Raw genomic sequence first — 288,358 nt, 5'->3', positions numbered from 1 at the left:
AGTAGATGGTTTTGATTCATTCAAATGCTTCAGCTGTCATTTGCTTGCTGGATCTGTATGATATTATTATATTCAACATATGATTATTGTGTGTCTAGATGCTTGTAAGAACAAAATAGAATCTAGTCTTTTAAGTGGTTTATTGCCATACAAAGTATTTACTGTGCACTATGAAAACATCAGGCCATTACATATAATGGTAAGTCAAAGAGAGGGAAAGAGCAATAGGTGTGGAAAGTAATGGTTCAATAGAAATTACTACCAAGAAACTTAAGCTGACAAAAAGGTCTAATCTTGTTAACTTCACAGCAGCAGGTCCATTGATCGGGGGAGGGGAGAGCATTTAATTCTAAATGTTCTCATGACTTTTACTGATGTAGAAAATGTTGTAAGGTATGAGTTATTCTATGCAGCAAAAGCTGCATAGTAAAGAACAGAAATGTTTGGATAGACTTGTGATTTTTACTTCCGCTCTGCTTCTTATTTTAATTTCCCTTCTTTTCTTTCTCCTTCCCTTTATTGAAGCAACAGCCCCGCTTACAGAATTACAACATTTTCACATGAACAAACATGTTTATATTACAGTTCAGACAGTACCAAGGTTAAAGGAATCTTCCAGAACTTTATCAACCAACTAATTTATACATATTAACAAAGTACTACATTATTAATATGCTAAATTAACCTTTCCTTGTGTGTCTAGAGTGGCTTAGCCTAATAGAAAAATCATCTTCTTATTTGTATCCCTTACTTGGAGAGATTGCATCTATGTTTAGTAAAGGTGTGTCAAACTACTAAAAACACTTTATTGCTATTTTGCCATCACAGTATTCTCCTATAAGGAAAATAGGGGTAATTTTAATCTACCTATCTACCCCTTTCTCTTTCTTTCTTTCTTTCTTTCTTTCTTTCTTTCTTCCTTCCTTCCTTCCTTCCTTCCTTCCTTCCTTCCTTCCTTCCTTCTTTCTTTCTTTTTTCTTTCTTTCTTTCATCTTATCTATATACCTGATACTCTACAGGCATCTAACAGACATCTCAACAGGCATGTACTATTCTATATATGTCAACATATGTGTGTGTGTATATGTACAGTATGTATGTGTGTGTGTGTGTATGTGTATGTATATGTGTGTGTGTGTGTGTTGTATTTCTGCTGATAAATAAATAAAGGGAGACTAGTATAGATCTATTTCAAGCTATTTAGCTCTCATCAGCTAGCCATACCTTACTGGGATTTGAACCTGGGCTGTATTACATATTAGGCAGAAGTGTTAGCCACTAAGCCACAGGCTCTCCTCCTTATCAGCTGAGCCAGGGAAAAAGGTATGTATTTGTGTCACAACCCCTGGTATGCCTAATATGAAAGGGGGAGCGGTGAGCTCCCTCCCATATTTGGGCATACCAGGGGTTGTGACACAAATACATACATACATACATACATACATACATACATACATACATACATACATACATACATAATGGTAGGGCCTTGTATTACAATATTCCATCTTCCATCTTGCTGGCTTTGATCTTTTCTTTCCTACTCAGATGCCACTGTGGTCACTGCAAAACTTATATAAGGCAATGGATGCAAAGATGTAGGAAGGTGGTATAAATTACTAAGGCTTTAGCCATAAAATAACAATTGCATTTGACATGAAATAAGTTCTAAGTTAATTTTTATATTATGTTTTGGATGTATCAATTTCTCATGCATTGATTACTATAAAGCATTTGATCATGCTTTCTCTCTATGGTCTCTATGGTCTATTCACAAATCAGCTATCATCTTTAGCTCTATCTGTAATAAATGACTATTTATGTTCTATGCATACCCTACATCAAACAAAAGTGCTAGTTAAGAATGTTTTTCAATAGAAGAGTTGGGAATTAGCCTATTTATTTGGGACTTGTAATCTCTTTGAGTAGACTTTGACACACACATGGTTTAGTCCTGTATTTGACTAATATTTCCGCAAAAAGAAATAAACTTTAAAATGTTATTGCAATTTTGAGTTGTATGCTAAAACTTGGAATTTATAAAGAAATTTGGATTTAGTCAGGAGTGAAGACAAGAAGAGGATTTTATTTAGTTGGAAAGAAATAATTGCTCTGGCCTTAAAATCCTGGATTGAATATATTATAGGTGTTCAGTTTTTTGTGTAATTTATTCTTCTATTTAAGTGTATTTATTTTGTATCATTTTCTTATTAGCTTTGGGGTTTTTTTATTCGTTGTTAAATATTTTGTGGATTTCCACCCTTTATTCTAGTAATGTACCAAATTTTAAACGTTAAAAAGAATGTCTGTTAATATTTCTGATACGGATTAGGGACAAGTGGATATCCCACCCAATTCATTATTGCATTTTCTATTTGCACTTCCGTTTATGATCAAAGTGATCAGTACATGTGAATTCACAATAGGTAACAGAATTTACAAACATCCATGAACCAGTTCTGAGTCACTGATCTGTTTTCACCAACCTTCTGGCAGTGAACATGGGAAGGTAGAGACCATGGGTATAAGCTGGCTGCAGGCCACTGACTGGTGTAACTCAAGACAATCTTTTGATAGATCTCCAAGAAACACTGTGCACCATGGTCTCCAATTTGAGTGCCCTATGCATATTTTAGACTTTAAACACTCTACCAGGCATTAGCTTAAAGATGGGTAAATAATGCGGGCTACATAAGTCATTCTTATTGTGCTGCCCCAGCGGTATATAGCTAGTGTAGGAATTAAGAACTGGCTCCTTTAAGAAACTACCTCATGGGAAATACAGACAGAGACTGCCTTATGGGAAATGTAGTTCCATAACATGTGATCACATCTATGTTTCTGATTGGCCACTGGGACATTTTGCCCACGTGCAAAGTTTATAGCTGGTCAGTTTGAATGCCTTTGTGAACAGGAACAGTAGCGTGTATCTCCGCTCAGCATGGGAGTAAAATCATCATCTTTTTACACCATGTGATGGGACAGAGCATGGAAAGTCAGAAGTATCTTAACACTGAACTGTAAGTTTTGCTATTAGTGATTTTCCCTGCCGCGTTGATTTCCCCTACCATGCCATTTTGTGTGTGTGTGTGTGTGCACATGTGCAGTCTTGCTTCTGGTCATGACCAAATTGAGTACTCACCGAAGTCCTGGAATGGATTATGGCCAGCACCCGAGGTCCTACTGTAGATAGATGATGGATAGATGATAGATAGATAGATGGATGCAGTGGTGGGTTTCTGCCAGTCCGCAGTGGTTTGGGCGAACCAGTTGGTGACCGGACCTGGAAGTAACTCCTGGGAACCAGCACCGGCCCTGTCACTTGATCACCTGTGCCGTCCCGTCGCAGCTCGCCCGCTCCCCCGCCCGTCTGCAGTAAACTAGGCTAGCCCAGCCCACTGCTCACTGATTGGCTGGAGTCCAGCCAATCAGTGAGTGGGCTGGAGGTGACCCATTTAAAAGCGTGGCGCCAACGGCCAACATTCCTCTTTTGAAAAGAGTCTTTCATTCCCAAGCAGCTCTTGCATCGTGCTTGCTGACCAGGTCCTCCATTTCAAAACTCCCTTCGCCTTCCAGGAGCTTGCTGCTTCCCTCAGGTAAGCAACTAAGCGCGAGGGGGGAGCCAGGAGGCTAGCTTTCACTAGCAAAAGCCGCGGGCTGGTGGGGGAGCGGCGGGGGTGGCGGGAGTCTAGCTTTCATGAGGGAAGGTCTTCAGGACTTCCATAGCAAAAGCTGTGGGCTGGAGGGGGCGGGGGGAGGCTAGCTTTCACAAGGGAAGGCCTTCAGGACTTCCCTAGCAAAAGCCACAGGCTGGCGGGGAAGGTAGGGTGGTGGGAGCCTAGCTTTCACGAGGGAAGGCCTTCAGGACTTCCCTAGCAAAAGCTGCGGGCTGGCGGGGGCGGCGGGGATGGCGGGAGGCTAGCTTTCGCGAGGGAAGGCCTTCAGGACTTCCCTAACAAAAGCCGCGGGCTGGCGGGGGCCGCGGGGGTGGCAGGAGGCTACCTTTTGCGAGGGAAGGCCTTCAGGTCTTCCCTAGCAAAAGCCGTGGCCTGGCGGGGGTGGCGGGGACGGCGGGGACAGCAGGAGGCTAGCTTTCACAAGGGAAGGCCTTCAGGACTTCCCTAGCAAAAGCCGCGTATGCCATGTGGCCAAAAGCCCCCGCCCCCCCTCTCCAGCCTTGCCTGGCTGGCTAAGCCTGCCAGGTGACCTGCTTGGTGACAACCCTGGCCTTGTCCCTCCAGTCCAGTGTCTTACCTGTCCTGCTGCCTCTCTGCCTGCCTGCTCCCTGTTGCATCCATCCATCGCATCAGAGTCAGATCCATCGCATCCGAGTGCTGCTGATTCTGCCTGCTGGTAAGTGACCTGTTTTTTTTTCTTTTATTTTTTTTTAATGTATTTTAAAATAATATTTTATTTATTGTGCATAGAATTTTTTAAAATAATTTTACTTAAAAGTATTGAGTGTAGAATATTTTAAATAGTGTTCAATTTATTGTGTGTGGATTCTTTTTTTAAATTGTCTTAGACCATTTTAAAAAAAGATTCTATCCAAAATAAATTAAAATAAAACATTTTAAAATATTCTATACTCAATACTTTAAAATGTATTGTGCATAGAATTGTTTTAAATTGTTTTATTGTAATTTATTGTGTATGGAATATTTTTAATGGTTTCATTTTAAATTATTGTGTGTGGAATAGTTTGAAATGGTTACAGTATAAATTATTGCTGGTGGAATGATGGTTACAGTATACTATTGCTGGTACAATACCTTAAAATGGTTACAGTATAAATTATTGCTGGTGGACTACTTAACAATGGTTTTTAAGGATTTTTTTATTTATAGAATATCTTTTTAAAAAATTATTTTATGTCTCAAGGTGGCTGCTTTTGTATGGGCAGGCCAGATTGGTGCAAGGCAGCTTTGCCAGATTTTGTGAGTTTCACCCTCGTTGTTTAGGTAATTCTGAGGTGGTTGCTGGTTCTGTGAGCTTCCTGGCACTGTCCTTTATAATTTCCCACAATGCTTTGATGGTTTTTATTCCAGTGGCTTTGTCTTTCCTGTCCTTAGGTTAGGGGTAAAAAAACTGGTTTCATTTGCAGTCTTTTTGGGGGAGGGGGGAATTCTTATTTTTTGGTGTTTTCCTGGCACTGTCATAGTTTGTGTGGGTGTGGGTATGTAATGTCCCGCAGTTATCTACGCATTAATAATGATCTAGTAATATTTCCTTATACATTTTAGTGACCTTTCCTTACATAATTGGTGTTTTCTTTCATGCTTTTGGATTTCTAATTTCTGTTTCTTTTACTTAGCAATTGCTAAAACAAATCCCACGTGAAAAAGTATTCAAAGCCTTCTTGATTTTAATTGTCAATTTATTTATTCCTGCACATTGTAATATTTATTCATTTTCATATCTGTTTTTCCACTGTTGTGCAAACACAATTCCAGCAGCTGCTAACATGTGTAAAATTAAATATATATTGTACTCCCTTTCAAATAGCCAACAAAATATTTCTGGCTTTAATTCCATATCTTGCTTTACCATTGCTTCTAACCACTAACTTCTGAATAGCTACTTGGACCGACCTAAGTAGTGAAACTAATTCATATATTCTTGTTTTTTGGAACTGAGAACTAAATTTCAGAAAAAGGAAATAAGGTGATGTGCAGAAGACCATCAAGCCAGTGAGATCTTTCCTCTGTAAGTAGCTGTCTTTATTGCTGTGTGTGCTCTGTGCTGGGTTCATCCTTGAGATAGTAAAGTCTTGCTTTCTGTGTCTCTCCTTTGTGCAGGTTATTGGAGCAAGGTGGTGAGGTAGTGGTGCAGAAGACCAGCAAGGCAGTAATCTTCCCTCTGTAAGTAGCTGTCTTTATTGTTTTGTGTGCTGGTTTCGATGCAGTGCATGCAATGAAAGAGTTCATTTCTGTGTCTCTTCTTTGTGCAGCCCATTCATTGGAGTCAGTTATATTGAAGACTGGCAAGAACAGTCATCTTCCTTCTGTAAGTAGCTCTTTTATTGTTTTTGTACTTATTTTAATCTTATTGTAGTTCATCCATTGCGGCAAAGAATTCAGTGACATCATCTTGGCCACTCCCACCCAGTCACATGGCTGGCAAGCCACTCCCACTTGTCACATGGCCGGCAAGCCACTCCCACCTGGTCACATGGCTGGCAAGCCACTCCTACCCGGTCACATGGCCGACAAACCACTCCCACAAAGCAGGCCACACCCACAGAGTAGGTTCCAAAAAAAATTGAAACCCACCACTGGATGGATGGATGGATGGATGGATGGATGGATGGATGGATGGATGGATGGATGATAGATGGATGGATGGATGGATGGATGGATGGATGGATAGATGGATAGATAGATAGATGATAGATGATATAGAACTAGGGAAAGCAATGAATGACAATTGAGCAATGCTCAATTAAGGAAACCTGCTTTCAGCCCATTTGAAGTTATTTCATAAATACTAATCACATGTGTTTAAATGTTAACAAAATTATTGTGCTGTTTAGGAGAGAGATGTAGACGGACAAGCAGTCAGATAAAGATAGATCAGAGAGAAAAAGATTCAGATTGGTAAGGGCTTTGTGGTGGCAATAAAACCAATGTATCTTTTGGTGATATTCCTGGTTAATGGGATTTTTGCAGAACAAAAGAAAAATAAGAAAAGGACATACACACTAACAATAAAGATTTCACAGGTGACCTTGTTAGAGTGAAGCAAATTTGGCAAAGAGGCAGGGGGTATGTCTTTATAAAGTATATCCTTGTGTGGAATAAATGTCTTCTCACCTCTGACTGAACAGGATCGAATATTGTCAATATCTCAATATTCCACCTCACTGCACTTTGTGGAGCTGTCTTCGGTAGGAGCAAATGAAGCAAATGCCCTCATGGGTAGTTGGTGGTATGGATCACAACTTGTCTCCAACATGTGACAGTAGTGATCCCAGGGTGCATTTAGCTTGCTTTTATTTTCTTTAAGAGTGTTCCATGCTTGCATTTTGTCCTCTTGGATAGATTTTTTAGAGCAATGATTAGTGGAGATGGTAGAAATGAAGCACTTGTTGACTGGTGACATTGTTTCTACCAAGCCATTGTCCTCATCTATAATATATGACATTTATTTAAAAAAACCTGTGATGTTGAATTCATCAGTTTACCACTGGAAAAAAATGTAATGAGAGATCTTTTTTTCTCCAGCATTTCTGTTATTATAGTCTCGTCATCACAAAGGAGAATGAATGCTTCTAGAAATATTTCATGTTTTTCCATATAGGGATGGTCAATCTTTTTCCTGTGCTAATGTTAAGAATGCTTAGTTATTTTTCACAACTCCTCTTTCTTGTGCTTAACCAAATCAGCATTCATTGTTTCATTCAATCTAGAGTGTCTAAGAATATTGGAAAAATAAAATACAATTATGCAATCTCTTCTGCTATTCTGTTATTTTGTTGAAACAGAGCCAACCAACATAAATTGTATTTCCCAATACATGGATTAACAATGTTGGAGACATGCATGCTCTTCTAAACTACAGTAGTCCCAAATAATTAAATGATGATTTCCAAAAGTATAGAAGCTTTATATACCTTAGAAATTAGATTCATAGAATAGGTCCACAAATCTCTACCATTTCTCATTATTTAAGGGTCATCTGAATTCACCCTGTGCCTTCTCCCTTGGTTAAGCAGAAATGGTAAAGACATACATTCAGATGGCATGAAACTAGTGCACCAACCTATGATCATAAGATTATTTGTGAGATCACCACACAGCTTAGCTAAGACCTCAAAAAAGAAAAATTCTACCGCTAGTCCTAGCATGCAGAAAAGAGGTCCACAGAAATCAGAAAATGAAACATCTGATTCATCCAAATGTTCTCCTTTGCTGGTCTCTATGCCCATATGAGAAATCCTTTCGATAGTCAAATACAGTTAGTCCTAGACTTACAACCGAGCCCAAAATTTACGTTGCTAAGTGAGACATTTGTTAAATGAGATTTGCCTCATTTTATGACCTTTCTTGCCACAGTTGTTAAGTAAATCATTGAAGTTGTTATATTAATAACCTGGTTGTTAAGTGAATCCGGCTTCCCCATTGACCTTGTTTGTCAGAAGGTCGCAAAAGGGGTTCACATGATCTGGGGACACTGCAACTGTCATAAATACGAACCACTTATCAAGCACCCAAGTCTTTCTCAAGTGATCATGAGGATGCTGCAACAGTTATAAGTGTGAAAAATGTTCATAAGTCACTTTTTTCAGTGAGGTTATTTTGAACGATCACTAAATGAGCTTTAATAATTAATATTAGTGCCCTAACTTGTTCCTGAGAAATACTGTAGCTCTCTCCAGTATATAAGACGCTGAGCTTGTTGATCCAAATGTCGGCAATTCAGCGGTTTGAATCCCTAGTGCCGCGTAATGGAGTGAACTCCCGTTACTTGTCCCAGCATCTGCCAACCTAGCAGTTCGAAAGCACATAAAAAATACAAGTAGAAAAATATGGACCACCTTGTGGGAAGGTAAAAGCGCTCTTCATGCTGGCCACATGACCACGCATAAGTCTTCGGACAGCGCTGGCTCTTCAGCTTAGAAATAAGATGAGCACCGCCCCCTAGAGCCCGAAATGACTACCACACATGTGCAGGGGAACCTTTACCTTACAAGAATTATGCAATCAGTTTCTATGTTCCATGCAGAACAGCAACTCTACTAATCTAAAATTCTTCTCCCGGATCTACATAATTGGAAGGCAATCTATGTTCCACATAACAGGGCTAATAGAAGCAGGACATAATATTACACATGCTGTCTCTAGCTTTTCATTATTAGATTATGTTTCTCGATATTGACAAGATAGTATTTGTCTCACTTTTCATCTCATTTTTCAACTTTTCAGCTTGTGTGTTTCATCTGAACCACTGCATATTATTCACATTCTGATTTAGATGAAACCTTCATCGGGCTGCTTCAGACAAATGTGTTTTTCCCTGATGGTTCCTTCCAGCTAGAAGGTTAATATGAGAAGTTAGACTTTATTTGTAATATAAAAAGTTGGACTTTGGGAGGTGTGGATTGTTCCTGGATTGCTGTCATTAGATGGTTCACACCCTCTTATCATGATTTAAGCTCCTCCAGGCTTCCTGCTAAAGTGCCTAGCACCTGCTGCTCTGCCTGCAGTGGAGCACAGATGTGAATTGCTATGATAACCTGCCAATATCGGGTTTGCAATGCATGAGTCCCTGGATGACAGTATTTACTAGATCCAAGTGTAATTTTAGAAGATGATAAACTGAATATTTGGCTGACACTGCAATAAATGTCTCCTAGAATGACATTTTAGCACCAACCTGGATGAACAGATTTAAAAAAATAGGCAGTTGTTTGAACCATCTGCCCATTGCTTGGGAAGATACATATTTCAGTATTAAGGACACCCATTGTCTGTAAAAGGCAACTGCTTCAACCCCATTCTTAAGACCTTGAATAGCAGAAGTGAAATAGCATCACCTAGAGATTTTATGGACCTCTGCCACAATGATGTAGAATAGCATCTCTGCCAGATGATGTAGAAAGTCCTGAAATCAAAACCAGACACCGTAATTCAGTATAAAATTCCTAATGTGATAGGAAAAGATCAACATCATAATTTCAGGATCCTACATAAATTTTGTCCAATCTTGTTTTTCATATCAGACTAAGCTCAAGCATAAGTATGTGTCAAAATGATTACAGTTTCTCTTATTCCTTCTTCCTCTGCCATTTTTTCTGTGCTGGATTTTATATGCAAATATCCTCAGGGCTGGACTTTAGCCTTTTATAATCTTCAGTGGAGTTCACTGGAGAAATTTCCACAATTCATGCATTTTCACCCAAAAGAATACATTTTCTATACTAAGTTTACTTTGCAAAAGCTGAGATAATCAAGGTGGCACAGCATTTAAGGTATTGGTCTCACACCAAAAACATCCAGGTCTATTCTTAGCCAAGGATTCACTTTCTCTCATCCAAATTTATTTCCCAAGGTTGCTGATAGCTCCGTGTAAACTATTTTAAGCAACTGGAGAAAAGCAAGGTATACATTTAACAAATAAATAATAAAAATTAAGTTGGGGATCAAAACCAAACATAGAGAAAGACTTTAGTCTTTTGCAAGTTAATTAAAAATATTGAGATGTTAGCTTTAAAGAGAGTTTACTGCAAAATCTAGAGCAACTTGTTATGTTTTTCCTGTTATATCTACCAGATAGAGCTAGAGTTTATATGTTAAGGCATCACAGATTAGTTCTGGTATAAATGTTAGTATTTATAAAATGTTTTATATTTTCTTTAAAATTTTCTTACCCATCTTGGCTATTCACTGAGTAGAAAAATAGAGTATTCATCAGATAAATAATTATCTACTTCAGTTCAATATGGTTTATGATCATGATGGATCTTTCTTTTGGGTTTATATAATCTTTATAATGTTGGCTGTTTATCTTTCTGAGTCTACTTAACAGAAGGCACGCTGACAGCTCTGAGCCAATTCAAAATGTTTATTCTTTATAATTTGAGGATTCAGAATATTTGATTGATTTAATTCAGTCCTCTAAGCATATTACCTTCCAAATGGAGGCATACCGTTTTATTTGATAATTGTATCCAAATTATTCATTCAGCATGGAAAGTCAACTTTATTTATTTCAATCAAATTGTCTCGGATTCAAATCTCGAGAATAAATTTTTGCACAGCTGTTCTCTATTACCTTCCAAGTCTATTTACCAAAGTTGGTTCTTCACAATGAGTAATTCTGCTCTTGACTCAAAGAAGCTTATTACTGGGGAACTGGGAAATACCTCTGAAACAATATTATCAGTAATATTGAGTCATTTCCATTTTTTGTAATTTCTTAGTCAAAGTATTGCTATTGACAGTCCATACAGAATGTTGGGACAAATGAATTGTGGATATATATTTTGTTTATCATTTCATCTATCACTAATAGTTGAACCATCTTTGTAGCAATAAAAACATTACCTATATTCTAGTTTTAATTAAGATTGCCTTACTTTTTCCAAATTGGAAGTCATGGCATATTTCTTACACTCTAAAATTCATGATGATTTGGATTCTGCCACAGATAAAAATATTTTATACTAAAGAATCACAGCTGCAAATTTGGTAATCTCTTCCATCGGTCTCTGAAAAAGGGTTTGAAATCAAGATATGCATAATCCAACTACTTTACAATACTTGTCCTTACTCAGACTGTGGTTCAAATCTTAGATATGTAATTAAAAACATGCAAACATTTAAACATCTACAGAAAATTCAGACTGGATTTAATGAAATACATGCTAATCATATATTTATAAAAAAATTGACAGCATGGTGTGATCATGAATTAATTATTCAATATTTCTCAATTCAAACAATAAATGTGACATTGATGGTGTGTAGTTGGTTCACAAGAAAATAATTAGTAAAAGAAGAGCCTTTTATCCTCTATACTTAGGCAAAATATTGGTATCTAGCTAGCATGTTTATTATTATGTACACATATGATTTACAATTGTCTAACAACAAAATACATTGAGCTTTTATAAAATACTGGAACAGAACCTTGTTCAAAGTGAAGTAACTAACTTATCACTTTTATTTTCTGAATATTGAAAGGGAGGGGAAAGAGAGGAAGGGAAATGGAAAGGGGAAAGGGGAAAAGGAAGAGGGAAGGAAAGGGAAGGGAACGGAAACAAAAGCATCAGGAAACAAAAGCATCAGGAAAGGGAAAGATTTACATTTATCACTGATACGTTAATACATCAGACTCTAAATCTGGCAATATATAGCTGATCAGGAAACATGTTCCTCAGAGCTTTTAGAAGTATACTAATTATTCCACAGCCTATGAATACAAATGTGTTGTACTACAGAAAAGATCATTCTGCCAGAGAAATAATAAAACATATTGTGTGTGTTGTGTTTGTGTGTGTGCAGCAAACATTCTGTAATGCTTAAACAATGCAGTATATTCTTGAACTTTTCTTAAACATTTCTTAATGTTTGATTTCATAATGCAGGTAGCTTGTTCCTGGACAGATGTGGACTAATTTGAGTGAAAGTGCCCCATTGGGATCCCCTGGTAGTGCAGTGTTCAAAGAACCATTATAGCTAATGGGTTGTTTCTAATTGTACTAATTTCCTCAGTAACATCTTGATAATAGACCCCAGCAAGGTAAAGTCTGCATCTTGATCATTCATAGACCTCTTGGATACTTGGTACTAAGAGATTGCTGTGAGGTTGAAGCACATAAATATATAATGTTGTGGCCATGCAAATCAAGAGTATCTTATTCCAGCAAGTGCATCTACAAAGTTTGCCTTCAAGGATGTATCTCACTCTCTAAAATTGTAGCTGTGTTTTATTTAAACAGCAAACTTTTTCTCATTTTTCTATGCCATACTTGGAAGGAATGGACTCACTTCTCTGTCAGAGCATAAAAAGCTATTCATTGGGGTGATAATCCATTAGCTATAATATCTAGGCAAGGAAGAATGGCACACTTAGAACTTGACCTCAGCCTGTTATAATTTCCTTTTCTATAATAAAAGCCGTGACTACAAGCAGAGGCGAACTCAGCATTATGGAAAAAGAGGCAAACCTCTGAGGGTAAATGCTGGGGGCAGGGAAGGAGGGTGAGGCATTGAAGGGTGCAGCCAGGTATGTCATTGGGCCATCATCCATTCCACCATCTGACCTGTTTCCCCCTTTCAAAGCTAATCTGTTCTCTTCAGGTACAGGATGGATGCATTTCAGCCAGCCGTGACACAATATTCAATTGCTATGTACGTAAATGGAATGAGAAAAACTACCATTTTCTTGCTCACTTCTTGTAATAAAATATATTTAGATAGGTGCAAAAATGCACCACCAAAGACTTCAAAGGTGCTCCCTGTTCATTGTTCAATGTGAATATGATTAGGTTTTAATGGAATGTGAATACTGAGTGGTACTTGAGTCTAGTCGTGAGTTATAGAAGCTGGGCCTCTTTGTAGATCAAGCCATTTCTTCCTTGCATTTTATCTATTTATCTATGTCTTTAAAACTCAACTGAACATCTAAATTCATTTAATAACAGTGAGAAGAGTAAGGTGTACACTTTGTTTTTTTTAAATAGAACAATTATAAAACTACTTAGCTTTGCTTCGTTGATCCCACTCCTAACAAAAAATCATTTTAATTCAAATTGCTTTAAATTAAAAAAGCTGTCATATTTTTAGAAACCATAGATTATCCTCCTTCAATTTTGTTCATGTGTATTTGAATTACAATTTTCATCAATCACGGCTACATAATTGTGGATCTATTGGATGCATATATTGGCAGATACCGGTAATAGTAAAATACATTTAGGACACACTAGTTAAAGCTGAGGCAAGTGGTCCCATATATTTAATGGGCACTACGTTGGGGGAGAAATGAAAGACAATATAATCTAATTATCCTTTTTTTTCTTTTTTTAAGAATATAGAATAGGCTTTATCGGCCAGTGGAAAAAGATACATGGTGGTCAAGTTTATGGTAAATTTTAAGTCTCGGGTATTTTTTTAAGTGTCAGAAGCAATATAATTTCATACCCTAGCTGTGCTAAATGCTCTTATCCACAATTTAACAGCTAGGCCTATTTTTCTGCCTATCTTTGACGGAAGGGAAATTTATGAAATAATTAGAGAGAAGAGACTCATCTGTTTCCAGGATGCCTCCCTTGTAGAATTAAAAAGTCAGGTGGAAGGAAGAATTCTCCATTTCTTTAAAATAGCTCTACATGCCTCCAGCTAACTGCTGATGAAAGCAACTCTGAAACTTATACCTAAAGGCAAAATAGGTACTAAATTGTGATATCTTACAGATCAGCCCTTGCCAGGGGCTCGTCCATCTCTCATGATCAAAAAGTGCTACTTCATCCTTACTCAATGGACAGCCAGGAATGAACAGATATGAACATATATGAGAAGCAGCAGAATAATAAGGATAATAACAATTCTTTTTCCTGAGGCTCATTCCTACTCATGTCAAAAACAGACTCAGCACCCTGCTCCAGAGATTCCTTCATTAAAAGCAAAGAGACATTCCTGACATATCATCATAAATGTAAAGGACTTTTTGTCTTAAAAAAGAAAGAAAAAAGACAGAAAATGGAAACTGAAGTGGATTTAATTTTTATGAGTATAGTTTATTGACAAATTGATATGAAACAACTTGGTGCAAAGATTATAGTTCATTCCAACCCATAATTTTACCCCAACCTAAGTAAAGACAAAGCAGATAGATGATAAGAAAAAATATAATGTTTCTACAGTAGTGCAATGGGGGGAAATAGAATTGTTCTTTTCCATTTTTGATTGCAAACCCATGCAAATAGAGAAAGCAAAAATAGCATTCAAATTTGTTTTCACTAGAATCCATGGCAAAATTCTTTTATAGGTAGTCCTTGTTTAATGACAATAATTGAGACCGGCAGCTCTATTACTAAATAACATAGTAAAAAAGAATGTCACATGACTGTACTGACTTATGATAGCAATTGCAGCAGTTCTAGTTGCTATTGTTAGACAAATCTGTCATGGTCCCCATATGACTCAGTAATGTGATTACCATCTGTGAATTACCCCCAGCTCCCTCAGTGACTTCATTCATTGGAAACTGGCACTGAATGTCACAAATGGCAATCATGTTACCCTGGAAACTACAATAGTCACATATATGAGGAACAGATGTAAGTCCCCTCATACAGTACCATTGTAACTTCAAATAATCACTGAACAAGTGGTCATTGAATGATCTATATCCCTTCTTTAATTTACATATTCAATCCAATACACAAAGTCATGACATAATTCAACATTTGTACCTCTCTACTTTGAGACTATAGGGGAAGATGGACTGCATTACCATAGCACACAAACCAAGAAAAGCCTTCCAAAGCAACCTAAGTAAACTAAAAAGAGACAATTTAAAGGCCAAAAGGAAACAAAAAGTTCCAAACAGTTTGTCATAAACAATTAACACCCAGATGGGCACAGAGTAACACCAAGATTAACAGTAGAGCAAAAATCAAAGTAAACAATACTCCAATCAAGAAACTAACAATGCAAATGAACAAACTAATAGACGATAATAAAGTAATCAAGGGACCACCCCCATTAATAATGGCAGGGCAAGACATTAGTATACAAAATGAGAGCAAACCCACTTCCTTCTAGCACTGATGGTGTTACCTAGTTTGGTAATGAAACATCTACAAGAAAACAATCAAGCATTAATAGCAACAAGGACCCCATGTAAGATGGACTGTTTCATCACCAGCTTCCTACCTGCAACTACTGAGCAGGCCTTAGATAGCTCCCAAATGTAAAGGACTGTATGTAAAAGTTTCTGAATTGTAAAAGTTTCTGAATTGTAAAAGTTTCTGAATTGTACTGAATTTAATTCCTGGCAGACAGTTTGACCTCTATAGGGTAACGTCTGACTGCCCAGGTCTGATGAATCCGCAAAAGAATGAATCCTGGTGCCTGTTTTCTGGTGGTCAACATTCAATTGCTGATTGTTATGCACTGGGGACTGGGGGAGAGAGGCAAACTATTATTGAAATATTATTTATTGTATAAATCATTCTTTAAACATTAGTCAACATATGTGCACATAATGTGACAGTGTTTTCCTCCTATAAATGACCCATTTCTTGATAGGAAGCAAATAGGAAAAGAGATATACCACATCATCTGATTCTAAATATAAGTAAGCTAAAATTACCCAGTTTTTCAAGGGTACTTATAACCTCTTACGGTAACTTTTCTAATAAAACTCTTACGTGACCCTTTTTTTCCCTCAATGGCTTTGGGAATCAGTAAAGTAATATTACTTTACGAATGTGATTTATTGAACATTTGGCCCAGTTATAAATACTTCATGTAATGCCTTCTAGATAGTCTTAGATCAGTGGTTCTCAACCTGTGGGTCGGGACCCTTTTGGGGGTCGAACGACCCTTTCACAGGGGTCACCTAAGACCATCGGAAAACACATATTTTCGATGGTCTTAGGAACTGAGACATCAATTTTATGGTTGGGGGTCACCACAAGATGTGGAACTGTATTAAAGGGTTGCGACATTGGGAAGGTTGAGAACCACTGTCTTAGATATTGTGTTGTATACAAAACACCTTTCAACTATTTTGGAAAGCTAATAGTTATTCTGTGTAATAGACACTGTATAATAGACAGGTATATACTGTAGAGAATGGGTCCATCAATAATTCTGTTGAACAGAACCTTCTGATAATGTACCTTTGAGTTTGATGCTGAAGACCAAACCTCTACATCTTCTCTGTGAGCTTCTAAAACATGCAACAGTATAGGCTTTGAAAGAACATGCTGGGTGAATAGACTTTTGGTCTCACACAGTGTGTAGTTTCTACCTTTTTTTTTTTTTTTTGCAGTTTTAATAGCAACCTGGAAGTAAATCAAATATGCAATGAACCTTTGAAAAAGGCTAAACTATGAGGCTGACAGCTTTTATAGTCAATTTTATTTGGGTGACATTTTAAATGGTTCTGAAAGTAAATCTCAGTCCCAGCCAATAATGTAGCTTGTGAAACTATTATTACGGGTTGTTTGGCATTTCAAGAAAATAGGGAAAGACCTTATATGGTCACTATGGTTTATGTGGCATATTAAATAAAGTATTATCTTAGTCAGCATAAAGAGGTGGTATTAATTACAGGTAGAGATGAAGCAGAACCAATAGTCCATGTAGCATCATCTTGCCCTGATAATGAAAGCACTGTGATAAAACACTTTAGAAGAATGGTGAACAGCAAATCTTTTTTTAAGCCTCTTGACCTGAATTACGTAGATGCTGTATATGATTTATTCAAGTGTTTTTTTCTCATATAAAGCTCCATCCTTGCAGTCAAACCTTATCATTTCTCCATGTAAAGGAAAGAACACAATCGGGAAAATAACACAAAAGAAGCCAAATTTCATCAGCGTATTAAAAAAATGGTTGAATATAGTTTCTGTAGAGATGAAGCAGAAATCAGGACCTAAATCCAGCCCAACCAGAAAGTTGCACACAGAACTTGATACTAATTTGGAGGAAACAATTTGAAGACAATATTTATTTCATCCAACATAAACTACCCCTTGACTAAGTTATTCTTGTCTAAGTGAAAGTGGCTGTGCTTACCAAACAAAAAGGACCATCTTTATTTATGCCAATAATATAGTTGTATCACATAATTGTCCTTCAACTCCATGCAGCACTAAACCTGAGCATGCTTTAACGCGCTCCCTACAGCAATTCTTGAGGGAAGATTTTAAAATATCCAGTCGATATACTGCAAACCTTCAATTGGGCAAAACAGTCCATCATAGGGCAACAATTTCTAAATCAAGGGATCTCTTATAGAATGTGTTCTAACTAACTTATAGAATGTGTTCAAATTTAGGGACCCATTACTACCATAGAATTGAAACTAGGAAAATAGAATAACAGAATTGGAAGGGACCTTGGAGATCTTCTAGTACACCCCCTGCTCAGGCAGGAAACTCTATACCAGTGATGGGGAACCTTTTTTGGCTCGTGTGCTAAAAGCAGGGGGAGCACAGAGGGGTTGTGCACGGGCATGCCACACATGTGCATGCTTCCCCCCACTGTGACCAATGCTCCCCCCACCCCGCTTTTGGCACTCTTTTTTGCCTGGGGGAGGGCAAAAACAGCCTCCCTGCTCCCCCCTGAAGGCCCTCCAGAGGCTTCAGGAGCTTCCCTGAAGCCTCCAGAGCACGAAAAACCAGCCCTTCTGGCAAACAGTTTGTTCATAGGGCCCTTTTTCATTCCTCTAGAGCCTTCAGGAGGCTTCCCTGATGCCTCCGGAGGGCGAAAAAGGCCATACGAGCAAATAGAAAGTGACTTTCTGTTTGCTCGTAGGGCTGTCTTTTGCCTTCCGGAGCCGTCAGGGAAGCCTCCTGAAGGCTCCGGAGGGCAAAAAATGACACTACAGCCAAATCAGAAGTACATTCCTGAATTTCCGGTTTGCCCATAGGGCTGGTTTTTCGCACTCCGGAGGCTTCAGGGAAGCCTCTGGAGGCCGAAACATGGCCTCAAAAGAAGGCCAAAGTCAGCTGGCCACAGGGCGTAGGGCACAGCCTATATCATTTCAGAGTGTTGGAGCATCCACAACTTCAGGAGACAAGTCATTCCACTGATTAATTATTCAGAAGGACGGAAGGCTGAGTCAACCTTGAGCCGCTCAGGATCGAACTCTTGGCTATGAGCAGTTAGCCTGCAATACTGCATTCTAACCATTCTCACCACAGCACCACCACCATCTCAGTTTTGCTGGATCAAGCAGCATGATTTGTATGGCATGACAGTATTCCTCTCACCTCAAAGATTCAAAAGCCACACTTTTGTATTATTTAATAAGTAGCAATACATCAAAATAAAATAAAATATATACAGTCCACTTCAAATTTTCATGTCCTATATTTTATTAACTGCTGGTTGCCTCAATAGTTGAATACTAGGTTGCACTAATACTAGAGACATCATGGCAGCTTAATGGGTAGCATAGTGTTATTTCATTTTCATCTGTACACAGCTTCAGAATCTTTTTCTAAAAGGGGATTCAGGGTATTTTTGCATTGCAGCTTTAAGCTGCTTGTCTCCTATACTAGTGCTGATTAGAAAGGAAAACAATTTAAAAAATCACTCTCCAGATTTCAAGCTTTAGCCACTATGTTGGCCAATTGCTCTGTCCTGGATAATGTGGCCCCTAATTATTGGACTCTTCTACTTTTTACTCTCTCACCTGAGCTGGAAAAGCAAATGCTAATCACCTTCATACCTTTGAGTAGACCTTTAAGGCAACCTGATCTCTATTGGCATAGGCAAACAACATATAGAGGCCTTTGACTCATATAGTGTGAAAGAGCCATCTAATCCAAGCCCCTTTTCAGTTGGAGAGGTTGCCTGCTTGTGTTCATAATATCACTAGACTACTAGTGGGGAAAATAACAATACTGTTTTCACCATTCTTGCTATTGAGTTGATAAAGAAACCCAATAAATTTATGTCAGTTCCACCCCAGGACTGTATTCAGTCCAAAGAAACGACAAGTGGGAAGAAACATTATTAGATTCTACTCTGGAGAAGGGGATCTGTGCTAGGAGCGAAAAAAGGGGGCAGATACACAATTGTTCTCACTCTTCTTTATGATTGTTAGGAAGAAGTTTGGAGTCTGCTTGTATCTTTATTGGACCCACCTTCATGAGTGCACAGACAAAGAGGAACCTTCCCTCCAAACCTTTTGTCTTTGCTGCAGCCTTCCCTTCCCCCTTATTAGGCACTCCAATTTTCTGTTCCTTTGCCTAGGCCAGGGGTGTCCAAACTTGAGAACTTTAAGACTTGTGGACTTCAACTCCCAGAATTCCCCAGCCAGCATGGCTGGCTGGGGAATTCTGGGAGTTGAAGTCCACAAGTCTTAAAGTTCCCAAGTTTGGACACCCCTGGCCTAGATAATTTCTGCTAAACCAATTTAAAAAGAAAATTAAAAAGGGAATGACTACTATTTCAATATTTCAGTAGTGGATTAGTTACTCTATCTGCCCCCCCCAAAAAAAAAAAACAGTTCACCATTTTAGCAAACCAGGTTGAAATGGCTGTGGAAGGCGACATTAAGTGAAGATGCCCACCACAGCACATATGCCCATTGGAGACATTGTCCACAACCAAATGACATGTAACAGCTAGAGTTTGGAAAGTGTTTCTTTGAAATGGAACTAGAAAATACCAGTAGAGGTTGCCATCACCATGGGCTGGGAATACGTTGAGGATGTGTTGATGTGTTGATGTCCTTCAGAACTGGTACTTTGGTCACCCTCACAGCAGGATAAATAAAATGGGCAAACGAGCTCCCAGAACATATTTGCATACAAACAAAGCATCTCTCTGCAGAAATGTAAATGTACAACCCTTCAATGAAGTCAAGGAGAAGCACTACCCAAACTAAATTGACCTTACAGTTTACACTCAGAAGAAATTGACAGAAGAAATTGACTTGAAAGTAATTCATACTTTTCTAGGCTCTTCCCAAGGACATTAGTCGACTCACAATGGATCTGGAGAAATGCCCAAGAAAAGAGTAGGTCAACAGCAAGGTCTTAATCTTCCTTTAAGGATGGTTCTAGACAAAGGAGGTTTTTTTGTTGTGAACCATTCAGCTTTTTATATTGTGTTGGCAAATGCTGCTTTTTCTTCTTCTCCTCCATATTATAGACAGTAGTGAGACAGATAACAATTCTCTCATTTGTGGCACCACACTCTCTTTTATTGTGAAACATCAAAAGAAACAGAGCTAGTTTGGTATAGTGGTGAAGGCATCAGGCTAGAAACTGGTAGATTGGGAGATCACGAGTTCTAATCCTGCCTTAGGCAAAAAGCCAGCTAGGAGACTTTGGGCCAGCATCGTAAATGTGCACCAAGCTTTGCTTATATTCATTCATTCATTCATTTTCTTTCCATTGCTACAGACGTTCAAGTCAGCACTGAGCTTTCTGTTCATTGAGAACAAAAAGAACAATGAGAAATAACAATTGGCCTGAAGCCATCCAGTGTGTTTTAATAATAGTGGGTATTTTTGAAGCTGAATCTTATGAGTCACAATCTAGTACCAGACTAGTTCTTTGCAATAAGTATGATGAGCCTCTTCCCACAGGCATACATGCTCAAATCTAAAATGGGGATCAATTGAGAGAAATAAATAGTAGAGAGGAGAATCGAAGAATACTAGCTTTCTAACAAACTGGTTGCTGGTTCAAATATCTTCAAGTTTGATTTGGTTTATTACAATAACACTGCTAGCTGGAAAACCTCAGGTATACAGAATCTGGAAACTGTAAGATAGGCAGTTCTGAAGGTGCTTTCGGACAACACCATAGTTTGAAAATTGTCCATGAAATTTTATCCAGGGATAAAAAGGTAATAAGGTTTATCACCATTTCTTCTGTCCTTTTTCTTTTCACAAAGTGGATGCCAACATTAAAAAAATGTTCTACAATGTTAAGAGCCCCCCTCCCCTGCCCTTTAAAATGGAAACCTGTGAATTTCCCGATCCTAATGTAGATATAACCCCAGTCTTTCAATGCATTCGTCATTGTGTCTAGAAATGCAAATGCCTCTGTGGTTAAGACAGGATAGTGCATTTCAGTGGTGGGTTCTGGGGCCCGGTGTCCTCCACATGAACGCATGTAGCACGCGCGCACAGAGTGCGTATGTGTCCTACCATCCAGTGATGCCTCCGCAAGACTCTGCGACGCTCCAGCTGCTCAGCGGAGCATCGCACGGGCGCTGTACACGGCGTGCACGGTGCGTGGAAGCACCGAAGAGTTTAAAGACAGGTAAGGACAACGGATGGGCAGGTGGGCCCTCCAGAGCACCATATCGAATGGTACCTTGGGCTCCGGGCAAGGACCGGTACATCCATACCGGGGCGTACCGCCTGCAACCCACCACTGTTGCATTCCAAAATGAATAAACATTATCTCACTTGTTCCAGAACTGGCATTCAATATTAATCAATATTCTTTTTTCATGAGCTGAACATCTTCTATGAAATTAAGTGCTATAATAACATGAAAGATCTGCATTTAAGATGGCTATGATCCTACTCAGTGTCACCAGTGACTATCTACCCATCCTCTATATAGACACTGAGTTGAGTAAATAACATTTTGAAGTGAGTTATTTTGACAGAATTACCTTGCCATAACTCATTTTATCTTTCTGTAATTTAGGGAGGAGGAGGAGGATTCCAGTGTTCTCATATCTCCTCTAAGATTTTTAATAGCACTAATAGGAGTATGCCACATAAAAATCCCTTTTAAAGGAATAAATGATAACATTTAAGGTAAATGATAAATGAGAAGAGGAGGCTACAAAAAAATTAAAGTCAGATAGCTGATCATGTTTTCATCATGAGAAAAATTATCCCAGTAAATATAACAACTCATTACCAACTAAAATCTTATCACATCTATGTCACGACCGCTTAACTGTAGATGTGAATAATCATGTTTGTATCAATCTATATCTACTTGGGCTGTGAAACACAAGCTACGGTGTTTTCCCATGTATCATCAGCACCACCAAGAGACCAAGACAGGAAATATTTCTATCGCTGTCTCTTTCTTTCTATCTTGATCACCATCTTTATCTACAGGCACACAGACACGTACACACTCACATGATTTTTTTTTTTAGACTAATAGATTATACAGCAGAACAAAACCACCTGTAGTTCCATTGCTTTTTAAGGAAAGAAGAGAGAATAATGCAGCTGGTGTTGTTATTCACATGGTAAGGTGGCAAGAACACTGCTAAGGAAATATGAATGAGGTACCAGAAGATTATTATTTTGAAAACATGGCTTCTGATGAAAGAAAGTCATGTACCTAATCACAATGAAAAGAAACAGGTTTCGTTCCACTTATCTGTGAAAGATAGATGGCTCAATCCTCCATTTTAATCTGAGCTCAGTGAAATCAATAGCCATTTGAAATGCCCTAGGGAAACAGGGTCAAACCAAGTCCAAGACCACAGAGAAAATGAGTCTGCTACCAAAAGTTCAAATACTATGTTTGTGCTCTGCAAACTAAAAAGCATTCCAGTTTTCTCACATATATAACAGCTATGATGCTTCAAAGCACAACTTGGAATATTCATTAAGTACATAACGAGAAAAGATCAATAGTGGCAGAGGAGATGTTCTCTTTTAAAACAAAAATGCAATGTTGGGAACAGACGGGTAATTTTGGCCATCTCATACGCAGCTTGAGTTCCTATTGTGCAGCACTCTTGACACACAGTTCAACTCGAGAATGTTCAGTCTTTGGGGACAACAGAATGGAAAAAGGTGCCTCCTCAACTATACTTTTCCCAATGGATTGGAAGGCAGCAAAGAATTGCATTTTTAAAAAACAAATAGTTATTAAATGTGCAAAAATGTAGGACTGAAGATTTGAAACACTATATATTTGCATACAGAATGACTTTAACAAATCGAAGATGCTATTGCAGTATTATCAAAACACGTAACCTTTTCCACATCACCTGTGGGTATGTATTTCACTTTCTAAAGTCTGAGCATATTGCTCTAGGCCAGGGGTGTCAAATTCAAGGCCTGGGGGCCAGATCCGGCTCATGGGGGGGGGCACCCTGGAAACAGCAAAGGACCGGCCCGCGGTGCTTCTGCCAGCGAAAACGGGCTCCTGAGCTCCATTTTCACTGGCAGAGGGTTGTAGGAGGCCGTGGCATCCGAAAACAGAGCTTCAGAGCCCGTTTTGCTGACATAGCACTTGGGCCACCAATGGCACCTCTGACAGGAGTGATGTTGAGCTGGCCATGCCCATCCTGGCCCTCCAGGGTCAGACACAACCCTGATGCAGCCCTCAATGAAATTGAGTTTGACATCCCTGCTCTATGCTGTTAGTCATGTGCTCAACGAATCTGAGTTACAATGGAGAAAGTGATTGCTACTGCAATGCTTCTCATATAAGACAGGCTCCATTATGGACCCTACCAAGGAGTTTGCTAAAATGCCACACGGGGATAAAAGATATGGGTGGTGGGGCAGAGAGAGGCAAAGGACTATTCACTAATAAACTGCAGGTTTTACTTAAAAATTCAAAGCACAAAACACAAATGCTTCCTGAATTCAAAAAGGTACAGAATCAACCTGTTTTTTTAAAAAAAAAAAACATAACACATGAATAAATATGAGAAAAGGAAAAGTACAAAAGCATTTCTGGCAGAGAGAAACAAAAAGTGGAAAAATGCAACAACCATACATACAGTTGTCTTTATAACCACAAAATTAAGCAGCTGTCTCATGCAAAGTAGGAAACATGTACAATGAATTACAATGTAACTCACTGCAGTTTACGAGAAAATGAATGCAAACAGTTATAACTTACAGGAATAAGGACAGGAAAAAAATCATTAGCAATTTGATCTTTTAGTTATTACACTACTACTTTAGCCCCATGTAAATTTCCAGCAGCTGGGTTGATTAAATGTGCCTTAAGTTTTCAATTATATAAAATGGTGATTTAGAAACTAAAGAGAAGAAAGGAATTTATAAAACAATTCAGTCCATATTGGGGATTTGAGAAATAGTCTCCTGTGAACTTGGAAAAAAGCCAAAAAAAAACCTATACAAAATTACAGTGCAGAGAATGTAGAAAAGTCCATATATACTATTTTTAAAAAAGCAGGAGGAAACTGAGGTAAATATTCTTGGTATAGGTAATAAACTGCAGTAGTAAAGTTTTACCCAATAAACAAAATACACTGATTTTTTTTTTTTGTTATGGAAGACAAACATAGGATTTTTTTTTATCTTAAACTATCAAAAACATGCCTCTAAATGCTCCTTGAAAATGAAAGACAGCTTCTTTGTTCAACAAGATGGTATACAGCACAGACATGCAAACAATCCTCACAGAAACCAACATCAGCCAAGAAAAAATAAAATGAAATCAGGAAAGGTATAAGTGTTATTGTTCTTTAATCCATTAACATTCCTTTTCCCCTTCCAGCGTTCTGATTGGTCATTCCCCCACCCCCACCCCATTCCCATATTCAGTCTTGACATCTGGTTTCAAGACTGATGCATGACATGACAGGAAGCAAAGTACAAAAGAAAGTCATTAGCACAAAGTAATAAACCTTGTACCATTTCTCCTACATTCGGGGTTTTGTTGTTTTTTCACGGCCTATGCGAGTTTTGTCAGGGCAGCTGATTTTTTTTCCCCCATTATCTCAGACACCAGGCAGTAAAAACTCTTCACGGAAAATCCCAAATGTGTTTTTTCAGCAGGCAACTGGACTTTCTTGTTTCTTCTTTGAAGATGTTTCACTTCTCATCCAAGAAGCGTCTTCAGCTCTGATAGGATAGTAGGGAATGGAAGGATTTATATTCCCCATTATCCAGTCAGAGTTGAATATGGATGAGAAGCGAAACGTCTTCAAAGACAAAACCGGAAAGTTCAGTTGCCTCCTGAGAAAGCACATTTGGGATAACCATGACCTGGATGACTGAGAATCTGTACAGACTCTTCACAGAAAGATGGTCTGCTTGTGGAAGATAGATTTATTTCCATTCTATTGCATGGCTCTTTCTGAGTTCCCTGCCCCTCCCAAGTGGGATCTGATTAATGGAAGACTATTTGTCTGCTTTAAGTTTTAAAAACTGAGGAAGAAGTTCAGAAAAGAACTCAAGAGTCTCCCCACAGCTGAAGCACTGCCCTGTTTTTATGACAGAAAAAGTTTTGGCCTGAAGAATGCATATTTTTCCTATTTACAAGAAGCAGTCCCAGTGTAACATTCTTCCTTTAGGTAGTAATGCCAGATGAGGATGACAAACGCACAGATATTTTTTTTAAAGAAATGTCAGCAAGGGGAAGATGGAGCTCCTGCTGACTGCTGCTTTTGGATCTTTTCTTCAAAAATCCAAGAGGCTCTTTTATTCTTTTTCAACGGGATTCCTCTGTTATTCACAAGCTTTGTGCACCTGGTGACATAAGGCTGTATTCTTGTTTCTGTGTCACGACTAGGGTGAAAACCTGCCATTTGACATAAACCTTTCCCTTTATTTGCATCTGCCTACTTTGATTTATGAGAGCATTGTGCTCTTTAAACCAAAATTTAATAGGTGTTTGCATACTAGCACTCCTCAAAATAATAAACTGATTTTTAAAAAATCTCTTTCGGACTTAATTGTGCTTCAAGACAAGGTTATCCTCTGTGGATTTGCACTGCGGCTTTATTGTAGAAATGGACAAAGGAATAGTTACTCAAGGTAGAGAGGTGTAGCAATTTGAACAAGTAAAAGAGAAGGTAAAACCTAGAGAGCATTCAAAGCCCCCCACCTCCAAATAAAATCTGTAGATTCAAAGGGTCTGATGACACTTGAACATAAAGAATAGCTGTATTGGCCTGAAGTGTTTACCCAGGATGCTTTGAGCTATGGTCAACTCAATCCAAATTTCAATATTGATAGCCTAAATCATAATCTACCTAAATCCAGCCAACACATCAAGCTAAAATGCAGGCTAGTGGGTCTAAGTAGGATGTTGCCCGCATTGAGCTAGCACTTCAGTGTGTTAAGCCCAAACAGAAGAAACAATCCAAAATAGTCCCTCAAGGCAAATTCTGGATATACTTTTTTATTCAAAATGCAAGCTAGTCTCCAAAATAAAAATCACATATTACAGGAATATTTCCCATTCAGTCTTTTCCTTAAAATCTGGGTGCAGTTGTTTTCTTTGTAATAATATTTTTTTCTGCTCAAAATCACCCGTCTCACATTATAACACAATAAAGAATTTATGGAGAGGCCCATTTTCTCATCCTGCTTCTTCAAAAGTGAAAAAAGCAATGCAAAGACTTGCCATTTCCTGCTGTGATGTATTCAGTCCATTGCATTCAAAAGCAAGTGTGTGATTTTGACATTCGAGGCAGAAATTTCTGCAACTCCTCGTCCCCTTTCCTACCAGTAAAAATTCCATGATAATAAATGAAACAAGTTAACAGGACCTGATTTTTTTAATGAATAACTCCAAATCAAGTACATGGATGGCTACTTCATTACCCTAAGGGTATAGGCTGCCATGATTAAGTAGCTTGTGGTATTGAAGAAGGGTTTCAGCCAAGATAGGTTTCAGTAAGTTTCTTCAGACCCATTTCTTGCATTCCATTTCCAAGAAAATAACAGATTTAGCTTCAGTTTTCCACACCTTGCCCTCAGCTAGTCTGAATCTCTCATTGTAATTCTTCCAGTTTTATCCCAAATTTGGCAAAAACAGGCTACTGCCATTATTCATAGATTCTGATATTGTCCATGCTGAAGAGTCAATACTTTAACATGCATTGGCAATTGCTGGAAAAAGAATATTCACAATTTCTTGTAAGAAGCTGAAGCCTGGTGTGGCATGGTATGTATTGAGCTAGCAGGCTACATGCAGGATTTTCAAATGGTTTTCCCTTGTTGCATAAATCAGGTCTTACTGTAAAAATAAATGCTAGTGAAGCTTACATGGAGAAAGAAACAGAGCACTCTGCACTTGTCATGCTGTTTCTTTTGTTCCAATTCCCCCTTTGTTCCTTCATCTCCCCACCTCTTGTCTGAGGAGATTTGAAGTTCTGATTTGTTCATTATTGCAGGTAAAAGACTAGAATGAACAAAAAGATCTGGCAGGGAGAGAGGAATGGAGAGTGGAATCAGTTGATGTTGTGCTACAATGGAATGGAAAAAAAACTCTCAGTTAAATTCTGGAACCCAGTTTTAATTTTTCTGATTCAGTTCACTGTTCACTGGTCCTGCAGACAGGTAGTTCTGAGGGCCAGGAATGAGGAATATGGCCTACTTTTGCAAGACTCTCAGAATGAAAAGATACTTAACTTGGGGACTTCCAGAGGAGATAATATAAACTGAAAACTTGTCTGTGAAAGCAGAGACAAAGACTGTGACAAAGACCAAGGAATCAGCCAGTAAACCAGTTCCTTGGAACCTCTCTGGTTAAGGAGAGAACTGGAGATTGCCTACATAAGCTCCAGTTCAATATCATGTATATAGCTGTCTCTCCTACATGTTTCCCAGCAACAACAATCCTAAGATAGTTTGAGCTGAGGGAGAAGTTCCCCAGAGAACTTCCCTGGCTGAGGATGGACTTGAATCTCACTCTTCCTGGTTATAGTCCATACCTTAATTACTACCCTACTTTGTCTCTCACATGTACATGTGGGGGATTGGTATTTCATTTCTGTGCCTGAAAATCAGCTATATAGCTCTGTCAGTAAGCATAATCACTATTCTACACTAGCTGGATGTAGCCTAGATTTTAGGCTGTGTTGCTTGAAATAAAAATGACTGTCATCTTGCATTGATCTATCCTGGATATTCTTCAAATCCACCCAAAACCTTGTAAATCTGAAAGTTCTGTTCAACAGTCATCCATGTACTTTGTGGTTTAGGATTACAGCTGAGTAGGTCATCAAGATATAGTGTGTATGTCTCCCTTGGCATCACCAGTTGTCTTTCATAAAGTAAGAACTTATTACATTCTGCCTCCTGGCTTTAATATTGCACTCCTTTGTCAGGCTACCCAGAAAGATCTGTCTTCTATGAAATGGATGATGAAGCAGGAAACTGTAGATTCAAAAGGGCAGTGTTCCATTTTGCACTCAGAAAAACTCATTTTCCTTCAGCCTCATCAATCAGTCTTCTAGGAGGCAGACATTTTTTGTCTGGCCCCAGACTTGCTGATAGCCATTGCATGAAAGATCCCATGAAATTTTAACAAAATTTCAAATGTGTTCAGTGTGACTCACCCAAAATGTGAGTCTTTGGGGCCAAAGTGATCTTCTTCATTTCCATCACTGATCAGAGACCCAATTTTATTTCAATCATCTAAGCCAGGGGTGCCCAAACTTGGGAACTTTAAGACTTGTGGACTTCAACTCCCAGAATTCCCCAGCCAACCATGCTGGCTGGGGAATTCTGGGAGTTGACGTCCACAAGTTAAAGTTCTCAAGTTTGGACACCCCTGATCTAAGCCACTGTTTTTCAAATTGGCAACTTTAAAATGGCTGGACTTCACCTCCCAGAATTCTCCAGCCAATTACAGACAGCTGAAGTCTAGGAGTTGAAACCTACATATTTTAAAGTTGCCAAATTTGAAAATATCACTTATCTAAAGATAAAGAATACTTATTTGCCATAATTGAATTGATGCAGGTCAGGCAGTTTTGATATACATCTACACATTGCTTTCCTGTTGCAATGATTGATGTCCAAAAGATTGTACACTTTCTTTTTTGGCCTGTACTTTACAGTACTTAAGAATGACTAACAGGCGCTTTTTGTACTGTTACTTTAAGCTGCTTTTAACTCCAGCAAAAATGGAAACCATACCGTGTTACCACAGGGACAAACTGATTTATTGTAGTATGAGTTCCCCTAGAAACAACCCACTTTATCGGATGCATGACAGATTACTTTGTTATGCACCATATGACAACTTGGAATGTTGCTACAAAGGCTTATTCTGCAATAAACCATTTAATCTCAAAGGGGTCACAATCCTCCTTCTCATCCTCACTTCTTCATATACCAGCTTCTCCACATGATAATTTTCTAGCAAAAGGAACATGGTACCCAGGTTTTTTTTTCTAAAGAAAAGATCTTTGTGTGGAGGAGATGACTGCCTCAAGCAATCACGAAAGAAAATATTTTTCACACCAGAATTGGGATATCAGTTGTGACCATGAATGGTGCATAGAGAGAGGGGGAGAGAGAGGGAGGGAAGGAGGGAGGGAGAGGGAGAGAGAAAGAGAAGGAAGGATAGAGATGCTATTTTGTGATTTATTTATTTATTTATTTATTTATTTATTTATTTATTTATTTATTTATTTATTTATTTATTTATTTATTTATTTATTTATTTATTTATTTGTAAAGACTGTGCAATAGCTCAGTGGTTAAAGATGCTGACAGAGGATGCTGAGTGGTGGCTGAATGGCTAAGACGCTGAGCTTGTCGATCAGAAAGGTTGGCAGTTCGGCAGTTTGAATCCCTAGTGCCACGTAATGAAGTGAGCTTCAGTTACTTGTCCCAGCTTCTGCCAACCTAGCAGTTTGAAAGCATGTAAAAATGCAAGTAGAAAAAATAGGGACCACCTTTGGTGGGAAGGTAACCGCATTCCATGCGTCTTCGGCATTCAGTCATGACCACGTGACCACAAAGACGTCTTTGGACAGTGCTGGCTCCTCGGCTTTGAAACGGAGGATCTAGAGTCAGGAAAAACTAACACATGTGCGAGGGGAACCTTTACCTTTACCTAAAGATGCAGAGCTTGTCAGCTGGAAAGCTGGCAGCCTGGGTTCAAAACCCATGTGCCATACAATCAGGGAGTTCCTGTAACTTACCCCATCTCCAGCCCACCTAGAAGTTTGAAAGCATGCAAATCCGAGTAGATAAATAGGTACCACTTCAGTGGGAAGGTAACAATGTTTCATGCACCTCAGCATATAGTCATGCTGGTCACACGACCATGGAAATGTCTTTGGACAATGCTGGCTCCTTGGCTAAGAAATGGAGAGTTGGACATGACTGGAACTTGTTTTGTAAAATGCTGCAGAAGATGGAAAACTATGTGGGTTACTTACCTTTTTAAATCTAGGTATCAGTGGTTTTAATCAGCAGCTGGTAGAAGGGAAAAACTGAAGGATCCATGAAATAAGGAATTACCAGCCCAACTCCAGCAAAATATTCCCACCACTGTAAATTCCCAGTGGCAGGACACTTCTCTTTCAGGTGATGGAATCCACCTCCATTGAAACAAGCTGGATTCCAGCTCAGCTTTGCAGGTTCGCTATTTATTCTATTTAAAAATCTAACAAATTGGAACATAAATAACAGTGTATGCTGCTTGGCCCAGAAAATCTCCTGCTTTTATCCATGTAACAAGTAAGCTGAAGGAGCAAACCAGCAACTGTCCCTGCTATAACCTGAGCATGAAAAGTATTTGAAATTATATATATAAAGCAAAGACATATATCTTTCTCTTTAGATGTATGTCTCCTTACAGATATCTACACATACTTCCACAATCAGCGTTGATTGAGTTCCCACTTCACAGTAAGCCTAATTTCTTCACCTGATCAAACACATCACTATTATCTGAATGTTCAAACCAGAGTTAGCAAAACTTCTGGTTCAGGTTTCACCTTTTCCAGTAAATCTAAATCTTAGCCAAATGTATCTGAGACTGATAATCGATGATTTGCTGAATAAGATGTATAAATCCCCCCTTCATATCAGAAATATTGATCCTGTCCTGCATTTGAAAAGATCAATAAATGAAAGGACATATCAGACATGCTTGCTTAATTAATTAATTTACATACAGCCCCTCTCCCCAATAAGGCAACTCTGGATGATTTGCAAAGAATAAAAAGATAAATATAAATAAAGAAAAAATGTAAAAGCTATGTAAAAACTAGAACCAAGGAAATAGGGGAGAAGGTCTTCTTATCCACTTCCATCTTTGAACCCCGTCCAGGGGTGAGTGCCCCTTCAGGGCCCCAGACCAACCAGCAAAGCTAAATTTTGATACCCTTCCAGAAGGCCAAAGAATGGGTTCAGTTCCCACCTCTAAATGGTGGGATGAGGTCATAGCAGAAAAGGCTCTCCTCCTTGATCCCACCCACTGGGATTCTTATTCAGAATATATTGTAAGGAATTTATATAATTATACAGCATATGGAGCCTGCACATATTAAAATGCATTAAAAGCAGAGATGTTTTTCTGCCTCCATTTTAAAGGGGTTTACAAGAGAATTAATTTACTAAAGATTAGCTTTCGTGTGTTTAATTATTCATTGTTAAGCCAAAAAGGCACCAGCATACACACTGCTTTATGTGAACAAAGAACATTTACAGCAACACTAACCTTTTTCCTCTATATCACAGTATAGTTCTACAGAGGAAAAAGAGGGTGCTCTTAACTCTTAGAAACACTTCTGGTGGATTTTTGCTACTTAATTCAAAGACCAAGCTGGTTTTGCTTTCTTTAAAAAAAAAGTGATAAAATCCACAAAAGGCAGGCCTATTTGCAGTGTTACACCAAATAAAAGACCAATAGCCAGCACATTTCTCTAGAATTGGGGGGGGGTCTAAGAGGATGAGAAATTCTATTTCCATCGGCAGCACCGTACAGTTTGGTATAATGTATAATCCTGTCGCTGTTTTTGCCTCATTACAGTGAATTATCCGATGAAGAATAACATGTGTTCAGGGGAGAATTTTCATTCATTTTCCAACCACCTTTGAGTCTCCCTTACATCACTCAAGATCCATGTAGAAAAGAAAGAGAAGCATTTGTAATCTGAATAAGTATCCTGACAAAGCATGTATTCCATTCCTGTTAAAGGTCGATAGAACCGAGCACTGCTTTGAAACCTCCTGTTGGGGGGGAGAAACCCTAAAACTATTACCCTTTTTGAATGTTAACATGGCAGTAACAATGTACTGTTTCATTCCAAAGATATATGTATCATTAGAACCGGCTGCAAACATTATGATGCCTAAGGTGAAAAATCCAAATGTCACCCACTGCCTTCTTAACTGCAAATTACCATTAACTAACTTACATTTGATGCCTCCAAACTGTCACTTGTGGTAGCCACGTCATCTCTTAGTAAAGCTGCATCCTTTTTTTCCCCTCTTTCTTGTAAAACACAGTATATTCATGATTAAGAAGACAGGCTATGCTATTCCAATCAATGAAATCAATTGCCATGACATTCAAAGTTTATGGAACATTGCCACCTAATGGAAATATGCATTTAATACAAGTTTATCTTATCCATCTAACACAAAGGATTTGCAGTTAGTAATTGTAAGATCACATTTTGCCTTTGTATTTTATAGTACTTTTATTTTTTAAAAGACAACATATGCAGGAGAGTGGAGTAGAATTCTCCGTAATAACTCCAAAACATCTTTATAAATAAAGCCAGAAGAATCCCCAATTGCTTTTAATGAAAACTCAGAAAATGTACCTCTCATCGTATTTGAGCCTGCTTGGCTTGTGAAAAGAAACATTATTCTGCCCTTGTGACATTTGAATTAGATTTTTAAAACTCCTAACCTGCAACTAAGGTTTAATTAGTTCTGAAGAGAAAACACTCTTTCTTATAGGAAAGCTACTGGGACACTTTTTTTTCAATGGATCTTTTTGGGCTAATTTGAAGAAGAATTTTTATCAATGATTAGCTCTATGTTGTCATTGTGACAATGAATATAGCCGCTTCATCTCCTTGTGTGACATGATACTGGGGATCAGACTTTCAACAGAAATGCATGCCATGCTATGTATAGAAAGAATTTTTCAGTGCTTCCTGCTTGGACTATCTTTGGAAAAGCAGAGGAGTGACTTATCTTCTTTACCTGTCATTTCCATGACACACTAAATCCCATCGGATATTAATCCAGTTTAAATCTCCTTATTGGACATTCCAACAGCACACTACCTAGTTCAAAATTGGCCATTTTGGGAACACAGACTCCATGTCCACTTTCACAGGCACTGGTGGGTGAATCTGTGAAACTCCGCATCAGAAGAAAGCTCACAAGTCTTCCTTGCGTCGTGATTTCCTTCCCTATTGACCAGGAAACCTCTAGATGAAGTGGGTGGCACATTAATCTAATAAACAATAATAAAGTCTGAAATATATATGAATGAGAAGAGAGAGGGGGGGAGGGAGAGAGGGAGGGAGGGAGGGAGGGAGGGAGGGAGGGAGAGAGAGAGAGAGAGAGAGAGAGAGAGAGAGAGAGAGAGAGAGAGAGAGAGAGAGAGAGAGAGAGAGAGAGAGAAGAACAACAGAAGAGCTCCAAGAACCAAGTCACACTAAAGCATTGTTGCTGGTTGCCCTGTCTTCTAATGGCCCTTTCCGCTCCAACTCTGGACAATAGTATAACATAGTTGGAAGGGACATTGGAGGTCTTCTAGTCCAACCCCCTGACTAGGCAGGAAACCTTATACCATTTCAGACAAATGGTTATCCAACATCTTCTTAAAGACTTCCAGTGTTGGGGCATTCACAACTTCTAGAGGCAAGCTGTTCCACTGATTAATTGTTCTAACTGTCAGGAAGTTTCTCCTCAGTTCCAAGTTGCTTCTCTCCTTGATTAGTTACCACCCATCGTTTCTTGTTCTACCCTCAAGTGCCTTGGAAAATAGTTTGACTCCCTCTTCTTTGTGGCAACCCCTGAGATATTGGAACACTGCTATTCATGTCTCCCCTAGTCTTTCTTTTCATTAAACTAGACATACCCAGTTCCTGCAACTATTCATATGTTTTAGCCTCCAGTCCCCTAATCATCTCTGTTGCTCTTCTCTGCACTCTTTCTAGAGTCTCCACATCTTTTCTACATCGTGGTGACCAAAACTGAATGCAGTATTCCAAGTGTGGACTTACCAAGGCATTATAAAGTGGTATTAACACTTCAAGTGATCTTGATTCTATCCCTCTGTTGATGCAGCCTAGAACTGTGTTGGCTTTTTTGGCAGCTGCTGCACACTGCTGGCTCATATTTAAGTGGTTGTCCACTAGGACTCCAATATTCCTCTCACAGTTAAGATCCATCTCTGACCACTCAAGGCACTTTATGGAACCTGGTATCACTTTCTTCCCCAACACATCCACAAAAAGCAGAAGACAAGCTATCACCATAAACACACAAAAGCTTCTCAGTCTCTCCAACCATGAGACTTGCCCCTACAAATGCTCGTGAGAAATAAAACATTCCTTGCAGGACAAACAAGGATTTTAATGATGGAGAAAGTCAAATCTTGAATGAATCAATGAATCAATGAATTAATTAATTAATGACAAAGGAGATAGGTATCTCCAACTATAGCAATCAACAATCCCCCGGAAGTGGGCATAAAACAATCCATATAGTTACATTACTGGCTATAAGTACATGCAACATTTATTTTATTTATTTATTTATTCACATTTCTAAACTGCCCCCTCTCCCAAAAAGGGACTCGGGGCGGTGTACAGTCCACAATAAACAACAAATAAAATACAAATATAAATAGAACTATAAATATATGTATGTATGTGTATGTGGAGGAGGTTAAAATTTAGAGTACTGTACAGAAGAATAAATACAAGGCTAAAAGCCCTAAAAACAATTAAAACTAAAACATTACCCTTAAAATAACCAGATGAGAATATACTACCAGGAGTTCATAGATATAACATTTATAATCATGCCAGGCCAGCTAATCGGAACAGGTGAGTCTTCAATTTTTGTCGGAAGGAGCGGAAGTCCTGCATGTCCTCCAGTAGGCTGAGAGTGGGGAATAAATTTTTGTCCACAGTCAGTCAGCACTAGGGAACCATGTTCACTGGCTGACAGAATTTCAAAATGGTGTCCAGAATATTACTATACAAAAGGGAGTAATTTTATGTGTTTGTGTGTGTACTTGAGCTCTGACTAACTGAATGAATTTGTTAAGCCTATGCAAGATTTGCCTACGTTGGGTTAAATCTAAACAATGGAATTAGCCAATCAGGTCAACAGAATCATTTTGGAATTTCCATCCTCCACTAACTACCATTGATAGACCCAATTAAGCATGCTCTGGGTCCAGGGCCTATCTATATTTTTGTAATGCCACACATAGAACTATAATATGTTATAACCCTTTTATAACCCTAAAATCAATGTATGCAGAATGTAAACAAACAATACAAGGCTTGGGAGCCCAGAATTTTTTTTTTGTAAGGGAGAGGGAGAGAGAATGTGGATATCTGTTTCACCATCTGCTGTGTCTCGAAAAGATTCTACTTACCTCCTGCCATGAAGATCCATGCTGTCCAGAAAAGGCAATTATTCTAAAGATAGCGCAATGGAGGATGCTGACATACCTCTTTTATGTTTTTAATGCAGTCAGTCTAATTAAATATTTGTGAAAAGCTTAACAAACCATAGGCTGGCAATCCACAAAGGAAGAGCTTCTTTTCTATTTGATTCTCTGTCTGTAATTTTCTCTTCTGTTCTCCTTCCATGCTGCTTCATTATAAATATTTTAAAGGCCCTTGATTCATAGTAGTGCTGCTGGAGAGGTCTGCTTACTTGATATTGTATTTGGTAAGGGCTTTTTGCCAAAATGCCTCTCCCCCCCCCCAAAAAAAAAAACTACTTGAAAGAAGAGGAAGGTCCCCAGTTGGGGAATAAACAGGCCGATTCTTTTTGTTTTATTCTGTGCTCTGAAGCATTTCTGTGCTTCCTTATCTCCTTCTAATGAAAATAACAGCAAAACTACACAAAATATGATGCAACGTTATTAAATCCAAGCAAGTAGAGTAGGACAGATTAATTCTTTCTTTCCCAGCACTGGTACTTATCAACATGCCCTTTGCTATGTAGGAAGTTATCACCCAGCCCTCTCCCAGAAAAATGAAATATCCTAGGAAATATTGATAAGGCAGAATATTATATTTTCCTGGATGTGAAAAAAGGGAGAAACACATTTTAGAAAACTAAGTAAATTCCTGCAGCTTCCAGCCCATCCCCACTTTGTCAATGGGCCATTAAGAAGACCAAGCTAGTCCACTTTACATAATAAAGAGTTCTCCTCTTCAACTCCAGAGTGATGGGATTAAGGCAGGACAATATAAGCCTTTATTCAACTGACCACATGGCATCTGAACTCAATCAAACCTGGATTCAAAACAGCCTAGAGGGTTGCCCCTGCATGGGCCCATGTGAGTCTGACAACCAATCAAAATACATTTCTTACACAGGAACAGGAAACAGAGAGGTGGGACTGAACAGGTTATAAAAAGCCTAGCAAGCCCCTCCATCTCCCCTTCTCTTCCCTTCTCTTCTTCTCCACCAACATTGAAGCATGTGATCACCTTTTCTGTTCAGGACTCAAGCCATGCGGTCCTGTCCACCATTAAAACCATCTTTCCAAGCAGCCTCCATGTCTCCAGTGTCTTTTTCCCCACTTGGAGCCGAACCCAGAAGGACATTTCTTCCAACAGCTATGTAGCTATTAAAAATGCAGTTCATGGTGAATCACATATAACCTATGATTTTAAAAAAGGTTCACAGAATTTCTGCTTCCACAATGGGGCTTTCTTTTAGTTCTATTTCCCCTGCAGGATTTCATAATCTTTATCATCTATTCCAGTGTAGGAAGTTAAAACCCTCTCCCAGAAAAATGAAATATCCTAGGAAATATTGAAATGGCAGAATATTATATTTCCCTGGATGTGAAAAGGAAGAAACATGTTTTAAAAGACAGAATAGCTCCCTGCAACTTCCTGCCCATCCCCCTTTGTCAATGAGCCATTAAAGCCTGAGCTACTTTACATAATAAAGAGTTCTCCCCTTCAGCTCCAGGGGGATGGGATTAAGGCATGAAAATATTGGCCCTTTACCCAACTCGCCACATGGCATCTGAGAACTCAACCAAACCTGGATTCAAAACGCAGCCTAGAGAGTTTTCCCTGCATGGTCCCATGGGAGTCTGACAACCAATCAGAAGACAAGATCAAGATCAAAGGCCAGAGAGGGCATAAAACCAGGGTCTCAGCATCTCAGTTCTTCCTTCTCTTTTTCTCCACCAACATTGAAGCATGTGATCACCTTTTCTGTTCAGGACTCAAGCCATGTGGTCCTGCCCACCATTAAACCATCTTTCCAAGCAGCCTCCATGTCTCCAAGTGTCTTTTTCCCCACTTGGAGCCGAACCCAGAAGGACATTTCTTCCAACACCAGAATGCCTTAATTCAGCAGAACTGAGTTTTAAGCATGGGGGGTTGGGGGAGAGTTGTAAGGCTTTTTTTTACAGCCCATGAAAAGCAACTTTAATCTGCTTTCTCTTAAAAGTAACCCTTTCTATTTAGGCTGACACAGCAGAAAATCCTGTGAATGGAAGAGAAAGTAATACATTTGCACTGGTTTCTCTTTGTCTCCACAGTCTTCTCCACCTACCCAGTGGGCTCCAAATTACAAGTCATAGAGAGAGAATGAATGAGGAGTTGGTCACAAAATAAATACTTGAAGGAAGAATGGATGGTTTGAGCGGGAAAGGCTGAGAAAGTTGGGATTAAATGGAATTAAGGAGAGCTTCAAAGGAAGAGAAGTAGAAGTTTAAAGAGCTTGAAATGATGTCCAGATGTGACAAAGGCAAGGGTAGTTTATTCCCTGCCCCCAATTGCTTTTACTTACTGTTCATCTTTTCATAAAGTTCCTTTTCCCCCCCTCCCCCGTGCAATAAACAAATATCACACAATCATTCCTTAAAATTCACATCTACCTTTCCCTACGATCATCATAAAGGGCTGAAAATGGATTCCAATTCAAGCTAAATCATGACAGGTTCTGAACAGAGAGTGGCAACCTGCTCCTCTTCATATGTTTGGGTATATTTCCTGGAAAAATAAGCAGACATCATTAATTGATGTGCTCATTGGCAAGGGTAACAACCATGGGTAACTGATCTATTGTTTCAGGGTCTCTTTCTACTCCAAAGAATATCATAACAAGAAGCCAGCAACAAGGCAGGCAGCTTCTCCAATCCTTAAAAGGTTTAGCCTGGACCATTCTCTGGAGCGTGTTCAGGAAGGGCTGTCAGCAGAAAGGGCGGAGTCAGAGCAACTGAATGGAGCTGGGTGTTTACTGGCCAGATGCCCTTCCTGTCATCAATGCAGAGTTTCCAGCTGATAATTTACTCACTGTGCCCAGAGATAGAAATATCTGCCGCTACCTAGGATCGAACTCACAGCCTCCTGATTGTGAGGTGAGAGCTCCACCTCTAGGCCATTGCACCACTCTGACGTTTCACCTATACATCCTCCAATATACTCAGAGGACAAAAACTCCAGCAGAAGCTGGTCACATTAACACTCTGGCAGCCTATGATGCCAGTAGAGCATCCAGTAGCAGTTGCTGTATCCAACTGCAGCTGTGCACTACAGAAAAAAGGAACTCCTGCTAGAAATCCATAAGAACCCCCAGTCGCACAACAATTATGACCTCTCTGTCTCAATTCCTAAATTGTCCATATAGATCAATTACTCTGAAAGATTTCCACCATTCAGCCAATGCCCCGACTCTAGGGGGCAGTGCTAATCTCCATTTCAAAGCCAAAGAGTAAACGCTGTTCGAAGACGTCTCCATGGACTTGTGGCCGGCTTTACTAAATGCCAAAGGTGCATGGAACACTATTACCTTCCCACCAAATTGGTCCCTATTTTTCTACTTGCATTTTTACCTGCTTTCAAACTGCTAGGTTGGCAGAAGCTGGAACAATAATGGGAGCTTACTCTGTTACTTGGCACTAGGGATTCGAACCGCCGAACTGCAGATTACATGGTGAACCAACTTCTGCAAGATGAAAGAAGAGTAAACTGGGCTTGTCTTGTGATCTGCCCTGGGACGCATTTTCGCCTGTGCTTTCCTGAATCTCAACTGCTTCAGATTATTTCATGATCGTTTGGGTCAGCTTCATGCTATGGCTGTTTTCTTTTGGCCTGGTGTTTCACAGCTCTCATTCTCCCTAAAGATATAACAGGAACTAATTTAAATCTATGTAGCGTAGAAATTAAACCTCTAATTAGATCAGGCATGTCTTTGATTGCTTGAATGGAAAAGCCAAATATATGCTTTTGAATGAAACAAAACTAATGAATAGCAGTCATAGTAAATAAGTACAGAGCAACTTGAAGAGTAAAAATGTTCTGTAGTTTTTTGACAATTGACTTAGTTTGTTATTTGTAAAATTTGTATGTTGCCAATTTTATTTCAGCTCATGGTGGCTTGCGACTTTTAAAACATTCGCAATACATGCAATACTATAAAACAATGAAACAATAAACACCAAAATGTCCTTGGTAATATAACAAATCCAATTAACACCCCACAGTCATAATATAATAATATTCCCTGGCACAACAGCCCCATGGTATTACACAGCATCCCACCATTAACAATTAATGAAGAAGCAGCAAGACAACAGCTCTCAAAGCCCCTCTGAATATTTAATCTTTAGTTCTTTCTAGAAAGCCATCACAGTGGGAGTTATAATGTCCAAAGGAAGGCTATTCCATAATGTTGGGCCTAAGACAGCACACTTCTGACTCACAGACACTTCCCTGGCTTAATTCACAAAAATATGGGGTCACCAGGAGCTTCTCGTGTACTGTAAGGACAGGATAGGTTAGTTCTGGCTGGAGAATACAATCTTGAAGATATTTTGATGCCAAGCTATGCAGGTAGGTAGTCCTGGACCTACGACAACAATTGAGCCCAAGATTTCTGTTGTTAAAGGAGACATTTTTAAGTGAGGTTTGCCCCATTTTATGTCCTTTCCTGCCACGGCTGTTAAGTGAATCACTGCAGTTGTTATGTTAGTAATCCTGTTGTTAAATGAACCTGGCTTATATCCATGGACTTTGCTTGTCAGAAGATCACAAAAGAGAATCATGTGATCTTGGGACATAAATATGAACCAGTTGCGAAGCATCTGAAACTTGAGCCCATGATCATGGGGAATCTGCAAAGGTTGTGACTGTGAAAAATGGTTATATTTCAGTGCCGTTGTAACTTTGAATGGTCACTAAACAAACTGCTGTAAGTCAAGGACTACCTGTAAAGAAGTTTATAGAGAGCACAGTCCTTCGAATTGTACTCAAAAACCTACCAGCAACCCAATGCAGGATCTTGAATAGTGGCATAATTGACAGCTACAAAGAACATTTATATCGACTGTAGCTTCCAAACAGCCTTCAAAGGCAATTTGAAGAATAAAGGGTGCTTGATGTGCTAACAATAGCTTTCCCAATTAAAGGCTTAACCCATACTTATAAAGATATCAAAGGATTTCAACAAGGTTTGGCTTCAGCTATGATTCCACTCTCATAACCATAAGATTTCTACGCTGTGGGCATGAGCGCTTCACTTGTTATGTAACATAAAATTCCCAGATTTTCATAATGCAACAGGTATAGTAGCTTTTTCAATATGGAATAGCGGTAGAGGAGATGTTGAAATGCCAACTAACCAAACAAAGCCCTAGCATGTAGGTTTCAATGAATCAGAAGAAATTAGAGGAGCTTTTGGATATTTTTTGCCCATCAGAAAGTTTTGATCTTCCAGTTAGTTTATGTACCAATTAATTACATCTACTGTCTCACCCCTTTTTCTTTCGCAAATGAGTTAGGACAGTGATGGCAAACCTGTTTGGCATCAAGGGCCCAAATTGGAATGTGTGCGTGCATACATGCATACCAGAGCGTCAGAAACCCGAAGACCAGCTGGCCGGTGAACATGCGCACACTGGTCATCTGGTCTTTGGGTTTCCAGCATGCACAGGTGCACTGGCCAGCTGGTCTTTGCAAGCACTGGAGAAGCGGAAACCCAAAGACCAGGTGGCATGCGCACCATCCAACTGGTCTTCGGGTTTCCAGCACTCCAGAACACGCGAAAACCAACTGGCCGGCACACATGCGTGAAATGGAAAGCAAAAGAGCAGCTGGTGACAGTGTGCGTGCCCACAGAGAGGGCTCTGTGTGCCACCTCTGGCACATGTGGCATAGGTTCGCCATCATGGGGTTAGGGTTATAGAAAGATTGTTGACAATAATACATTATCAATGTACTTATCACAAGGATATAGGAATATAGGAATATTCTTTATTGGCCAAGTTTAATTGGATAAACAAGGAATTTGCCTCCAGTGCATAAGCTGTTAGTTTACATACAAACAACAAAATGATAAGTCATAAATCATAAGATACAATCATCTTAAATCATGGGATGCAATACTGGACCGATCAATTATATTGTTAGATGTAGTTGTGTGGCAAGGTGGAAAGGTAATAAATTTTATAAATAAATATTCACTTATTTTGGCAGTCTCTGCACCATATCTTCTTAGACATTGGATTTTATCATTAGTGCTAGATATGTAAGAAACAAAATAATTTTTCATTTGATTGTCTCCTTACTTCCCTTCTTACCTTACCTACGTTTAGGACTATGATCTAAAATAACCATCATCCCTAGTCATTCAATGTTGACTATTATGGGGTTGTAATTCAGTACATTTGGAGGTCTGTTCTACATTCACTCCAGACATTCAGAAGGCAACCTCATCAAATTTATGAGGTTACATTGTTGACCAGATATTTCCAAAAAGAAGTTTCATCCAGAAGACACTATACAATTATTATTCCTTGCTTAGTATTCTGCGGCAAAACTATAACTGGGAAAACTGTTGAGAAAATATATTGTATTCAAATGGAAGATGGAAGTATGATCACACACTCAAAGGCTAATATGGGAGCATACAAATAAGCATGTTCCACTCTAGCCTAATAACATGAGGACTGAGTTGTATCAGGTTTTTCAGTTTGATCAAAATAAACTGAAGGGAAGACTCATACCCCTATTAAAAATGGCAGCTTCACATTTCTACATTGCCATTACCCAATCAACAATTTCAAAGGTTCTGCTCCCTTTAAAACTTTGTAATGTGCACTGCAGTGGTGGGATAAGCCCGGTACACCCTGGTATAGGCATACCGGTGCCTGCTGGGAGCACCAGGTACCGTTTCAGTATGGTGCTCCGGAGGGCCCGCCCGCTCTCCTTACCGCTATTTGAGCTGATTGGGGCTTTCACGCATGTGCACAGAGAGTATGGCACCTGCGCGACACTCCACCGAACAGTTGGAGTGTTGCAGGCGGTAAGTACGCATGCGAGCACTGTGCGCGTGCTGCGACGTTCACATGGTGAACGCGGGGGTCTGTTACAGCAAACCGGTTGCAACGGGATCTGGAACCCACGACTGGTGCACTGATATAAGTTTCAGGATATTTACAAAATGTTATCACTCCCAGACAATCCAATTTGATATGATTATTCCAGGAAGAAAGAATGTGATTCTAAAATCTCCTGTGATTGGTGACTGTCTCCTCTAAATATGCCTTTAAATTTTAAGGTAAAGGACGAGTCCTTGAAATCTTTTAGATGTTATAAATCTAAATAAAGTAAAGTTACTAATCTACATCCCTCAACAGCTATAGCTAACAATGAAAGATACTAACAGCTGTAAGTGCAGCAACATTTGGAAGTCTCACTTCCTGTTGCATTGAAATTAATCCCTGATATCTCTGGATTAAGATGATATAGAGAAGACTATGATTATTTTCTAAGTTCATGTACAGATATTCCAAAAGGTCATCAGCTCTCAGCAGTCACTGAAGTTTGTGATGTACTTTATCAGCACACACCTAATGTGACCTATTTAAAAATTCCAACATTTATTTAGAAAAAAATAAAATAACTATTGAATAGCATACATAATTAAGGAATATAAAATAATATTCCAAACAAAATCCAGGGAAATCAAATGCTACATATCATACCTCTGATGCATTTCAAAAAAACCTAAGTTGGCATAGATCAAATATTTTTTTGAGAACTAGCTCTTTACAGCTAGTTTGTGATATAGAATATACAGTACTTTCCAACTTATTTAAATCTCTCATTGTTGAAGAACTAGCATGTGGGCAGGCAGCGAGATCGACCAGTTAGATAAATCTAAAATTAAGACCGCTCATTTAGTCATCACCATATGTCACAAGACATATTGAACAGGAATGGAGTGTCTGACAGACCCATACAATTCCTTGAACAGTTAAGTCAATTGTGTTTGCTTGTTACTGCATTGATCAAGTTGTGGTCTGAAAAACAAAGGTTTTAAGGAGAACTCACTTGACTTTTTCATCTGATACCAAGCTTAAAGATGCAGGTTTTGAACATTGCCACATAAAACTTGGATTTGCACAACATATTAGGCCAGCGATGGCAAACCTTTTTGGCTCGTGTGGGGGGAGCGCAGGGGGTCGTGTGTGGGCGTGCCGCACCCATAATGCAATGCACGACACCCCCCCAGTGCGCATGCGCGCACCACAGGCACACCCCCCCCATTTTTACATGCTTTTTTCGCCCTCCCCAGGCTCCAGAGGCTTTATAGGAGCCTGGGGAGGGCGAAAAGAGCCCCCCCCCGCCACCCCAGAGGCCCTCCGGAGGCTTCAGGAACCATCCAGAGGCTTTCCTGAAGCCTTCGGAACACTTAAAACAACCCTCCGAGCAAACCAGAAGTCACTTCCGGTTTGCTCGGAGGGTCATTTTGAGCGCTCCGAAGGCTTCAGGGACCATCCAGAGGCTTCCCTGAAGCCTTCGGAATGCTTAAAACGACCCTCCAAGGTTTGCTCGGAGGGTCGTTTTAAGTGTTCCGAAGGTGTCAGGGAAGCTACTGGACGGTCCCTGAAGCCTCCGGAGGGCCTCTGGGGGGCGGGGGGACTCTTTTCACCCTCCCCAGGCTCCTATAAAGCCTCTGGAGCCTGGGGAGGGCGAAAAATGGCTTTTAAAAACGGTGAACTCAGCTGGCCAGCGTGTGCATGCGTGCTGGCCAGCTGACAGGCAGCGCCTCGCGATCCCTGACAAATGGCTCCGTGTGCCACCTGTGGCACGCGTGCCATAGGTTTGCCATCACTGTATTAGGCTGTTGATTTTAACTATAAAACACAATTGTGTGTGTGTGTGTGTGTGTGTCTATGTATAAAACTAAGCCATAAATCATGATTCCCAAAGAATTTTATATATAAGACAAAACCAAACTTAACATTTTGGTTTGATTGTTTGTGAGGCGAGCTTGGAATGTGACTTTTCACTATGCTGGGAAAGATTTAAAAAGAATGCATATATAAGGAGTGAAATCATATGAAATCACTTTAAAGCTGCAATTCTATGTACTACTACTTTACAGTAAGCCTGGTTGGAATACATTTAAATATGAATAAAGTATATCCCAACATCAGCAGATCTTAAAACTACTTTTGTCATTATTCAAAACAGATGCAGGTTGATTGGTAGCCATACTTTGTTGTTTTCAACTGTAAAAGTAATAAACTCTGGCACAGGTTATTCAGAGTAACAATTTGCTGGCCCTCTAATTTTGAGCTATTCACACAGCCTTACTTGAGCACTTCCTGGGCAACTTTAATCTGAGGAATCAATTCTGCAAATAATAAATCCAACGGGCAAGAATTAGAAGTCCAAGGTGGATCCTAGTGAGTTATGAATGAAACTTGTAAGAAAGCTGGTGCTCACCCACTTTTGCAGTTCTTATTCTACCAGTCATAAAAGGTTTTTTTTAAATGAGATTGATTATATATTAGTGGATTGGTAGCCCCACCTGTAACGGTGGTGATAATAGGCATGTTAATCAAACTTTTGGTGCAACAACTACCTTACTCTTGCATTTAGAATTTCAGCCTGTGTTCTGTATAATTTTTTATATATATAATTCTCAGTGGTGGGTTCCGGATCCTGGTACAACCAGTATGGGGCAACGGGGCCGGGCACCCACCACATGCACAGGTACTTACCGCCCACGATGCTCCAGCTGCTCAGCGGAGCATCGCGCAGCCGCCGTACACTCCATGCCTGTGTGCGAAAGCCCCAATCGGCTCAAATACAGGTAAAGAGGGTGGGCAGGCAGGCCCTCTGTAGCCTGGAACGTTACCTGGTGCTTCTAGCAGGCCCAGGTACGCCCGTACAGGGTGTACGGGGCGTATTCCACCATTGATAATTCTACAACATTCTATGTTCAAATGCTGAAAGTCAACAGCTGAAAGAGCTGTTGCTTAGCAGATAAAAATATAACACTATATACATGCCTACTTCAATATTACTTCATATTTGCAGAGACCCCCTGGATGGCCAAAAAGTACCAGTTTTGCTAATGTAAGAAATCAGTTGCACTGCTTAATAGCACTTATGTTCCTTCCTTGAGAAATTGCCCACATAAGTTAAACATTTTGTGTAAGAGAACGAATGATAGAATCAAGTATTGAATACCTGCTATAATGTTCCATTTCTTAAGTGTATTTATTCTCTACCTTTCTCAAATGCGGATTCTGAAACTATTAGCAGGTCTTAATAATTGCAAAGTAGTTTAATTTCTGAAGGGCAAAATAGACCACCATTGCTACACTACAATTAAGGTGGAATTGAAATCATAGAGTCCTTTCCACCGTAAATTCATTCCAAGTCGCTAGTGCTCTCAGCAAAGCACTATAATTAGTAGAAACACAATTGCAGATAATTACCATTGTAATATAATAGAACAGGATTTCACGTCTACCACTAGCCTTTATTATAAATCCATTTGGCTCCTGATCTAATTTCCAGGCTCCCTTCAGAATTTATTTGATGTCATCTATCTTGTATTTTAATGGCCCAGCTTTTGTAATCTAACATTAATTATATTTCACATTAAATATTGGGAAAGGCTTCTATTTGAACCATAGCTATTTTATAAATGAGAAAATGTCACCTTATCTTACTTTGATTCCATTTCTTTCTGTTAGCTTTATCATCTTTTTTTTCTTACGATGTATTCGATTATTGATGTGCTGAACTCATAGATATAACCATATCTCTTGCAGAGAAGATATGCAATGTGTCATTCGGAAGGAGATGGGAAAAACAACAGCCTCTCTTTCATCATTCTATATACTATTTATATATTTCTCTGGTTTTCATTACTATCATAAATATTAAGACTGCAATCTTGTTCTTAAACAGAAATATGCTACACTGGACACAACAGGATTTGCCTCTGAGATTTATTCTACAATATCTACTCCTTTTCTTTTCATTTAGTGAGTTTGCTGCAGAGGTGGTATTCAGCAGGTTCTGACCAGTTCTGGAGAACCGATAGCAGAACTGGATTCTGATCCATTTTTTAAAACTCTCTAGGATATTCAAAAACCATAATCAAACAATCCCTCATTAAAGTAAATAATTATTTTAGCAATTTGATAAATCATTCACCTCAACTGGAAAATGCAAAAACTCTAAAATATTGTAGTCTGATGTTTCCAATAAAGCAGGGGTGTCAAACTGGATTTCTTTGAGCCCTTTAACAGCATTTGCATTTCTTCTAGGGCCGGATCGGGGGGGGGGAGGGGGGATGGGACAGATGCCTCTTGCAGCACTTTGCTGTCTTTAGGAGGAGGAGCTTCCTACGAATGGCGGTCGTCCTCTGAGCTCCAGGAACACCATGGAGCTCCCGACCGGGTAGGGACTGCTGCCGGCCCCCATACCATCGAAGGGGGTTGAGAGTTGGACAGCCTGACCACCCAGGCATGTTTCGGGCTGGTATTAGCCCGACAGGGTGGTCGGTGAAGAGCGGAGAGGAAAGAGGCTCGGAGGGCTGTAAACAGCAAGGAGAGAGCAATGGCGATGGCGTGGTGCGATTGCGCAGACGGCGCTGGCGCCGAAAACGCCGAAAGAAAAAGCCAAAAAGCCAGAAGAGGAGTAAGGAAGAGGGGGTGAGAGGCTCCGGAGGCCCCAGAGACATCAAAGGGCTTAAGGGGAGCAACGGAACGCAACAGGACACTGGAGTAATCAGCTGATAGGTGAGAAGGGCTGGGAAGCAGCCAGAGGCAGAGGCAGCCGGAGGATCAAAGGGAGATGGCTGCGGCGGCAGACGAAGGGAGGGAGCCGCAGCCAGGGACTCCTGGGTTATTTTATCATTCCTGGCTGCTCCCATACCCCTCCAGGGCCTGCTGACTCTAATGGGAGCTAAGCAGCTGGGCCAAGAATGCCCCCCCCCCATCCATTGGGGGGGCTCTATCCACCTGGAAACAGCTGAGCTGAACTTTCATCTACCCTCCACCATTTTTGCTACCTTTGCCTTCCCCCTACCACCTGGGATATTTAATCATTTCTTGCCCTCCCCCCCCTGCCTCCAAGCACCAAGTACCACCTGGACACTGGAATATCCCCTACCCTCCATTGAGACTCTTCTATTTATTAACTTTCTACCCTCCACTCCACTGAGACTCTATTAACTACTAACTTTGCATCATCTGCACCCCTACCCTACTGGGACTATTACAACGTTTTAATTTATTCGAGGTCTGACCTGCTCCGCCTGCGGGAGGCCCCTCTTTCGCAAGTATGGCCCTTGGCTCTCTCAAGGGCCAGCCTTGATGACGGGTTTGTGAACCCTGAGAGGTGGAAGAAGAGGAAGCTGAGGGGCTTTTTAGCTAAATGTTTTATATTGTTTTTAGGGGGTTCTGGGAAGGGAGGGGGGGATAACCAGGCCAGGAGGGAAGCCAGTGCCAGACGAACAGGTGAGTCCAGGAGGGAAGTGAGCGGAATGGGGGGGGTGAGGGAACAAGCTATTCCAGTAGAGGGTTGTTTTATTGCAACGGTCGCGGGGAGGGGGGGATGCGAGGACAAGAGAAGATCACAAGGTCGGTTGGGAGACCGTGGCTGCTGGCTATGCCCGGTCGTTTGTACTAACCCCCGCAACCTAGGTGGTCGGGAACTACAGAGACAGGGCCTGCGGCTGATGCTTTGCAATGCAAGGTCCGTGACCAATAAGGCCCCCCTCATTAATGAGTTGATCTCCGAGGGGGAGCTGGACCTTGCAGGAATAACGGAGACCTGGTTGGGTCGCGAAGGTGGTTTACCCCTCGTGGAAATGTGCCCACCAGGTTTCCATGCATTCCATCAGCCTCGGGCCCTGGGTAAGGGTGGAGGGGTGGCGGTAGTTACACGGGATGGTCTAGAGCCGAGGGAGTTCACTGTTCCTCAGATATCCGGGTGTGAGTCACTTGGTGTGAAATGGGGCCCAGGGAGGCAGTGGGGTTTGCTGATTGTATACTTGGCTCCTCGCTATATGTCAGCAGCCCTGCCCGAGCTCCTCGAGCTGATCTCGGAGACGGCGGTGGAGATCCCCAAACTTTTAGTTATGGGGGACTTCAAACTGCCGTCGACGGGAGCAGCATCCGAGGTAGCTCGGGAGTTCATGGCTTCCATGACAGCCATGGGCCTGACCCAACTAATTCAGGGCCCCACACACGAAGGTGGTCACACACTGGACCTTGTTTTTGTATCTGAGCAGTGGACGAGTGATCTGGGAATAGGGGATTTAGATATTACTCCCCTGTCATGGTCAGATCACTCATGTCTCCGGCTAGACTTCCCTGGCGCTACCCCCCACCGCGAGGAGGCGGAGCCAGTTCATCCAAGCTGGTACCGCCCCAAGCGCCTGATGGAACCAGATAGGTTCAAGACGGAGCTTGGGCCATTACCTGTAGCCCTGACCCACGCTCGGTCGGAGGACCTAGTGGCCACCTGGAATAGGGCGACGGCTGGGGCCTTGGACCGGGTTGCGCCTTTGCGACCTCTCCTACGGCAGCGACTCACCCGGGCACCTTGGTATGCCGAGGAGCTCAGGGTGATGAAGCGCCATAGAAGACGTCTAGAGAGCAGGTGGAGGTCCTCACGCTCTGAGTCTGACCGAACACAGGTAAGAGCCTATTTACGGACCTACCTTGTGGCATTGAGAGCGGCCAAACGTAGACATTGCGCCGCTCTTATTGCGTCTGCGGATAACCGCCCTGCCACCCTGTTTAGGGTGACCCGCTCCCTCTTGGTTCAGGAGACGCGGGGGGCACCCTTACAGGGAAGAGCAGAGGAGTTTGGAGAATATCTACAGAACAAAGTCGCTCAGATCCGAAGCGGATGGGCCCCCTCCAGTGGTCTGGACGGGCCGTCAACAGCGAGTCTTGTGAATCCACTCTGGGAGGAGTTTGACTCTGTTGCCCCCGAGGATTTAGACAGGTTGCGTGGACGGCTGCGACCCACCACATGTTTATTGGACCCGTGTCCCTCCTGGTTGGTACTGGCATCCTGGGAGGTGACACGAGGCTGGCTTCTGGGCCTGGTGAATGCCTCGTTGGGGGAGGGATCCTTACCATCTGCCTTGAAAGAGGCGGTGGTGAGGCCCTTACTCAAGAGGTCTTCGCTTGACCCAATGGAGCTAGCTAATTATCGTCCAGTCTCCAACCTTCCCTTTCTGGCAAAGGTTGTTGAGAATGTGGTGGTGCAGCAATTTCCACGTCACCTTGATGAATCCGACTATCTAGACCCACGCCAGTCCGGCTTCCGACCCGGACACAGCACAGAGACAGCCTTGGTCGCGTTGGTCGATGATCTCTGGAGGGCCAGAGATAGAGGTTATTCCTCTATCCTGGTCCTATTAGACCTCTCAGCGGCTTTTGATACCATCGACCATGGTATCCTACTGCGCCGGCTGGAGGGGATGGGAGTCGGAGGCACCGTTTTGCGGTGGTTCAGCTCCTACCTCTCCGGCCGGATGCAATATGTGTTGACGGGGGTGCAGAGATCGACCCTGAGGCCACTCTCTTGTGGAGTGCCGCAGGGGTTGGTCCTCTCGCCCCTTCTGTTCAATACATATGTGAAGCCGCTGGGCGAGATCATCCGTGGTTTTGGGGTTGAATACCATCTGTACGCTGACGACACTCAGCTGTACATTTCAACCCCGAGCCACCCCAACGAGGCTGTTGAAGTGATGTCCCAGTGTTTGGAAGCCGTCAGGGTCTGGATGGGGGACAACAGACTCAAACTCAACCCCTCCAAGACTGAGTGGCTGTGGCTACCGGCGCCTCGGTTCAGCCAGCTGACCCCATCGCTGGCCATAGGGGGCGAGCAATTGCCCCCTGTGGAACGGGCGCGCAATTTGGGCGTCCTCCTAGATGCCTGGCTGTCAATGGATGACCATGTGGCAGCCGTGGCAAGGGGGGCGTTCCACCAGGTTCTCCTGGTGCGCCAATTGCGCCCCCTTCTGGATCGGGATGCCCTACGCACAGTCACTCATGCGCTGGTGACGTCTCGCCTAGACTACTGTAACGCTCTCTACATGGGGCTTCCCTTGGGATGCGCCCGGAGACTGCAGCTAGTCCAGAACGCGGCCGTGCGGGTTGTCATGGGGAGCTCTAGATACTCCCATGTAACACCTCTCCTGCGCGAGCTGCACTGGCTACCTGTAGTTTTTTGGGTGCGTTTCAAGGTCCTGATTACCATCTTTAAAGCGCTCCATGGCACAAGACCTAGTTACTTGCGGGATCGCATCCTCCCACATACATCCCTGCAGCCAATCCGCTCTCACAGGGAGGGGCTTCTCCAGGTGCCGTCCACTAGGCAATGCCAGCAGGCAACGCCAAGGAGTAGGGCCTTCTCTGTGATGGGCCCAACCCTCTGGAATGACCTCCCCCCCGATATCAGAACCACCACAGACTTCCGCTCCTTCCGACAAAAATTGAAGACTCACCTGTTTCGATTAGCTGGCCTGGCATAATTATAATTGTGACAACTGTTACCTCCTGGAAACATATTCTTACCTGGTTATTTATAGGGTACGGTTTTAAATTTAACTGATTTTAGGGTTTTTAGAACCAGATTTATATTCTTCCGTACAGTTCTTTTTAAATTTTTAACCTCCTCCTTATGTGTATTTATATCTGTATTTATATTTGTATTTGATACTTATTGTTTGTTGTGTGGACTGTACACCGCCCCAAGTCCTTTTCGGGAGAGGGGGCGGTCTAGAAATTCAAATAAAATAAAATAAAAAAATAAATAAGGGTGCAGCAGGCTGTGCACAGACCCCCACGTCCCGTTTTTGGCCTGGATGGCCTCCTTCAGCATTTTGTCAGCCAAAACAGGGCATGGGGGGGCCACGTGTTCCCCCCCACACCCCATTGTGGTTTGCAGAGTGCTGCAGAAGGCCATCCAGGCTGAAAATGGGGCACGGGCTGCACTAGCCCCACATCCCGTTTTAGTTGCCGGAGGCACTGTGGACCAGTCCTTTGCTACCTCTAGGCCGGCCCCATGGGCCAGATTTCAGCACCCCATGGGCAGGATTCAGCCCACAGGCCTTGAATTTGACATCCCTGCAATAAAGTATTTGGCAAAGTCGTAAATGGTAAAATAAACTAACATAAGGCTATCTTCATACAAAATTGTTTTCATTATCTTGTCTTTTTTGCTGAATGTTACAAAATACCAGCCTTCCCCAACCTGGCACATTTTGGATATGTTTGGACTACAAGTCCTAGAATGACCAGCTAGCATGCCAAGTAACTGATTCTTGGACTGCTGTACCTTTTTCTCTGTTCTTTTTTTCATCTCTGTTATACAACCCCGCTTCCATGCTCCACTTATACTGCTTTCCTGCAATTAATTTAAGCTTTTCAGTTGCAAGACATCACCCAAACTCATGTACTGGTTTGTCAATCTAGGACAGGGTTGTCAACCTTGCGGCAGCACAGCAGTGTCACGTGATGTATCAGAACTTCTTTCTCTTTGCTAAACCAGGCGTAGGCGTGGTCTACACATGATGCATCCAGCCTGTGGGCCGCACATTTGACAGCCCTGATGTAGGAGAATCTGCCTCTTGCCTATTGACTTAAAGGGGCTTATCCTTTCAGAGGAGAGGTCAGTCCAGTATATGGTAGGACAAGGGTAGGGAATATTTTGTTAAACTGAAGTGAGTGCTTTGCAATATTCTAGCAATTGAACATAAATGCTATTTGTACAAAATTCACAATAAAAACAGTTTATTATGATCAGTCCACGTGCTACAGTAAATTTCGCAGATTTTCTATTCAAAATGCTGGAAAAAAATCATCTTGATATAGTGAATGCATTTCAAATTAATTTACCAGTTTGAGTATTTCATATGTATGTTTCTAGCATATTCTATCAAACAGACTAATGCCACATTATGACTTTGCTGTAGGGAGAAATAGCTTATAAGCATTATTGCATCCCCAGGATTGTAACTCAATTGTCATTTTTATACATGAAAAGTATTTATTATATAACCAAAGCAGTGGTGGGTTTCAATTTTTTTAGAACCTCTTCTGTGGGTGTGGCCTGCTTTGTGGGAGTGGCTTGCCAGCCATGTGACTGGGTGGGAGTGGCTTGCCGGCCATGTGACTGGGTGGGCGTGGCCAACTTGTAAAATGTGGTTGAACTCACTTAACAACCCTCTTGCTTAGCAACCAAAATGTTGGCTCAGAAACTCTGGCATTTGAAGCACGCAAGTCTTAAAGCTGTCAAGTTACAAGACCCTTGCACCCTAACCCTTTAGGGAAAAAAAACCCAGGGGTGTTCAAACTTGACAGCTTAAAGACTTGTGGACTTCAATTCCCAGAATTCTTCCTCCAGTCATGTTGGCTCAGGAACTCTGGCATTGAAGTGTGCAAGTCTTAAAGCTGTCAAGTTACAAGACCCTTGCACCCCTAACCCTTCAGGAAAAAAAAACCCAGGGGTGTTCAAACTTGACAGCTTAAAGACTTGTGGACTTCAACTCCCAGAATTCTTCCTCGTCATGTTGGCTCAGGATCTCTGGCATTGAAGTTACAAGACCCTTGCACCCCTAACCCTTTAGAAAAAAAACCCAGGGATGTTCAAACCTGACTGGTTTAAGGCTTGTGGACTTCAACTCCCAGAATTCCTCCTCTCGCTCTTCATCTTGATGATGTGTGGACGGGGGGGGGGGGAGCTGGAACCTTTTATTAACAGCACAGTGGATTTATGTAACCTCTTCTATAGAAGAGATTAGAACTGGCAAGAACCCACCTCTGGACCAAAGGTAACAGATTATTCCACATCAGAAAACATGAAAGATGAGTTTGAACATTTGATTTACTAAGATTTATGTGTGGCTACACAATAGGCTAAGATATAATATGGTTGGTTTGGTTTTGGCTTAACAGATTGTATGATCATAGCTACTATGTGTGATCCCAGGTGCTATAATAATAAGTCATGATTCATACATAGTGTAGCATGTAAAAATCTAAACACATTCATTTTCTATTTCCATCTTGATCTTAATATTGAATTATTTTAATAAACAGAACTCAATATTCATCTGTGAATTATTGTATTACAAGGTAAATGAAGGGCTATTAACATGACAAGATGCTTTCCCCTCCTCTGTAGATAAAACTTTACTTCTGATATGCTATCATTCTTAAAATTATAAGCTCCTTCCAGTGTCTCTTAAAGACATAAATAGATGGTATCAACTACGAATCTCTTTGCTCAATGTTCAATGTCCTGAATGAAAATCAGTGATATCCTCAACTAATGGAAAATCACTGTTCTCCTTGGGGTGATTAACATAGACTTGCCCAAGGTCAATATTGATAATTTGTCTTTTTAAAAGTTCTAAAGCAACAGTGAAATGACGCAACTACCTCACTCTCTTGAAGTGGGTTCTCTCCATATATCAAATTCTTCAGGAGCAAGTACTTCAGTTTTGCTCGAAATAACAGAAGAATGGAACAATTGGAGTATGAGATATCCCCTGACTACTGGTGCTCCAAACTCTTATTTGCACAGCCACATTTCCCAATAAGCCTAAGTAGATCGTGTCCTCTTGTCCTTAGAAATATTGTAATAAGACTCTTGCATATATCTGGCAGAAATTATTGTCTTGTTCTATGAAATAGTCTGGCTATATATTATGCAGCTTAATACAGGTTTATCCTATATTAGAAATGTGATATTAAAGAGTTTCACAGATTAGCTATAGTGAAATGTGTATTCTGGTTATATCCTTTTTTATGCAAGCAATCAAAACTTCCATAAAAATAATATTTTTTTCCACAAGATACATGTTCATGTTTTGCAATAGACATCATACTTCAGCTTGGTTCCCAGCTTCGTTCCAGCTAAACATTCCTTAAATTTAGCCTCCATTTGCTCATTTTGAGGCTTGTCAAAAATATTCTTCCAATCTCCTACAATGCCTGAAACAACAAGAAAATGGGAGGCTAAAAGAAAACAGAATCACTTATTTGATAGTTCTAACAACAATTCAAATTACTTTGTAATTTGATAACTGGGCACAAAAATGATACAATGCACTGAGGATTAGAGAAATATGAACCCATCCAACAAATTTCTATGGTTTCTCCTTAGCCAAATCTATTAAATCTATTGTCTTGTTTCCAGCATTTTCTGTCATGTACAACAAGCACCAGAGCCAATTGTGAAAATGAAGCCAAAACCTCTTTTTATGCCCGCACCCTGTTATGTAGTCTGCAGGCAGCCACAGCAAGTTGACTGAGTTTAAAACAGCTTCAGCAGGGCCAGTAATTCTTAGAACTTGGATGCAAATATTATAGTAATGATTATAGTTTTAAAAATATGCACATCTTAACCTCAAATTCACCCTTTTAAAAATACAGGTTAACCAAAGCACTTCCAATTCAGATGGGGGGGGGTCAACAAAATGTGATGCCCCTCAGCCATCACTCCTTTATATACCGCAAACGATATCAGATAGTAGCTCTTCTTCCCATATGCCAATTTCAGAAATTTAAATATAAGTTTTGACATTCTGAAACCACCCACTTGATGAGGAACCACCAGAAAATACGAATACTTTTGCGGAGTATAAGATGCACCGGCGTATAAGATGCACCAAGGTTTTGAAGTGGCAATTTTTTTAAAAAAAGGTTTTGCACTCTGCAAACCTCTCAAAAACAGTCCGTTTTTCATGAAAAGGGGCCCTTTTTTTCCAAAAAAAGGCATGAATAGCCTCTAGGGGACTTACAGAGTGCTCCTGGGGGGTGGGGGCCCCCAAAAACAATAAAAAATGGCCCGTTTTTTGTCAAAAAAATTGCATGCATAACCTTTAGAAGGCTTAGAGTTCTCCTCGGGGCTGGGGGGCAAAATTGAGCAAAAAATGGCCCATTTTTCACTCATTTCTGCCTTCCTCAGCCCCCCAGGAGCTCTCTAAAAGCCTTCTACAGGCTCTCCATGGCCATTTTGGTGAAGGGGCGGGGTTTCAGGACGCAAAAAGTGCTGTATTGAGTGTATAAGACACACCCAGATTTTCATCCTCTTTTTGAGGGGAAAAAGGTGCATCTTATACTCTGAAAAATACGGCAGGTCTGCAGCAGATAGTCCTCAACTTACAACAGTTCATTTAGTGACCATTCAAAGTTACAACGGCACTGAAAAAAACGGACTTGTGAGCAGTTTTCACAGTTACCACCTTTCCATCATCCCCATGATCACACGATCAAAATTCAGATGCTTGGCAGCTGGTTCATATTTATGAGGGTCGCAAGGTAACCAGGGGTCATGTGATCCCCTTTTGCAACCTTCTGACAAGCAAAGTCAATGGGGAAGCCAGATTCACTTAACAACCAGGTTACTAATTTATCAAGTGCAGTGATTCACTTAACAACTGTGACAGGAAAGGTTGTAAAATGGGGCAAATTTCATTTAACAACAGAAAATTTGGGCTCAATTGTGGTCATAAGTTGAGGACCCCCTGTAGTTGTAAACCCTACAAAGTATGTTTGCTGCGTACAATTATGGGACATTCATAAGCAGAGATGTCAGGAATGCTCATCACTTACTAATGGAAACTTGATCTAGGGCAAAGGTTGGCAACCTTAAACACTCAGAGAGCCATTTGGACCCATTTCCCACAGAAAAGAAATCACCGGGAGCCACAAATCCCTTCCCGTGACTATTTCCTGAGTGCCCCTAAAACCAGCATATATATTTGAATTAAAGGTTCTGTTTTCTTCTGAAACTTTTCTTTTCTTGGATTTATCCATGGTTGGCCTACTGATGGCCGAAAAGCTCAATAAATCGCGTGCTGGCAGGTGTCGCACATTGGCAGTTGTGACACATATTTTGAGCAACAGGGAGCTGCAGCAGAAGGATGAAAGAGCCACATGCGGCTCCAGAGCCGCAGGTTGCTGAACACTGATCTAGGGGAATACTAGAAAAATACTATTACCCTTTCTTTTCTTTTTTTTAAACCAACCTTTCCGGAAGAGCAGTGGACCAGCCGCACCATGTGTTTCCTGTGACTTATCACGCACTGCTTGGAAGGTAGTTCTGTCTGCAATAGACTGAATTTGCTCAGTAGTAGCAGGGAAACCAAAGAAATTAGCTATTTGCTTTACTCCCGAAACCAGGTCCTAAAAGCAATATTGCAATGTGATTAATATCCTATGTAAGTTGTATAAACTGTATATTTGATATGCATTATTTATGTTAATGTTATGAAAAGCACAATTTCTTAGGGTAAACTTCAGTAGCTTCAGATTAAAAAGCTATTGTTAGATCTGTTAACTTTTGAGCATGTAGCGAAGTCGCAAAAAATATACCAACTCTATACGGAACCATACAGACCAGGGGTGTCAAACTCATGGCCCGAAGGCCAGATGCATCATGCGCTGGCCACCCCCACCCCCATTTTAGCAAAGGGGGGGAGTGTCACAATACGTCACATGACAACAATGTGACGATGTGAGTTTGACACCTCTGATAGAGACTATAACCCACAATAGGTACCATAATTTTAGGAGTATAAGATGCACTTCCCCCCCGCCCAAAAAAAGAGGGTGGAAATGTTGGTGAGTCTTACATTCTGAATATGTCTATTTTTGGCCTCCCGAAACCACACCCCGCGTGTCCATTTTCACCAAAAACGAGCCCATTTTTTTGCAACAAATGGGGCATGCAGAGGGCTTGGAAGGCCTGTAGAGTGCTCCTGGGGGCTGGAGACAGCAAAAATGGCACTCCTATGGGGTTTGGGAGGCCCAAAACTGGTCCATTTTTGCCCATTTTTCATAAAAACGGTGTGCTCAGAGAGCTTGGGAGGCCTGCAGAGTGCAGAGAGTGCAAAAACCGGACGTATGGAGGCCAAAAACTTTTTTTTCTTGTTTTAAAAATGTTCAGTAGTATCTAAATCTCTTCTCGCACAAATACACAAATACTTAAGACATTTACATCATTAAGATACGTTTTAGGGGAAATTATCATAAATAAGTGGCATTTTTTAAGAAAAAAGGGTATCAACTTTCTCCAATAGAGCTTGTTCTTCCTGTTTCCCGTAATAACTTTTCAAATGTTGTAATAGAATTGCTTTCACCCAGATGAAGCCAAAACGGCCCAGGAAATGAGTTTAAAATGTATTTTTAATGCCATTAAGAGTATTAAAAGCTCTTCAGATGCCAATCAAAAAAGAAGGCCTAGATCATTGCCCTATATCTCCAGGGGTTTAGGATATGGGTGCATGCAATTATTCCACTGGTGAGAGAAGTAACTTTTTCTATTCACTCTTTTTTTTCCCCAATCACTTACTTACTCTTCAGGTTACAGGACAAGGAAATGACCCATAGAATATACTAAGACTTGAATTCCAGCCTTTTGATCATGTCATGTCTTATAAAACCAATAAGAGTTTGGAACAACCTCCTTTCATCTGATGTACATGGAGAAGCTTTGCCCATGATTATGAATATACCCACCTCCTTTAATTCCTCATATATCAGAATTAGAACATTTTCATCATCTATATGTTTGTTCCAAGCGATAGCCTGATCAAAATAGGATCCCCAGGCAACTATGGTATAAAGGCAGTATATTAAAATGACTTTATTTGTTTTTTAAAAAGTCTGCACAATGCATAACAGCAAGTTATTTTTTATATATTATTGCACTCATACTCTCTCGGGATAACATATAGTATTGAGGCAAAACTTTTTTTTTATTAAACATCCTATTTCCGTCTCATTTCCTTATTCCTGTATCCAGGCATCCACCTTCATATCAACTCTAAAAGATCTGCAATCCTCTAAAGACAATAGGAGTTGTAAGGTAATAGTATCTCTTCTCCTGGCAAGCAATGTGCTACTGGTGTTTGTTCTGCTGGTTGGAAACAAGTTTCTGTTTCTATTTACATAAGCTCTCAAGATACAAAGACTACAAGTCTTGCGGGGAACTTCCAAAAGATAGGGGCAGCTCTTGTGGAAAGCACTTATGAGAGTTCTCAGTTCAGCTTTGGTTAGAGACAAAAATTAGTTCTCAAAATCCTGACTAACTATGATGTCTATCCCAAAGTCACGTCCAGCAAGTAAACTTTGCAAGCTATTTCAAAAATCTGTGGGGTCTTTTTGCTTAGGGGCAATAGAAATGTGTTCATGTATATCACAGAAAATGAAGCTCTGATCATATCATTTTCATTTCTCTTAAAGCCAAACATTCTTCCAGAGGGTATATTACTTCCTACAAAAGCAAGGAAGGAATACCACTAGAAAAAGTTGAAAGGATCATGTACCTCAGTTTTAATTTACATGAAAGCTGGGACATGATCAGTGAAGTAAAGACATGGACTTAGAAAGCTCGAACAGCCTTCTTCAAAATGAAAAAGGTTTTTCTGCAGTCAGGGCATAAGTCTAAGACTGAAAACCAGGCTTGTCAGATGTTACATCTTTTCTAGCCTGCTCTACAGAGTAGAGAGTTGGTCTCTGACAGAAAACCTTTTGAAGAAACTAGAAGCATTTGAAATGTGGATTTACAGACGGCTGTTACGTATAAGCTGGGTTAACAAAATCACAAATGAGGTGGTATTAAACCACCTGGGAAAGCCAAGGGAAATCATCAAAGCCATTAAAAAGCGAAAGTTAGAATATTTTGGACATGTCATGCGACATCCAGAAAAATACGGCATCTTTCACTTAATCCTCCAGGGAAAGACTGAAGGCAAACAAGGTCCAGGCAGAAGAACATCATCATGGCTTCAAAACCTAAGGGACTGGTTTGGACAAAACTCAGCAGCACTTTTTCATGCGGCTGTTGACAAAAATAGGATTGCCAACATGATGACTAACATCCGATGACGGCTATGGCAGAAGAAGAAGAAGAAGAAGAAGAAGAAGAAGAAGAAGAAGAAGAAGAAGAAGAAGAAGAAGAAGAAGAAGAAGAAGAAGAAGAAGAAGAAGAAGAAGAAGAAGAAGAAGAAGAAGAAGAAGAAGAAGAAGAAGACAAGCAAATTTGACAACACTCCTATTAGAAATCATAGTAGTGGTACATCTCATTTTTTCCCCTAGTGCTCAGATTGATCAGATTAGCCTAGCATTCTGTTCCCCAAATTATTATATTTGAGCCAATCTGAGAAATTAAGACTACCTTCTCCATTCATGAATTCTGGGAAAAATTCCTCCCATGAATTATAACTGGGAATGGTTGGTGCATTATTATGAAAATGGAAAAACGATGCTGCTGTATCTTTAGGATTTCGAAACAACACCAATATCTAAGGTAAGAAAAAAGAACAGACATTTTAAATTTCCTGTATTACTGCTGTATTACTGATAAAAGTCCCTATTGATACTGATGATTAGCACTACCTAAACTACACTTAAAAGGAAACTAAAGGTTGAAATTACACCCATTAATTGTTTAATGGGATCCTTCAGATCCCATACTCCAAATCCTCTTATATTGTTATAAAGGCTGCCAGATCTAGACTGCCCCAAATCCAATCAACCATCAAATGGCAACAGAGAATTATTTTTCAGTTCTTTCTTTGCTGCCATTTTGTCGTCCTCCAGATTTGGGCACCATACAATGCCATCTTTCACACAGCTGCCACTATCCAGTGACTTCTTTCCTAGTTAATTTACTTTGGGTAGGGTTACTAGACACTTCATATCCTATGTTCCTAATATGTATCTATAGTCAATAGACTCTAGTAGCTAAACTGTCGCAATACCTAGTGTTGTAAAATATCTACTAGGCTATATCAGATACTTTCCTTCCAAATGTTCTGGACTACAACTTTCTCAATACTTTGTCATGCTAGCTGACTGTTAGTAACCTGCAGGCTACAGTACACAACTGCCTAATTTCACATATTATATCATTCCCATAAATATTACAGTAGGCCCACAACACTCCTATGAATTGCTTATCTAAGAAACTGCAGAACTAAATGTGAAACACAATGCCTACCTTGGCTTTATTTTTGAAAATAGATTTGGGCAGGTAGTTGTAATGGAGATGCGTGGCCACAATCCTTGGAGAAGGAAATTGTTTCATCCTCTTTACAAACAAAAACAAAGAAAGAGTGGGGAAACCATATGAAATGGGTCACTCGTGCATGTACAGATTAGCTCTACTGACATATAAAAATCAATTCATCACCTACGTATATAAAAAGGCAGTTAGAATAACTTTGATTCTGTAAATGCCATCTGCACATGTATGACACCAAACAGAACAATATTGAGATATGCCAAGCGTTTCATATCACTCTATTTTTACATTCCAGACAAGCAATAAAATGACATTCCATTCCTGGGCATCTGATGTCTAGAGGACATTGCTGGAAGACTAGAGGCACATTCCAGACAAGAGAACTTTCTCTATTGCCTTATTTCATTGCAACAACAACTAACACAGAGGTTCAGGTGAAATATCCCATTTTGGAAAGCCAAGTTTTGTTACTAGTTAACCTGAAACTTTTCTGGATCTCCACACTCCATAAATGGCAATTCTGTGTTCTCCTGCTTAATTTTCAACGTTGTGGCAATCAGATCATTCACAATGAGAATCAACCAATTGGCTCCTGGGGGAAGAAAATACCAGGAAAAATCATAATAAAATCTAAGGAAGGCGTTATTCTTGTTCAACACAGCAAGGCTTCATTACCTCAACTTAATGTGAAATAATTTGCAGCTAGATACGGTGAGATGGAAACTATTCATTGGTTTCAATTAGTGTACAAGTAATATAAGTTGTACCATACGGTATTTTAAAGCTGTATCTTCTCCAGATTGCTAAATTATAAGCTGTGTAGCTGCTTCAGTTTGTAAAAGCATTCTTCCATGTTTTGATATATTCCCTCACATGTAATTAAATAAATATTCCTGTTTATGCCTTAAAATCAGAAAGGAATTTTTATTTCAAGTTTGGATTTCTATTTTTTTCAAAGCCAAGTTGGGGTGTTTGCTCACCATCAGCATAGGAGGTTACAAATGAGGAAGTAGATATAGCCAGTTTGATCTAGCCACAGTTAAAGCACCAGGACAGAAACCAGAAGACTGAATTCGAGTCCCACCTTAGGCATGAAAGCCAGCTGGAAGACTTTGGGCCAGTCGTTTTCTCTCAGTCCAATTCATCCCAAGGGATGTGATTGTGGGTAAAATAGAAGGAGGAAGGTATATGGGATGTTCACTGCATTGAGTTGTTTATTTATCAAAATAATAAAGTTAGGCTTGAAAAAAACTTCAAATAATAATAGTTGGAGGACCACAAGTGAAGGGGCAAGACAATGAATGCAAATAAGTTTTAAGCCTAATTGTAAAGTCATGATTTAGCCAAAATCTTTGAATCAGGCATTAATGAAGTTTAGACATAGATGTCCCCATATTTTGTTAAATAAATCACATTCACACAGTACACTAAGCCAATTCTTTTTTTAAAGAAATTACTTGGGATGATACTTGAACCATAAAGAAACGTATCTTAAAATCATATAAAGCATTTTAAATAAGTAAAGTGTCAGCTCCCTTCGGAACCTGACATAAAGTATATATTTTGCATTGAAATCATCAGTTAATGACACAAAGTGATTTTTCATTATTATAAAAATACTTTTAAGATTTAAAAACCTCTTCAAATAAGCTAATGAAACGCTAATTGACATATTCCAATCATTCACTAAACATTTCATTTACTATTCTTTTCTTTCCTTGGTGTATAGCTTATATAGTTTACTTACATAACGCAGCATTTAACACCAACTACCATAATAATTGTAAAGCTAATTCCAGTAAGTTCCATCTCAAGGGTAGTGATAAATATTCCATCTCAAGGGTAATGATAAATATTATATTACACCTTCAGATACACAATATTAAAAAGTGTTTTGTTTTTTTAAATCGTTGCTTATGATCTCATTTGGCAATAAAATAACATAAGAGTTCTATTCACCACATTTGGGATAGGAAACCAACACAGCATCATCTTTTCTGCTTTCAAAATTCTCCAGGGCTTGGAACGTCTCTGCACTGCACACTGTATTCGGGTAGAGAGTTCCCTGGTAGGAAAAGAGAAGTTCGTGGAGGTTAAGGCCTTTGGATTTTTCCAGTGCTTTCTCTATTTCTTCTGCAATTTTCTTCTCTGTCATGGTTGCTTTCTCTGTTCTAAGCTAACTACCCTGTTGTTAAGGCACCAAAAGCTTTTAAAGGTATTTTGAGAGGTGGACAAAACAGCATGATACTTATCCTTTTGTTTCTGCCTTATGTAAGAAGGCAGGCAGCTTGGATTACCGTCTTTTGTTCCTTCCTTTCTATTCTCCAGGAGAGAAAAACTGTCAAGTCCTCCTGTTTAAATATTGTTTATATTTTTGCAGGTAATCCCCATTTAAACCAAGAAACTTTGATTTGGCTGGGTCAACAAAGTACAATAGATTAAACACCCACAAAGAGAGGGGGGGAGATCTAAATAGCTTAATAAGCATCTCCAATCAACATTAAATTTATTTCAATGTACTGTATACCCGTTTTATTGTAGCGACTGGGTGGCTAATCAGAGTTACGAACACACTATAATCAGAAATAGATTCATCCTTGGCAGCCAAGGATGTTACAGTTTAATTTCTTATACCATAATCAGGAACTTTGCAAAGTAAGATAGTAGTCATATCACATGCTCCCAAATTATAGGTATAAAGCCATCCTAATTTTTACAGTGTTGGGCAAAGTGCAGTAAGATCTTCAGTTTTCACCACATAACTCTATATAGTGAGCCATTGTCGTATTATGTTTTACAAGTGCTGCAGTAGGTACACCTGTAGTACGTAGTTCGAGCCCCAGGAATAAAAAACGAATTAGCACTAGCAAATTCTCTGAGCGTCTTTTAGCATCGCTGCTGCGCGACTAATTTTTGTTTGATCTGAGCATACTTCATTGTACTGTATTGCGAAGGTCATTCCAAAACACGCCGACAGAGGGCGTACTCTGCTCTGCCGGTTTGTTGCTTCAATAAACTGCCGCGGGGGACGAAAAATAAAGCGTTGTTTGCGGGATTCAAGTAAATTGCGTAAGTTCGAAGAGGTCACACCTTTGCACATGCGCAAAATGTAAAGCAGTCGCTAAGCACCGCCGGACTCGAAAACCATTTTACGCCTGCGCGCACAGGCTTGGCTCCTCCCTCGGAGGTAAGAAGGAAAGAGGCATGGAAGGAAGATCGGAAGCTTCTCTTACGTAGAGGACATTTGGATTGTAAGTGTCAATGGTAATTGCTGCTTGCATGTTCCATCCCAAGAGAAAAGTAGAGCAATGCCCCGCGCAGCATGGTTTTTTGCGCGGAAACTTAGCAGCGCTACATTGACGGCACCCATAGAAAGTCCGGGTTTGACCTGAAGCTAGAACGAAGAGTTTATCTGCCTCTGAATCAGGAGGAAGGGTTGATTTCGGAGAGCAAATGGCAGTTCCCCGTAGCACCAAGTGTGTTTTGGATGGACTAACCTAGTGTTTTTCAAACTTGGCAATTTTTAAGACGTGTGGATTTCAGATCCCAGAATTCCCCACCCAGCAAGCTGATCAATTCAAATACCTGTTCGCACAACAGTCATATATGATTTCACCCCACTGTCAGTATAATAAAATGGAAGTAATCATCAGCAAAGACCTTGGCAAGTCTTTTAGAGCAAATTTCGGTGAAGAATGTTAGCTTTTATATTTATACTTTTAATCTTTAATAGATTTGTATCCTGCTTTGGGGTGTGAGTGTGTAGTGCACTCAAATTACATATCAAAGATCAGATCTGACTGCTCTTCCCAAGAATTGTTTTTTTAGCAGTCTAACTTCCCCTTTTAAAGCAGCAAGATACTTTTATAGAATAGTTGTCCCAAAAATTTGAAGGGCATTAGCCTTAGCGCTCTGCAATGCACTTCCCACAGCAATTTGGGGGGCCAATACAAAAAAAAATAGCATATGAGTTGAGATTATGCCCCTGTAGATAAGGAGCCATTGAAATTATAGCTGTCCGGCTATATAGTACACTTATATAGCTGTCCGGCTATATAGCTGTCCTGCTATATAGTACACTTCACCTAATAAACTACTGAGAAATATTAATCTCTTTTATGTACAACTACTGTTATCAGATCAGCATGAAGTAATTTCCCTTAATGTGGCCAGATTTTGTTATATGGTATGCAAAATTAGGCAAGACTTTAACTGCCCACTGATAATTCACCACTAATTGCAATGTATTGTCTTTTATTTTTTTAATTATTGTTGCTTTTAATGCTTTTATTTGTGATATTGGTCTGTGGCCATAATAAAAATTATCTTGCCTTTTCTTCAGAATCTGAAGGTAGGACACAAGCATCCCCTCATCTCATTTTTTTTTCCACAACAGCATGAGGAAGTCATGCCCAAGACAGTCATTATATGTGACTGAGCGGTGACAAGAATGTGATCTGCCCAATGGCACTCAGTGCATTAACTCTACATTGCACTACGCTTAGGATTCAGGTCAGGTCAGGTCCATTTCAAAATTTAACCCCAAGAGGGCATTTTGCAGACTAAGGGCCATTTTAAAACCACAGGATTAATTCAACTAACACTTGAAAAGAGTTGTTATAATACTCAAATTAGTTATCTTTAATGATTTCACTGCTCACTTGAAAATCTTCGCTTACATCAACTATGCATTCTTATATTGCCTTTTGTCTTTTAAAGCAGGGGTCCCCAGTCTCCAGGCCATGGCCCAGTACCAGACCACGGTCTATTCGGAACCAGGCCATGTGGGAGGCAGGCCAGGGTGCATGCGTGTGTGCAGTTCAACTCATAACGTAGCGGGCTGGCGTCCATGCACGCGCAGCTGTACTTGAGTCGAGCTGCATGCGTATGCACGCCGGCTCACCTCTCACAAGTTGAAAAGCGTGTTCACATTGGCATGGCATGGTTCCCTCCCCCCCATACACACAGCTGGGCCACCAAGCTGCAAATGTTGGGGACCACTGCTTTAAACTAGTCCCTTTCTTTTAGGAACTCAATTACATGCATTTTTTTTTATTTCCCTAGCCCATTTGCTCATCTTATACATATTTTGTGATTTTATCAGTCAGATATATTACAAAATAAATATTACCATTGCATTTATCACTCATGTTAGTATTCACCTCCTTTCATCATACATTGCCTCTTATTGCACTTAATGATGAAAACTATGGATACATTCACATCATCTGGAACATTTCTTAGATTTTTACACATAATGTATTAACAAAGACACATTCTTAAGTGATTGAACTATCTTCTAGACATTCCATTCATGTTGTGCATGTTGAGTGAATGTTGGAAGTAAACTATATTTGATTCAAAATAAAAATCATTGGAATATCCAGTACTTCAGCAGTGATTTAACAAACTTGAGATCAGTTAACAAACTGTGAGATATGTATCTGAAAAAACATACATCTTAGTTCTGTCCCTTTCAGCTTCTTTATGTAAAGTTGTTTCATCTCTTGTTCTTCAGTCACTACTGAAATGTTGTCACCACTGATCCCTATTTACTTTTATCACTAGGACTTGGAATTGACTGAAAAATGAATCCCCAATCTTCCATCAGGTTCTTCAAAAAAATTCTAGTTTTGGAAATTATTGGAGTTCTGGGGGCATATACTTTGTATTACAAAATGAACTCGAGTGAAGGTAAGAATCTGATACAACTTTATGTGAAGTAACTTCATTGATGTGGGCAGTCATATCTGAAATAGGAAAAATATTTTGGAGCTAGTGTTGGTACACTTACTGCCACACCATAAGGAAGCCATGTAGTATTTTTCTGGGTGTCCCTGATATTATTGAGCAAGACCAGGAAAAGGTGTGGCTGCTTGAAGGCTGTGGTGATGTAGTAAGTATGCTTGTGCTAGCTCTACAATGGGAAAACACCTTTTTTACACATCCTCACTTATCAAATAATCTGACTTAGTTCATAAATATTGTAATCTTCATAGCGCAGCAACTGGTCCACATTTCCTGCACTTTCACTATCATTAGATTTGCTTATGTGCCATCAAGGGCATTTTCAACTCCTAACAACTGTATAGATATGTCCATGATGACCTGTCTATAACCTTTTTTTTTTCATGTCTCCCAATGACACTCGTTGCTACTGTAACTGAGTCTGCTAGTCTTCTCTTCCTTCTGCCTTTCCCAGCATACTATTGTCTTTGAAGTGTGATGACCAGAGCTATAACCACATTTCAGATATGATCAAACTACAGATTTGTATTACTTACTTTTATGTTAAGTTTCCTGTTCCTTTTTCTTTTACCTTTATTCGTAAGGAGATGCTTTTGTCAAACTATTCGCTATTTCCAAAATCCTCGAAAGCAAAGTTCCCCAATCTTTCCAGCTTTGCAGACCAGTGTGAGGGGTATGGGAAAATAATCCTGTGCAAGTGGCTGGCAAATGCCCCCATCACTAGTGCAAGTGGAAGCAAGCGCACTCGCCTGCTTCCACAGCCTGCTTCCAAATGGCTCACAGCCCAATAGTGGGCCACAGCCCAGGGATGGGGGACCCTTGCTCTAGAGCAGTGGTTCTCAACCTTCCCAATGCCGCGACCCTTTAATACAGTTCATGTTGTGGTGACCCACAACCATAAAATTGGTGTCTCGATTCCTAAGACCATCGAAAATATGTGTGTTCCGATGGTCTTAGGCGACAAGGGATATTCGACCTCCAAAGGGGTCCCGACCCACAGGTTGAGAACCACTGCCCTAAAGGATAGTCAGCATTAGCTTAGATCCGTCTAGCGTATTTGCAATTAATTTTTTTTTTCTAAATGTCCATAACTTTATACTTGCTTAGACTAAACTGTATTTTAATGCTCATTGTTCCAGGAGATTTTAAAGGTCTTCATTATTTCATTTTGTTTTAATCAAAAAAATTACATCAACAAACTTATTCATTGCTACCATAGTCTTTAAACTCCTTTATGAATGCATTAAATATTGCTAATCCCAGTGCAGATCTTTGAGAATCTCACTGTATCATTGAGGCCTTTATTCTTACTCCTTCCATTTTTTTAATTAATGAAACATGAGATTTTTGTTTTATTTCACAATATCTGAGTTATCCCAATAATTCTTTGGATATTAACTTTGTTCAAAGTTTTGAAAATATAAGGTGACATTTTGCTTTGTCTCTTTTACAAACTACCATTTCATATTTAGTGAATTCTGAAAGATTAGGATAATGTAAAAAAAAGTATATGCTGTACTACTACTGTATTAAAGTCTGCTGTAGTACTTTGTAACTAATAGAAATTCCTTTTGCTCCAGATTTCAGACATAAAATGAAGCGAAGGTGGCCATCTGTTTTGGAAGGTACGTTTGGTTAATAATTATCGAATGTAATTCTTTCTGTTCATGAAACAAGCCATTTTTTAAAATATAGTTGTTTGGTACAGATAACATTCTGCAGGACTTCCCTCTGAAAATTAGAATAAAAATATACCCAAAATCATATCTTCAAAATTCCTTCTTAATTCAACCAAGTTTAAGGCATTTTTTTTTTATTTTCACAGTTTATTACAAGAGTAATGAGTGGGCTGGTATTTATGGGCTCAAAGAGGTGGATGAAGAGAAATGGCTTACAAAAAAACCCTAAAAGTAAGTAGAAACAATTTGGTAGTAGTTAATATCAAAAGAATTTACATTTATTTTTTTCGCTTGTATTTTTGTTTGTTTTTCAGTGGTTTGTGCCTGAACTTCTTTTTCTGCCTGATGATACTTTTCACATCTTTATTGTGAATCCACTTGTCGCGGTCTGCCTCCCACTTGAGCTGTTTGAGATCTAAAAGAGGAAGACAGTGAATAAATTAGATAAATCAATGGAATAGGTACATTCTTCAAACTTGAAAGCAGGGTTTTCTATTTGGATGCAAAGTATTTGTAAGGCAAGACATTCAAAAGATTAAACCACGAACACTCTTGTTGCATTTTTTTCATTAAAAAAAAGCATGTAAACGGTATTTTAAAAGGTTCGGTTTTTTTGTTTTGTTTGTTTTTCAGCACTCTTCAATCTTATTACTGCACATTTTCACATATTTTGTGCCTTTTCATAATATACCTAAAGTAAGTAGCTCAGAATATTTAAAAAACAGTAGTAGAGGTCTCAACAGTTATGCTTTGGGGGAATTGCTTTTTCATGTGTGAATAATTTGAAATAAACTTTTTACATTCTATCTCTATATAGAAATACTATAGACTGAATATAGGTTTGACCTTATTTTGGAAGCTAAAGAAATTTAGCTAGGCTCCCAGTGGAATAAAGAGCAGGATACAATCCTTATATATTTCTATGTATGTTTCATCTAACAAGCACTTCTAAAGAAGTATTTTATATGCTAAGTAAAAGATTAAGCATAATAAAAAATCAGGCATAAAAGTACTGGCAATAGCAGGTTTATTAAAATTCCATTTAACATGATAAATGGAAGCCTCTCAACAGCAGAATGCTTAAAAGCCTTTTCACAAAAGTTATCTCTTTTTTTTAGAAGATAAGTTATATGGCTGCCCACTCATTTTCAGCGACTCTAGGCAGCTTACAAAAAATAAAAACTCAATATATAAAGAATAAAAATAAACCCCCACCTTCCCCCTGGCGACAACAAGCAATGAAATAAGAATATAAGTGACAAGAGACACTACCAAGCAGTCTAACAACTATATTAAGTACTTCCATCCACTTCCCTTAGTCCTAATAAACACTATAGGGATGGCTCTGATCAGTAGGAAAGTTTACAGCAGGTACAGCCTGTTGAGGTGGGATGTCAAAGATGTTCATATACAAGTTACTTACTTGCATTATCTTTGTTGGCCATTGCATTCATTCCAATATTGTCGAACTTGGACCCAATATTTTCATCAAGCAAGTCACCAAACTTTAAAAGAAATGCAACACAATTAGATCTCTGAATGCCTTCAAATCAAACACCATTTAACAGATACTAAAATCAATATACCTACCTCTTCTGCAGCAGCAGCAACGCCAGTATCTTTGAGTTTCCTTTTTCTCTTCTTTGGCCCTTAAAGAAAAAGAGGGTTCAGCAACTGCTTCTGTGCAGTTTTACATAAAGCAAGCATTCATTGTTATTAGCATAACAAAGTAGTTGCCAAAGAATCAACTGAGGTTAGAGAGAACTAGAAAAATCCACATATCTGAGTTGGATAGAAATATTGTACAATGAACAGTTCTAGTTTCTTAACTCAGCAACATCTTCATTTACAGAACCTACCACTTTCCACTGGTTTGGAAGGAATAAATTTAACAATAGACTAAACATTTCCATATTTCTCCCTCACTGAAATTCTTACTTTTTATAAAGTTGATGTTACATCAGCCACTCCTATGATATAAAAACTGGATTGATTGGTAAATTGTTTTATAATGAAATTAGAAACAACATTCTTTTTAAGAAAATGAATGTGGAGTTCAATGAAATTATATTGCAGTGCAAAAATTTGGAGTTACTTTCATTTGAATAAATAAAATAAATAAATTTAAATCCCTTATTTTAAACCTTCCAAATGTCACTAATATAAATCCCTGATGCAGTCTAAAACTGATTGTGATTGTGCACTGGAAAGAAAATAATTCTGGTAACTTGTGCTAATCCCTTGGTATTTTGACAGAAACATGAATTTCTCATGCTTCTAATTTGTCAGGTCTTAAAAGTATTACTTTTACCTATATTATCTTTAACTGATCCAGCAAAATCCATTTCTTTTTTTCTTTTGCCATTCTTACTGCCAGGTGCGATTCCAGTGTCATCATTTTCATCTGTTAAACAAAAAGAAAAGCTAGTAAAACTTGTATTACATAATAAAATTGACAATTACAGCATGACATTTTAATGTCCATTTGGAAACATTTGCATACTACAAATATTGAAGCAACTTAAGGTTTCAGATCTCCTCTGATTAACTACAGGGATTTCTACAGCATAACTTTTAAAACTGGAACAATTTCTCTGTATGGTTTAACTGTTTTAGCAAGAGTAAAAAGTTTTAGGACCGTCGTTTACCTGGAGTATTATCATCGTCTGACACATCCATGAAAGTCCCTCCTTCTTCATCAATATCTTCCCCAAAATCTTCATCCATACTACCCAGGGAGACTTCCTCATCATCCAGGTCTTCAAAATTGTCTTCCTCAGAGTCTTCGGATTCTGTTTCGTCATTTGAATTTCTCTTCTTTTTCTTTTTGACTTTTATGTTACTAAAAAGGATGGAAATAAACGTATACCCTTTTTCTCACAATTCTTATCTTCCTTTTTAAATAGACCTTTGTGGATTAGATACTTGGAGAAAGAGTGTATCTTATTTATGATTGTGGTGCTTTATTTTGAGGTAGCCCAGTTTATGTTCTCTGTATCTCTCCCAGTGTTTTTGACTAGAACAGTATATAATTGTGTTAATACGTATTATAACTTTATGAATGCTAATCAAATTAGAATTTATGACCTGCACTTAATCTGATGACTCAATTAAGGAATTTACCGGTAATACTTGCTTACACTGTAAGAAATTCTGAAGAACCACAGCTATCAATGCTACATTACTTTATATTGGACAAATTGGTCATCCTTTATGCAAAAGGAAAAAGAGATAAAAATCTGCATCAGAAATAGTAGTATCTAAAACCAAGAGTGATATTTCACACACACCCCGTAATTATTTACTTATATCCTGCCTTTATTGTTTTCTTAAGTAGCTCAAGGCAGTGAATATACCTAATTCTTCCTCCTCCTATTTTCTCTACAACAACCCTGTGAGGTGAGTTGGGTTGAGAGAATGACTGGCTTAAAGTCACCCAGCCTGCTGCTACAACTCTGATCCAAAGCTGGAGTATTTGATAAAAGAAACTTTTCACTGGGAACTAGCTATAAATGTGCACAAATATAGACATACAGTATAGGATGTACTATAAATGTGGTTTGATGCAGATACTTTCACAAAATGACATAATGGTTAAATCTGATCTCCTAAATCTCTTCATATAATCCAAGAATGCTGATCAGCTTTCCATCCCAAATCCCTGTTCTCCTATAACGCTAACATTTCATAGCATATGAAACTTGAACCAATGGGAACAAAAACACACACTGAAGCATCATTGGCTCTCCCAGTTTCTGTCTTCTTGGCCAGTAAGAAAAAAGTGCTCTAAACTATTCAATAAAGAAAACACTAAACTGCAAATATATTGGAGGGGGAAGGGAGATGATACAATTAAAAATGATCCATTGCTTATTCTACTGAGTTTCCATTTGATTATTTTCATTTAATAGGGCTTGAAATAGAAAGCATATAGAAAAAAGTTGACACAAAGTTTTATTTTGTAATGAATGCCGGGAAAGTAAACACTCTGTGTCAACTGTTTCTGATATACTACTTATTTCAAGCCCAAGCACTTTATATCACTCTCTGTATTTCTAGATGAAAAGGGAATTCTAATCTACATCAAATTATGGAAAAAAATAACTCAAAACGGGATTAGTTTATTTCCATACACACTATCAAAATTATTTTCATATAAGGAAGAGAAGTACATTTTAATATGTAGATCTGAGCTATTTACACTGAGATTTCTCCTCAAGCTTGAGGTTGAGAACATAAGACATACATTTCAGAAATCAAATATTAGTTTCAAAAACATTTTATCCTTTCTAAACAAAACAATTAAAAAACTGCAAAAGGTTAAGAACAGTTTTTGATATTACATCAGGTAAATCACTTGGGTATGTTCAGATCTTTCTAAAGTATAAATAATTCTCTGAGGTGTCTCATTTTGCTCAAACCAAAACCCTACAAAACAACTAAAAGAAAACAAGCATGCTCTATGGTTATGTTTTGCATAAAATTACATCAATTTCACAGTAATTTGGATGATTGATAATAGTATTTCAAATGTGAAGAGCTATTCTAAATCCCATTCAGTGATACAATATTAATGGGGGGAGGGGGTATTGTTCATAAAAGTTCTGAGCCATCAATGCACTATATACTGTACAATCAGTTCTTACTGCTAGTTTAAATCAATTATTAATGTTATCTAGAATCTTTAGAATTTATATAGAATTTTAAAAATCTTACCCAGCAAAATTAAGATCACTCTCAATATTCCCAAAATAATTGTCTTGTTCAAATGAATCTGAAAGAAAGAAATTAGGTTCAGAAATACAATATTGTAATGTCAAAGTTAAAACATTTAAAATTTTAAATGTCAGTTTATTATAATTTATTGTAGGAATCACAGAAGAAAAATAGCAGCTAGCAAAACATGAATTAAACCCAAAAAGAAAATATTAGAAGGTAACTTAAAGTAACTAAATTCTCTTTAGTATAGGTGGGAGGGAAATGAAAGCATTTTCAGGATTTTAAGACTGACGTCAAATAGTAACTATCACATTCAAAGGAAATCAAATGTTCTGTGTATCATTTATGATTACTTACCTGAGAGGAGGAACAGAACAATGTGCATAGCCTTACCTAATGCTTTTTCAAATTCTTCATCATCCACATCTTCTATACTTTCATTATCCCCCACAGGCTTCCTTTTTTCTTTGTCCAAGTCTAATTTTTTATAAAATCTGAGAATCAAAAGAATATTGTACATGTCCACATAAAACTAGTTTATTGAGATATGTCTAATCTGTTAAAGTAATACAAACACGGTTCAGGGTTTTACTTTCATAAATACTATGTCATTATAAAGTCATTACAGGTAGTCCTCAGATAACAATGGCAAAGGGGACCAGGATCGTCATTGCTAAGGAATGCAATCATAACCCCAATACATGCAGCCCATTAAGCAGGAAGAGGAAACTAACCACCTTCCCTGATAGCTTCCTCCTTGACCTTGCTTATGAGAAGACAGCAGGAAAGGTTGCAAATAGTGGTTACATGACTGGTTATGTGCCTGACATCATAATCATGACCCAAGCATTCAGACCCTAATCATATGACCATGGGCTCCTGCGACGGCTGGAACTTTGAAGACTAGTCATCCATTTTTTTCAATGCTACCTTAACAGTAGTTTTGATTTATGAGAAAAGCAAATACATTTATTAAATGGTTGCATCATACATTTGGATTCCATTATACTTCACTTATTATCTTTTAGGCTTTTTTAGGCCAACTGTGAAAGCATTTCTTCCAATTAACAAAGATACTTTGCCATATACTGCTTTGAGATAAAAATGGAACCCTTTCAACATTCCCCAGTAATATAGTATGACAAACATGTAAAACTATTTTGACCTATTACTGTTTTAAGAATGGAGTATTTACCATATTTTTCAGAGTATAAGACGCACCTTTTTGCCTCAAAAAAGAGGCTGAAAATCTGGGTGCGTCTTACACATTGCATACAGCAAATTTCTTTGCCTTCCAAATCCCCGCCCATTCACAAAAATGGTTTATGGAAGCTTTCAAAGAGCTCCTGGGGGCTGGAGAGGGCAAACAATGGGCTGTTTTTGCCCCCCAGCCCCCAGCAGTACTTTATAAGTCTCCATAAGGCTATGCATGCATTTTTTTTGACAAAAAACGGACCCGTTTTCGCAAAAAAACAGGGCATTTTTTGCTCGTTTTTGGTCCCCCCGGCCCCCCCAGGAGCACTCTGCAAGCCTCCCCCCAACGCTATTCATGCCTTTTTTAAAAAAAACAACAGGCTGTTTTGGGGAGGTTTGCAGAGTGCAAAAAAAATTTCCCCCTTTTGGAAAGCTCTTTAACTGATTGATGAGAATTACATTGATCAAGTGCTGTGCCAGCAGAAAGAAAGTCTTCGGTGCTATGGATTGTCAGCGATTTCCTTCTCCAGCACATGGATAAATACACCTGGAAACATCTACCTACCTACCTACCTACTATTTCTCTCTCCCCTCACCCTCTACCTACCTATGTACCTGCCTACTCTCTCTCCCTCCCTCCCTATCTATTGTATTTCTCTCTCTATTTCTCTCTCTCTATCCCTCTACCTACCAACCTACCTACTCTATATATCTACTGTATTTTTTCTCTATTTCTCTCTCTCTCTATTCCTTTATCTACCTACCTACCTACCTACCTACCTACCTACCTACCTACTGTATTTTTCTCTCTTTCTCTCCCTCTCTATCCCTCTATCTACCTACCTACTTTTTTTTAATTTGCCTCTTCAAAACCTTGGTGCATCTTATATTCCGAAAAATACAGTACATGCCATCAAATCAGTGTCAACTGTGAGTTTCCACATGGGTAGATTTTCTTCATGACAATCTATCCCTAACCTGATCCATCAGGTCTTCCAACAATGTACCCATTGCCAGTGTGAATGAGTCCATCCACCTTGCTGCATTCTCTTTTCTTCCACCATTCCCAGCAACAAAGCTTTCTCCAGAAAGCGAAGTCTTCACCTAATGTGTTCCAAGTAAGATCATTTGAGCCTGGTCATTTCCACTTCAAGTGAAAAGTCTGGATTGATTTGTTCACTGATCTATTACAATTTCCAGCCAGTCATTTCTATTTATTTGCTATTGTTTACCTTTCCTACTCTCTTGTGTACAGTTAGTTCCTTAATATTGATTTGGATTGACGTAAGTGATTCAATAGGCTTCATTTTGCTAGACATCCTACTGGGAGTCAATTGACGCAGATACAAATAGCTAGAGACAGTCTTTGAAGGAGCCACAAAAGTTTTCCAGATAACATAGCTGATTTAATGCTTCAAGGAGAATGATAATCTGGTGCTAGCACTCTTGTTGAAGTGACTCTTTTGCATACATTGCAAAATACTATGTCCTAAGATGCTATCAAGGCAAGGTTTTTTGTGAGGGCTTGGCTCTCTACTTTTCAATAGCAGAATATCAGGGCTGAAAAATCAATAGCAAGATTTCCCAAAACAGCTACTGAAATTAATGATTGAATAGAGACAAGCTACAACAAGCCAAGATGGTGTCATTGAGCTTGTTCATATAATTGCATTTTATTATGTATCGTTTCTCCTTTAGTTTTTAAAAGCCCTCGACATTAATTTTCCCCTCCTGACAATCTCCTCTCTATTCTATATAATTGTATTAATTATGAGATTTGCACAAGCACTGCTATAATAAAAACTCTAAAGATAATACACACTTGTAAGAAGAAAAAAACCCTCCCCAAAGCCAGTCAAGGATAAAAGGATAACTGGTATACCAAAGTATAATTTAAAAAAATATGTAATTACCTGTGGAAAAATACTTCGTCTACAGGTATTTTGCTTTCATCTTGTGAAAGGAATTCTTTACTATTCACTAGAAATAGAAATATTAAATATGTCATATAGATTGCTTTTACACTGATTAATGCTGCTAGCTCTATATAAAAATAGATTTATATAAACAACAGAAACCTATGAATATATTAAATTCTTAATAATGTAAGGCTGACAAGAAGCAACAACTCTGGAACTTGGGACATTTAAGCCCAGATGCATAAGTTTCCTATTTCCTATCCTAAATTTACTGAATAAGATGTGACTACAATGATTTCTTTCCATTTGGATTCCAAGCACAACACAATTTGAAATTACTAATATCATTTCAACGTACTTTAAATAAATTAAATTTGATTCAAAAGCTTTTAACGAAAAGAAGTGTTATAACATGAAGAATTCAATTATTTAAGATTCATTGGGGGTTGTGGAGGAATTCATTGATAAAGTACCAGTATCCCAGGAGAATAAAGAAAGTGATGATTTAGATCAGTGGTTCTCAACCTTCCCAATGCCGCAACCCTTTAATATAGTTCCTCGTGTTGTGGTGACCCCTAACCATAAAATTATTTTTGTTGCTACTTCGTAACTGTAATTTTGCTAGTTATGAAATATATAATTATATATTGTGAAATGGTTTGCTAATGAAAATACTATATATAATATCATATTATATTATTATATTATTATATTATTATATTATATTATATTATATTATATTATATTATTATAATATAATATAATAAATATAATATAATAAATATAATATAATAATATAATACAATATAATATAATATAATATTATTATATTATATTATATTATATTATATTATATTATTATATTAATTATATTACATTACATTACATTACATTATATTATTATTACCTCTAACGTTGTTACAAAAAGTCCATGAAACATTTCAGTTGGTAACAAAATCAAAGTACAAAAGAGAAGAAAGACAGTAAAAAAAATGGATCAAAATGAAATACAGTACTAGGTTGGATATCCCCTCCTATTTTTCATTTTGTCCTACTGGTTCTTTATGATTTATCAATTGTTGTTTGTAACTGATTGTAACTATTATTATGACCTATGACCTATTCTTGCTGTTTATATGTACATTATGATTTGGTGCACTGGAGACAAATTCCTTGTGTGTCTTATCACACTTCACCAATAAACATTTCTATTTCTATTTCATTCTATTCCTATTCTATTCTATTCCTATTTCATTCCTATTCCCATTCCCATTCCATTTTCCTATTCCATTCCATTCTATTCTAAGCATGGAAACTTAAAACTAAAAAGATGTAGTGCTTTATTTTTTTTCAAAGCGGCTGCTGCTGATGTTTTGTGAGTTACCTTTTTTCCTCTCCGCCCTTAAACTCCTGGAATCCTCTCACTCCCGTTTTCCAACTACTCATTCATTCATAGATATTGCAGGAAGGAAACTTGTGAATGAATGGAGGTTTTTACAGAAAAGGAAAATCCCGAACGTCTGGAGTCACAATGCTACTGAAAATGCCCTATTTACAAAATTCCAAGGCAAGTAAAAAAACTCCTTCTGAATTAAAATTATATAGGTATGCCTGGTGTGTATATCATACTTAAATTCTTAAGGGAAAAGTAGAGAGACAAATCTTCCCTATTCTTCCTCTTGTATCTAGTTCTAATCGCTACTCTAAATTCATGAGAATGAAGCTGGACAAAAAGATATCAGTTCTTGGAATTAGAAAGATATACTGTATAATATGTCAACAATTCTTCAGACTAGCTGCCAATTTGAAATTTTACCCAAAGCAAACACCAATACCAGATATACCAATATATGATATCTGATATACCAATATCAGAACAAATACGTTCATTATGTAATATATTTAAGAAAGTTTACATTACTTTCCTTGTTTAAACCATTTAGTCAAAAAAATGTAATTGTGTGGTAACATCCAGTCCGTGGACCAACACCTATCTATGGCATGCCAGAAACCGGGCCACACAAACAAGCGAAGCCTCATTTGCAGGATGCAGGCAGCATACAAAACCACACCCCTTCCAGCCTGCAGAAAAATATCTTGCCACACAACCAGTCCCTGGTGCCCAAAAGGTTGGGGCTTTCTCTGCCTTAGGAGAAATGCCCCCCCCCCAAAAAAACCTATTTTTAATTATATCAGAAAATTGAGTATCTCCTACATTTGCATTCATGAAAATCTCTTCGATCCAATGGAAACCTCTAGGAATGGAAGAAACAAATGTGATCGCTAATTATCTCCTTTATCCCTAAGACCATTGAATCCAGTCCAAATTTGCTCTAGAGAATTGAAGAAAACTCCAGAAAAATGTAGATAGTATTTTGGGAGCTGCAGGAGAGATAGCAGAAAACTTCCCTTGTATATAGGCATTTCTGTTCATAGGGCCCTCTGATTCAAGAGACTTCAGTGAATGATATTCAATGAACATAACACATTTTATGGCTTCTACTGAAACCGTTGGACATTACATCAGTATTATAATAATGACAGGAAATTACTAGTGATAATCTTTAGAATTGCAAGGTATTTTACCTGCCAGGTTTCGCACATCATTCATGGACTGTTTCTTCTTTGGCTGCATTACCACACTACTAGTATTCTCTGCAAAAAAGTTAAGAGATCAAACAAACTTATAATAGTTGCTCGTGTTAACTTTAATGTTTGATGCTTTACTAAATTAAAGGCTTCATACCTTTGCCTTTGTGAGCTTTGGGATTTCTATAAACAAAACGATCCAAAAACCTCATTAATGTGAAATCCTGTAGTGGATCACCTGAATATTCAATGTAATTACCCTGCATCAAAGAGAGAGAGAAAATCACATTCATAGTTAGCATCAAGAAATATGCCAGTGGAAATTTTAATGCTATTTTTTATGTTTTTATAATTATTTTATCCATGTTCTATTTTTTTTTTTATTATACCCTACCCAGTCACTTCCTGTGACATGGGGAGCCATATAAATTTGATTAACTACACAAGTCTTATCTACTTAAAGTGAACTACTAACAGGAAGAATTGCTAGGCTATGACACTGATTACTTAAACTGTTGGGGGAGATTGTAATTCTGTATAATCTGGATTAAAACAGTACATCCAGTTGCTTAAAGAATAAACAAGATAGTGATAATTCTTCCTGTTCTACTCAGTAGACTTGCAAATACCAAACAAATAGAATCAATCAGTTTATCTTGTTGAAATGAAAATCAAGTATCTGCATCTTGAAATACGTTGACAAAGTCTATATATAAACTATGTCTATGTTTAATATAATCAATTGGCAAGATGGCCACGTTAAACTAGACTGGTAGATAAATTACACCCCCATTTGCTTTTTGCTTCCTTTCTATGTTTTGGGATGGAAAAGCCTTTCTCTAAAATTCATAGACAAAATGTAAAGGAAAATAAGAAATTCAACTAACCTCTAGAATTCTTTTTGCAAAAACAGCCACAGATGGATGGAAGTGTTCTGAAAGCTAGAAAGACCAAAGTTATATGTTCAATACTTTAAGATGCTGAAATCTCTAATACTGTTAAAACTACAAAGAATTATTCAACAAGTCAAGGGGAAAAAATAATTGCACAGTACAAACATTTATTACCATAATTTCTTTGGTATAATACATTTTTTAATACTAAAGACCTACAAATACTCAAACCAGCATATCTAAAACTGAATGAAATAATACCACACCTAAACAGTACCTTCCTGAGTTCCCAAAATGTATATATAGTTTGCTAAGTATAAATATGTAATGGAATAATTATCCTCACTGTCCTAAGATAGGAAATCATATTTTATTATTTCATTTAATTGTGCAATTCTACTTTTGTCTTTCCATTTGGATCTTAGGACAGAGCATTCCTCATTTTAGCTTCACAATCTCCCTGTGAAGAAGATTAGGGTAAGAAACATGACTTATCCAAGACATTGAAAGTAAGGAGGGATTTGAGTCTGTGTACTCTGTAACTAATGGTGTAAAGACTGGGAAACCATTTTTGGCTCGGACACTCACTTATTTTGTGCTTTGCCTGGGAAAGCAGCATGAGGTATGGCTAATGATATCATCAGCAGGTGGAACAGAATGAGTATCAAATGATTGAAGCAGCATAAATGAATTGGGGTGTGTGTATGTGTGTGTAACTGTACAATATAATGATCACATTCCGCAGATTTCTCCTCTAATTTTTCATACTTGAAAATCTGTACCTTCTTCAGTTCCCACAAGCTTGTTCTATCAGCTTCACAGTAGGAAGGGTTTCGGGATAATGGGTCATAGATACCTGTGCCTTTGCCACCTGTTAAAGAACAGATTTTTATTACTTTCCAAAATAAATTAACAGAAATACCTAATTAACAGAACAGAGCAAGAAATAGACTTTTTTGCAATAAACAATCTCCCCAACACCTTAGCTATTGTTTATTTTACGTCCTGGACCCGAAGCTCATGTGGTTTACATGGCAAAAGATAGTGAAGAGCAGCATGGCAAACTAACGGCTCTTACTGCCCCAAGTACAGTTTTTAATAATATAATAGAAAGAGAATGAGATATTTTACATAAAGTAGGAATCCAAGTGATCAAGAAAATAAGAATTCTTCTTGGAAGAATTTGACTCTTAGCCCAACAAAATTCCTATTACTTCAATTCCCATTCTGTAGTCTTATTTTTAAAAAAAATATTGGAAAAATTAATGACCTATTCACTTTAGTATTCATATCCTTCTGCTGACTCTCTTAACTCTTTCATATGACAAAGATAACTTTGAATAATGTTCCTCAAATTAAATTCTGCAAATTGAAAAAAAAATCTGCTAAAACTTCAAACCCTATTATAATGATTGTTGAACAACAGGTTCTCCTGTGCGCTGCTTGGAGAGTCCAAGCATGGGGTTAACACAGCCTAACTGCCCTAGGACTGACTGAGTTTTTTCCCTTGACCACGCCCCCTTTGCCTCTGGCAGGTCAGTTTTAAAAACTCAGTCCGCCCGATAGGACTGTTGCAGGGGAGTTCTCCAGTTTAGGCTTTTTGCTTGGACTCCCCACATCAGCATTTAAAGGAATTCCTGACCATTTAATTTGACAATCAGCTAAAGCATTTCTTGACAGCTCAGGAGGTCTGAGATTCATCGTCTGCTGCTTGTAGGCTAAGCGAGGTAGGATTGAGGCTTGTCCGGCTCCAGCTGGCGAACGGAATCGCTTCAGGGGACAACCAGCTGTTTGGCGCTGGGGATCTCCTCTTTAAAGCCGCGGAAGTTTTTTTTTTTTCGGAACCTTAGGTGTCCTAACGGCTTCTAGATTCTGCCTGGCAACAGCGGCGGCCATTTTAAACCTTTCGCGCCCTTTTCTCCACTTCGGAGAGGGTTGCCTTGGTTACTGAGGCTGCGCGCGCAGCGGCGGCCATTTTAGACCACCAAATTGCCTCAGGATTCAAACGGCAGAGCTTGCAGACCTCGCAGTCAGTCCTCGCCAGTAGCAGCAGCAGCAGCGACGCTTAGTGACTGAGGGCCTTGTCCGGGGCTCCGGCAAGGCCGAACATCTCGAATATAGCCGCTTTCGCACTCTAAGGCAGGGATTTCGCCGGCTGGCTTCCCTTGCCTATTTCAGCAACCGCGGACGTTTCGTGGCCGTCTGGCTCGTCCCAGCGGTGCCCTCCAGACCCATCCAGCCTTCCTGTGAATCCAGACTCAACAATGGCAGACGAAGGTTTGGAGGTGCAGGCTGGGCCTTCTTCCAAGAGGCCCAGAGTGGAGCCCCCCCCCAAAGGAAACAAGGGAGGGAGAGGCAATCCCAATAGATCCCCTTCCCGAGCCTCAGGGAACTTACCCACCAGTAAGGAGGGAACCCGTAGAGGCCATACCTCACAGGCCCAGAAAGCCAGCAGGTCCCCAGATCAAGAGGAGGCATGGGCAAGGCCTCATTCTCCCCAAGGGAAGGTTCAGGATCAGGATTCTCCCCACCAGGATGGTTCACCTCCATCAACTGGGGGGATTTCAAGGGACTCCTCCCCAGATGCCTCCTGGGGCTACCCAGACTCTCCCAGTTCTTCTGTTAGGGAGGAATTGGAACCATATCAGGATATATTTCAGAGGGAGGAAAGGAGAACCTCCAAGGGCTCCAAGGGACGCCCAAGAGAGGACAAGGGTCCCGCATTATCAGCTGAAATGAAGGAGATCATAGCTAAGGCCATCTCCCAAGGAATAGCTGATGGTCTCAAACAGAAAGAGACTGGTTCTGCTAGCACTCCTAAAGCCAGGGCAACCCCTGCCCCTGTAGGAGACCAAGCCCCTGCTTCACCTGGCACTTCTATTGCCACGGAGGACACAGGATTAGAGGAGGGGGAAATAGAGGATTTTGAATTATCGGAGGATGAGGACCTTCCTCCTGATAAACCGGCCTTTACAGGGTTATTTAAACCATCCCTGTTTAAATCCATCCTTCACAAGGCCATTGCAGCCACTGAACTTGGGCCCACTCCCAAGAGTGCCTCAGCCACCCCCCCTCCCACTAAGGACCACAAGGAAGGTTTATTCCAGGAACCTTCACCAACCCAGGAAATGATTCCAGTTCCGGACTTATTCCTGGACGTAGTCCAAAGGCAGTGGGTCCAACCTGGTACCCTGACCAATCCCAGCGGGGGGGACAAATCCCTTTACGCTGTAGAAGACAAAATGGATGAGGTGCTGAAGTTGCCTGAGGTGGATGCCCCGGTGGTCTCTCTAACTTCTACTTCTAATCTTCCAGCAGATTTACTCGAGGGACTCAAGGCCGAGGACAAACGCTCAGAAAAGGCGTGCCACAAGACGCACCAGGCGGCTGCCTGGGCCATTAGAGCATCCACCTCGGCATCATTCTTCACCAGGGCTTCTCTCCTCTGGCTAAGACAACTCAGGTCCAAACCTCCCTCAGCAGGTTCTAGATGGCGGCATGATATCAATAAAATAATAACCGCCGTAGAGTATTCAGCAGATGCCTCCCTTAATGCGGCTAAATTCGCATCTAGGGCCTTGGCGTCCAATGTGACATCACGTCGCCTGCTGTGGCTCCGCCACTGGCAGGCTGATATGAAGGCCAAATGGAAGCTTGCTTCCGCCCCATTTAAGGGAGGGCAACTCTTCGGAGAGGCCTTGGAGAAGTTTGTCATAGAAACAAAGGACAAACGCAAAATTCTCCCGGCCACCTTGAAGAAAGCCGAACGTAAGGGTTCAGGTTCATTCAGGAGACAGCCATTTAGAGCGCAGGATAACTCTCAAGCTTCCGGCTCTAATTCTTCTTATCAGAGGCCATTTCCCCAGACAGGTGACAGGGGACAGGACAGGACAAATTACGGGTCCAGGGGAAGGCAGCAACAACAGCATTCCTTTTGGAAGCCATTTCGTGGGGGATCCAATTCCCGACAGTTTCGTAGGGGGAAGTGACCATCACAGGAATCCTCCCATAGGGGGTCGGCTCCAAATATATGCCGACAGGTGGGAGGAGATAACTTCGGACACTTGGGTCCTCAACACGATCAGGAGGGGCCTAGTGCTGGAGTTCTTATCCTTCCCTCAACAAAAATTTATCCGTTGCCCCATCCCCAAGAATCCCCAAAAGAAAGATCTCATGCAGAAGGAGATCCTCCATCTGCTCGAAATCAGGGCCATAGAACCGGTTCCCAAAGAACAGGAGAGACGAGGATATTATTCCATCCTCTTTCTAGTCCCAAAGAACTCAGGGGGGTGGAGGGCCATCTTGGATCTAAAGTGCCTAAATCAGCATCTGGCATACAAAAGGTTCAAGATGCAGTCCCTCCACTCCATCCTGGCTTGCACTCGACAGGGGGATCTCCTCACATCGATAGATTTGAAGGAAGCTTACCTCCATGTCCCCATTCACCCTGCCCACAGAAGGTTCCTGAGGTTCCACTACGACGGGAGGCATTATCAATACAGGGCCCTCCCATTTGGCCTCTCGTCTGCCCCCAGGACCTTCACCAAAATCTTGGCAGTGGTGGCGGCCCACCTCCGGAATCGACCAATTCGGCTAGAGTGTTATCTAGACGACATAATAATTCATTCTTCCAATCAGAAACAGGCCCGAAGGGACGTTCAGGTGACCATACGGACTCTACAACACCACGGGTTTTCAGTGAACCTGCAGAAGAGTCACCTAGAACCGACCACCCGAATCCAACATCTTGGCGCCATAATCGACTCCGTCTCCTGCCAGGTATTTCTGTCTCCAGACAGGATGGCGAATCTTCAGAACAAACTTCGTCTATGCAAAGCTCCCAGGTCAGTGCCGATTTTGCAACTATCCCAGCTCCTGGGCATCATGATCTCCTGCCTAAAGGTGGTTCCCTGGGCACGGCTTCACGCAAGGGAGCTGCAATGGTTCCTTCTGCCAATGCAGAGGTCAAGGGACAGCAACTCGTTAAGACGCGTGAAACTACCGCCAAAAGTACTTCGCTCCCTGCATTGGTGGAGCACAGCGGCGGTCAGGAAAGGGTGCCTCTTCAAGGAGCCCGAAAGGCTGGTTGTAACAACAGATGCCAGCCTACAGGGATGGGGAGCGCACTGCTAGGGACATCTTGCGCAAGGAAAATGGACACAGAGGGAGGCGGCCCACAGCATAAACTGGCTAGAACTGAGGGCCGCTCGCCTCGCTCTACGTCACTTTGCTTCTCAGATTGTGGGTCATCATGTACTGTTGTTAACAGACAATGTTGCCACAAAGGCCCACATCAACAGGCAGGGAGGCACGCACTCCAAAAATCTCATGCAGGAGGCGGAACTATTGTGCAGATGGGCGGAGCGACATCTGGCGTCCATAACAGCGGACCACATATCGGGGACGAGCAACCAAGAAGCGGATTGGCTGAGTCGGCAGACGATAGACCACTCAGAATGGCGGCTGCATCCAGACATCTTCTCTCAGATCGTGGAGAGGTTCGGCAAACCGCAAGTAGACCTGTTTGCAACAAGCACCAACACACATCTGCCCCGCTTCTTCACTCGATACCACTCGCCCTTAGCGGAGGGGACGGATGCGCTGAGGAGCACTTGGCCCTCAGGACTCCTGTACGCGTTTCCACCGCTCCCTCTCATACCCCAGGTAGTGACCAAATTACTGTCAGAAAAGGCCGATCTAATCCTAGTGGCCCCTCACTGGCCCAGGAGGTCCTGGTACGCGGACCTTGTCAGCCTCTCCATCCAAAGTCCGTGGAGGATTCCTCAGGAGCAGATCTCCCTCAGCCAGGGTCACATCAAGCATCCAGATCCCCAGTGGCTGCAACTAGCCGTTTGGCACTTGAGGGGGACCTCCTGAGGAAGCAGAGATTTTCAGACAAGGTCATCAGAACTATTCAAGCGTCCAGGAGACCTTCCACTACTAGGATATACGAATATACGTGGAACGCTTTTTCATCTTGGTGTCAGGACAAGGGTGTGCAGGACATTTCGGCTTCAGTGCCAAATTTGCTAGAATTTCTCCAAGAGGGTCTGGACAAAGGTCTCGCGCCCAATACACTCAAGAGGCAGGTGGCGGCACTATCCACCATTCTTACCTGTAAATCTGCTAAATCACTTAGTCAGCACCCACAAGTAAAGAGCTTCCTCAAGGGGGCGATGAACATCTCTCCTCAGGTGGTTCATCGATATCCCTCCTGGGATTTGCCATATGTCCTGAAGGCCTTAACGGGGGCTCCCTTCGAACCTCTCAGGAAGGCAAGCCTCCATCATCTGACTATTAAGACGGCCTTCCTCATAGCTATAACATCGGCTCGCAGAATTTCTGAATTGGCTGCGCTGTCTGTGAGGGAGGACCTTTGCATTATTCATACTGACAGAATCATTCTGAGACTTGATCCATCTTTCATCCCCAAGATGAATACTCAGTTTCATAGAGCCCAGGAAGTGATTCTTCCTAATTTTTGTCCAAATCCAGTACATCAGAAGGAAAAAATCTGGCATAAATTGGATGTAAGAAGGGCAATCAAAATTTACATCAAACGATCAAGGGAATTTCGGCGTTCCGAATCCCTATTTGTCTCCTTCCACCCTGGGTCCCTTGGTCGCAAGGTTTCATCCCACACAATTGGACGTTGGCTGAGGGCTTGCATCAAGCTAGCCTATGAGACACAGGGCAAGACTGCACCACGAAGAGTAACCGCGCACTCAACGAGGAGCGCTGCAACTTCAGCTGCTTGGGCGACCCAGGCGTCCATCATAGACATTTGCAGAGCGGCCACGTGGGCCTCGCCCACGGCGTTCATCAAGAACTATAAGATCGATATCTTTGCCGCGGCAGAAGCCTCCTTTGGAAGACGTATACTACAAAGGGTTGTGGAGGCTACAAAGGACAATGACTCTGCCCGCCCTGGGACACGATAGCTTGGGTATGTCCCATGCTTGGACTCTCCAAGCAGCGCACAGGAGAAAGACCGTTGGCTTACCTGAACGGTCGTTCTCTGGGCGCTGCGGGAGAGTCCAAACCCACCCAGGGTTCGAGGATCCAGATCTAAAACTCTGCAGAGACTGGTTGAAGACGTCCTATTGAACCTTTCGTTTTTAAAACTGACCTGCCAGAGGCAAAGGGGGCGTGGTCAAGGGAAAAAACTCAGTCAGTCCTAGGGCAGTTAGGCTGTGTTAACCCCATGCTTGGACTCTCCCGCAGCGCCCAGAGAACGACCGTTCAGGTAAGCCAACGGTCTTTTTCAAAACATTTTTACCTGATAGATTCTGGTGATGTATCCAAGATGGCTCTGAAACCTGGTTAAGGGGTTTTGCAGACTGTACTATATCCTCATTTTTTATCTGTTTGTCTGCATCTACCAGATTTTCTTCTTGTTCTTCAAGATCATGAAAATGTTCTTCATCATCTGATTCCTATAGAAAGAATCAGTTTTAAGCAAGAATGGTCAATATAGAAAACAAGATAGCTCTTAGAACAGGGCCCCCCAACCCCTGGTCCACAGACTGGTCCTGCAAACCAGGCCACACAAGCAGCAAGCAAGCACATAAAGCTCCATTTGCACAAGCAGCAAGTGTGCACGCAAAACCATCCCTCCCACTCCCAGCCTCCATTGCAGGTCCATGGTTCCAGAAAGGTTTGGGACCACTGCTTTAAAAGATAAGCAAGCAGATACAGTTTGATATTAACTTGCAAAACTCTCAGAAATAGTTTGAAGATAGTTCAGAAGCTTACATAAGGCACATCAGTGAACAGAATTTCATTACATTTTAATAGTCTTATCTCCAATCTTAATTGGAGTAGTCTTTACTGTTAAACATGTGTAAAATTACAGAGTTAAATAGCTACATCTCCAGAATTGATTCTGAAAATCCCAGAATTGTTTTTGTATGGTATTTATTTTAAACTACTGGTCCACAAAATTACATTTAGGGTTTTAAAACAATGCAATAGCACATTATCTAATAAAACGTAATGGAAATGCAAGTATCAACAAGAATGAAACTCTTTTTTTCCCTAAAATGTAATTATTTCTGTTAATTGAATGTAAAGATTCATTTTTGGGGACAGCTTAATTGGGCCTAACACAATTATACATTCTAAAACTGATTGTGTCTAACATACCATTTCTTTGACAAAACAACCTTTAAATCATAACCTTTCTTTCAAGGGGATGTTTTGGGAGGAAAAATTCAAGTCAACCTTGACTCCTACGGCAAGTCCATGCAGTTTTCTACAGAGCGTTTTGGAAGCGATTTGCTCTGTTTCATTCCTAGGGCTGAGAAAAAGTGACTGGCCCAAGGCAATCCAACTGACTTTCACACCTAAGGTGGCTATTATGGTCCAACTCCAATACCTTAACCACTAGAACAAACTGAATTTCGAGACAGTTCACAAATACTTAAAATTATTCTGCAATGATTTCATTTAGAAATTAAGTATATGATATCCATCATAGGGCCTGATATTTATTTTGGTCTTGAAAATAAAACATAGATTATAAATTACATCTGAACATTGATGGGTTGTGATGGCGCAGTACTGCAGGCTACTTCTGCTGACTCCCTGCTAACTACAATTTGGCCGTTTGAATCTCACCAGGCTCAAGGTTGACTCAGCCTTCCATTCTTCCGAGGTCGGAAAAATGAGGATCCAGATTGTTGATGGAAATATGCTGACATTGTAAACCGCTTAGACAGGGTTGTAAAGTACTATGAAGTGGTATATAAGCCTAAGTGCTATTGTTATTTTTCAACTATTCCAACTCAGTGGGAAAGATATTATTCCTCAGATCCATCTGACTTTAATTATACACAATACACCACTAATAGTTGATCCTCTCAACTAAAGGATCATTGGTAAATAAGCATCTGCAAACAGTCTCAGCAATTTAAAAAATGAAGTCAGTAGATAAAGTAGGCTAAGAAAAAACATGCAACCGGAACATATCATACCACATGATCCTGCAGCTGTACCCATAAGCCTGGTTTTATTTTCAGAAGTTCAGACACAAGATACAGAGCCCCACAGGCAAATGGTGGCATTTGTCCACAGGTGACTTGAAGTAATCGTTTCACAAAAGCTTTAACTCGTCGCAATACTGTGTCAGCCTTCAAAGATTTGTAGACAAGGTTGAGAAACATGGATGGTTTGGCACATAATGCTACTCCGGGATCTAGCAACTTCCTGCAAAAAATATTCACATTAGATCATTGCAGATATTTTCTTATGGAGCTCCACTATCTCTCTCCTTGCTTAACAAGACAACCTAGAGAGTTTTACAGAAGCTAACTATATTATGGTACTCAAACTTATTCATTTAGTCACCATTCAAATTTACAAAACCAAACACAAAACTGCACAATATTTGATTTTATGCACATGCCTGTTGGATATAAAGGGACAGGAGGACAAAAAGGAGGACACATCCTTTTGTTGGATTTCTGGTAGCACTATGCTATGATTATTTGCATTCAATTAAGTGTAAGGATAAATGTGTTACAGTTAAAAGCATGTTTAAATATGCTTTTACAAATTTAAAAAATGAACAATCCTAATACTTACAACAACTTGTTTATGAAATGATTTTTAAAAATCATCAAGCCTCCATGAAGAATTCCATACTCATTGCAATTTCAGGTTTACATTATCACTAAACTGTGAATTTTAAATGATAGAAGAAATTCTGGTTACAATAAGAGTTCTTGTTTCAATTACCAGAATTTCAGAAGGAAGATAAAAAAAATTACTAAAAGCATCAAAAATTGGGACGGGGGGGGGGGGGGGGGATGGTTAAAAGCAGACCCGGCAAACATGGTGGAATGAAGAACTAGAGTAGATCAGTTCATCGGAATTCCTCTCTGGACAAGAGAACTTGAGATTGCTCACCATACAGCTGCTGCTTCTCCTGAGGAGACTGCAAGACAGCAGTCTCCACTGGGATTAGAAGTCTGGAGACAGCAACATCTCCATCTTGCTCAAACCACAGTCAGTGCCTTTATAGACACTGCAGGTTTGCATACAACCTTTTCTAATTACTTTCAAACATGGCTTATTAAATACTTCTCAGGTATTAGGAACTTTTGGACTGACATATGAAAAGAAATCAAGTTCTAGGATATTATTTGAACTCAGTTAAAAATAAAAGGAAGGAATACAAAGTTGGCTTAATTTTATCAAGGTTAAAATAGATATATTATCTCTTGATATCCTTTAATGGATTTTCATAATTAGAACTGCAATGTGGTAGCTTTAAAGATTTGGTAATCGATAAGAGATGGAATGTGGGAAGAAGAGATAATTTGTTGTATTTTAAGAGAAGTGATAAATTACTAAAATCATTCATACTTGTGATGAAGTGTGATATCATTTCTTTACAATTTCTTTTTTCTTTACTATACTTGTATTTTTCTTTTCTACATTTTCTATTCTTTTGTTTAATCCTTTTAAGTCTGTATTTTTATCTTTGTAATTGTAATTTTTAATTAAAGTATTATTTAAAAACCATTAAAAACCAAATAATTTACACATACATGAACTCTCCAAAAAGACAGATTACCTAGCCACTGTTATTAGTAGATGAGTAATTAGTTGGTATGGAGAGGTGATTGAAATGCAATGTGTATAATATCACAATTTAAAGATATATTTGAAATATGTAATTATTATGTGAGAAAACAATATTTGACAAATCAAAAATATGCATGGCACTTACTTATATAAGGCTATGTAATATCGGTCAGAGATAGTCTGATTAGAATCCATCACTTGAAACAGCAACATCAAGGCCTGTATGCTAGTATTGAAGTTCACAATGTGTAAAACTTTAAACAAGGTATCCATTTGGTCTTTTATTTTTTCACTGCTGGTCTGAGCATAAGGATATGCTCGATTCACTCCAGTCAGTAGAGCACTAAGCATTTTAGACCCAATATCCTTCTTCTTGATGCAAGATTGGAAAAAACAAAAGTAGAGTGTTGTGAGTTTATTAGCCAGTTCACTTTCTTCATGGCTAAGAACTATCTGGTTCAAAAAGCAAACTGCATAGTATTGTGCTTTGGGACTAATGTTTGATCTGTAGAGAAGCCTCTCCACTTCATTACACACTACTCCTTTCATATTGGGATGCTTATGAAGCAAAGTCTCAAGAAGGTAAGATGCTTTAGTGGCTACTTTGTTCTGAGGATCTCCCAGTTTATTGACCAACTGAACAAGGAAAGCCTTTTCTTGCTCTACTTTATTACAGAGCAATTCATGGGCTGCGGATAGTGCACGGCCCTTTGTTGCTATCAAGGGATCATGCGTCAGTGATTCTAACACTTGCACAAACTCAGCAACCCAGTGCTTCAGGTGATGCTCAAAATACCACAATATTAGACGCCTGTCTCTTGAATCCCTGTTGCCACTTGAAAGCTTCTCCAGATTGTCAAAAGGATGTTGAGAGAAAGTGTGCAGTTTCCGAGTATCTGGCAAGAGATGAGACATGAGAAGTTCTTTGAAAGTATCCAATGCCATCAAGCTCTGCCTTCTGCTGCCTTTCTTTTTGATCATATTAACCAGGATCTCTATGAATTGAAGTGAGTGAACAGGAGCATCTTGGATAAGAAGAGTCATGGCGGCCATTCTATCAACAAGTGTTCCTGATGATACCATTGTCTTCATCCATGCAGATGATGATCCTTTCTGCAAATTTGTGTTGTTTTTGTACAGCTTTATTTCCTGTTCATAAAGTTTTTCAGCCAAGGCTTTGCATCTGGATACAAGAAATTGATTTTGAGTTTCAGCAGAAAATTCATTAGTATACTCCAGGTCATACCATTTCCCCCCTGGTTTTATCAGCAATACCTGTCGCACATGAAACTGAAAAGCTTCTTCTTCCTTTGCTTTCTTTGTTTTCAGCAACGGTGCACTGTTTTCATTGCTAATGGGGACTGGCTTTTTCACTTTATCTTTAGCAGTAGTCAACTGAGCGTTTATTTTGTTTACTTTTTTTTCCTTTTCTTTTTGTCCCGCCGTAATTACATTTATTCCTTTTTGATTGGCATTTTCACTTGAGGGAGATTTATTCTTTGCTTCTATTGCTGCTTCCTTCTCTTCTTCATCTTCTTCTTCTTCCTCCAGGAACTTTTTTGAATATTTGCTCACGCCTAGTGAATTTATAAATGCCTCTAATTCACCTTGATTTAAATCATCAATTGCTCCTTTTTTGCCACCATCCACAAGCTCTTCAGATTCATTCAAAGCAGCGAGCATGATATACTCTTGCTGTATAAAATGAAACCAAGAAGCTACATTAGTGTCTTTAATTCACAACTGATAATCAGACGATAAGCAGTTAAATCGAACAGGGAAATTACAAGATATATTGTAAGTAACCCAAAACAAAGAAACCTTGAAAGTTTGTTAAAATCAGAACAGTGGAATATTAAAGTTTCCTGTATCTAATTTATAAGACTGACAGAAAGACAATGTTTTGCTTTCAGGTTAGGATTTTAATAAACAGTCACAAGTATGCTAAGAGAAAAATTATACTTTGCATTTGGGGGGATGGGGGACGGGACCACATTAACAGCTCAACCAAGTTCCTGAGCTTCTGCCACTGACAAAAAAGAAAAACATAGGTAATCTGTTCCCAAATTGTTCAATCCAAAACCATGGTAACTATATTTTCAAGATTTTGCAAGCATCATCATCTGTTAAAGTTTATCATTTAAATGCACTTCTGTGCCAGGGATACTGGCTGTATTCGGCAAAATCCTGCTTGCTATCTAGTTTCACCATGTATTCTCAGTGGCCAACCACATGCTGAACAAAAATGCCACAATTTTGGCATTTGGGGAATGGGGGTCTGTTTTCTCCACGCATCTGGAGGCCAGCAATCTGAGAAATGCCCGGACACCAAGGACTTTATCTTGATCAGACATGTCAGGGGGGGGGGGATGCAACACTCAACCAACTCTTAGAATAAATAAGAAACACACAACACCACTACCCCAATGTTAATTAAATGTCCTGCCAAGGATTTCAGCTTCCCTCCTAAACACGTGCTTTCACAGTACTCCGGTCCCTTACTGCCTCAGGGACTGTCTCTTACTTTAGTCCCTCCGAGGCGCAGCACCTCCTCCAGCGTAAATTCACTTTCATCCTCGGCCCCATCGTCGCTATCTATCTCCTCACTCTCCGGCGGCGCCATCTTCCCGGGCAGACCACGCACGCAGAGCGATTCTCCCCTCGTTTCCGGGAAAGAGGGCGGAGCCACCTCTCAAGAGAAAGGACTTGGAAGATAGGGAGCAAATAAACGAACTAAAATGAAGCGTCTCTGGCTTCTTACAACATATCGGGGGCGAGGGAAGCCTCGTGTTTGCCTAAGAATATGTATAGGAGAACCGTAACCTCGACTGTAGATCGAATTGGTTAGTTAAGGAAGAGCGCTTTTAGTGAGCTGCCAGGACTTGTGTGAGGAGGAGAGACTGAGAACGGGGAGAAGGCTAAGGCAATGCGGCTCGTGCTTTCAGGATGCGCTGTATTGCAAACCGCGCGCTTCGGCGTGCGGTGCGAACGCTCCGTTGGTTTCCCTAGGAGCAAGAGCAGCTCAAGGGGCTGGCCTGTTCGCTTGGCCCGGCAGAATGAGCGAGTCTGTGCCCTTTTATCCCGAAGTAAGTCTTGTGGAGCTCCATGCTCTTCGGTGCCAAATAAATCTGCCCGTTTGCAACTTTAAAAGCAAGTTGGAGTTCCCGTGAAGTCAAGCTGGGCCTTGCAGGTTTGCTTTGCACCTCCTGCAGTACCTGCACCTCAAACTAAAGGAGTCTGTCTTTGAATCGGTAAAGCTATCAGCCAAGTCCCAAGCCTGCTTTTTTTTTAGTGTTAGACAATAGCTGGTAGGTGCTTCTATCTATAGTGGCCGCTGGTTCTCTTTAAGACAGGGGTGTCCAAACTTGGGAACTTTAAGACTTGTGGACTTCAACTCCCAGAATTCCCCAGCCCGCCATGCTGGCTGGGGAATTCTGGGAGTTGAAGTCCACAAGTCTTAAAGTTCCCAAGTTTGGACACCCCTGCTTTAAGATAATCAAATAAGATAACATTTATTGTCACTTTTTATTATTACCACTTTTTCTGCTTACACACTGGCACACATTAAAAATGAAATTCTGATCCACACTCTCAAAAGAATGTGTGTGTGTGCATACACACATATGTACACACACACACACTCCATACACATACATGTCTTATAGATGTGCTGTACATATACACATATATTAATCACAGTCCATTTTGAATACATAGTGGAAAAATAGTGCTTTGTAATATATGTATTTAATATGATGGATATCTTTCTGTAATCATGATTAAAATTGGCCTTTCCCTTGCCATTACTCATTACTATATACGGCTGGGCTGGTTTTATCCTGTAAAGGCTTGGCTCCTGGAACAGAAGCTATAAGGAACTGCTATGATAGTATGCATAGAGTGTAAAATAAATTCTGCAGTTGTGTACTTGTACCTCTCCTCAGAGATGCCCATGCTCCCAGATATCTCCAGGAACCTCTCTTTCATGTATGATTTACTGCTCTGTTGCACTTATATTGAGAAGGGATACTTAGGATCTGCCTTTTAGGAAGTCCTTGGTGGGAATCCTATGGCAGTGATTTTCAGTTGTAACCCTCTTCCTTTTAATAATCTCTACTTGCAATTCAGGAAGGTCTTGAAAAGAACATTGTTCCACAAACTTTTAATGTCTACGGCAGAGTGGTTTTAAATCACTAGTAAGAAGGCTTGATTTAAATCAACTCGATTTAAACCATAATTTTAAAAGAGCGACTGTCATCTGCCCTGCAGCAGCTCCTCCTCTGACCCGCTGTTGACTCACTGACAGTCCCATTCACTTTAATGGGTTGGCTGGTGATGCAGCAATGACACAACAAGATGAGGGACGTGGTTATAAACACACCGAAAGTAATAATGAAATTATATCTAGACTATACATTATAATATATAAGCTGATTGAAAATTTTTCTATAGAACTAATATGCTGATTTTATACGATTTTGTATTAATGTTTTATACATAGATGTATCTTATGAGTTTGGAGGGAGGGGGCGTCTGCCATACTTGCAACTGCCAAAATTTGTATACCATTCCACCTACCCTTTTCCTTATAAATGTTTTTAAAAAACCAATAAAATTTTCTGGAAAAAAAAAAAAAAGATGAGGGACGTGGTAGGCAGCAGGTGAGCGGTTGCCCGCTAACAGGCGCTGCCATGATGGATCTGAAATGACAGGTGCTCTTTAATATTATATTTATAAGCTGCTTAGAAGGTTTCACTTTTATTTTTACTGCTACTCACACTTAGAGCCGGTGGTACAGATGCATTTCTCTTCAAACAACCATACAGTTTGCAGTATACATAGATGTGCAAAACAATGGGCTAATGGAATATTCCTGAACTTTGTTTTATGATTTATCTCATGGTTACTTTGAAATTGTGTCAATGCATCAATGCAGAGCATGTTATCTCAGCTTGCGGTGCTTGGATTCATTGAATGAGTTTACCAAAAATGTAAATATTGCAGAATATACAACCTGATGCTACATAACTAAGCTCCATTTCATGCTGAATAAACTAAATTATTAGCGTATCTTAAATACAAAATTATGTTTAGATAGATTTTTTTACTCCAAAAGCATTTTATTAAAATAAATTTGATAAAAATAAAAAGGATCCGATTTAAAATTCAACAATTTTTATTTTTACCCTGATCTAGGGAGATTCTCAGTCATCCATGTTATGGTTGTTCCAAAGGTGCTTTTTCAAGAGGCAAGTGGACTTTCTAGTTTTTCTTTGAAGACCTTTCGCTTCTCATCCAAGAGCTGAAGAAGCTTCTTGGATGAGAAGTGAAACACCTTCACAAAAAAAAAAACCCAGAAAGTCCAATTACCTCTTGAAAAAGCACCCTTGGGACAAACTTTTAATATTTACAGTAATTATATCTATTACCAACGTGTGGTAGGATGTCAATAGCTGGCTGTTTAGCTTTATTCGATTTTATTAGATGTATATACTCATTTTTTCCTGCAAGCTCAATGCTGTGCAGTTGTATCTTCATAATAACTTTGAGATGGACTAGCCTGAAGAATTAGCAGTCAGCCTGAGGAATGTAGTCAGCCTGGTGATGGAAGCCATCTACAAAAAATTCATTCAGGTGCTCAAAATCTACAATTTTGAAATCAGTAAAGAAAACAATGAGGATGTCAACTTATTTAGATTAGATGTTTTGGATGGTAGCTTTTGATACGTTTGTTATTGTAGCAATAATAACAATAGCAGAAATAGCACATATTTATTAAAATAAGCCAGAAGCTAATGAAATTTTACAATAGAAGGAGGCAATTTTAAGAGAACTGATCAATTGCCTGAATGTTGCACAAAATTAAATTACTTAAATGCTAGCTTAGTCCCTGTAAAGTTTCAACTTTTCTAAATGCCATTTGAATAACGCGCGAAAATGAATAGTTGGAAAAAGTATTTCACATATTAAAACTGATTATTTGAGGATATGTCATGTTTCTTTTTGTGCAGGTTTTTCCACTGTATTGAGATGCCAGCACTTCAGTTCAGAAAATAAAGCAGCAGACAAAAGCCTCATGACTCCAATGCTGAAACATCTCATTATGAAAATAAAATCAACTGGTCCTATTACAGTTGCTGAATATATGCGGGAAGTTTTGACAAATCCACTGAAGGTATGATGACATATTAAATATATAGAAGTCAGCTTTGTGGGATTAAAACAGACAGGAAGGTGGTGCAAAGTGGTGAGGATGCAGAAAAGATTATTGGTAGTTCATGTCCTTCTCCCTAGTGGTGGAGGCAGCATCCAGACCGTGTTAACCTTCATCCAATCATATTGAGGACTGGGTCTTGTAACAAATTTTAAACTCCGCCCCTTGTTGCTAGGTAGACTCAGCTTTTGACTCAGTCCATTCGAGAGGACAGTTGCGTTATCGCTTTGATCTGTGTTAAAATCAGCATCTACACCTGTCAAAAGCTAAATTGGTGAAAATTGGTCTGCTGCACCTGCTTGGCTGAGCGGAACGACTGGGCTAAAGGTCCTTGCGACCGGGCTGTATAGTCAGAGCCTCTAAGCCCTGTCAGGGCGTGTAGGCTGACAGCTGTCAAAGGGGACTGAATTGCTGACAGGATTTGTTTTCCTTCTTACCTTCTGGGAGGAGGCTTCGTATTGTCCAAAGCAGAATATTCAGATTCAGTCACAGTTTTGTTTCATATAGCATCAAATTTATGAACTCTCAATCTTCCTCTTTCTTTTTTTTTTCTGCCATGTATTCAAGATAGATGGTAGATAGGTAGGTAGGTAGGTAGGTAGGTAGGTAGGTAGGTAGGTAGGTAGGTAGGTAGGTAGGTAGATAGATGATAGATAGATAGATAGATAGATAGATAGATAGATAGATAGATAGATAGATAGATAGATAGATGATAGATAGATGATAGATAGATAGATAGATAGATAGATAGATGATAGATAGATAGATAGATAGATAGATAGATAGATAGATAGATAGATAGATAGATAGATAGATGATAGATATCCACTGTATGTATGTGTATGTATATCCTTCTCCCAAAGGATCCCTGTTTGTCCCATATCTTCTACTCAAATAAACAGCCCTTTGTCATTTTCAACTATAAATGTTAAACAAGGGACTTTTGTTTTCTCATCTGAAATCTTACTTTTATATTGCAGCAATCTGTTATTACATCATTTCAGCTTCCTATGTACATTTGATAAATAATATTGCAAGGTGTGGAACCTTTCATGTATACTTTATTATTCTTAGAGAACTGTTACAAATTTTCTGAATTAAAGCAGACTAGCAGAAGAATATAATCAAGGATTAAGATTTTGAGTGTTGCAAATAATATTTAATTTCTTTTTTCTCTTCCCACAGGGGTACTATATGCATCAAGATATGTTTGGAGAACAGGGAGATTTTGTTACGTCACCTGAAATAAGTCAGATATTTGGAGAGGTAGCTTTAAAAAGTACAGTTGTTTTTTTCCTGTGCATGATTATCTAAGTTATAAGCATCTAACATAAAGAACAAAGCAGTAAATTAAGACTGCTTTTTTAAAAGAAATAAAAAATAATAATTTCAAAAGCTTGGTTGAACTTAACAAATAAAACTACATTTTCTTGATGCTGTAGCTGTTAATGTCATTTTTGTCATTTATAAGAATTCTGGCTAGTGACTCCTGATTATAACTATAAATGTTAAATGATAAATGATAAAGTCTGAATATACACGAATGTTCTTATATTATTTATTTCTGGGCTCCAGTGGTTTAACAGTTCTTGAGACATTGTGTTTTGTAACTGATAATTTTGTAATTAATCTAGACTTTGTTATATCTTAATACTATTGAGATAATCTACTGTTTGAATTCCTACTTAAATGTTTTGACAAGAATTGGTAATGTATTTTTTTTTTATATTCCTGTCATATTTGTGCTCTGTTTTAGAGTACTCTGAGCTCATCTAAATAAAAAAACCCTTCATGCCCTAGTATAAAGTTTACTTCTTCATCTGATACTTTTTCTGAGATCTAAATTTCACTAATGGTAAAAGAAAATAGAAAAAAATTCTACTCAAGAAAGTTTAGTAATATTGTTAGGTAGTATGTGAAAAGCATAATATTTTTAATAAATAAAATAAATAAAGGAAAATGTGGTTTTAAGCTGTGCAAATAGAGATAGTTTAGAAATCACAAGAAATAATAGTTCCACTAAATTCTGATTTGGTCATACACCATTATGTCAGTTTTAGGGTTCAGCTGCACTAAAGAAATATTTCTAGAACTTGGAAGAGAGACACAACAAGGATAATTGGGGAGCTAGAAAGAAATTTCCTCCACCAGTTGAACATTATTTCCAGTATTAGAACTGGTGATCTAGTCTGTTTCCTTGGGTGATTCCAAGGTCCATCCAATGCAGACATAAACTATTTACAACTCCCATTAATTTCAACATTATTTAAATAATTTCATTATGTGCAAAATATGTGTGTGGGGGGGGTACTTTCCCTGTGATTTTATATATTATATATACACACACATGTATCACTCAGTTTATAAATGTGTCCAGTTTTGCAGTTAAAAAAGCTTATTTTTTTTCTTCAGTTAATAGGTATTTGGTTTATTAGTGAATGGATGGCTACAGGAAAATCTCCAAAATTTCAGCTGGTGGAACTGGGCCCAGGTAGAGGTAGTCTTATAGGCGATATTTTAAGAGTAAGTAAAAACAGTCTTTTTATGTATTGTACTAGGTAGTGATAAACAAATTTGCTGAACTCATTTTCCGTGACATAGTTTTTCAAAATTAAGTTCATTTCTTTCCAGTTCTACATCAGCTTGTGATTGTTTAAGCTTGCACAAAAATATAAACATACGTTCATGCACCCACAAATTTGTATGCATTGATGAAGACTTTTCTTAATGTGCATGTTTTGTAAGTTCTTACCTTATATACATTGGTATCCTGTTGCACCGACTGGAGGGGTTGGGGGTCCGGGGCACCGTTTTGCGGTGGTTCGGCTCCTACCTTTCCGGCCGGACGCAACGTGTGTTGGCAGGGGAGCAGAGGTCGACCCTAAGCCCCCTCATCTGTGGGGTGCCACAGGGGTCGGTCCTCTCGCCGCTCCTGTTCAACACATATATGAAGCCGTTGGGTGAGATCATTCGTGGTTTTGGGGTGGGATATCATCTGTACGCTGATGATACTCAGCTGTACATTTCCTCCCCGAACCACCCCAATGAGGCCGTCGAAGTGATGTCCCGGTGCTTGGAAGCCGTACGGGTCTGGATGGATGACAACCGACTCAAGCTCAACCCCTCCAAGATGGAGTGGCTGTGGGTTCCGGCCCCCCGGTTCAACCAGTTACTTCCATCTCTGGCCATTGGGGGCGTACAACTAGCCCCCGTGGAGCGGGCGCGCAATTTGGGCATCCTCCTGGATACCCGGCTGTCCATGGATGATCATGTGACAGCCGTGGCAAGGGGGGCGTTCCACCAGGTTCGCCTGGTGCACCAATTGCGCCCCCTATTGGACCGGGATGCCTTACGCACAGTCACTCATGCGCTGGTGACATCTCGCCTCGACTACTGCAATGCTCTCTACATGGGGCTTCCCTTGAGATGCACTCGGAGACTTCAGTTGGTCCAGAATGCGGCCGCGCGGGTGATTATGGGGAGTACAAGGTACTCCCATGTGACACCTCTCCTGCGCGAGCTGCACTGGCTTCCTGTGGTCTATCGGGTGCGTTTCAAGGGTTTGATAACGATCTTCAAAGCGCTCCATGGCTCAGGACCTAGTTACTTGCGGGATCGTATCTTGCCCCATACATCCCTGCGACCAATTCGCTCACACAGAGAGGGACTTCTCCAGGTGCCGTCCACCAGACAGTGTCAGGGGGCGACGCCTAGGAGCAGAGCCTTCTCTGTGATGGGCCCAGCCCTGTGGAATGACCTCCCCCCTGATATCAGGACCACCTCTGACCTCCGCTCCTTCCGCGTAAAGCTCAAGACCTACCTCTTCCAAGTAGCTGGCCTGGCTCAACCATAGTTTTATCATATCGCTCCTGACGGGTTTTTTAATTGTGTATTTTGTATTGTAATTGAGGGATTTTAAATTGGAATTTTAATGCTATTTTATTCGTTTGTTTACCTCCTCCATGCACATGCATATGTATATGTTTATGTATTTTTTATATTTGTATATTTTTATGTGTTTTAATTGTACGCCGCCCCGAGTCCTTCTGGAGAGGGTGCAGCTAATCAAATAAAATTTGATTGATTGATTGATTGATTGATTGGATATTTTCATTTACACTAATTTACATATTTTGTGTTAATATTGGATCACAAAACAGCATTTCTAAATTGAGAAAAGAAGAAACCAAAGTAAAAGTGTCTTTCAATGTTGTCTGTTTGTTCAACTATCAACTATTTGTTTAAGCGTCAGTCTTGTGCCATAGCTATATGTTACTGGCTTGTTTTTATTTAATTCTTTTTAATGCAAAATAGCAGTAGAATTTTAGCATCTCTGAGAAATTTACAACGTAGAAGCTTTGCTTGCATATTTCCCACAACAATCTGGGTCTTCATTTTTCCAGCCTTGGAAAGATGGAAGCCTGAGTCAACCTTGAGCTCTTTCAGGATCGAACTGCAGGCTGTGGGCAGAGTTTGCCTGCAATACTGCACTTTAATCACTGTGCCACCAGAATTAATTTGTAGAAATTCCAAACTATTGTATGCTAGCTGAGACATTTATCTCAGTGATATAGAACTGGTGTGGAGTGGGACACGGAGGCTAATGTGATATTTAGCAAATGGTGCTACATTTGCAAGAATAGACAAAACTTGAAAAAAGGAAGAAGAAAAGGACAAAAAAACATTAATTAAAACCAGGTAATGAGGGCAGTAAATAAATTTGAAAAAGATTAGATTTATCCAACCAAATAAATATGTTGGATACTTCTTGTTTCCAAATCCAGCTTTAGGGGGGTGAATGAACAGACAGATAGTAGATGTAAGCTATAACAGTCATTTTCTGTGCTCATAGGTTTTTACTCAGCTGAACTCCATACTTGGTAACACTGAAATTTCTATTCATTTGGTGGAAGTCAGTCCAAAGTTAAGTGAAATGCAGGCATCAATGCTGACAAATGAGAAAGTAGAGTTGCCAGAAAGCTCCAGTGCTTACATGCATGGAATTAGTAAGACTGGAATGCCAATTTTCTGGTATAGAAACTTGAATGAAGTACCAGAAGGTAAGAACTACTTCATTTATTGCTTTTCAGTCAGTAGTTGAGACTAAGAATTATTTATTAGTCAATAGTTAAAAATTTGCAATGAAGGGAGATAATCAGTTAAGGTACATGTAACTAGGGTTCGGCTTTAATGAGCATGAAAACATTCAAAATATCCAATTAAATCTTTGAAAGAGTCAGTTTGTTTATGTGTGTAAACATAGTTTCGCGGTAGACCCTCATTTTGTATTTGAGAATTATTTCAGGAAATGTTAAGCCTGTAGCATCCTCTTGGATTTGTGTACATTTGCATTCTATCAAGTTTGTTTTATTAATGTATAGCAGTAGCACTTAGACTTATATACCACTTTACAGTGCTTTACAGCCCTCTCTAAGCGGTTTATAGAGTCAGAATATTGCCCCCAACAATCTGGGTCCTCATTTTATCCACCTCAGAAGGATGGAAGGCTGAGTCAACCTTGAGCATGGTAGGATTTGAACTGCAAATTGCAAGCAGTCAGCAGTAGCAGCCTGCAGTACTGCACTCTAAATAAATCTGTAATATGCATGTAATCAAATTAATCCAGAAGCCTTGATCCATTAAGGTTTCAAATAGGTGTCAACTCTCAGTAACCATCTAGATCAGGGGTATGGCCACAGGCCGGATGCATCACGTGCTGGCTCTGCCCCCGTCCAGTTTAGCGAAGGGAGGGAAAGTCCCAATATGTCATGTGACGCCACTGTGACACCGCGAGTTTGACCCCCCTGATCTGGATAGAAAGGTTCTCTCCAGCAGTCAAAAGTCATTGATTCTCGTTTGTCCATGCTGTTTTCTTGATAAGTAAAATAAAAGCAGATACTCCTGCAACATATATTGAAATATAATTGAGTACACTAAAATTATAAATTTTGACTCATGATTCAGCTCAAATGGATCATTCATAAAAATAGTTCCTAATAAAGATTTTGGCTGTATATTATAGAAATTAAGACATTTTTATTTTTGACAACCTTTTTCCCCCTCTACCTAGGCAATAGTTTTTATTTAGCACATGAATTTCTTGATGCTCTGCCAATTCATAAATTTCAGGTATGATCACACACTACCATAAGATTTGACTTAAAAATTGTTAAGTGTTTGCTGAGATATAGAAATAGGGACCTTATTAGTATAAATATTTTTTACCTTAAGATAGTTATTATAATAAACTCTATGGGGAATGTATTAATGTGACATTTGCAAATAAGAAAAAAGTCACATCATCGAGAACTTTTTAATTATATATTCTTTAATATATAAGAAACTGGAGTTTTTATGTAATATTAAATATATAAAATTATAACTACAATATTGACATATATTCCAAATGATTATATAATCTTGTAAGTATACTTATTACATAAGTCACAAAACATAAAAGAATAATGTAATTATCACGCTTTGTAAATTACACAGCAGATTTCATGGAACCACAGCACATGAATTTGAGAAGCCCTATGCACAATCACAAATGCAAGAGAGGGAAAGATCAAATTCATTACTACAGGTAGTCCTCCAGGCCCAGCTGTAATTGTGCCCACAATTTCGATGATAAGTCATAAAGGACAAAAAGCAGGACCACACCTAATTTTATGACATTTTGCAGTGATTGTTAAGCGAATGCTGCAGTTGTTGAGCAAGCATCTAGTCATGGGTGATGATGGCCTGTTAAATGTGTTATTACTAACAAATGCTCCAAGACTTAGAATTTAATTCTGAAATTGTAGGATTGGGTGTGCAAACTACTATTACAACTAATGTAGCTTCTGCCCTTCAGCAATTATTTGCAACAAAATTCTGAAAGAAACATCCCTACGTTGAGATAGATTTTTCCCTTTCTTGCCCGAGATTTATGTTTTAAACAAACCTAATCAGAAGTGAAAGTCAGTATACTTATCCAATGAATCCATAGTATTCTATTTTGCCTTTTCAATTAACAGAAAACAGAAAATGGGTGGCGTGAGTTGTTGGTTGATATTGATCCAGAAGCTTCTGATAAGCTGCGATTTGTCCTTGCACCATCTGCCACTCCTGCCTCAAAATCCTTCATACATGTAAATTTCTGATTATTTTAATTCTATTTCTAGGTTATATAATCTGGTGGGTTTTTCTTTTTAAATTGTACTGCAATTCTATAATGGTCCAAGATCATCATTCTTTAAAATGTATTTAGCTGAAGCAATCACAACTGTTATAATTTTTTTTCAGCTGCTGTTTTATGCATTTCTCTTGTAATATGGAAACGCTATGCCAGACAGAAGTAAATGTGCAATATTCCTTTTTTTTGTTTTTAGAAAGGCAGTAATGGTCTATTTACTTCACAGCAAAACATTAAGCTCATCACCTTGATTTAATCCAAATGTTTAATACAATTAAATTAAAATTGATGTCATATATTCTAGTCAACATATACCTCAGAGCTAACTTTTTTATATAACTTTCAGGAATATTTTACTGAGACGGTATTTATGTAATTAATTTATTGCTATATTTCTTCTAAAACTGTCTAAAAATGAAGTTCTGTTGAAACACTCCTGTTCCCTTATAAACATGATGCTTAGCAAAGAGAGTAATAATTCAAAAATCACTGTTCTTTGTACAAGATGTATATTGCAACATGGCATTATGGATCGTTTTAACAATTATAGTTCAACTTAAATTTTATATTAGGATCAAGAATCCAGAGATCATGTGGAAGTATGTCCTGATGCTGGTGTCACCATCCAGAAGCTTGCTTCTAATGTTGAAAACAATGGAGGAGCAGCACTGATTATAGATTATGGTCATGATGGAACCAAAACTGATACTTTCCGAGTAAGTTGATTCGTATAACTTCATTGTAAATTGAATATGTGGATTTCAGTTGGGTAGTAGAAAAAGGAAGAGAGACAAATTGGCAGTACTTTCTATTTCTACCTACAAATATTCAGATTATTGCACTCTATTATAAGTCATTTCTATTGAATAAAAAGTTACATCCTTTTAAAATAAAATTAGTAGATTTGGAAGGGGCCATTTATGCCATCATCTGTAAATTTGTACTTAGTACAAAACATTAGTGTAACCACAACAGATAATACCCAACTTCTTAAATTTGTCCAGTTAAAGGCAGTTAGTCATTTCTCTCTTAATTGGTTCCATGTGAAACTGCTCTTATCACTAGTTTTTGCTATTCTGGGATATAAGAGACTGTGTTGTTTTTTTCTCTATGCGCTACTTCTTCTAGTACTCAAAGAATGCCTTGTCATTACCCTATTTTTTTCATATGACTAAACATAGTTAAATCCCTCAATTTCTCCTTATGAGTTTCAGCATCCATTCTCTACCTATTGCTATTGCCTTTTGATGTACCTGTTGCAATTTGTTTGAATCTTTCATAAAACGATGCACCCAGAACTGAGGTGAAATCTAAACAATGCAAGATACAGTGGAATTAGTATTTCCCATAGTTTAGAAACTATTCTTCTGTTTGCGTTTTTGGCAGCTCTGGCACATTGCTAATTCTATTCAGTTGATCACCAGCTGAAGATGATTTTCACACATATTTTTCCTTGTCCGGATATTCCCCTTCATATACCTCTGCATTTTTTCCTGTTTCTTAAGTGCGTACTTTTGCATTTGTCTGTTAAGTTTCATTCCATTATTTTTAGCCCATTTTGCTAACCTATTCAGTTATTTTTGAATGTTAATTCTATTTTCAAGAGTCCTGGCTGTCATACTCAGTAATGTGTCAACAGTAGATTTGATAGCATTAGTTCCCCTCTTCCTGCACAGGTAGAGTACATCTCTGGGATTGAGTCTTGTGGCCTCTCATTTAATACCTGATGTTAGGGCTCTGACTGTGGAAGATTGCTAGCCCAGCATGTAACAGCTATCTTGGAAGAAAGCAGGAATGGAAAAAAATATAAACATTTGTCTCCAATAGACAGGCCTGAATGTATGGAAAAGGCTAGTTTAAAATCTCTCACTTTATAAAACAGGATTTGAAGTATGATTTGATATAAATTCTGTAGCTCTCTCTCCACATCTCCAGGACTGTCAATTGTGTTTTATGGCTGCTGTTCCAATATGCCAGTGTATATCTGCATTTCATCCATGTCTCTGAAGAACTTCCTACTCTTTTGAGCTGCTTGACACTTCACTCTTTATTAAGAACTATCAATTCGCTTCTTAGACTATGATTGTTGAGCCAAGCTTAGATTCATTTTATAGACACACCATCAAGACAGACATATTAAGCTACTGTTTAAAAATGTCAAGGATAGTTTGTCAGATATTTTGCTGAAGTCAAGATAGTATATACGACAATCACAACAAGGAATTAATAATCAGAAAACGAAGTAAGATTAGCCTGCTTTGTGGCTGCTAAATCCATAGTGGCTTCTGAATATTGTGTGTTTCCAAGTACTTAACTAGTAATCATTTGCAATTTATTTTACATTTTCCCAGGTCAATACAGGCTGTCTGGTCTGCCTTTCCATTGATGCTCTTCTTCCCTCCCTCCCCTCCAGATGAGGGTCATTTACCTCTCATCTGCTACTTCATGTTGTCCAGGATTTCTCAAATATAATTAATAATGATTTCATGAAACCATTGGCAAGTTTTAATATCCTTGTATGGAATCCACTGGCCCTAAATATTTGAAATAATTCACATTTAATAGTTCCTTTGTTTCCTCACACTCAAGCTAAATTCTATATCTTCACAATTGCCTAGGTATTTCCTTCCTTTTTAGAGAGGACATTATATTTCACTCTTTTAAAAAATCTGGAAAATAATGTATTCTTTTAAAAAGGTATGATGCAAGAATCCTGACAAATAGGGTAGCAATAATCAGGACTATCACCTTCACAAATAAAATTGACCACCCATAACCTAACAGAGCCCACAGATAAACTTCTCTTACTTATTTTCTATTTTCAGGGATTCCGTGATCATAAACTTCATGACACATTATTGTCACCAGGATCTGCAGATCTCACTGCTGATGTAGATTTCAACTACTTGCGAAGAATGGTACAGAAAAGAGTAGCCACTTTGGGACCATTAAAGCAAAAGGAATTCTTGAAAAATATGGGCATTGATGTTAGATTACAGGTAAGGGCTAATTTTGTAATTAATTTATTCATTAATAAGCTGCTTTCGCCAAGAGCTCAAAGCAATTTACATAAGGAAACCCTTTCATTTTATTTCAACCACCTCCATTATCCTGTGCCCCCAACAGGGGGCCCCAAGCCAACTGTCAGAGCCACATCTTTAGGCTCTTACGAAAAGAGAAAATTTCAGGGCTGAAGGCAGAGTGAAGCTAAGTTTCTATCTTAACCACTGTTTCTTTTGTTCAGTAAAACAAAAGAAATCAAAAATTGTTAAATCATTGCTTTTGGCTCTTGCATTTATTCAACAGACAGAACTGATATCTAAAACTACATGATATATACAGATTGGGAAGGAGAAGAGTAAATTTTAGGATGGGAAAATAATATCTTTTTTTTTTAATGTAGGTTCTACTGCAGAATGCTGATGATGCAGTCACTCGAAGTCATCTGCTTCAAAGTTATCAAATGCTCATGGATAAAATGGGAGAACGCTTTTATTTTTTTGCCCTTTTACCTCATTACAGACTTAAGCCAGATCATTCACTTTCATCACCTGTTGCTGGCTTTGGAGAACTTTTATGGAAATGAACCCCAAATCAGAATATGCATTTGGTAAACATCTAGATTTCCCTAAGGATCTATACTTAGATCTATTAGGAAGACAGTTGAGTTACCTTAACTGTGGAATATTTCAATCATGCTCTTTGGCACATGTAGCCAATATAGGGAATCATTGATAAGGTAAAATTAAAAACAAAACAATGCTGCTAAAAGGGAGTAGTTTTAGATGGAAAAAATATACAATTCTGTACTGTGAAAGGGTTTCATAATTAAAGTTTGCTCTTTAATACCCCCCCCCCCGAGAATTTCCAAATTTGTGGGATAATTTCATTGCTCTCATACACATCCTTATTCCCTTCTCAACCTAGCAATAGCTGCCTGCCAACCTGGGGCTTGCAACTTCTGCTGGATTTCCCACTGACAGCCACAGATTCAGTAAGCAACAACAACCAGGACTAAGTGATGGGGCTGTGCTTTACGACTGCATCGCTTAGCAACAAAAATTCCAGTCTCAATTTTCATAAGAGAAGGATTACCTATATAAGGATACTAGCGAGCAGGTTAGCTTCAGAAAACAGAGAGCTAGTACAAATCGAGTAACAGTGCAAGCTCCTTTTCATTTGTAAATGCAGCTCTATACTATGTTGTTGTAATAAATGGTTAATGTGTTAATATTGTTTGTAATTCATTTCAGAAAAATGAAGGACAAAAAACGATATAAGCACTGTTTCATTCTTGCTTTTTAACATAAGCAGCCTGTCCTAATTTCTGAGGACTCCTTCCTAAATTCCACAATTATTATATCATGCTTATAATAATAAAACATCCAATATGACTTGGCTAAACAGGCTATGCAAAAAGGTTGCAACTCAAGTTTGCTACAAGCTATTGCCAAGAATATCATTAAAAACACTGGCTATTGTCTCATATTTCACTTCAATAGTGCATCTTAGTGAGCTTAAGGAAACATCTAGAACAAATTTCACATAACAGATTCAAACTAGCTTGACAATACTATAGTACTAATCATTCTAATATATTACAATAGATCTCTTACCGCGAAAGTCTTTTTATGGATAGAAAAAGACACAGTAGGGAAATAAAATTTATTTCAAGCTTAGAGGATATTTACAAACAATGAGATATATAAAAATATAAAAAAGTACTTGACAGTGTCTTTTGAGACTATAGGTTTTACTAAAGTATTTTCTAGAATCAATACAGCACTATTTTTTGATGAATGAAACTTACCTCAAAAAGAAATATTAACGCTAATGCAATTCTGGGTACAAATTCATCTGGAACAAATGCCAATTTAAAGCTTTGATGCAGTAATTTAGGCATTCAAAGGAACAGTTTAAGAATGCTAGCTATTCAATTTTATTTTTGTAGAATATGTGTAACAGCTTTATAGAATAGAAACATTCCAGTTATTTTTTTCTTTGGCCCCAATAACATTTGTATTCTTGTTCTACTGCTATATAACATTGTTATCCTGAAAACAATAGAATAACCTAACAGGCGTAACATGAAGTACAATACATTCTCTAGAAGTGACTTGCAACTATTTAAATTATAGCTATTCAACTCTACATATTCACTTGGAAGTAAGTCCCATAGAACTTAGTGGGATATATTTCTAAGGAGACATATACAATAGCCCTGTTAATGAACACCACTGGGAACATCTACGATTCTATTTTGGCATAAATTTATATTAAAAAAAAGTCAGATAAAAACAGATACGTTTAGTTCTAGTAGAGGTTAGGCTGTGATTTAGCTTGCTCGAGCATTTTCAATCTAAGAATACTTTCAACTATTCCATTTCAACTTCCAGCATATCTACTTTTGAGTATTTCCTTTCAATCATTGGGAGTCCGCAAGATACATTTAATCCCCCATCTCTGCAGTGGATATCTTTTCCAGCCCTGACTCTAACATCTAATGCGGGCAAGGTAGCAGTTGGCAAATTATTAGTTCATTAGCTAGAAAAGAGAAATGTTTTTTTCTAGATTTAATTCTGATTAAGACTGTACCTCTGTATGTCTTTCTCAGTACAGTCCTTCAATTTTTCCATCATTAAGTGATAAGTAATCTATCAATAAAATACTATTCTTCATTCTGCATGATTGAATTGATGAGTTATAATTTTCTGCATTTTACTTCACATCATTCTGAAAAAGGTTTGTTAAACTATCTGAAATTGAGATATTAGAAAAATGTTACAACTGAAAATAGGATGTTTGGCTAACAGACAAACCAATATAAAAATATTAAAAGGAAATGATATTCTTTTCATATTAAATAATTGCATTATATTCTGTTGAAGCTTTCTCATATTAAATGCTTCAATTATCTATTTTTCTAGCATCTAATCTTTTAGAAAATTGCTCTAAGAAAGTGATTAAAAACCTGCTAGAAAGGTAGAAAAGTAACAAAAACATTTTTATTTTGGTAATAAAGTGGCCAAGGAATCTTGCAATTTTTAAAAAAAGATATATGCAGAGATGAGAACACATTGTCAGAACTTCAACTTAAGTTGCATTAACTTGTACAGTGTTTATGGTATTCAGGTGCTATTACTATTCTGCATTCCCATAGCTTAACAAACTGTTTTATTGAATTATATGCCTCAATTTTTCAATTTTGCACTTGAAAAGGATGTTTGCAAAGTTTCATGAAGTTGTTTTTATACTCAAGACATTTCAGAATGAAAAGTTTTGCATATTTCTAGGTTTTGGTCATGGCATATATGTTCATGATTCTTTTATAGCTTCCTTATAAATGTTATCTAAATATCAGAAAATAGTATCTTTGCCTAAATAGATAAGAACTAGAAAACATTAAAAATTGTTACTGTGTAAATTACAAAAAAGAAGAAGAAAATTCACATACATCAAGTCTCTGTGTACATAAGCTGTCAGTAACATCTCTGTGATGTACCAATAAGGCAATATTACAGAAATACTTCATGGCTTTTAACTCAGTGCTGGATGATATTCATAATCATAGAAACTAGAGAGATAAAAATGCTTCCCAGATGTCCATCCACAAAGTGATGCAGGATCTTGCCTTAGTTTAGACACTGAATCATTTGAACAACCAAAAGCATCAATTGTTCCAAAGTATCAGAACTTGGTTAAAATGCTTTTTCCAATGAATCATGGATCTTCCTCCATATCATCTGGATTGGGAGCCATAATGAAATGTTTGGGATATACAAGATTGTGCTCATATGCATGTTCTTCCCAGCGAGCATCATCACTCTCATGGGTAATGTAACGCTCTCCAATGCGAGTTTCAAACTCCCGAAGATCAAGCCAAGTTTGATAATCCTGCAAAGAGAAAAAAAACTTAATGGAAAATTTAACAATATTCAAAATACAGCACAAACTAATTTTCCCAATGACCACATTGATGCATATATAGTAAGTTAGACAATTCCATCTGCTTTGGCCTTTCCAAGCAAAGTATATTTTAATAGAGAAATTATTCACCTTAAAAAGAAAACGATGCATAATATTTTAAACCAGAAGCAAGATTGGATACCTGGTAAAACAGCTGACTAAAAAAGAATAGAAAATATAAAGTAGTAAAGTACATGGGATAACTTAGGCAAAGTTACAAATTTTACAGAATAGATTTGAATTGGGGGTTTAAGAAAAAGCTATACCAAAAAAAGGTGAGAATTAGTGTTGCTTGATATTTTAGACATTTACATATCCAAGGCCACAAGAAATTGCCGCCTTGTTGCTCCTGATGCAGCTATTGGCTATCCTAAGTCCCTCTTCTTCCACATAGAGGCCCCCAAATTAATTGTTGGTGAGGACAAATAATAGACATCCTGTGAGTCTGGGTATCATCTAGGTCAGTGGTTCTCAACCTTCCCAATGCCGCGAACCTTTAATACAGTTCCTCATGTGGTGACCCCCAACCATAAAATTGGTGTCTCAGTTCCTAAGACCATCGAAAATATGTATTTTCCGATGGTCTTAGACGACCCCGGGGCCCCGACCCACAGGTTGAGAACCACTGATCTAGGTTCTCCATCTGAGTTGACCCATTAAATCTGAATAATTAAGTAGAGCACTTTTTGTCCTTCCCCAGACTTTTTGTAAACTCAAAGTTACTATATATTCAGCTCCATGTTCTATCTTTCTTTATGAGGAATATAAATAATAAATATAAAAGAGTATCTAAGCCAATAATAATACATAAATACATGAGTATTATTGATAATTGAACACAACTTATTAAAAAGGCAGAATAATACCTCCCAAAATGGGATAGGGAAGATGATAGAAAGTTTGAACACTCTTAAATATTTTCAAGGCTTCAGTTCATTACAGACTTGTCAGATATGATTCATAATAGTATGGTATGAAACTCTACCTGTAGCCAAGGATGACTAAGGGATTTGTCAACACTGTAACGTTTTCTCATCTTCACTTGAAGCAAATTATTTATTAAATCAGTAGCTGAGGAAGCAAATAAAAAAGCAATCAGGGTAAATATTTCATCCCTTTCCATCATTCTATCTATTCCACACACCCATTTCACACTCATATGGATACATTTATTCTGGAGGAAGAGTTTTTTTAGTGATATAAAAAATAAAATAAATATTGACAATCATAAAGGAGGTCATTTACCTCTAAATAAACACCAAAATTCTTTAATTTGAAACCAAATTTAAGAATTAAGACTGTTTTTTAAAGTAGAAATCCTCTATTTATTTATTTGATGCTTTGTCTATTTCCTAATTTTCAATGCAGACATTCCATACAAGCTTTGGGGATTTCAGCACCCCCTTCAAGTTTCTATCCATCATTAAAGTCTTTGTAAAAAGTATGTAGTTGAACTAAAAAAAGAACCAAGAAGCCAATTCATACACAGCATCAGAATTAAATGTATCTAATAGCAGTATAGCATATCAAATCAGAGAAATATAGTATGTTGTAAGTCTACAAACCAAAAAAGCTTTTGGGGAAATGTATGTTCAGAAGTAGTGTTTTAGACTTATTTATTAAAATGTGTCACTCATCTCACCACATGGGAACTCTGGGCAGCTTATAGTGTTAAAAGCAGTAAACATGCACATGCAAACACACACACACACACAATAATGATTAAAAGATGGGAAGAGAGGGAGCAGGATGTGCAGGGGGGAGGTGGAATCAACAACCACTAGCATGACATTCCCCCATTAGGAATCCAGGCCAACTGGCAGAGCCAGATTTTGGGGGACTTATGGAATGTTAGGAGGGGCAAGATCTTCCAATGGCAGCGCCATGGCAGAGAAGGTTCACATGGATCCTGGAACTTGCCAGCTGGAATTCTTGACCAACAGGATCCACAGCATACCTCCTATGCCCACATGGATGGGGTAAGTCTGTGCCATGGAGTGAGATGGTTCCTCAAGCAACCTGAACCCATGCCATGTAAGGCTTTAATGGTAATAACCAACATCTTGAATTGCACCCCAAAGCAAACCAGTAGCCAGTGCAGCTTGCAGAACAGGAGTGTAACATGGGCCATTCTAGAAGCTCCAAAGCCCTCACTGCTGCACTCTGCACCATTTGAAGCTTCTGAATGCTCTTGAAGGGTAGCCTTGAAAATAGATATAGTATGTCTACTTAAATGCACTGTAATTAAGAAACATTTTTTCACATTTTTTCTATACCCAGGAAAGCCCAGAATATGCTGTCTCATAATAGCAAAGCTTGAGAAGTTTTAAGAAGTTCAAGGAAAAATCCTATCAACTACAGTACACATCAGACTATAACTCATTAAGTGGGCAGTTTAGAGTAAAAGCTTTATTTTCCTTTTGCTCAGTCACAGGAAAATGGTTCCAAATGATTCCTGAATACAATCACTACTCATCTAATTTACTGTCATGTCATTGCCACATTCCAATTAAATGCTATAGATTTTACTAATATGGAGAAAACATGAAATAAAGGTTTTTTTAATGATATTTACCTTCATTAGATATTTCCTTCCAGGGATTTGGTGGATACATAAATGCTGCATTTTGGATCTGATCATTTATGTCTTCATCTTCATTAAATGGAAATGTGCCACTTAAGCTCACATAGATGATGACACCCACAGACCACATATCCAACGATCTATTGTAGCCTTTACTCCTAAGTACTTCTGGGGCAAGATAAGCTGGAGTTCCTACTACAGACCTCCTAAAAGATTTTTCCCCAATAATGCGTGCAAAACCAAAATCACACAGCTTTACCTGTAAAACAAATATTCTTTACTTAAGTTACTATGCAGTTAGCTTAAAAACAAACTATCATGGCCGATTTTAAAAAATCAAATAGGGTGTATGGAGTGTTTACAAACATGAAATATGGTCAATATAATTAGCACATTATAACAGTTTCTTTGCATTAGTTATACTTTATTAAGGCTTTTGGGTTTTTTTCCAATTCTTTTGGAAAATGAGCACAATAGTCTAGGACAGTGGTCGGCAAGCCGCGGCTCGCGAGCCACATGCGGCTCTTTACACACTTTAATGTGGCTCTTCTGTGTGCCGGGCGCTCCCCTCCCTCCTCTCGGGCACTTCAAAACAAGCGCCTCTTTCCCTTTTTTCTTTTCGATCCACAATGATTAGGGAGGATCCTGAAGTCGGGCGGGGACGAGAAGCGAGGAGGCAGAAAAAGAAACGGAGGCTAAGGAGCTTCCCCCCCGCCTCCTCCCAGCAAAAATCTAACCGGGGAGCCGGGCGGGCAGTAGCAAATTAGCCGATCACGCCGCGTGATCAGCTAATTTGCTACTGCCCGCCAGCTCCCTGATAAGATTTTTGCGGGGGGGGGGGGGAGAAGCTCCTTGCCTCCGTCTCTTTTTCTCCCTCCTCGCTTCTTGGGGCTAGAAGACCTCCAAGGTCCCTTCCAACTCTGTTATTCTATAAGGTCGTTGCAAATTTGATGCAGGAGAAGTTTCTGACAAGTGGAATGACGAGAAGCGAGGAGGCAGAAAAAGAAACGGAGGCTAAGGAGCTTCCCCCCCCCCCGCCTCCTCCCAGCAAAAATCTAACCGGGGAGCCGGGCAGGCAGTAGCAAATTAGCCGATCACGCCGTGTGATCAGCTAATTTGCTACTGCCCGCCGGCTCCCTGATAAGATTTTTGCGGGGGGGGGAAGAGAAGCTCCTTGCCTCCGTCTCTTTTTCTCCCTCCTCGCTTCCTGGGGCTCCACCAATGGGGGAGCAAGGCCCGCCCAGCGCCAGGCTTTGGGCTAACACAGAGGTCTGCAAAGGTGGCTGTTTTAAGACTGGTGGACTTCAATTCTCAGAATTCTGGGCGTTGAAGTCCACCAGTCTTAAGAGCCAATTTTGCAGATCCCTGCCTGGGCTAATATGATTGATGCCCTTGGTGGACTTCAACTCTCAGAATTCTGGGAGTTGAAGTCCACCAGTCTTAAGAGCCAATTTTGCAGATCCCTGGGCTAATATGATTGATGCCCTTGGTGGACTTCAATTCTCAGAATTCTGGGAGTTGAAGTCCACAAGTCTTCAAGCTGTCAGGTTTGAAGACCCCTTGGGGTTTTTTTCCTAAAGGGTTAGGGATGCAAGGATCTTGTAACTTGACAGCTTTAAGACTTGCGTGCTTCAAATGCCAGAGTTTATTGAAACTAAAAACAGTGTACCATCCTATGTATTTTCGGTTTTAAAAGTGTGGTTCTCAAAATAAATTTCAATCGTGGTTTTGGCGAGATTTGGCTCAGTTGAAAAAAAAGGTTGCCCACCACTGGTCTAGGAGAAATATATTTTCAGTACTATAATGTAACTTTTTTTTTCCAAATCAAACATAGCTAAATTAGAGGAAAAATATTCTAGCTGTAAATAATAATTTTGTCAATCACTAAAAAAAAATAGAAAGTTTAAGAAAAAAGGTTAAATCTTATTCTAGATTTCCTCTTCCACAACAGACAGCTATACAAAGAATACTTATTTCCTTACCCACCTGAGGAAAGGGTTCTGCTGATGCTAATAGTACATTTTCAGGCTTTAAATCACAGTGTACTATATTCTTGAAGTGTAAGTTCCTCAAAGCTACAAGTATCTTTAAAAAAAAGGGAGATTTTTTTTCAAAATCAGTTCTGTACCAAGACCCCAACAGACATTACAGTCCAGGAGAGTATGCTTCAATTCAATATTTGTTTTAAAGCAAATGCACTCTTTTGTTGGAATTCTTCCAGGATTCTACCCTTCAATTAAAAAAAAAGAATTGAGGGGATGGGTTCTAATCCAGCTTCCCAAAGAGACAGCATCATTATTCAGTTAGTTATATTCAGCTACTTCCAAATGTAACTGGTAGGTAAATAACTTCTTTATAGTGACATGAAATCTCAATCTCTTACCATTCCTATTAAGTACATAATAAATTCAATATTAGGATATTAATCCCCAATTAGAATTACCTGCCACAAACTGTAATTTTTCTTGGTAATAAAAGTGACTTTGTTTCACACATATTTGTCTAAAACACCCTATGTGCATTTAATATTCAGCAAATGCTGTATAAAGTAAAGATATACTTTTAAAATCAAGAATAAAGTTTGCTAAGTATAAGATCGTCTCTTTACTATAATTTAGGTAACTTTTTCCTCATATATACCAGAATTATTGTTATATTTGCATACATCCTTTTGAATTAAAGCTTCCTTGATTCAATTTAAAAAAACAAACATTTTAGCCTAAAACAAATAAAGTGATTATATAAGCAACACAAAGTAATGAAAACAGCAATGGTATGATTGCTAACTAAACCCTGACATTTTTTAAAAAAACAGTCAGGAGTAATCACATCTTTAAGGCCACTCGAAGAGAGTATATAGGTAGTCCTCAACTTATGACTATAATTGGGGCCCAAATTTTTGTTGCTAAGTGATGCAGTTGTTAAGTGAATTTTGCGCCATTTTACCACCTTTCTTGCTGCAGTTGTTAAGTGAATCACTATAATTGTTAGTCACACAGTTGTTAAATAAACCTGGCTTCCCCATTGACTTTGCTTTTCAGAAGGTTGCAAAAGGTGATCATGACCCCTGGACACTGCAGGGGTCATCAATGCAAGTCAGTTCCCCAAGCATCTGGATTTTGATCACGCGGCCATGGGGATGCTAGAATGTTCATTAAGTGTGAAAAATTGTCATTTTTTCAGTGCCATTGTAACTTTGAATGGTCACTAAATGAACTGTTTCTAAGCCGAGGACTACCTATATACCCATCGTTCTTGGATGTTCCTCAAAGACAGGCCACAATAGAGAAGGCTCTCTCACTAGGGAAGAAAACATACAATTGAAAACAAATGACTCACTTGAGTGACCATGAATTTGGTGATTCTTTCTGGAAGCCGACTTTTCTCACTGGAAAGAATCATTTCTAACATATCGCCATGAAGTTTTTCCATCACAACAAAAACCCTTTCAGGAGTTTCAAACATACATTCCAGGTTTACAATCCCAGGGTGATGCAAATTCTAAGGAAATATACAGTACTGACTCAGACAAAATATCAAATGAATAAACTCAGGAAGGATTCATTACAGATAGTATTCAGACAAAAAAAAACATACTGTGCTTTACTATTTCAAAAGCACTCAGGCAATCCTTTTTAATACTTAGGACAATGGTTCCTTTGCTTAGCAGGTCAAAAGGTAATCTACCAGGAATAAGAAATACACCACACACAAAAAGCTACCAAGAAATTGCACCTCAACATAGATGCCTATTATACACTCACAATTTCTAATTAAAAAAAACACACTGTGATGCAGTTTTACATCATTTTTGTACCTGCAAAATAGCCACTTCATTGCGGAGCTGGCTTTCTTGTTTTGTAGGGAATCTCATTTTATCAATGACTTTAATTGCCACATCCCTTCCAGTCTTTCTATGTTTACCTGCACAAATACAAAGGGAAAGGGGACGTCTCTCAGGTAGTCTTGCACAAAGAGGCAGTATTGATGATAACATGTATTTAATGGGTTTAACAGAATAACAATGTTGGAAGGGACCTTGGGGATCTTCTAGTCCAATCCTCTTGCTCAAGCAAAAAACCATTTCAACCCTGTGGTTGTTCGATCTCTTCTTTAAAACTCCAATGTTGAAGCACCCACAATTCTTTTCATTACAGAGAGTTAAATTGTCATTAAATAGAGTTGTTAAACTCCCGAAACTTAACACATCTCTGGTAAAATTGTACTAAAAAAGAATGAAAGACTTGGAAATCATTAAACTAAAAATTATTCTTTTGATTCCAAATATCAGCAGCACTATCCCAAAAATTCAGGGGAAGGAGATACAAAAATAGGGCTAGACATGCCTGTGTGGCTTATGGAGTGTCCATATAATGTAAAAACTGGTCCTGAACTTTCTGCTTAAGGCTGTTATTTGCATCACAAACTCTTACATATGCAAGTTGAGATCCCAAAGGGGCTTTTTTTTCAAGAGGCAACTGGACTTTCTGTTTTTTCTTTGAAGACGTTTCGCTTCTCATCCAAGAAGCTTCTTCAGCTCTTCTTCAATGTCTTCAAAGAAAAACCAGAAAGTCCAGTTGCCTCTTGGCAAAAAAAAGCACTTTTGGGACAACCATGACCTGGATGACTGAGAATCTCCATAGACATTCAAGTTGAGAAGGAGATATTTAAAATGTTTCTTTTGGTCCATTAGAAGTCAAACTGTACACATTTTAAAAGATATACTGGTACACTATTTTATAAATACAGACATATATCCCATTTAACAAATGTATTTTAGCTGTTAAATGGAAAGGCATTTTATTCATTTTCAAATGTACTTTTCACATTGGTCTAAGTTTTCAATAACTGCTTTATATACAATTCTACAGGATATTGGAAAAAAGAAATGCCTGTTATAACATTATAACACCTAATTATTCTATTTGAGTATATAAAATATTCACAATAGGCACAGAGAATGTTAAACAAAGTGATATCAAGTGACTTGTACTGCTACTATTTTAGAGGCCTAAATATGGTCTTAGTGATTTTAAAGTTCCAGATTGGAAAACAATTGCTGTATTTTTCAGAGTATAAGATGCACTTTTCCTCAAAAAAGAGGCTGAAAATCTGGGTGCGTCTTATACATTGAATACAACATTTTTTGCCTCCTGAAGCCCCGCCCCTTCACCAAAATGACCATACGTAGCCTTATGGAGACTTTTAGAGAGCTCCTGGGGGCTGAGGGCAGAAATGAGTGAAAAATGGCCCGGTTTTTGCCCCCCTCCCCCGCCCCCAGCAGCACTCTATAAGCTTCCTAAAGGCTATGCATGCAATTATTTTGACAAAAAACGGCCCGTTTTCGTGAAAAATGAGCCATTTTTGCTTGTTTTTGCCCCCCCCAGGAGCATTCTGCAACCCCCCTAAAGGCTAGTCATGCTTATTTTTTTTTAAAAAGGGCCCGTTTCCCAAAAAATGGGCCGTTTTTGGGAGGTCTGCAGAGTGCAAAAACTTGTCCAGCACATGGATAAATGCACCTGGAAACATCTACCTACCTACCTACTCTCTCTCTCTCCTTACGTACCTACTCTATTTCTCCCCCCCTCCTCTCTCTCGCTCTCTCTCCCTCCATCTACCTACCTATTCTGTCTGTCTCCCTACCTATCTACTGTATTTCTCTCTCTCTCTTTCTATTTCTCTCTCTCTATCCGTCTACCTAACTACCTACCTACACACACACTCTCTCTCCCTCCCTACCTACTGTATTCCTCTCTCTCTCTCTATCCCTTTATCTACCTACCTACTCTCTCTCTCTCCCTACCTATGTACTGTATTTCTCTCTCTCTTTCTATTTCTCTCTATCCCTCTACCTACCTACCTACTCTCTCCCTACCTACCTACCTACTGTATTTCTCTATTATCTCTATTTCTCTCTCTCTCTCCATCTATGTACCTACCTACCTAACTACTCTCTCTCTCTCTCTCTCTCTCTCTCTCCCTACCTACTGTATTTCTCTCTCTTTCTCTCCCTCTCTATCCCTCTATTTACCTACCTACTTTTTTAAAAAAATTGCCTATTCAAAACCTTATACTCCACTGTTTCTTATACGCCCCAAAATACGGTAACCTAAAGTCACTGGCAGTTCTCCAGCATTTTCCCATCATATTTTAGACAGTTGGAACTGAACATCTATCTTTACTATACTGTATATCACACATCATTAATCTTGCACTATTAGTACATTATTTCTATAACCATATATTTCCATTAATAAGAAAGAGCAGGTCTGTTTTATATATTAATCCTACAGACAAAATATTTCACATGTGCTGTAATATTTATTCAAACTTACCTCCGTACACAATTCCAAATTGACCAGAACCAAGCACCTCATCAGCAAAGATCTGATACACTGAACTTATATCCTATGAAAAGGATATAGACAGAAGAAAGCAAATATTAAGTTCACTCACTTATAAAATGACACCATAGCAGAAATTGAAATTGGAACTACACATCACATAGTTTAAAGAGAGAAGAGCTGTGACACAGATTCTGAAGATGAATTATGTAAAAGACCTATTCAGGCATGCAAGAATATATTACTTTTGATATCTGAAGTTTGAACACTTGTATATTTAATCCATGCAAATTGCACTTGAGGAAATGTATCATTTACAAAATTTCTCATTATGTTTTTGTTATTTAAATGTAGAATATTCTTTTTTTAATAAACAGCATGTTGGGCTATTTTTAAAAAGTAAACAATTTGCTCCTTTATATTTCCAACATTCTTGATTTCAATATAAAACATCCATCAAGTGGCAATTAACAGTGAATGATTAGAATAATATATTTTGTTTTTATTTTGTTGACTTACTACATTTTCTTGGATCTGGCAATTTGAAACTGAAATGCTGACACATAATTCTTCTGCAATGAAAAAACATATAATCCCTCTTTTAAACCTGGTATTACTCACATGGTGTTCCATAAAGTTTCATGTTTGAATGAAGACTGTAGTAGTTGTATGTAAAATTATCAGGTTATTACTAGGACACTATAGGTAGGACAATAATAAAGTCATCTGATGCCTTATGGTAATAATTGCCAATCTAATTTAAATTATAAATCTAAATGTATGAAATATGAGCTGAAGCTTTTCTAGCTATTGGTGAGATAAATTGAAACTATGAAGAAAGCAATGCCAAGCAGCATCTTTTCAGGATAAAGCTTAGATGACAGTAATGTAAATTGTTCCATACTGTGCAAGAGAGCCACTAAACAATTCTTCTGAAAGTATTGCTTCTTACTGAATGCCTTAAGAATGTACTTTTTTATAAAGGGTAATAAATTGGGTAGTGCTTGTGATGTAACTCAAACTACTACATATAAAACAATGGCATTAATTAAATTTTGTATACGAGGAAAGAGACCCACAATATTAAAGACAGTACTTTGTCATTTAGCAGCTCATCATGAAGACTTTTTCAGTCCTTACTGTGATCTTTTCCTTGTCCTGTAGTAATGCAAGTGCTGGTCTCAGGTGTGACTGGCATTAAAGCCTGACGAATAGCTTTCTCCCAGCTCTGGGCTACATCCAATCCAACTCCAGTAGCAGCCAAAACAGGGCTATGGTGACTGCTGCCATTGTTCTCTCCAACAAAGTATACCATTGTGTCAGTTATTATTTCAAAACAGTGAGGATTGCTGCCTTGCACCATATTTGAGAAATCCCGTGGCTGAGTCACCTGAAGAATTTCGGAAAGTGGAATCTCCTGCAGAAAATGTAAAATATTAAAACTCTAACAGGGAGACCTCTTTGTAAGAATGTGCATCAGTATAACTGACAGCACTGAGAAAAAATAAATAGTAGTGCACTCAGCTAAGAACATTTCAGTAGGTACACTTATTCCAGTTCCTTATTCATACTTCCAAGGAAGCCTCAAACATCTCAGGAAGCCAAACCAATGAAGTTATGTCTTGTTAAAAATCTAAGTGGTTTTTTTTTATTAGATTAATGTATCAGTGAATGGCCTTTTGAAATTCTCTTATGCAGCCTGTAAAGTTTAATTACCTTCGAAGTTCCCAGCATCAAATGTGCCAGTTTGATTAACGCTGAGCTACAGTACATATTGAAATTACCTTTCACTTTTGAGGTTACACTATACTATAAGATCCTATTTTAATTCCTTAGCAGATTATTCTGTAACATCTGATCTATTACAGGTAGTCCTCAACTTACAACAGTTTATTTAGCGACCATTCAAAATTACAGTGGCACTGAAAAAAAGTGACTTACAGCCATTTTTCACACTTACGAATATTGCAGTAGCCCCACAGTCACGTATCAAAGTTCCGACACTTGGCCATTGATTCATGTTTATGACTGTTACAATGTCCTGGGATATGCAATTACCTTCTCTGACCTTCTGACAAGCAAGGTCAATGGGGAAGCCAAATTCACTTAACAACCATGTGACTAACTTAACATTGCAGTGATTCACTTAACAACTGTGGCAAGAAAGGTCATAAATTGGAGCAAAATTCACTTAAATGTCTCACTTAGGAACATAAATTTTGAGTTCAGTTGTGGTCCTAAGTTGTGTATTGGTATTGGTATTATTTCTATTGGTATTGTATTGTATTGTCAGATTCTAACATTAAGAATAAATTCAAACCTAGCCCCTGCCCCCAACATACGTATATAAACACAAAGGAGAATGCCACCACTGTGTCTGCATATATTCAAAAATGCATTGAGGATGTCTATGTGCTTAAAAACGTTGTTGTGAGGGCGAATGAAAAACCATGGTTGACATATGAGGTTCTCATGATGCTGAAAGCGCAGAATGTGGCTTTTAAATCTGGCGATATACTGGAACTTAGAATAGCCAGAGCTAATTTGAAAAACGCCATGAAAAGAGCAAAGCGAGCCCATTGTCAGAAAGTTGAGAACTTTTTTCAGGACCCAATGAACTCCAGGTGTATGTGGCAAGGAATCCAGGCCATTACAGATTATAAGGTGGATCCATTGAGATGCAATGGTGACACAGACTTTTTAAATGAGCTGAACACATTTTTGGGAAGATTTGAGGCATCAAATAGCATCCCTGCTAGGAAAGCTGTGCCCCATCCTGATGAGCAAGTGCTTAGCTTTGATGTTACCTCAGTCTGGAGGACATTGCAGAAAGTTAACATTCAGAAGGCAGCAGATCCAGATAATATTTACAATAGCAGAGTTGGAAGGGACCTTGGAGGTCTTCTAGTCCAACCCCCTGCCTAGGCACAAAACCCTACACCATTTCAGACAGATGGCTATCCAACATCTTCTTAAAGACTTCCAGTGTTGGGGCATTCACAACTTCTGGAGGCAAGCTGTTGCACCGATTAACCGAATATCCCTGGGCATGTTCTTAGAAAATGTGTAGATGAGTTGGCTTGTGTCCTTATAGATATTTTCAATCTTTCATGTTTTAAGACAGCCATTATTTTGCCAGTGCCAAAATAGGCTACAATTACGGGACATAATGATTACCGTCCAATTGCATTTATATCCATTCATTATGAAATATTTTGAGAGGCTGATAAAGGACATTATTGTATCTAGCTTCCCTCCAGCATTTGACTCGCTTTAGTTTGCTTATCGTCCAAATCACTCTACAGAGGATACTATTTCTTCTGTTCTCCATCTGAGCTTGGCGCACTTAGAGGAAACAAATACTCTTGCACAAATGCTGTTTGTCAACTTCAGTTCAGCATTTAATACAATCATTCCTCAGCATATAGTAGACAAACTGAGCCTCTTGGGCTTTAATATTCCTTTGTGCAATTGGATTCTTGGTTTTCTTATTGACAGGCCCCAGTATGTGTGAGTTGGGACTAATATTTCTAACACAGTTTTCTTGAACATGGGTTCACCTCAGGGCAACCCAATAGTTGTATTTATGTTGCATTTATGCACCTATCATAAATATGAGTCAGTTGCCAAGCATTTTAATTTTGATACATGACTACAGGGATCCTGCAACATCCATAAGTGTGAAAAAATGGTCAGAAGTCACTTTTTTCAGTGCTGTTATATGTTTGAATGCTCACTAAACATACTGTTGTAAGTCAAGAACTGTCTGTATTTCACACTTCTCATTTCTTTCCATCAGATTATAACTACATAAATTATAATATATAATGCACAATCAAAACAGAAAATAGTTCACCAGAGATAAACTATAAAACTGCCTCTCATTATAAATACATCTATGACATATTAACAATTTTAAATTGTACATCATCTAGCAGAAAGCAATTAAAATGAAATGATTATAGGCAAATAGAATTTTAAAGAGGAGAGGAGATTTGGATAATCTCTTACCTTGTAATATTTTGTCCCAGATTCATTTTGAAATAGCGTAAGACTTTTACTGTCTAATCTCCAGTAATGCCTTTTTCTCTGCAACAAAGTAGTTACTGTTTAAGAAACAACTTTTTATTTCATTTATATAGCTGCCCATCTTAAAATCAAACTCTTAGCAGCTAAATATGTACTCTATATACATTTATATATGCAGCATAGAAGCTAGGTATAGACACTATTTACTTGAACCATTTTCAAAGGTTTCAACAGTCCTGTCTGTGTTTAGATTATTTTATCAAAAATTATCATCTGCGTTACAACATTCATAAACTAAACATTCATAAACATTCTTGAACTGCTGTAGAAAATAATTATTAAATGAACACAGAATTTGAACAATTTCCTTATATTGGCTATGCCATTTTCTGGCACAAGGAGCTAAACCTAATTCTTAATCCAAGGGAACAACATTAGGTATCTGCACCATGGTCACAATACTTTGCAAAAGTCTTTATCTGATACAAAAAAGTCATTACATGCCTCAAGATTATTATTTATTTAGTGTATGATGATGTTACATTAGCCAGGAGACTATAATGCTAATACAGAATAATTGTTTGGCTGCCTAAGTCTGCCCATTCCATTCAAGCTCGCACACTTTCCAAGATGCATCACAGGGGCTGAGTTAGTTTCACACCAGAAAGAAAAACAAACAGCATCCAGGAGCGTCAGCCAGAGCCTTCTCCCTCCGCCAAAGTCACCTGACAAACAGGCACTGCATCCGGAAAGGTTCCGCACCAGCATGGTTCTGACCATCTGCACAAAGCAGTGGCTCATCTTCCCACCGGAGTGGTACCTATCTATCTTCTTGCATATAACATGCTTTCAAACTGCTAGATGGGCAGAGCCTGAGGCAAATGACGGGAGCTTACCCACAATACAGTGCTAGGACTCAAACTGCCAGAGCAAAAATCATCTCCACCGTCATTAAGCCACTGAACCACTGTACCTCAAGAGATGATTAAATACAAAACCTTATCTTATTCACAGAATTTGATGGGGAAGTCCACATTGGTCTCCATTTGTAATACTGCATTTTTCCATCTTGTCTTTCAGTTTTATCTTTCTGTAGGAAAGCAGCTAAATAGTTCCATTTCTTGAATGGAATACAAAATGCCCTGCACTTGGAAATACAAAGTTTTTCACCAAGAAGACAGCTTAATTACTTACCAGGTTGTCTCGACTTGTGTAGTGAACCATCCATCCTTCTTTTACCATTGTACTGCTTTTCCTCTTTGTGTGTTTGACTGACTGTACAACTCTCATTAATGGAATGTTATTGCTTGTGGATGGGCTGTTGAAGAATAATAAATTGCACAATCATTTATCATCCCAGTAGTGCAGCAGGCACCATTGATGCCTAAATAATGATCTTCTATAGTCTGCTACAAAGCATGTTGGGCTGGAAGCCTCTCTCTAATCATTCATTGTATCTACTTCATCAGCCCTTTGCTTGGAATGAGTGTACAAGCAATCTCTTTGGCTACTTTGTGCAATATGAACAAGCTTCTCCATGACCCGAAGGCCTGTTTTCTATTGACAATATTGGGCATCTTTGCATTATATGATCAAAAAAGTTAAAATATCTTGCTAGGATAAAAACAGGAGTTATGTACCATTTTTATTCCCAAAATGTGGTATAAACTAGATTCCAAAAATTTCTAGTCAAATTAAAGGATTTACACTAAATCAAAAAATACAGTAAAAAGACAGAACTCCTGGATAAATGAAAATAATTCTCTTGCATTCAACTTTCCTCTGCACGGCAAAACAAGCACTATAAAGGCCTATTCTACATGAGACCCAGAGGTCACCTTCCATTTCTACATTCACGGCAGGGAAGCATTCTGTTCTGTTTATTCAAGCCAAACCCAGTTATACATGGAGAGGATTTAAAACACACAACAGATAAAGGGAACTTTTATTTTAGATGAAGAGATGGTACTTTTGCGAATGTAATAGAATCAACTTACAAACTTTTATATGGCCTTGTAATGAATTATAAATGAGCAATTTATCCAAGTACAGTCTTGTTCCATGAACTACACTTGCCCCTCTACCTTTTTAATAATAATTTTAGAGCAAATTAGTTGCATTTACACATGTGTAAAAGTACAAAAAGCTTTTTTTTCAATTTGCATCTATGCTCCTTTAACCAGACTTAACAAGACATACATTCATTGTAAAAACCGATTCCTTAAATTTTCTTCCAAATTAATTTACTTGAATTAGGAATGGGTTTGAACTGGAATCAGCATAATAAAATTGTCATTTAAATTCACACCACATTTTCCATGGTTTACCCAGTAAAACAAATTATTTCTCATGTTGTCTCTTATATTTTCATATCGCTTCTCGTAATGAACTATTTTTAGAGCCTCCTTATTGGTCAAAAACCATATACCCAAAAGTAAACTGCACAATATATTGTCTTTAATATCACAGCTAGAAACCTGAATCAGTAGATGATGTGCAAGGGTGTATTATATGTGTATCCCAAGTGCAATGCCTTGATTTCACCAACCTGATAGTTTTTACAGCCTCTTCATCTTTGTCTCCATCAAGATCTGCTGGATCCATAAAAAACATTTTGTCTTCTGGAGGAGATGGTTCTTCCACATAATCCAATCCTCTCCCAACATCACTATTCATTTCACTGCTATCAACCTCCATTGGCATATCAGTATCTTGGCCTGGGCTAGCTGGTTCTTCTTCCCAAAACAACAAAATATTTTTAAATTCAAAATGTTACAATATGTGCAAAATACATTAAGAAATATATCACATTCATACAATCTGAATTAAGTATCTATCCTTATGTACTAACTATGCTTATGGAAAAATCCCCCAAACTCAGCCAAGAAACAAAACAAGCAGAAACTTCGGGGCAAAGCTTTGTTTTGCAACAATACCTCGTGCATGTAGGTACTTTCAGAAACAGGGCAATTCTCCATTAGTGGAAAGTTGGCATAAGTATAGTTTCCATCACTTGTGCCAGGTGACTGTCACCCCTCTGATGCAACACCATGACCAGACCTTTCCAGGAAAGGGTGTAGACAGGATGACAATCTGGAAACAGAACTCCTTCTATACATGGTTCAATGCCCATTCAAATTAAATCTGCTTTCCTATAGCCTCAAACACAGCAGGTAACCAAGGATAAGCAGTCCTCACTTCCCACACCATATGAATATACACATACACATAAACAATTCTCTCTTTAAAGAGCCACAGAAATCAAGCTACATAAAGTAAATTTGATAACAGTGCTTTAATCTGCTTCGGGAAAAGGCTGCCTACATGTAAACTATAATTTGGCTGTTTCCTAAATGATATTTAGGAAATACCAAATTGAGGTGCCATGAGACAGCATTCTACACAAATGTTTACATCGAAATTACGTTTGGGAAGCCAATTCTGTAATCATGCAAAGGATAGTCAGTGACTAGTAAGACAGAAGGATTAGCATGTTCCAATCAGCATTTTATCTTTTTGTTGTTGTGGTGGTGGAGGTGGTTAATAGAGGAATGTTTGCTGCTCAGATTTTGAGGACAATGTAGAGCATACATGTATATATGTAAAATATATTTGACATTTTATGTAAGATACAGATTAAAAATGTTAATAAGACAGATATCACTATGATGGAGCCTGCCATTAGGAATGCATGTTGCAACCACCTTGCTTAATGACCCCACCCCTTGCTCTCCCTGAGTGTCCTTAAATGGGGGAGGCTCCAGGAAGCCTACATAGGCCCAAGGGTTGCCTGTCTGGGCCTTCCAAGGCTACCTTCTGAGGCACCCTGTGCTCTATTTCTTGCCCTGCAGGGTCCCAACAATCCTTCAGCTTCCTTCCCACCCAGTAAGCAAGGGGAGATCAGGCAGGTCAGCATTTGCAGTCTTCAGCAATCAGCTTTCTGACAGACACATCCTCATGGTAAACCTGTACTATTTTGCAACAGGTTCTGTTTTTGTGGTACTGTAGAGATTTTTTTTGAATAAGGCTCCATTTCTTTTAAAGAGGCTTCCTTTGTTTGTGGAGTTTCCTTTTAAAAAAACAACAACTAAGGGAGCCCTGTACTTGTTTATGAAAATAACACCTGCTTTGCCACAAGGCTAGGTTTGTAAGAAAGCAAATCCTGTATCGGGCTGGGTCCCTCTCTCAGAAGCTGTAAAAACCAGAAAGTTAAGTTGGATGTTGCTGGGCTCTGGAACAGGCTGAGTCCTGCAAGTCCTTGGATAGGAAAGAAATTGGAAGCTTACAAGCTCCAGTCAGCCTGATCTCCCCTTGCTTGCTGGAGTTTGCAAATTCCAGATGGCCTGATCTCTGGGTGGAAAGGTAGCTGGAGACTTGCAAACTCCTGTTGATTCATGTCCATTAGAATTGGCCTGATCTCCCTTGGATAGAAGGACCCGGTGGGATGGGATGCGCAGATGGGTGAGCACTACAACATTCCTGTAGTCAGTCATAATGGCAAAAGACCATATGAGTTCATAACTTTGAAAGTGGGCCATAAGTAACTTTTTGGGAGTGTGTCATAATGACTTGGAACAGTCGCTAAGTCGCTGGTCATAATTTGAGGACTACTTGTAGTGAGTATTCCTCTTCAGAGCAATTTAAAAGAATTAGACAAGTATTCATTCTAATAACTCCTGTTAAAACTTCAGGCATTGCTAAAAGTAAAGTTTTGCGTTCAACACTGATTTCCTTCTAGTAGTTCAGGTAGTCCTCGACTTACAACCAGTCACTTAGCGACCATTCAAAGTTGAAACAGACCTCCCAAAAGTTACTTACAACCCAGTTTTGAAATTATGGTCATTGTAGTGCTCCTGCTAGGATGCAGGGGGTGGAGCAGCCTGCTCTTCTCCCCCAATGTGAGGTCCAGGACTCCAGATACCTACTGTACAGAAGGTAAATGTGCAATGGGGAGTGGGATGGAGAGGAAGATATGGAACCTAGTGGAGTGGGAAGCCAGAACAAGGCCTGCAGAAAGTGGAGAGGTGGAGGGAGGCCTTGGAGGCCCAGGGAGGAGGGTCTGGGCCAGCACTAGGTCTCCTAGAGCCTTACTGACCTCTGAGGCATCCACACTGGGGAGACCAGGGATAGAGGTTATTAAGTGAGGTAATCACATGGGCTTCTCACTTATTAACAGTCACAATTTGTGACCATAAAGAGCAGGCTCCATGACGGTTATAACTCAAGGACTACTTGTATGAATAAATTCTTTCACTCTGCTAGTCTAGACAGTCTCTACATATTTGATAACAATTTTGATATATGCAGAACATGGAGAAGAAATGCAAAGAAAAGTCACACATGCATACCATAATCCAAAGTTATGTTTCCAGCAATACCTTACAAGGCATATCTTACCTCCATTGAAGACTACTTCTCCCAGACAATCTTTAGGTACTTTAGAGGCACAGCGTTTATGACAATTGAATCTGCAATCTAAATTAAGGGGAAATTTTTATTTATTTATGTATTTATTATTTTTGTATAATCTCTTTTAAGCCTCTTTTTGAAGTAACTTTTATTTATTTTCAGGACATATTTTTAAAGAAATAAGAAAATGCAAGTAATTATTTGGATCAAAGCTGCATTTGGATCAAAGCTGCATTTTGACATATACACATAAAGCTGTATATTGCGGTACTACCATTGCAAGGTTCTTTTAATTCAGCCATTCCAATTGAATAAGACTGATGAGAGCTGGGGCACTCCCAAGAAGATAGCTTAAAACTAAGATCTAGCACAGAAGTAGAATTATCAATATCTAAACTGCAATTAAGAAAGTGAGTTGTGAATTCTCGGTCTACCTATTTCCTTGTCAGCATCAGACATGGTGTTATGTGCATTTTACAATGGTATTATGTATATTTAGATTTTAACCAGGATTTGAAATCATAAACTTTTTTCATCCTTGTGGAAATACCAATATTTTTTTATGATCACAATGAGTTTAGACAAGTCAGAAAGAAAAAAAAGACTAATTTCAAGATAAATAACATTAGTAACACTGGATTAATTTTGAATCTAATAAATTTAAAATGCAACTTTGCCCAGTCTAAACATTTACCAGGTAATAGTAACCAATAAGGAATTTCTTGCAGGCAAATGATTCAATTCAGAAGAGAATATTATTCATCAATTGTATCCAGTATATTCAAACAGAAAATTGTTAAGAGGAACACAGCCTTCCATAAAAAATTATGTAATCTTATTTATATAGTTTCTTGATCATCATACCATTCTAAGCTTCTTATTCAGCTTTAATTTTATAGTTAAAAAGGCTTTAAAGCAGTGTTTCTCAAACTTGGCGACTTTAAGTCCTGTGGACTTCAACTCCCAGAATCCCCCAGCCAGCATAGCTGGCTGGGGAATTCTGGGAGTTGAAGTCCACAGGACTTAAAGTCGCCAAGTTTGAGAAACACTGCTTTAAAGCCTTGATAGTTGACATTAACTTGCAGAAAAAACACTTGCCTTTACACTGCATTCCTTGGCGAAAAAGGCCTTTGAGCAATCGCTTGCAGTACTGACATATGGTAGGTCGAGTGTAAGAATGAACAGCAAAGGTATGTGGGACTTTCACCCGGCAAAGAACCATTTTTTCCATCCATATCGGACGCCCACTCCATGAAGGAATTCTTTTACTAGGTTCTGGATGACAACGCTGCAAAAAAGAAAAACTTTCAGCCCTCCTGGGCCATGGATAACTCTGGACCAATCATTTTTTCTCAATCCAACCCATTTCACAGGGTTGTTGTGGGGAAAACACAAGGAGGAAGGTGTGTTGAATATGTTCACTCCCTTGAGTTAACCATTTTGTCGCAGTCAAATTCAGTTTCCCCCATTCACTTTGCTTGTTGGAAGGTGGCTGGGAAGATTGCAAATGGCCAATTGCCAAGCACTCAAATTTTGATCACTAACCACAGGGATGTTGTGACAATTGCAAATGCAAGTACCAATCAAAATTCACTTTTTTCAACTTCATCATAACTTTGAACAATTGTTAAACGCCTGGTTTAAGTTGAGACTGTAGAATAGTGTGTCTACTACAACAGTTTCTACTATCTGTTTTGATAGGCACTAAAAAAGTGAACTAAATGGCCAATAAACCAAAATATGCCAATGTACGTGCATACACATTCATTTAAAAGCAAAATTCAGATTTTAAGAAAAGTTAGATTATTTGAAGTGACCATTCTCAGCTAAGATGAAGTCTGAATAACACAAAGTTCCATATGATTAAGAGGTACAGGAATTAGGATTATGTGCTTTGGGTAATAACAGTATCTTACCAAATTGATTTTAATTCTTTAATTCTTCTTTGAAAAGAAAAAAAATTAAATACCTCTTCTGTGGACGTAGATTCAGTTTGTACAGATCTTGGGATGGAAAGTGCAGCTCCTGGTAAAGACACATTAGATAGCCGCCTCTTTCTTACCCCACTGCAGTTATTTGGAATCTTAAAAGCACATCGCTTGTGATAATTTAATCCACACCCTAATGAAATTAATACAGGGAGGGGGAGCAAAGGAAAAGATAAATAGACTTTTACTGATGATGCTACACATTTTCTTGGATTTTATTTCATGAAAGACAGATTAAGCAAAATATATGGCAAAGATAACACATTTTTAAAAAACTGAACCAACACCTCTAACATTGCCATGATCATGTAATTAACAGCAGATCTCTACAATGCATGGAATGTTTTTGGCCTGAATATTTGCTTTTCTGACCCCACTTCACCCTGGCTAAAGCTGGAAAACAGTGCCTGTTATGCAATTCACACTGCTGCTGATTTTCCTCAGCTCTTTCCCCAGCAGATTATCTAAACACTGTACTCCTGAGTCTGTTAGAACCACCAGATTAGAGTACAAGCCAATGAATAGGAATTGGGTTATTAATGCGTCTGTGCATTAATACATCAGAAGAAGTGCTTCAGAATTATCAAGGGACGTATACTCTGTATGCACAGTGAAAGAAGTGAAGGAGTGCATACAAAACACTTGTTTTCAAATGATTACAGCAGCTGAACTTTTTTCAAACTTCAACAGCTGCTTCAAAAGCTGTTACCAACTGTGTCCACTAATAATTTACCCAGCGCTTGTTATTAATAACCTGATAATCAGAGATGGGTTACTACTGCTTTGCACCGGTTCAGGCAAACTGGTAGTGGAAATTGCGACTGGGTCGCCAAACTGGTAGGAACGGCAGGCTTGCCACATCCCTGAACCGGTTCCCCAGTCACTGCATGTTTTTTTGACATTTTTACATTTTATAGACCTATTTACAGGCAACTGCACATGCACCAAACTAGCAGTAACGTCGGCAGAAACCCACCCCTGTTGATAATGGGAAACAGACATATGGAAAGGGTTTTTTGTTCTAGATAACTTATAAATATATTGAAGTACAAAAATAAAACATAAAATTCCACACTGCATCATCTCATTATTTGTAATATTGCACCAACGTGGTCTTTTGCATACACTAGACCAGGGGTGGCGAACATGCGGCTCACGAGCCGCATGCGGCTCGCGGCCAAAATAAATGAGGCTCTTTGCCTCTTACCATTATTTAGTATGCTGTGGCTCGGATCGCGCGCTAAACCCGGAAGTACGGTCGACGCGACGACGCTTGCCTGCTGGAGCGTCGTCGCGTCGACCATACTTCCGGGTTTAGCGCGCGATTTGAGCCACAGCATACTAAATAATGGTAAGAGGCAAAGAGCCTCATTTATTTTGGCCGCGAGCCACTTGTTAAGTTAAGATGAAGTCTTAAGTTAAGATGAAGTGGAAGATGGGTAATAATTAGGGGAATGGAGACTTTGGGTTGTGGAGTCCACTTTTTTAAAAAAATACAAAAAAACCAGCCCTTAGAACTTGAACTTTGCTAATCAGAATAAAATGCTAAGACTAAGTAGTCAGAGGAAGGTTGTAGCAGTACTGCCAGTCACCTATTGCACCTCATCATGAATCAAGTATTCTATATTTTAAAAAATACAAACTTATATCTTAGTTACTAGAGATCAAAGTGTCCAAGGAAATAGATTAATTCAAATGCAATGAATTAATCATTATACTGAAGTTAAAAGACAAGCAATTATCAGAATGGTGGCTATGGCAGCGATCTTTCTAAATTTTTAACATTTCATTTAACTTAAAATACTGGAAGTTGGAAAAGATTGGTGATCTGCCAATCATTTGTAGATATACCAAACCCATAGAATCACAGGGTTGGAAGGGACCACAGAGATGATTGTTCAATTTTATCTTTAAATAAGATAAGACAATTTGCTTTGTAATCCAGTCTAAGATTAAGAAATGCTGCTCCTCTATATCTTTCTTTTGAGTCTTGTATGATTTTGAATCTTGCTCCCCCACCCCACCACCCAGCTTCCAGTTGGTGCCATTTGGAATAAAACATTTATCTTAGATAATATCTAAGTTTCAAGGAATTGTTCATTTCATTCAATAATTTGTTATAATTGTTTTCAAATGTATTATTATTATATCCTATTAAATAAGAGTTCTAGATATTTCACTATATTTTTCTCATATCCCAATCCCCCTTTTCATGTTTTTTTTTTCATTGGAAATTGAATGTCTTATTATCTTACTTTTCATTTAATTTTTTATCTCTAAAAGGTAGCCAAAAATCTTTGGATTCTGCCATTAGTATCTTATGGAGCTTGCATAATCGTTACTACTATATCATTTGCATAGCATTTCATCTTGTATCTCTTTCTACCTGAATCTTTAGCTGAAATATTTGTTTAGCTTTTCAGTTCTGGCCCGCCAGGACCTCCTAACCCAGGGGTGTCCAAACTTGGGAACTTTAAGACTTGTGGACTTCAACTCCCAGAATTCCCCAGCCAAGTTTGGACACCCCTGTCCTAACCAATTATAAATAATAAAAGAGAAAATGCCCATCCTTGCCTTTGACTTTCCATATTAAAAGATTGTAGAGATTATTCCATTTACTGTGAATTTTAACTTGTCAAAAGCTTTGTGTCTAAAAATATTTCCGTTGCCTTCCGTTGCAGCTCTAATGGGTTTATAAAAATTTATAACAAAAAACACCTGACTGAGCATGTTATATTATGTGTTTAATATATTATTGTTAAAATTATATGCTTTTGTGTGAGTGTTTGTCTGTTTTGGCAGGTCACTGCGTGGTGTGGCTCTCTGACTCTCACAGTTTAAAATTTTGGCTCTTTTTGTCGAACTTGTTTGCCACCCCTGCACTAGACTTTCTACAAGGAACTCAAAAGTTTATACAGCATCATTTCTTCCCATAAACCAAACATAATTCTTCTTATTAGATAAATCTATTATGTAGGAAAAGAATTATTAACTTAAATTATGGCATGCAAATGACATGCTTTTGAAACATCTCTGTAACTATATACCGCATCTGGGGATTTAGGACATAAACATGGTTTATAACACTCATTGTTACTAATTGCCTTACCTTCACATTTCAGTCCTTGCCGTACCAAGCCCCAAAGCATCTCTCCACAATAATCACAAAAAGTAGGGGCCTTATAGGAATGAACGTAAAGCATGTGAGGTCGAATCTGGAAATCCTCAACTGTAGCTAATGCTTTAAAAATACATATATAAAAAAGTACATTTTAATGCCTTCCTGAATATTGAAATACTAAAAAAAATGCCAATATAATGAATACAATGCCTTAAATGCTACAAGACCATGAGACAAATACATTTACATAAAATTTAAAAAGTATGGATGTAACTATGACATTTTATACTGTTTAAAATATAATCGCCCACAAACCTCAAAAATAAAAACCTACTGATTCCATGACATTAGGTCACTACAGTAAATAATCAGGATGAATCAATTTCCAATTTTAAAAAAGGAGTTTTCATATTTTCATCTTTAATATCCGATTCTACAAAATATTTTATCAACTCTGCAGTGTGTATGCATTTAAAAATATTTATATTACAATTTATAAATTACAATTATTCCCAACAATGGTAATACTAGGGTATAATTAATATGAAGATTGCACTGAAAACAGATATTCTTACCAGACAGAACAACCTCAACAAGATCACCTTCCCGTATCTCTTCTGCTGATGTAATTCGCTGTAAAATATTTTCTGAGTTCAGATCATGGCGGAATAGGAGAATTTTATCATACATGCCAAAAAACCCACACTCCGGGAACTGCAACAACAAAAAAGCAAAAATCTACATTGAAATATTTCATAATTTACTATGCCATAATTTATTATTTTAACATAAAACTGTTAAAGGTGTTGTCTAACATAATCACAGAGAACAAAATTGTAAGCATTTGTTGCTGAAAACTACTTAAATTAGTTAAATTAATATATATGTTACTGTGAAAGTCCGAAATCTGGTGAATGTCGACATTCACCGGTGAATGTCGACATTCACATAGTCGCTTGGTGTATGTCCGAAATATTTGCTAAATACCCTTATCCTCTCGACACCCTTACCCTAATACCCTTATCCTCTCGACACCTCGGCTCCTCGCTTCCTTTTAAGCGTCTTCTATTTGCGGACTTCTTTTTTTAAAAAACCTGCGATCCTGTGCGGTTAGAACGAGTAGTTTCCAGGACCGCGAATTGAAAAGCAAAAGTAAAGCGTTACGCTGACTCGTTATATATATGTCACCGTGAAAGACCGAAATTGGTATGTGTCGACATTCACCGGTGAATGTCGACATTCACCAATTTCAGTCTTTCACGGTGACTTATACATACTCAGTTAAACAAACATCAAGTACATTTTAATCTCTTGTGAAATAGCCAACTCCTAATATTTTTGTACTTATATTGAGAATTAAGTCAGAAACTACGTGATACACCAATTCAAGAAGGACCAATCCTTCCTGGATTATAAAAGAAACACATCCTGAGAGTTGTCTGGCCTTTAGCAAATCTTGTAAATGAGATTTGCTAAACTACAAGATATTTTGCTTCATTTCTTCATTTTTAGGTGGATATCATGAATGTTTTATATCTTAACATAATTAACTATAAATGGGAAAATGAATGTTCAAATGCTGGGTAAAAGGTACTGAATGGTATATGATCTGTTGTGATGAATGAATGTTGAGAGAAATGAAAATGGCTATGCATGCTTCTACCTACCTGGTTATATGGAATTGAGAGATGTCAAAAAGGAAAGTTGAAAGCAGTAGGAATGGAATAATAATTAAATGTGTGAGATTAAAAAGAAAAGAAATAGGGTTAAAAAAGAATCAGTGCTGAATAAATGTAGACTGAATACAATAGTATCCAATCAAATACAATGTTGTAAGTCACACAGTTGCTTAACAGGAAGATAGGTAGCATATAAATGTAATAAATAATGCATGCATACATATATACGTATGAATAATGAGCTGATTTGTTCACATAGAGAGAATGAAGACTGAATTACAAAATAAATATATAATGGTGGAGTGAACAGTTTAAGAAGAATAAGATTGACATAGTTATGGTTGAACAGATATGATGAGAATCTCAAAAAGAAAGAAGCAGTTAAAGAACAAAATATCCAAAAAGGGATGTGGTAGAAGAAAAGTAATTTGGAGCTCCCTTTCTTTTCTTAGATAAAGGTTTCCCTCACACATATGTGCTAGTCATTCCCAACTCTAGGGGGCTGTGCTCATCTCCGTTTCAAAGCAGAAGAGCCAGGGCTGTCCGAAAACATCTCTGTGGTCATGTGGCCAGCATGACCAAATGCCAAAGGCACACGGAGCGCTGTTACCTTCCCACCAAAGTGGTTCCTATTTTTCTACTTGCATTTTTTACATGCTTTCAAGCTGCTAGGTTGGCAGAAGCTGGGACAAGTAACTGGAACTCACTCTATTATGCGGCACAAGGGATTCAAACTGCCAAACAGCCTACCTTTCTGATTGACAAGCTCAGCGTCTTAGCCAGAGCCACCGCGTCTCTTTATTTTTCTTTTTTTCTTTTCTTACCTCATGTCTTTAGTCTTTAGTCTTTGGCTTATTATTTGTTACTCTACTCCTGTGCTTTGTAAAAGTGTTATCATCCCAAAGAAATGGTCAGGTAAACACTCAACATCCTATTCTGTTCACAATTCATAGCAAAATATTCCTGAAATTTTATTTTGGTATTTGCCTGTGTTCTTTTGTTTATTTAGGTAAAGATAATTTCTCAAAACTGACCTCATCTGCATTCTTTGTCCTTAGCAAATATTCATGTTTTGGCATTGAAAATATTTTTCTCCTGCACCAATTCATCACAATGTGCAACATTACTAGATTTACAAAATAGCATATAATAAAATGACCTAAATATCAATAGATTAAGCTCACTACCAACTCCAACATATCTTATGATAAGCTGAATTCCTATCTGAACATGAACAGTGTTTACCAAATATATTTTAAAAATATACTGTAGTACCTTTCCATTTTCTGCTTGAAGGTCACCACTGCCAATTTTTTTAAAAAAAATTGCTTTAAAGCTTATCATTAAATGCTTCATTTTTTGCAACACTGCTTCTAGCTTATTATGGAATCAACATTATCAACATTATTCAGATCCCAGAGTTATCCTCAAACGGTAACCATATAATATTTATAATAGGATTTCAAACATTCTGAAACTGCTTGTTTCTAGATTGTGAATGAAGTTCTATTTGAAGCAGAGATGTGTAGATCCAAGCAATGTGGCCTTTTGTAAGTGGTAGAAGAAAATTTTGTCAATGCGCAAATTTTCTAAATACTGTCCAAATATTTTTTGCTATGGCACTCAGTGTGCTGATAACTACCGGGACCACAGCAACCAGTTTAATGCCATAATCCTTAAATTTTGATTTTCAGAACTTATTATTTTGTGTTCTTCTCCAATTTTTGCCACTCCACTATCCCCCGATATTGCCATATAAATTACTCACTTTAAAAAAAAACTATAATTAAACCCAGTCTGTCATGAGCCAAGACTTCATCAGCCTGTATTCCTAAATCCCACAATATTTTAACCTGATCGTTTTCAAATACTTTTTGAACTATGTTCCTACCAATTTTTCATTACTAGCATATGATAACTTTTACAGATGGTCCAGTGAAACATTTTGGTGACTGTGTTCTATCATTTGTAATCAGTTTGTTTGATCTTCCTTCATGAGCTGAATGTATGATCTATTGTTTCTGTTGCTTCTTTGCAAAATCTGCATTTTTGAATCATTTGTTGACTTTTCAATTCAACCTTTGATTGGATTATTTCAAATAGCATGCTCTTGTGCACCTAAAATCAGATCTTCAGTTTTTTCAATGTTCCAATTATAAATCATTGCCAGATTTTTATCTTTATGCATTTTCCCCTCAATATTTTGTAGAAATTGACCATGTAATATTTTTGTCAGATTCTGTGTTTTTATTACATTATTTCTATAATCATGCTTTGCTTCCTGTCCATTCAATAAGTACCAGTTTTTAACTTGCATTAATGCATCTTCACTGTCTTTTAAGTGCTTTTTTTTTGACAGTTTGTTTGGTCTCAATTTCTGCAGGGCAGGTATAATCTATCAGTATCATTATAGAGATATAGTGCAGTGAATAGTCATCAGTTTTCTTGTTCTTCAGTCCAAACTGCCTAGTTCAGTTTGTGTCTAGTTAATAATTTCAGCAGTGTACATATCACAAATATGGTCCAGGTATTCATGGCTTTGATGGTGCTTCCACCATTCAGTTTTATTTTTAGAAATTCTGTCACTCTTTGGATGTATTCTTTACTAAACATATTCTAACTTGTGCATACTTGATGTAAAATGCCAGGATATTTGTAGGCTTTGTCCTGATGGTTTAGCCATTCAATATTTCAATTCCATTATTTTGTGGTTCTTACCCCACTTTATTCCTACTGCAGCACATTTATCTAGCCTAAATTCTATTGCTATATCTGTGCTTAAAATTCTTGCAGTGTTTCTCAATGACTGGATTTCAATTTCTGATCTTTCTTAAAGCTTCAGTTCAGCCATATAAAGCAAATGTAAAATGTTATTAGCATATATATTTTTTGCTGTTTGACAGACAAGATTTAATTTCTTCAAAATAAATGAAAATGAGAGCATGGCAATGACAAAAAAGTCACCCTGTGTCAGGTGCAAACAAACAGATTCACGTGTGTAGAGTTCAAACCTTGCCTTGTGTTTACAAAATGAGTTCAGATTAATTTCCCACTTGAGACCTGCTCCCAACTAGGATAGTTGCTCTTCCATACCCTGCAAGATGCCTCTCCTAATGCTGACAAGCCCAAACTTTTTTATTTCCAACCATCAATTCTGCTTCCTCTGTTCCAATATTTTCTTCTATATACCTTCTAACATTTTTATACACATTCTAATGTTTAATTCTAATGACAGCAATTGCTTCTAAACATTTGATGATCCAACTATCTGGTAATGAATCAAAGATCCTTTTATAATCAATCCAGATCATGTGTAAATTAACTTACTGGCTTTTACAATTCTCCAAAGCCACTTTATCAATCAGAAGTTGATCTTTTGTATCTCTCTACTTTTCTCCCCCCCCCCCTTTTTTTTTTCCTATTCTACTAGAAATATGTTATTTTCTTCTAAATAATCTTGGATGTTCCAAAGGTGCATTTTCCAAAAAGCAATTGGATTTTCTTGTGTTTTTTTTTTCCTTTGAGGACATTTCACTTCTCATCCAAGAAGCTTCTCAGTTTTTGGATGGGAAGCAAAACATTTTCAACAAAAAAAACCAAGGAAGTCCAGATGCCTTTTGGAAATAGCACCTTTGGTACAACCATGACCGGGATGATTGAGAATCTCCACAGACAATCTTGGATGTTGTCCACTATTATGCCTGTGAGTAATTTAAACATTGTAGGCAAACTTATTGTCTATGATTTCCAGGTGTTGTCCCTTTTGCTGAGTATTTTTGAATTAGAGATGTTTTGCCAGTTAATAACCAATTGCTGATGACTCCTTTATGCAATACTTCATTAAGCTATGTAGCTAAAACTGGATGCAAAGTAGTCAGATATTTGACCCCAAAACCATGCAATTGATCATTTCCAGGACATGTTCGGATTTTAATTTTATTCACTCAATTTTTAACTATTTCTGTTGTTTTATAAGGTCTTCCAATTGACTTCCAAAGCTTCTCTGACTTTTCTGGTGCTAAGTCAATATTTTAATAGACTTGTCTTGATTCCTTACATTCTTCAATATGTCCTCTTTCATGTTTATTTTTAATTATTTTCATCTGCTCTTCATTTCTTTACCTTAACCTCCAATCTGATCTTCCACTTTGGGATTAAATATTATTCTACTCGTGGCTTTCTAATTTCAATACTCAGGTCATATGTAACCACCACTGCTGTCCTTTAGGCAAGCTGACTGGTCTGTTTGACAGATGTAATTTTAATCCTTGCAAGCACCTTATTTACATCCTTCATTAGCAGATCTTGGGGGGGGGGGGACTACTTTCAAGAAATTATCAGTACTTTCTACTGATAATTCTGAATATGCCACAATCTTCTCTTCTAATTCTTCCTTTCAGGGGATCAGTTTATAGGTTGTTTCAATGGAGGCCTATACTGGTTCTGTTGCTATTACTTCTTCTAACTTATCATTTCTGTAATTCACATCAGCTGTTCCCTTCATATTTACAATTATTCTTATCTGAGTTTCTTCTACTATTGTTTTGGGGTATTTCTTTTTCATATTTTGTTTCTGAATCTCTTCCCATTCTATGTCTCTGAATTTTAGTAATGAATCTCCTTTGATCTGCTAATTGTTGTTTAGTGATATTTGAGACTGGGAACATTATTTTCCAATGTTCAAACATTAGAATGCTTTAAGTACCCCCAATTTTTTGCTTCCAATTAATAATATGTGATTATGGCATGATTTTCCAACCCAATATTCTTTTGTCTAATCTATTGTTGTTGTTCTTTCAGTAATCCTACAGAGCTAGGTTCTGATTGCGCAGCTATAGCTCCAGAGTCCTATTGCCCACTTTTAATATCTGGCACGGCCCTTGTTGACCCAAATGATGACCAATCTGGTATAGAATTCTTTTCATCTTTTCTCACCATATTCTTTCAGTATAAATTTCAAGCCAGTTGTACATCCAGTTAGTTGTGCCACCAGCCCATGTTTAACTTGCTAACCAGAATGTCATGTACTTTGATTAAATCAAGATATATATTTTCTGTAGTATTCCCATGATCTACTATAGTAGTCAATTATCAACCAATTAGTTTGCCAAGATATATTCTTGATAAATTCATGAGCAGTCGAGATTTTACCAATTACAGATCAATGATCTTAATAACTGCTCAGAATACTAATATCAAACTGATTTACCCATAATTCCTTTTCTTCTTTTTGAACTTAAATATAACATTTATTATCTCCAAAGATCTGATCTTCATTAAATGATATCTGCATTCTTCTTGTGAAGATATTAAGAACTTGGTAAAGATAATATGATATAAATGAAGAAGAATGAAATGATTTAAACTAGAATTCCTTAGGTGGAGGAAGCGAAGACTCAGGGGGTTTTTAACTAGACGCTTTTTATCCATTTTAGGGGGTTCCAGGGTGGGTGGGAGGGATCAGGCCAGGAGGAGGACTTTAGCCAGGCGAACAGGTGAGGTCAAGGGGGAAGTGAGCGGAGTGGGGAGGGTGAGGGAAAATGACATTCCTACAGAGGGTTGTTTTATTCCAACGGTCGTGGGGAGGGGTGGATGCGAGGACCGAACAAAATCCCGTAGTCGGTTGGGAGACCATGGCTGTTGGACACGCCCGGTCGCTCGTACCAACCCCCGCAGCCTAGGTGGCCAGGACCTACAGAGCCAGGGCCTGAGGCTGATGCTCTGCAATGCAAGGTCCGTTGTTAACAAGGCCCCCCTCATTAATGAGTTAATCTCAGAGGGGGAGCCAGACCTTGCAGGGATAACGGAGACCTGGCTGGGCCACGAGGGTGGTTTGCCCCTCGTGGAGATGTGCCCGCCAGGTTACCGCGCATTTCATCAGCCGCAGGCCCTGGGTAAGGGTGGCGGGGTGGCGGTAATTATACGGGAGAGTCTGGAACCGAGGGAGTTCACTGTGCCACAGATCTCCGGGTGTGAGTCCCTTGGTGTGAAATGGGGCCCAGGGAGGCAGTTGGGCTTGCTGATTGTATACTTGGCTCCTCGCTATGCATCAGCGGCCCTGCCTGAGCTCCTCGAGCTGATCGCGGAGACGGCAGTTGATACCCCCAAACTCCCGAGGTGGCTCGGGAGTTCATGGCTTCCATGACAGCCATGGACCTGTCCCAATTAATTCAGGGCCCCACACACGAAGGTGGGCACACACTGGACCTTGTTTTTGTATCTGGACAGTGGACGAGTGATCTGGGAATAGGGGATCTAGTTATTACACCCCTGTCATGGTCAGACCACTCTTCTCTCCGGCTCGACTTCCCCGGCGCTACCCCCCTCCGCGGGGAGGCGGAACCTGATTGTCCCAGATGGTTCCGCCCCAGGCAACTGATGGAACCGGATAGGTTCCAGACGGAGCTTGGGCCACTTCCTGTAGCCCTGACCCGCTCCCGGATGGAGGACCTAGTGGCCGCTTGGAATAAGGCGGCTGCGGGGGCCTTGGACCGGGTAGCGCCTTTGCGGCCTCTCCTGCGGCAACGAACCACCCTGGCTCCTTGGTTTACCGAGGAGCTGGGGGTGATGAAACGCCACAAGAGACGCCTAGAAAGCAGGTGGAGGTCCTCACGCTCCGAATCTGACCGAACACAGGTAAGAGCCTATTTATGGACCTACCTTGTGGCACTGAGAGCGGCCAAACGTAGACACTGTGCCGCTCTTATTGCATCCGCGGATAACCGCCCTGCCGCCCTGTTTCGGGTGACCCGCTCTCTCTTATCACAGAGGTTGCAGGAAGCCCCTTTGCAGGATAGAGCAGAGGAGTTTGGGGAATATCTGCAGGACAAAATCGATCAGATCCGGAGTGGATGGGCCCCCTTCAGTGGACCAGGGGAGACGTCAGAAGCAAGTCTTGAGACATCACGCTGGGAGGGGTTTGACTCTGTTGCCCCCGAGGACTTGGACAGGTTACGTGGGCGACTGCGAGCCACCTCATGTTTACTGGACCCGTGTCCCTCCTGGCTTGTACTGGCATCCTGGGAGGTTACACGAGGCTGGCTCCTGGGTCTGGTGAACGCTTCACTAGAGGAGGGGTCCTTGCCAGCCGCCTTGAAAGAGGCGGTGGTGAGGCCCCTGCTCAAGAGGCCTTCCCTGGATCCGGAGGAACTAGCTAATTACCGTCCTGTCTCCAACCTTCCCTTTTTAGCGAAGGTTGTAGAGAGTGTGGTGGCGCAACAGTTCCCACGTCACCTGGAGGAAGCAGACTATCTAGACCCGCGCCAGTCCGGCTTTCGACCCGGTCACAGCACGGAGACGGCCTTGGTTGCGTTGGTTGATGATCTATGGAGGGCCAGAGATAGGGCTTGTTCCTCTATCCTGGTCCTATTAGATCTATCAGCGGCTTTCGATACCATCGACCATGGTATCTTATTGCGCCGGCTGGAAGAGGTGGGCGTAGGGGGCACCGTTTTGCGGTGGTTCCGCTCCTACCTCTCCGACCGGACGCAGTGTGTGTTGGCAGGGGAGCAGAGGTCGACCCTGAGGCCACTCACTTGTGGGGTGCCGCAGGGTTCGGTCCTCTCGCCCCTCCTGTTCAACACATACATGAAGCCGCTGGGTGAGATCATCCGTGGTTTTGGGGTTGGATACCATCTGTACGCTGATGATACTCAGCTGTACATTTCCACCCCAAACCACCCCAACGAGGCCGTCGAAATGTTGTCCCGGTGTTTGGAAGCCGTCCGGGTCTGGATGGGGGACAACAGACTTAAACTCAACCCCTCCAAGACTGAGTGGCTGTGGCTACCGGCCCCCCGATTCAACCAGTGGACGCCATCGCTGGCCATAGGGGGCGAATTACTGCCCCCCGTGGAACGGGCGCGCAATTTGGCCGTCCTCCTTGATGCCTGGCTGACGATGGATGACCATCTGACAGCCGTGGCGAGGGGGGCGTTCCACCAGGTTCGCCTGGTGCGCCAATTGCGCCCCCTATTGGATCGGGACGCCCTACGCACAGTCACTCATGCGCTGGTGATGTCTCGCCTGGACTACTGCAATGCTCTCTACATGGGGCTCCCCTTGAGATGCACCCGAAGACTACAGCTAGTTCAGAATGCGGCCGCGCGGGTTATCATGGGAGGAACAAGATACTCCCATATAACACCATTCCTGCGCGAGCTGCACTGGCTGCCTGTGGTTTTTCGGGTGCGTTTCAAGGTGTTGGTTACTATCTTCAAAGCGCTCCATGGCACGGGACCTAGTTACCTGCGGGATCGCATCTCACCTCACACATCTCTACGACCTATCCGCTCTCACAGGGAGGGACTCCTCCAGGTGCCATCCCCCAAGCAGTGCCAGCGGGTGACGCCTAGGAGTAGAGCCTTCTCTGTGATGGGCCCAACCCTCTGGAATGACCTCCCCCCCCGATATTAGAACTACTAACGACCTCCGCTCCTTCCGACAGAAGCTTAAGACCTACCTGTTCAAATTAGCTGGCTTAGCCGATTTATAGTTCCATCCTCCACCTCCTGGCAAACATTCTATTGTGGAATTTTTTAAGGGAATTTTAATTTTATTTGTATTTTAACTAAATATTGTACAGTATATTTTCTACCTCCTCTGTCTACGTCTATTTCTAATGTATATGGTTTTTAATAATGACTGTACACCACCCCGAGTCCTGCTTAGGAAAGGGCGCGGTCTAGAAATAAAAGCTTATTATTATTATTATTATTATTATTATTATTATTATTATTATTATTATTATTATTATTATAGATATTATAGTCTTCTTTGAGAAAGTAGAGAGTAAGGCTAACAGAGGCTATATAATTACCATCTAAGTTTTTGCAACTAATAATTACCAGAGTCAAGCATTTGATATGGGCAACTATATAAATTCAATAAATTAACTTTTTAATTTAAATAAAATTATATTAGGATAAGAACACTGAAAGTAAATCATAATCTAATTTATACAATACTACAATTTTAAAAAATTGCAAATGATTACCAACTATCATAACTCCAATTTCAAAATTTCTTATAGAAATCCTGTTTACAATCTTTTGTCAATTCACTGTTGCTTACGAAGATAAGTTTATAAAAAGTTACATAGCTAGTTGAGCCTTTGAAAACATTTTTTTTGCTAAAGTGAAACATTCGAACTAAATGTAACACTTTTAAATAAATTAATATTTAAAAATTATTTTATATTCTCATTTTCAACCTCATAAAATAAATTTTGATTCCTACGATTCTTATATTTCACTAAGTCATCAACTTTAGTCATCAAATAATATATCACATTTAAAGAACATCACAATTATTGAGTGGTTGTTTTAGAAATGTAAGGATTGGATTTATAAGAAAAGATGAAAACAAGATAGGTGAAATCTGAAGACTCTTCCTTGCAGATGGGATACCATATATTACAATCAAATAGATAACATTGTAAAGCAGTTTCAAAGAAACAATTAAAACAATAAGGAAATTCTCTGTCCAACATAAGGAGAAACAGCTCTCATAAAAGTAAGTCTGATACATAGAGAAGAACGATTTCACATAAGGGTAAGAAAGGTTTCTTTTAAAAAATTGAAAAATATTTAAATGGCAATCTGAGAACACGAAGAAATTCCAAGGTGCTGTCCTCTTAGTGCTAGAAAAATTAGAGATTTTTGTTTAAGCATCTGCTCATTTAGCACTTGAATTATATAGTTAATTTAAAAATTAGTTAACTGGAAGGTTGAGCCAGTATTCTGATAGAGGAGCAAAGCAGATTTCAGGCACTAAGATCAATGTTCAGACAGGGTATTGTCTATTTTTTAATGTATCTCCTCCCTCTGAATGTCTACAGAGATTCTCAGTCATCCAGGTCATAGACCTTTAGCTATGCAATTTGGGATGAACACCCTTCAAATGGTATGGGAGTATAAACAGATTTCCAAAAAATTGCAGACTACAGGATCCATTAGCACTACTCAGGTGACCCTGAGGACAAAGATAAATCTCCAAATGCTTCAGCAAGCCTCTAAAAGGATGCAAATGACCAGCTGTTTGCAAGGAATATAAATCCTTCAATTCCCCACCATCCAGTCAGAGCTGAAGAAGCTTCTTCAATGAGAAGCAAAAAAACAAGAATGTCCAGTTGCCTCATGAAAAAGCACCCTTGGGATCTCCCTCTGGATATTCTTTACATTGCCTTTATTGATTTAAAGCTACCAATCTTATTATGACTCTAGGAGAGGCAAGTCTGGCTACTCCTTTGCAGATCAAAATCTTTACTTGATTATATATTTACATCAAATATTATAATGCATGTCTGTTATAGCAGTTCAGGGTTTTTTTTCATCTTTTCTTCCTATCCAAAAAAGGGTGAAACTAGGATGTGTCTACATTAATCTCCAATCCCATTTTAAAAATTCATTCTTTGGTTCCAATTTTGACAAAATCTAAATTTCATCCACCAAAATTGGCCAATAGAACTCCTTCAATTCTTCTAAAATCTATCCTGTCTATAGTTCAAATGATCTTGAGACAGACATCTAAGTCCTTACCTTTTATTGTAGACAGGAAAGACTGATCGTAAATTGCTATAAATCAGTGGTAGACTTTTTCCCAAAAGCTCACCATTCACCATCAATCAGAGAAAACAAATTGTTTCTCTATTGATCAAATTAAGGTATTTCAATATTTCCTTCAGCACCAGTTACGGACTCCATGAAAAATACCTTCAAATTCATCAGTGATATGCTGTGCAGCACATAGATTTGCAATTGCTCAGACTCAAGTGTGCCAGAACCTGCCCATCCTAAATTTTTAAAAACCTTGTTGCAAACACCAGTCTCTCTCTGATAAAACTAAACGCTGAACTAATTTTTACTGAGGTTCATATGTGGCACTGTCAATTTCCTGCTCAAATTACAATAGTCCCTGACTTATTACTGATTGTTAAATACTGTTTAGAGTTACAACAGCCTTAGAAAAAATGCTTTACAGCCTATAAAGTACTTTCACACATCCTAAAATATTACGCGCGCACACCCCAATCATATGTATGCATTCTAGATGCTTGGCAATTGGCTCATATCTGGGACTGGTTGCAGTCTCCCACACTTACATGACATTATTCATTATTTGCAATGCTTTTTGCATTGGCAAAAAAAGCTCATTCTAGAGAATAGATTCAGATTTATGACCACATAATTTGCTTAATGACCACCCTAAATTAGGTCTGGTCATGTGGATGCCACAACTTATGAATGCTATGATTTGCAACTGAAATTTCAGTCCCAATTGTGGTTCCCATCAAGGACTATCTATATTCTTCATTGACAACTTCCTATTACTAATTATCTTACAAGGGAAGAAAAGATATAAATCAATCTCAAAATTTCCTAGCTTATCTTATCAATGTCTTACTTTGTTTAGTCACAGAAATTAGAGCTAAGGTAATTTCTCTTCAACAATCCTCCTTAAAGGATCTGAGTTCAAGCCCTATTTTCTATGAAGACTCTTTTCCTACGCTAATTATTTAGTTAATATTTTATATTCTGTGAGCTTTTATACTTGTCTGGTTTCTGCCTTACTGAAGTTTCAGAAATATTTTTGTCCAAAAGCAAAGAAATTAAATTGTTTCACTTATAGTATGTTTTTCCATTGATCATTTTTATAAAGCCAGCATGCTCATCTAATAACACTCAACTTAACTAATAGCTATGGTAATTCAGAAGAGGCAGCTATTCTCATTCAAGACAAGTTTTCTGCAATCAGTAGAAGAGTTGTTAAATTTTGTTCAATTGGCACTGTAGTTCGCACTGAATATTATAGATGTACTGATAATATATTAGGGATATATCTTCTTTTTAAATTCATTTTCTGTTTTTCTGCATGACTCTAAATATTTGTGTTTGATTGTAAATAAATAACTAAATCCCCTAATATAAATATTTTATATAAATAAATACCCATAATACTATTCCTTCTTGAGGTAAGCAAAATTACCCAAGTAAAGAGAAATAATACAAATGTTAAACATTGCCACATATTTGCAATCTAGTCATATGTGAGTGAATGTTTGAGATACAACATTGTACATTACATTTCCTGGTGCCTTACAAGTATTTCCTGACAGTTACACCATTTTAGGCGATGACATTGCTAAATATGAGCAAAAAAGATTACAATTAATGGAATTTTTATTTTATTCATCAAGAGTATTATTCTTACCAATAGGAGTGTGTGTGTGTGTGTGTGTGTGTGTGTGTGTGTGTGTGTGTGTGTATGTATGTATGTATGTGTATATATGTAGGTCTTTGGTTGTTCGGGTTTTCTCCCGCGTAAAATTGGAAGTATCTTTACGACGTTTCGATGAAGTCTCATTCATCATCTTCAGGCTGGTGCTTCCGGCTTGGTGCTTCCAGGAGCAATGTGAGATCTCAGCTGGTTCCTCTTTTTAACTGCCAGTGGGGGTGTGAGCTGATTGGGTGGGAGCTTGGCTGCATTCTGATTGGGTGGAGGTGTATTCTGATTGGTAGGGGGCTTGGCTGTGCTCTGATTGGATGGGAGTTTGGCTGTGCTCTGATTGGATGGGGGCGTGTTCTGTTTGGGTGGGGGCCTGGTTGTGCTTGTGTTAGTCTGAGTTGCAGAGGGATTTGAGCTGGTGAGCTGCGTTACTGTTGTTTGGCTTCGCGTTTGTGGTCGTGCCACATCTCCGTGGTGGGCATCAGTTTGCTTCATGTATGGATTGGAGGGGTTTAAAGTGGCTAATAATGCAGCTGTGGTCTGGCTTCTGGTTTGTGGTCGGGCTTCTGGTTTGTGGTCATCATCAGTGTGGGTTTGGGCTTGCTTTTTGCGTGGATGTGTGATAGTGACATCCTGTGTGGTTTTTGTGAGTGTGGGTCTCGTATCATTCTTGGTGTTAGGGACTCGTTTGTCAGTGAGGGCAGGTTTCCAAATGGAAATATAGACTTCAAAAAGACCAGAACTATTGCCAAAATTGAACATTTTAACAACAGAATCATCAGAGAAGCTATTGAGATAGAAAAACGGCAACACAGCATGAATAAACGAGATGATACCTCCCGCCTACCAGCCATTTGGAAACCTGCCCTCAACTGATAAGGAGGCGATCCTGTGGCTTAGTGGCTAAGGCTCCTGCCTGAGATATATAACAGCACAGGTTCAAATCCCAGTAAGGGTATGGCTAGCTGATGAGAGCTAATTAGCTCGAAATAGATCTATACTAGTCTCCCTTTATTTATTTATCAGTACAAATACAACACACACACACACACACATATATATATATGTATGTATGTATGTATGTATGTATGTATGTATGTATATGTATATGTATATGTATATGTATATGTATATGTATATGTATATGTATATGTATATGTATATGTATATATATGCTGGTTTTGTTGTATTCGGGTCTTTTCCCGTGTAAGGTTGAGATTGTCTTTGCAACGTATATATATATACACATACATGTATGTGTGTGTGTCTGTATATATATGTGTGTGTGTGTGTGTGTGTATTTGTGTTGCCTTTTTATATTTGTGTTGTATTTGTACTGATAAGTAAATAAAGGGAGACTAGCATAGATCTACTTCGAGCTAATTAGCTCTCATCAGCTAGCCATTCCTCCCATATTTAGGCATACCAGGGGTTGTAACACAAATACATACATATTTCCCTGGCTCAACTGATAAGGAGGCGACCCTGTGGCTTAGTGGCTAAGACTCCTGCCTAAGATATAATACAGCCCAGGTTCAAATCCCAGTAAGGGTATGGCTAGCTGATGAGAGCTAATTAGCTCGAAATAGATCTATACTAGTCTCCCTTTATTTACTTATCAGTACAAATACAACACAAATATAAAAAGGCAACATTAAAAATAAAAATATGGTTTTCTGCCTGCATGGTCTTCTGTTATGAGCCAAAGGACAGAAAGAGGGAGTAGTGACCTTCCTCCCATATTTAGGCATACCAGGGGTTGTAACACAAATATACCTATTTCCCTGGCTCAACTGATAAGGAGGCGAGCCTGTGGCTAAGTGGCTAAGACTCCTGCCTAAGATATAATACAGCCCAGGTTCAAATCCCAGTAAGGGTATGGCTAGCTGATGAGAGCTAATTAGCTCGAAATAGATCTATACTAGTCTCCCTTTATTTACTTATCAGTACAAATACAACATGTGTGTGTGTGTGTGTGTGTGTGTGTGTGTGTGTATGATTTTGAATGAAACACATGTAAGCTTTTTAAAGTTTACTTGGACTTCAATAAGGCTTTTGATAAGGTAGACCATAACCTATTACTAGATAAAGTAGAAGAATGTGGGTTAGACAGCATCACCACAGATGGATTCGTAACTGGCTGACCAACCGCACTCAACATGTAGTCCTCAATGGAACTGCATCTACATGAAGGGAAGTATGCAGTGGAGTACCCCAAGGCTCTGTTTTAGGCCCAGTACTCTTCAACATCTTCATCAATGATTTGGATGAGGGAATAAATGGGGAACTCATCAAATTTGCAGATGACATCAAGCTGGCAGGAATAGCCAACACTCCAGAAGATAGGCTTAAGATAAAAGAAGGATCTTGACAAACTTGAACATTGGGCACTATCTAATAAAATGAAATTCAATGGTGAAAAGAGTAAGGTTCTACATTTAGGCAACAAAAACGGAATGCACAGGTACAGTATAGGTGGTACCGTGCTCAATAGTAGTAACCGTGAGAGGGATCTTGGAGTTCTAGTGGACAACCATTTAAATATGAGCCAGCAGTGTGCAGCAGCTGCCAAAAAAGCCAACACAGTTCTAGGCTGCATCAACAGAGGGATAGAATCAAGATCACGTGAAGTGTTAATACCACTTTATAATGCCTTGGTAAGGCCACACTTGGAATACTGCATTCAGTTCTGGTCGCCACGATGTAAAAAAGATGTGGAGACTCTAGAAAGAGTGCAGAGAAGAGCAACAAAGATGATTAGGGGACTGGAGACTAAAACATATTTATTTATATTATTTATTATTAGCGTTTATATACCGCCCCCTCTCCCGAAAGGGACTCGGGGCGGTGTACAGTCCGTATTAAAATACAACAGATTAAAACATAGAAATAACTACAGAAATACATGTATAAGAGGAGGATAAAATATGCCAAACTGTACTGCTAATAAATAAATCAATACAAAAGTTTAAAATATCAGATTAAATTTAAAACACTATCCCTCTAAAAACCAGTAGGAATGTGTATGCCAGGAGGTAGACGTTATAAATTATGCCAAACCAGCCAGTCGGAACAGGTGTGTCTTCAGTTTCTGTCGGAAGGAGCGGAGGTCAGAAGTGGTTCTAATGTCGGGGGGGAGGTCATTCCAGAGGGTTGGGCCCATCACAGAGAAGGCCCTACTCCTCGGTGTCGCCCGTTGGCATTGCCTCGTGGACGGCACCAGGAGAAGGCCCTCCCTGTGAGAGCGGATTGGCCGCAGGGATGTATGTGGGAGGATGCGATCCCGCAGGTAACTAGGCCCTATGCCATGGAGCGCTTTAAAAATGGTGATCAGAACCTTGAAATGCACCCGAAAGACCACAGGTAGTCAGTGCAGCTCGCGCAGGAGAGGTGTTACGTGGGAGTACCTAGTACTCCCCATGACTACAAGCGCGGCTGCGTTCTGGACTAGCTGCAGTCTTCGGGCACGTCCCAAGGGAAGCCCCATGTAGAGAGCGTTACAGTAGTCCAGGCGAGACGTCACCAGTGCGTGAGTGACTGTGCGTAGGGCATCACGGTCCAGAAGGGGGCGCAATTGGCGCACCAGGCGAACCTGGTGGAACGCCCCCCTTGCCACGGCTGCCACATGATCATCCATTGACAGCCGGGTATCTAGGAGGACGCCCAAATTGCGCGCCCGTTCCACAGGGGGCAATTGTTCGCCCCCTATGGCCAGTGATGGAATCAGCTGGCTGAACCGAGGTGCCGGTAGCCACAGCCACTCAGTCTTGGAGGGGTTGAGTTTGAGTCTGTTGTCCCCCATCCAGACCCCGACGGCTTCCAAACACCGGGACATCACTTCGACAGCCTCGTTGGGGTGGCTTGGGGTTGAGATGTACAACTGAGTATCATCAGCGTACAGATGGTACTCAACCCCAAAACCACGGATGATCTCACCCAGCGGCTTCACATATGCGTTGAACAAAAGGGGCGAGAGGACCGACCCCTGCGGCACCCCACAAGAGAGTGGCCTCGGGGTCGACCTCTGCCCCCCAGTCAACACATATTGCATCCGGCCGGAGAGGTAGGAGCCGAACCACCGTAAAACGGTGCCTCCGACTCCCATCCCCTCCAGTCGGCGCAATAGGATACCATGGTCGATGGTATCAAAAGCCGCTGAGAGGTCTAATAGGACCAGGATAGAGGAGCAACCTCTATCTCTGGCCCTCCAGAGATCATCCACCAACGCGACCAAGGCTGTCTCGGTGCTGTGCCCGGGTCGGAAGCCGGACTGGCGTGGGTCTAGATATACGGATTCGTCGAGGTGACGTGGAAATTGCTGCGCCACCACATTCTCAACAACCTTCGCTAAAAAGGGGAGGTTGGAGACTGGACGATAACTAGCTAGCTCCGTTGGGTCAAGTGAAGGCCTCTTGAGTAGGGGCCTCACCACCGCCTCTTTCAAGGCAGTCGGTAAGGAACCCTCGCTCAATGAGGCGTTCACCAGGCCCAGAAGCCAGCCTCGCGTCACCTCCCAGGATGCCAGTACCAACCAGGAGGGGCACGGGTCCATTGAACATGTGGTGGGTCGCAGCCGTCCACGCAACCCGTCTAAATCCTCGGGGGCAACAGAGTCAAACTCCTCCCAGAGTGGGCTCACAAGACTCACTGATGTCGGCTCGTCCGGTCCACTGGGGGGGCCCCATCCGTTCCGGATCTGAGCGACTTTGTCTTGCAGATATTCCCCAAACTCCTCTGCTCTTCCCTGCAAGGGTGCCTCTCGCGTCTCCTGCGACAGGAGAGAGCGGATCACCCTAAACAGGGCGGCAGGGCGGTTATCCGCAGACGCAATGAGAGCGGCACAATGTCTACGTTTAGCCGCTCTCAATGCCACAAGGTAGGTCCGTAAATAGGCTCTTACCTGTGTTCGGTCAGATTCGGAGCGTGAGGACCTCCACCTGCTCTCTAGACATCTCCTATGGCGCTTCATCACCCTAAGCTCCTCGGTGTACCAGGGAGCCCGGGTGGATCGTTGCCGTAGGAGAGGTCGCAGAGGCGCAACCCGGTCCAAGGCCCCCGCCGTCGCCCTATTCCAGGCGTCGACTAGGTCCTCCGACCGAGCGCAGGTCAGGGCTACAGGTAAAGGCCCAAGCTCCGTCTGGAACCTGTCCGGTTCCATCAAGTGCTTGGGGCGGTACCAGCTTGAACAAACTGGCTCCGCCTCCTCGCGGTGGAGGGTAGCGCCAGGGAAGTCCAGCCGGAGACATGAGTGATCTGACCATGACAGGGGCGTAATCTCTAAATCCCCTATTCCCAGATCACTCGTCCACTGCTCAGATACAAAGATAAGGTCCAGTGTGTGGCTGCCTTCGTGTGTGGGGCCCTGAATTAGTTGGGTCAGGCCCATGGCTGTCATGGAAGCCATGAACTCCCGAGCCACCTCGGACGCTGCTCCCATCGACGGCAGGTTGAAATCCCCCATAACCAGAAGTTTGGGAATCTCAACCGCCGTCTCCGAGACCAGCTCGAGGAGCTCGGGCAGGGCCGCTGACGTATAGCGAGGAGCCAAGTATACAATCAGCAGGCCCCACTGCCTCCCTGGGCCGCATTTCATACCCAGCGACTTACACCCGGGTATCTGAGGAACAGTGAACTCCCTCGGCTCTAGACAATCCCGTATAACTACCGCCACCCCACCACCCTTACCCAGGGCCCGAGGCTGATGGAATGCACGGAAACCCGGTGGGCACATTTCCACGAGGGGTAAACCACCCTCGTGACCCAACCAGGTCTCCGTTATCCCTGCAAGGTCCAGCTCCCCCTCCGAGATCAACTCGTTAATGAGGGGGGCCTTGTTGGTCACGGACCTTGCATTGCAGAGCATCAGCCTCAGGCCCTGGCTCTGTAGTTCCCGACCACCTAGGCTGCGGGGGTTGGTACAAACGACCGGGCGTAGCCAGCAGCCACGGTCTCCCAACTGACCTTGCGATCTTTTCTTGTCCTCGCATCCCCCCCTCCCCGCGACCGTTGTAATAAAACAACCCTCTACTGGAATAACTTGTTCCCTCTCCCCCCTCACCCCGCTCACTTCCTTCGTAGACTCACCTGTTCGTCTGGCGTTGGCTTCCCTCCTGGCCTGGTTATCCCCCCTCCCCTTCCTAGAACCCCCTAAAAACACAATAAAACATTTTGATAAAAAGCCCCTCAGCTTCCCTTTCTTCCACCTCTCGGGGTTCACAAACCCGTCATCAAGGCTGGCCCTTGACAAGGCCAGGGGCCATACCTGCGAGAGAGGGGCTTCTCGCAGGTGGAGCAGGTCTAACCTCGAGTAAATTGATTGAATAATAAAAGTCCCAGTAGGGTAAGGTGCTGATAAAACAAAGTTAATAGGTAATAGCCGGCAGGGCTAGGGTCTCCATGAAGGACCAGAGTCTTAAAGTCTAGATGGTAAATAATGGTCTAGATGGTAACTTCAGAGGAAGATGGTAAGTAATAGATGGTAAATTGATGGTAAATAATGTCTAGATGGTAACTTCAGAGGAAGAGGGGGGGAAATGGGAGGCATTCAAGTGTCGCAAATAGTGGAGAGAGGCGAAGATGGTAAATGGGAGAAAGATGGTTCAAATGGTCCCAGGTGAGTATAAATTCCTTAATGGGTGGGGGGGGCTTCTTGTCCTGATTGTTTTAGGCTGGGCAGCTGCTCAGGCCTGTCCATAGCCCCAAGTGCCTGCTCAGGCTGCTCAAGCCTGTCCACAGCCCCCAAGTCCAGATCTCCAGTGGCCTCAAGGCTCCAAGACATCCCCAGCCATTATTTCCAGTGCCTCACCGGTCTTTAGTGCCTCTCCGGCGCTCTCCGGCGCTCCGTTGTTCCTTCCTTGTGCCTCCCTGTGCCTCCGATGCTGGTAGTGACCCTCCGGTGCCTCCGGTGACTCTCTGGGGGCTCTCCGGGGGGCTCTCCGGTGGTGCTCGCTCCTTCCCTTTTTGTTTTCCGGCTTTTTGGCTTTTTTGAATTTGCCGGTGTCAGCGCCACCCGCGCAGCCGCACTGCGCCGTCGCCATATTCACAGGCTTCTTCCCAGCCGATTGCCGCATACGATCTTCCACTCCTTCCTGCCCTCCGATCTTCACCGACCACCCTGGAAGGCCAAAACTGGCCCAAAACAAGCCAGGGTGGTCGGGCTATCAACTCTCAGCCCCCTCTAATGTCATAGGGCCGGTTGCAGTCCTTTACCCGGTCGGGCGCTCCATCGTTCACTCGGGAGCTCAGGAGGCGACCGCCATCGTTGGAAGCTTCTCCTCCTCTCCTATGAAGAACGGTTGCAGGAACTAGGTATGTCTAGCTTAAGAGAAAGAAGGACTAGGGGAGACATGATAGCAGTGTTCCAATATCTCAGGGGTTGCCACAAAGAAGAGGGAGTCAAGCTATTCTCCAAGGCACCTGAGGACAGAACAAGAAGCAATGGGTGGAAACTAATCAAGGAGAGAAGCAACTTAGAACTGAGGAGAAACTTCCTGACAGTTAGAACAATTAATCAGTGGAACAGCTTGCCTCCAGAAGTTGTGAATGCCCCAACACTGGAAGTCTTTAAGAAGATGTTGGATAGCCATTTGTCTGAGACGGTATAGGGTTTCCTGCCTAGGCAGGGGGTTGGACTAGAAGACCTCCAAGGTCCCTTCCAACTCTACTATTGTATTGTATTATTGTATTGTAAGTCTTTGTCAAGTTAGCAAGAAATTAAATATTAATTATTATAATAGCAATTGTTATGCAGAAGATGAAAGCAGGATAAAACCCATAACTGAATCATGCCAGGATTAATAAACAAAGAGACATTTTCTCTAGAGAAAATATTAAAGCATGGAAAAACTGTTCAATTTTCATCTACTATTTAAGACTTTTGTAGGAGTCATTTTGTCAAATGAAAAAAAAACTTTTTTAAAGGCAGAAGTCATAACTTTCTGTTGGGTCTTTAATTGAACAATGTGATACAAGTAAATCCAGAACACCATTGCTAGCTTTCACACATGTAAAGCAATAGTAATATAGTGCTAAATTCTTAATGCAAGATGGGGAAAAAATAAAATAATAGCAGCATATCTTAAGGAAAAGCATATTTTTAAGGTAATATAACAGTATATATTTAACAGAAGCATGAATAGGTGTATTAGAAGCCGTGTAGCTTTTTGAAGGAGTCAATTAACAATAGAAGAAAGAATTCTCTGGAACGGCAGAAAGGATGAATCATGTGAGAAAAGGGACTGTAAAACAGAAAAATGCAGAATCAGATGAATTCTGACAGTTCAAAGGATTAGAGTATTTGAGACCGGGTAATGGGAATAGAGAGCACCACTTTAAGGGATGACAGAAGAGAGAAGAGGAAACATTAAAGAAAGCAGATAATATAAAAAAAGGATTACAGCGAAAAATGAAAGGCAAGAAAAGTAACTATGTCAAAGAAAACCCTTCTCTGAAATCCTTTACCAGAATCTTAACATGTAGGAATCAAGCAGAGCTCTGGTGATAGAGCTATCCCCCTAGAATTATCTCCTGTCATGGGATACTGAAATTGCTCTCATTTTGCCAGCAGATTAATACCCTATTGTTTTTGACTCCTGATATACTAATTCACAGTTTAGTGTAGTAGTTAAGATGCTGGCTTAAAAAGCAGAAGATTGTGAGTTCTAGCCTCCTCAGGCATGAAAACCAACCAGGTTACTTTGGGCAAGTGACTCTTTATATAATTGACACTATTTTAACAGCTGCCTAATCAATTTCTTTTGTGTTCTCAATATATTTCTCAAATGATAGACACAGATTATATTAATATCTTGGATTTAATATTGCCACAGTTGAGTGACTAACACTTATTTCCCGTTTTTTCACCCCACACAATACATTTTCTATATATCAGAATATCCATCTAAAGGTGTGCCAATTCTCTCAGAAATCCAAGTTAGTAACCCTGTAAGCATATTGCTTTAATATCTTTCCCATTTTTTTTCATTTATTCTTTCCTGGTTATGAATTCACTTGCTTGATTAATAACTTTTAGAAAGTTAAATGTTTACAATATTTTATATACTTTCTAGAGACTGCATAAAGATATTATCTCAATATTACATTTTTCTCATGATTGGTATAGCTTTTTGTGAAATATTCTCATAACACATATATGTGTCTAAAATATTCTTTTAAAACAAAGTTGCACATCTCAAAGATTACAAGTTCCAATCCATTTGCGAGAACTATTTATGCAACTGGAGTCATACTGCCACCTGTGCACCAGCTGCACAAATTCTTATGAAAAAAATATCCACCACATATAAGCACCCCTCCTCCCTATTTCCTGATCAGAAGTGTGTTGTCTATATGGAACATATGCTCACTCTGCAGCTGCTGTGGGCATAATAAGAGCTTTCGTTCATATATACCATTCTAAAACCAACTGGAAAAGACAAACTCAAACTCCAAAGTTATACTCCTTTTAGAGTACAATTGGCTTCCTATAGCATGCTTCTGAACTTTAGCCAAGTGCTTGTACATTTGGAAGTTGCCAAGAATCAACAGGAAGATACTAACTTGAAAGCTTGAATAAAGAAAAAATATAACCAATATCTATACAGAAAGAATAGTGGTAGCCAATAATATTAGACTAATTTAAGTATGCATATACATGAGAAATGAGTTTGAAAGCAGGAATGTTTACCGTAAGATATAAATGTAAGATTTCTCCTAAAAATAAAGTCTGTTGTCCAAGTGTTGAGATGAACTACACAAATGGTAATATAAACTTCCAAGCTGACCAAAAAGAAACCAGCTTTGTTACTTGCCACATTTATCTGTAATCATTTCTTGGGAATTCAACTAACATCTCACTTGCAAATACTATAATCCAATTTTCAAATCATAAGCTAATAGGCATACATTTTTAACATAGAATACGTTAGATTTTTGATCAACGGATCACACTCTGATCCACAATAAGTAAAATAAAGTTTGGCTTTCTGATACTAGTATTTTTATTTTATATTTTATAACCACCCCAACGAGGCTGTCGAAGTGATGTCCCGGTGCTTGGAAGCCGTCGGGGTCTGGATGGGGGACAACAGACTTAAACTCAACCCCTCCAAGACTGAGTGGCTGTGGCTACCGGCACCTCGGTTCAGCCAGCTGACTCCATCGCTGGCCATAGGGGGCGAACAATTGCCCCCTGTGGAACGGGCGCGCAATTTGGGCGTCCTCCTTGATGCCCAGCTGTCAATGGATGACCATGTGGCAGCCGTGGCGAGGGGGGCGTTCCACCAGGTTCGCCTGGTGCGCCAATTGCGCCCCCTACTGGACCGGGATGCCCTACGCACGGTCACTCATGCGCTGGTGACGTCCCGCCTGGATTACTGCAACGCTCTCTACATGGGGCTGCCCTTGGGATGCGCCCGGAGACTGCAGTTAGTTCAGAACGCAGCCGCGCGGGCTGTGATGGGGAGTACGAGGTACTCCCACGTAACACCTCTCCTGCGCGAGCTGCACTGGCTACCTGTGGTTTTTCGGGTGCGTTTCAAGGTGCTGATTACCATCTTTAAAGCGCTCCATGGCACGGGACCTAGTTACTTGCAGGATCGCATCTTCCCACATACATCCCTGCGGCCAATTCGCTCACACAGGGAGGGACTTCTCCTGGTGCCATCCACTAGGCAATGCCAAAGGGCGACACCAAGGAGTAGGGCCTTCTCTGTGATGGGGCCAACCCTCTGGAATGACCTCCCCCCCGACATTAGAACCACTTCTGACCTCCGCTCCTTCCGGCAAAAACTGAAGACTCACCTGTTCCGATTAGCAGGCCTGGCATAATTACAACTGTCCCTCCTGGCAAATGTATTTCATCTGGTTATCTTAGGGGTTTTTTAATTTGTTGTGTCTGTTTTAGGGATTTAAAACTCATATTTATATTAGCTTTGTACAGTTCTTTTAATTGCATTTTAACCTCCTCCAAACTGTACATATTTCACTTCTTATTGTATTTTGTTATATTTTCTGTGGACTGTACACCGCCCCGAGTCCCTTTTGGGAGAGGGGGCGGTCTAGAAGCACCAAATATAAATAAATAAATAATAAATAAATAAATAAATAAATAAATAAATAAATAAATAAATAAATAAATAAATAAATAATAAATAAATAAATAAATAAATAAATAAATAAATAAATAAATAAATAAATAAATAAATAAATAAATAAATGATAAACCAGAGTTCATGAGCTTTTATCTAAAAAGATTAATGTAATTTAGATGCCCAGATGCTGAATTTGGTTGTAAAAAGTTTACATTCAAATACTCATTTGATGAAGAAATTTCCTGTCTGACTTTTGGCAAATCACCAAAGCACCCCTGGGCTGATGTTTTCCCTGTAAGATTTTTCCCAGGGACATACTGAGTGTAAATCCCAGTGAATCACACACACTTTTCCTGCTCCCTTAAGGAATACAAATATCTCAATATATTGCTTTTCTCAGCAGTGCAAGGGGTGATACTAAATTTAAAGCATACTCCAAAACTTTCTGTGGGGAAATAGTATCAGAAATACAACATACACCTGGCTCTCAATCTACCATACTTTCTACTGCTACACTGATTCTAATACAACCATCTGCCAATTTTGAAGGAGATGCTATAATACTACTGAACTTTATTAAATGAAGTCATATTATACAAATTTTCACTTGGATAAAAATTGCCAATCATATGCAAGCTAAAAGCAATAATTTTCCATGGTGCTAAATTTTAAATTAAATCCTCCCTATGACATTAAACATAAACAATATATTCAAGATTCATAATTCTACTAAAGATTGCAAGCCTATTATTGTGTAATATGTAAATAAAAATCTAATGAACTCAACAGTACTATTTATTAAACAGACAATCAAAGGACTGCATTGTTAAATCTTAATCCAGGTTATCTGAGGAACCGTCTTGCCCCAATGATATCAGCCCATCCTACTCACTCTGGTAAAAGGGAAATGCTGTGGACCCTCTTGGTCAAAAAGCTGTGGCTGGTGATGTGTAAAAGGAGAACCTTTTCTGATGTGGCCCCCCTCTATGGAATATAGGTGTTGGTCTTCAAGAAGAGCATAAAAACTGAATATGCCAGTTAGCCTGGGGTTTTGACAGGGTTGCTCCAATGGCCATCTCCATATTCATCCTGCCATTTTTGCTTCTTACCTTTGCATTTAATATTTTTAATATTTTAAGATTTTAATTGTAAGCTTTCCTGTTGCTTTAAAGAAAGATAGGCAGCATATAAATTTAACAAATAAATAAATGCTTTTTTTATCCCTTTGAATCAAGTGTTAAATCTTGGTAACTGCCTGGACAAGTCATTGCAGTTATTTTGGCAAGATTTTGGAAGTGGTTTGCCATTGCCTACTTCCTAGGGCTGAGTGTGACTTGCCCAAAGTCACCAACTAGCTTTGTGCCTAAGGTGGGACTAGAACTCAAATCTCCTGGTCTCTAGTCTGATGCTTAAACACTACAGCAAACTGGCTCCCCAATCCATCTATAATCTATCTGTATTTTCTTATTCATAGAAAGATTAGTCAATTGTTCAAGGCCTTAACAAACACATAAGAGGAGGATTGAACAACAGCAAGCAAGCAAATTCTGTCCCTACATTCCCATCCTATTCACTGTTCATTTTGCATATTGATGATAAACTCTTGAAGGCAGCAGCCATCTATGTTCAGATAATCTCTTCACAGAATTTGGAATTCTGAAATAGAATTATTCTAAATTTCCAATACAGTACTAATGGGTAGAAAAAGTTTCATGCTATCAAATCCTCAAAATATAGAAGACATCATGGACAACAACGTAGATAAGCAGAATTTGCATGTTAATTTTTACTCTGCCTGTATGTTCATTGAAAACTGAATTAAATACCTAAGAAGGGAGAAAGATAACAGTAATATGATCATTAAAATCAGTAAAACTCTTGTGTTCTACTTTACCTTTTGATAAACTACAGAGCACACTAGGTCTTTAACAATAGATAGGGAGAGATCTTGAGCCTCAATTGTAACTGTTTCTCGAGTGAGACCAATCTGCAGCAAAAAAGAGATTCCATGTACAGATCCTCTGGAGTTGGTGAGGCTTTGTGTGCTGAAGCTGCCATTGGAAAGTCGGCCTGAGAGTCCAGATTGTGGACTTGAAGATAAAGATGGAGTAGGTGGAGCAGCAGCATGAGACACAGATGGAGAAAACTTCTGTAAAGATGGAGGAGAAGATTCGTTTGATGACATCTGAGTTGATTTAAATCCACTAAGACCTGTTCAACATACAGACAAAAAAAATACTCTGCAATGTTGCAAGTTGAATCTCACATTTTCCTTTTATGGTTCAAGAAAACATCCTCTTGTCTAAATCATCTTCACTCTCTTTTTCATTCTGTGCATGCTAATGAGTATAAATCTGCCTAGAAGTTATTTTAAGGAAAGGTCCTCTTTGTACAGCTCGTGTCAAAAATGAGTTGTCCTTAGCACCACATCCAGATATTGGGAGACGTTTACATCATTATGAAATTGTTCACTTCAGCAACAGAAATATACAATATTTTTTCACAGAGGATCTTCATTTTGCTTTTGAGACAACTGTGGAGTTAGTTTTGTGCATGGAGAGAGAGTAGTATTAAATTGCCCCACTTAAAAATGTGCACTTGAGAATTCAATATGCGAAAAGTTACATTAAATGTTAATATGTGTCAGTTTTTTAAAGATAATTAGTGTCTCAGGTCATAAGTACTGCCTTGAATAAAGCTGTTCTGTTTTCAGGAATTATTTTATCATTTAATAATGATGAGAAAAAAAAGAGAACATTAATCATTTCCAAGTTTTCATATTCTGAAAAGTGTTCATCTTTTAAAAGTAAAAAGCAAAAATTGTAATAAAATGTATATATCGAACAGAAGTGTTGGTTTCACATTGATGGTCTTCGGCATTCTCAACTGCTATGAACTGCCTAGAAAGAAAAAAATAATATGTTATATCACATATATTAACAATATTACATAATCATCACTCCAGTTAAAACCAGAAAAAAATATTTCATTCACAATGTCACCAAATTGTCTCATGTCACAATTTCTGCTTTCATTTTATGGAAAAAAAATGCCTTTATTGTTGTATCTGTTACAGAAGGACCGAAGTGTGGTACCATTTATGCAAGCTTTTCAATCCTTGACATGTTCATTTAAAGTGATCATTTATCAAGGGATCTGAAAGAGCCTGGAAGGTTGCTGATAGTTACCCTGAACTAGATGGGTAAACAATCTGACAGAGGTCAACCTTCTCATAGAGAGGAGTAATAAAATGAATTTTAAGTCTCCTTGAGTTACTGATTATAGAAAGTTATAGAAAAAGTAATTTTGGAGAAATTAAAAACAACTTGTCAGAACTATTCTCAAAACAAGAGCAGGAATGAGTATCTAAAACACAAATACTAAGTAGATACATTATGTGCAGTAAAGCTATATTTCCTGCAATCACAGGAAACTCAAGTATAATATACTTTAAAAAGTGTAGTTTGTTGGCATTTTTTATCTCATGTACCGTATTTTTCGGAGTATAAGACGCACCTTTTTTCCTCAAAAAAGAAGCTGAAAATCTGGGTACGTCTTATACATCGAATACAGCATTTTTTGCCTCCCGAAGCCCCGCCCCCTTCACCAAAATGGCCGTGCATAGCCTTTTGAAGGCTTTCAGAGAGCTTCTGGGGGCTGGGGAGGGCAGAAATGAGCAAAAAATGGTCTGTTTCCCCCTCCCAACCCCCAGCAGCACTCTATAAGCCTCCATAAGGCTATGCATGTAATTTTCTTAACAGGGCTGTTTTTTGCTCTTTTTTGCCACCACCCCCCAGGAGCACTCTGCAAGCCCCCCCAAGGCTATTCATGCCTTTTATTTGAAAAAACGGGCCCATTTTCGTGAAAAACACGCCGTTTTTCAGAGGTTTGCAGAGTGCAAAAACTTTTGGAAAGCTCTTTAACTGATGAGAATTACATTGATCAAGTGCTGTGCCAGCAGAAACAAAGTCTTAAGGTTTGTCAGCGATTTCCTTCTCTACCACATGGATAAATACAGCTAGAAACATCTACCTACCTACCTACCTACTCTCTCTCTCTCTCCCTACCTACTATATTTCTCTCTCTCTCTCTCTATCCCTCTATCTACCTATCTACCTACTCTCTCTCTCCCTACCTATCTACTGTATTTCTCTCTATCCCTCTATCTACCTACCTACCTACTCACTCCCTACCTACCTACTGTATTTATTTATCTCTCTCTATTTCTCTCTCTATCACTTTATCTACCTACCTACCTACCTAACTACTCTCTCTACCTGCTTATCTACAGTGGGGCAAAAAAGTATTTAGCCAGCCACCAATTGTGCAAGTTCTCCCACTTAAAAAGATGAGAGAGGCCTGTAATTGGAATCATAGGTAGACCTCAACTATGAGATACAAAATGAGAAAACAAATCCAGACAATCACGTTGGCTGATTTGGAATGAATTTATTTGCAAATGATGGTGGAAAATAAGTATTTGGTCAATATCAAAAGTTCATCTCAATACTTTGTTACATATCCTTTGTTGGCAATGACAGAGGTCAAACGTTCCCTGTAAGTCTTCACAAGGTTGGCACACACTGCTGCTGGTATGTTGGCCCATTCCTTCATGCAGATCTCCTCTAGAGCAGTGATGTTTTGGGGCTGTCGCTGGGCAACACGGACTTTCAACTCCCTCCAAAGGTTTTCTATGGGGTTGAGATCTGGAGACTGGCTAGGCCACTCCAGGACCTTGAAATGCTTCTTACGAAGCCACTTCTTCGTTGCCCGGGCGGTATGTTTGGGATCATTGTCATGTTGAAAGACCCAGCCACGTTTCATCTTCAATGCCCTTGCTGATGGAAGGAGGTTTGCGCTCAAAATCTCACGATACATGGCTCCATTCATTCTGTCCTGTACACGGATCAGTCGTCCTGGTCCCTTTGCAGAGAAACAGCCCCAAAGCATGATGTTGCCACCCCCATGCTTCACAGTAGGTATGGTGTTCTTTGGATGCAACTCAGCATTCTCTCTCCTCCAAACACAACGAGTTGTGTTTCTACCAAACAGTTCTATTTTGGTTTCATCTGACCATATGACATTCTCCCAATCCTCTTCTGGATCATCCAAATGCTCTCTAGCAAACTCCAGACGGACCCGGACAAGTACTGGCTTAAGCAGGGGGACACGTCTGGCACTGCAGGATCTGAGTCCCTGGCGGCGTAGTGTGTTACTGATGGTAGGCTTTGTTACGTTGGTCCCAGCTCTCTGCAGGTCATTCACTAGGTCCCCCCGTGTGGTCCTGGGATTTTTGCTCACCATTCTTGTGTCCTTCGACAGCTCTTTGGTCTTCACCATAGTGGAGTTTGGAGTGTGACTGTTTGAGGTTGTGGACAGGTGTCTTTTATACTGATAACAAGTTCAAACAAGTGCCATTGATATAGGTAATGAGTGCAGGACAGAGGAGCCTCTTAAAGAAGAAGGTACAGGTCTGTGAGAGCCAGAAATCTTGCTTGTTTGTAGGTGACCAAATACTTATTTTCCACCATAATTTGCAAATAAATTCTTTCCAAATCAGCCAATGAGATTGTCTGGATTTGTTTTCTCATTTTGCCTCTCATAGTTGAGGTCTATCTATGATGCCAATTACAGGCCTCTCTCATCTTTTTAAGTGGGAGAACTTGCACAATTGGTGGCTGACTAAATATTTTTTGCCCCACTGTATCTACTGTATTTCTCTTTCTTTCTCTTTCTCTCTATCCCTCTATCTACCTACCTACTTTTTTAAAAAAATTGCCTCTTCAAAACCTTGGTGCGTCTTATACTCCGGTACACTTTATACTCCAAAAAATACGGTAGTTATCAATCCTCAACAATTCTCCAACTGGGAAAAAAGCTATGTCAGCTTTTCATTTACATGGATGCTCTCATGAAATATTATACATAGAAAGAGCTATTTATTAAAAGAAATAAAATGATCATATGATAGCTTGTAGAGGGAGGCTGCAAGAGTTGGCAAGAAACTTTACTTGCTTTCTTGCTTTCTTGTACTGTATACGTTTGTGCATGGTTTGTTGGCCAAGACAGCCATTTGATGGGAGTGCCCAAATTCTCAAAATTCCAAATGTGCCACTGACCCCAAAAAGCTGGGAATCACTGCACTATTATCTTTTACTGCAATTTAGTTACTAGTCCCCAAAATAAGAACTGTGGAGTATTATGTGGGTTGAAAACAGTATTATGTGGGTTGATTTAAATTAAATCAACTTAATATTATTAAATATTAAATCAATTTAAATCATGGTTTAAATCATTAGGAAAAAATAATTTAAATTACAATTTAGCCACTAGCCAAAAGAATTTTAATTAAATGCAATTACATTTGTTTGTTTTCATCTCTAGTACTAGTAGAACTACTTTCTCATTGTGGAATATAATCAGAATACAGACATTTTAATTTTAAAGGGGATTTTTTTTCATTTTTATAAGAAACATACCATATATTTTTTTCAGATTTTTGACAAATAACAGGCAGACATAGTATCAAGCAAATGTATGTGAAAATTTTAGAATTCAGATCAATTTATTTTATGAACATCTGAACAATATTTTGTTATAAAATGCTAGAAGAACATTATCAGTTTTTAAATTATGCTTATATGACTATGATAAAATTATCTTTAATTAAAAACAATGTTAAACAAAAAAGTATAGTTGTGTTTTTGAATTAACAATTTTATTTCATAAATTCTCTATTATTGATATTTGTTTTTAGAAAGAGAACAGTTATTAAATTTGTAAACTTATCTTCTTAGGAACAAATAAAATATAATCACAAAGTGTTCTGATCATGCATTAAACTTATATTCATTTTATGGGCCAATTTACACTGATTTTTATTGCAGAAGTTCAATTTAAATCTTTAAGAGCTTAAAAGGTTTAGGCTATTAAAAAGGAACATAACAGAGGAAAGTATATATAAAGCATTATATAAAAAAGATGGAACAGCATGTCCCCAAAAGACATATATAACCTTGGTTAAAAAAAACCTGTTTGCCCGACCTTAGTTTAGGATAGGAAGCAAGCCCATATAGAATATTATGTGTCAGTTTCAACATTATCTAAATTCAATAATAAATTATTTTGAGTCTAAATGCATTCTTATATTTCAAAAGTTGTGCTGTGACCACAAACTTCCAAGAAATAGCATATTACAGTTAGGATTACATATTTAATAAAATGTTGAAACTGCAGAAATAAATGAAATGAAACACCATTTGCATATTCAGAACATACATCTCTTGAACATAATGAAGAAGCAAGACATTATTCTAACAGAAATATGACTTATAGAATGTTGCTTTTCAATCTTGAGAAAATACTTGAAACAAAGCCCATATGTGAATGAAATTCACACTGATGACTAAATATATGTTGCCATTCTACTTCTGCTATTCAACACTAAAGTTGCGATTCAAAAGGAGATTATTTAGAGTAAATTGCATGATATGTACTTATTTATACTATAAACATCTTCATAGACATCTAAAATGTATTTCTCTTGACACTAATAACATAAATAGGTGCCCCTTTCAGATAACAGTTCATTCACTCAAGGGAAATAAGCACATATTGTTTTATAAGACAATTTTTTTGCATATTTTCTTGAAAATAACATTTTTAGATGTAAAGAAACATAGAGTAACAGCTATATTAAATTTGGAGCATTTATCCAATATTTTTATTTACTTACAGTAGATTTCACCCAGATGTAATCATACTTTGTCCTAATGTTTTAACAATTCTACTCTAAGCATGACTAAATCTGGATTCAGTTCAATGTTAGAACAAGATTTTTCTTAGTGGATTAAGCAACAAAGTTACATAACTTTAACACAAAGAGAACCAAAGACAAGATAGCAAACTTAAACTTCCTTAAAGTGTTCATAAATGGATATAAAATATTGACTTTTCAAGGTCTCTACGCTGTCACATTCTCCAAAAATACAATTACAGAAAATGGTTTGTAGAAAAACATATTCATTTCAGTGCCAGTGAGATCTTCAGCAAATCAAGAAGATAACCATAATAAAATTTTCAATAAGATTTATCTTTCTGTATAATTACTGTATGCTGTTTATACAGTGCCATCTAGAATAAATATAGCCTGACCATATAGCCTGACCAAAACAGAGATAAATTTTAGCAGAAGCACTCTGACTTGAAGAAAAAGCCAGCTAAGTAGAGGAAGCTGCAACAAACTGCATGAGATCTAAGACACAGATGTTTCAGTTTTATAGTTATTGTTATTAATTATTAATATTTTATTGTCCTCAATGCTAGTTTTGCATATGCTAAAATGGACAATGTAAAGAAAAAATAGATTCACTTAAATTAACTATTGTACATTGACAAAAAAACTTTTTCATGCTATATAATTAAATGATGTTTGTCTTAACAAGTGGCAAGGCACAAAAATAGTGTATCAAGCTAACCAAGAAAAAAAAGTTCAGTCAAGAAAAATTGCTATCATTTTTATTTTATTTATATCCTACGTTCTTTTCTGACAAGCTCAAAGGCTGCTGGACATCAAGTTCCATATTGCAGACAACATTTAATAATTTCCAGATATTAAAAGTTTAGAGTTAATATTTATACACGTGAAAGGAGCAGTCACTCTAGTCAGATTACATCTTCAATTTAGAAATGTCTCTTTCAAATACAAAACTGCAGTAGCACCAAAATTAAATTCAGAAAAATATCATACATTATTTTTAATAGCCATTTGTATTTACTTCTTCAAAAATAGATCATTCATAGTTAAATAAATTCCAAGTGATTAGTTTCATATTGAAAATGTTAAAAGCTAAACCTTTCACTGCTAACCAGTTAAATAACCTTTCTGCCTCTTCTGGGTCCAATAATTTGAAGCAGGCTTCCATATTTTCATTCTCCATGCTTCTGCTATGGGGGAGACAAGCCCCATCGTTTATCTTAATCCCAGACTTCACATGAATCTTTACCTTTAATAAAGACCCATATGAATTATAACTACAATGTAGTTATTCTGTGATTTCCTCTGCACTCTAAGGTTGAGAGGAATGCTGATATTGTTTGTCTGTAGTAATATCTCCATTGCACAATGGACAAATTGGCAAGCTCCATAGTAGCCACACTGTAGGGAAGAAAGTACAACAACTAAAAAGTTTACCAAACCAACAAAAGGAGAGGAGAGCAACAAATTTTGTTTGTTTTTTAAATTGTCCCTAATTTTCAATATCCAATTATATCTTTCTCATACATTGGATAAGACACTGCTGTAAGAGAGATGATGCAGATAACAAAGTTTGTGCAACTCAACTTTACATATGCTTGTTTGGAAGGAAGTTTGAATTCGGCTGAGCTCATTTTTCTTTGGTTAAAAAACAACAACCTTATCCATATGAAGTTCTCTATACCACACAAAATGATGTAACTGAGATGACTAACATACTTCATTCACACAACTGAGATGCATACCCTAAAATATGAACTGACTTGCTACCAGTAATACAATCTTTATTTGATGAACTTCAAACATAAGAAATGACTGAAAAATAAAAAGTGGAAAGTAGCTTGTAAGTCATGATTTTTCTCTTTACTACCAATCTGCATCACTGCTCTAATGCTGTCAACTTTTGGTAAAGTTATCAGCAGGAACTGCATTATCCCAACATAGTTTGTAGATGTCATTTATAAAGAAAAATCACCCATCAGAATTGACTCATTCCATTTTTGGTTGACACCATTATTTCTCAATCAAACATTACCCACAGCTTGTGGCTAACAACCACCACTCCATTATTATGAGATTATCATCATACCCCAAACATCCTTAATAAAAAAAAGATTCCTAATTACACCCAAAAATTACGCTAGTAGTCCATGCGCCACTTCCTCAACCTCACAAGTGTTGGTGTGTGATTGTTTCCATGTAAATCCACCACACACATGCTATCATTGAAAGTTCCACCAATCACCCTTCAAAGCATATTCACGAAGCACCAAGGCCTGAGCTACAAATCTGCCAAACCGAAAACTGGGGAGAAAGAAAGAGAGAGAGAGAGAGAGAGAGAGAAGTTCCACAGGGAAATTATACCTTTACCAGTGGCATGTTAATACACCTTACAAATCTTTGAGCCAAGGCAGGCAGAGAGGTCCATCTCAGGCTGGGGATATCCTTTTTCTTCTATGAGCGTCTGTGCATTTCGAAAAGAAGAGGCTCCCCTTAATCTTTTTAAGATCTCGATTCCGGCTATACTAAACGAAAAGAAACTTCCCCTCAGAAAGGGAGTAGGCTTTCTTAAGGCGAAGCAGCAGCCAACTCTTCTTGGAAGCATCCTCAGAGTTGGGGGCGGGGGGGGGAGAGGTTGAGGGGAGAGAAGATGATGTGGCCTCAGACTCACAGACTCGCCCTGCCACACCTGGACGCGACCGGGTCGGCCTGTTTCTTCCCCCCTCCCCTCCCCCAGTCACATCAACATCTGTCCCGAAGCGACAGTCGCCTCTTTGGCGCAAAAGCTGAAATGCCTGCGAGTCAAACTCTCACCTCGAGCTCGAGCCTCACTCCACTCCGCTTCGCTTCGGCTTCCCTCCCCTTCCCTTCCCTCTCTCGGTACCCTGGGAAGGGCGGCACTACCGCCTCCTACGGACTGAAGTAACTTTCCATGTTATCTCTTTCTGTTGTGTTTCTTCTTCACCTTCGCCACCCGTAACTCTTGACCACTCACTTGTAGCTTCGAGAAACTCCGTCTCTGCCCCGGGACGAAGTGGCTTCACACGCACCTTATTACCGCCGCTCCCACTTTCGCGCACACAGACACCCATTCGCACATATATGTACACACGCACATATACCCTAAAAAAAAGTCTCAGCCGCCCCAGAAGAGACACGGGAGGGGACGAGAAGCATGCTGGGAAGTGAAGTTTTCCCTCACCCTTTTTCCACCCGAAATGAAAGCCATCAAGAACTACAACGACCGCCAGGCTGTCGCGGCGGCGAAGCGGCAAAGTTGAGACAGCGCAGGCGCCAAGGAGACGCACCGAGTTTCCGTTACTTCTAGTGCCTGTGGCGGTTGATGTTCTGAACCGCGAAGGGGGGGGAGGTTTACGCAGGGAGCCTTGAAACACGAGGAGCGGAGAAAAGTCTGGGGGGGGGGGATTGAGCAGGAGATGAAGGCGTCAAAGAGGGAAGGGTTCTGCTCTTTTTTTTAGAGCGGGAGGAGGAATTAATTTTGAACTTACCCCCCGTCCGTGAGACGTCGCGAAGTTTTATTTGGGTTCGTCTCTTTCAGTCGACTATGCCACCTCTCGATGAGCAGCCTCTCCGTGCCTCAGTCGAACTATTTTTACAAGCCCCTTCACTGTTCTCGAGCTCTTGGATGAAGGAAGCCAGAAAGCGGAGCTTCGCTTGTTCGTGTCCCAAATTCCAAGCGCATTTGATCATCACCTTCTCTCGCGACCGTCCAGCAGATGCCTTTGGTCCGCAGTGTCTTCCTCTCTGAGGAGAATAAACCATTCCATTTATCGCCCCATAGGCCTCCAAAGTCTGCTGCCGTGGCAAGGTTTTTGCCTCTCCAGATCGCCTCTTTGTTTCGTTTCCCTTGACAAAGAGATGACTGTATTTATGCGACTTGGCTTATGGTTTATTCTTTTTAAGTCAAATTTCCTGGAGTTGCACGACACATTCAACCAGAAAAACGAATCCCTTGGATTGGGTCCATCCCTCCCCATGCAAGCATAGATGGTGGCTGATTAATTTGTGGGTCAACGTGGCACTGGGGCTCTGCCTAATGGAAAGGTTTTCAAAGTCCTGCTTATACACTAGTATTAATGGGCTGTATATTGTACTCCAAAGTCAAGACTGGCGGTTTATGGAAGGCTCAGTAAAAAGACAATGATCCTGCAAAACGTGGAAGAATAAAGCAGCCTCCAACCTATATCTGCTTATCTGCTGCCTCCCAGATATGGCAGCACATAACACAATAACTTTCCTGGGGAGGAAAGCTATAGAAAATCTAGACAGCATACTACAAAACATAGACATCACTCTGCCAACAAAAGTACATATAGTCAAGGCTATGGTTTTCCCAGTTCCAATGTATGACTGTGAAAGTTGGACCATAAAGAAGGCTGAGCACCAAAGAATTGAGGCCTTTGAACTATGGTGCTTGAGAAGATACCTGCGAGTCCCTTGGACTGCAAGGCGATCAAACTGGTCAGTCCTAGATAATAGCAACCCTGACTACTCTAGAAGGCCAGAGCCTGAAGATGAAACTCAAATACTTTGGTCACCTAATGAGAAAGAAGGACTCACTGGAGGAGAGCCTATGCTGGGAAAGATTGAGGGCAAAAGAAGAAAGGGACGACAGAGGATGAGGTGGCTGGATGGAGTCACTGAAGCAGTAGGTGTGAGCTTAAATGGACTCCGGGGGGATGTTAGAGGACAGGAAGGCCTGGAGGAACATAGTCCATGGGGTCATGATGGGTCTGACATGACTTTGCAACTAACAAACGTAATAAGAGTTGGAAGGGACCTTCTGGGTCATCTAGTTCAACCCCCACGCCCAAGCAGGAGACCCTGCACCATTTCTGACTGATGGCAGTCCAGTCTCTTCTTGAAAGCTTCTAGTGATGAAGCTCCCACAACTTCTGAAGGCAAGCTGTTGGATTGGTTGATTGTTCTCAGTATCAGAAAAATTCTTCTTATTTCTAGATTGAATCTCTCCTTGATCAGTTTCCATCCATTATTCCTTGTCTGGCCTTCAGGTGCTTTGGAAAATAGGTTGACCCACTCCTCTCTGTTACAGCCCCACAAGTATATTGGAAGACTGCTATCATGTCTCCCCTGGTCCTTCACTATACTAGCCATGCCCACTTCCTGTAATTGGTTTTCTTATGTTTTAGTTTCCAGTCCCCTAAATCATCTTTGTTGCTTTGCTCTGCACTAAGATTGATCAATTAGCATATAATAAGCTGTGGTATGAGAGAACTGACAGCTTGGTACTCTTATCCTTATGACAAAAGAGTTTGGGTTGGTCTGAACTCTGTCCAAAGCAATTATTAGAGAGAAGCCGGATTCAAGCATTGACAAGCTTTCAGGGTGAATATCTATGGTATAGCTTTTTGTTGTCCTCCTGGCACTTTGCCAGCAGAAGTGAGGATATTACAAACATAAGTTTTATTGATACCCCAGATCAACAATTGAACTCACACAGTGCACTAAGTAACACTATGTTTTGTCTGGTTCTGGCTTAATGGATGGTTATAGCGATCATGGTTTTTGAATAATTCACTACTTAACGTGATTTTTGAATCCAGTTACTATTGCTTTTGCCAACCAAGATACAATTTGGGGATAAATCAATTGTAGTGGTTGCTGCTGGAGGTGGTTTGCTAGGTGAAAGTTGCCACTAAACAATGGTGCCTGATAATGCCTCCTGGAGGCATGGAATATTTAACAAACTATCCATTACTTAAAAGTACCTTTCTGTTCATATTTTAGCAGTGCCATTATTTAGTGCAAAGAGAAACTAAAATAAGGCAACTTATTATCCCTTGGAGAATAAACACATAGTAATTTCATAGGCTATCTAAAAGCAATTTTCTTTTTCTTTTATCTGTTTTGCACATGTTTATCCCCATTACTCAAACTGCATGCATGAATTCATGCATACATCTTGGGCTTTATTCTGGAACAAAATATCTAAATATTTTTAAACCAATTGGTATTTGTAAATCATAAAAATATTTGTAGTTAAGAAACAGGGTTTTATGTATACAAATAACAAACAGAACAAAATTAAATACAAAGCACATTAACCAACATATTAGGTAACCAGAGTGCAAATTGCAATTTGTTCTGGAATAATAATCTCAGTTTACTAAATTATTTTAAAAGGTGTTTACCTATTTATGCAATTGGGATGCTGCCAGTTCTTTCTTAAGATATTCCTACTTCCTACTATCCAACCCAGAAAAACTCTGCTTGTAAGGTAGGATTACCTGTATATATCCTAAGTCTTAAATCAACTTCTAGGTGTAATTTAAAATTCTGGTTTCTCTGAACCTGATAACTATAGGTCTGATTTGAATGAAGCAGGAATCTCTGTTAATTGAAAATCCTCAGGGGGAAAAAAGGAAAGATTCTACTTGCCTGAGAATAATGCTAATTTGTTTTTCAATTTATTGTGCCAAATAATGGCATTATGAAATGCTTTGTGAATACTAAAGGAAGAATTGTTTGATAATGAAACAGCCAATGGCATTAAACATTGTGTTTTACTTTTTCTACAACTTGCACTTATATTTAATGTTATGTTTTGATTTTTTCTCATGATAGTGAGGAAAATAATAGTCTATCTAACCCAGAATTTGAACAGAATCCAAATATCTATTTAAACTTAAATTAGCCACTTGCATTAACTCATTCATATCATGATTTCAAGCAAATTTTGAAGCGATGTTCAGCTTTAAAACTATGGGGGATTGGGCAATTTTTTAAAGGAAAGATAAGTCTGAAACACCTTTGATTTATGGCTTGTTCTTTTTAGGCTTTGACCGTGACATGGCCACATTTAATTTGATTCAGAATGATTGCAAGCTATGGACATGTGCATATTTTCTGAAGTTATTTGGCACTACAAACTTAGTTATAATTGGGAATGAATAATAGTTAAGGTAAAGATAAAGGTTTTCCCTGTCCAGTTGTGTCCAATTCTAGGGGGCAATGCTCATCTTCATTTCTCAGGTGAGGAAACCAATGTTGTCCAAAGATATTTCTGTGGTTATGTGACTATACACACCAAGGCTACAGAACCTTCCTCCCCAAAGTGGTACCTATTTATCTACTCACATTTGCATGCTTTCAAACTGCTAGGTTAACAGGAGTTGGGGCAAGTAATGGGAGTTCATTCCATTATGCAATGCTAGGATCACAAATCCATGCCGTTGCTTTGCAGCTGACAAGCTCAGTGTCTTTAATCACTGAGCCATAAGATCTATTAAAGAGGGGTGTTTTTTTGGTTGATTTGAAAGATATCTTCCTTTTAGTATCTCTAAATAGTTAATATACAGATTTTGAAAACATGTATTTGTATTAAAAGTTGATTAAAAAAGAAATAACAAACCTTCAAATATTTTAGAGACCTTATATGAAGTCATAAGTCTATGTCATATAACTGCATAAGTTTATTAATTATAGTTAAATATTATGTGTTAACCATTCCAAAATAACATAATAACCGTCAGTTAGACCTTTTTCTGAATCTGTATTTCTAAGGTAGTTATTTTGTTTTTGAAATTAAAACTCAGTGCAACTTTTGATTTAACCATTCATAGGTATAAATATAATAATGCAAATACAATGTTCATGTATGTAATTATACTGCACAATGTTACAAATGATTTAATACTGATAATCTATTGATGTAAGCAAGTACCGTAAATTCTTTTTGATCATTCAAAAACTTTATTGTAGCCAAAAGCCAGAGAAAAAAAGTAAGGGTCTATGAAGACAAGATATTTTTCCAAGGCAGAGAAACTTCTAAAAAGTTACAGGTTCAGTCTTCAATTATGGGACGTACAGTAGCTCAAAATATAGACCTATCAGTGGTGGAATTCAATTTTTTTTTACTACCGGTTATGAGGGGTGTGGCTTGGTGGGATTGTCTTGGTGGGCGTGGTGTGGCTTGGTGGATGTGGCAAGGGGAAAGATACTGTAAAATCTCCATTCCCTCCCGATCAGCTGGGACTCAGGAGGCAGGGAATAGATGGGGGCGGGGCCAGTCAGAGGTGGTATTTACTGGTTCTCCAAACTACAAAATTTCTGCTACTGGTTCTCCGGAACTGGTCAGAACCTGTTGAATACCCCCTCTGAGACCAGTTATGACAAATATATTCACTTCCAATTGTTTTAGGAATATCCCTTCTGTGGTGATTGTCATACAAAAGAAATGTGAAATGTCACGGGACTTGATATGATCGTGTGTGTGTGTGTGTGTGTGTGTGTGTGTGTGTGTGTGTGTGTGTAAAATCACTAGAAGTCATCTGTGACTGCAACCACCACTATCAAGCCAGACAGCAGTAGTGTCAGAAGATAACCTCACAGCTGAACACATTATCATTGCCAGCAGGCCCCTCCCTTATTCTGGAAGTCCAGACTATATTCATTTCCAGTAGGAAGACCTGCAACACCAACCTATTGTTTAAATAGCTGTTGCCTTTCTCGGCTTTACTTAATCCACGATGGCATCTACAGACCATCTTCAACATATAAAAAACTATCTCCAGGGGCCCATCGGCAATTCTGTCCTGATCTCACTACATAATAAAGATAATCTTTTTAGATCATCTCATTCATCCCCAATTAATTTTAGGAACTTATATATCTCATTTTTATACTGTAAGAGGTTAACACCAACTCCTCTCCTAGAAAAATGAAATATTCTAGGAAATATTAAAAAGGTAGAATATTATATTTTCCCTAAAGGAGAAACTTGTTTCTAAAGACATAAACTCAGAGCCTCAGCTCCCTGCCCATCCCCCAGCAGACATTTTGGTTATCTACAAGACAAAAGACTGGGCTAGCTTATCTACAACACAAAAGACCTTCAGCTCCAGAGTGATAGAATTAGCCCTTCCTCAAGATCCAAACCAGGACAAAGCCATTAAATCATAATAGGAATTGCCCAAAGCCCCTTCATTACATCATCACCCAGCAAGATTCAACCAGGCCTGGGACTCGAGACAAACCTACAAAGTTACTCCTGCATGGCCCCATGGGAGTCTGAAAACCAATCAGAGTACATGTCTTGCACAGGAACAACTCCAAGGCAGAGTCCAAGAGAGGGTATAAATCTATAAATCTTTCTCCATCTCTCACCCATGTGCTCTTTTTTTGCCCAGGACCTCAAACCATCTGGTCCTGTCCACCATTAAACCATCTTTCCAAGCAGTCTCCATGTTTCCAGTGTCTTTCTTCCCACTTGGAACTGAACCCAGATGGACATTTCTTCCAACAATACCATAACTGCAATCCTATACAGTATACATTTACTTACCTAAAAATAAATTCTACTTAATTCATGTCACTTACTTATGAGCCAACTTTTATTCTTTTAAAATCAGAATTTTCGCCCAAAAGTTACATATTAGATTATGCATTTGATTTACAAACAGTCAAAATACTTTTTGCAAAATAAAATATAACGTATATTCCAACTGCAGCTTGAATAAGCTTTCACACATAAATTTAGGTCGCCTTCCAACAACTGTTATAACCAAATCGGATTTATTGATTTGGTGCTCTCCGTGCTGGCTACAGATGTTAGAAGATATGATCCAACAATATGGAGCACATGTGCATCTTTAAAATACCTGTGCCTAACCCAATGCCTGCCATCCTAAGACCAAATTTGGAAATGGAAGAGATTCATTGATTTTGCAATATTTGATGCAGCCTCTGCCTTATCAAACATGATCAGGGCTACAGGTAAAGATTGTATCAAATTCACCAGTAACTTCACAAAACTGAAAGCCAGTTCAGTTTAATAACTGAGAATCTGTTTAATTAGAGAATGTACTGTACATAAACACTGGTCAAAACAGTTTGTTCAGCATAGTAAACCATTAGGTGGCACTGTAACATTATGCTCAACAATTGTGCAAGAAATTTACAGTATTTTAAATATGAATTTATGTTAGGTTAAAATTCTAAAAAGATATGTCTCTTAAAGACTTGGCTATTTCTATTATCATATTCCCTCTTTCATATCCTAAAGAGCTCATTAATCAAGTGGCCATAAGCCTAATTTGGCTATTATTGTCACTTTGCAGAAATCAAAATTTGAAATTAAGATTAGTTGAATGGCGCTGGACTGGGATGATAGCATAAATTGCTCTTAATTATTAGAGAGGGTGAATGTTTCTTTAATGACTGTGGTTTATGAACTACAAACCAGCTCTTACTGCCTAGGATGCTTTGGGGTCCCAGTCCATGTGCTATTTTACGGTTTAGTGTAGTCTGCAAACTCAGAAAATTAGATTAGATCAATTGTAGCTCTGTGTTGTGTGAATGCCATCATGGAGTTAGATGTCTATTGCTAACATTGTTCTATGCATCTCTGCAAGGAAATAATCCCATTTAAACCACAAGTCACAAAAACACTGATGTTATTTTGTCAGGCTCCTGGCACTTCTTCAATGCTATTAAGGCAGCCGGATTCATAACAGGATATGAATCAGAATTACTGAACACATTGCAGTCAGCTCAGCTGCAGCTTGCATAAAGACCTTCCTTTTGTGATTCCTCTAATTTTCTGACAACAAGGAAAATTATCTACCTAGGAAATATCCAACTCCCAGTGGTGAGTTCTGATTACTGTACTGAATGTGATATAATAACTTGAAACAGCAGTATTAATATGCATCAATTAAAATCTTTGGATGGCCTTCTTAAAAATATTTACTATAAATATATTTTGCAGCATGGCAATATATACACAGTAGTCTTTCTACATAGTTTGCATATGGCCAGTTATCTCCCAGAGGAAGAGGAGGACAGCTGATGTCTTTATACCACGTATAAAAGCATGTCTGGGGTGAATCTTGGGGAAGTTATTAACCCAACTATGCTCACACAATATTCTAAACTACTGTTCAATAAACAATGCTTTTTCAATACAGTATTTGTGGTTTACAAACTGTTGTTGAGTTTATACTATATGTTAGGCTACAAAGAGGCAAACTACCTTTTGGGTTAAACTAAAATGTTGGATTTCTGGCATCGTAACACATTGTTAAGCAACTCAGCTATCAGAAAGCACTCTCAGTTTGCTAAAGAACAAGTACGTTGGTTAGTTTCACAGCCCATCTTCTTCCTTTTATTGACATATTTAAAAACTCCAGTGGTTCCTTTAAATTAAAGTCACTTACAGAGATGGAAAATTGCTCTCTCTGCTTTCACTCATCCCCCTTTCACACATACTCCTGCAGAGCAGGTGTGTAAAAATAATAGAAAAGAAGATATGGTGTTAACTAAAGCAGTCCTCTTTTGCAGCTCCTTAGCCTTCTGTCTCTGTGTCCAAAAGCTGGAAGAAATTTATTTACATCAGTTAATTTATAATTGGGCAAAAGTGACTCAAACATTAGAGGCACTATTCAGGACTGAAATATCAACTGATCCTAGCTTAACACCTGTGAATTCATTAGTTATTTGAGGAACTTTCCAACTTTCCCAGTAGGACTGTGAAATATCACATAAGTCAGGAGTGTCCAACTCAATGCACAGGGGCCGGATCCTGCCCATGGGGTGCTTAGATTTCGCCCGCAAGGCTGCCCTGGAAATAAGGAAGGACTGGGCCATGGTGCCTCTGCCAGTGAAAACAGAACTTGGGAGGGCTGTGTGGCTTAGTCTGTTGTGTCAATGCAGCTAGTTATGATACTGTGTAGTCAATTTAAAAAGGGTTAAACAGATAGTGGAGTACCCCAAGGCTCTGTTTTAGGCCCAGTACTCTTCAACATCTTCATCAATGATTTGGATGAGGGAATAAATGGGGAACTCATCAAATTTGCAGATGATACCAAGCTGGCAGGAATAGCCAACACTCCAGAAGATAGGCTTAAGATACAGAAGGATCTTGACAAACTTGAACATTGGGCACTATCTAATAAAATGAAATTCAATGGTGAAAAGAGTAAGGTTCTACATTTAGGCAACAAAAACGGAATGCACAGGTACAGTATAGGTGATACCTTACTCAGTAGTAGTAACTGTGAGAGGGATCTTGGAGTTCTAGTGGACAACCATTTAAATATGAGCCAGCAGTGTGCAGCAGCTGCCAAAAAAGCCAACACAGTTCTAGGCTGCATCAACAGAGGGATAGAATCAAGATCACGTGAAGTGTTAATACCACTTTATAATGCCTTGGTAAGGCCACACTTGGAATACTGCATTCAGTTCTGGTCGCCACGATGTAAAAAAGATGTGGAGACTCTAGAAAGAGTGCAGAGAAGAGCAACAAAGATGATTAGGGGACTGGAGACTAAAACATATGAAGAACGGTTGCAGGAACTGGGTATGTTTAGCTTAAGAGAAAGAAGGACTAGGGGAGACATGATAGCATTATTCCAATATCTCAGAGGTTGCCACAAAGAAGAGGGAGTCAAACTATTCTCCAAAGCACCTGAGGGTAGAACAAGAAGCAATGGGTGGAAACTAATCAAGGAGAGAAGCAACTTAGAACTGAGGAGAAATTTCCTGACAGTGAGAACAATTAATCAGTGGAACAGCTTGCCTCCAGAAGTTGTGAATGCCCCAACACTGGAAGTCTTTAAGAAGATGTTGGATAGCTATTTGTCTGAAACGGTATAGGGTTTCCTGCCTAGGCAGGGGGTTGGACTAGAAGACCTCCAAGGTCCCTTCCAACTCTACTATTGTATTGTATTATTGTATTGATTTCATTTAGCAGGTTGGGTAAACCACCCAATGGGTGTGTTCACACTATATACAAATTTTGGCTAACTGATACTATTATTTATTTTTGTTTATTTTTTTATAAAATAAAACTATGGTAGCCAACCATAGTTCTCAGGGCAAAGAACAATCATGCATGAAGTGGGAAAAAGCTGAGTTTCCCTTTACTCTTTAAAACCACATGTTTTATCATATGCTTAACACACTATTTATGCCCATAAGCAGGGGCTACCAGCTAAGGGCACCAGTATTTTTATCATTTTAGATAGCAGCAAAGATTTACAAAAATCCTTAATGTTTTCTAGCATCTAGTAATCATCAGGATTTTTGCAATCCATATTTGATAACATACATACTGTATGTATTGGGGAAAGAATGAGAAAAGGACCCTTCAAATGGAAAAAAAAAGTTCCCCAAACTCGTGTAGAATCGATTAAAACCATAATGTTAGTGTACTAAAAGATAAACATTCTGCAGGAACTTATACTCAATCCGTTTTATGAAAATTTATGGAGAATTTTTCCGCAAGCAGGCAAACATCCAAACAAGTTAAACTGTAATTCCCAGCATGCTGACTGGGAATTCTGGAGAATTTTTGTTCTCCAACCCATCAGAAAGGTACCAGCTTCCAGTAGGAGGAATTCAATGTGTTAGCTGAGCTGCTTGTAAGAGCAGTTAATGCCGTCTTCTTTTTTTAAGCACCAAAAAGTCTCCCAAATCCCATATCCTTCCAATAATCTATAAATGTTTTGCAGGCTGATCAGTCTGAAATAGGAAATAACTCGAGAGAAATACAGTACACGCTTTGATTCATTACTTCACGAGAATCTTAAAAGTAAAATAATGATAACAATAATGATAATCACGGGGCGCCTCTCGCTGTTCACTTTTATCAGTGGAAAAACCATTCTATAGCATAGAAGAGCCTCGCTCACTTTGGGAGGAAAAGACCAGGAGGAAACGGGGGAGCTGCCCTTCTGGCTGCAGCCCAAAGTGGCGGGATTAGTCATCTGTTGTCCTCCTGATGCTGCTGACGTGGTGCCAGGGACAAAACGCCCACCCACTCCTGAGGGGAAAACGGACTGATTGGGATGGGAATTAGCATCTCTCCCGCCGCGTTACGTAGGCAAGGCAAGACAGAAACTCGCCGGACGCGGAGCCAAAAAAGCGCCTCAGAAAGGCAGAAGCGAAGCGCCGCCGCTGTCCCGTCGCCGCTTGCTCGCCAACGCTGCGCCCGCTTCTTTGCCTGACTCTGCCTCCCTCTGAGGCTCGAGCGAGCCTCCTTCACCTGCAGCCGGGGTCGGCTTCGCCCCCTGCCCAGCCGAAAGGAAGGGAGCTGCTTCTGCAGCGGCATGGCCAGAGAGAGACGAGATAGCAAGGCGGCGGCATTCTTCTGCCTGGCCTGGGCACTCTGCTGGGCTCTCCCGGGCTTCCCGCAGCATGTAGGTGGCCGAGAAGACAGAGCGGACTGGACTCAGGAGAAGGTGGGTGGCTTGGAGCGTCCTCTGCTTTGTGGGTGCAACGGAGGCGAAGGGAGAGGGGGCGCTGGGACAAGTACAGCCAAGAGGAGACAATGTCTGTGGGGTCGGCATTTTTGGCCTTTGGGGAAATGAAAGGGAGAAAATGTGTGTGTGTGTGTGTGTGTGTGTGTGTGTAGTAGTAGTAGTAGATATAGAGTGTGTGTGTGTGTGTGTGTGTATGGAGAGAGAGAGAGAGAGAGAGAGAGAGAGAGAGAGAGAGAGAGAGAGAGAGAGAGAGAGAGAGAGAGAGATGTTCTGCTTGTTTCTTTTTCATGGTAATACCGGTATGATGCATGGGGCATTGTGGAGAGACCTGAACTCTTTTGTGTTATACCCTTGTTCTATTGCTATTCTTATTTGTGAAGTGGCCAGAAGAAATCCGGTAGCACGATGTACGTCTTTTTTTTTAAGGGTAATGAGGTGGCTAATTGTATCATAAAAAGAAGTGATCTGGAAGGCTGATGTACAAATAAACGCCTCTTACCCAGCTGCACTATCAGCACAGCCCTCAGGCACTGGAGAGGAAAATATGGTAGCTCCCTCACCAACTAATGGGCAAAGTCTGAAGGCACATGATACAGCAGCATTGCTGAAGTCAAGATATCTGAAGTGGGTCAGCGCCTGATGAGAGAGTATCCAAACAGCAGACCTACTATAATTGAGAGAGCCTCGAATTCTATCAGGGGGGGGGGAGGGCAGAATTGGAACTTTTTATTGGGCAAATATAGTACTGTGATCCTCTATTTTTATAGAGGAGTAGATCCCAAGCTGGTCAGTTGGACAGATTCCAAGCAGAGCATAATAAGAATTGCACTCAATCAATTTGCCATGGAGGAAGGGATGTCTCCTGAGAAACATGCATAGCTTTGGTTGGCAAAGAAGGCACTTATTCATCCTCTGTTTTGTAATTTACTCTGGCAAGCATTTGCAGTTGTTACTAAAATTAATTAACAGTTGAAAGTTTTATGGAAGAGAAACACCTTTATAAATTACTTAAATCCTTCCAAGAAAGTAGGGAAGGTCATATCAAAGCCTGGGAGCAACAGGAGAAGGTCCCCTTCCTCTTGCCAGAAAGAATGTGGGCTTACCTGCAAATCACAGCAGGTGCATAATAGAAAATGCAGACCTTTAAATAAAAAGCCTAAAACCTTTTTGTACTGATGGCTTACATTGTATTAAGTACAGTAAGCAACAATAAAAACTGATGACCTTTTAGTACAATCATAAGATCCTCACACTTTTTGTACTCATTAGCAGCATATTTCCTACATTTTGCATTAATTGCAACATCTGGATACTTCTCAAGAACAGCCCCACTTATGGCCCCATCATTCATGTTTCCTAAGCTTTGTCTCAAAGTTGTCTCATTAAACATAAAGGCATGTCTGTGTAGAGGTGTCCAAGGAAAGAGTCAAAATCCATAAGATGGCAGGTATATGTTGCAATCAAAGCTCAATGCCTTTTGTAAGTATATCAGTGCCCAATACACATGCAGAAATTGCAATATGTCACTGTCACCTGACAAGCCTTAACTCCAGCCAAGGGAAACAATTGGTTGATATTTTTCTTGCCAGCAGAAAAATTCATCAATCAATGCACAGATGGTATTCAGCAGGTTCTGACCAGTTCTGGAGAACTGATAGTGGAAATTTTGAGTAGTTCAGAGAACCAGTAAATACATCCTCTGACTGGCCCCACCCCCATCTATTCTCTGCCTCCCAAGTCCCAACTGATCGGGAGGAAATGGAGATTTTGCAGTAACCTTCCCCTGGAGTGGGGTGGAAATGGAGATTTTACAGTATCCTTCCCCTGCCATGCCCACCAAGCCACATCCACCAAGCTACACCCACAGAACCAGTAATAAAAAAAAATTGAATCCCACCACTGAATCAATGTACTTTAACTTACCCCTTAGTAAACTATTAAGACAGCAACCACCTCTCAGCTTCATTATAGAAGCAGAGCAAGACTGACTGTGTAGATACAGGCAAATTATGCTGGCAATATTTTGATCTGCTTTACAGACTGTGGAAAAAGTACATTAAATCAGGTCTTCACATGCACCATTAGCAAATTGAAATATAACATAATTTCCCCCAGATTTGACTTGCTCCAACAGAATGGCATTAATTGTAGTTATGTGAAGCATAGGAAGCACACACACACCTATAATAATATCAAATAATGTTTGGAAATCTGATATGATGTGAAGATTACAAAGAGAAAAAAAGACAAATGGCCTCCTTGGCTAGATTCTGGGTCTCCCCCCAAATAAACCCCCCCACAACATTCCTAATCAAGCTTCAGCATCCTCGTGTTGAAGAAAATATGAGCAATTCTTTCTCCATATTATACTAAAGAAACCTTCATTACAAAATATTCAAATAATCAATCTTTTAATTTTTGGGGAGTAGTGCCTTCTCGGGACCATAGCATTTGTTTTTCTTTCATCCAGATTAGAATAGCCATGAACTGTACGTATGTAGTAGCTAAGTGATAAAATATTTATGTATAAAACATGTCAAGATTGTATTTTATAATGAGGATAGTTCTGAATGTTGATTGTATTTATTCTGCATTTATTTTAATTTACATTAAAAACAATTACCTTGACCTGGATCTATTTTAGTAAATATGTATTATTGTGTTTTGAATACATTCAATTTACCATAATAGAAAGGTTCATGATCAGGCAGCCTGTAGTGCATAGTCTATAACTGGAGAATTTCAACATCCCCTCCCCCCCCCCTTTTTTTTTTAAACATGGAAATAGAAGTGGTCTTCTTTGAACTGGAGGATTGTTCTACTTAACTGAAAGACTAGGGTTTTTTTAAATCAAATATTTGGCACACATAAGTAAATAGTTTATTATAGTCTTAGACAAGAGTCATAGACATAAGAGCATCTATGAAATATAACATCTAATGGCTAATATAATACAATGGACTGTATTAACATCAACTTACTCCCTTAGAGGATAACACATTGCTGCAAACGGTTGTTACTAGGTAACAGTTTTGCAGCTGTATATGTCAGAGTTGGATTTTTATCAGACAATAGATAAAGAATATAACATTTGTCGGGGTGCCTGGCATTTCGCTAAGTAGGAGTTCAAATGACTGAGTTTCAGTATAAAATGTATTACATTTTCAATCAATTCTACCTCTCCTAGGTCCAATGGGATAGTTTTTGGATGACTGGTGTTTTCTTATATCTACCACCTAATATAGTCAAAAGGATGGCATCAAAGCAAAAAAAAAAAAAAGTCCAGCAAACTTTGTAATTTGGATTGACATGAATTTAGGTAGTCGGCTGGAAAGCGATTAGATTGATTTTTGTGGAATTGAACAGTCTTGTAATTTGGCCTAATTTGTATTGAAGCTCTTTGCAAGTAATCCTCAACATACAACTTTTAATGTAAAGTTACAACAGCACTGAAAACAAATTAACTTACAACCGGTCCTTACACTTACAACTGGTACTCGCACTTACAACCATCACAGGATCCACATGATCACATGAATAGTCATAATCAAATGCGGTTGTGTCAAGGTCTACTTCTCTCTCTTTCTCTCATCCCTTTATCCAGTGGCGTAGCGTGGGTTGTCAGCACCCGGGGCAAGGCAAGTAATTTGCGCCCCCTAAAGCGAGGGCGGCCCGACTGCAGCTGCCCCTGGGTCGGCATCAGTCAAGTGAGGCTCTCCATGCTGGCCTCCTGCCTTCCTCCCGAGGAGGAGCTCGAAGGGCAGCGGGAAAAGGCTCGACTGAAGGGAAGCAGGTGCCGCGGGGGTGGGAGGCGCACCGGGGGCTTCGGGAAGGCGCCGGCTTCCCGGGGCGCTCCAGGCGGAGCGGGAGGACGCAGTGGCGTTGCAGCGGCGGGCAGACGGAGCGCAGCGCAGCGCCGCTCTCCTTCGGCTCCGCCTGGAGCGCCCCGGGAAGCCGGTGCCTTCCCGAAGCCCCCGGTGCGCCTCCCACCCCCGCGGCACCTGCTTCCCTTCAGGTGCCCTTCGAGCTCCTCCTCGGGAGGAAAGAGACGGCCACAGTCCGGCAAAGGGCAGCGCAGGGCGAGTCAGGGCGCCCCCCCAGATGTTGCGCCCGGTGCGGCCGCCCCCCCCTGCACCCCCCACGCTACGCCACTGCCTTTATCTATCTAGCAAAGGAGTTGTTTCTTTAGCAGCAGCATGATTGTAAAGCTGTATCTTATTTTGTCTTTCAGTGGACACAAACTGGCATTGGTAAATACTTGTTTTCTGGAGCGAGGAACAGGAGGCTCCAGTGAATGGTATTGACACACTCATTTGGCCACGAGACTGGGATGAAGCTGAAGACACGCCTCTGTGCTCCACCCTTTCTTCTCCAGTTCATCTCAGTCCGGCCAAATAACGAGTCATATTTTAAACTTCTCCTAAAATTTCTATCTCTACTGGAACCTCCTTGCCTCTGCAGCCTCTGAATCTAGCTCTCTGCTCTAGGCTGTAAGTAGCTCTACGTGGTTTTTCTTCCTAACCACCAGGGAGTGTTACTTTGTATCCTAGGGATCGGAGAGAGTGCTGAGGTCACGGCGGCCATTTCTGGCTTAGCCAAACACGTGGCGGCGATCCCTGGGGTTTCTTGCGATCGGGAGGCTAGAGGCTAGGGATACCCAGCCCAGAGGCCCCCCCATTGCCCCAATCAACTTTTAAATGGCTTCGGCAGCTGGATTCGAGCTGCGGAGAGTACAGAGCGCTGAGAAGAGCGTGAAGTTCTTTTTAACTGTGAGCGCGCCGCAGAGTGAAGGAGAGCACGCGAAGCTACCCAGGCCAAGGCAAGCCTCGGCAGCAGCCCCCAATCACACCATTCTCGGTGTTGAGGCGGGGGCTGCCCAGAAGGAGAGAAAGCAGCATTCACTGAAATTGTTTATCCCTTTAACTGTTGCAGAGGAAGAGAGGGAGAGCCAGGAGGCTGCGCAAGGAGGGTGACTAGTTTTTTTCCTTATTTTTCTTACTCCCCCATGTGGCCAAGATGGCGGAGGAGGTAGGGAGGTTTCCTTCTCCCCCATGCTCCCCTGGGGAGGGACCTTCAACCAGGCAGCAACCCACTGCTTCTGCCAGGGCCCTAAAGCCTGCCAACCCTGCCCCTCTTGTGCCACCCAGAGAGACAAACTGAGGAGGCACAAGGCCCTCTCAAAAACCTTTTCCAGGGCTGAAAAACTAAGGGCCTTGCAGGGTAGGCTTAGTGCTTCCCCCCCCCTCGCTCCATATCTCCATTGGAGGGTGAGTTACTGCCTGGACACCCTCCAGGTTCTCCAGATTCCCTAGGGAGATTTTTTGGGAAAGGTCTCCTTCTCCTCCTCTTCCCCTGGAGGACCAGGACTTGGAAGATTCCTGTGCCCACGTGTATCCTAGGAAGGATCAGGCCCTACCCAGGTCCACTCTAGCTCCCCAAGCTGAAGTAGCTCAGGAGCCAGAGAATTCCGGTTGGAATTCTCTGGATGTAGATAATCTGCCAAGGGGGCTGCAAAATCTCATTGAAAGAGCAATTGCCTCCGGAATTGTGCATGGATTGCAGCAGCAGACTGCTCGGTCCTTAGCACCAGATCAAGGTGGGAATCCTAGGGCCAACTCATCCCAGGTTCGGCTTCCATCCAATCCTGTGAGCCGCCCTGCCTCTCCTTCCCTGATTAGTGAAGGTTCAATAGCGGGGAACAGACCCCAGAGAGATCCTGACCTGTGTGAGGATAAGGAGGATGACAAGCCGGAACCTCCGGCATTTACTGGACTATTCCCCCCAAATTTATTCCGGTCTCTTCTACGCAAAGCGCGTGCTACTGCACAGGTAGAAGAGGAGGAGGGGAAATAGATGGAGCTAGGGAGGGGGCTAAAGAGGGCAATTCTGATGGGCCTGCAGCAAAAAAGCCTCGGGGCCCAGTTTTTTCTGAACCCAAGGTGGTGAAGGAGAAGATTCCTGCCCCTCATCTCTTCCTGGAAGTTGCAAAGAAACAATGAGAAAAGCCCACCGCCTTCCCAAACCCTGGCAGTAATGACAGATGTTTTTATAACATTGAGCTAGATTTCTCCCAAGCATTACAGCTACCCGCCATGGAGCCACCTGTGGTGACCCTGGTGTCTCCTGCATCTCTGGTGGCCAAGGACATAGCAGACAACCTTAAGGCAGATGACAGAAAGGCAGAGATGACCCTGAGAAAGACATTCCAGTCAGAGGCCTGGGCCATCAAGGCAGCAGAATCGGCTTCATTCTTCAATTGCACAGCGATCCTGTGGATGGAGAAGATCCAGGAACGCATTCCCGCAGAGGATGTGCGACTGCATCAGGATTTGAACAAGTTAGTGGCAGTGGCGCAGTTTTCGGCTGATGCCATACTAAACACGATGAAGTTTGCCTCCAGGGCTATGGCATCATCCGTGACCTCCCGTCGCCTCCTCTGGCTCAGGGGGTGGCAGGCGGACAGCAAGTCCAAATGGCAGCTGGCGTCGGCCGACTACATGGGGGCTTCCTCTTTGGGGCAGCCCTGGAACCGCTCCTCATGGAGGACAAAACCAAGAAAAAGGTCTAACCCACCTCAGCGAAGAAGGCGGAACAAAGGTCAACCCCGTTTTACAGCAAGCCCTCATACCGTCCCCGGAAACAGGAGGCTCAGCAGAGCAAGTACTCTTTTCCCAGGTCAGAGAGGACATCTGACTGCAACTTCAGTAGGGACAGATCCCGCTTCCAGTCTCAGAGTAAGCGGCCCTTTCGAGGGGGAGGTGGGTGCTCCTACTGCCGGGGCAAATAGGTCAAACCCGACCCCAGCCATTGGCAGTCTTCTCCGAGGCCTGGGCAAGGATTTCCTCTGATGCCTGGGTAATCAGCAGGGTTTCACATGGGCTTTGGCTAGAGTTCCTCTCCATTCCCCCTAACCACTTTCACATATTTCCCCCGGCACAAAATCTAGACAAGCGCAGGCGGATGCATCAGGCCAGTAAGCATCTGCTTGACATTGCCGCAATAGAACTGGTCCCCTCGGACCAGGTGGGCCCGGGGTTCTATTAAAACCTGTTCCTCGTGCCGAAAGCTTTGGGGGGGGTTGGAGAGCTATTCTTGACTTGAAGCTCTTGAACCAACATCTTGTGTACTGCAAGTTCAAGATGGCCTCGCTTAAATCCATTCTAGCAGGCATACAGGAGGGGGATTACATGGCATCTATAGACCTCATGGAGGCTTATCTCCATATTCCCATCCTCCCACTCCAGGATACCTACGGTTCTCCTATCTGGGTCGCCACTAGCAATACAGGGCCCTTCCCTTTGGGTTATCCTCTGCACCTAGGTCATTCACCAAGGTACTGGCGGTGGTGGCAGCCTACCTAAGGGGTTTCCCCATTAGGCTGCATTGCTACCTGGATGATGTCCTCGTCCAGGGGGCATCCCCGGGTCAGACGAGGGCGGACTTCTGGGAGGTCGTGGACACCCTTCAGGGGCTTGGGTTCTCCGTCAACTTTGAAAAGAGTTCCTTCACCCCGTCAACTAGAATTCTCCATTTAGGGCTGGTTATAGACTCCCATGCAGGGAAGGTTTTTCTTTCCCCGGACCGCAGGGCCAGTTTGGTTAAGATGGTTAAGTAGGTCTGTAGGGACCGCTATGTTCCCATAGCCCTTCTATCTAGCTTGTTGGGGAAACTCATATCCTGCATCGAGGTAGTACCGTGGGCACGGTTGCACGCCAGGACTCTGCAGTGGTGACTCCTACCATTCCAGAGGGCCAACACCAGAAGTGCACCGGCCAAGGTCGAGGCCACCCCTCAGGTACTGATTTCCCTCAAGTGGTGGCTGTCCCCAGCCTTGCTCAAGGGGTGCGAGTTCAGGGATCAGGAGTGCCTCGTTCTCACCACGGACGCCAGCTGGAGCTCCGGGCGATCCATCTGGCACTTCGACATTTCCAGACCGCTGTCGAGGGTCATCACAGCCTGGTCCTCACCGACAATGTGGCGGCCAAGGCCCACATCAATCGGCAGGGTGGCACACATCCCAGGGCACTGCACACCAAAGTGATGGGTAGCTGGGCAGAGAGACACCTGCGGTCGACCCGGGCAGAGCACATCACGGGGATCGACAACCATCAGGCCGACTGGCTCAGTCGAGAGACGGTGGACAATGGAGAGAGGAGCCTGTCCCAGGAGCTGTTCCAGAGCTGTTCCAGAGGTTCAGGCGGCCAGTAGTGGACCTCTTCACCACTCCGGCCAACACCCAGCTTCCGCTGTTCTTCTCTCAGTTCCTAGCTCAGGCAACAGAAGGGGTCAACGCCCTTCACACAAGGTGGCCAAGGGAGCTTCTGTATGCTTTTGCTCCTCTCTCCCTCCTTCCCAGGGTAGTTCAGAAGCTAGTCAGGAAGCAGGCAGAGCTGATCCTGGTGGCTCCTCACTGGCCGAGGAGACCCTGGTTCGTGGACCTCAAGATCCTATCAGTCCAGCCTCCATGGCAGATTCCAGAGAGAAATAAAGCTGCACCAAGGGAAGCTGATGCACCCGGAACCACACTGGCTGCAACCAGCCATGTGGAGATTGAGCGGGAGTGCCTAAAGGGAGCTCAATTTTCTCCACGGGTGATTAGAACCATAGAGGCCTCTCGCAGAAATTCCACCTCGAGGATCTATGACTCTACATGGGTGGCCTTCGTTTCCTGATGCCAGGCAAAATGGGCTGAGCCCACCAGGGCCTCAATCCCGCAAGTCCTGGAATTCATCCAGGACAGCCTAGACAAGGGTCTCACCCGGGGTACTGTGCGCAGGCAACTAGCTGCCCTTGCCACAATCCTCCCAGGAAAGGGTCCGGTCCCTCTCATCCTACTTCCTGTTCCTTCAGGGGATCTCCAAACTGCACCCACCAGTGGTGCATAGATTCCCCACGTGGAATCTTCCCACTGTGCTATGGGCTCTCATGGAGGAGCCCTTTGAGAATAGTTAGCTTGAAGTACCTAACCCTTAAGGTGGTATTCCTAGTCGCTATCATGTCGGCTAGAAGGGTGTCAGAGCTAGGAGCACTTTCCTCCAGGGAGGACTTCTGCATGTTCCACAACAACAGGGTCATGTTGAGGTTAGACTCAGCCTTCCTTCCGAAGGTGAATTCCATATTCCACCCTTCCCAGGAACTTGTTCTCCCTGATTTCTGCCCTAATCCAGCTAGGGAACGGGAACAGCAGTGGCACCGGTTGGACATCTGACGGGCCCTGCGTATTTACCTGAAGCGGACGGCCTCCTTCCGGAGGTCAGAGGCACTCTTCCTATCCTTCCAACCTTCATCTCTGGGTAGGAGGGTAATGCCTTCCACCATTAGCTGGTGGATCCACTTAGCCATCTCCCTAGCATACAAATCCCAGAGGTTGCCAGTGCCAGCCGGTATCACGGCACACTCGACGAGGAGTGCTGCCACCTCAGCAGCTTGGGCCTCCCAGGCCCCATAGATGACATTTGCAGAGCGGCTACATGGGCATCCCCATCGCTGTTTATCCAACATTACAGGTTGCACACATTTGCATCGGCTGATGCAGCGTTTGGGCGCAAGGTGCTACAGCAGGTTATTGCAGAGCATGAGTTCCCCACCCATGGGACTTAGCTTTGGTAGGTCCCATCCACTGGAGCCTCCTGTCCCTCGCTCCGAAAAATGGCAGTTGGTCTTACCTGAATTGCTATTTTTGGGGCTTGGACAGGAGGCTCCAGTTCCTGCCCTAGGTAGTAGGATAGCTGGGGTGGTGGGAGTTCTCCTTTGTACCTTGTTTTCAGGTCTGGGGGCAGCTCACTTCGATGAACTGGAGAAGAAAGGGTGGAGCACAGAGGCTTGTCTTCAGCTTTATCCCAGTCTCGTGGCCAAATGGGCGTGTCAATACCATCCACTGGAGCCTCCTGTCCGAGCCCCAAAAATAGCAGTTCAGGTAAGACCAACTGCCATACTACTTTAACAAAATCATCCTTTTATTGATTTCTATGCAACATTATCATGGCAGGTAAAATAGAATAGCATTTTAATTTTAATATTTTCCATTATTTTTTAACTACAATCAATCTAATCTTCATTACTCTTAAAAACTCTGTTGCCGAATATGCATTTTTTATAAAACTGCCCTTAAGAAAAGTCTCTTAGTATATTTTCCATTATTTATGGAAATCTATAATTTTAGCAGAATGCTAAATTTGCAATAGGAAAGATTTTAAAAATACTTAGAAGTGAAAAAGGATGTGGATCAAACTGCATCTTACATTCTTACAGTACTCAAAGGAAGGAGATGAATGAAATATCTCCATATACCCGTGATGGCAAACCTATGACACGCGTGCCACATGTGGCACACAGACATTTCTCCGGGCACACCAGCTGTCTCCAATTGCTGTTCCAGTCGGTCCACCTGGTCTTTGCATGGGCGGCATCACTGGAAACCAGAAGAGTAGCTCCCTGGCATGCATGCATGTGCTGGGAAGCTGAGCTTTTGGTATCCAGTGCATGCATGCGCACTGGCTACCTGGTCTTTGTGCATGCATGCACACAAAAAACCAGAAGACCAGGTGACCAGCATGCATGCGCACACTGGAAATCAGAAGCTCAGCTTCCTGAGCTGTTCTTCCAGTTTCCAGTGCTCTCACGCATGTGTGCCTGGTAGTTGCTCTTTCGGTTTCTGGCCCTCCCCCACACGCCCGCAATCCCGTTTCGGCACTCAGTGCTGAAAAGGTTCACAAACACTGCCATATACCATAAAATTAGCATGTGCTAGAACTGAGACTTAGGAAGAGGTACAAAATAATCTTTGCTTTTTGGAAGAAATTAATGGCACTATGTCTTCTCTAAAAATTTAGTAGAGAATAGGAGTCACTGTGCTAATGTCTTCAGGCTTTATTGTTAGGGATGTAACCCTAGGCTTGGCTTGGCAATGTATATAAGCTATGATTACTTTACTGTTACTTTAAATGATTAAGAGATGTAATTGGTTTGTTACCTCAAGCAGCTATAAGAGGGAGCCAGAATGGCTGTTAGCTCTCTCTGTTTTGTTAGATGCTGATCGTGGATAGTGTTGATACTGCTTGTGAGTTACTGAGTCTTGCTACTGTTAGCTATTTTGTGTGCTAGACTGACTATTTTTGATAACTGAATTACTGAACCGTGTATGACTTGGACTGTTAACCGGACTCTGAATACTTCTATATTTCTACATAGTAAACTACTATATTTTTATACTATTCAGTGTCTCTGTATGTTGGTTTGTGTGTGTTATTCCATATCACTCTCATTACCCTTCTCTGCATACTTGCTCTCCTAACGGGGAGCTTAATTACTTAACATTTATCGTATGCACAGCATGTGTACATGTAAAAATACCTTACAGAAATGCCATACATTTCCATGTACAGTGTGTCAATAGATTAAACTCTGGATAATAGCTCCTTATTGCTAGTTTTCATGCTAACCATAAAAATTGATAATAGCTATTTCATCTTAATGTTTCCATCACGGATACAAAACAACATAAGCAATATAACTTCTCATCCTGATTTTTCCTTTAATTCTTTCTGCAGTATTCCCATCGCCCAACCATTTTAAATGCAACCAGCATCCTACAAGTCACTTCACAGACAAATGTTAATCGCATGTGGCAAAATGACCTTCATCCAATTCTGATTGAGAGATATCCAGGATCACCTGGGAGTTATGCTGTGCGGCAGGTAAGACAGAAAAAGTTGTAATTACTGAAAGAGGTAAAATAATTCTACAGGCATAGAGAAGATAGAATAAGTACACTGCAATATACATGTCACAGAGGTAATATCATTGCAAGAAAATTTTAAAAGCGTTCTTAAATCAAGCCAAAGGCCATCTATCCACTTTTCTATGTCGTAATATGACAAACTAATGATTCTAAACAGGAGGTTTAGAGACAGGACACAAAGGCAATAACTTTTCAATTGCTTCCCTCTTCCTCCACATTTTTAAGGTATGCTGCCTATTATTCAGGAGGTGGTATGCAGGTGTAGAATTAGTAATCATTAATTGAAACACAGTTAATGCTCCTGGAATGGAAAAAGTAATTATGTTGTCAGCATTAATGATAGCACAGGAAATAGCCACTAGCAACTAATATATTTCAACTTGGAGAAGAACTATACTTTACAGTCATAAAATACAGTCACAAGTATGCAGGATGTTTATTATGTTAAATTCTGATCAATTGGAGATGTTGTCCAAAAATGATGGTGATTCTTAGTATAGTTGGAATATGATGATATGTAAGCTTGATGATCTGCAATTTATGAAGCAAAAAAGGCAGATAAACGCTTTCAAAGAATATCTACTAAATGCTTGTTTCCTAGGAGACTGCTCACAAATAGCCTCAACAAAAATAGTATCTCTTGTGCTGCAGTAATTAAACATATCCAAGAAAGAGTATGTACTACTGTTCCTGGAGAAGATCAGTACAGTTTCTGAAAAAAAAAATTCTCGTAAGACAAATTTCTTTGATGTTCATACCACTGAAAATGACAAATCTAATTCAAGTCTCCTCTGCATATTAGGATTTCCAATCCCAAATTTATTTATTTGCTTCCCATATCAAAACAATTAGATAATTAACATTTACAGACTACCATAGATATCACTGATAATCAACACCTATGATTATGCATTCTGGAATTAATACATATCCTAAAATACATCTTCATTCTCACAGGTAATCCCCCCCCCCTTTTCTATCCTCTCAAAATCTCTGAAAAGTAAAGGCAATAAAAAGCTGCAAAGTGTTTAGTTTGTGATGGGCTATATTGGGGACCTTTCATGTACTTAGACAGGGGTGGGTTGCTGCCAGTTTTACTACTGGTTCACAACACGCACGCAACGCGTGCTTGTTTTGCTCACATGTGCGTGCGTGCGTGCACTGTTCAATGTTAATTGTTCTTCGTGCATGCACAGAATAATTTACAGGGAACTGCACACGTGCAGTCACTAAAAACCAAAATGAGGTGGCCCAGCGGCAGCAAGGGAATCGGTTCATGGGCGTGGCAGGCCTGGATCACTGCCTGTCCTGCGACCCAGACATGAATTCCACTACCGGTTCAGCTGAACCGGGCCGAACCGGGAGCAATCCACCTCTGTACTTAGAGCTTAAGATAATAATACTTAAATTGTTGCTCTAATAAATTTACCAAAAGGAAGATGCCTAGAGTAAAATTCTTCTTTTCATTGCCAGTGTCTTTATACGTATACATGTACATAATTATGTCTTTGTAGTTTCATTCTGATTAGCAATAAGTCCTGTTTTTCAGTGAATAGATTTGATTTTATAGAAGATACATTTTTCTAACTATCCTTCAGCAATTGTAACCCTGTTACTTACAGACAAGTATCAACATGTTCTGTAAGATAATGAAGGCTCTCTTAGGCCTTGATTGCAGCAACTCTTGAGCTGCTATTGAAATGAGCAGCTGAGAAAACATATTACTAAGGAAACATCCACAGATATATCCTCAGATGGGGGAGCAGCAATTATATATCATTAAGTGACAGCAGCTGGGATTGAGAACCTCTTACTTTCATAAGTCTTTCTTGCATTTCAATCTGGAATTGCTGACTGAAGTCCATTTTTCTCATATTTTGAACAATTTCTATGCCTTTCATATTTTTAAAAGTTTCTATGCCTTCTGCAATTATGACCACAAAGAAAATGTAGTGGCTATAGAATCTTCCCATCCTGATTTTCCTTTAGTTCTTTCTGTAGTATTCATTGCAGAAGCACTCTTATTCAAAGCTCATAATGGCCAAAACCTTTAGATTTGTCCATGTATGCAATTGCCTCTCTGATCCATTCCTTTGCAACATGAGATAATTGAGGAAAACAGAGACACCCAAGATGTGGGTGTATGTGAATGTACCAGCATTCTGAAAGAATCATTCTCATATTAAAAAGCTAAAAATGAGAAAGGCATAAATACTGTATATTATCACATTTTCTTTGCCTGATGACCTTTAGATGTATTTGATAGTTGTTCCTAGATGCTGCAGATAACAGGTGAGCTGGCGGAAAGTTATGGGAATGCACCATGTTGAAAAAGGCTGATAAGAGCTCGCTCAGTCCAAAATTTGGTTTGCAGTATACAAACAGAATTCCAGCCTGAAACAGAAGACTTGTTCGGCTTCATTATCAATAGGCTAGAAAAGGTCTCCTGAAGAGAAATGTATTCAAAGCTGTGAATGAACATTTATCAAATAGTAGGTTTCAGGGGGAAACATTAATCTTCTTCAGGAAATTTGTTGGCACCTGCAGGATTGATTTGTAAGGACTTACTTAAAACTTAACATTATTGATCACTATTGATTTTTGGTTCTATATATTTTAGCATATCAAGCATCGGCTACAAGGACTGCAGGCTGGCTGGCTTGTTGAAGAAGACACATTTCAGAGTCATACTCCTTATGGATACCGCACTTTTTCAAATATAATCAGTACTCTCAATCCCCTTGCCAAGCGTCATTTGGTGGTTGCTTGCCATTATGACTCAAAATATTTTCTGCCACAACTGGATGGTAAAGTGTTTGTTGGAGCTACCGACTCAGCTGTGCCTTGTGCAATGATGCTAGAATTAGCAAGGTCCTTGGATAGACAGCTTTCTTTTCTGAAGGTATTTGCTTTTTCTTCAAATTGCTCCAGCATTTACTGTGATTCTAAGTAAGGTGACACACTTTCCATTCTGTTTCCCACTCATTCCATAGCAAAGCAGCTTGCCACCCAAGGCAGATCTTTCTCTCAAGCTTATTTTCTTTGACGGTGAAGAAGCTTTTGTGCGATGGTCGCCTTCAGATTCCCTGTACGGCTCTAGATCTTTGGCCCAGAAAATGGCATCTACTCCTCATCCACCAGGTGTCAGGAACACAAATCAAATTCAAGGCATTGTAAGTGAAAACTTTACAAATAATGGATACAGGGATAAAAAATGGCAGAACTATACATAGTTTTTGGCATGACCTTAATTTCCTATTTTATAAAATAATATCCTATTAGTCCATTTTTTAAAATGTTATAATGATTGGGAAGAAAGGAAAAAAATTGGAAGAGAGAAAAAAATATTTTGCATTTATTACTTTAAATGGGGTCTTGAGAAGGGACGCTGTAGAGTGCTATATTATTGGGGGCTGTGTTGTGAATGGGAGGGAAGAAGTCAGCTCCAAATGTATCTGTTAAGCAGGAAGAGAGGAAGATATTCTTTGGGGGACAGAAGACCCTTACAAGGGAGCTGTCCTGTTTCAGGATGAAAATACACACAAAATTGAGTTGTAATCTGTTTACTTTTAAGAATTACTGGCTTGGGCAGGCAGACCTCTGATGTGTGCAAGCACACCAGAACACTAACAAGAAAGTGAAACTTTGCCTGTCAGTCCAAAGCCAAATCAGATCATGGGCATATGTGGACAAGGAACAGTACAATGGTCCAAGTGCCATGGAAAATAGTCAGACAGCCCAGGCTTCAGATAACACATAGGACTGAGTGACATAAAAATGCCAATCCATAGTTAGAGTAGATGTTCCCAACTGAAAAACCAACTTCTGGTAGTTGCATTATATTAGCTAGTGTGAACAAGATTTAATTAAGACAGTTGCCATTTTTGCTTCTTAGTGTTCCTCTACTCCACTCTCCAGAGTTCACAGCATGTTTTTAGGCTGGGTGGCTGCTTGGGATCAGGATCTTTGTGTTTTACATTGTTCTGCATCTGTTTTGGATTATTGCTAGCACAGTCAGCCTTTGGTGCTTGATTGCTCCTGATATCCTTCTTGAGCAGGGTCCCCCATGTCTGAGTCCTTGGATTTAGAGGAGACCATGTAGGCCTTAGAAATCTATCTTTAGAAACAGAGTTCTACAGTTAATTACATGGCACATTCAAAATTTAGTACAAACTTTCTTAATGAAATTAACAAAATAGATTCTGCTCTTATTTTTGTGCTGATAGGCAATGATTGTTCGTATAGGAGCAACGCTTGTAGTAAAAGAATCACTAGTCCTAGCATGAAACCGAGTCCCTCCTAAAATCCCAAAATATTCAGTTCTTTTGTAGCCATACTCCTAGAGCACAAGGATATGAATAAAGAGCCATGGAATCTATGTTTTTCACCTTAAATATGAGTAGGGTTATGAAAAGAATTGCAAGCATGACTTTCTAAACTATCATTTAGAATAACATTAGCACTTCGACATATACTATTTCATAGTGCTTTACAGCCCTCTTTAAGCTGTTTACACCATATTGCCCCCAACAGTTTTACTGACCTCAGAAGGATGGAAGGCTGAGTCAACCTTGAGCCAGTCAGAATCAAACTCCTGGCAGGGTGCAGAGTTAGCCTGCAATACTGTATTCTAACCATGGTGCCACCAACAGAATAAAACAATCTGCAATAAAAACTAATCAGATAAAACAGACAAACAAAGGTGGAGTTAATTGATAAAACAAATATAGAGGTATGCCACTTAAAAGCAGTTGTCATTTGAAGTCTTTGTAGACTTATTAGTCAGAATCAAGTCCTTACTAATTACAATAAGAGTCACACTAAGGTTTGTGAGCAGAAGATTTCAATCTCAGTGAGATATTTATATTCAACCGTAGAAGTACAGCAATATAAGTATGTTGAGATACTTGTCTGGAATTGTCAACATTACTGATTTTTAGACAATCATTAATATTCTCCTAAGGGTAAAGCTCTGAGATTGGCATTTAAAGGACTAACCTTGACCCATTTCCTGTAGGATCTTTTTGTGTTGATGGATTTACTTGGTGCACGAAACCCTGTTTTTCCTGTTTACTTTTTGAATACAGCTCGATGGTTTGGGAGACTTGAATCCATTGGTAAGAACATTTTACAAAATATACCAGTTTTACTAGCAAAGGGATATTTGCATCTTCTAGTTTTATACGGTAGAGTATTTCTAGCCATATCATGCTCTCACAAGTGTTGCTCTAAACATCTTTTCCCTTTGAAGGAGATGTTTAAACAAAAACGCATGCATTACAGAAGTTTCAAGAAATTAGTCATATATACATATTTTTTAAAATCATTGTGGATTCTATCGATTAAGATAAAAACTATACAAATGTTACCAAAACAGTACAATACAGATTAAGCAAAATATCTGTTCTAAGGCCATTTTCTGGGATACAATAGCAATCATAACTATGAGTTGCATTCACAAAGCATTGAGGGTGCATAGAATTCTGAAAACTCATTTTTTGCTTCAAAATGTTTTAAACAGATTGAGAGCTTCTTAAAAAAAAACATTATTTGATATTCATAACTTGCTACTTTAAAAAAAATCTTGCAGAACAAAACCTTCATGATTTGGGTTTGCTACATAATTATTCTTCTGAGAGGCAGTACTTCCGGAGTAATTTACGTCGACATCCAGTTGAGGATGACCATATTCCATTTTTGAGAAGAGGTATGGATTTTTAAAATGTATTTAAATTGACATACATTCAGCAATATATGTAGAAGGGTCATTTATCTATGCAAATCTTTCTCCAAACTTAAGGAATTGTACAAATGTTCATTCTTATAGAGTCAGGTCTGGTCACAAACCCATTTTTCAGAACGTAGTTTATTTTATTTTTGACAAATCATAATATTAATGCAAGGAAGTCAGTGACTATAATTATGGTAATATTGCACAATTGTTTTTTTTTCTCATCCCATTTCAGATTGTAAATTACATAGAGAGAGAGAATGATAGGCTGAGGGATCTTTGATCTTTTTTTCAGCATGGCAATACAAATTAAGGGAAATACATTGGCAGGAGTCCCATCAACCGAGTATTATATAAACATAAAAAGAAATGTAAATGAAACATTTAGACCAAATGTCTATTCAATTCACTTATACAAAGTAATTTTGTCAAAGGGTATTGAGCCATACTTTTCAGTCTATTGCTCCAAATACTCTTGTCTGGGGCAAGGTTCATAAGTCTTGCCCTTTAGGATATTCAAGAGCCGACCCAAGGCACATATACACAAGGAAAAGTTTGTGTCAGATCATTTGCCTCTGCCTGTGGACATACCTGTTCTAGAGGTAAAAAGTGGATTTGCTATTTATACACAGGACTTAAAAATGTTTATGTTTAAAGATAGATCCCACTTCAAAATACTCTATTATCTCTGATAGGCAAAATCTATTATTGATATGGTTAGTCTTTAAATGTTCTTACAATGTTAGCAGCAGTGGAGTTTTAATAATGTTCTGATATTCAGTAGACCAAACAATGAGATTACAACATTAACACCATCATGCTTTCAATTTTTTGCATTATACAACATTGTTGAGAAATAACAGTTGTCTCAAAAGTTGGACCAACTCTTCATTTTTTTGTGTTCTCTTATCCCAACAGGTGTTCCAATCCTACACTTGATACCTTCACCTTTCCCTAGAGTATGGCACACCATGGAGGACAATGAAGAGAATCTTGACAAGCCAACTGTTGACAACCTCAGCAAAATTCTGCAAGTTTTTGTGCTGGAATATCTCAATTTGGGATAACTGTTACCCTTAAATTAATATTTTGTTCTAAATACTTAGCTGTGTTTAGAATTCTTCCAAGAATAGGTTTTTACTGTAGATCAGGGGTGTCCAAACTTGGGAACTTTAAGACTTGTGGACTTCAACTCCCAGAATTCCCCAGCCAGCTGGCTGGGGAATTCTGGGAGTTGAAGTCCACAAGTCTTAAAGTTCCCAAGTTTGGACACCCCTGCTGTAGATATAGCAATCAGATCTCTTACTTTACGCCTTGTCTGTGACAAAAACTGAAAGATTGTCCATTTAGATTTTATAATGTTAGTGAAATTTTAAAATTTATTCCTAAGCAACAAACACTTGGCAGTGTAAAAGTTAGTTATGTTATTATGAGAAGCTGGATGTAAAAGAAAAAAAAGATCAAAATACCATTTTTAATTTAATTGACTTTTTAATTTAAAAATGAATGGGAAGTGTTTATATATCTTAGATGTTAACTTCTTTCTATTAATCTTTAATGTACATGTTACAATTAAGCATCTCAGGGTGAGAATCTGAACACCTTTGACCTGCCAACTCACACATGTGCAGAAGACAAGGGCTGCAAAACAAACAACAACAAAAACTGTATGTGGCTTGTTTATTGCACTGCTGTTTGAATGATTCCCAAATATTATTTAAGGTGCCAATGTTGTAGTCTTCTATAGCTGTGAGTGCCAATAAAAAAATAGGGAATAACTGCCTGGACTACAATTCTGAACCAGGTATGCAAATCATTAATCTACATCTCATTAAATCATGCTGTAAAATATATATTGGCTGATTACAGTTTATCTGATGATGAGTGATCTCAGCATACAATTAGCCCTTAATTGACATTAATGATATTCAAATTTGCAAGTGAATCATAGATGGGTAGTAAAATCCACTGATATTATCAACATATTTTCAGGCTACATTTAAGAATTCCTGTCACCTTCCTCCAGTGCAGACGTGAGCAAACATTCATTCCTCCATTTATTTTATTCTCTGAAAACCCTCAGAAAACAATGCCCACAATGGCAGCATGATTCAACAGTTAATATACTTCATATTAATCTTGGCAACTACCTAGACAAGCCCTGTATTTTTCTTGTTAAGGTTTTTCAGAAGTGGTTGCCATTGCCTCCTTCCTAGGACTGAAAGTGACTGGCCCAAAGCCACACAACTTGCTTTGTGCCTATGGTAGGACTAGAACTCAATCCCCAGGTTTCTAGCCTGTGCCTTAACCACTGCACCAAACTGGCTCTCCTAATTAGTATATAAAATGGGTGCATTAATCTTAATATACTAATCAGTACTAAATAACTCTGCCTTGGAGGAAAAACCCCTTTTCATCGATTACATATCAGCACCATGCATTGGCGTTAATTTGACAACATAATAGCTAATTTTATATAAGTTTGAGTTCCAAAACTGTAATTTTACAAGCATTGTTCATCTAAGCACATTTTTCTATAAGGATAGGCAATATGTGATTCTGTCAGCAGCTTAAAATTTCTGACATAATAGGAATTCAGTATAGATAGGAGGTTATATAAGATAGTATAAACACACTATAATTAATGGGGTAGATACTGCACATATATGGTTGAACAAAATGCAACGAACCCTAAAACCATGCCTTTACAATCATATTCTATTCTTTCGATTCCTCTAGTAGTTGTTAAGGGTAGGGGGAGCTGTTAGTTGAAACTAGACTTGGAAAAATTTCCTTACCTAAACAGAAACAGAATAGGAGGAGGAAGCATAGGGAATGGGAGTAACTTCCTGTCAGTTTCTTCATGGAGTTCCCTTGTGGAAAGCTGGCAGGGGACATCAGAAATCAAACATACAAAATGAGGCCAATGCATAGGAAAGAAGACATTCTATCAATTTTATAAGCTGTATAACAATTATATATTAGGGAAGGAGAAATTATTCATATAGGAGCAACATTTAAATATAACTTTGGACAGAAGAAATTCCTGTGCATCACAAGTAGATTTAAATCAGTAGACTATACAGCATAATGTGAGAATGGTTGAACTGTTATAGACAAAGGTAAAAAAAACCATAGTTTTTTAAAATCTGATTTAATTAGTTGCTCCAAAAGAAAATACCATTATAAACAGGCATGTAACATTGTTCCATAAAATACAATATTGTAATTGGTAATAATTTTCCTTTTTAAAAAAAAAGACAAGTAGCTTTCTCCTTACAACCATGCCATGCTTTATTTTTTCAGAGTTGACCTGATGTTGGTCTTGTGAAAATTTATATTCACCAACAAAAGAGAGATTAGTTCTTTAAATGTTATTCTGAGCATCACCATGTTTTTTTTTTGAGGTTGTCAAAACTCTTCGTTTGAGCTGACACAGTTCCACATATCGGTGTTGTGAGGATCACTTTGATATGAATACCCAGAATTCTGTTCTTTAAATAAGGCTAGACCTCCTACACTTGATCCTGATTTCAACTAATTGATTGAAACCAGATTCTAATTTCTCCTTCAAATGAATTGATAAATCTAGAGATTTACATGCTCTTGCCACACAGAAACCCGTGGCTTTACATTATTTTCATAAATGAACAAGTACACTATTTTGACTTTTTTTACTTTAACTGGTTCTTTATCCAGTTTTAGGATTTGTGCGGAGGACAGATCGTGTTTTAGGTCATATTTATGCAGCAATATTAATGATTCTGAAGAGTTCAGAAACTTTTAAGAACCACTCTATGTTTATTCATACCTTTTTATTTGCTATAGGTAAATTGCCTATAATCTCGTAATTTCATGATGGAAATAGATCAAAGAGTTTTCAAAGGACTTTCTGTTTATAAAGGAATAGCAGACTTATCCAGGGAAGGTAATCATGCTTACACTCAATATCTCAAGATAAATGGATACCTTCTTTAATGGGGGAAAACAAGAGATGATCTTTTTTTCAGCATGCTGTTTAAAAAGTTAGTCACTTCTGATTTCCCATAGTGGAAACCTTGGCTAACCCTAAACTGGCCATTAGTATCCTTCATTTATTTAAATGGAAGATGTCACTGAGGGAAAACCAATTACGACACATAATGCAAGTAGTAAGTATACAACTCCATCACCCAAATACTTATTAGCGGAACAAAACAGATTCAACCTGACATGCTTGGTGGAAAGCAGATGGGCTCCAGTTAATACGAGCTAAGTCTCCTGTGTAAAACCTTTTGCTGCCCTTCATCCAGGAGTGCTAACAAGGTGGGGAAAACTTGTCGAGCATGGATTTTGGATTTTTTTTACAACTCCTTCCCTAGCAGTAGGTATGGAAAGCCCCTGTATTATATTTTGTGTAACCAGGTGAAGTGTATTTGTTCTGGGTCATTCTTCATCTATACACGTTTGTGCATATGTATGCACCAGGAAAGATAGCACAGGCTACAGAAGTTCTGGGTCAGAAATTCAAGGGGAGAGAGGGAAGAGGGTTTAAAACGAAGCAATCTTTCAATCAGGCTGAAAAGAATAAATGTTGAAATTACCATAACAGCAGCCGCTAGATCAGTAAACCCATCTTATTGTAGATTCTTTCAGGATAGTAGCAAAACCAGGCTTCTTTTATTGCTCAGCAGCTCTGGGCTGTATTTTTCAGCATCTCCTTCCCTGTCAATCAATCTATGAAAATCCAAATGCTGTTTCCGTTTGGTCCACCTGCAGCAGTTCTCTTCAGTCTGAAATTTATGTTGGTGATAGGAGATAAAGACAGAGCCTTCCTTGTGTTCTGACCCAGCCTTAGCAGAAGCAAGACACAGACTCCTTGTTACGAAAACCCCCTATTTATTTACCTCTTGTGAATTAATTGCATTCACCCACCGAAAAATCCAGGCAAGAATTTGCAAGAAGTTAACAGCAGCAACAGACCTTATCAGTTCCTTGTGATAATTGCAAGGCCTTGAGCTCCCAGCCAAAAGGCTGCAAATTACTGGTAAGTTCTGGCAAGCAATCTTTGATGCAAGAAACACAATGAGCAAAATCTCCAGAAATACAAACTTGTCTCCTACGACAACCACTCCCCTTTCCTTCTATTTATTCCCCAGCCAGGAGGGGCCATTCAGTGTCCACATGTGCTTTGCTTCCCGAGTTGACTCCTTGTCCTCCGTTGTTCACCTCTCCTAAATGCTCTACGCATACATGCATCTGGAACAGGCCCCAGCTGTTCTTCCTCCTCACTCATCTCAGCCTCCAAAGACAGCTGCTCTCCGGTGGCTGGGAAATGTCAGACAGCCCTGGCTGTATCTCTGAGTCCGATGCAGAACATCTATCAGAGCCCTCCAGAACTGGCCCAAGTTCTTCCCCAAGTTCTTCATCGTTTGAGTCTGTTGCCAGGCCACAACACCTTGCTTCACCATTTCTGAATCTCCATCTCTGCTCTTAATTCCATTTCCCTCCTCTGTAATTAGGCACCACCATAGGAATCCCTCTCTTTGGATCTCTACAACAGCTATAGCCCTTTCTCTGAAATTTACAGCTCTTCCCCTCAGGGCTATGCTCTTGGAGGAGGGGAGAAACTTGTCTTTAAAGTCTAACCGTCTACATGTTCCTGTTTAAAATCTCTGATGTCCTCTTTCTTCCAGAAAAGTAACTATGCATGTGAGAAACGTATTGGACATAATATTCTTAATAATCTGTTATAGGTAGGTGGATGACCTTCATTGTCTTCCCGCACTGTCATATTTCATGATGTCTCCTCTGCACTCCACAAGCAAAAATACCCATAAGCATTTTAATATCAACCAGAATTTCAGGAAATTTGCTGGACTTACCAAATAATCATTTTCCATTGTTCAGAAAGTATAACTCTTAAAAATGATTGTATGATTACATCAAAGACAAACTTTTTAAAAAAAATAATTTTGTTAATAGTCACCTTGCAAAACCATTATTTTCTGGAGTTCCTTTCACATAACCATTGAAATTATTTACAAGACCAGCAATATATGCAATTGCAATAACTTTTTATAAAGCTATGGCTTTACAGTCACAGAAATGGATAACTGCATCAAAAAAAGTCAATCGATGAGTGCACGTTTTCATGATTTTGAAAACTTCTGATACTAGTTTACCAGGAAATCAAACAGTCTTGTAGAAAAATGAGCAATAAAATAATTGAAGTAATTTGAAACAATAAATATATAAAGAGTTTATTAGGGCCTTAATTGACCTCGAGTGCCAGTTCCATATCTCTGGGGAACATTAATGAAGCCAGTCCTGAATCCCTGGGTTACTCCTGTTCCTGGCAATCCAAAGCCTTGAGTGAAGACATTGCTGTAAGGTACAGTTCCATGGTTGAAGTTCAATCCATAGGGCCTTGTCTGAGTGTTCATGAGAATGATAGGGTTCATATTTTTACCTGGTGTGTTAAAAGCAAATTCTGGAGGTGGACTGCTTGGTTTCGTTGGAGTGGATGTAACATGATCAGAATTTTCCGCTGCTTTTTGAGATGGCATTGGAATAATGTAATGATCTGAAAGGTTCACCATATTGTTCCCGATAGGTCCAGTAGCCAAAGTAGGCCTAATCCAGTCATCTTTGAAAATCTGAACAGTCAAAATAGATACTAACGCACTTAACCGATTTGTCACATGTGCAAGTACCATTTGTTCATTGGCATCTCTTCGAATTCTCACATGAACTGATCCAGCCTAGAAGACAAATTAAGAAAGGTTCATCAGTCTGTGATATATAAAACTGATAGACAGGGACAAATGCACAATAAGAAACATACTTTTGAAATAATTTAGTGCATCCTGCAATCACTAGATGAGAAACTATTAGAGTGTATTTCTTCATTCTTGCTTTTTAGAGAAAGAAGTCATTGAAGTGGTTAAATACATACCAGTGAACCAAACCCCAATGTCCAGAAGTGTTCATTTCGAACTTCTAGAACTCCATCCAAAGTAGAAACCTGGTTTAAGACATAGAAAGTTACTGTATAAAATAATAATAAAACAATAATATGACTGTTTGGAATAAGGGGTCCTTGGTGTTCTCTGAGCTTGCTTGTTTTCTAGCAGACGTGTCATTATCCTTTACCACTGTTTGTAACAGCTTAATAAAACAAATCTACCATATTTTATAAATAAGAAGGCATTTTTGGATTGCCATTAGAGGTGTCCCATAATTTATTTATTTGATTTCTATAACCATGCATCTCAGCAAGTGACTCTTGGCAATAAAACATTGCATTATGTTTTATAAAACTTAAAAACAATTAAAACCATTTAAACAGTACAAAATAAATATATATGGCAGCAAGTAAAAACGTTGCTATGGATGTTAATACAGTCAGCAACTGGGGCTCTTAACACACTCTCACAACCAAGTCTTCATGGCCTTGCAAAAGGCCAGCAAGGTCATGGTTACCCTCAACTCTGAAGGGAGAGAATTGCAGAGGGCAGGGGCTATGCAGAGAAGGCATGTCTCCTGGTACCCACAGCTGACACTCCTTGGCTGATAGGACCTGAAGCATGTCCAACTGCCTCACCAAACTGGACAGATAGAAACAACTGGGAGAAGATGGCCCCAAACTATGAAGGCCTTTTTATATTAACTTACCTCTCGTATAAGTTTATCTAGCTGTCCAATCACATGAGGTGGTGTCGTCTAAAAAAAGGTTTACAATTTCACAATGTAATTTATTCAGCCACAACACAAATGATTAGTAATTAGGATGCTGTTAAAGTATGAGCAATCGGTATCAAGGAATACATCTGACTACATTATGTGAATGCTTCTGAAAAGAAAGATACATTATTCAAATAGGATTTTTTAAAAGTTTTGCTGAATGGGTGAGTTCACATAAGCAGCACCTTTTCTGCGTTTGAACACAGACATACTAAACCACAATGTTAGTCCTTGACAGTTTGTTCTTTTGTAACAAAGTTCTGGTATTATTTTAAAAAATTCTAACAACACTATGAGTCATCTACCCATTTAATTTGTCTAGAGATTTAGCCATTTTTGTTATTGGCACCTATAGTGGAGTAGACCCTATTCATTCTATCTCCTAGGTTACCTATTATTTTAGCTTCCCGACAAATCTAGGGCCTTTCTGATGCCAGCTACCATCCAAAAACTCTAAAGAGTACCCTGATAGAGTACCCAGTTTCCTGTTCTAAGATGAGTTGCCATCATTTGTTATAGTTGGAAATTAGCCTTCCCCCAATCTTTGAGTCTGGACAATCCTTTTCTAATGTTCAAGAGTGTCATTACTGCAGGACAACCTGATAACAAGACAAAGGAGGTGATTTAATTAAAGGATCAGACCTCAAGAAGTAGATCAGTCTGGGCATAGACCTATCATTCTAATTACATATAAGACGTTGTCAATCTAAAGTATCTATTGAGAATAAACGGAGAGGACAAACTGTACACATGCAACCTATAGTACAAATAAGCACAACGATCTAGGTAATCAGAGAGTCCATTGTAAAATAATTAACCTTACTGTCTCTTCCATCAGAAGGCAGATGAATCAACCTCTCCTCTGAGGGGAGCCATCCCTGCCTGCTATCTTTCTTTTTCTCCTATCAACTTCTAACCCCAGCTCTTCTTACTAGGAAAATCTTCTTGCAAAGAATATGCAAGTTATCGTTCCAGTTAATTTAATTAACCAACTCTTCATTGACAGCTCCTGCAAGTCACAAAACTTTATCTGTATTACTATGATCTACTAAAGCTGAGGATATGATAATAAATTGATAAATAGTACTACATGTAAAATTAGAAGTTAGGTTGGACAAAGAAAGATATTTAGTGGTCGCTGGAATAAAGGGTAAAGTTGCTGTTAACCTCTATTTTTAGATAACAAATTGTCAAGAAAGGGTTCATAAAGCAAGTTCTTTGATGCCAGGCCCGTCATTAAAGAACAACGCTTAATTTTTTTCCAGAATGAATTATTGTGGTTGTTTTGCTGATCTCAGTAAGCAATGCTGCTTTTTTTTGGCTACTCTCTAACTGCTAGTACAAAGTCTTAACTCTTTGTCTCACCTGAAGCAATACCTTTCCACTGTAGACACTCATGGGATACATTGTACCAAATGTCATCAAAGCAATAGCCACTGCAGAAGCTGTATCAACTGCAAAATAATTACTGAAAGAGAAAAATGTAACATTATAGGCATCTCTGTTTTTCAGTATCAAGCGTCTGTTAAATGTTATCATTCCAATGAACGGTACTCACTTAATTTCGATTAACATGTATGTAATACAAAGAGCTAAAGCCCCAGCAAGATCAATCAAGATGAATGGATTCATACGTGGAAGGAAGATGCTACTCAGCCCAGGAATGATACCACACAAGCTAAAAGTAACAATAAATAGTATCAATTAGTGAAGAAAGCTAAGAGGCAGCACACTCTTATCCATATGGCGGTAGCTCCTACAGTTGCTCTCTGAAATATGCTAATGGGATAACTATGATGCCAAAAAAAAAAAAAATCTTCATCTGAAATTTTAGAATGCTGTTGGAAGAGAAGATAATCTAGAGCTAAGTAAAAAAAGAGTTTGAATCCATATAATCAAATTCAATTCCTCATCGCTACAGGTCTATGTCAATGCATTTTTTTCTGGCTACCAAAAGTGTTTTTTTCCCCCATTGTCTTATTCCAAAACAAAATTTTAGTACTCTGAATTAGCATTCAAATATTAAACAGTTTGATCTATTGCTTAAATCCTTAAATCTGTGCCCAGTTTATGTCAGGTTATCTAAAAGACAATCTTCACCCATATAATCTATCTGAACATTAATAATGTTTTAGGTTAGGATTACATTTTAGGTACTCTACATGTCTTATCTGCATATTTTAACAGTTTTTATGAGTATATTGGATTGTAAGGATACAGCCTTTTTCAAGAAACATTAATTAAGACAGTTTCCCAATGATTATCAGATAACAGGAACATGACTTTAAGGAAATTTGATACTATTTGATTTTTACCACTTAAGACTTTCATATTAACTGATAAATGGGTGAAAAGGAACATGCCCTCTTCTAGCAGAACAAAATTTAATCTAATATTCTTTTAACAAACTGAATTATTTTCATATTCTTGAGCTGTGACTTTGATTATAACAATTTGTCAACCTCTATATTCAACACAAATTATCTGGCCATTTGCTTAAAGGAAAAATAAACATAGTTTAAAAATAGAAACCAACACCCTTCTGTGAGAAAGTGATTATAAACAAAAAAGACAAGAAGATGCCATTTCAATAAATCAAATTTCCACAGTATAACTTCTAAACAATATATATTTGGCAATGGCAACAAATCAAAAGAATGGCACAGTGGACCACACCCAAGAACTTGGGCTGCTAGTCTCATTAGCTCTGTCTATGTCACAGCACAAAGTTGCTAAGAAACAGAAATTTCCAGCTATTTTCAGGGAACTACTGGAATTTAGCATAAGAAAGAACTATTTTTTAAAAATCGTGTTTGCTTTTTTCGGAGTGATTTAAATTTATTATTGCTTAAAACCCATACTAGGAACTCTCTCTTTCAAAGACCAAGCTAATACCTAGAACAATTGGCTATGCAAGCGCATTAGGTTTTTAAACTAATATTAAGTGCAAATGCAGATAGAGATGATTTACCTTCTAAATACCATCTCTGCTTAGCAATTCATGTTTACAAATTGGGGGGGGGAGTTGTTGGACCAGCTGACATGCTTCAAAGTAAGCACCACCCTCTAGTATCATATTCGCATCAGAAGAGAGCTCCTATATGCATTCTTAGAAAATAAAAACAGTGTGTAGCTTCAACCCACATTTTCTTTAAAACGATAAAAGACTATGGTAAGTAAGCTGGTAGTGGGAGAAAGTATCTAAGACGGGTGTCAAACTGGCATCGTGCTCAGGCCACGCCCACCCCAGCTCCACAAAAAAGTCTCGATATATCTCGATACATCACATGACGTGATTGAGTTTGACACCTGTGATCTAGGAGATAAAAGATATGGATAACCTAAGTATCACACCTTTGGAGGCATGGGGACGCAACATTCCAATCCTGGGACAACCTGGAATGAGCCCTGTTGTATAAATGGACTGAACCAGAATTTTGATTTTTTTTCTTAGCCTGTAGAAACCTTATTTTACCTGTGCTTTACACCGTAAGAGGTAGAAAAAAAAAGTTTGAGGCTCCATAAAGTCCTACAGCAATGTTTTTCAAACTCTGCAAGATGCTCAGTGAGGAATTCTGGGAGTTGACGTCCACACATCTTAAAGTTGTCAAGTTTGAAAACAAGTGTCTTAAAGTTTCAGGATTATCACTTTTAAAACATGACAAGAAACTACCTCATCACACATCCACCTGATGGGTGTTTTAACAATAGAGCTATTTTGTTAATAAAAAAGTCTCTCCTTACTCACCGCGATGTCAAAATTAGAAATACATCCTTCAGGCCAAAGAAAATAGCACACTCTGATTTAGAAGGCCTTTTCTTTCTAACTTACCTCCTAGTGAGATCTGCAACATGTTCCTGAAGCCAACTTGTACTTGCCGCTGCAGAGAATAGTGTAATTGCTCATTAAGAGAACATTCAAAATATCATAAGTCTAATATAATCCTGCTCAAATCTGTATCAAGTTCAACTGTAGGGCAAAAGTTCTGTCTGAAAATTTTACTTCACTAGCACCTCCTCTCTATCAAAAAAAAAACCTATTTAAAAAAGGCAACAATCTTCTAAGTATTCATTGACTTTTAAAAAAAAATGTAGTCCTGGAATGCTGGGTAAATGGAATTCCTTTATTGTTTTTACTACAGTGTATATTTAAAGGAAGTTCTACCTTTAAAATCAGCCTAAAGATAAATTAAAATTAAAATAAACAAGATATTATTCTACTAATTGAAAGCACAATTTTATAATTACGGTCAAACTGAGTTAAAAACAAAGACATAAACAACTTTATTCAACTATAATGTAGCATGGTTATGTTTTCAAAATACTATTAACCAGAATCACAAGAGCAATTGAAAAAGATTATTAGAACTTGAAGTCAAGATTATTTCCAGATGTTATTGCAAGACTAAACTACCACCCAAATCACACATTAGTTATATTACACTTAAATATAAGACCTGAAGAATTTTCATAGTCCACTCTTAGGTCAGAAAGAATTTGGGATGGTTCTACATATTTTTTTTTCTTGTTAAGAATTTGCATAAATTGTACTAAGGAAGTTGCACTGAAAGAAGATTAAACTGATTTGGGCAAACAAGTTTAAATTAGAGGTAGTCCTCGACCTACAACCATTCATTTAGCAACTGTTTAAAATTACAACCGCACTGAAAAGTGACTTACTGTATGACCAATCCTTGCACTTAGGACCGTCACAGCATCCCCAATGGTGACATGATCAGAATTCAGGCACTTGGCAACCAGGATATATTTACAATGGTTGCAGCATCCTGGCGTCATGAGATCGTTACATGCTACCTTCCCAGCTGGCTTCTGAGAAGCAAATGCGTGGGGGAAGCTGGGTTCACTTAACAGTTGCAGTAATTCGCATAACAACCATGGCAGAAAAGGTGATAAAGTTGGCTACGACTCACTTAGCAACTTTGAAATTGTTAACAACGGAACAACTTACTTAAGAACTGAAATTGTGGGCATAGGTCAAGGAGTACCTGCACTTCCTCTTGTTTCATTTGCTCTCTCTTATAGTTAGCAGGCATTTGGGTACAGGACTTGCAGGCCTGTCCATATCTTGCAACTCTCTAACATTTCAAATATGCAGATGTAGAAATTCAAAGTCATTTGCGTAGTTCGGCATAAACATAACCATGTTTTTTACATGAATCTAGATAATCTAGATAAGAGAGTTTCCAAAATCACAAAAACCAAAAGGGAAAATCCAGCAGTGCAGAGATCCCCAACCAGGGAGTCACCCTTCCTAATGCCGCGACCCTTTAATACAGTTCCTTATGTTGTGGTGACCCCCAACCATAAAATTATTTTAGTTGCTACTATGTAACACCGGGAGCCACAAAACCTGGGTGGGTGTGGCCAACTCAACATCACTCCCACCCAGTCACATGACATCCCCCCCCCCACATGCCTACCAAGGTTTCATGGCTCAGTGTTTTCTGTGGAAATAGGGTCTCTCTCTCTCTCTCTCCCCCTCCCTCTCATTTCTGTTTTTCTCTATTTTTCCTCTCCCTTTCTCTTCTTCCTTCCTTCCTTTCCTTCCTTCCTTCCCTTTCCCTCTTCGTGTTGACTCAGGAAAAAGCTGGAGCAGTCATCTCTGGATGCAGAGTTCCAGAGCCCTGCGCAAGGAGAGCTGTTCCCTCCCTGCACCCAACCGGTTGCTGCTGCTGCTCCCCATTCTCCTCCTTCCTGAGCCAACACGAAGGGGACCGCAGCTTGCACTGACCTGAGTCTGGCGCTAAGGAGTCTCCTGCGCTGCGTACCCAGTTACTCACCTCATTGTGCAGTGGCGACAGCGGGAGGAGTCGTGGTCCCCTCCGCCTTGATATTTTGCTTGTGTGCACGCATGCAAGAGATGAGCGCAAAAAAAGGGCTGGAGCTCTTCCTGACCCTGAGTTGCCTGCGAAAGACGCGGAATTGCAAAAGCAGGCGAGAGGCTCGTGCCTTCCTGGGGCGGAGAGCAGATTGCGCGATTGGGTCAGCAGAGAGCCGCAGGAGAGGGGCCAAAGCCTATTAAGACTGTTACCCATGCTAAGCATGGGTAACAGTCTTAATAGGGAATCTCAGTGTACGCGCACTCCACATTCCTTTATTTTATTTTCCCCGCCTTGTTTTACACCTCAGAAATGATACCTCCTGGCTTCCGTAGCTCTGCCCATCAACCTCCATCACTTGGACTGAGCTGCTTTCCTAGCGTCTGTCTTCTCCCCCTCCTTGCCTCCATTCTGGCTCCTACTTTCCCCCACCTACACACCCGCACACATCCTCTCCTTCCGCCACGTGGGGAATCTGAGCCACTCCTTCCCTTTGGGCCGGCTTCTCGCCAGCCTCTCTGTGGGAGGCTCCTCAGCGACTCCTGTGAAAAGGTCATTTGACCCCAAAAGGAGTCGCAACCCACAGGTTGAGAACCGCTGTTCTAAGATATTGAAAATGAGGATGCCTCTGCTATACATCTAGTTTCTTCTTAGTCCTTCTGAGTATTATCAAAGATTTAAGGGATCGAAGTTGTGTGTTTGCTGACAACAACAAATAACATTTGGCTACTAACTAATATAATATCATTTTTTAAACTTTTATCAAATTAAAATATATATTTTCTTTTTCAAAACAAAATGTACCTTCAGACACGTAAGCAAATGGTTTGTTCTTAATTGAAAGCATTGTGAACAAGTTGAAAGTGAGTGCCACAAAGGTACCAACCAGCAATCGACCCCTAAAAAAAAATCTTTATCAATATAGCATATTGTCAGGTACAAAGAACAGGTATATTATTTATTCTTCATTACCATTAGGCTCCATTTAACTACAGTGGTTTTTTTTTAAAGTTTACCTGATTCCATTTAATTATATAACAACTCTTATGTAAATAGAGACCTTATTAGCTGAGAGATTTATTAAATTTCTGTGCTGCTGTACAGGACTTTCAGAGGTTTTATGGGAATGCATGAGCCTTTGATAGAGAGATGCCCAATCCCATGTCACCTGTTCTGTTAGTTTTTTAGTCTTTAATCTATCTTAATTTTTAAATTGTTTTGTGTTATCTTTTTATTATGCTGTAAACCGCCTAGAGTTGTTGAATGAGATGGGCGGCATATACATTAAATAAATAAATACATAAATAAAAACATCTATGAGCCCAGTTACAATCATAAAAACCCTGAAACTTACAAAAACTATAGTACCCAAAAGCTAGACCTCAAGTTTCAATAGCCCTTCAGAAGATATCATTTTTCAAGCGCTTCTGGATGGCAGCCAAAGTTGGAGTCAGCCTAAATGACAGTGGGAGGCCATTCTAGAGCGGGTAACGCTTTCGTGAAAAAGCAGCATCTTAGCCTTCTGCCCCAGGACGAAATGGGGAAGCACTTACTGATGGAATTCTTAAGACTAAACAAGCCAACCTCATTTTAGTGGGTGAACAAGAGTGTAACTTAGTGCCAAGTCAGAGGCCTTTCTATGTTAACATCAATACTTTAAATTGCAACAACAATCTGATAGGAAGGCGATGCAAGGTTTGTAGCACAAATGTAATATAGTCCCACAGGCAAATGTAAAACAGTACACAGGCCACTGCAATTTTGGCCAGCTGAAGCTTCCTAATTGTCTTTAAAGGCAACCCCACACTGAGCGTTTTACGATAATATAAATAAATGGGAACAAGGGCATGAATCACTGTAGCAAGATTTTCTTGCCCCAGGTAGAGCTCCAAATGGCATACTAGCCAAAGCTGGCCAAAGGTTCCACCATCTGTGGTTTCTACTTGCTGCTTAAGTAAAAGCTCAATTTGTGAGCCAGCCCTTCAAGGGAAATGATTCCTCATCAAGAGATATACTGGAGCTTCCAGAGCACTTTAATGGGCAAACTCTGTCTTGCTAGGATTCAAATTTAGCAAGTTGTCTCCCATCCAAACCCTCACAACTTTCAGACAAATCTAAAATCTAAAACAAAAATTTTACATTTCTTTTAGTAGCCATGGAACCCAAAACTATGATGAAATTACAGATAACATTAAATTTAAGCTTTATTATTATTTAATATAAATCAGACAAAGCCTTTTAAAAAGACTTCTGCCCAATTCATTGCATGTATGACTTAAAGTTATCTCTATATAAAATCCATTTGTATTAAACAAACATCCCAGATCAACAAATTCAAGTGGATTTTTGTCACTGACCTAAAAGTCATGACAGCATTTTGTTTTCAGTTTTCTGCTTTAATAGATAAAGTAATGTACTAATGGCCCTATTAATTATGCCAATATTATATACTTGTAATATTTATTATTAGTTAATCTAAAATGCTTACGTATGAATCTCTGGTTGTTCAACAAATCGTTCAGCACTGAAAAGACACAATAAATCTGTTAGTCACATATATAGTCCTTCATGCACCAGCAAATCTATGACGTTTACTGTGAATAAAACATCGTATTATCCTTTGTAGCTGGAACGGCTGCCTCCCCATCAAAAGGGCCTCATGCCCTGGGACTGATAGTGGTTCTGGTACTGAGGCTGAAATCTCTGTCTGTCCTTATTAAACCCCTTATCCGCCTGTCTATCCGGGCAAGGCTGATAGTACCTGTGAGATGGTGTCTCGTGGTCTATAGGTCTGTAGGCCGGTCTGCGAAAATAAGGTGCCGGCCGTTTTTCTGTGCGCTTGGTGGCAGACGTGGGGAGGACTTTCTTTTTATCTTTGTTCTCGACCAATATTGGGTCGAGAGAGTCTTCAAATAAGGATCCCCAGAATAAGGTGCAGGCGCTAACCTCCACTTGGACTTAGCATCCACCTGCCAGTTGCACAACCAGACCAGACGTCTGGTGGCAACAGACGATGACAGGGCCCGGGAAGCGAACTTCACCACTGTGAGGGTGGCATCCACTGAGAACTAGGTGGCAGCCAGTAGTTTATCAAAGTCCTGCTGGAGGCGTGCGTCCTGAGGGGAGATTCATTCTTGAACCTGTTGTAGCCACAAGGATGTTCTATTGAAGAACGAGGCAGCCGCCTGAAAGTTTTTGCAGAGGGTAAGCTCCGCCTTCCTGTCCTCGGGTTTGAGGTTGTCAGCAATATCCCCCGCCACTAGGGTGGAGGATGTAGCCAGGGTGCATCAACTGTTGGAACTTGAAGGATGTTGGTGAAAGTTTGATCCATATTATAGAATCGGCTATCACTATCCCCTAGGTTGGGAAACGCCCCTGGGCGGGCCACTGATTTTTGACAACCTTGGGAAAAAGTTCTGGGGCAGGTATTTCCTCCTTGTCTGGTTGTGGCTGAGAGAATAGGGTATCTTTCTTGGCCTGCTGAGGTTGGGCTGTAGGTGCTTGAGCAGGAGGAACCTGGACAGGTAACTCCAATTCAGCTGTTGTCCTGGCCTTGCAAAGGAGGGACTTAAACAGCGATGGAGGAAAATAGCCAGAGAATGGAGGAGGGTCCGGTTTGGAAGACTCCTCATCCTTTGAAAATCAAGGTTCCTCTGGGGCTCCCCTCCCAACAAGGATGCTTCACTGGCTACCGAAGGTGAGATAGGCCTGACCTCAGTAGGGGCCCTGGTCTCCCTGCGTGTGGAGCTATGCCCTTTGTTCTCAAGTTGTTTGGCAGGGGCTTTGTCTTGCTGGCGTAGGCCAGAGGCAATGCCATGTGAAATGGCCTGTGCACTGATTTGTTGCATGCACTCAGGGATGTCTTGCATGAAATCTTCAGGGGGTGACTCATCCCTTGAAGGGGATTCATCCCTAATGGTTGGAGGACCCCTAAGAGCTACAGAGGTATGAGGAATCATGCTGGAGGTGGTACAGCCAAAGGGATTACCCTGTAACTCACCCACATTTCTAGCAGACATGGGGGGGGGGGTGGTAAAGAAATTTCCCTGCCCCTCCCAGAGTGTTGTGGAGAAAGGGAAAGGGCTCTTCTCCACTGATGGATCTGGACCTATGAGCAGGGCTGATGCTGCAGTCTGCAGAGACTAGAAGCCTCTCAGCTCTGGCCACTCTTTTTTCTAGGGCTTTCTCCCTGCCTTGTTCATCCCCCTCCACTGCCCTGGATTGGCACTGAACCACAGGGGCCCTGCCTCTTTTGGATTTAGACTTGGCCTTCCTGGGTGGGCTGGATTGGCTCTGGGCATTGGAAGTGCCAGCCTGCCTACTGGGGCTATTGCGAGGCATGGCTAAGCCAGGCTCTGCCACTCACGGCCCTTGATAACAGCAGCGGTGCTCCAAACGATGTCTGAGGCTTTTTATCTCTTCCGCGACTCTCTTCACACTCAGATCAAAGTGATCGGCTTATCTCTAAGCCGATTGCAGCTCTTTCCACATGGTGGTGCTTAAAATGGCCGCCACAAGCTGCCTGTGCTTTTGGAATCCAAAATGGCTACCACTCCTCTCCGGTGAGCTCTGGAGCCACCACTGTTCATGTAGCTGCCTCAGGAAGCCCAAACAGGTGATTTTAAGGAGCCTCTCAACATCCGCAAGCGAGGAGCATCCCTCTGCTCCCTGAGGCCAGTCAGGCAAGGATCTTCCCCTTGTGGGGTTAGCCAACCCGATAGACTGCCTCTCTAGACCTTCCAGCAATTTAGAATTGAATAGTCCAATTAATCTGATTTTCTTTTTAAAGTTGTTCAAGGATTGAGAAATTAATTCAGAAGTGGAGCCAAGGAAAATACTTCTTCTCTTAGACCAGACTAAGTTAAACTGGGTCAAGGAAGGAGAGTCATAGGCGTGGCTTCTGAATTATTGACTCAATCTCTCGACCAATCAGGCTATGAAAATACCCACTCCTGAGCCGTCCTGCTGTATCCATGGAGAACATCGTATTATCCTTTGTAGCTGCTATTTTTTAAAAGAAGTGTTCTAGCACTGGAAATACTATTATCTTTGAAAATGATTAAATAATAAGCACAATAATACCTTTCTTTAAGTATAAAAAGTGCTCCAAGTTGTGCAAGAACCGTTGAAGCAAATACTGCTAGGACTTCAAATCTCTCAAATCTGCAGTTTGGGAAATTAAGCATTTAAAAATCAGTGCAAATAATAAGACTATTAATCAGAAAGTATAATGCATTCATTGAGGTGGGTGCAAGAAGGTATGCTAGAAAATTAACATGTGCTATTTACTTTTGCTGTTATTTTCTTTTTATTAAAACATTTTAAAAGTTAGTTAAGGGAAGGCCAGATAAGTTGGGCAACTGAATAATTTCCATGTATTTTGGAATTATTCTGTTCTATTAAGTTCAATGGTTTAATTCATGTTACCTAGCAATTAGGGTGTCATTGTTAGGGAGTACCACTCATGAATAGTTTTGATTTTACATGCAGTTAAAAAAAAACAGGTTGGGCGCCTTAAAGTTTGGATAGCTTAATTTTAGCTTTGTGGCAGATAAGATTATTTTACATTACTGAGGTTGATGAAAAGCTATGTATTCTCTGCTATCTGTTCATAAGGAATTTGCAAAGGCTGAATAAGGGACAAAGTGTTAACTTAGCTCCTCTCTCTCGAGGACTTCACAAAGATGTCCTATTGTTATCTCAGCAACAGTATGAATTTACTTTTTTTGTTTGTTGCAATTTGTATTTATATTGTTGCTTTTATTCTTGATACATTTTATAATGTAAATTTAATTCACATAAGTAGCTTGGATAATACATTTGTATGACAAGAGCAAATTATAAAATCTTATATGACTAATTAAAGAAAACGGCTCTGAAAGGAGATTGCCTACAGATACCAGTTTTACTATACCTAATTGAAACAAAACCCTGCCTATTACAGCTTCATTTAGCTACAGAGTTTGAACTCCAAGGCATCAGAGATTTCAAAAATACAGATTACATTAAATACATCTAGTAAGAAATGTAAAAAGAAATTTCCATTCTTGCAAATTTAAAAATGCACTTTCCCCCTTACGTGATAAGAAAGATTTACTTCCATAAAGAGAATAAAACTATATAAGGGCCCCAGAGTCTACATAAAACTGCATAGAGCCTGATCTGTTCTATCAACCACAGACTGGTGATTTCTGGGCTGCTAATATCATATTTGATCAAATGAACATATGCATATTTCAAATTAGCACCCTTTAATTTATTGGGCACAAATCAGTACAGTATTAAACATTACATATAATGCTCTTTTAACGTCTGCATTATAATTTTCTTGAATTTATAAAATCTCTTTACAAACAAAATTGAACTAATAAATTAATAACATGTTTATTTCATAGTAAAATAATATTTTCAAAAGAAACAAAATATTAATTATCCAACTTACCCAAATGAATATGAGGAACTGGGCTTCTTCATCATCACCCAATAACTTATTAAGCATGTTATTAAGCTAAATAAAAAAATGAAACAAAAATTAAAATAAGAGAAATGTAGCTATTAAAAATTATATAAAATAAATCCAGCATTTCAAAATTCAATTATCATTTAACATATTAAGGAATTGCCAATAATAAAACAAATCCTTAGCTTAACATCCTGCTGAAGGGGAGGTCGGTATATGAAATATGAATTTTTATTTAATCCAAATGTATATTATTTTCATTAAAATATATAATTATGTCATTATGTAAATGAAGTGGATTGATATAAATGATGCAAATTGATGAAAACTGTCTAGACTATTTCAGAAACAATGGACATGGTACATTAAGTTCAAATGATGCCCTGACAAAAAATTGTCTCTTGTATCTGAAGTCCGCAAATTGGGTGCTTTTTTCAGGTTGTGTCACATTTTCGGTTCAACTGTCTCTTTATATCAATTAATGCAGTGGTAATACCCTACATATGTTTAGTCAGAATTAAATTCCATTATGCTGACAGACTTATTTTTTTATAAGAGTACTGCAATCTCAGTTAATGTAGGGGAGTATGGAGTTAATCTTGAAAAAGCAGGAGTGGTTGTGTAAACACCAACTCAGCCCTGAGAAAGAGGGGGTGAAAATGATATTCAAGATCACCCCGCTTTGATTCTCTTTAGTATATGACAGACCAAAGAGAAACCTATTAGGCATACAAGATTTTGTTATTATACTTTATAGCAATATAGTAGAGATCCAGTGGTTTCTAGAACCAGTAGATATCCTGTTGTTTCCTGACCTGGCCTATGTTATGGGGCTGACAGGGATATCTAAAGGCTTGCCATTCATTTAAAAAGCAAATTGTTTTTACCACCAAGTTGCATAGAAAATAAAAGTGGGGATTCAAGACAAAATACACTGCTGTCATAATGGGACCTAAACATGCTTAAATCTCCTTTGTTTGCAGACCTTTGAAAAATGTCTCTCTCTGCTGTATGTGACATTAGAAAACAGTGGGATCTATTTTTATGGACTTATCTCCTATGCAATGAAAAGTCATTTGGGTGCAATCATATATCTGGCAATCCAATCCACTTAATTCTATTGGATTTAATCTTAAATAGATAAAAATGGGACTGCATTTTACTTAACTAAGAGAAACAGGATTTATTAGGGAATATTAAAAGCTTTTTACCATAACCCATGGATAAAAGGACATTATTTTTACAAGTGTTACAAAATTAACTGAGGAATTTAAAAAGGAAACATACCTGAAAAGATCAAAGATTGTTAGATAGGTATATGCAGTTAAAGCTGTGGAAAGAAGATGGCCATTTTACTGTGACATAAACAAATGATGAAAATAATTTAGTTAAGTAAGTAAATAAATGTACTATTGCTTTTAATAAACAATTGTTGGGCTTTATGCAATTTCCTATGTAATAAATATCCATCTACCAAATCACAAAGCTTGTCAAGGAACTTGTTTAGACCTCTGGGACTTTTTTTGTATAGTGGCATCTGTCAAGGTTTGGAGGCTATTTGTGAATTTTGTGTGGGAGTTTTCAGGTGTTATTGCAAATGGCATAATAGTGGATATTCAACAGAGGAGTTGGTAGATTTACTGCTAGGATTTCAGAAGTTTTGTATGTGCTGTGAAATGGAGGAGGACAGAGTGAAGACTGAAGAAGTTAAGGAAAAGAAATAAAATATATGAATAGTGCATATTCATTGGTTCTTGGTGAAGGGTAAATTGTTCCTTGCATAAGACGGAGGTATCAAAGTGGTTATGCAAGTTACATAGTTAGCCAGACAGAGGTATCAAAGTGGTTATGCAAGTTACCTAGTTTGGCAGAATCATAACTGTAAGGAGGTTCTTAAGACAACTCAAGGCCACTATTGTGGGAAATCTTAGCAACATAGAGCCGGCAGCAAGACAATTAAGGAAGGAAGCATACTGTTACAGAATAGATTATTGAGAGCAGAAGAGTATCTCTCTTACATTTCTGCCCTTTAGATCAATGCTTAGAGCAGGAGTGGAAAAACATTTATCTACCAAGTGTCACATTTCCTTAGAATAATGTTCAATATTTTCAGTAGGTTTTTAACTATTTTAAGTTCTTATATTCAATTTTCAGGTTTTTAATGTTCTATGTTTTTAATATTTTATTTGTGTACTGCCCAGAGTCCCTCTATGAGGGAGATGAACAGTTTCTAAATGATAAATAAAGATCACATAACAGGGACAGGAAGAGTCAGTATTAGTACCTCCAGACACACTCAAGATCATTAGTATATAACTTCTCCATCTGAAGATATAAAACTGCGGTCTCGAGAAAATTGGGCATGACAATTTAAAAATTATTTGTGTACTATGCAAATAAAAATGTAGACACATCTTTAGTCATGAACCTATACAACATTAATCAAAGAGTTATACACTGCTATTCCTATCTATAGCCTCCTTCAATGTTTCATCCCCATCCCCACCAAAACAAACAAGACATTGAGTTAGATGGGTATACCTGGGTATGTGATGGGAGTCATTATGTGGGGTTTGTCATACAGAAAGTGAAAATAAAAGTTTTAAACTGCAAATCAGTCTATATAGCCTGGGTCTCCAGACAAAAAGCAATAACAAGGAGCACTAAAGATAATCTATGCTGCACAATTTAAGAATGACATAGACAGTCTAATGTATACGGTAGGTAGCCCTCGGTTAATGATCACTTATTCAGTGACTGTTCAAAGTTATGACCGTGCTGAAAAAGTGATGCTTATGACTGGTCCTCAAAGTTCGAACCATTCCAGTACCCCCATTGTTTTGTCATCACAATCTGGACATTTGGCAACCAGTGATGGTTGGAGCTTCCCACAATTACGAAAACACAGTTTGTGGGCCACCTGCACATCCTCCTGCACCTTCCAAGCCTCATTGCAGTTGTACCTTGCTTCTCTGTCCATTCATGCATCTTTCCCCATCCATCAGCAGCCACTTCCTGTCTGCCAGCCTGTTTGCAAGCCACCTGGGAATTGCAATTTCCTGCCAGCTTTTACACTGATCGGTTGTTAGAAGCCAGCAGGATTTTGTGACAAGGTGGTCATTTAATGATCCATGATCCTGACTTAACAACGGCAACGGAGACTGCAGGAATTGCCGTCACTAAGTAATGCAGGCATAAATCACATTGTGTTTTACAAACGTCATTTAGAGATAGAAATTCCAGTTCCAAATTGCAGTCCTAATGCAAGGACTATCTGTACTTGCAATAGTTGTTTCAATTCTTAGATATTTTAGCACAATGTCATCATAAAGCATGTGCATCCAACTAATAGAATTGTGGGCATCAATAAAGGTAAGCAAAGTTTCACATTTAGTAGAATTAATTTTGATTTATCTTAATATCCTTTCACATCATCAAGGGAGAAATAATAAGAATGACTTTAGGAACAGAAAAAAGTAAAAAAAACCTTAGATATCAATAATGCTCACAAATACAATTTTATGTCAATATTAATCCGCTTTTGTATAGCTCAATCATCTCATTAAAAGAAGGATAACATACCTATGCTGTTTGTAGAACTACACCACATAAGCAGGAATGCAGTACATAATATATTTATTGTACCAAACAGCAAGATCTTCCATGACTGTAAATAACAACAGTTGAAACAAGTTTAATGAAGTGGGTTTTATTGGGGAAAAAATCCTTATAATCTACAGATAAAATATTGAACATTCAGCTCAGGATTCCCATGGCTTTAATCTCTTTGCTGAAGAAAGAATGCCAGAGCATAGTCTAGGATCAATGTATTCATAATTTTTCAAATAGTGATTTATTGACCAACAGGTAGTCTTCGGCTTATGACTATTGGAACCAGAATTTTTCTTGCTAAGCAAGGTGATTGTTAAGTGAGTTGTGCCCAATTCTACAACCTTTTTTGCTACAGTTAACTGAATCACTACAGTTTAGTGAATCCAGCTTTCCCCATTGATTTGGATTATTGGAAGCCTTCTAGGAAGGTCATAATTGGAGATCATGTGACCTTAAGACACTGCAATGGTAAATGCATACCAATTGCCAAGTACCCAAATTTTGATCTTGTGACTGTATGGATGCTGAGATGGTTGTAAATGCAAGGACTGGTCATGAGTCACTTTTCTTAGTGCTGTTATAGCTTCACACAGATATTGTACAAATGGGTCAAGGACTACCTGTTCAACTAAGTTCAACAGCCTTTTCTCTTCAGCATTGCACAGAGTTCCTTGGCCTGGAATACTATTTGTTAATCAAACTCAATAAAAATAAAATGAATGCATGTTGACAGTTGCACTATTAACAAAGAAAAGTTAAAAAGACACAGAATTAGATAAACGAATAGATGTAACAAATAAAAAAAACTAAATATTCACAACTAATAAAGAAAATACTGACTGGAACATTTTTCCCATTTGTTTATTTGTCAGACTGACATTCTACTTCCATCAGCACATGACATTCAACAGGGCTAAAAGAAATAACTATAAAATATTATGTAACACAATGAAAACTCAATTAAATCCTATTAGAAAATTCCAGAAAATAATAAGAATAAAATTTCAGCATGCTTCCATCAGCCAAAAGCCACTTCCATGTCAAAGGCTTGCTTATAAATATTAAGCATATTTCAATCTCTCTAGCCTATAATGTTGCTCAATAATAACCGTATGTTAGATACATCTCATAACATCGAAGTTACAATTATTATGCAATTTACAAGAATAAAAAAGGTTTAACAGTAACAAAGGAACAAATATAAGGAAAGTATAGGGAGCAACTGGAACAGGAAATAGGTTAAAAGTGATGGAGGAACAAATCAGAGTCACTGATTCTGTATACATGTTTAAGACTCTGTAAAAAATAAGCATCTATGTATTAAATTATTTTCTTGTCCATAAATGCAAAAACATACCCTTCGATCAGCAGCTACTGTTCTAAATTCCTGTGTTAACTTGCCCAGAAGAGACCGCTGTGATTTGCGAAACAAATATATTGTTCCCTACAAAGAAGATAGCAATAGTTGTTTACTAAATTTTCTATTTTTTTTCTAACATTCCAAATCATGAATTTGATTTCTACATGCAATCTATCACAATAAATATAATCTCCATGCTAGCTAACATTTAAAAAGTAACAAAACACTCACTGAAGGTATGGTAAATCCATTAATATATGCAGTTTATATCAGTGATTCCCAACCTTTTTTTGCCCCTCCTAAGCATCTCTAAAATCCTGATGCCCCGTGACATATAATTCTTACTTTACTCAAAAAGTGAACTCTACTCAAATGGAGGAAGCCTAAAAGGCCATTAACTTGGTTTAAACAAGGTTCAAATTTCCCCCATTAAAAATCAAATTGCCCCTCTATGGGGTATGGGCCCCACGTTGGGAACCACTGGTCTATATAAAATGTGTACCTTACCTCTGTTAAAATGCCAGGTTTTTGATATGTAAAAAAAAAGGCAAGATAAATCACTTCAGAATGTTTCACCTTTAATGTAACATATACGCTCTACAATTCAATTGAAAAACAAACTGAAAACGTTTAGGGGGGAAATAATAATAAATATTAGAATAATGTGGCTGCATAACTGTGCACACCCTCTTATAAGTAGGGATATGGTTGTGTTCAGAATTAATCAATCACATTCAAACTGATGGTAAATAGTAGTCAGTACACACCTCTCATCAATTAAAGTGACTTTGATCAAGCCCATATAAAGTCCAGCACTGCTAGTAGGATTTTTCTGCTATTTACTCAGTTGCCTCTTAAGCAAAAAGTCCGTAAAGAGCTTACAAAGTATAAAGGGATCTCATTTCAGAAGAAGGGTATAAATCCCCCCCCCAGTGGTGGGTTGCAGGCGGTATGCCCCTGCATAGGTGTACAGGTGCTTGCCTGGAGCACTGGGTACCGTTCCGTTCCGGTGCTCCGGAGGGCCCACCCACCCGCCAGAGCTCCTTACCGTTGCACCATACCAGTTGCAACAGGATCCAGAACCCACCACTGCCCCCTCACACAAAGAAGACAATCATTAACATGTGGAAAAAATATGGCACAACAGTGACATTATCAAGAACTGGAGATACCTCCAAAATTGATGAAAAAATCAAGAAAACTGGTCTGAGAGACTGCCAAGAGGCCTATAGCAACATTAAAAGAGTTGCGGGAATTTCTGACAACTACTGGTTGTATACTACATGTGACAACAACCTCCTGTATTTTTCCTATGTCTGAGATGTGGGATAGGATGGCAAGATGGAAGCCTTTTTTTACAAAGAAAAACATCCAAGCCCAGTTATATTTTCTAAAAACCTACATCAAGTCTAACAAAAACAGGAAGAAAAAATGTGTTATGGTCTGAAGATGACAAGATTAGTGTTGAACTTTTTGGCTATAATTCCAAAAAGTATGTTTGGTGGAAAAACAACACTACACATCACCAAAAGTATACCTTACCCACATTGAAGCATGATGATGGCAGCATTATAATTTAGGGTTGTTTTCTTCAACTGGAACAGGACCTTTAATCAAAACTATGAACAGTTCCAAATATCAGTGTTGCCACAAAACTTTCAGGTCTCTGCTAAATTGCTGGAGATGAAGAGGCATTTCAACTGTCAACATAACAACCAAAAGCATACCTCCAAAAGAAAGGCTTCACCAAAAGAAGAACAAAGTTTTGGAATGGCTCAGCCAGAGCCCAAGTTTAAATCCAATTTAAAATCTGTGGGATGACCTGAAGAGGGCTGTGCACAGGAGATGCCCTTGCAATCTGACAGATTGGGAGCGCTTTTGCAAGGAAGAGCAGGCAAAGTTTCCCAAGGCCAGATGTTCCATGCTGATAGGCCCCTATCCCAAAAGTCTGAATGCTGTCATAAAATCAAAAGAAGTTTCAACAAAGTATTACCGTAGTTTAAGGGTGTGCATCTTTACATAGCCACATTATTGTAATGTTTTATTTCCTCCCCACAAAAGATTTCATTTTGGTTTTCAATTGAATTGGACACTTACATATTACACTGAAGATTGGGGGGGGGGGGGGGGGAGAATCTGAAGTGTTTTATCTTGGTCTGATTTTATATCTCAAAAAACCAGGCATTTTAACAGAGCTGTATAGACTTTCCATATCCACTGTATTGCCAGCTAGCTTTAAAATATTCACTCATTGCATTTTTACCCTATTAAGAACTCAAGAATGTTGAGGTGGCTTTATAATCACCATAACATTTCTTAGGTTCAGAGCAGACACCTTATGGGTACTTTAGGATTTTTATGGCTTTAAAAGGATCTGAACCCAGACCACTCAGCAAGCCAATTGTTTGCTCCAATCTCTTGAACAGAGACTACAGGTGGTCATTTATTCACTAGCAAATTATTCTTTTGGTCTTTCATAGAAGGATGTATTATAATGTAAGAGGCTAAGGGAAGCAAGTATACCTTTTTCATGACATGTGATTAAAACAATTAATCAGTGGAACAACTTGCCTCCAGAAGTTGTGAATGCTCCAACACTGGATGTTTTTAAGATGTTGGATATTCATTTGTCTGAAGTGGTGTAGGGTTTCCTGCCTAGGCAGGGGGTTGGACTAGAAGACCTCCAAGGTCCCTTCCAACTCTGTTATTCTAAATTCCTAATCAAATAACGCTTCCAGGTTATCTGGTTCGATGAGCCATCCCTCCAGCCACTGCACCACACTTCCTCTCAAGGAAACCCCACACATCGGATACAGCGGGCTGTAACCCAGCTACATTTTCCCCTTTTAACCTGAAACAGGACTCTCCGGTGCAGCAGAGATTAACAAACCGCCTTCTACACACACCTGGAACTTTCTGCGCAAAAAGGCTTGGACCCTTCCCTTTGGAAAGCTATTCTCCAGTCCTGACAGCCACCTTTCCCTGCTGCAGGGAACTCCCCTCCTTCAGAACTGGGAAGCCGGTCAACGTCCCCCTCCTAGCATCCCCTCACGGTTGCACCACCGTGGGCACCGACTCGCCACGCAGCGCTCGAGGCCCTCAACTTCCCCCCGCCCCCCAAGGTGGGAACTCACCATATTGTGGAACGAGCGGCTCCCAACGGGGCCGGAAAAGGCGGGCGTCTCCTGTCACCAAAGAAAGGAGTAGGAGTTGAATTAGCTGACGTGTAATTGGCCGACCCCGGAACTAAACAGGAAGTGACGCGACATCGCTCCGCCCTCCGGTCCCAGCTCGGACCCAATCGAGGCAGAGAACGAGGTTCGCCTGTGCCGGTGTTCTGTTGCCTTGGAAAAAGTGTACGCGATAACCACGGTAGCTACCAATAAAATTTACCATGGGGTCATTTCTCGATTGGGGGGGGGGGCAAACTCGTTATTTATACGGTCCGATAACAGTGATAAGAATGCCTTGTAGCAACGGTGGAATTGCAATTAGAAATAATAGAGCGGTGGGCACAACTGGCATCAGATGTGGGGAACTGTGCCCACTTTTATGGCTGGCTCAGGAATTCTGGGAGTTGAAGTCCACAAGTCTTAAAGTTGCCAAGTTAGAAGACCTCTGATGTAAGTACTCTTCAGAATTCCTCCCACAACCCAGCGCGCTCCATAAAGGTTGGACTTCAAGTCCTATAATTTCCAGCCAGCTTCCTGGGAATTCTAAGGAACTGTAATTCAGCATAATTGGAGGACACCAATGGAAGGATCAACTTTTCGTCCTCTTAAATGCAGGGTGCAATCTGTCACAAATCTGGCTTGCAGCTTTTAAGAAGTTGCAGTTAAGCTAGTCATAAAATACAAGGTGAAAATGACTTGTTTTGTGTCCCAAGTCATAAACCAGTTGACCGTATCTTAATCTAGCATGCTGGAATAACATCAAGCCTACAACCTGGAAGTAAGGAATTTCCTGACAGTGAGAATGGTGGATTAATGGAACAACGTACTTCCCGGAGTTTTTCAAGAAAACACCGGACCACCATTTGTCTGGTATGGTATAAAGACTTCTGCTTTGAGTAGGAGGTTGGACATTTCCAAGGTCCCTTCCAGCCCTATAATTCAGTATCAGGTGAGATTGTGCATCACATTTATCAAAAGGTAGACTTAAATGACTTCTGATTAATCATTCTAAGAACCCTTTGAATGAAAACACCTCTATTTTGCAAGTCTTTGAAAAATGTGTTTCAGACACCTTTTAAAGCATACTGTTTCAGCTTTGAAAATACTGTTTGTGCATGATGCTAATGTAATCTGTCCTTCAATAGGACTTACTTTCAACCGTTTAACAGCTGGTTCTCCTAGTTCTTAAAAGCAGGAAAGTTTAATTTTCTTTTTATATAATGAAGTATTTTGTCTGATGCTATCCAAATAAGAGTGCCCAACCAGCACAGAAAGCAGTTGAAAACAGCTTTTCCAAAAGCTTTTTATTCACATTTTAACTCTTTCGTATACATCTTAGATTTTTCTAATCTTCTTAGATTTTTTTTACTTTAGTTACAGAACAGGTGACTAGTATTCCCATGCCCCAAGTAATAGCCATGCAAAAATGTATTATTGTGAAAGATGTCTTGTGGCATATTTTATAGGATAATTAAGGTATCAAAGTAGAGGTATGCTATATTTCATATTTGTTTTGAGTGTAATAAAAAAAAGAATGTAACCAACAATCTCACAATCCATTTTAATATACTTAAAAAATAATAGTCAAATTACTGTTTCCAAATTTTTATTTAGAAAATAACAGAGGAAATTTTCTGTTTCAACACAGTAAATTAGAATTTAAAGTTAGATTTCTAGTCTTATTTCAGAAATAGCAAATGGAAATATCCCACAAAAGTCATTATCCTATGAGAAATATTAACAGCAAAAAGTAATACTGTAGGCAAGAGATTTGCAAGTCATGAGTCAGGAACTCAACATGGAATAAAACTGAGTATTAAGACAAACCGCAACAAATAGGTTTGTCAGTCTAATTCTACATGAACATTTTTCATATATTTATACACAGTTTTCCTAATATTTCATATTGTGATACCTAATTTCAACAGCTAGAATATGAGAACTTTTTCAAAATGAGTTCTCTCTTCACAGCTGAAAATCTGTTCAATAAAACAGATTTTAGTAGCACCTTTGAATTAAAATAAGAACTTATTTACATGTCAAGTTTTTATTAAATGAGATAACTAATTGAGAAGAACATTCTTTACAGAAAAGATAACAGATGTCTTTTAGGACTTCCAGGAACTTGTATGTATAGATTGAAGCACTTTTCTCTGTTTTCCTCCATGTAAATAGCATAAAGCTTTTTTTAGAAGAATCTGAAAACAAAATTTTAAATTGTCTAGGTCTAGGATATCTGTTTATTGGACATCCAAGATGTGTTGCAGGAGCCCAGATGATACAGTAAACAAACATCAGTTAAAAAGTCCAACTGCTATGGGGTTTGCTTGATAACTGAAAACAGACATGGTAACAGTTTATGCTACTCATTGAACAAATAAATCCTACATCCATCTTGGAATAAATTTGGAGCTTCATCAGGTTCTCATTAATGCAAGCAAATTAAAAAAACCTGAAGGAGCCTAATACACTATATTCTAGAAAACACAGAAGTATTATTAAAATGATATTAGACAAATAACTGTTTCTCACACATATTTCTATTTAAGAGATTTGAAATAAGGACCTGATTACAATCATTGCTGGATTATGGCTTGAATGAAAATGTATTAACTGTTATCTTTATTTCAAAGCAACATTTATTGCATAAAAGCAAATAGTCTGTAGTGTCCCACCATATTTCAAAATTTGCTAAATACATACATACAACTGAGATTTCAGACGTTTCCCTTCCCAAAAATGCTTAATAAGAAAGATAGCACTGCCTTTACCAAATATAATATACATGAAGCTAAATATTCAACCATTTGAATTCTTATGAAATAAGCTATAATACAGAGAATACACTATTCTAGGATCTCTAGAATCTGTTCAAGCAAGTATCTGAAATATTCCTAACACTTGCTTAAAAAGGAATTAACCCAATTGACTTGACAGTTTTAATTCTATTTTTATATATTTAAGTCACCTAGTAATACTGATTCAAGTATCATAAAAATAATTCTTGCCTGAATAAATGTTTGCTTTAATTAATCAGACTCTGATTGCAAGCATAATTCAGAAATGTTCAGCCCTTAAATTAAAATAAGGCAGATTATTGCAGCCTTTACTTAAAAGCCTTGGATGAGAAGTGAAACATTTTCAAAGAAAAAAGAAAGTAAGTCCAGTTGCCTTTTTGAAAAAGCGCCTTTGGGACAACCATGACCTGGATGATTGAGAATCTCCATAGACAGTAATTTTGATTATTAGGTTTTTGAAATATGATGTATTTGTAGATTTAAAATGACAATTCTGACGATTCTAATTGAGACTTCAAGCAACCACAAGATTTTACTGCATCAGAGAAAAAATAAAAATGTACAATGTCCATGGATTAGATTATCCAATTTTAGAATAAAGAGCCAAGTGATCAGGAAGCTTTAGACAAGTGTAATTTGTTCAAGGATTAAAACTAATACAACTTTAAATAAGACTGTATAATCACTTTATTGTATACTGTACCAGTATGAAGAGCTGAAATGTACAGCAGGAGTAGCTAGTATCATCAGTCTTTGGGTAATGTCTTTTTACTGTGTAACAAACATCTTTACCATTTACCTTTAGTGAGAGTGTTAATACTATGCAGTATTTCTGTATTCAGATGCATCAATATGGTCTTGAAATTAGTTCAAAGATAAAACAGGAAAAGAGGCTTTGAATTTATTCCATATGTACATCTTACAAATATTTGTTGAAGTTGGAGACATGCATCTATTCTGTACATACCCACAGACACACTTTATGTGTAAGCAAAGAAAATCGGAGGAAAAGAGAATAAAGGGTATCCACAATAGTATGAAACCTAACCTTTCCAAATTCTCAAATAAAGATCAATCACAATTAATCTGTTTCAGATATTAAAATACTTGCCCTGTTCAATCAAGCTGTAAGAGCCAAGTAACATAGTTTTATTGTATTTTAAATAAAACTACGATAGTTTAATAACTCATACAAAGATTTAGTAACAAGCTGTTAATAGAACAATATATTATTTTTTAGATTTGCCTTTGCACATAAGGCATAATTTCTTTTATTAGATAGCAACTGAAGAAATCTCTAGAAATGTGAAGACCTTATTTTAAGATTAGGAGTATTTTTGATTTGTAAATAATATGTATTGTCAAATAAAGTTTATGAAATCCTGCTTCAAGTTCAAAAGTAGCTTTCAAAAACCGATAACATTTTAATAGAAATGTTACTCTTCTGTCCCTGTTTTTCTATCCTTTTGCACAACTACTAAATTTAAAAAACGAATTAGTCTTTATTCATTTAGCTACGTCATACCCTTTCTATTATATATTAAACATACAATTGAATAAATTATTCATTTAGTAAACACCAATCATATTAGACAGAGAAGTAAATCCATCTGTTCCTTTAATATTAAAAGCCCATTATATTACAAGTCATTTAAAAAAATTGTAATGGTTGTGTAACTATAAACTGAAACATATGGTAGATATAAAAGACCAATTAAACAATTACAGCTATGATCACTTGCATATCTTAGAAAATCACCAGAATGGAAAATTCCCTGGTTTTTGGTCATTGTGGTCACAAAAACTAGCACTGAAGAGAAACTCTGTTGTTGATTTAAATTTATACTATTTCATACTTTGACTATGATATAAAAACAAGATCCTACTATGGATATTTATAAATGCACTGGAAAATTCCTGCAAGAAAAAAAAACTTTAAGCCATTTGGTATACGAATTTGTTGTACTAATATATTGACTGTGGGACTTCACAAAGAGAAAGAACAGGCTATGCAGATGCTTTGTATTGGGGACTTTTCAAAATAATACTATTCTTATCCATATGGGTTTATTTTTAATTTGGCACATTATCAATACACAAGAAACTGAAAACAAGTCTTAGTGATTAAGAAAAACACAACCAAAGTAAATATCATGAGCAACGTTTAGAAAATACAAAAAAAGTACACAAAGTACATTTTTCCTATCATTCATTGGCAGAATTCTCTTCCCCATTTTACTGTGCTCTCATAGTTTGTTGGGTATAAATCCTGGTATTAAAGTTTAGGGAGCTCATCATCAACTATTACAAATCAGTCTTGCCTTTTAGTGCAGATACTGCTGATGTCTTGTAAACATTCAGCATTAGTTTGAATCAGCTGTTCCTTGCTGACAACAATCTCCCCTCCTTTGATAAAGTTGTTGATCAAACTGTAGTGTCTCCAAAGGCTTTGTTCCAGCGAATGTAAGCTTCTAGGGTTTGAGGGCTAAGACTGCATTTTATTTTCTTCAAAGACTCATTGAAATCCGACAGCCGAATATTCCTCATCTAAAAGGAGAGGGGGGAAAAGCTGCCTTGAGTATCACATATTATTCAGGTATCTCTCTCTGTGCATATGTTCAGTTAGCCATGCTCCCAGGAAGTTTTGTTGATTAGAAAGATTGGTGTTATAGAAATAGCTAGTTTTATATTAATGTGTAAAAGCAAAAAGTTGAGGTTGGTGGGTGTTTATCTTGTACTGTGTTAGGAAGAATTGGAAGTCAATACCCCCTTTTTCTTTCTTTTTCTCTTCCCCCTTGAATTTCACACCCTCTTTTTCTTGGCCCCTTTCCCTTAATTTCCTATTTTCTTTTCTTTTTGTATTTTATATAATAAAAATAAAAATGATAAAAAGAGTATCAATATTATTGGGTTTAAAACTTGTTTTCTAAACTATATTCTATATTTCAAAAATCATTAACATGGGACTACCAGCATTGAGAAGCAGACCAAAAGCAATTCAACTTGGATCAGTACTACTATGTTGATTCCACTAGATGGCACTAAAGTATGTGAATCAATTTTAGCAAATCATTTCAGATCATTTCCCCATTTCTAGCCTGCTAAAATGACTTAAAATACAAAGTGCTTAAGGCAACAGCATACTCTGATCTCTCTGCTCCCTATTAATCTCAGTCTGTGCACTCGTCATGTTTCTGGAAATTTAGAGGACAGAGAATCTACTAACACAGTGCCATAAAAGGAAAGAGAGAAGTTGAGCTGGGGAAACATTGAGCTGGGGAAAGGTTGCAGGATGGAATTTTAAAAAATCTATGTTGTACTCATGGAATGGTAATTTTTACACTGCAGTGCTGTATAAGTATCTAGCCTTTTTTCTGAAGTGTTACATATTTTTTAGTTGCATTTGTGTTCTCAAATATAAAATTATGGTTAGTAATTATCTACTTAGAGGAATTGTTTCTGACATATTTTGGGGTATTTAGTTGCTTTTTAGTAGAATTGGATTTTTTAAAATATTATGTAGACCAACTTGACATCTTAGTACTTTTCTAAATTAAATGCATGTGTTCTACTCTCAAAAAAGAGTATTCAAATAATCCATTTTATTTTGAATGTTCAGTTGTCCTCTGAAAACAATACAAAAGATTAAAAATGACTGAATTGTTGAAATCAGCAAAGCACATACCTCACTAGCAGACATGTTCTTCACCTGCTCAGGTTTTAATTCTGTAAATTAAAAGAAACATAATTAATTAGTTTCACATCAATATATCCTATCAAAAAGCTTAATATTTGAAGTAAGACAACTCTGAATTCTGGCAATAAAGCTTATTTAAACCAGATGTTTAAGTTCATGTTTCCTCATCTTGAAGATCATAAGGCTCTAGACAGGTCATGATCCCAGGATCATAGGAATGCTGCGACAGTCATAAGTGGGAACTGGTCATGAGTCACTTTTTTCAGTGCCATTGTAACTTCAAATGGTCACTAAACAAATGGTTGTAAGTTGAGGACTATCTGTTTTAGGCTTTCAAAGATTTGGGGAGTGTTTACAAGTTGAAGAAGGAACTTGCTTCCCAAAACATTCCACTCTCATTCCTTTTAAAAAATCCCAAAACAAGAAAAAAAAGTTAAATCTTTAAATATTTTTAAATTCTGATACATTGCCTCCAAAGAGGACTGTCTTATCTGTTAATAGATAATAGATATTTGCTAATATTATCTATTATAAAACAAAAAGAAAATGCTTCAGCTATTTTAGATTTAACACTCTGATACACTAAATTTGTTTAAGCTTGTACATTGCCTTTTTATACTCATTTCTTTTGATCATTTAGTTACTGTAGCTTTTTAGCGTTCATTTTATTTCTTTTATATTACTGTCACATTAATTGCCCCAACTCCTACTCATCTAGAAATTCGAAAAGATGCAAATATGAATAGATAAATAGGTATCACTTCTCACCACTTTGGTGGGAAGGTAACAATCTTCCATGTGACTCGATATATAGATATGCTGGCTATATGAGCACGAAAAATGTCTTCGGACAATGCTGGCTCCCTCAACTAAGGAACAGAGATGAGCATCATCCCTAGAGTCTAACATGATTGGCAAGGGGAAACCTATACCCTTTTTTCATTAGGTTTCAATGTTTAGTTTGATTATGTTTACTAACCCTTATTGGATTGGTTGCAACTTCTGTTATATACTGTCTCTGTGCTAAACTACAGTCCTAATGAAGTGTGTACGTGTGTGTACACGCAACCAATATTAGCTAGTTAATTCTAATTATTGAAATTATTTTAAAATGCTACTAGCTATAGCAAGGACTTGAGCAAACTAAACTATTTCTTTGGATCCTAGCTTAACTAAAGATGCATATCTGAGCACTTTTTAGAGCCACCTTAGAGATGCATTTAATTCAAAGCTAAAAGTATGCTTACCTCGTATAGGGCCCAACGCTGCATCTTTTGCCAATGCTGTTAAGTCGCTACCTGAATATCCATCTGTCATTCTTTAGAAGTGAACACAATTTCAAAAAATTATATTCTCTACAGAAAGCTAACAAAGTTTACATTATATTCTGTATTATAAGGCAGTACAATACAATTGAGTAAAACAGAGCTTGTAAATTTTGGATGAAATAATTAGGTACATAGTTCAGAAAGACTTTTTCAATATTTAATGCTGATATTAATGATATTAAATTGTAGTCTTATCATTTAAGAAGTCAGCATACTATATTTGATGAGAGATGAAGTGCTGATATCTTTTCTTTATAAACAGTGAGGAAGAGAAGCATGACTATGCCATTACTTAGAGCCATTTATATTTAGCATTTCTTCTTATGAGCAACAGCTGCAAATATCACTAGGCACTGTCCACCTAGATTTAGCATTAAGTTAGAATTTACTCACCTAGCTAACTGTGCCAATTCCTTTTGGGTTAATGGATTTCCTTGTTTGCTCAAGAGATTTTTTAGTAAAAGCAGTCGAGTCTGCAAAATAAATACAACTGTCTTTAATTTGCAGTCCAGTACATTATGGGTTTAAATAGATATTTCATGGCAAGTAACAGATTTGGCTTGGCACTCATGCAAATATACCATTTAAACTTACTTGCCTTATTGCTTGAAAGTTTTCTTTCGTATTAAAAGTGAAAGCTTAGATTTCCAGATAAATGAAAAATAAGTAAACTTGAAGCAGAAAGATGCATTCTCTTTATGCCAATCCTTTTACAAATAAGGCATATTCAGAACTGATATAGTGACAAATGTCCATCCATGTAGGTTAATTCTGATGTTAATGGTAATTTGTTATTCAGATATAATCTAGGTTCAAATTGTCACTACTTCATAGGAAAATAATCAAAAAGAAAATTTATAGAGTAGGGAAATGAGCAAAGGGGATAATTGACAAAGGAAAAGGATTAAAAAGAAGAAAAAGAAAAGGAAAAGAGTATCACTACAGAAATTCTAGACAACCTTATTATGATAGAAGAATCCATCCTATAATTAAACATGAACAAACAAATTTTTGTATTATTAATTTGCATCCAAGAATTGAATAAGAAACATTCTTACTTTAAAATATCACCATAATCTACATACCTCTTCATTAGGCAACGATACATACACTCTTTTGGTGAATCGTCTGAAAAAGAAATAGAAAGTATAGAAGAAAGTATAAAAGATCTACTTAAGATTCAAGATATAATAGAAAATATTGAAAATAAAATTTTCAAACCAGGATTCTAGTTAGCAATAATGATTTTTTAAACACTAAAATTTAAAATTTTGTCCTATATTTATTGCTAGCAGTTAACACTAGAATTTCAAGATCACACTTTGTTATTAGCCCAGTAGGCTTTGAGAAGTGAGAATTGTAGATGAGATTATGAAGAAGAATGTACACTGGGTTTGAGAAAGTGGAACACAAGCAAAAAAAGAAAAGTGGGGAAATGAAAAAACAGGAAACAATAGAAATGGAAAAATCTCAATTCAACATCAAAACAGCTGCACTACTTACTTAATTTTACTTATTTTGTGGGCATTTATTTTGTAGGTCTAAGTCCCAATTCTGTATGAATGTGCCAATTTAATTTGCTAATTTATTTTTATTATTTATTTTAAAATTACTAATTGTATAAAAAGGATATCTTACTTCTATTTAAAATATCTAACTCAAGAGTGTCTTTACTGATTAGAATTTAACAGTGAAAGAAGACATGAACAATGGAAGGAAGAAGGAATCACAAGTGTCATTAATAAAATTTAAATTCAGGCCCAATACGTTTTAGAAAAGATGTTGCTTTTTCAAATGTGCCATAAAAACAGAAGCTATGCAAAAATAGTTACCAGAATAACTTTCAATACACAGGTAGTATGACCAGTCGCTTAGCAATCATCCAAAGTTACAACAGACCCTCCCAAAAATCTTACCTCTGACCTGGATCCCAACAACTGGTGTCCCCCAACCCAGCCACCCCCATCAACGTGATTGCATTTTGACACTTGGCAACCAGTGGCTTTTAACGTATTATATTTATTATTCGATTACAGTCTCATAACCTCCTTCACCAGTATTAATTTAATTGTTTATGTATGTATTTTAGAATGTATTTTAGTGACTGTACACCGCCCCGAGTCCTTTCCGGGAGAGGGGGCGGTCTATAAGTGTGAATAATAAATAATAAATAAATAAATAAGTATCCTTGAAAAAGCAATAAATATTCCAAAATATATAGGAAAACAAAATTTTCTTGGCAATTGGGATTCTTCCCACTATGTTGACTAGAATTTGATCAATTATTGTTAAATAATTAGCATACATATAAGAAAACTGAGAGTTGTTTTGAAACACAATGGCATTTGGACAGAAAGATCTCTCTATTTTCGGTGAATATAAGTTTATATTTCATTTTAATGTATTCAACCTGTCTTCAAGTAACAAAATGAAGATAAATTGTTAATTTGTATCAAAAATATAGTTATAAAATATTTCCAACAATTCATTCCAATATTTCCAGTAAATATTTCATCTATTCGCTGTCCATTTTCTTTTCATTTTTTACCAAAATAAAAATATTCTTTACACATCGCGTATCAAATTAGTGTTCGAGAATAGCATCAAAGCTAAATTTACATTATATATTCCTAATTAATTATGCAGGAGTTAAAATACCTGAGTACAGCATCATCAAGCTCCTGTGGCCTGTTAGTTGCTCCCATTACTAAAATGCGATCTTCTCCTGAAGATTGTACCTTTTTCCCCCCAGAAAGCAAATTCAGATAGAATCAGAAACGGAAACATCATACTATAAATATAAACATATTAATATAACTGGGAACAAACTATTTCCACAAGACCATGTAGTGGCAGTGCAGAAACCATTATTATTTTGAGGAGTTTAATGATATATTATAATTTTCTCATTATTAGGAAAAGTCTACAAGGTTTTTTTTCTTGTTTACTGAATAAAGGAGAAAGAGGGGGGGGGGGAATCTTCAGGTAGCTTGAAAGTTTTTGACTCTTGACTAAGAGTCATATGCTACCAAGTCAAGGAGGTCTTGCAGTCTCCTGAGAAATAACAGACAGTAAATGTCATGATGCTAGATTTGATTAAAAAAACCCTTGGGGTTTGTCATGGTTGACTCGCTACGCAACCCTCTCGCAACCAGATAGCAGTAACGAGAGGAGGGAGGGAATTTAAGTGTGTTGCTTGGAAGCATGAGACAGACCCAAACCCCAAAGTCATCAACTGGGTATGCAAGTGCAACTGATTGGTGGACAATGGACAATAGGAGGTCCAGGGAGGGAAAAGTTTTCCTATAGTGCTTGCATGCGTAAACATGAGAACTGGCTTTTCTACTTCTGTTCCCATATGGCTTTTCAGTAAAGTTACACTCTTGGAGAAAAAATGTCCCAGATGATTCTTTTGCTGTTTAATGCAGTGGGATGGTTGACAGGGATGTTGTTTGTTATAAGCCTCTGCGTTGAACCTAGCATTGGGTACTGAGGAAATTGGCCACCCTTGTGGTATTTCTGCTGTTGTTATTAAGGAATTCCTGGCAGCTTGTAAAAGATTGGAGTATTATCTTGCTTGTTATGTATGCTTTTGACTCTGCTTGAGATAACAATAAAGCTTAAAAGTTATTTTATTCATTGGTGTGTTTATTGTCCCTAGATCCAAAAAATCCAAGTACACTGAAAAATACTTTAAGCTTAGCCAAAAAAAAAAAGGGGGGGGGAGGGAACAGTAGCAATTCATCTTTACTAGAAAAACCTCAACTTTTTTAAAAAATCAATAATAAAAAGTTTAATCTTTAGAGTTAAAAACACTATATAACTGCTTCTAACACCCAGCACTGTAATACTTTTCCACAATTAATACTTACGCCATCAAACTCTATTAAGAATTCTGTTTTTAAACGTCGGCTAGCATCATGTTCACCTTCTCTTCTTTCACATAATAAACTATCCACTTCATCTAAAATATAAAGATAAGATAACCTTTATTGATATTTTTTTTCTGTGAGCACACTGCACACATTAAAAATGAAATTCTGTTGCCTGCTCAAAAGAATCCATCTACCATACCCATACATAACACATATACACATGATACACATGATACACACACACACACGCACACATCTTACACATGCTATATATATACATATATATCTATACCTACACCCGTGTGTGTGTGATATTTCAAATAGCATATATTGTTCAAGAGCTCTTAAGTTATTAACATTTATAGGAATGACAAGAATTAAAATTTCTGGTTCGAGTTATTAATATACTATCTGAAAAGCACTTAGCCAAATATGGCTTATCTTAAAAATCTAAGCAAAGCAGAGCTGGTTAGTACCGGAATAGGAGATCCAACAGGAAATCTTAGGATAGGAGACTAGACCAAGAAGTTTAGAAAAATGAGAAGGTAATGGGAATCCATTTCCATACATTGGTTAAGAAAATTAACAAGTACCTGTCAAGGTCATTGACTGGAATTTTTTTTTGCTTTTTTTTAAAAAAATCCTGTTCTCCAGTATAGATTATCAGTACTTATTATAAATGTTATAAAATAAACTTAAAACTGTGGGTTAAGAACATTATTTCTGCAATGAAACTCAATCTAATAAAATGGATAATGAATAATATGTTATTCTCAATTATATGACTATTGTTATCCTGTAAATTTAAATCAAAATTTAACTAGTCAGATACATGAAATTTTACCAATAAAAATGATAGAAGGCTGAAGTTCTCTAGCTACTGCAAAAAGTGCACGGACTAGTTTCTCTCCTTCACCAACCTAAGGGGAAAAAAAACAAGATATCTCAAATTGATTGAATCATATGCTTCAAAACTGGCATATTATCAGTGGATACTAAAATATGACTAACTTGATCTATTCTATGACTGTGACATTAAATCTTTGTTACTATATTTACTATACTATAATTAAATTAATTTTTAAATGCTTATTAAAGTTTTCATCTGTATCTTCCTCTAAAAGCCAGGCATAACATGAAAAGCTTTTTTTTTCAGCAGGCTGCCCCAAAGAATGTGGAATGGAAAAGGTTCTAAAAGGAAATGGGTTTTTACAAAATTAATATATACTTATTACTCTAAGCTACTCTAACACAGGAAAGTACAGAATCATACAATCATACTGTATTAGAGGAGCTTTTTTTTTGCTTCTGTCTTGAAAGAAACACTAAATTGAAATGTTAATGTAACACATATCAAAAATCTGTTGCTGCCAATTAATGCAGATACATCTTTCTAGCAGCACCTACTAATTCTTTTACCCAATCTCTATTCCCGAAAAATCCATTTCTTGATATTTGGTTAGATTCACAATTCTGGGGATATAGTGGAAAAAGAATTACATAAATACTTATTTCTATAGCACCATGTCCAAGAGGACTTCACCCATACAGGTATTTTTCAGAGAGACATAAGATGGCTTAAAAGGGGGAAGGGAAGATACTGAAAAAAAAATTGTATTACAGCTTTCAATTTTAATGTATTCCAGTGGAATACAATTATATAGAGATGTAGATAAAAATTAGAACTAGTTTAAAGGTAAGGTAAAGCTTCCCTCGAACGTATGTGCTAGTCGTTCCTGACTCTAGGGAGCAGTGCTCATCTCCATTTCAAAGACGAAGAGTCAGCGCTCTCCTTGGTCATGTGGCCGGCATGACTAAAAGCCGAAGGCACACTGTTTAGAAATAGTTTAGAAACAGATAAACTTTATTTCAAATGTACTGGAATCTGGTGCAAATAAGGCTCCATTTATTATTTTTTTCAAAACTTCCTAAAATGACTCTTTAACCATAGTCAGAATATAATATTGCTACTTACATATTTTGATGTCAGACTTGCAGCACTTATGTTAAAAAAGGTTGAATTTGATTCTGCAGCCACTGCTTTGGCCTATATATATAAAAAAAAATATTGGTTTAAGACTGCAACATAATACCAAGAACATAACATCTTTCAACAATGTAATTATCCTTATTAGTCATAGTTCTGCTGAATTGGACACATATGTGCCCAGTAAATAACTATATATGTTAAAGGAAATTTTAATCTATCAGCACTTTAGCAATGTATGTTATACTTTTAAATGTCTGCTTATATATTTCAGAATTTACTTTTTCTTGTAAGATACTGGAAAATTCAGAGCATTCTTCTAACTGGAGTACCCATGTCCCAACATGAAACTACTCTGGTATCTCAAAATGATAAGAAAGAATATTTCTGGGTACATATATAAAATATAATGTTCAAACACTGTTTCCATAAGCAATATGCCAAAACACAAATAGACAGTATTTTCTGGCTAAAGGGAAGGGCAGAATAACTGAAATGAATGAGCTGGGAGTACAAATGGGCATTTATTTTTCTGGATTAAGGAGTGAAACTTTGAGGATTTTTAAAGAAAGAAATTATCTTAAGCCTCTTTTAAATCTCACGTTTGTTTCCTGCCTTAAAATGAAAGAAAAACACATGGCCAATTTTTAGCAAATATAATCAGATTTAGAAGGGATACTGGAGGGAACAAGAGGAGATTGCCTGCCCATGTGATAGAAGAAAGCAGCTCTCTTACCAGCATCGTCTTCCCATTTCCTGGTGGGCCAAACAACAATAATCCTCGTGCAGGAGCCCTAAGGCCTGTAAACAACTAGAAGAGTGACTCAATTACATTTTGGTTCATGGCATAATCTGAACTCTTCAGTCTATAAACTAGTAATTTTATAGCTGAGAGAAGACATTATTAATGTGTTTTGCAGAAGATATGAAAAACACTTATCATCCTGATTATTGAATACTTTGCCATTGAGCTCTATTTTTTTTGTACTTAATACTAAGTCAAGATAAAGAGTCTAGGAAAAATAGGCCAAAGACCACAGAAAAATTCAAATAATATAAAAGAAACTAATGCTTAAATTATTAAATTTAAGATATATTTTTTTGAATTCACCAAGCTATAAATGCTATAGAAACAATACACTTTCTAGCATAGAATTTATTTATTTTTTTACTATTATAAATTGTTATTCATTTTTCAAGCAACTAATGCTATTATAGCCTGTTATCCATGATTGCAGTTCTACGTTTTCTTCACAAAGTGTATTTTAATAGTCAGGTGTGAGCCATCTGACAGAAGAAGAGATAGCAAGACTGCCTCCAATTGGCTGTTCTGGCTAATATATATGCATATGCTGTGGATTTATTTCGTTAATTGCCTTTAGTCTTTATCTTAAGAAAATGAATGTGTAAGGTACAGAGTATATTAATTGGAATGATTATATAAAGATATGTCTTTTATTATAGCATCAACAAAAAATTTGCCAATTTTTCTTTCCTGAAACATCTTTAAGCATAGCTTGAAGAGAATTGGACAGATTGCAGTACTTATCAACAGTAATATTTCAATTGTCAATTGTTGCTACAAATGCAAAATCTGAACTATGGTGCCAAAGTCTACTGAAAAATTGGAAACCCAGATGACTTGGTCAAATATTTATATGTATGGACTCTAAATCAAATATTCACTTACAAACTTTTAAGAGCCAAATCTAAACTATATTCTGAAAGTAGTGTTCAAAAATAGGCCCATTGTTTCCTCAAACTGGAGCAGAGATAGGAGGGGTAGGGGGTGATTAAGTGTGGCCATCTCACTTAATGATCATCATTGCTTGCAACCAGTGACGTGCGTTGAGCTTTACGGCTGGTGAGGCTGGTGACGTCATCAGCGTGAGCCGCGGTCCCCTTCATGTTGACTCAGGAAGGAGGGGAATGGGACCACGTCAGTCTCCCTTCTGCGCACGTCCCATTCCCCTCCTTCCTGACTCCTGAGCGCGCTGACTTAGGGAGCGCGCTGACTTAGGAAGGGGGGAATGGGACGTGCGCAGGAGGGAGGCTGGAGGGATCGCGGAGGAGGGATTGCGCAGCGTGAGCCGCGGGACAGCGGCTCACGCTTTGCGATCCCCTTCATGTTGACTCAGGAGTCAGGAAGGAGGGGAATTCCCCTCCTTCTGACTCCTGAGCGCGCTGACTTAGGAAGGTGGGGAATGGGACGTGCGCAGGAGGGAGGCTGAGGCTAGAGGAGCCTCCTGCACATGTGGTCCCATTTCCCTCCTTCCTGACTCCTGAGTCAACATGAAGCGGACCACGGAGTGCTCCCATTCCCGACCAGGTGTGCAGAAGGCTCCTCAGCGCCTTTTCCCTTTTCCCTTTTTATTTAAATTTTCATGATGAGAGTGGTGCGGCTCTGCCTCCCCTGCCTCCCCTGACCGTACGTCCCTGCTTGCAACAATAATGGGCAGTTTCCATTACAGTTATAGGTCAAAGAATATCTGTAGACTCATTATATCTTTAATACTGGTTTGGAGATACACTTTGCCTAAAAGCATACTAAACAGAAGGGCAACTTTCACTTTCATTAGGTTTCTGATCCAGCCCAGCATGTTCACTGGCAGAATAGAAGAACAATTTTGTTAGTACTTCCATTCTACTGTAGATTCCTAGAACACAAAAATCTGGTTCTAAAAATAGGGACCATCTGGAGAACATGGGAGAGTCAGTGGTAGGTGCTGCATATAAGGAGATGATTAAAATTGTTTCTCCCTCCCTTCCTGGGCAACGAGGATTTTCAGCAGAATTTCATTTAGAAATGGATGATACCCAGAGGAAAGGCATACCTAGTATTAACTGCTTCAATTGAAAATATAATTATGCTTTGTTTAAACTTTACTACTGAAAACCTAGCGAATGTATAGGGGGGGAGTAGGTAACATTTATTTTAGCTCATTATTGAGCATGCAATTAATTTCTATGTATTAATCTATGCAATACAATCGATGTATTGGACCAATAAAAGCTGAATATTTTAAGTAACTATAAGAATGCCAGTTTTACTCCAGCGTCTAATCCAATACTCCAACTGGACTTTAATACAGAAAAATTGTGATTACACATAATAGATGCAAATATAACAAATATACATGTTACAAGAATACATCCAAAATGCTAATTTTTAAAAAATCAAAGTAAAATCTACCAGATAATGAAACAGATTGCTTACTTCAGGTCGAAGTGAGGGAAGGATAACAATTTCTTGCAGTGCCTGTTTAGCCAACTCCTGCCCGGCAATATCATCAAAATTGACAGATGTCCCACTAACAAATACAGAATAGTAATTAGTGCAACAATAGGCATCTCATTCTTCCAGAGTGCAGCTGAATATTTCACTCTTTGTCTCAACTGATTTTCCTTTTTAAAAAAACCTTTACAGTTAAGAAATTCTCATGGTATACTAAATATTATATTTTAAAGAATATTTTCATTTCTTCCTATCAAAATCTTAAACAGATGCAGAAAAAACTATGAACATTACTTGCCCTAAAAATAATCACACTTGATATTTGCTAAAAAGCATTCCCATCTCACCGCCCACCTACAAAATACTACTGGCACTTACCTGTCTACAATTTCGTTGAGAATAAGATTAGCAAGGTTACTATCCACATTTTTGAAAATCTTTGTGTCTTTCTTTTTTCGTACAGCAGTTGAAGGAGTAGAAGGCTTGGTGATTCTATTATTTTTTGGAGTAACCTAAGAAAACAATTATTTCAAATGTATTTCAATATTATTTTTAAAAAAAGAATTAGATATCAGCTTCAGTAATCTACAGGAAGGAAATTTCTATTCAGCATCTGGGTAATTGGTTAAACAAATCTGTGATAAGGTACAAGTTAACTTTATTTTTTTTAAATACAGAAAAAAACAGTTAATTAAATGTTGCAAAAGACTATGTAACATTAATTATGTGACATCAAGGTATTGTCAATTCTTAGCAACCATATACTGTATATTTTCTCCATGGTAATATAACATACTTTTATAAATTCAGGAAAGGAAAGGAAAAACAGAGCACAAATATATAATACTATGTGGAAAGAAAAGCAACTGTTGTAGTAAAATACATAATTATTCTCTAGATAAGCAGAATTCTCTCTCTCTCTCTTTTCTTTCTTCTTTCTTTCTTTCTCTTATCTATCTATCTATCTATCTATCTATCTATCTATCTATCTATCTATCATCTATCTATCTATCATCATCATCTATCTTCTAACCAAAAATAACGTATTCCATATTATTTATCAAAGTTTTAATTGCTTTTAAACAACTATTTTTTTGAATAAATAAGAGACAGAATGTAATAATCCTTCCTTCCAATGCCTAACATACAATGCTGATCAAAAAGCAAAGGTAAAATCTGTACAAGAACTCTGTATTATCACTTTGAGTTGATGGCAGTGATATTTTAAACTAGGTTTTTTTCTACACTGAAAATAATAAACCCAGAAGAAAATAAGCTCAGTATCACCATATCCATTTTCTAAATCTGTGGTTTCAAAATTAACAGCAAAATAAATTGGAATACTTGAATTATTAACCATTCTTAATAGTTCTGCTATACTGTGAATAAAAATATCTGTGTGCATGCATACAATAACAGAGTTTTTTGTTAATTTTGAAAATTACAAATATTTTAGCTTTTCCAACAAGAAAAAAGTGTTCTACCTTTTTGATCATTTTGTTTCCTCTTTTCCATATAACTTTCCATGGCAATTTTTTTCCAGGCATCCAAGTACCCATAACATCAGTGAAATCATTTATCAATGCTTATAATTGGAGCAGTTTTGCAACCCAGTTGCCAACTTGTAAAATATGGGCAGAATCCAACTATTTCCAATGATAGAAGCCTTCCATTCGCAAAATTGGGAAGAATGCTATACAGATAGACCTTGACTTACAACAGTTCATTTAGTTACCGTTCAAAGTTACAATGGCTCTGAAAAAAGTGACTTATGACCATTTGTCACACTTATGACCATAGCAGCATCCCTATGGTTATGTTGTCAAAATTCGGCCGCTTGGCAACTGACTCATAATTATGACAGTTGCAGTCCCAGGATCATGTGATCCCCTTTTGCAACCTTCTGACAAGCAGTCAATGGGGAAACCAGATTCACTTAACAACTGTGGCAAGAAACTAAAATGAGGTAAAACTCACTTAACAAACGTCTCACTTAACAGAAATGTTGGGCTCAATTGTGACTGTAAGTCAAGGACTACCCATATACTAAATTCATCTTCCCTAATTATTTTCGGTCAAATTATTGAAAAACATTTTTCCATTATTTTAGTAGATATCTTCTACTGATAACAAGAATGACACTAGATACAACCACAACCTTAATCAAAATTAAGAGCAAAATAACATTAAATAGGGTTTTCCCCCCTAAAATGTGTTTGAGATTACAAACTTATACAATTCCCTTATAGTAAATCACATCTTTGCTCCATTAGCTTCCATGGTCTATTCTAGTCTCTACCAGTCTTTCCTAGTAATATCAATAACTGAACTTAGATTTTGCTGCATGCAAAACATGCTATTTATAAAATGCAATTCCTTTATTTTGAATTGCAACTTTTCTATTGCCTTTTCTATTTCAATTGCAACTGTTCTATTTGCAATTAACAAATATGCAATATACTGTGCATAGAAGCTAGTGTCCTACCTTCTGAGTTGCAGCTGAAGGAACTTTAGGTGCAGAAAAATTAGAAACTCCACTATAACTAGGTGTTCTTTGGTGTCCAGAAAATCCTCCAGATCCAGCCTTTGCCACAGATTTTGAACGAGGAAGTGAATTACTACTGTGAGACAATGGATCCTTCTTTTTTGGAACAGTTCCATTTTCTACAAAGAAAAAGAATAAATTCTTACTACAGAAAACATTCAAATCAACTAGTTGCACTTTTATTTACTTTTAAATTGGTACTATTAATTTAATTGATTTATAAGACAGATTTCACACAAAACTCTGAGCAATAACATAGGGTTAAATCTCACAATACATAATGAACAATAATAATATAAAAACACATAATTTATTTATCTATAACCATTACCCATAAGTAAGTAAACACATTATCTTTGTGAACAGATCACCTCAGAAATATGACATGATTTATCTTAATAATGTTGCTTTCCGTTTGCACTGGTATTTTGTAAACTTTATTGAGTAGGTTGCTTTGTTAGAAAATTTTAGAACTAAAAATATTATCATTTCCTGCAAGCACAGCCAATGTATCTAAACACTATGTATACTAAAAATGTACAAAACTGTTATACTTTTTTTTAAACTTCTCAGACTATTATAGAAGCACAGTTTTGACCAGGTAACATACAACTATTTTTTCAGTTTTCAAGCAATATGAAACACAGTAAAGGTTGTCTTTGTTTAACAACAATAATTGGGACCACCAACTCCACTGCTAAGCAAGACATCACATAGCTGTGACTTGCAATTATACCACCGGCTTCTCCATTGCCTTAGCTTGTCAGAAGCCAGTTGTAGAGCATGCAAATAGTGATCACGTGACGGTGATATGGGGCAACTGTCATAAAAAGCCGCTGGCTGTGGAGCATCAAATCTCAATTATAGGACTGCAGGGATGTTCAAGAATCGTAAGTGCAAGGACCAGTCACAAAGTTATTTTTTTTCCATACCATAATTTCAAATGATCACTAAACAGAGCAGTAATAAAATGAGAACTACCTATAATCAAAAATTCAGTGGAAGAAGGTAATGTACATTTTACATCTACGGAAGCTTGAAAATAAAATTATAATGTAACTATGAAGACCAATATAAAAATTCTAAAGAATATATTGATCTACTACTTACTGTATATACTGTATGTTCCATTTACCAGTAACCTATGGCTCCTTACAGATTACTGTCTTGGGAATGCCTCCTTTGATAGCAAAAGACTATCCACCCCTGACCAATGCAAAAGAGGAATGCCTCTTTTGATAGCAAAAGACTACCCACCCCTGACCAATGGAGTGAAATTTTGGATCTAAGTGGAATTAATTAAGATATGATAGACTTTTCTTTACCTAATGATATTTTCATTAATCTATATTACTTTATAAAGGTTATCAACAAGAAAGCAAGCAGTTAAAATGTTTCTGAATCTTAGAAAGTTAGATTCACTCTTCACTTAACATTACACATTTATTTATCAAATTTATATGGCTACAAAATTGAGAGTTGGACACTCTGGATCATGTACAACTGTCAATAAAATACATATATGCAATACAATAGTAGAGTTCTAAGGGACCTTGGAGGTCTTCTAGTCAATACCAGGAAAGATTCTGGAAAAAATAACCAAGCAATGAATTTGCGAACACCTAGAAGCAAACAAAGTAATAGCCAAAAGCCAACATGGATTTGTCAAAAACAGATCATGCCAGACTAATCTTATTGCATTCTTTGATAATGTGATAAAATTAGTGGACCAGAGGAATGCCGTTGATATAGTTTACTTGGACTTCAGTAAGGCTTTTGATAAGGTAGACCATAACCTACTACTAGATAAAGTAGAAGAATGTGGGTTAGACAGCATCACCACCAGATGGATTCGTAACTGGCTGACCAACCGCACTCAACGTGTAGTTCTCAATGGAACTGCATCTACATGGAGGAAAGTATGCAGTGGAATACCCCAAGGCTCTGTTTTAGGCCCTGTACTCTTCAACATCTTCATCAATGATTTGGATGAGGGAATAAATGGGGAACTCATCAAATTTGCAGATGACACCAAGCTGGCAGGAATAGCCAACACTCCAGAAGATAGGCTTAAGATACAGAAAGATCTTGACAAACTTGAACATTGGGCACTATCTAATAAAATGAAATTCAATGGTGAAAAGAGTAAGGTTTTACATTTAGGCAACAAAAATGGAATGCACAGGTACAGTATAGGTGATACCTTGCTCAGTAGTAGTAACTGTGAAAGGGATCTTGGAGTCCTAGTGGACAACCATTTAAATATGAGCCAGCAGTGTGCAGCAGCTGCCAAAAAAGCCAACACAGTCCTAGGCTGCATCAACAGAGGGATAGAATCAAGATCACATGAAGTGTTAATAACACTTTATAATGCCTTGGTAAGGCCACACTTGGAATACTGCATTCAGTTCTGGTCGCCACGATGTAAAAAAGATGTGGAGACTCTAGAAAGAGTGCAGAGAAGAGCAACAAAGATGATTAGGGGACTGGAGACTAAAACATATGAAGAACGGTTGCAGGAACTGGGTATGTTTAGCTTAAGAGAAAGAAGGACTAGGGGAGACATGATAGCATTGTTCCAATATCTCGGAGGTTGCCACAAAGAAGAGGGAGTCAAACTATTCTCCAAAGCACCTGAGGGTAGAACAAGAAGCAATGGGTGGAAACTAATCAAGGAGAGAAGCAACTTAGAACTGAGGAGAAACTTCCTGACAGTTAGAACAATTAATCAGTGGAACAGCTTGCCTCCAGAAGTTGTGAATGCCCCAACACTGGAAGTCTTTAAGAAGATGTTGGATAGCTATTTGTCTGAAATGGTATAGGGTTTCCTGCCTAGGCAGGGGGTTGGACTAGAAGACCTCCAAGGTCCCTTCCAACTCTACTATTGTATTGTATTATTGTATAGTCCAATCCCCTGCCTAGGCAGGAAACCCTATACCGTTTCAGACAAATGGCTATCAAGCATCTTAAAGACTTCCATATTTCAAAACAGAAAAATCAGCTTTAAAATGGAGATAATTAAAACTAAAAATAAATGCAAAATATGTAGCACCTCTCAAATATTTTTAGAATGATTCATAAATGATTAAAACTTATCAAACAAATCAAGCAACAATAAAGTTGTCAACATTGTTTCGATATCTAAAAGCAGCAGCAAAGATACCATGTAAGATGATTAGGAATAAGACTCTTATTAGGTAGATGTTAGAGCCATAAGAGCATCCAAGAAGTTTATATTACTGTCTGTAGAAGTTACATAAAAACTAGGGCTCAGGATACCTGATTCCAAACAAGAGTTTAAATTCTGTTTGAAAACAATGAAAATACAAAGTACTACAGTAACTAGATTTCCAGACAAGCTTCAACAATCAGTGCAGGAGTGAATAAAACTTCTTGTAAGCTGTTCACTTGTTGTAAGCCACTTAGTTGCCTTGAACCACAATACAGTATATGCAACAAATACATTTAATAAATAAATAAAACCATGCAATAATCTATTTTAAGATTACACAGAAACTGGCCCATCTGTGTCAGTGAAAATATTGCACGCACTATGGAACAACAGAATTTGGGGGAGAGGGAGAGGAGTGATCATGCATTGAATTAGATACAAATGTATCTTAAATAAAATTATTACAATACTATTAACTGGGCTAATATACCATCAACCGGCATTCTAACCAGAACAGTTTAATTTCTGCTTCACAAGGCAACAAATTTGTGCTCTTCAATCTCCTGGTCCTTGTACAAGATCTTTGTTGATTCTAAATAACTTTTAAGTATTTACAGTGCCTCACCTGATCCAAGTATAAAAGTGAGATAGAATATTTGCCTGTTTCTTGTGTACGTATCTCTTCAGTACTATCCATATAATTGTAATAATCAACTCCTAGTTTCTGAATGATTTTATTCAATGATTCTGTATATGTTAAAGCACAGCCAATCTGGATTTCAGATAAATTCGCAATTCGAGATGTGATTAAGATACTATGTTTTTCAAAGTGGATAGAAAGTAATAATTAGCTGATCACTGATCAGAATTGCCAACTGATTTTGTTTTAGGAAGATATGGCAGATATTTTACTTTGATAAATCCACAAAAACATCTAACTACCAGATATTGATTAACTGAAGGAAAATTTAAATTAAAAGGAAGAACAGAATAGGAAAAGTCATAAAACTATACTATTTTCTAAAATTTCTTTTGGATATGAAATTTATTAGAACAGAAACTATTTTCCATGCAACCTAGTCTATATGATTATTTGCTTTTAAAAGTATCAATAAAAGTAGTTGCAATTGCAAGCAGTAATCAGTTTTTTCTTCAACAATATAGTGATATGCCGATTCTCATTATGCTACTTCATATATAGAATTAGTGTTGGTAACAGTACATCACAATGGATGAAGTCACACTGTAGTCCTATAAATATAATTTATCTTGCATAAAGCCATGTATACAACTTTTTCTTGCCCCAATCATTACGTGAATCATTACAGTTGTTAATAACAAGACTGTTAAGTGAATCCAGCTTTCCCATTGAATTCGCTTATCAAAAGATTGCAAAAGGAAATCACATGACTCCAAGACACTGCAACAATCATAAATATGAACCAGTTGCCAAGCATCTGAATTTTGATCATGTGACCATGCAGATGTTGTAATACTTAGAAGTGTGAAAAAAGTGATTTTTTCAGTGCTATTATAACTTCAGTCACTAAATGAATGGTTGTAAATTGGTTACCTGTATTCATACCTGTACCAATACTAATTGTTTCAAGCAAAGCACATCACACTAAATCAATTACTGAGAATATACTTTTAGAGAGAAATAATTGTCAAAAATGTCTTTATAGAGCAAAAAAACTGTGTATGATTGTAAGTGTATACACAAAATATATTATATTATGTATGCATGTATAGAATATTATTTGGAGTTACTATGTCTTATAAAGAATAAAAATGACTGAAGGTACAAGCTACAAAGCTCACAAAAAAACATAGCAAAGAAATTTCCAAAGCAGCTTAGCCAGAAATCACTAAACATTTACAACACCCTACCTAAATTTTTTCTCTTATTTTCATTCATTACTCTTATTTCTTAAACATGCTTTAAGAATGCTGAACATCAATAATTTTCTCATATAAATAAACTTCAAGCTGATTTTCTCATTATTCTATCTCATGTACACACACTGACAAAGAAGGCCAGGAAAAAATGTTCTTCAATGGGAGATATATGCAAAAATGTATTCTCTGCTTTTGTTTTTATAAAAAATAGCAAACAACATAATTTAATGTAGATATGAATTTTTAAAAATGGAAATCTTTTTTTTTCTAGCACTGCATTTTATAAGGATCCTAAATAGACTTTTCCAAAATTCCAAACTTTATGTCAAAATACTAAACTTTAAAACTAATGCCTTTCCTTGCCTTTCAAGACATAGGAAATGTTAAAAAAGCAATTGGTGAGGACAACATTAATTCAGCATAGATTAATAAGGATCTTTAAAAGAGAAAACATTTTTAAACTATATTAGGAGCAGGGTATTTATTGCTGCATATTTTGTTTTAATAAGGTAGATACTGAGAGACATCCCCCTAATTAATTAGGTGCTGGGAAAACCAAACCCACCTGACTGGAGATGTCCATTACGGCATACCAGGTTAGTATTGTCACTACGGACTTCCATTTGCAGCTTGGGAATTTGCTTAACTGCCTGCATCTTCTCTATGCAACAGAACAGAGAAGGGAAAAGGACAAATAAAATACAAAAAATGAACCAATGAAAGTTACGTATACTGGTAATACCAAAATGATTTTGCCTTTAGTTGGCTTGATAAGGATTAAAGTTACAAAGCTTATACCTAATGTTTACAATATTATGAAGTCACATCTTATTAATAAAATACAATGTATGTAAAACTGTGAGCTGCAGTCAGTAACTGCATTTTTCAGAAATAGCGAAGAAAAGAACTAGTGGGATACTTTAAAATGAATTTGCAAAGAATTATGATTTCTTCTACCTATCATCTCAGAAAGTCTACAACTTGGTTCAATTTGCAATCATATTTCATACTAAATTTTGTTAAGTATTTCTTTATGATAAACATTCCATTTTAAGCAGTTAGTATATTTGTAATCTACAGGTTATTTCAAGTTGCTACATAATTCTTTAAGTAAGAGCACAGGAGCCTCCTTTCTGATCAACTGAACTTTCCCTAAATATTAAGTAATTGTTACATAATTAAAATAAAATTACTACTTTTCTAGCAATAAGATTTAGCATTGCATTATAATTATCAGAAATAAATTAGACAGATACAGCTGATAAATGATCATTAAAAAATTCTAAAACGTCCACGTCTTATACTTTTAGAACCAGTTATCACCTTTTGAAATGAACAACTTGTTAGATATCATCCTGAATCTAACTGTCAGCAATTTACAACAATATTTAGATTCACAAATAATCTATTTATAAAACCATGATCCTTTTCAGTTTTTTAGAAAACAGATCAAATCCATCTCTTTTTTTGTACTTCAAAATAAAACCAGCCATTAAAAAATAATTAATAGCTTTTCAATACACATTAAGCTAAAAATGGTATTCCGTAATTACTACTTTGTTACTATCTCAGAACAATCTAGATTCCTTTTTGATACTACTGTGTATTTTCATGCAACAGAGTACTGCAATATAGCTTTAACTAAAAGAGGCATCACAAAAAACACACATTCATTTTTTAATATATGCGTTTTTTGAAAGGATTCTTACTCAGCCCTTCCTAAAATGTTAAATAAGATGGCCAAAGTTTTTTAAAAAACTAAAGACTGTGCTACCTATCTCACATTTCTTCTCTATGTTCCTTTCTTGTATACTGTTACCCAACAGTCCATAGTCAAAAAGATGACCCTCAGTTGGTCATATCAACACATGGCAAAGACATATGTATACAGAACATTTATTCCATATCATCTACATCATGGCTGTCAAATTTCCAGCCCATGGGCCATATGTATCACACACTGGCCACGTCCAGTTTAGTGAAGGGGGGAAAAGTCCCGATACGTCATGTGATTCTGCCGTGATGACATGAGTTTGACACCCCTGATCTACACCAACCTTTCTCAACTCAGATTCAGCAAGAGGTCTCTAAGGTACTATAACAGTGATGGCGAACCTATGGCACGCGTGCCACAAGTGGCACGCGGAGCCATTTGTCAGGACACGCATGCGCGCGCTGGCCAGCTGAGTTCACCTTTTTAAAAACTATTTTTCGCCTTCCCCAGGCTCCAGAGGCTTTATAGGAGCCTGGGGAGGGCGAAAAGAGCCTCCCCCCCTCCGGAGGCTTCAGGGACTGTCCGGAGGCTTCCCTGAAGCCTTCGGAATGCTTAAAACCACCCTCCGAGCAAACCGGAAGTGACTTCCGGGTTGCTCAGAGGGTGGTTTTAAGCGTTCTGAAGGCTTCAGGGACTGTCCGGAGGCTTCCCTGAAGCCTTCGGAGCGCTTAAAACGACCCTCCGAGCAAACCGAAGCGTTCCGAAGGCTTCAGGGATCGTCCAGAGACTTCTGGGTTGCTTGGAGGATGGTTTTAAGCGCTCCGAAGGCATCAGGGAAGCCTCTGGATGGTCCCTGAAGCCTTCGGAACGCTTAAAACGACTCCGAGCAACCCGGAAGTCACTTCCGGTTTGTTCGGAGGGTGGTTTTAAGCGTTCCGAAGTCTTCAGGGAAGCCTCCGGACGGTCCCTGAAGCCTCCGGAGGGCCTCTGGGGGGGTGGGGAGGCTCTTTTCGCCCTCCCCAGGCTCCTATAAAGCCTCTGGAGCCTGGGAAGGGCGAAAAAAGCATGTAAAAATGGGGGGGGGTCGCGCATTGTGCGCGCATGCGCACTGGGGGGGGTCGCGCGTTGCATTATGGGTGTGGCACGCCCGCACACGACCCCCCTGCGCTCCCCCCACTTGTGGCACGTGAGCCGAAAAAGATTCGCCATTGCTGTACTATAAGATACCATGACTGGGGGGGGGGGGAAACCTTTTTCTAAACAAATGCAATGCTAGCATTCATAATAATGGGGATTTTTACACATCACAACTCAGCTCCACTTTGCTATTGTTGTTAAATGTTGACAAATGTGGGTTGTATAAGTTACAAATGAATTATATTGTGAATTTTTCATATTTTTTTGTGAAAAATAGTTGTTTAATTTTTATGCAGGGATTCACTATGTAAGGTCTGAAAATTATTTCAAAGGTTTCTCCAGAGTAAAAAGTTTGAGAAAGGCTGATCTAGGACACAATTCATTAAGCCTGCTAAATCATTTCTAAAAACTGTATGAAAATTAATCCTTATACTTCCTTTATTTCATCTTGAGGGTAAACAGTACGTTAGAGCTACTGCCACTATGCATGAAAAATACTATATCTAATAGTAATGAAAAAGTTTCACTGCCTTCATGTTCATTTCCAAACGTAAGTGACAGCATTGATGTTTGCTTGCACATAGAATCTTGATCTCCCACAAGAATGCTAACATAGCTGAGTAGATATGGTGACTGGGCATGCTGCCAATTATATACTATGGTTAAGAATATCAATGGCAAAACCATACAGAGGGTTTCAACTGTAAACAGAACTGAACTATGGGATTAATCTTCAATCTTACTGGAAGGCAATATCTGTCTAAAAGCAGACGAATAGTCTGCACGTAATATTTATCACATTCATACATGACAAGGATACTTGGAAGAGCACCCAGAAGCTTCAGCTGCTACAGAATGCGGCTGCGTGAACAATCTTGGATTCCCCAAGGATGCTGCATATAATACCTCTGCTGTGTGAGCTGCTCTGAGTGCCAATTTGCTTCTGGATCCAATTCAAGATGTTGGTTATGATGTTTAAAACCCTACATGGCCCAGATTACTACAGAACCACAGTCACCCCATTAAGTTGGCTTGTCCCACTTGGTCAGGTAGGGAAAGTATGCTGTGGATCCATCAGTTACAGAATGTTGACTGGCAGGTTCCAGGAAGAGATCCTTCTCTGCCTTTGTCCTCATCCTTTGGAAAATCCTACTACTACCACTTTCCTTTTTAAATTGCTTGAAGACCTGCCTCTTTGTCTTATTAGAAACATGGTTTATGAAGTAGCATTTTTGTATCTGTAACAGCAACATCAAATAAAGCAGTGCCCTACAGCATCTTAAAAAATGTAGCTAAATTTCTATCCTTTGCCATTGCCCGAACTCTAGATTGCTCCAGGCCTCCAGAAAAGAGCAACAGTAGTTTAAAGCCTTTTAGGACAACACTAAAGTTATACCAGCATTTTATAAGCCCTGTGGGAGAAAAAAAAAACTCACTATTACCGCAGGTGCAGGAAAGGGTAAGGAATCAACAAAGGTACAATTCCACATCATAGGATTGTAGTTTATATTTGACACTTCATTTAACAGCAAGTTATTTCAATCTAATACATGTTGCAGCTACATGTTATTCTTGTTAAAAAGTTTCTGTTTGTCGTTGGCTATGAAATATGTATTTTTATAAATTCCAATCTCACAATTTTTCTGGTCACAGTCAATGACATTTAGAGATGCAGTTTTAAGCAAACCACAGACACAGAAATATACAAATCTTCTTGGCACCATTCCTCCAAACTTAAAATGTTCTGCTCCTGATTTTGTTTACTGTACTCTAAGGATTCCCAATCTTTTTAGCCTCTGAAGTACTTTTGAAATTTGAGACACTGTTGAGTCCCACAACAAAATGGTGGCTATGGAAGCCACCTAATACAAAATGGCAACTAGATCTATCAGACTAATTACAAAAGAAATGTCCAAAAAATAATTGGATAATCATGAGAAATATATGGAGAATGCACTACAACTGTTTGGAAGAACAACAAATTGGGAAACCTAAGGAGTGTTTTTCTTTAAAAAATCTATATTTCTTAGTTAATACTGGCTTCCTTAAAAAATCAACATAACTAAAGAGATAGTAAATGAGATTTATAAAATCATAAGCTATCTTATTTAGGAGCTGCATCTTTTATAGGTAGAAATTCTATGTCCTTGTTTCTCCTAATAATTAAGTAAAGCTATGTATGCTATCCCAGCTTCAGCCCTATGAGACATAAACCATGTAACATGGATAAATGATTTAACAGTGTTTTCAAGAAAGTCAGCAGTGAATAAATTGAGATACTGCTATCCCTACAAGTCTGTGATGACTGAAAATAACATGTATGTGAGGATGTGATGATACAAATCCTACCCTTATTTGCATCCTAACTTTTGATCTAAGTAGGTAATTTGCCAAGCTTGCCTCATGATATCACATTACATGTTTCTTTCCTGGCCCCTCCAGAAATTTTTGCTGCTATCTAGTTTATTCTAATTTATAAATGCTTTGATTTAAAAGATTTCAATTTATGATAATCTGTCACTGAATTCATTAGGTATTTTGTAAAGGTCTGTACCCTTCAACTGATTTCAACATTATTTTGTTCAACAATTTACTACTTTTCTTCAAAGTAATCTCCAGTTAAAACCTATTTAGCTGAAATTTTGGCAACATTTTTCTCTATGAATTTTCCTTCTAAGATGCACTTTATACCATCTTCCATCAATGCTAATTCTGGACCAATTGCTTAGCCATTTCAAGAAGAAACTTGTGTTCATGCTGCATTTTAAAAAGTTTTCGCAAAAAAACACTGCTCACTAGTTCTTCAGCTTCCCCTTTAAAATATCAGGAAACCAAACTATGACAATATACTCGTATCTCTAAACAAGTACACTAATTGAAGTCTATGGGTGAAACATACGTTTCAAACTTTTTTAAAAAACTAATTTTAAATCATTTTTCTCTCAATACATCTTAAACATATGCACGACCAGTTCTACAATTTTCTAAAGTAACAACATTAAGTAGTACCTAACAGCTGCAAACGGTCCTTGGCCATTGCCAAATTTGTCATCATTTTAGACTGGAGGCGACGAGCTCGATCATAATGGTCTCCTTAAAGAAAAAGTTAAACATTCAGCAGAGGTATAATTGCAATATCTATCTTATACTCCATCAAAAGTGAATAATTAATACAAATGATAACTAATAAAATAATATAACTATATCAGTTGGAACAAATGAATCTAGAAGTAACAGCAAGAAACTTCTAGGATGCTACGTACTAAAATTATACAGGGTTACAAACTATAGACTCCTAAGAATAACTGCAGATATGAGAAATAAATATATAAGTATATTTTTTCTGTCCCAAAATACTCATATGTACATATTACGAGTTTTAGAATTTCTTTTGAAAAGTGATGCATTATGATTACAGATTTCTAAATCTATGCCATATTCTGCTAGATAAAAGTACTATTGCCCTAATAAAACTATTAATTTTAGAGAGTAAATGATTATTTTTAAGCATCTTTAACAAAAATTAAATACTTCAAGGTGTTATTTGACTGGATCTTAGCCTTGTGTCTTAAATTATCAAACTTAATTATAATGTGTTAACTCACATTATAATTTTTATACAATACATTAACTGTTAAATTAAGTATACTTTTGTTGCTATCTTAATACCATAAGAAATTAAATTCTTTTATGTTACTCCATTTTCCCAGCTAAAACTATCATCAGAAAAACTCACTAGAGCCATAATAACTAAGCCAAAAAATACAAATATAGACTATATGTTCAAAATTTTGATTCACCTAAACAAGTGGCTACTACATACTAAACGTAATGCTACAAATTTGGCATGAGTTATAACTTTAGATTAAGGGTGTCAAACTCAATTTCATTGAGGGCCACAGGGTTGTGTTTGACCTCAGGAGGCTGAGGTATGCGTGGCCAGGGTAGGCGTGGCCAGCTTGACATCACTCATGTTGGGGGTACCTTTGGTGGCTTGAGTGCTCTGCCAGGGAAAACGGAGCTTGGGAGGACCGCATGTTTTTCCTTGCAGAGGCACTGCAGGCCAGTCCGCTGTTTCCAGGGTGGCCCCATGGGTAAGTTCTAAGCATCTTGCGGGCTGGATCCAGGCCCCAGGTCTTGGGTTTAAGATCCCTGCTTTAGAGGATTCCTATTATTCTTTGTTTCTATGACTTCTCTATACAATCCATTTCAAAAAGATAAAAAGACAAAATACATGATATGAACAGTGGTGACTCAGGTCTTCAATAATTATTCTATAATCATTATCTCCAATGATCAATATCCAATGATCAATTTCAACATATGTAACAGCCAATCTAATGTATCTAAGCAGATTACCTAATAACAGGCTGAAATTATTAAAAGTTTTTTTAAACACTAAAAAGCAAAACAAAAACAATAGAATGCAGTGCAATCAATCAGTTATGCAGAATAACTATAAAATGTAACATACACTATTGCAGGATAATACAAGTAATAGAAAATAAAACTGAACACAAACTGTACAACTTTTGGTATTAAAAAAAGGTTTTGCTAGGCAGTAAAGTATAGGAACCAGACATAATCCTTGGGAAGTGCTTCTACAACTCTACAACAAAAGTCTCTGCCTTATTTCACCTATGAGAGTAACACAGAACGATGATTGATTAGTCTGAAAGCAATATGAGTGAGAAAATTCTTTTACCAAATTTTTCAGAGGTTTAAGGATCAAGCCTCAAAAAACTGAACTGGATCTAGAAACAATACAATAGCCAGTGCAGTGGATGAAGCACTGATATTTATGTATTTATTTACTTAAAGAACATATACAGTTGACTATCTCATATACCGTAATGATTCTAGGTGACTCACAACAATCCCCAAAAATCCAAAAACAAAAGTACTCTTCTTCCCAGGTATCAGATTAAACAACCTCCTAGCTCACCCCTCATCCTAGCTCAAAGCTTGGGAGAAGAGCCAAATCTTCACAGCTCTCCAAATGGCTAACAATAGGCATCCCTTGGATCTCAAGAGAGTGACAACTTTTAAGGGAGTGGACCTGGAGTGCCCCCATCCTGTCTTAATAGAACAAGGAGATATCTCCAACAGAGGTGGTCCCATAAGGAACCTGGCTTTGAATTGCAACCAGAAAACAACTAGGACCCAGTGCAGCTCGTGCAGCAGAGGTGTTAATCAGAAAAACTGTAGGGCACACCAAACTGCAGTGCAATTGCATTTGGAAACAGTTGCAGCTTCCAGATGGTCTTTCAAAGACAGCCGCATTTAGATTGAATTGCAGAAATCCAAATGGGAGATAACTGGGGCAGAAGTGACTGTGAGCAAGGCCTCCTGGTCCAGACATTTTTTTACTTTTATTTATAAAATTTTAAAACTACCCATCTTTCTCCCAGAGGGACTCTGAAATGAATATTTGGTGCACAAGATGAATTTGTGCAAGGGCCGCAATGGCCATATTTGCTATCTATTCTTTTAGCAGGAGCCAAGAGTTGAAGATGATCTTCAAATTGTGCACAAAATTTGTCTGGGGGAGTGTTAGCCATTCCAGAATCTCAGTTGTCAACTCTCCTGATTCTAAGGGATCAAAAATCCACAAGCACTCCATTTTGCTAGGATTGCGTCACAGCTGGTTTGTCCCCATCCAGGCCCTCAAAGCCTCCAAGCATTGAGCAAGCATCCAAAGAGCATAACTTGTCCAGCATTGGCTATTAAGGTGTCTAATGGAATAGATTACACACATACCCCCCATCTCTTTCCTGTATGCACTTTGTTCCCTGCCTCTTCAGCCTAGTTGGTTTTATTTTAATTGGATTTTAAATTTATGATCCTTATTGTTTTAATGATTTACAGGGCATTTTAATTAAATGTCTGTAAGCCCTCTTGTATGGGTGACATACAAGTTTAGTAAATACATTGGGAAAAGATATGCAATTGGGTAACATCAGCATGCTGGTAATACCAAAGCTCCTGCTGGTAGATGACCTCTTGCAGTGGCTTTATATAGGTGTTAAATAGGAGAGAGAACCAAGTCCTGAGACACCTCATATAACATGGGACTATGGCTGGACCTCTTCACCCTGCAAACACTGCCTGGTATGTGTCATGGCAAAAGGAGAATCACTACAAAACAAGTCATCCACTACTGTCACCAATACTGTCTCACTACTATAGGTCAGCCTGAACCCTGACTGAAAAGCTATGATATGTTATTAGCCAATTCCAGTTATCAACTCTGCAATTTTAATTTGGAACAAGTTTCTTATTTTCAAAATTATAAGCATCATAGGAATCCAATTTTGACAAATGTCTTTGAATTTTTATGATTATACACATTATGGCAATAACCAGGAAGTATTCTAATGGTAGGTGGCTCTGCCAAACATTACAGTAGTCCTCAGTTAATGACCGCTCGTTCAGCAACCATTTGAAGTAAGAACAGTGCTAAACAAGGGGTACTTACATCCCATCCTTGAAATTCTATCTGTCCCTGCACACCCATGTTGCAATGTCTGGCAGTCACTTTTTCATTATTTCCAACCTTCCTTGTTGGATTCTCACAAGCAAAGCCAATGGAGAAGCTGGCAGGGAAGGTTGCATGTGCTCCTGCTCCTTTTTCTCCTGAGGATCTTGGCTAGGAAACTGATACTGCATAGCATGGAACTCCCCACCCTCCCACCCTTAGTATGCACCTGTCAGACCAGTTGCACTTGCACCAGGCTACAGCATCTTTGTATTCACACAACAGCTACTTGCACACTCTCTTACGGTCTAGAACACCCACCTACCCAGCTGCACTTATAAAACAGCAGCTACCCACCTACCCCCCCACCCCCCGGTTGTACCCCTCACCCAGCCACAAGCAATATGGGACGTAAGACTTCCTGCCATCTTCCTCATTGACTTTGCCTGTTGGAAGCTGGCAGGAAATCACAAACTGTGGTCCCATGAGGTCCTCACTTAACAATCCATGATCCTTGCTTAAAGATAAGCAACCAAGATTGCTGGAATTACCAAAGCTAAGTGATGCAGTCAATGGACATTGTCCTTTACAACCCTTATTGCTTAGCAATAGAAATTCTGATTCCAATTGCCATGGTCAAGTGAGGACTAGTTATACATAGTACCAAATACACAATTTATTAATGGAATTCCTAAAAACTAAGGCTACCTGATAATTAAATCAGTGATGGGAAAGTCATGTTTCTTCAAAGATGCTGGACTATAATTGTAAGCATTTCTATGCATTGGTTATTATAGGATTAAAAGGAGTTATAATCCAACATATGGGTGGTCAAAAGTTTCTCAATCTTGAATGAAATAAGGATTGACATGAACCTCTGAATTTAGTCCAATTCTGATTAAGATGAACATCTCGACAGAGATGTATTAATAATAATTTAACATATCCAGAATTTGGAATAATTCAAATTTATTGTACAGAGAAATATTAACAAGGAAGTAATAATGACTACCAAAATTAGCCGTTCAGTGAACAACTAACAGTTTAGTCTGTAATCACTGAAAAGAGAAAGTTTATTTCCACAATGAAGAAAACTTTACATACTAATTTTGCCATCAGATGCATGTCTAACCTTTTTATCAACTTGAAATCTTCATATTTACACAAGTTTGTTGAAAGTCCTGCCTTGGTGTGACATGAAAGGAGTAAGGGGTGCATTTTATCTGAATGAAACAGAGATCACTAGAATGCTTATTTATTATAATTTGGTAGTACATCGTTTTTTTAAAAAAATATCCTATGGATTTTGCCACCTTCACAGATTTTACAAATTTCAATATTTTTTCTTCCAAACTGTCTATTCAGAATTTTCAAATCATATTGATAGCTTTTCTTCTTCATATAACACTAAAATGAACTTACCTTGACCAATAACTAATATAGCTATTCCTTTCTCGAGTTCTTCGATTCCCTTTCTATACCATTCAACAGCTTGTTCCTTTTGTCCTGCTGAAAAAAGTGAGTTCTATTATTTTATTGTGAAAGAACATCAGACACTATACAAAGCATAAGTATCTGTACCACAATAACCAAAATTGAGACAATATAAACGTGTAGTCTTGGTCCAAGTAGTCTTAGACAAACATTGACAAACTTAAGTAACTTTCTCTTATTAAAACAAAGATATGCAGAAAAAAACAACAATACTTTAGAGTAAATCTGATCCTCCTGTAGTTTGCCAATAAAAGGTAAATGCTAATTTTACAAATAAGATCTGTTCAATTCACAGCATTTTAGTAGACAATTACATCTAGGGTAATTGTCTGACCTCATTATAGGCATAGGTCTGAAGTTCATCTATACACACTGACCTCCGCTCCTTCCGTGTAAAGCTCAAGACCCACCTATTCCAAATAGCCGGCCTGGCTCAATCATAACTTCATAACGCTCCTGATGGGTTTTTTAATTCAGTAATTTTATTTAATGGGATTTTAAATTGTGTTTTTTAATTGTCTTTCACTTATGAGTCTACCTCCTCCATGCACATGTATATGTATTTGCTTTTTATGTATGTATGTTTGTTTTTATCTGTATTTTATCTGTTTTGATTGTACGCCGCCCCGAGTCCTTCGGGAGAGGGTTGCGGCTAATCAAATAAATTATTATTATTATTATTATTATTATTATTATTATTATTATTATTATTATTATTATTATTATTATTATTATTATTATTATTATTATTATTATTATTATTATTATTATTATTATTATTAAAGCTTGGATAATGGTGAATGGAGATTTGACAAAACCATGAGAAATCCAGAAAGGAACAAGACAAGGTGTCCTTTATCATCATTATTATTTATTCTAGTGTTGGAACTGTTAAATAGAGATATTAAACAAGAGAACAGAGCAAACAGACTACCAATGTGCACAATTACAAACTGCATGGGTTTGCTGATGATTTGGTGTTAATTGTGCAAAATCAGCTAGAGAACATTGAATATTACGAAGAAGATCAAAATGTTTGGTGAAATCGCAGGTTTAAAAATTCAGAACATTTTAGTAGACAATTGTGTCTAGGGGAAATTGTTCTGTACCAAACTTTACTATAGGCATGGAATTGAACTGAAACATGTTAAACTTATTTTTTAAAAAACAAGTAAATAATAGTAGCATAATGACTAATCAGACTAGAATTACATCAGAATCAGTGAAAGACAATGTAATCTAAATACAACACTAGCTAAAAATTATACAGCTGAGAAAGTCAGCATTACATCACTGCCATCATGGAAGTCTGCTCAATTGGACTTTTCTTCTATTCAATATTCTACCAACTCTCTTTTAGGAAGTATTTCTCAAGGGACAGGAAGAAACAGATAATGATGGCATCTACCACAGAAATCTCTTGAATTGAATTTCCTTCTTTATTCTCATTACCATCAGCTGACCTCTAAAAATGATTTTATGCTTCCTTTTTTTAAAAAAGAAATACTTTATCGTTATTTATGCTTATAAATTATAAATCACTTAGGAAGATTACCCTGTGACAGTATATATGTAATATAAATTATTACATATTTTATGCAATAAGCTTTTTTAATTGTTACTTATTTTAATTCATGCTATCATAACATAAAATACATGTGAATAAAAATCATGAATGTTAAATCAAGCACAAGTAAGAAGGTATAGAAATTAAAGTGAAAAGCTATTGATCCTTATCTAAGTAGTTTTAATATTTCAGGACTTACATGGCTAAATGTATATGTCGGCCTGAGTTAATTAAGTCACAAATCTAGGCCTAGATACTAGATGCAAAATTAATTTATGTCTTTAAAGCATTTAAATGGCTTCCTAAGTTAATTCTAAGTTTAGGCAGTATCTCATATTCTAACTTAAGAAATAAGTAGTGCCTGACTTCTCAAAATATTTCAAGACTTAGAGAATATTAAAATATTCTAACAAATAAAGTGCAAACTTAAAAATAAAAAGTCATTTGAGTCCAGCAAAGAAGAAAGGTTGAATACAAAACATCTGGGGCAAAACATTTATTGATGCACAGATTTGTTTTTTTACTTTGGTTCCAGTTACACCTGGTGCCTACAGTGTTAGTGATACTATCTGTCATTTATTCAAACTGTTAAGCCCATGAAGTCACTAAAAGCATCATGAATTGAGTTTACCGTAAATAATATTTTTTTGTGGGAAAGTATTATGCTATTAGATAGTTTTTTAAACTCTTGATGGCATATGTAAATATTAATCTAATAAATAAACAAACCCTTCCCATTTTTTATGAAGTGAGAGCTTTTTTAACATTTCTCCTTCTCACAAGCCAAGACACTACTTTTACATTAATTCAAAATACTCTCACCTGGTATGTAAAACATGCTAGGCTACAATAGCAGTTCAGAGTACTATACTATAATAATCTTCCAGAAGATCAAGGTGTGGGTGGAATTGAATCTGTAAAGTAGATAATTATACTTCCTGAATCTTTTTCCCTATTTGCCAGTGTTGGTTAATCAGCGGGGATTGGGGGGTGGGGGAGGTGAGGAAACATCTCAACTTGACCCCAACTGTTCTATAAAAGAACACTCAGAAATTACAGCTGTAAGCCATAAGCATTGTTGTACAATAATCAAAGTAATAGAGAGTTTGCAAAAAACTAAGCTAATCTATGGTTAGTGTACAGTACAAATACAATTCTCTCATCATTGAAGAGATTATTAACAAGTTATGAAGCAATATAATTTATTTGGAACACAGTCACAATTTCTTAGTTTTCTATCTGTAGTTATAAAGTCTTCATCAAACCAATTTTGGTATATTTCCTCTCTGACCTCAGAGGCAATTATATTTCATTAGTACTACTATCAAACATAATAAATGTATTGCAGCTCTGGGTGGTTTACAACATGAAAAATACAATTAATACAGTTAAAAATGTAACAGCCCAAACAGATCAATTATAACAAAAACACATCAGTGTCTTTACAAGCACTCTAGCACCAACTCTTGAGAATGGAGATAGGTCTAATGGTCATCAAGAGAGTTGACAGTATACAGTATACCTCTCTATTTGGATCCTATTCCAGAGAACGTGGCTTGTGGCACAAAAGACATGCTTCCTCAAGATGACATGTAATTGAGGGAACTAGACTGTGTATCCTCTCTACCTGAATATACCAGGTAGGCAGAAGGTATTGGAGACAGGGAGTACCATATAATTTATGTATGTTATGAAAGCTTTTAATATGTTAATGAAATCAACAATCCAGAACTTTTTCCACACATGACTGCAATAAAAGTATGAAGACATTTCATACAACTTTTCAAAATATTCAATTTGATTTGGGAATCAGATCATTAGATTTTGTCACTGACTATAGGTGAATATGGATGAACAGCCATTTCAACATTGGAATGTATATGCATTAGGCAGTATTTTAATCTTAATTTTTATATTACTTTTTGCTATCCTTAAGTTTGCATGTTTTTCTTACTTCTGTTAGCTTGTATATTACAAAAAATATTATATTAAATAAAACTCGAGTGATTTTTTTCATTACTAGCATTCAGAAACCACTCTATAGCACCTTCCCCTAAAACGTATGAGGAATATGTGTAGAGCTCTCAGAAGTATTTTCTTTTTCTTGACTATAGTTCAAGAATTAAAGGGCAACTTCAAAGCTACTAGAAATAAGAGAAATCAAATCTTCTGATGGGTTAGGTGTATTCTAGTACCAAATTTACACTTGTGTCTGTAATTGCCTTTAATCTCTTTATAACTAGCATTTATGGGTGAGACACATGCTTAGTAAAAAATCAAGCATTATTGCAAGAATGGGCCACAGTTTCCCCATATACAAATAGAGCTCCAATAATGCTTGTGATTACATCCCACTAACCCATAGTTCATCATTACTCAATTTACCATAAAATAACCACAGTGGTTAAATATTAACAAGGTTAAAATATGTATTGTAGGCCTGTATGTCATACAACCACAGCCAAGAAGACAGTGGAAAATCATCATTGCTGTTAACATTTAATCAAAATATTTCACCCTATGGTACTGTGTAGAATTAACTGAAGTAAATCGTCTGCTGCATACATACTATTGTTGCGGAATAGAAACAGGACAACAGAGCAGACATTTTCATCAACTTCTAAAAGCAAGTTTTAATTTTTTTAAACAGATATAAAACTCAAAAATTAAGAAAAACTGAAATACTGCCATTAATAGAGCATTTCTACATTTATTAGCACATGTATGTATGCAGGTTAAATATTGACATTTTTAGTGTTTAAAATCTTAGGTAACAATGATGTGGCAGATTTTTGTTTGAAGAATACTTGGCTTTCAAATATATTATATTGGACAATAATTAACTAATGGTCTGATTCAATGTAAGGTAGCTGCATATATTTTCCAACAAGTATAACTTGGAAAGTCTCACTTTCCAAGAAGTAGGCACAATAATACAATGCTACAAGTGTAATGTAACCACTATTCCTTCCATTTTGTGTCTTATGAACTCCCTTGAATATATTTTACAGAAGGCAAAAATGAATAGATCTAATCAAGGTAGTGATGCTTATAAAAATTAACACATCAAAGTAGTTTCATCTATTTCAATAGGAAAGAGTTCTAGCAACATATCTCACAAAATCTACACATCTGCAAAGCGTAGATATGGTATTTAAGCACTTCTATCAATGGGTTTAGCTCGGCCTCAAAACTTTACTGTCAGCAAGCTGCTATTAATTATTGACAGTTTGCAACTGACAAGACACAACTTGTACCACCCACACTCCACCTAATATTAACATACTCCTGCTTAAGTTACTGCTGTACAGTAACCTAACCGTATAAGGAAAATGCCATTTTGGATCATTTGCCTCCAGAAGTCATCATTCAGCAGCAATTATTTTTTCTCTTCTGTAATGACAGCCATTTGGTGTTGCGATTAAGGCACCAGGCTATACCTAGGGAGTTGCAGTCCCACTTTAGGTGTGAAACTAGCTGGGTAACCTTGGGCCAGCCTCTCTGTCAGTGCTAGGAGGAAAAGCGGCAAATCACTTCCAAAACCGTGTGCCAAGAAAACTGCAGATTTATCCAAGCACTTGCCAGGAGTTCAAAATCAACTGGAAGGCTGCCCTAGCCTAAAAATTAGAAAAAAACCCTGCTAGCCAGAAAAAAATAACATAACACCCGTAAACATGTAAGCTGTAGAGTGGCTACAGAAGAGACTGGGTGGAACGCAATGCATGAATAAGACACAACCTGAACCTAGAGAACAAAGAGACTTAACCCCATCCTGTAGCACAAAGTCTCTTTCAGACTCACAACAAAGCCTCCCCTCACATGGGCTCCACCCACAAGCCCTTCCTATCAACATCTTCCATGCAGAGGAGGAACCCTTTTACTGCTGCTGTGTGATTGTAACGTGGGTCTTCTCGGCCTGGGCAATTCAACCCTTGCAATCCCGTCCCTTCTCGTTATACACTTGTCTCTAAGAGCATCTCTACCCCCCCCCCCCCCGTTAAGGCTGTTAACGACGTGAGAGCGATGTTCATCGCTGCTGGCACTCAACATCCCGACGCCAGCTTCATCCACGCCGAGCCCGAGAGATCATCCTTCTCAGCTCCTTCAGCCCACTTCGCCTCGCTTTCTTAAGGCGAGAGTCGCTCACACGGGCGAGCGGCACAGCCATGTTAGGCGACAAGCAGGTGTCCGGCCCTAATATAGCAGTAATGCCAGCTGTCGCTTCGCCACGAGCCTGAGGGGAAAGCGGAGGCTATGACGAAGCAGAAAACAGAGCCTGCTTCCAAACGGGAGTAAGCCGAAAAAGGAAGGCATCCCCGAACAGCCGATGAACCTCGCGGTCTTCCCCCTCGGGCTCGTCCGTCGGCCCTGTCCGCTTCCCCAAACCCCCGACTTAGCTTACCCGCCTCGTCTTCGTCGATGCGCAGAGCCGTAGAGATGCACTCGAAGGCGCGCTTGTGACAGGTTCGTACCGACTCGGGCGCATCGCCTGCCCGGCTGGTGCCCTTGGCGGCGGCCATCAACGCCCCGCCGCGGGAGAGGCGCTCGCACAGCCAGGCGAAGAGCAGCCCGAGCTGGAAGGCGAGGAAACGAAGCAGCGCGAAGACGGCGAAAAGCGGATACGAGAAATAGTAGAGATTCCGCTTGTGAGGAGAAGCCACCGCCGCCTGTTGGCGGTGTGGGGCGGGAGCCGAACCGGCCGGGGATGAAGGTGAGGCTCCGGCAGTCCGAGTCGGGGAGCTGGAGGCGCTTAAGCCCTTTTTCTTCCCTCTCCCTCCCGGAGAATTCATTCATCACCACCGTAGCCATAACCCGCTGCCAGGGACTGACAACAACCACCTGCGAGGGCCTGCCATAGCGGAGGCTACGCCCCTTTTTTACTCAACCCCGCTATCTCTCACACGCGCGGACGAGAAAGTCTACGTAGCGAGCCTTTCTGAATAAGAAACTCCGTAAGCTCCTTTCGGGGGTCTATTGTTAGTCATAGGGCGATCGACTCCGGAGCGCAATGCTTCTTTTCAGAGGAATATCGGAAGTTTGGGTTCCATTCCACGTTAGGAAGTTCGCCCTTTGTGTGAGAGCGATGCAGTCTGGGTAATGTCGTTTAAACAATCTTTGCCTAAAGGGAGTCAGAATGTTTTTCCTCGTGGTGTCTTGTCAGATGATCCTAAAATGTGGTTGCTTTATAAGCCCCTTTTATGTTTTCAAAATCGGCAAGAGCTGCCTCTCGCTTGCTGTAAAACTAAGGCGTTGCACCGAACTCCATGGCTGATTTGCACATCCCTATAAATAGTAATGCGGTTGCTTTGGGCTTAATATTGAAAGATGAAGGATTGGGGTTGTAGTGTTATTGTGTGAGCTATGCCATTATGGTTCGGTCAATGTGTCATTGTTTTTAAAAAGAGTAAGTATAACTCCTATTTAGTCTTATCCTTATAGGCTACTTTGTCTTTCTTTTCTTTCACTTTTATGTTAACACATATAGTATTCCAGATGTGGCGTAGAAAGTCAGAGGTTGACTTTGCTTGAACTTTGCTTACTAACTTTGCAAAATGGCTTTTGAAAGCAAAAAGTGTTTATTAAGGGGAATTGTAACGTATTTTATAGGGTGCGGAAACCATACATTAACTATATGCAATGCATATGAAAGCAAGCGATTAAACAATAAAAGAACATTGATTACATGTGAGAATAGAACAAAGAACATTTTCGATAACATTCCACAAATGGTAATTTTATAGAGTACATTATTTCATTTCCCAGCTAGGTTTATATTGTTCTTAAAATGTGTGTTAAAGGAATATGGTCTCTCATTTAGTTTATGAATAAGCTACCGTGGTTTATAGGCTCTTTTTCCAGATTAAAAAAAATGACTTTAGTTTTAAAAAAATGATTTCAAAAAGAGGCATGGATGCCTCCTTAAAATGCTAATATCTCTCCCATTAAAAAGTTAATAATGAAGCTTAAAATTCTAGGTAGGGCGGAGATAAAATAAGTATTCAGTACAGATAATTCAAATCTCCAATTTTGTATAGTTATCAGTTACTGCTATGCTACTCCCAAGTACTATAGAAACAGCTACTGTATAGCAGTTGGCACTGCTACGTTTTTCACCACCACTTCTGGTTCTTGTCCATTACCACAATATCTGGTAGATTGGCCCATATTTGCCTGTCCATCTGGATCTGGAAGTCCCACAGGATTTTAGCCCTGTATTCTCCATAACCTTCTGTGGCAATTCCCATCTGGACTTGGGAGGGTCTAGTCCAGGGGTGTCCAAACTTGGGAACTTTAAGACTTGTGGACTTCAACTCCCAGAATTCCCCAGCCAGCAGTCCATACATTTTGCAGGGGTTCCTGAATGCAGTGCCAGCTACTTGTTTATGCTGTTCAGTGTATGCTGTTCCCGCCTGCATCTTACACTCTGCCGCTATGTATTTGAACTGTCTCTGAAGCTACTCTATATATTCTGCAGTGGTGATAGATATAGCCGCACCAAATAAAGCAATATTAGGAATACGTGTATGAGAAATTGGAGAAGTACCAGGACCCAAAGGAGGTGGAAAGTAAATGCCAAAGTGATCCCAGTGGTGGTAGGAGCACTCAGGCTGTAATTCCTATCTCCAACAAATCTCCCAGGTACAACAGTAGAGTTTTCTATCCAGAATAGTGCAGTGCTAGGAGCACATATATCACTTATAGTGGTAAAAAGGCAAATATGTATCATGTATCACATGTGCGAAGTTCATCTATTGGTTCTTACTGTAAAACCATGCTGCCACAAGATGCAGTCAGATTCAAAATCTTGTAGACCCTGTTTCTCTTAAATCTATCATCACACCTTAAACACCTGTAGTGATAGAAACACCTTCAAGATAGGGCAATTTTTCTCAAACTGGTTTTAAATATGGCACAATTAACTTTTGACTAAACGTCCTTCTGGTGCACAAAGTTATATTTTTATCACCTCCCTCTTCTTAAAACTTGTTGCAAATCCAATGTTCTGTAAACACCATTGAACTTAATACAACTTTTAAATACACATGGCTAGAATAAGAAAAAGAAAAGATAGCAATCTATCACACTGACCCCTTAAGCTTTCTATACTATAGGATTATATTGTCACTACTGCGTCCCAGTATTCTCTTCTCCCTCCCTTGTTCAGTTAGCCAGTACTACTAATAAACAATGCCTGGTTCACATAAGTCAAGAGTAATATGGAGATAAACGAAGAAGAAATGCAAGAACATTAAACAATTGACAATTCAGGAGTGAGAAATAAACTCAAGATAATCCTGCCTTGATTCTGTTTGGTATAAAAGAAGGCAGAGAGATACTCTGGCAGGATTTCAAGACTGTTATTATGTCTTATAAAAATAAAATAGTCCTCGTGTTATTTATTCCTGGACCTGTCTTATTTTGAAAGGTTGACAGCAAATAAGCTTGCTACATTTGGCCAAGTCTACCCAATGCACTAAACTAAAATCAAGTAAAATAGATTCCAGCTTAGTATGTTGTGATTCACCAAGCATATGCTTTATGGGCACAGGCTTCTTGGGATTTCCAGTAATTCATAAGAGGCTGCATCAAAGAACTACAATAAATCCCCATTCCTTCCAACTTTTGAGATTATGTCCCTAAAAGTAAATTGTAATTAATCTCATTCGAGGAAGCATAAATATAAGGTCTTGGGTTAATTGTAAAAAGTGTTTATCAAATCTTGTGACACATTAGTACACTGTGATATATTCTGAATTGGGCAATAAATCAGAGTAGTGAGAAACTCTACCCTTTTCTTCCAAGGGATTTCATACAATGATTAATCCTGCTCCACCCATCCAAAAAAGCTGGAAACTTGCTTTCTGCTCTTACCAGAAATACTATTCTCCAAGTATGAGTTACCCTTTGAAGGCAAAAAGCAGCATTCTTGCCCTGCAGCCAGGGGGAAAATGCTGATGAGTTAAAATACTTGGCACCTCATTGAAGAGTGGAGCTGCTAAATAATTTTATGAAGATAGAAAGTAAGGTGTTACTTTACAGTAATTTTACATTTTAGAATTCATTTGGGATCAAGCTGTTTATAACACACAAATTGCCTCTATAAACATCAGAATCTACATAAGGAATCTTCATACTCTCAACGTGGAGAGCTGCTATGCAACAATCCAGACTTCCATTAGAAGACAGCAAATATACAGGAAACATCAAATCCACTGGACTTCAGCAGCCCGGTTCCGAAAGCCCCACCTTTCCCCACCTGAGTTTTTCTAAACAGGGAAAGCATTGAATGCTTGCAAGTTAAAGAAGCCTGTTGCAAAACGCGAATCCGTACTTCATCCAGAACAAAATTCTGCATCGTGGTGAGGTGATAGCTTCTTGTCTGTAAATTGTTAAATTTATAGCAAACGTCTGGAAAAAAGGACTCTCTCACCCTGATCGATTCTGTGACTAAGCACCATTTTAATTTCGAGGATGCATAGTCCGCATTTTACACGGCTCAATACCAACCGGACGTGTTTTTTTTCCCTCCAACAGTCTCCACCCACTCGGCGCAGCGCTCGGGGGAGGAGACATTTCATCATTACGCAGGCGCACAAATAAGCAAAAAAAAAAAAAAAGCCTCTCGGTGGCCCGTGAATTGCGACGTCCCTCCTAGTCCATGGCACAACATTGTACGACAACCAATATCTTTTTACGACTTGTAACGACGGCTGTTTTCCTTGTTGCTCCGCGACGGGCCGTTTCTTGCCAGTTATATCTTCGAACCGAATTTAGTTGACGAAGGGTAAGTACCATATGAAGAGCACAGGCACTTTGCAGCCTTAGGGCAGTTTATATGCCGGAACCACTTAATTCCTCCGTGCTTGATTTTTAACTGCAAAAAAAGAGATGCTTTTTTTTGTTAGGATGCCGAGTAAAAGCTGCTATCCAAACTCCGCTTACATGAAATAAAGCGGGCTTCCTTTTGAATTAATAAATATATATCTCAATCCGTGGGCTTTCTAATTCTAGGATTAGTTCCTGCTCAATCTACGGCCCCCAGGTAATTTTGATAGCCTCATCGAAGCCGTGAAATCACTTTTAAATATCGCTTGCTTAAGGAGTTTTGTTTTACTGGCTTAATATAAAAAGTACTGGGAGAGTAGCAAAATAACTTCGAGGTCCCGGTCTCAAAATATCTTTTGAGGTTCGGAATGTTAGCCTTGTATGTCTTAATATATTAACTTGTATAATCAATTCTCATTTTTTTAAAGTTCTCTCAGACTATTTTAACTTCTGTACAACATGGATACTGAACAGATTATCGAGGGACAGCCACAGGTAAGGCTTAAACCAGCAACTGTAATAATAATTCTTTAACATTCTTGTTTTTCAAAAAAGGCAAATATTCCTTTCTTGTTATTTTATGGTTGTGTATTGTTTTACAGGTTCCAGAAAATCCACATGCAGAATATGGCCTTACGGAAAATGTAGAGGTAATTGAGATTTGATTATTTGCAACTAAATTTAATAATACGCTACTCTGTATAATTTCGGATACAGAACTGAATGGAGTTGCTGAATGGAGCCTCATGTATATTATGTATTAGAACATTTGATTGAATATTGGTTGTGAGATTATGATACTGTACTGAAAATTAGAGAGGTGTCTATTAGGTTTTTTTTTTTAAAAAAAACTTGATGAAGTAGTTTTTATAATTGCCTTGCAAAAAGCTTTGGTTGGTTGCTTTGTGATTATGCAAATTAGGTAGAGAAATACTTAGTATATTGTTAGAGATGGAAATCTTATTTCCCCCCATCCCTTGGGAGTACCTATGGAGCATTTATGATATTTTTTGAAATTATGCTAAGCCTATTTTAAGTTCTGCTTGATGCTGGAAAATTGCAGCAGTGAGTTTCAGATGTTACAGTTCAAGAGTTTCTAAAGATTCATACGGCCATGGGATTCTGGATTGGCCATCCAAGTCTCTGGAATACATTTGCATATTCATATGTATACTTTGGTACAACAAGACTTTAACCAACGCTATAAATTCTATTGAATAAAAGCATGAGTATTTTCAGCTTTGTTGCTTGGAGTTCTGTTCCATTCAGAAGATTATTTTGCTTGTGATGATGCAAATTAGGTATATAATAAAATGCATAGAACTTTGGAAATATTCTAGACACAGGGGCGTGCAACTTGAAAGGCACATGGGTGCAACTTAAGAAGTTTTAATTGAATGCTCATGGGAGATTTATGTACCTCCAAATTTTAGGGCACTAAATTTGTTCCTTAAATCCTCAAAAATGCTAGAGATTAATCTTGCACATTTTGGTCATACCCATTCTAAGTACCACAAAAGGAATGCATGGAAACTGTGTAATTTAAATAAGAAATTTAAATTTCAATTAGAGATGGGATAGAAATCTTCACAAAGCGTATGTTTATAATTTTAAGCGGATAGTAGAAAATGAGAAAACAAGTGCAGAAAAAACATCGAAGCAGAAAGTGGACCTTCAGTCATTACCTACACGTGCATATCTGGATCAGACAGTTGTCCCTATCTTATTACAAGGCCTCGCAGTCCTTGCAAAGGAGAGGTAAGTTATATATAAAATTATCCAAATCACTCTCTTGATTTCTTGTTTGTATTTTTCTTTTAATTATTAAGGCCTCAGCTGTTTGTTTCAGTGTAGCATCTTTTATCGTATTCTTGCAGCCATTTTTAAATCTGCTTTCAGATCAGTCTCAATCTTCCATAACGTCTTTTAAACAAGGTCCATTTATAGAGGCAGACACTCTTAAAATTAATTTCTGTACTTTTTACGAAGTGTTGAAGAAAATTCACCCAGTGCTATAAAACCTGTCAATTCAAAGATTCCTAATAGCTGAAAAACAGTTAACAAGCTATTTCCAAAGTGATTTCAAAAGGAAGCAAAGGCATCAATCATGGTTTGAACAAGATGGTTATTCCTTCCTTTCCCAGAGCTTTAAACCTCCTAGAGAACACTATTTTGAAGTCTTCTCATGAAGAGTAACTGTCTTCAGCACTTGTGGGTAATCTCAAGTCCTCTCCTTGTCCAGAGAAGAATTTGAAAGAGCTAGTCATTAGCTCTTCCTTCCATCTCAATTGTCAGTTGACCATTTCTTTCCTGGAAGTCCTTCCATCTAGTTCGCATTTCAAAATGGCCAATGACCTGCTAAAATATGACCCGCAATATCAAATATGTGAAAAAAGAATTGAATTGAAGAGTAGAAAGAATGGGGGTTGGAACTAAAGAGATTAGTATATACAGAGAAAGCCCTGAGAAGGACCATGTCAGAAAGTAATATATTTCAGAAACTTGTATCTCCTGCTAGCACACAGTCCTCAGCTGAAAAATTCTCTTTTTGACTTAAGACGTCATAAAATATGTAAAATTACTTTACATTGTTATATATGTTTTGTTGTGTTTTTCTTTCTGTTTTTAAAGGTAAAAATGTTCAATAAAAACTATTTTTTTAAAAAGTGATCATAAAATAGTAATATTTAATAAAATATTTAAATATTAAATACAAATCAAAGAATCGACAATATTCTTGATAAAACAGTTGAGAAAACCAATGTTAAAACCATGTAGCCATCTGCTAGGGCTGGGAATCTCAAGGAATTTGTGATTTCATAAGATGACTGCATTGACATGTTTTGACTCTCATGATCAAGTCAGAACAAAGCCACAGATTATACATGAAATTGAAGTTCTGACTCAAATTAATAAATCAGCAAGGCCTGTAACTTAGTCATGAATTATTCCATATACCAGCGATGGCGAACCTTTTTTTGGCTTGCGTGCCACAAGTGGGGGGAGTGCAGGGGGGTCTTGTGCGGGCGTGCCGCACCCATAATGCAATGCGTGGACCCCCCCAGTGTGCATGCACGCACAACAGGCGCGACCACCCCCCCATTTTTACATGCTTCTTTCACCCTCCCCAGGCTCTAGAGGCTTTATAGGAGCCTGGGGAGGGTGAAAAGAGCCTCCCCCGCCCCCCCAGAGGCCCTCCGGAGGCTTCAGGGACCGTCCGGAGGCTTCCCTGACGCCTTCGGAGCGCCCAAAACGACCCTCCGAGCAAACCGGAAGTGACTTCCGGTTTGCTCGGAGGGTCATTTTAAGCGTTCCGAAGGCTTCAAAGAAGCCTCCGGACCGTCCCTGAAGCCTCTGGAGGGCCTCCGGGGGGGTGGGGGAGGCTCTTTCCGCCCTCCTGAGGCTCCTATAAAGCCTCTGGAGCCTGGGGAGGGTGAAAAAATGGCTTTTAAAAACTGTGAACTTAGCTGGCCAGCGCGCGCATGCGCGCTGGCCAGCTAACAGGGCAGTGCCTCGCGTGCCCTGACAAATGGCTCTGCGTGCTACCTCTGGCACGCGTGCCATAGGTTCGCCATCACTGCTATATACATTAGTGACTGGTTGTATAATAAAATGCTTGGCAATCTGGAATGACATTTAAAGTGTTTTCTTTAAGTAAGCAACATGTTCTATAGATTTAATATTCAGTATTTAAATATTATAATATTGAAAATAGGATTTGAATTATGTTTTAATTTTCATATTAACTTCATAAGTTAATTGAAATTAAAAGAATTCTATTTTATAGCTATTGTTTATCTTTTTTTCTTTTCAGGCCTATAAACCCTATAGAATTTTTAGCGGCGTATCTGTTAAAAAATAAAGCACAGTTTGAAGACAGGAATTAATTTCATCTGGAGATTGACAATTGATTGCTATGTTCTGTACTAAAAACATGAATCATTGTCTTATACATAAATCCTGCAAAACCAAAAATTCTCATCTACAGACCATTAATTGAATTATTTAATAAAATACCTTATATAAATTATTAAATGTGTATTAAGGTGTCATGATTCTCCACCAGGATATAAATACGAAAAGGCTATAGTTTACATCACAACACATTTTGTTATTTGACCTCATCTAGTTCAGATACCCTTGGAAAATTCACAGTTGAGAATAAGTAATTCCGAAAGTATAGTCCTGCCTATAGTTTATTGAGCATAAATGCAATGGAACTCGGAAGTGAATTCTAATGAAACATGCAAGGAAGACACTATAACAAGATATTTATCAGGATATATTACTTTTCTACCGAAAAAGTAAACGTATGGTTGCTCTGGTATAGTATATGGCATGTTTTGCAGAAATAGGGAAGGATACGTATATATTCATATTCAACGACTGTTTATGCACTGTTGGAAAATTATCACAACAACAATAACATGTTATTTCTATGAATATATATTGGTAATCGATTCATTGGTCTTGTAGAAATTTTACTCGTGGGATACTTCAATCATAATGAAGTTGCTTTCAAAATATGAATAATGAAAGCTAAAGAAAAAATCATGAGAATAAGATGACTAGTGTGAAGGAAACAGCACAACTAATGACAAACCATACAAATGACAAACCTATAAAAAAAGATACACCCAATTAAATCATTGCTCTTTTAGTGATTTAACCATGTTAAAACCATTGGAATACATTTTAAATATAAAATTATAGCTAATGGATAGGTAAAACATTATAATGGAGCTTCACAGTGTCCCCCTTTTCAATTTTTGATCATTTGGGAGAGTAGGGGACATTGTTCTGTAATAACACTGATAAAATATTTCGCATGTAAATATATCTTTGTTTCTGTCTCTTCAATCTCTGCTTCCCTTTTTATAAAGCTCTGGATGGCTACCGTATTAGTAAAAAAAAGATAGCATCCCCTCTTCGTGTAAACGCATAGGATGGGTAAAGTATTACGGATGTACACTACCAAGTTGATCAAAAACAACAGGATAAAAATTAAATCTGGACAAAAGATGCTCTTTGAGATACATAGCCACATTAGCTAAACCCAAGACCAGAAGTTTGACTCCAACCTGGAAGTTTATTGGTAATCAGTGCAGCAACCAAAGCTCTAAAATTACACTGTTACACTCTTAAGCCCATTAGCAGTCACTCCATTTTATTTGGAATTGACTATTTTTCAGTTTGTTCAAAAGCAATCCCTGTCAAATACATTGCAATCTAAATGCTGAGTAAGAAGAGTGAATTGTTAATTACACAATGTGGGGCGCAATAGCTCAGTTGCTAAAGACACTGGGCTTGTCAGCTGGAAAGTTTGATAGCCCGGGTTTGAGATTTGAGCACTGCATGAAGGGAGTTGCCCCAGCTCCTATCCAATCCGAAAGCATGCAAATGTGAGTAGATAAATAGGCGCTACTTTGGTGTGAAGGCAACATCATTCTATGCACCTTGGAATACAGTTATGCTGGTTGTCACGACCACGGAAATGTCTTTGGACAACGCTGACTCCCTTGGGGATTTTAACCACCCTGACATCAACTGGGAAACAAACTCTGCACCAAGTGGAAGATCCAACAAGTTCCTAACGAACCTAGCAGACAACTTTGTTTCCCAAAAAGTAGAGAAGAGAACAAGGGGATCGGCCATATTGGACTTAATTCTCACTAACAGAGAGGAAATGATAGAAGGTGTTGAAGCCACAGGAACCCTGGGGGCAAGTGACCATGCAATATTGGAATTCAACTTCATGCAAACACAAGTAGTAGAACAAAGTCAAACTAGTCTTGGACTTTAAGAGAGCTAATTTCAATAAACTTAGAGAGACCTTGGGAAGAATTCCATGGATGAGAATCCTCAAGGGTAAAACAACTCAAGAAGCTTGGGAAATTTTTAAAAATGAGATTACAAAAACCCAGTCTAGCACAATACCAATAAAGAAGAAAAATAACAGCTCCCAAAAGAAACCAGCATGGCTGCATAAAGAACTCTGACAAATTGAAAGACAAAGATAAGTATAAAAAGTGGAAAGAGGGCCACATAACTAAAGCAGAATATCAGCAAATAGACTGAGCCTATAAAGATGAAGTGAAGAAAGCTAAGGCTCACAATGAAAAAAAGCTTGCAACAAAAGTAAAAAATAACAACAAAAGCTTCCAACATGTTAAAAACAAAAAAAAGGTTAAGGAAACAATTGGTCCATTGCTGGGAGAAAGTGGCAAGAAGGTGACAAGCAACAGGGAGAAAGCAGAACTATTTAACTCATTTTTTGCATCTGTCTTTACACAAAGGGATAAAACAGACCAACCTATCAAAAACAGCAGTACAAAAATCAGATCAGGAACACAAGTTGAAATAGGGAAGAAAATGGTAAGTGAGGACCTGTCTACCCTAGACAAGTTCAAATCACCAGGACCGGATGGATTACACCCTAGTGTTCTGAAGGAACTGGCAGACGAGATCTCAGAACCACTGAACTATATCTTTCAGAGATCCTGGACCACCGGGAAACTGCCAGAGGACTGGAAAAGAGCTGATGTGGTTCCCATCTTCAAAAAAGGAAAAAAAAAATAGATCCAAGAAACTTCAGACCTATCAGCTTGACCTCAATATCAGGAAAGATTCTGGAAAAGATAATCAAGCAATGAATTAGTGAACACCTAGAAGTAAACAAGTAATAGCCAAAAGCCAACATGGGTTTGTCAAAAACAGATCATGCCAGACTAATCTTATTGCATTATTTGACAAAGTGACAAAATTAGTGGACCAGAGGAATGCCGTCGATATAGTTTACTTGGACTTCATTAAGGCATTTGACAAGGTAGACCATAACCTACTACTAGATAAAGTAGAAGAACGTGGGTTAGACAGCATCACCACCAGATGGATTCGTAACTGGCTGACCAACCGCACTCAACATACAATACAATACAATAGTAGAGTTGGAAGGGACCTTGGAGGTCTTCTAGTCCAACCCCCTGCCTAGGCAGGAAACCCTATACCGTTTCAGATAGATGGCTATCCAACATCTTCTTAAAGACTTCCAGTGTTCGGGCATTCACAACTTCTGGAGGCAAGCTGTTCCACTGATTAATTGTTCTAACTGTCAGGAAATTCTCCTCAGTTCTAAGTTGCTTCTCTCCTTGATTAGTTTCCACCCATTGCTTCTTGCTCTACCCTCAGGTGCCTTAGAGAATAGTTTGACTCCCTCTTCTTTGTGGCAACCACTGAGATATTGGAACACTGCTATCATGTCTCCCCTAGTCCTTTCTCTTAAGCTAAACATACCCAGTTCCTGCAACCGTTCTTCATATGTTTTAGCTTCCAGTCCCCTAATTATCTTTGTTGCTCTTCTCTGCACTCTTTCTAGAGTCTCCACATCTTTTTTACATCGTGGCGACCAGAACTGGATGCAGTATTCCAAGTGTGGCCTTACCAAGGCATCATAAAGTGGTATTAACACTTCACGTTATCTTAATTCTATCCCTCTGTTTATGTAGCCTAGAACTATGTTGGCTTTTTTGGCAGCTGCTGCACACTGCTGGCTCATATTTAAATGGTTGTCCACTAGGACTCCAAGATCCCTTTCACAGTTCCTACTTCTGAGCAAGGTATCATCTATACTGTACCTGTGCATTCCGTTTTTGTTGCCTAAATGTAGAACCTTACTCTTTTCACCATTGAATTTCATTTTATTAGATAGTGCCCAATGTTCAAGTTTGTCAAGATCCTTCTGGAAAGTTGGCTATTCCTGCCAGCTTGGTGTCATCTGCAAATTTGATGAGTTCCCCATTTATTCCCTCATCCAAATCATTGATGAAGATGTTGAACAGTTCTGGGCCTAAAACAGAGCCTTGGGGTACTCCACTGCATACTTCCCTCCATGTAGATGCAGTTTCATTGAGGACTACACGTTGAGTGCGGTTGGTCAGCCAGTTACGAATCCATCTGGTGGTGATGCTGTCTTACCCACGTTCTTCTACTTTATCTAGTAGTAGGTTATGGTCTACCTTATCAAATGCCTTACTGAAGTCCAAGTAAACTATATCGACGGCATTCCCCTGGTCCACTAATTTTGTCACTTTGTCAAAGAATGAAATAAGATTAGTCTGGCATGATCTGTTTTTGACAAATCCATGTTGGCTTTTGGCTATTACTTTGTTTGCTTCTAGGTATTCGCAAATTCATTGCTTGATTATTTTTTCCAGAATCTTTCCTGGTATTGAGGTCAGGCTGATAGGTCTGTAGTTTCCTGGATCTATTTTTTTCCCTTTTTTGAAGATGGGAACCACATCAGCTCTTTTCCAGTCCTCTGGTAGTTCCCCGGTGTTCCGGGATCTCTGAAAGATATAATTCAGTGTTATGAGATCTTGTCTGCTAGTTCCTTCAGAACCCTGGGATGTAATCCATCTGGTCCTGGTGATTTGAACTCATCTAGGGTAGATAGGTGCTCACTTACCATTTTCTTCCCTATTTCAATTTGTGTTCCTAATCTGATTTTTGTGGTACTCCTTTTGATAGGTTGGACTGTTTTATCCCTTTGTGTAAAGACAGATGCAAAACATGAGTTAAATAGTTCTGCTTTCTCCCTGTTGCTTATCACCTTCTTGCCACTTTCTCCTAGCAATGGACCAATTGTTTCCTTAACTTTTTTCTTGTTTTTAACATGTTGGAAGAAGCTTTTTTTGTTAATTTTTACTTTTTTGGCAAGCCTTTCCTTATTTCATCTTTACAGGCTCAGGCTATTTGCTGATATTCTGCCTTAGTTATGTCTCCCTCCTTCCACTTTTTATACTTACCTTTTTTGTCTTTCAGTTTGTCAGATAGTTCCTTATGCAGCCATGCTGGGTTTTTTTTGGGAGCTGTTATTTTTCTTCTTCATTGGTATTGTGCTAGACTGGGCTTTTGTAATCTCATTTTTCAAAATTTCCCAAGCTTCTTGAGTTGTTTTCCCCTTGAGGATTCTCATCCATGGAATTTTTCCCAAGGACATGTAGTCCTCAGTGGAACTGCATCTACATGGAGGGAAGTATGCAGTGGAGTACCCCAAGGCTCTGTTTTAGGCCCAATACACTTCACCATCTTAATCAATGATTTGGATGAGGGAATAAATGGGGAACTCATCAAATTTGCAAATGACCCCAAGCTGGCAACGCTTCAGAATACAGAAGATACAGAAGGATCTTGACAAACTTGAACATTGAGTACTATCTAATAAAATGAAATTCAATGGTGAAAAGAGTAAGGTTCTACATTTAGGCAAGAAAAACGAAATGCACAGGTACAGTATAGGTGGTACCTTGCTCAATAGTAGTAACTGTAAGAGGGATCTTGGAGTCCTAGTGGACAACCATTTAAGTATGAGCCAGCAGCTGCCAAAAAAGCCAACACAGTTCTAGGCTGCATAAATAGAGGGAAAGAATCAAGATCACGTGAAGTGTTAATACCACTTTATAATGCCTTTGTAAGGCCACACTTGGAATACTGCATTCAGTTTTGATCGCCACGATGTAGAAAAGATGTGGAGACTCTAGAAAGAGTGCAGAGAAGAGCAACAAAGATGATTAGGGGACTGGAGACTAAAACATATGAAGAACGGTTGCAGGAACTGGGTATGTTTAGCTTAAGAGAAAGGACTAGGGGAGACATGATAGCAGTGTTCCAATATCTCAGGGGTTGCCACAAAGAAGAGGGAGTCAAACTATTCTCTAGGGCACCTGAGTGTAGAACAAGAAGCAATGGGTGGAAACTAATCAATGAGAGAAGCAACTTGGAACTGAGGATAAATTTCGTGACAGAACAATTAATCAGTGAACAGCTTGCCTTCAGAAGTGTGAATGCCTCAACACTGGAAGTCTTTAAGAAGATGTTGGGTAGCCATTTGTCTGAAACGGTATAGGGTTTCCTGCCTAGGCAGGGGGTTGGACTAGAAGACCTCCAAGGTCCCTTACAACTCTGGTATTGTATTGTATTGTATTGTATTGTATTGTATTGTATTGTATTGTATTGTATTGTATTGTATGGAGCAACATTGATGCCCTTGGCTAAGAAACAGAGATGAACATTATTGCCTATAATCGGACATGACTGGTTAGGGGAAACCTTTATTGATAGTTCACCCCAAACCAAAGGATTACTGTATTTACTCTGGTTTCATATAGGTATTAAATAACATGGTGCCATTCCTATTTTCAAACACCCCTATCTACCCTCTCAGACTCCTAATGCTTAAAAAAAGTGCATATAAACTCAGAAGACATTATCTCAATCTCTTCTCAAGGACTATCTAATTCATACCAAATATGAGCAAGAAAAGAAAATTCTGCAAAGAACCTTAAAAGCTTGCAAGATATCTGTTCCTCCTCTCTGAAACGTATAGGTAATTGTGAACAAGTGTGTACAAGAATCTGCAGATGCAGAAATCATGCAATTGTATGGATGCTTAATACTTTTATCATTACAATTACCTTATCAAATCTCAAATTTGCATACCTAGCCAAGGTTAGTCACTTCATTTTCTACCACGGTTGTGGTAAGTGGCTGGCACAAACCACTCAAACCAGTCTCCCCCCCCATCCCCCCCCCCCAGAAGTAAGCTTGACTTGGGCTAAAAAAAATGTCTGACTGAGATAGACGTTAATGTCCTTTTTCAGATACATTTTTACTCCTGCAAGATAAACTACCATTTCTAGTCTATGATTGTTTACATACATTATTCCTTAGGTTCCCCGGTATGAATTCATGAAATCCCAAATACATCCAGATTGTATCCCCAAGGCATGGAATCCCAGCACCGAAAGCATGAAGGTCAATCATCAATCCAATTATGAAACTGAGGGCCTGGACCGGCTTCCTAGGCAATAACATGCACAGTACACTAACAGCAGCCCCAATTTCTCAATAGAGGTGGAGATAGCATCCATGCATGGGTTGACACTGTCCGCCTTCTGATTGGACTGAGTCTTATTCACTTATATAATTATAGGTAGTCCTCAACTTACAACCTCAATTGAGCCGAACATTTCTGTTGCTAAGTAAGATATTTGTTAAGTGAGCTTTGCTCTATTTTACTATCATTCTTGATGCATTTGTTAAGTGAACCATTGTAGTTGTTAAGTTAGTAACATGATTGTTAAGTGAATCTGGCTTCCCCATTGACTTTGCTTGTCAGAAAGTCACAAAAGGCAATCACATGATCCCGGGAGACTACAATGATCATAAATGTGATTCAGTTCCCAAGGGTCAGAATTTTGATCACGTGACCATAAGGATGCTGCAATGGTCATAGTGTGAAAAATGATCATAACTCACATACAGCACTGTCATGGACTACCTGTAATGCATCCGTTAGTTGTAAACTCTAAATCAAATACAATACAGATCTCTCAGCCTACTTTATGAGGTTGTTACCGTGGAAAAAACTGGAGGAGGAAGAGTTGTGCATTGCCTTGGGCACATCTCTTAGACTAGAGGAAAGGCAGGATGAAAAACTCACAAATAAATAAGAAAAGTTGCCTTGGTTTAATTAAACTACTGTTACTGTTGACCCAGACAAAGCCAGGAGAGGGAACCCTTGAGAAAAATATCTGTTTTGTTTAGAACAGTGCTTAAAAGGGGGTTCTTGTAAATTTCTCCCATCTCCAAGGGGCATATTGAAACCACAGTGTTTACGATTAGGTACTTTAAAAAAAAGAAATCTATTTAGGTTTGTTATTATAACATACAGTAGATATTTTTTTGTTCTTCTGCCTTGACTTATTTGTAGCCTATTGAATTGATGTATTGTAGTTATAAATATTTTTATTGTTGTGTTTCATGATTTTTGTTGTCTCAAAGTATGTATTTGTGAAATTTTAACATCTAAAGTCATGTAATTAAAAAGAAATCCAGATGGGAAAAATTAAAATAGGATGCGACAAAATCTAGACAATTATAAAAAAAACAAATTGAAACAGACATGTTTTTACTTGCCTGCTAAGAACTAAAAAAATGAAGCTGAATTAATTGCATAGAAAGTGAGTTCTACATCATTAACAGATGACTTCTGGGCCAATCTTATTTTCCCATACAATAAAATTTAGAGCTATAGATATTTCTGGGTCGCTGGGGAGGGTGAAATATAAGACAAAATATTTAATCCAAACCTAAATGACAGAGTTTTTAATATAAGAATAGATAGAAAACTAGTTTGGGTGTATCAAAGAGATAAGGTACATATATCAAAAAGCTTATTTAGTAGTAAATCTGCTAAATTCTGCATTACAATAGCTGAAATTGCTATAGCATAGTATCTTCAGAAACAGAATAGATTGCATTGCGATAGTTCTGATTAAGTACAAGGATGCTGGGAACAGGCTTAGCAAAAAAAAAAAAAAGCAAACATTTTAAAATGTAGATTGAACTGGACAACCATACTAAATGAAGGCAGAGCTAAGACACCCCCCAAAAAAATGGCACCATGGATAATTCTATATAAAGAGAAACAGCAGAATATTAATGACTGAGTCATATGCATGATTTAAGCTTATGATATTGATTCGTTGACATAGCACTGCACATGAGCCAACCAGTATAGATTATAATACTGTATATTCCGCCATATAAGGTAACTGGGTGTATAAGACAACCCCCTACTTTCAGGCGCCCGCGAGCCGACTGAAGGCCTCTGCTGCCGGGCTTTCATGGTTTGAACTCAGTGCCTTCCTCCTCCAGACCACCAGTCAGACCTTACTAAGCCTTCCCAGCGCTCATCCATCCATGTGCCCAGGGAAGGAGTGCTGAGGTTATCAATTGAAAGGCCGGAGTCTGCACTGGTGGCGGTGTGGCTTTTTGCTTGGCAGTATTGCTTTTTCTTTTGTTTTAGTTTTTTCATATGGCCTTTCTTATACCCGGTGTATAAGATGACCCCGATTTTTTAAATAATTTTGGGAGGTTAAAAAGTCATCTTAGACGCCGGAAAACATGGTACCTGTTTTGTGCTCAACATTTTGTATAAATACGTATACAGAGTATGGAAGACGATCTTCAAAAGATCAGTTATGAAAGAAAGAAAAAAACATAGTTTAAGTCAAAACAAGGAATCTCAGGAGATTCTCAGTCACCCAGGTCATGGTTGTCCCAAAAGTACTTTTTTCAAGAGGCAATTGGACTTTCTTTTTCTTGAAGATGTTTTGCTTCTCATCTTCTTCTTGCTTCTTGGATAAGAAGTTTCTTGGATGAGAAACATCTTCAAAGAAAAACAAGAAAAACAAGAAATTCCACTTGCTTTTTGGAAAAAGCACCTTTGGGTCAAAACAAGGAGACATGCATAAGTGACTCAGGCAAACACCTCCCTAATTCATATATATTTAGGGGAATGGGAGTAAAGCATTGAAGTGAAGGGCAATGACTGAAGAATTAAGCAATAAAACAATATTCTTTTAGATTCAAAGGAGAAAACATTGAAATCAAAAGTATAAGTAAATATTATATTCAGGTTCAGGCTTTTCTTTTTCTCTTTCTCTCTTCTACAATAAGTAAAGTGCTTTTCCATATCCCAAGGACTGAACAGAAAGCTGTCAGTTGATTATTCTTTTTGAGACAGCGTGAGTCATCTGTCTCTCTGAAACAGTGTGACAGTGACATTATGGTTCCCATTAATTGTTTAGTCCACAAACTTCCCATTCTACTAATGAAACATTATGTTTCAATAGTGATACATCCATGTGAGGAGTGGGAACCAAGGCAGATACAACTTCTTGGTTTTCCCCATCTCGCTTGACAATATGTCCTTTTATCACTTACGATTTAAATTGTGTGAATGACTGAATGAAATATGTTTTATGTCTAATTGCTTTGTTTGGTGGGGAGGGGGAATGAAATGAAAAAGATTTATTGATGAATAAAAATCATATTGACCTGGGCTTGAAAAGAATTTTGCCGTAGACATTTCAAGTAATATTAGGCGCTAACTCTTTGGAAGAACTACCTTATATTTCAGAGAGCAAACTTCTTAGCATACTTGCTAGCTCAGCTGCCGTATACAGTCACAATTGCTATCATCCAGCTGTCTCTCATGTCAATGTTGCTCAAAATATAATGGTCACCCGTCATCTGGGTAAGCTAGGCAGAAGGAAAAATAATAAATCAGAGATAATAATTTGAAAAGGGCTTCCTAGGTAGGATAGTTGTAGGTACTTTGAAGCAAGAAGGGATCAATGTAGAATCTGATCTAAGGAAAATAACAAAATTAAATTATGAAGGACCAAAATGTAATTGTATTTATTTTGTTTAGTGGGATTACTGTCTGTGTTAGCATATATAAGAAATTCTCTAAACATTTAATAGAACTACAGCATAGTTTGAGATGACATTATTGAAAAGAAAGTGGGGGATGATTTTGGATATCATATTTAAAATGCAGCATTCCAATACTTGGAATTCTCAGTCTTTAAATATATTACAATAATACATTTTATATATTGCACATGTAATAATTTTGGAACATCCTGTCATCAAAGGTGTTCAGAAAGCATCCTTTAATCTTCTATTTCTCAAAGTATCTTAACAATCTTACCTAAATGTTTTACCTTACAGTAAAAGCTATAACTTTGTTTGAAACAATGTGCTTTTGTTGTTTCTCAATTTTCCTCCTGTTTTCAGGCCCAGTGGAACATTTTAAATTTTATTTTGAGACAGATGGAAAAGTAATGTATATTGGGTTCACAATACTTTAATAAAAATGAAACAAACAAAATATTAAAAAGTTATGATATTTATATAGTTACTTACCAAACACATCTAAATTATATTAAAGTAACCAAAATATATTTACAATCCCCAAGGCATGTCACAACTTTTGAGCACTCCTAATGTTTGGAAATTGAAAGCTGAAAAATTTGGCACACCCTATGATATACCATATCTATTTCTTCCATTCCATTATCATATATTTTCATGGTAAATAATTATTTGGAAAATGTGTATAGAAAAAATAAGCCACAGAAATAGCAACATGTTTAAACAGAAGCATAGAGCAAATCAAAAGGATCCACAAGTCAGAGCAAGCCATTGTTACAGGTAATTCAGAACGCAGAACAAAGTATTAAAACATCAGTTCTTCTTTCATTTTATTAAATAACCAAAGGCGACATACGTTTCAATTTCAAACATTTAATATTGAATTACCCTTTTTGATTATCCTTATGAAAGTTTGAGGTGAAAATATATCAAACTTAACTATAATTTAAATACAATGATTTATTTCTCCCTAGTAGGGAAGTTTTAGAAAGATAATTTAGGTACCTGGTGCCTGCTGTCCAGGTACCAGCTTTTGCTGAGCAAATTCAAGGCACCTAGAAAAGAATGAACAGGTTGTATATTTACAAAAAAATAATATGGAATTAATATGTTATGCACATTCTAAGAGCTTAATTTCAACTAATGTATCAACTAGATACATTATCTATCTATTATCTATCTATCTATCTATCATCTATCTATCTATCTATCATCTATCTATCTATCTATCTATCTATCTATCTATCTATCTATAAATTAGATAAATGCACACATACTACTGATTATTGATCATAGATGTTTTGTTTTATTAATTAGCACTAAATATAGACTAGGTTACCACATGTACTCTACATGCAGAACATTCTTATGTAAACCAGTGCATACAAAATGGGTATCAGTGTAAAGCAGTCAGATATTCTTTCTGTAAAATTGCCATGAACTCATCTTGCAGTTAGCCCATTGAGTTAAAACTCAGATCAGTTCAGCGGGATAACAAAGCAAACAACAGAGATTTAATTGTCTGATTTAGTTATAGAAGAAATTATATATAATATATAATAATATTATAAAATATAATGGTGAAGGGATGATAATTGGGGATGTAAAATATATGTTTATGAATGAAGGTAATATATGTTTACTTTTAAATACAGATGATACCAAACGGTTGGTTGGAAACCCAGATGATTTGCAGTGAAGATTGTAGATAGATTGTACTATGCAACAAGGGGAATAGATCTAAAAATTAAATGTAACAAAGAAAACTTATGTTGGCCAGGAAAAATGGAGCAAATATTTGTAAATTATACATAAATGACAACAAAAAAGAGAGATCCCAACTCACCGTAACTGTGTGTAAGAGTCTGCTTCTATCCATTTTGTCACAAATAGAGATGTAAAGGCTTACCATCCATAGGAATAAAGCTTTGGTGACTGCAAAAACATCCTTCCTGCAGTTGTGGTATCTCCTTAAGGAATTATATTTTTCTTGCATTTGTATAATAGTTGCAAAGAGTCAAAAAATGCCTATTTCAGGAGCTCTTCAGAGTTCCTGTACCCATATGGCTACCAAGCCCAGAAAAATAGCTGCCAATAGGTACACTAAGGATATCTA

General features: G+C 38.7%; 9 protein-coding genes across 23 annotated transcripts; 4 read left to right on the top strand and 5 right to left on the bottom strand.

The window, feature by feature from the left end:
- Positions 1-53,565: 53,565 nt before the first annotated feature.
- On the bottom strand, positions 53,566-63,465 carry SULT6B1 (sulfotransferase family 6B member 1; the record flags this gene model as incomplete). Of its 2 annotated transcripts, XM_081944898.1 has the most annotated exons (8): positions 53,566-54,370; positions 56,410-56,566; positions 57,902-57,996; positions 59,562-59,688; positions 60,387-60,476; positions 60,890-61,002; positions 62,370-62,475; positions 63,343-63,465. In XM_081944898.1, 8 exons carry the CDS (start codon positions 63,367-63,369, stop codon positions 54,240-54,242), a joined length of 846 nt encoding a protein of 281 aa, XP_081801024.1. In that variant the 3' UTR covers positions 53,566-54,239. The 2 variants fall into 2 exon arrangements, with proteins under 2 accessions (XP_081801024.1, XP_081801023.1); XM_081944897.1 differs by lacking the exon at positions 63,343-63,465 and having other exon boundaries at positions 62,370-62,565.
- Positions 63,466-63,545: 80 nt separating this feature from the next.
- Positions 63,546-68,430, top strand: CEBPZOS (CEBPZ opposite strand). Of its 2 annotated transcripts, XM_081941777.1 has the most exons (5): positions 63,546-63,661; positions 65,979-66,104; positions 67,739-67,783; positions 67,984-68,068; positions 68,152-68,430. In XM_081941777.1, exons 2-4 carry the CDS (start codon positions 65,999-66,001, stop codon positions 68,064-68,066), a joined length of 234 nt encoding a protein of 77 aa, XP_081797903.1. In that variant the 5' UTR covers positions 63,546-63,661; positions 65,979-65,998; the 3' UTR covers positions 68,067-68,068; positions 68,152-68,430. The 2 variants fall into 2 exon arrangements, with proteins under 2 accessions (XP_081797903.1, XP_081797904.1); XM_081941778.1 differs by having other exon boundaries at positions 67,984-68,430.
- CEBPZ (CCAAT enhancer binding protein zeta) lies at positions 68,094-92,427 on the bottom strand. Its single transcript, XM_081941769.1, has 16 exons — positions 92,266-92,427; positions 89,887-91,436; positions 88,127-88,358; positions 86,431-86,587; positions 79,934-80,022; positions 79,146-79,199; positions 78,416-78,518; positions 78,256-78,324; positions 75,664-75,730; positions 72,950-73,050; positions 72,554-72,611; positions 70,486-70,679; positions 70,149-70,241; positions 69,428-69,486; positions 69,261-69,342; positions 68,094-68,252 (listed from the first exon to the last, which is right to left on the bottom strand). The coding sequence occupies exons 1-16, from the start codon at positions 92,362-92,364 to the stop codon at positions 68,116-68,118; spliced, it is 3,144 nt and encodes a 1,047-aa protein (XP_081797895.1). The 5' UTR covers positions 92,365-92,427; the 3' UTR covers positions 68,094-68,115.
- Positions 92,428-92,504: 77 nt separating this feature from the next.
- On the top strand, positions 92,505-107,363 carry NDUFAF7 (NADH:ubiquinone oxidoreductase complex assembly factor 7). Its single transcript, XM_081941776.1, has 10 exons — positions 92,505-92,827; positions 95,753-95,916; positions 97,141-97,221; positions 98,368-98,478; positions 100,808-101,015; positions 102,026-102,084; positions 102,975-103,088; positions 103,705-103,848; positions 105,958-106,131; positions 106,536-107,363. Exons 1-10 carry the CDS (start codon positions 92,668-92,670, stop codon positions 106,716-106,718), a joined length of 1,398 nt encoding a protein of 465 aa, XP_081797902.1. The 5' UTR covers positions 92,505-92,667; the 3' UTR covers positions 106,719-107,363.
- Positions 107,364-107,783: 420 nt separating this feature from the next.
- Positions 107,784-169,456, bottom strand: PRKD3 (protein kinase D3). Of its 6 annotated transcripts, none has more exons than XM_081941772.1 (19): positions 169,289-169,456; positions 160,462-161,467; positions 134,149-134,287; positions 133,562-133,693; positions 130,434-130,585; positions 129,563-129,752; positions 128,453-128,530; positions 125,604-125,790; positions 124,250-124,373; positions 123,038-123,115; positions 120,167-120,443; positions 119,546-119,598; positions 119,018-119,090; positions 116,500-116,606; positions 116,022-116,183; positions 114,669-114,767; positions 112,674-112,941; positions 111,084-111,169; positions 107,784-110,026 (listed from the first exon to the last, which is right to left on the bottom strand). In XM_081941772.1, the coding sequence occupies exons 2-19, from the start codon at positions 160,750-160,752 to the stop codon at positions 109,853-109,855; spliced, it is 2,670 nt and encodes an 889-aa protein (XP_081797898.1). In that variant the 5' UTR covers positions 160,753-161,467; positions 169,289-169,456; the 3' UTR covers positions 107,784-109,852. The 6 variants fall into 6 exon arrangements, with proteins under 6 accessions (XP_081797898.1, XP_081797896.1, XP_081797901.1 ...); XM_081941770.1 differs by having other exon boundaries at positions 169,319-169,456; XM_081941775.1 differs by having other exon boundaries at positions 125,604-125,787; positions 169,319-169,456.
- A 10,669-nt stretch (positions 169,457-180,125) lies between these two features.
- QPCT (glutaminyl-peptide cyclotransferase) lies at positions 180,126-199,240 on the top strand. Of its 2 annotated transcripts, none has more exons than XM_081941030.1 (7): positions 180,126-180,545; positions 192,116-192,262; positions 194,927-195,208; positions 195,300-195,479; positions 197,324-197,423; positions 197,897-198,013; positions 198,956-199,240. In XM_081941030.1, exons 1-7 carry the CDS (start codon positions 180,414-180,416, stop codon positions 199,102-199,104), a joined length of 1,107 nt encoding a protein of 368 aa, XP_081797156.1. In that variant the 5' UTR covers positions 180,126-180,413; the 3' UTR covers positions 199,105-199,240. The 2 variants fall into 2 exon arrangements, with proteins under 2 accessions (XP_081797156.1, XP_081797155.1); XM_081941029.1 differs by lacking the exon at positions 180,126-180,545 and adding an exon at positions 189,774-190,482.
- A 164-nt stretch (positions 199,241-199,404) lies between these two features.
- SLC30A6 (solute carrier family 30 member 6) lies at positions 199,405-226,293 on the bottom strand. The gene is made up of 14 exons (XM_081941031.1): positions 226,169-226,293; positions 223,032-223,118; positions 221,645-221,729; positions 219,350-219,392; positions 218,045-218,110; positions 216,685-216,765; positions 214,091-214,126; positions 212,407-212,501; positions 209,595-209,643; positions 207,321-207,440; positions 207,128-207,230; positions 205,694-205,741; positions 204,975-205,043; positions 199,405-204,780 (listed from the first exon to the last, which is right to left on the bottom strand). Exons 1-14 carry the CDS (start codon positions 226,169-226,171, stop codon positions 204,283-204,285), a joined length of 1,383 nt encoding a protein of 460 aa, XP_081797157.1. The 5' UTR covers positions 226,172-226,293; the 3' UTR covers positions 199,405-204,282.
- A 1,037-nt stretch (positions 226,294-227,330) lies between these two features.
- Positions 227,331-267,924, bottom strand: SPAST (spastin). Of its 5 annotated transcripts, none has more exons than XM_081941572.1 (17): positions 267,536-267,924; positions 261,495-261,578; positions 256,604-256,687; positions 251,309-251,404; positions 245,613-245,791; positions 243,506-243,639; positions 243,110-243,203; positions 240,629-240,703; positions 239,881-239,952; positions 238,750-238,825; positions 237,903-237,994; positions 236,689-236,768; positions 235,116-235,158; positions 234,424-234,503; positions 233,950-234,020; positions 232,691-232,731; positions 227,333-231,552 (listed from the first exon to the last, which is right to left on the bottom strand). In XM_081941572.1, exons 1-17 carry the CDS (start codon positions 267,921-267,923, stop codon positions 231,430-231,432), a joined length of 1,812 nt encoding a protein of 603 aa, XP_081797698.1. In that variant the 5' UTR covers position 267,924; the 3' UTR covers positions 227,333-231,429. The 5 variants fall into 5 exon arrangements, with proteins under 5 accessions (XP_081797700.1, XP_081797699.1, XP_081797701.1 ...); XM_081941571.1 differs by having other exon boundaries at positions 227,475-231,552; positions 261,495-261,581; XM_081941574.1 differs by lacking the exon at positions 251,309-251,404 and having other exon boundaries at positions 227,331-231,552.
- Positions 267,825-275,982, top strand: DPY30 (dpy-30 histone methyltransferase complex regulatory subunit). 3 transcript variants are annotated; one of them, XM_081941578.1, is made up of 6 exons: positions 267,825-267,844; positions 271,669-271,918; positions 272,388-272,454; positions 272,562-272,609; positions 273,575-273,717; positions 275,774-275,982. In XM_081941578.1, exons 3-6 carry the CDS (start codon positions 272,419-272,421, stop codon positions 275,844-275,846), a joined length of 300 nt encoding a protein of 99 aa, XP_081797704.1. In that variant the 5' UTR covers positions 267,825-267,844; positions 271,669-271,918; positions 272,388-272,418; the 3' UTR covers positions 275,847-275,982. The 3 variants fall into 3 exon arrangements, with proteins under 3 accessions (XP_081797704.1, XP_081797703.1, XP_081797705.1); XM_081941577.1 differs by lacking the exon at positions 267,825-267,844 and adding an exon at positions 268,091-268,227; XM_081941579.1 differs by lacking the exons at positions 267,825-267,844; positions 271,669-271,918 and adding an exon at positions 271,940-272,176.
- Positions 275,983-288,358: the final 12,376 nt, after the last annotated feature.

Source organism: Natrix helvetica (genome assembly GCF_964273705.1).
Source record: "Natrix helvetica genome assembly, chromosome: 2".
Classification (NCBI taxonomy): domain Eukaryota; kingdom Metazoa; phylum Chordata; class Lepidosauria; order Squamata; family Natricidae; genus Natrix; species Natrix helvetica.
Note: the sequence above shows the minus strand (reverse complement) of the source record. Positions and strands in the feature narration are given on the sequence as shown.

Excerpts from the sequence above, each read along its gene's own strand:
- NDUFAF7 (XM_081941776.1), top strand. The coding sequence starts at position 92,668 with ATGCGGCTCGTGCTTTCAGGATGCGCTGTATTGCAAACCGCGCGCTTC. Across the intron at positions 97,222-98,367 it reads TAAGTCAGATATTTGGAGAG|TTAATAGGTATTTGGTTTAT; the intron begins GTAGCTTTAAAA and ends TTTTTTCTTCAG. Across the intron at positions 103,849-105,957 it reads CCAAAACTGATACTTTCCGA|GGATTCCGTGATCATAAACT; the intron begins GTAAGTTGATTC and ends TTCTATTTTCAG.
- DPY30 (XM_081941578.1), top strand. The coding sequence starts at position 272,419 with ATGGATACTGAACAGATTATCGAGGGACAGCCACAG. Across the intron at positions 272,455-272,561 it reads TTATCGAGGGACAGCCACAG|GTTCCAGAAAATCCACATGC; the intron begins GTAAGGCTTAAA and ends ATTGTTTTACAG. Across the intron at positions 273,718-275,773 it reads GCAGTCCTTGCAAAGGAGAG|GCCTATAAACCCTATAGAAT; the intron begins GTAAGTTATATA and ends TTTTCTTTTCAG.
- SPAST (XM_081941571.1), bottom strand. The coding sequence starts at position 267,923 with ATGAATTCTCCGGGAGGGAGAGGGAAGAAAAAGGGCTTAAGCGCCTCC. Across the intron at positions 237,995-238,749 it reads GCCTTCTATCATTTTTATTG|ATGAAGTGGATAGTTTATTA; the intron begins GTAAAATTTCAT and ends TTTATATTTTAG. Across the intron at positions 234,504-235,115 it reads TATCGTTGCCTAATGAAGAG|ACTCGACTGCTTTTACTAAA; the intron begins GTATGTAGATTA and ends TTTATTTTGCAG.
- QPCT (XM_081941029.1), top strand. The coding sequence starts at position 190,015 with ATGACATTTGCAGAGCGGCTACATGGGCATCCCCATCGCTGTTTATCC. Across the intron at positions 190,483-192,115 it reads CCCCAAAAATAGCAGTTCAG|TATTCCCATCGCCCAACCAT; the intron begins GTAAGACCAACT and ends TTCTTTCTGCAG. Across the intron at positions 195,209-195,299 it reads GACAGCTTTCTTTTCTGAAG|CAAAGCAGCTTGCCACCCAA; the intron begins GTATTTGCTTTT and ends CTCATTCCATAG.
- CEBPZOS (XM_081941777.1), top strand. The coding sequence starts at position 65,999 with ATGAATCCCCAATCTTCCATCAGGTTCTTCAAAAAAATTCTAGTTTTG. Across the intron at positions 66,105-67,738 it reads CAAAATGAACTCGAGTGAAG|ATTTCAGACATAAAATGAAG; the intron begins GTAAGAATCTGA and ends CTTTTGCTCCAG. Across the intron at positions 67,784-67,983 it reads GTGGCCATCTGTTTTGGAAG|TTTATTACAAGAGTAATGAG; the intron begins GTACGTTTGGTT and ends TTATTTTCACAG.
- SLC30A6 (XM_081941031.1), bottom strand. Across the intron at positions 218,111-219,349 it reads ACAATCTTTGATCTTTTCAG|CTTAATAACATGCTTAATAA; the intron begins GTATGTTTCCTT and ends TTTTTTATTTAG. Across the intron at positions 214,127-216,684 it reads CTTTTTATACTTAAAGAAAG|TGCTGAACGATTTGTTGAAC; the intron begins GTATTATTGTGC and ends GTGTCTTTTCAG.
- PRKD3 (XM_081941772.1), bottom strand. The coding sequence starts at position 160,752 with ATGTCATCAAACGAATCTTCTCCTCCATCTTTACAGAAGTTTTCTCCA. Across the intron at positions 120,444-123,037 it reads CTGGGACAAAATATTACAAG|GAGATTCCACTTTCCGAAAT; the intron begins GTAAGAGATTAT and ends CATTTTCTGCAG. Across the intron at positions 111,170-112,673 it reads GAAGGAAATATCTAATGAAG|CTACTGATTTAATAAATAAT; the intron begins GTAAATATCATT and ends TTGCTTCCTCAG.
- CEBPZ (XM_081941769.1), bottom strand. The coding sequence starts at position 92,364 with ATGGCGCCGCCGGAGAGTGAGGAGATAGATAGCGACGATGGGGCCGAG. Across the intron at positions 79,200-79,933 it reads GCTTGTGGGAACTGAAGAAG|CTTTCAGAACACTTCCATCC; the intron begins GTACAGATTTTC and ends TGGTCTTTCTAG. Across the intron at positions 68,253-69,260 it reads GGCCAACAAAGATAATGCAA|ATCTCAAACAGCTCAAGTGG; the intron begins GTAAGTAACTTG and ends TTCCTCTTTTAG.